Source organism: Notamacropus eugenii, chromosome 5 (assembly GCF_028372415.1).
Source record: "Notamacropus eugenii isolate mMacEug1 chromosome 5, mMacEug1.pri_v2, whole genome shotgun sequence".
NCBI classification, from domain to species: Eukaryota; Metazoa; Chordata; class Mammalia; order Diprotodontia; family Macropodidae; genus Notamacropus; species Notamacropus eugenii.
In genome coordinates, this window is record NC_092876.1 from 104,338,750 (window position 1) to 104,582,542 (window position 243,793).

Sequence of the window (243,793 nt, forward strand, 5' to 3'; positions counted from 1 at the left end):
TATGTGATGGAAAAGAATGGAAGCTAAGAATATGCTCATCATTTGGGAAATGACAATAAATAGTGGTATAAAAATATAATGGAATAGTACTGTATTGAAAGAAATGATTAAAGGAATCGTTTTAAAAAATCTCAGAAGATTTGCATGAATTAATATAGAACAAAATGAGGCAGAACACAATTTATTCAATGGTATCAATATGTGTAAAGACAAACATCTTTGAAAGACTTAAGAACTCTGACTGATACAATGACCACCCATAATTCCAGAGGGCCGATGTTCAAGTATCCTACCCATGTCCTGACAAAGAGGTGACGGATTCAGAGTTCCAACTGAGATATATACATACATACATGGCTAATATGAATTTGGAGAAAGGAATCTGATTATATCACCTTTTAATCTGGTAGTATTTGGCATGTTTCCTTATGAGTCCTCTGGGTCTTTGGTTGGTTCCATTGTGTTGATCAGACATTCCCCAATTAATGAGTAGCCCCTCAGTTAGCAATTCTTTGCAAGTTTATCTGATAAGGATTAATTCTATATAAGAATAAGAGCCATTCTCTAGGTGATAAATGGTCAAAGGATATGAACAGGTATTTTGTAGAGGTAGAAATTCAAGCTATCCATAGCCATATGATAAGTGCTCTAAATCAGATTGATAAAGTAAAACAAAAAGGAAAATGACACATTGAAGGGGCTTTGGAAAATAGGTACATTAATGAGCTGTTGCTAAAATTGTAAACTGCTCCAGTCCTTCAGGAAAGCATTGTGGAAATATACTCCAAAACTTATTAAATTGTGCAAGACTTTTGACCTCATGATACCGGTATTGGTTTTATATACCAAAGAGACGAAAAAAAGAAGGAAAAGACCTATACATACAAAAATATTGATAACAGCTTCTTTCATCGTGACAAAGAATTGGAAACTAAGGAGGTACCCATGAATTGGGGAACAGCCAAACAAATTATGGTATATTGTATATGGTAAGTGTTGTAATGGAAGACTTGTATGAATTAATGCAGAGAGAAGTAAGCAAAACACAAAGAAGAATGTATATAATAACAACAATTATTGTAAAGACAAACAACCTTAAAAGATTTAGGGACTCTGATCAACACAATGATCCAACACTGGAATACATATATTAAAAGACTCAATAAATAGGTAATTGGGGAAAGGGTTTTAAATGTCAAACAGAAGCATTTATATTTTATTTTAGTATAAACAGAGAGCTACTAGAATTTATTGAGTAAAGTAACGTCATGGTCAAATCTGTGCTCTAGGACAATCATTTTTATCATTTTTGTAGAGAATGGGTTGGAATGGCACAAGATTTAAAGAAGAAAGACCAATTGAAAGAGTATTTTAATCATCCACATGAGAGGCGCTAAAGGCTTGAACCAAGGAGACAGCTGTGTGAGTGGAGAATGCAAAACCCTCCACCACTGACTATTCCCCTCTTTTGTCATGTTCATCAATTTGCTGGGAGTGAAATAAAACTTCAGAGTTGTTTCAGTTTGTATTTCTTTCATTACCCATTTGGAGCCATATTTTTAATGGCACTAATTGTTTATATTTCCCTTTTGGGAACTATCTGTTCATATCCTTTTTTAAGCCCTCCATTTACTCTTTGGAGAAAGGCCTTTGGTGTGATTTGTTTTTGTTAATATTCTCTATCTCTTGCCTATCAGATAATGGTGACATCTTAATGAGTGAGAGAGTACATTTTGAAATTCATGCTATGAAAAGAGCATGTTGAAAATGGATGTTTGAAAATGCTTCTATTGTCATATGATTTTATTGCCAAAAACTAAATGTGACACTTGTGAAAACTCTTGTATTTACACACATTTAAAAAGCACTCAAAACCAGAATTTTCTAACCTGTTTAAAAATCTTCCAAATGAAATTTTAGTGGATTTTCAACCCATTTGTTAAAAATGTAAAAATGCAACACCCTAGGATTAATTTGCAAGAACAATCAATCGACATCAGGGAAGATGAAAATTTATAGCCAAATTTCAACAAAATCCTTTGCATAATTGGTAGATGGAATTGAAAAATTAGTATTTTGATTTGGTAAGTACAGCCAACAGTGCACTTCTGTTGGGAACTACTTATCTTTGTGAATTTTCTTTTCCTGATAAGTCAGTCACTAAAACCATGTACTGAAATAAATTTAACATTGAGCTATGTATATAATAAGTAAATATAAATATTTCTATAAATAAGCATATGTCAGTTTAAACATTTTTACTGATGGGGTATGAGATTAAGTTTGGAGAACTCTTATTTTAGAGAGGTCACTTTACTACAAGGTATTCTGGAGAGGGATCAAACTGAGGGCAAAGTACAGCACTCTCTGAGACACAGAGGATAAAAAGTTCATTCAACCTTTCCCCCCCAAATAGTGGGTGCCCAGGGCAGAGAAGAAATGCTGTTGCGTCCACAGGACTTTTTAGAGATACTTATTGTAATTCTACTTAATCAAGGCAGTGAGTGAATATTCATTTAAAGCTCACTTTCCATAGGAGGGAAATATATGTTTCATAGAACAGAGAAATGAAAAATATATAGTATCCCTCATATCTTTTTTGGAAATTTAATATTGTATGTGAGTTCACAACAATGATTATTGCATATGTTGTAAGCTTATATACACATATATTTTTTCCTTACCTATTTTGAATTTGTAGGTACCAAAAATTTGAGGAGCAGGGTGTTTCTTCCCAAATACCTTGCAACTGCTTACCCACTTCTATATAATATATTACTTGAATTTTTTTCCTGCAGAATTTGAAATTTAAAATTATTGTCCTCAGTAGGAAGTGAAGCTGTACATTCAGTAGGCCCCAAGCTGGCACTGCCTTGAACATTCCAATGATTGCTAGCTTTTTTGATTTTCAACAGTCAGGACATCATAATCTAGTCTAAAATAGGAATCCTTTCAGCTTTTCATGTTTTAAAAATATGCACTTTTTTTTTTATAATCACTTGCTTCAAACTTAAAGTCTTAGAGCTTGAATGCAAATTTTAAAGATATATTAACTGAGAGTGGATGGAGGTCTCTTAATTCGGATTACTCCTTGGAAAATAGGTGTAGCTTCTCAGAAGTGAAGGCTTTGCCCTGTCTGGCTTCATCCAGCTCTTGTTTCAAACAACCTCTTCTATATTTATTATTTGTGATGGTTTATGATGATTTCCATGATCAACATTCATAAAAGCAAAGACTTAGGGCTACAAGGTAAAGATCATCTAGTCTATTTTGCAGGTGAGGTAACTGAGGCCACTCCTCCATATTCATACAAGTAATGAATAGCAAAGACAAGATTTCACCCCTAGGTCGTTTGATACCTGGCATCTGGTGGTTCAATGGACAGAGCACTGGGCTTGGAGTCAGGAAAACTCATCTTCTTGAGTTCAAATCCTTCCTCAGATACTTAGTAGCTGTGTGACCTTAGGTAAGTCACTTCACCCTGTTTGCCTCAGTTTCTTCATCTGTAAAATGATTTGGAAGAGGAAATGGCAAATCACTCCAGTATCTTTGCCAAGAAAACCCCAGATAAGGTCACAAAAAACTTGGACTTGACTGAAACGATTCAGCACTTTGCATCTGCTGCCTTGCCTTGTTTCACCTCCACAGAACAAGATTTCCCTCCTAGGATAAGCTCCTCACTACAAAGCTCACCACCATGCTGTAAATGCAAGCCTTGATATGATACCACCTCCCTCAGTCTCTTTTTCCTTCTGATTGAAGGCCTGGAAGGTAGAGTACCAAACTCCTCCCAATGCCTTCCTTTTTAAAGGGCAGAAACTGGGCTTAGTACACTCCACTCTGCCCTGTTTGGTTTCAACTCAATGCAACAAGATGCCCCTGGGCCAGGTAATCGTAAGTGCTTCATAAATGTTTACTAGATCTGCTTGGTTCCCAAAGGCTCAAAGGCAGCACTCCTATGGAAGCATGCCACCTTGTTTTGTTTGTCTTTCCCTATGATCTCAGTGGTACAAAGAACTCTTGGTTAAAAAAAAAAAAAGTTCTTCTACCAGTGTATATTGACCAGTGTTCTGTAATTTATGGTCTTGGAGAGTGGTCTGGGTGAGAATTTGTCGGGATAGAAGTCAGGTGACTTGACCCGTCACAAAAAGCCAGTATATATGGAAGGAAGAACTCAAAACCTGGTCATCCTGACTCAATCCACTATATACCTTGCAGCCTCTTATGCTGTCTTAATAGTATAAAATCATTCACTATTTTAGGTAGTTGTTAGTGTTCCCTCCCTTCTCTTTGAATGAACATTTATATATTTATCTGCTTACATGTTATAATCTCCCAATAAGATTGTAGATTAAGAGCTAGAAGGCATTTTAGAAACTCATGTCTCTCCCCATTGAATCCATTACCATACAACTGCCAAAGAGATACTCCTAAAGCACAGTTCTGATCATGTTACACTCCCACTCAATAAACACCAGTGGCTCCCTATTACCTTTAGGATCAAATATAAATTCCTCTGTTTGACATTTAAAGCTTGTTTCATAACTTGCTTCTAACCTACCTTTCCAAACTTTTATATTTCTTTCTTTCATGAACTTTCCTCTACACCCTTGGTCTAGTCAAACTTACTTTCCAGCTGGTCCTCACACTAAATATTCCACATTTTCCACCTCCACATTGATTGACCTCTCTTTACCTCTGCCTCTCAGAAATTCTAATTTTCTCTGATTGTTTTCTGTCAGGTTACTTTGAAGTGAGAAGTCTTTTAATTGGCTGCTGAGTTGGAACTGAGTGTGTGTATAAAATACTCTAGCAGATAAATTTTCTCCTTTGCCTGGTGTTGAGTGAAGCAAGAACTTCTCTAAATCTCCAGGTGGGGGGAGAAATAGCAAGCTACCATGCTACTTGCTACTGGCTCCCTTATCTTCCCACCCAGGCACCGTATGGTATCTATGAATGTATGGCCCTGCTGTATTTCTTTTGTTTCTGTGTGTCTGTTTCTATGTCCTAGGTGAATGCGTACTCAATATGGAACAGAACAGTTAATGACCTTATGAGCTTTGAGAGGTTGGAAGAATACATCTAGAAGTGAACTTTTTGGTGGTGGAATACAGGCTGCTTTGTGATCACCACTTTGAGTTTTAATCCACTCTCCTTAAAACCAAGTCAGTCAACAAGCATTTATTAAGCACCAGTTAGGTGGTGGGTGCTGTGCTAAGTACAGGACACAAAGAAAGGTAAGAGATAATCCCTGTCCTTGAAGAGCTCAAAACCTAATGAGGGAGAGAAGATGCAAACAACTGTATATGAACAAGACATGGAGAGGGCAACTACCGTTAAGGGGGATCAGGAAAGACTTCTTGTAGAAGGGGAGATTTAAGCTGGGACTTGAAGAAAACCAGTGAAGCCAGGAGGCAAAGATGATAGAGAGACTTCCAGGCATGGGTGACAACTGGAATTTATTTTCATAATGTCTATAGTGAGGAGATGGAATATCTTGTTCTAGGAAGAGGCCAATGTCCCTGGTTCACAAAGGAGTAAGGTATAAGACTGAGAAGGTAGGAGGGGGACAGTCTATAAAGGGCTTTGAATGCCAAACAGAAGATTTTATATTTAATTTTGGAGGTAATAGGGAGCCATGGGAGTTGATTGAATAGAGGGGTGATTTGGTCAGATCTTTGTTTTAGGAAGATTGATATTACAGTTGAGTAGAGGATGAACTGGCAAGGGAAAACCCTTAAGACAGGGAAATCAGGCTGGTATAATAGTCCAGGCATGAAGTGCCTGCACCAGAATGGTGGTAGTTTTGAAAGTCAGAAGGGGAAACATATAAGAGATGCTATGAAGGTAGAAAAGGCAGGACTTGACCACTGATTGGATATGGGGGATAGAGGGGTGGGGAGGAGGTGAGAAAGAGAATGAAGAGTGAAGAATGACACCTAGACCACAAGCCTGAGTGACTAGAGGAATGATGGTATCCTCAACAGTAATAAGAAAATTAGGGAAAAAAAAAGATAATGAGTTCAGTTTTGGACAAGTTGAGTATGAAATGTCTACGGTACATCTAGTTTGAGATGTCTAAAGAGGCATTTGAGATGTAGGGACTGGAACTCATCAGAGAGATTAGGACTGGATACATAGAGATAATAATCAAACACTTGGGAAGTTGGGAGATTTCCCTCAAAGAGCAAGGAGCAGATAGGTGGGACAGATGTTAATTCAGTGAATGATATGAGTAAAACTAATAGAGAAAATTCTCCAGCACCTCAGCTTCTTTCCCATAGAATCCTGAGGGGAGAAGTAGCTAGGGCCCCTCTGGAGACCTAGCCTTTCAGAACAAGGGGAGGTGGTGAGAGTGAGTCCAGAGCCTCTGCTACATGTTTTATGTGTACCAGTTGTCTCCCCCAATAGACCGTCAGCCCCTTAAGGGCAAGGACTTTTTCCTTTTTGTATCCCTAGCACCTAGCACAGTGTTTAGCACATAGGAGATTTTTTTTTTAATGTTTTCTGTTGATTAGAGGCTAGTTAGTCTAACTCATTGCATAGATAAGGCTGAGATAAATTAAATGATCAGGGGTATTATTTGGACTCCCAGCCTCTGAACCTAGAATCTTATTTTTTTCACTGTAGCACATAAAGACTTTTTGGTATCCTCAGAGCCTAGCACAGTGCCTTGCTTATAACAGATGCTTAACAAATGCTTATTGGATTGGTAAGGAATGGAATATTGAAGACAAAATATCCATGATAACTAAGCTTGTTAGAATATAACTACTAGTGAATATCTGTAGGCCCCAGCCCTACCGAAGTGCCTTTTGTAAACACTAAAGAAATACTTGATTGATTGGATTAGAATGCTGTGAATAGTACTTTGCACCCACACCCTCCAGAATTCCTTCTGACTCTACCAGAGAAAAAAGGGCTATCTCCAGTCATCCTGATCTATATCTGGCCACTAGAACCAGGTTGCTCTGGAGGAGAAAGTGAGGCTGGTGACTGTGCACAGCCCTGCCTCATTTAAATCCAACTCATTCACATGTCATGGCATCACCTTCCCGACGCCATGGCTCTCTTGGAGAAGAAGGACCAACAATAACCAGAGAAGAAAGAATTCTGGATAGTAGAGATCTGGCAGAAGTGATTGGACATCCAGAGTATAATAGACTGGCAATATACTTAGAGGAGGGGGAGTGGAAGCAAGAAATCTTAGGTGGATCATGCCTTTTTTACTAAAGCAGCAAGAATCTTCTGAAATGAGAGGAAATGCTGAGAGAAGGGTGTGGTGAGTGCCTGGCAAGAGGAAATGAAAACAAAGAAAGAAACAGGAACAGAGAAAAACAAAATCCAACAAAATGAGATCTTCTATTTCCTTGATTTAACTGGAACTAAGGATTTTGCAAGTGTCAAAAATTGCTTTCCTGGCACATTTTAAGTAAAAATATAAATAAAACCAATTTCTCCCCAGGAAATTTCCCATCTTAGGACAATGCTAGTTACCCAGTTAAAGAGAGGATAGGAAATCTGGAAGATAATAAGAATGCTAAGTAAGGAAATATTTTACAGATCCATCTCATTAAGACTCTCTAAAGCAGCAGTTCTCAAAGTGAATTCCAGGGACTCCTGAAAGTCTTTGAAGTCAGAACTACTTTCATAATAATATTAGAAATTATTAATTTCTAATATAATAACCTACATAACCAATATAAACAAAAGCTCTTTGGGGAGGGGGAGAGGGGAAGGGTCTTCAATAATTAAGGAGAGTGTAAAGTAGATCCAACACCAAGAAGATTGAGAAATGCTACTCTGGAGGACATATTGTCTTTGTTTTAGGCTCACAAAACATTCTGACTTAGGAATGGCAATCTTAACAAACCTGAAAAGTAGAGTTTCAAAATTTCAAAGTTAAAAGGTACTTCAGAGACCAGCAAGACCTGGAATTAATATTAACCTGGGGCTGGGAACTTGTTTTTTAAAAAGAAAATTTTAAAATTTATAAAAATATTCTGATAGCTGCATTTTAATATTACTGGTTTCCTTTGTAATCTTATGTATTTTATGTATTCAAAAAAATCATTATTTTAATAAGGGATCCATGAGTTTCACCAAGCTGTTAAAGGAGTTCATGTTCAAAAATTATTAAAAACCCTTGTTCTAGACCAACCTGTAGCAGAACCAGATTGTCATCCAAACCAAACAGGTCATCCAAACTTTGTCTGTAAGGGTAGAAACTCCCTGAATCAACCCATCCACTTTTTTTTGAGGGGGGGTGGCACAATCAGGGTTAAGTGACTTATCCAGAGTCAGACTGCTAGTAAATAGCTGAGGTTGTGACCTCCAGGCTGTAGCTGTCTCTCCCGATCCACTTTTCAACAACTCTAATTATCAGAAAGACTTTTTTTTTTTCATGTAAATTCAAGACTAAAGATGTCTCTTTTCTCCCTTTCTGCATTCTGGGGCCAAAAAGAAGTCAAATTCCTTTTCCCTGTAAAAATAATCTTCTAAACACTTGAAAATAAATATTGTGTTCTCCCTAAGTATTCCCTTCTCCAGGTTTCTTAAACATCCCCAGTTCTTTTACCTAATATTGCTGAATTCACCAAATTGTACTTTGGTAGAGGAAAAGAGCTGGAGACTTTGTAACAGCCTTCATATTAAAAGGCCAAATTACATTTCATTGTCATCAGTACACGCCTATGAGTCAGTAAGGAAGCTGGGGGCAGCAGCCTTGTGAGGGTAGGAAACCTGGAGCTGCCTCCAGTATCTCTAAGGCAACAGCTGGCCAGCAACATCAGGGCTGCCTGCAGTCAGTCCATAAGGGCGAAGAGAAGCAGAACTTCTATTTTATAGGCAAAACTATCATCTTGTTGTTTCAGAACATTTTGTCTTTGGAGGAAGGAAAACAACAGAGCACACTGATACTTCATTGTGGAGGAGCACTGAGCCTGCAAGAGTCTGTTGGTTTACTTTGGGCTGGGAGAGCTTCCCAGTATGTATGTACCTGGGGAAGTCTGTCAAGGAGCTGGTCTCTTTCCTGCACAATGAACATTTCAAACTAAAGGTGCTGTAGGCATCTTAAACTCAATACCACCTTCCCAATCCCTCAGGCTCACAACCTAGGAGTCATCCTGGATTCCTCACTAACTCTCACCCCGATGTCCAAGCTGCTGCCAAGGCTTGTTGATATCACCTTGACAGCATCTCCAATTATACCCTTCTATCCTTTGATACTGCCACCACTGGAGTGCAGACAACCATCATCACCTCAAGCATGGACTACTGCAGTAGGCTGCTGGTGAGTCTGCCTGCCTCAACTCTCTCCAGTCCATCCTCCATTCCTAAAACTCTAGTTCAATCACCTTTCCCACCCCCAGCCCCCACCTCTACCTCCTCTCTCTGTAAACTTCAGTATCTCCTCCAAGATCAAATACACAAAGTTCTGACATTCAAAGCCTTTCACAACCTAGCCCCTCCCACCTTTCCAGTCTCCTTATACCTTGCTCCCTAGCCCGTGCTCTTTGATCTGGTGATACTAGCCTTTTGGCTGTTCCAAGAACAAGCTGTTCTATCTTTCAGCTCCAGGCATTCTCCTGTGCTCCAATTTCTGACCTACCTGGCTTCTTTTAAATTCCAACTAAAATTCTGTCTTCTATAGAAAGCCTTCAACCACTCTCACAGTTTCTTCTCTTGGTTAATCACTTCCTATTTATCCTATAAACTGCTTGCTTTGTAATTATTTATTTACAAGTTTTCTCCCCCAAGATTATAAGCTCCTTGAAGGCAGCAACTGTCTTTTGCCCTTTTTTCTATCTCATTGTGTTTAGCAGTACCTGGCACATAATACTTCCTTAATAAATTTTTTTTAGTTGATTGATTCAAAACAGAACTAATGAACTCTCTCCCCTAACCTTCCCTCTTCTAAACATTCTTAATACTGTTGAAGGCATACACATTTTTCCAATCATCAATTTCACAAACTCTTCACTCTCCCTTAGTCCACATATACAACCAACTGCCAAACATAGGTCTGGTAGAAGTCTATTCCTTTCTCCCACCCCACCCCATGCAAGTTAGGTTAGTTGTTTTTTAAAAAGGTATTAAAGTTATCCTTAAGACTTGATTGGCTCAGGGGACTAAAGGTTGAGGCTGTTAACCTAACTTTGTGGTTGTCTGATGCCCCAAAGGTCATCTATCAATTATCTAACTAGTTAGAACTGAATTCATTCCAGTGGTTGTTGGGACTATGGCTTTCCAGTACACACCCCTGAAGAACCCTGAGGTGGGGGAAGGGTAGGAGAGGACTCAGCGTCAAACTTGGCTTTCTACCCACTCTGACCAAAAGACGATCTTTTAAACTTCAAAAACTCTGAACTTTTCATTCCCCTCTGATGTCCTAACAGTATTCCCACGATCAGCTGATGGCAGTGTTTACACTGGGAACCAAGGACAAACTAGATACAGATTCACCATAGTAAAAGGAACCTTCCTGACACCTCTAAAAATGGAAGAAAAGGACTTCAAACAAAAAGGAATTGTGATTTATTCCTCAGCTACATATGCTCTCTAAATCTAAGTTCATTTGCACCTGGACTTAATATTGTATTTGTGGGAAAGTGAGTCAAGACCTTGGGAATGAATGTTTTTGCACCAGCTGTTATTAACTACACTTAGTAAGATTTCCTTTATAAAAGCTATTTAAGGTTGGCTGACTATGCTAGTGTTGGGTGGAAATACACCAGTGGGGGCCTGAACCAATGGCATTAGAGAATCATGTCCTTACCTTTCTTCCCTTCCTCCTTTCTTCCCTTCTCAGGAACACCTCAAGGATCCTAATGGGGAGATGTAACCTTACTATAGGACCTGAAACTCATCTGTGAGAGTAGAAGTTGGGATACAGATCCTCAGATTTTATATGGGCTACATATACATAATACACAAAAGAAATAACAATGTACAGTACATGATAAATGTCAAATCAGTGGTACCAACAATAGTGCTCCCAGAGTTTGTCTAATCATGAATCTTGAAAGTAGAAAAGACCTTAAGAGGTCATCTACTTCAATCTTGTAACCAATGCAGGAATCCACTCTAAAATGTCTTTTGTAAGTGATTATCCAGCCTCAATTTAGATACTTCCAGTTCTGTAGAACACCCTGACTCACAGGGCAGCTCATTCCATCTCTGAAAAGCTTTAACTGCTAGAGATTTCTTTCATATTTTGGGCCAAAATTTGCCTACCTGTAACTTCCTAGCTCTTCCCCTATTAAGACAAAGTTATCAGAACTGAACATGTGCTCTAAATGTGGCCTAACCAGTTCAGAGTACAGTAGGACAATCATTTCTCTTGTTCCGGACAATATACTTTTATTCATGTAGCCTAAAATCACATTAGCTTTTTCTGACAGCCAAATCACCCTGTTGACTCATATTAAACTTATAATCAACTAAAATTGTTTTCCATACCCTATACTTATTGTTAGGGAGAATTGTTTGCAATTATTTATTGTGTGACAGGTATTTTTTTCTTAAATTGTGAAGCCTACAATTTAAAAAGCCAGCTCTCATTGGAGGAAAATAATCCATGACTCAGCAACCTTTATACAGAGAAGAAGACTGAGGGAGTAGAACACGCCCAAGAAAGATCCCTGGTATTTATTGACCCAAGGGTATATAGACTGCTTTCTAGCTGTCTGATTACACTTAAGTCACTTGACCCTTCTCAGTGTCAGATTCCACATGTATAAAATTGGGTTAAGGAAACCCCTTTGTAAGCTTTAAAACATTATTAAATGTAAATTATTACTGTTGCCAACTAAACCAATGAGTTGGGGGTAAAAGTCTTGGAAATAGGAATTAAATGGAATGGGAAAGATTTGGAATATAGAGAATGAGGCATCAGAACTTGATATTGGAACTGAAAGGGAAAGTAAATCTGAGAAGAGATCTTGCATGGAAGCAGAAGAGGCCTGAATATCAGTTTACAGTTGTAACGTAGAAAAGTCATCTTCACCAGGATGGCCTTGCTGGCAGTTTAGAAACGACATCAAGACTTGTATGAATTGTTGCAGAGTAGAGTGACTAGAAGAACCAGGAGAATAACATATAATAATAACAATATTGTAAAGACAAATAACTTTTAGAATATTAGGAATGCTAATCAATACAATAGCTGGTCAGGATTAATTAAACATACTACTCAACTCCAGAGAGAGAGGTGATGGATTTAGCAGATTGAGACATAAATTTTTGGATTTGCCCAGTGGAATTTGGGGGAATTTATTTTACTTGATTCTGCATACTTTATAGGGGCTTTGTTTTTCCTTCTTTCTAAGTGGGGAGAGTGGGAAGGAGAAAAGGCAGATTTTCTTATTAAAAAAAATTAATTTAAAAAAAGAAACTGACTTTAAGGAATCTAACTAATGATAGGGGAACCTAGTAAAGCCAGACACGGGTGGTAGAAATAGCAGGAGAACAAGTGGAATCCTTTGTGGTTATTTCAATTGCACCAACACCATTTCCAGTGAATGGAAGTAGTGCTCACTTCCAGTATTTAAAAAGGGAAGGAAATTATTTCCTTTGCTAGCCTTTAGTAGACTGCCTGCAGAATTCTGTTGCATTTGGGGTAATTCTATGTTAGTCATGATAGAGGGATCAACCCATGTAAGATGCCATGTAAGATCTTCATGCATGAGGAAAGGGGCAATGATTATCTAGCTACTATGGTGGGGTTTCCTTCTGTTTGTGTCATTTGCATGTTAGTTGGGGGTGTTACTACAAAAGTAGCCTGGGGAATAAGCATTAGTGTGTCCCTTTCTCTCTTTTAGGGACCTTGCTTTCTTCTACTCCATTAAGGATCTCACACACCCAAGTCAAGATTGCTAATCTTTCTTGAACCATCTTGTGAAGATGAGGTTTTATTCAGATCATGAGGGCAAATACACTCTCAGGGGTCTTTCTCATTTCCTAAGAATATGCTTAAGATGTTTTGTATGTAACAGAAACTTGGGCAAAAGGGACTAGTCAAGTATGAGAGAGAGTGAGATTCTAGGAGTTGATTTGGAGGGTCAAGGAAGCAATGACCGCTTCTTACTGAAGCCTAATGAGAGCTAGGTGAGGCCATAGTGGATAGAGTGCTAGGCCTGGAGCGAGGAAGACTCGAGTTCAAATCTAGCCTCTTATTAGCTGTATGATCCAAATCATTTAATCTCTGATTCAGTTTCCTCAACTATAAAATAGAGATAATAATAGCACCTCCCTCTCAGGGTTGTTGTGAGGATGAAATGAGACAATATTTTTAAATGCTTAGCATGGTTTCTGGAACATAGTAGGTCTTTGATGAAGGTTTATTTTCTTTCTTCCGTCATCTGAGGTTGGACAGTCCTTTCTCATACAGGGAGTCAAAGGGCTAGGGCAGGACTTTTTACATTTTACTCTACTCCAGCTCTCTTTATGTGGCTGTTTTACAAGGTGTGTGGCCTTAAGAGGGTAATAATAATAATAGCAATAAGAAAAAATAATAATAATACCCATGCCCCACCCAAAAGTCCTCTAGACAACAGGAGTTGACACATCCTTGGAGCCTAGAAGCCAAGAAAAGGAATTCTTGGTCAAGGAGAGCAAAGAAGATGCTCCCCTATGCACAACTAAGGGGTGAGAAAGCTTATGGAGCCTAACAACTAACACCTAAAGACCTGATCAAACCAACACGTTATGTGCTAGAATTGAGAAATCTAACGCTTGACAAAACTGGAGTAGCTAATGTTCCATTCCTTCTGGCTTATGTTCTCTGTGCGTTGAAGTGGTATATCTTGACTTTAGCAGACCTTCAGGCATTTTTCCAATGTTTGTTTCCCTAGAACAAGGTCACCAAAGCATGCTTTGTCTCCTCTGAGTCTATTCAAACAACCCAGATTTAGGTAATTAGACACTGGGAGAGAATGGCAAACTTGGCTAACTCCAGCTTGTATGAAGCTTCTCCAAAGGCTTTCCCCTTTCCTTTGAGATCATGCCTGCTTTAGAAGTCGCAGACTTGGACACATTTGAGATTACATGTAGGGTTAGAATTGACAAATATTGCCTCTGTAGATTAGCAAGGTGCCTGCTAACCCTTTGAACATTTGCATATAGTACTTAGGAGAAAAGTTCTCAAGAAACAGCTAGAAGAAGGGTTGTTCTATTTTTAGCAAGAAAAGCAAAGTGAAAAGGAAGTCTCTTATTTGTAGGTTTAGCTGTATACTAGGGAGACGAGGACTAATGGGGAAAGGTGGTGGCACTTGGAATCCAGAAGGGGGAACCAGAGTCAAGCTGTAAAATTGCTGATGAGATAGGGTGTGGGGGGGTGGGGGGAAGAGAAAGGGAATAAGGGGCCCATCCCGGGGACGGTGAGCCCATTTTTTTTTTTTTTTTACAAAACCCCACCAGTATTTATTTTCATGGTTTACTACTAAGCCACATTGCCCAATCCTGCATTACAGAATTACAGACCCAGACAGGACCCCAGAGGTCATCTTTTCTAACCCATACTTGAGCAACAAGTAGATCCTAGATTTTTTAAAGCTAAATTCATGACCTTACATTCATTCTCATTTCATTTTGTTAGATTCATCTCAATGTTCAATTATTTGACCATGTATGTAGATCCTAGTCCTGTAATTCAATTTATTAGTCATCCCACCTAGTAGCCTGTCATCCCTAAATGTGATGAGAATAATTATCTATTCATTCAAGTCACTAATTTAGACAGTTCAACAAAACAGCGTTAAAAATAACACCCTGTAGCAAATCCCTGGAAATCTCCCTCCAATTTGACATTGATCCATAAAATAATACATTTTGGTCATTCATGATCATTCAGTTTTCATGTGAATTTGCCAAACTATTATATAATCTAGCCTAGAGGTTTCCATCTTGACCACAAATATGTCACAAAAGACTCCCAAATGTCTTACTGAAATTCAGATACATTTTGTCTACAGTACTCCTCTGACACACCAATACCATGTTTTGAAAAGAAAAAATGCAAAAAAGAAATGGGGTTAGTTTGTTTTATTTGTTTCTAGTCAACCCATGCTGGTTCCTAGTGATCACTTTTTTCCTTCCTAAGAGATTCAATAATCTCTCCTAGAATTTTGTCATAGAACAATCTCAAGCTCCTTGGTCTACAGCTGGTGAAATTTATTATTTCTCTTCCCTGCCCTTTGAAAATAGGAACAATATTGTCCTTCATCTGTTTTATGGCACCTTTCCTATTTTCCCTAATTCCTCAAATATCAGCTTAACGATCTCATCTACAAGTCCTTCTGTGATAATAAGTGCTGTCTTCTTGGTATCCTCTCAGCATATATGCATGTCCATATCTACAGCTACTCTGGAGTTTGACTGTAAGTCACCATTAATGTTCAGGTGGGGAGTGTGAAGAGATCCCCTCCCTCCCTTATCTTTTGCTGTCTTCCGGTCTATAGTCCAAGGGAAAGAGAGTGTATAAAAGTGATGAGTCATTTCCCTGCTCACTTTTATAAATCATGAGGAAAAATTGTCCTCTCCCAACAAATCTGTCTTCCTTGACTCTAAATTGCCAATCACTTCAAGGGGTATCCCCTCAGATATTCTGGGTCACATCATATTAGAACAAGCAGTCTGGACTGACATAAATAAACATGGCTGATTCCCAAGCTGGTTCCATAGCATGTGTGGCAGGAATCTCATAAAATGAACATTTGATGTGGAGTTTTATTAAAAGTCCAAAAGTACCCAAGTTGGTTCTTCCGCTCACTTTTATAGAGCACAAAGTGGGATGGCTTCTCTGAACATGAGTCCTATCCTCCTTAGCCCCAAGTCAGTAATCGTAAAAGGCAACTCCATTAGCCATGAACTAATTTGTAGTTCTGTGTCCTCTCAGCAAGGAAATACTGGGTATGTCGACACTCCCCAGAGAGACTTGGTGCCTCATCTGTCTCTAAATAAAGGTTCATGGTCTGTAATGCAGGGATTCTTAACCTGAGGTTCAATAACTTGATTTTTAAAGTATCTGATAACTGTATATCAATATAATAGTAAAGACTGTGGTAAAAAATACTAATTTTATTTCATAAAATAATTACAAAATTCACATAAGAGAACAAAATGAATACCAACATTTTCAAGGGAAATTAAGAAAAAGAAGAATTGGGAAGTTGAAATGCCAGGTTTCAAATTACACTATAAAGCAGTAATTGTGAAAAATATCGAGTAGTGTATAAAACATAAAAAAAATATTTCCATGGAATAGATTGCATTAAAACAAGGTACACATAGTAGTCTACTGTTCAATAAATATAGAATCATAAAACATCAAGAAAATTATTTATTATCCAAACACAGTTGTTGGGAAAACTGGATAGTAGTTTGTTGATAAAATGGGAACAAACCACCATTTTTCCATAAGCCCTGAAACATTGCAAGTGAGCTAAAGATTTAAATTTTTAAAAAACCCATAAACTAGAAAACAAGAAAAGTTGTATCTTTCACAACTGTGGACAGATGATAAATTCTTAACAAGCTATGACTTAGAGGAAATTTTACAAGGTTTACAAGGTTAAATAAATGAATTGTATTACACAAAAATAAAAGTTTTTGCATAGCAAAAGCTAAGTATCAAGGATAAGAAAGAATTCTGGGAATAAATATTTTTATCAAGTATTTCTTATAAATCTTGACAACCAAAATTTATAAGAAACTGATGCGTATATATATATATATATATATATATATATATATATATGTATGTATATAATATATACACATGCGTATGTATATATGTAAGAGCAATTCTCTAGGAGATCAGTGGTTAAAGCATAGAAAAGGCTGTTCTTGAATAAGAAACACACATACATTATGAACAACTTGGAAAGAATGTTCAAAATCTCTCATTAGATATGTAAATTAAAATAACTGCAATTCCACTGACTCATCAAATTGGCAAAGATAATGAAAGACAACAAAATTCAGTACTGGTAAGGTTATGATTTAAACAGGTATTCTATTGCACTTTTTAGAAAGTAATTTGTAATTATGCAATAAATTACCAAGAAAATAATATATAGCTTTTGACTCATTTGCATTTCTAGGATTCTGTCTAAAGAAGATCATCCACAGGGGAAAGATGTTCTGTGCAAGAATAGTCCAATGCTATTTATAATTGGGAGGGAGGAGAGGGAAACCTGGAAATAAATTAGATATCTATGCACTGGCAATGGACCAAATAAATATGGAACTATGTGCCAATGCCCCTACCCCTTCTTCTTTCTGCCTTCTGGTTGGAAGCTGACTGCCCACTTTCCCAAGTTTGGATTCCTTCAGTTACTTTCCCACATACTACTAACCACCACCCCAGCACAAGGCTGAGAGAGCTGCTCACACCTCTTGGATAATCAAGGAGTCACCAACTATATTCTTTATGGTAAAATGAAGAACTACAGTTCCATTCAAATAAATATGATGGAATATTATTATGCCACAAGAAATGACAAACTTAAAGAATTAAAAAAATAGTAGATTTAGACAAAGTAATGTGAAATGAAGAAAGTAGAACTGAAATAAAATTGCACACACTATTTACAACTTTGACATTAAAGATAACAGAGGACCAAAAAAAATTCCATGTTACATACACAAAAAAGAAGATGGGGTTTTTCTGTGATATTGCCCTGTGAGGTAAGGAGGTTGTTCTTATGAATTTTTTTCATGTGGGGAGCGGTTGGTGGGGTAGAGAATAGTGGTGGTGAACTGTATGTTGGTTTGTATTCTGATCTTTGACATGATAGTAAAGTTATCTCTTCCACAAAGTCTTACTCCAATGTCTCAATGTGACATGGAGATGACCCTATGTTCTCAATGTCTCTGGCAATTTCTATAATATTAAAAAGACTTCATGTACAATCTTTGCAAGACTGAGTCTGCTTTCAGAGGTCTAGCTGAGTTAAGCACAGAAAGGCTCATCATCAATAGCCTGGCCACTTGGTGAGGAAGTCTAAAGCCATGGCAACCCATGAAACAAACAAACAAAGAAATACAAAATGAACCTCTGTCCTCTGTAGTCCCCTTCTATTTCTATAGTGCTAATGCCAAAGTGTCAGAAAAGGAGACATAGAGTAGTATGAATCACACAATTCTTAGATAGTTTATAAACATTAATTTAGCTGTTAGTCCTCTAAAAGTGAGATCTTTGTCAAATAACCAGTGAATAGGCATATTATCAGATAAAGTAAATTATTTCAATTTTGACATTCTTGTTATAAATGGAAGCAAAAGACAGAATTTGCTCAATGGTAGGTTGGCTCGCAGCCTCTTCAGAGTCAAAGGATTTGGCTGAGCAGATTTCATAATATGCCCACAGAAAGCAAACATTTCATGAGATATGGTCAGTTAGTATAAACAGTGCTCATAATAAATATTTGCAAAAAGCCTATCATGAGAATAATTTCATATATACTCTATTCAGCTTCCTTCTCCTTCTGCCCCCACAAATACCTTCTCTCTTTGGTGAATTACTTTCAGAAACTTCACTTTGAGGGAGGACCCAGACAAGCCATGTTTTACTCTCTTGACTTGGCCACCATACTTTAGCTGACTTCTCCCTTTGCCCCTGAGGCCCCCTTCTCTCATTGGCAAGTTCCTCCTGGAACCTCCATTTTGAGGAAAGACCCAGGTCAGCCACATCTCATTCTCTAGTCTTCACAATTATGAAATACCTTCCCCTCCTCCTCCTTTTCAACTCTCTTTTCTGCGTTTCCTTCTTTCATTTGAATGTAAACTCTTTGAGGGCTGGGGCTATAGTTCTTTTTGCTTGTATTTGTACCCCCACCCAGTGCTTAGCACAGTGCCTGTTATATTGTGGCTGTAATCAATGATTGTTAATGACTTGACTGCAGAGAATGAAATGGTATAGAAATTCTACAAAGCAATCCATAAGACCCATAAGACCCTTGAAATTAAATAAATATATACACTCTTGATCCTAATTAATTACATTTTAAAAATGTGAGAATAGATAAGCATGGAAAAGATAGAAACATTGGAAAGTATGGTTTAGGAGTAAGAAATTACAGAGGTCAAAGAGGAGTTTCACACCTATATTGCTTTCTTCCAGAAAAGAATCAGAAGATCTTGTATATGACAAATGTTATGTAACGTCACTTAAAAATTTGATTATAAAGACAAAAAGTAACTCATTACTGATGTAAGAATTATTCCTAAATCAACTACCTAAATCAACTATCACTGACTTAAGAACTGATATAAAGCTAGAAGATAATATGAAAAAATTAGGAAGAAGTGTAATTAAAACTTCAACATGAAATATTTAAACAAATTATTAATTTTTGAAAAATGAGATATGGTTAGAAGAAAGAGTGTCAACACTGATTGCATCTTCACACAGAAGCTTGACATATAAATCGATTGCCATCAAAAGGAGATCACAAAAGCCTAAAAACCACTTTAGTTAGTAAACATCTGATTAACTTGCCAAACATAGAGAAATAGTAGCCAAGGGCAGCATTGGTCTAGAACATGCACTAATCCATAAAATCCTGAGAAAGACAGAGGAAGATTAAGAATAACATTACTTTATAAAACAGAGAATCAATGAAAGGAAGAAATTTAAGAAAAGCTACTCAAGAGGCTTAACTAAGTAAAGTTACAAAGGGGCATTTGAAGAAGATAATCAAAATCTTTTTAATCACCAATTGTAATGGAATGAGCACAGTCATTCATGCCCTAATAGAAGGAAACAAAAATGCCACAGGAAAGAAAAAAGGTGGGGGAAAACAACCTAACTCACCAAGTAGATGAGGAGGACTTGGTTCGTACTGAAGGTAACACAATTTTGAGGACAATGAGGGATTGCTTTTCAAAGTATTTGAAGGAGGCAAACATACCCCAGGTGTAACATCAGCTTCCAAAGTGATGGATATTAATAAATTCTTCTCCAACTACACAAAATATTGTGAGAATAATTCAAACACAGGGACAAATTCCATAGAAAAAATTATTATCCTCACACAATTGAAAGAAAGATACGGAGACCACTCTTCTAAGCAGGAATTAAAGTTTCCCATGGAGATGAGCTAACAAGATTTTAGAGACTGTCTATTCCTACCTCCCCAAGTATCATATTTAGACAACACATAGATATGCATATAACCAAAGAAGAGCAGCATGTGGGATAAGGAGGAGGAAGAGAAGGAGGAGGAGAACAAGAATGAGAAGAAGAAGAATTAGAACAAGAACAAAAAGAACAAAAGTGAGAAGAATGAGAAGAAAACAAGAACAAAAAGAACAAGAATAAGAACCAGAAGAATGAGAACAAGAACAAGAAGAACAAGAATGAAATGAACAAGAATAAGAATGAAATCAAGAACAAAAGATGAGAACAAGAAGAATGAGAAGAACAAGAACAAGAAGGACAAGGATAAGAACGAGAACAAGAAGAGCAAGAACAAGAAGGATGAGAAGAATAAGAATGAGAATAAGAAGAATGGGAACAAGAACAAGAAGGACAAGGATAAGAATGAGAACAAGAATAAGAATAAGAGGAATGAGAAGAACAAAAACAAGAACAAGAATGAGAACAAGAAGAATGAGGATAATGAGAACAAGAAGAACAAGAACAAGAAGAATGAGAAGAATAAGAACGAGAAGAAGAACAAGAGTGAGAGCAAGAAAAAGAATAAGAGGAAGGACAAGAACAAGAATGAGAACAAGAAGAATGATAAGAAGAATAAGAACAAGAAGAACAAGAATGAGAAGAACAAGAATGAGAAGAAAAAGAACAAGAATGGAAGAATAAAAACAAGAACAAGAATGAGAACAAGAAGAACAAGAGTGAAATGAACAAGAATAAGAATGAAATCAAGAACAAGAATGAGAACAAGAAGAATGAGGAGAAGAATGAGAACAAGAACAAGAATGAAAAAGCAAGGATGAGAACAAGAAGAATGTGAAAAACAAGAATCAAAACAAGAAGAACAAGAAGAAGAATGAAAACAAGAAGAAGAATGAGAAGAACAAGAATGAGAACAAGAAGAATGAAAACAAGAGGTACAAGAATGAGAAGAACAAGAAAAAGAAGGACAGGGATAAGAATGAGAAGAAGAACAAGAGTAAGAATGAGAACAAGAATGAGAATGAGAAACAGAGCAAAAATGAGAACAAGAAGAACAAGAATGAGAAGAAGAATGTAAAGAACAAGAACAAGAATTAGAAGAACAGGAATAAGAATGAGAAAGAACGAGAAAGGAAAGAGTAAGAACAAGGATAAGAATGAGAAGAATAAGATTGCTCATGTAGAAGAGCAAGTGATGGACACTCTGTGTATTCTATATGATATCCTCGTGATGTCAAGAGGAAGAGAGAAAGGCTCCTGGTGTGCTATGTAATCCACTGTGGCAAATTTATAAAAAGATATAAACAAAAGGTTCATAGGATTGGCAGCGAGAAATGGGCTGTAATCTGCATTATTGGAAGAAATACCCACATTGATAAGATCATAGATCCATTTGAACATTTGGAGTATACCTTCTTGAATTGGAATATTTTCCCAACAGACTATATTCTGTTTTGTTTCTTTAACCATGTTTTGAGAATTTGTCTTTTTTAATGGAGAGTTTGTGTTTTAATGGTTACATATTAAATTTTACCTTTTTTGCCTTGTTATCTTTGTCATTCTGAGTAGAATCTTTCTTTGATGTACCTGTATGATATCTCTTCATAAGACAGAGTCTTACTAAACTAAATGTCTATATTTTATACTGATAAAAACTATATATTCTCCAAAGACTTATTCACTACCAGCCTTGCTCTCTTGTTAAAGATAGGATTTTTAACCTGGAGATGACCAGCCCCTTTCCTTTTGTTCCTACCCATTTAAAATTGTTTTTTTCCCATCTCTGTTAATCTGAAATTCCCTATGGATTAGGTCCTAATACATTCTGTAACAACTCTTCCCTCTATCTTCAGGCTTTCTTTCCTTTCTCAGTCAGTTCCATTTATATAATATTCATTAAATGCCTCCAAGTATGAGGCACTAAGCTTAGCATTGCTTGAGAGGGAATGAAATGTTACAGCCAGACTGATGAAAAGAAAAAAATGAAAATCTCTACCCCGAAGAAACTTACTCTTTACTGAGGAATACTACATGTACACATGAGTAAATGCCAGATGATTTGAGGAAGGAAAGGGCATTAACAAGCGAAACAGTCAGAAGAGAAAAGGCTGAGGTGAGAAAGGAGAGCTTAGGGGTTGGGGGAACCTGCAAAGCCGTAGAGATATGGGAGATGGAGACCGAGCTCACAAAACAGTCAGTAGACTAGTCTAGTGGGAAAATAGAATGCAGGAAGAAATCATGTGAATAAGTTCATGTTTGGTTGTTGTCCTTCATTCTTGAAGAGGAACAAAATGACATCACTATGGTAAAGTCAAGTTACAGTATGCCATACTGCGACTGATCAGACTAATACGAGCTCTAAATGCTCTATCACAGATTGGTCACAAATAGTCCATGCAGGGGTGGGAACTTGCAGACTCGAGGCAATATGTGGCCCTCTAGGTCCTCAAGTGCGGCCCTTTAACTGAATCCAAACTTCACAAAACAAATGCCCTTAATAAAAGGATTTTCTGTAAAACTTCACCTCAGGCCATAGGTTCCCCTCCCTTGGGACTCCATGTGAACATTTGGGGTGGATTTTCTAAATTTGCCCATCTTACCTTTCTTTTGAGCTACTTCAATTCTTCTTACCTCATAGAGGACAGCGACTTTGATGCATGTATGCCAGGCTGGGTGGTCCTTTGCCAATGTCTCTCATGTCATGCAGTCAATTCCAAAGTTCTTCAGAGAGATCTTGAGAGTGTCCTTGTATCACTTCTTCTGACCACCATGTGAGCACTTGCCTTTTAAATGGGCTTGAGAGTTTGTATTTTATCCTAGAGAAGGCAGAGGGCCACCAAAAATTTTTTGAATGAGGAAATTACATAATCTGACCCATTCTTAAGGAAAATTACTTTTACAGTTATGTAGAAGACAGAATAAGGAGCGAAGAGACTGGAGTTGTGAGGCCCAATTAGGAGATTATTGCAAAAACCCAGGCAAGAGATAATAAAAGCCCAAATTAGGTGGTAGCAGTGTGAATGGAAAAAAGGGCCATTGAGGTCCCTTCCAGCTCAAGAAGATAGGGAACAGATGAGGTGAGAGAGATGTTATGGAGGTAGAATTAACAAGACTTTAATTCAAAAAGCATTTATGAAGCTCCACATAGGCTCTGGTAATGCAAAGACAAAACAATCCCTGCTCTTGGGAGAAATGACATATACATATACATATGTATATATAATGTGTGTGCTTATACACACACACATATATATGTATATATACACCTACTTGTATATATTAATATATATTAAAGTAAATACAAAATGTAGTTTTCTGTGAAAGGACGCAGGTCTAAATATAATGCTCATTATAATAGAGCAAGAGTTCCAGAGGGCACATGGAAGGATAAAGAGTGAGATAGAGATGTTGAAAGGATGGGACTAACAAGAATGGGTAACATAATCCAAGGTATCTATTTTATCTTTTGCAATTACCTTGATGCCTTGTTAAAAATATATCTCCCACTCATAACTGTGAGAAATATATGATCTGTTTGTCTTCTAATACTTTTCATTGTATGATCTTCAATACTGAAGTTGCATATCCATTCAGAATGTACTGTAGAATTTGGCGTAAGGTGTTGGTCTAAACCTCATTTCTGCTAGCGTGCTTTCCGGTTTCCCTGGCAGTTTTTTATCACATAGAGATGATGGTATCTCTAACAGAAATGTGTAAGGGAAGAGGAAAAGAAAAAACTTTATTTTGGGTGTATGGAGTTTAGATCCTGGCAAGATATTCAGGTGGATATAACCGGCAAGCAATGGGTGATGTTAAACAGAGTAAACTATCGTGTGTGTGTGTGTGTGTGTGTGTGTGTGTGGTTTGGTTCTAACTTGGGCAAGTCCCCTGGCAGTTTAGATCTGATAATGGAACAAAATGAGACAGTCATAGCTCCTCTTTCCCCAGAAGAATCTATTAGGCACCAGCAGGTGGCAGGAAGACCCATGACCAACAGGTTCCCGCCTTGCAACTTGACCACTCACATGGCTTGGATTAGATGGGAGACAACAACTCTTTTATTTCAGGTAACAGAGGACCACCATCTGTCCTGTCTTTGTACCCTGTGGTCCCCTGGCACTGTCATCTGACTTCCTTATGTAACCAAAGGACCCCTGGGCCTCGCAATCAGCTGTACTCTTTGGATTTTTAGATCTTCCTATTTGCCCTGCATCCAGGAGTGTGCTGGAGCTGGCTCATACTGACAACTTTCAGTTTGGACATTTATGCCTTGGAAATTAGCAAAGTAGGAAGTAGGATTTGATTTATTGCTAATTGTTTAAACTTAAGTGACAGAGAAAGTGTGAATAACGTGGATTAAACTTATAAGTTTGTTGCGAATATATAAATGCACCTATGTATATATATACATACCTGTACATATACACAAACATAAACATGCACAGCAAAGTTGATTGTTCAACATTTAATAGCTAACTCCTCCTTGCAGCTGAACTTTCTTTTATGTATTATCTCCCCTAATTAAATTAGAATGTGAACTCCTTTAGATTGTCTCATTTTTTTTTCCTGTTTGTAACCTCAGTGCTTAACACAATGCGTGATATATAGTAAATGCTTTTTCCTTTATGTATTCAATAGTTAACAAAAGGAGATTTACTAAGCTATAACAAGAGAAGGCTTAGCACACACAGTCCCTCTTTACGCCTAGTTGCCGATGGCAGTCAGCCAGGCAAGAGAACCTTGTTTTTCTCATGTTTGTATATTCTTCTCACAAACCCCAATTATGATATGGAACAAGTTCTACTTCCTTCTTTCTCATTTCTTTCCTAATGTTTTCTTTTTCCTAATTTTTTTCCCTCTCTTAAAGCAATCAAAACAGAACTAAATGACCTCCACTCCTCTGTTTCTTCTTTAATTTCTTCTGTAAACTTTGAAGTCATTCAGATTCTAAAGGAACATTTTCCTCCCTCATTTAATAATGACTTCATTGTCATTTTACCTCTTCAAACTTCTCAAGGTGGCCCAGTGGACAGAACACCAGACCTAAAGTCAGGAAGACTCATCTTCCTGAGTTCAAATCTGACCTCGGACACTGGAGTTTCCCTGGGTAAGTCATTGTTTGCCTCAGTTTCCTCACTAAAATATGAGCTAGAGAAGGAAATGGCAGACCACTCCAGTATCTTTGCCAAGAAAACCCCAAATGGGGTAATGAAGAGTCAGACACAGCTGAAATGACTGAACAACAACTTCTCAAAGATGTTTAACTTTATAAATTCATCTTAAATACTGTTTGGAAACTTTGCATTTCAAAGTTTCTCTCAGTTATCATCTTTTATTTTAATAGTATTTTATATTTTCCAATTACACATAAAGATAGTTTTCAACATTTATTTTTTAAATAATATTTTATTTATTTCCAATTGCATGTAAAGAAAGTTTTCAACTTTTATAAGATTTTTACCTCTCCCTTCTTCCCCGTCCTCCTTCCCCAGGAAAGTAAGCAATCTGATATAGGTTATACATTATAATCATGTTAATCGTATTTCCGCTAGTCATGTTCTGAAAGAAGAATCAGAACAAAAGGGAAAAGCCATGAGAAAGAAAAAACAAAAAAAGAGAAAATAGTATGCTTGATCTGCATTCAGATGCCATAGTTCTTTCTCTGGATGTGGATAGCATTTTCCATCAAGAGTCTTTTGGAATTGTCTTACATCACTGCATTCCTGAGAAGAGGTGACTCTACAGTAGGTGATCATCACACAGTGTGGCTGTTACTGTGTACAACTGTCCTCCTGCTCTCTGAAACGTTCGCTTCACTCAGCATCAGTTCATGCAAGCCTTTCCAGGTTTTTCTGAAGTCTGCCTGCTCATCATTTCTTATAGCACAATAGTATTCCATTACATTCATATACAACAACTTGTTCAACCATTCTCCAATTGACGGGTATTCCCTCAGTTTTCAAATTCTTTGCCATCACAAAAAGATCAGTTATCATCTTTTAATAAAGAATGTTTGAAAGTCCTCTTTTCCCTTAAAGATTCTTTTTTTTTTCCCTTGGAGGATTATACTCTAATTTGGATGAGATATTTTTGTCATAATCTTTTATCTTTTGCCTTTTGGAATATCACATTCCAAGTTTTTTCTACTGCATATTAATTTCTGCCAAATCTTCTGTGAACCTGGCTGTGATTCCTTGGTATTTGAATTCTTTCATTCATGACCATTTATATTTTTCTTTCACCTGAAAGCTCTAAATTTTGACTATAAGATTGCTGGGAGTTTTAATTTTAGGATTTCTCTCTAGAGGTAATCAGATTTTTTTTCTGATTTTTATTTTATCTTCCAGTTTTTATTTATAATTTGTTGAAAGATGGTATCCTGAATTTCTTGGTTTTTAGGTCATGGTTTTTAAGTAGTTGAATGAGTCTTAAATTAGATCTCTTTGGTCAGTTTGTTTTTGAAAGTAGATATATTACTTTTTTCAATCTTTACTTTGTTCTATTATTTCTTATTGTCTCGTGACATCATTTAGTTCTCTTGGCTCCATTCTCTTTTTCAGGGAGTGCACTACTTGGATCACATTTTACCTTCTGTTCTGAGCTATTTATTTTCCTCCTAGTTTTTTCCTTGCGAGCTCTTCTTTTACTTATAATTCTATTTTTCTCCCTCTTGCTTTATTTCTTCTGGGTACTCTTGTAAGAATACTCAGAGTTTCTAAAAGCTTATGGCTGAGTTATTTTTTTTCGGAGCCTTTTTTAATAATTATTGTGCAGCTACTCTTTCTAGATTTACTTCTTGGATAACAATTGACCTAATATTTCTTCAATGTTTTCCTCTGTTTACTCATATCTCCAACCTCAGTTCCTGATTTGTTTTGGGGGTATATTTAGGGTCTGGCACATCCTTTACCCACATTCTTGAATGCAGTAGTCAGGTCCTATTTTGTCTGATATGAATTTCCTGGGCTTCTATCACTGGCTTTCATCTTTCCTAATGTGTCTACTCCCAATGTGCTGGCAGGCTCCAGCAGGCTTACTGATTTTTCTCTTTGGATTTTTTGATGATCATTTGATCTGGCACATGTTTTAAAAGATTACTGCAAGACTATGTGGGAAATCTGAGTCCTTCTATACCTTTCATACTGCCATCTTTATACCCAAAGTCTAATTTAAAAATATCTTAATTACTTAGTTCTCTTTTTTTTGGAGGGGGAGTATCACTCTATTCCTGAATCAAAAGACCTTTTCAGATATGGACTTTTGTTAATGTACTATTTGAAGGCTGATTTTTTTTCTTCTAAAAAGTTCTTCAGCAGATTACTTAGGTTTTCTGGGAAAGTGAATGTGTAATCTAAGAATATATATATATATATATATATATATATATATACACATATGTAATTTTCTGTTTCAACTTCATCAATTCTTTCTAGTCTTGACTTAGAAATCCAGGGAAAGCTGGATTGATGTGTAGCACAGACATAGCCTACATAATAAGTATTCCATATGATGCACGAGATCCTGCATTAGTGTAAGCAGCCCACACTAGCTTGTATGCTAACTTTCTTAAGCATACAGCAAGACAGTGTGTTATTAAATTAATAATCAAAATAAGGAATTCAACAGCAGATTCTTCTACAAGCTGTGCTCAAGCCACCAGCCGAGTCTTTCTGTCTGTAACTCTGGTACCTGAGTGAAATAGCCTTCCTAAAGCTGAAGTATCCCTATTGGCCACCAGAGGGTATTTAACCTTCACATGCTCAGACTATTCCCCCTTCTAGCAAGCAGGGGCATAGTAGGGCAGTATAGTGAAGGAGTTGGGTGACATCCTGGAGAAAGCTCTATAGTCACACTGGGGAAGATCTTAGTTCAAATCCTGCCTCAGATAGTTACTACCTATGAGATCCTGATAATGTAAAGAGCTTTGCAAAATTTAAAATGCTATATAAATGTTAACTGTTATTACTGTAACTGAGCTATACAGTTTTATATATATATATATATATATATATTTATATATTACTGTAACTGAACTAGGGATTCTGAATAGAAGCTAAGGCAATGTAGTACAGGGTAAAGGATATGGTGTTTTAAGTGAGAAGACCTAGATTAATTTCCAGCTCTGGAACTCACGACCTATACGATCATGAACGAGTCATTGAACCTCTCTGGGATTTAGTTTCCTCATCTATAAAATAAGATGATGGACCTGATGACCTCCAAGATTCCATTCAACTATAAATGTATGATCTTATGACAATGAAATTTTGTTGAGGAATGAATTTATGATTTGTCCCCACCCCACATCTAAAATTTCTTTTTGGGTCAAACAACTCCCCAAATCCATGGAATTCAGTCGCTTAATTTACTCGGTACAAATAGAATTATTGGTCATAGAGTAAGCTGCAAAAGGAATGGACTTTATGAATTGAGGCAGAATAGAGTAAAAAGAATCTTAAAAACAATTTACCCAATAGCAACAGCAATGTAAAGAAAAACAACTATTAAAGACTTACCAGTAAATGAGTATCCTATCTACTTTCAGGGAGGAAATGAACTCAAGGTACGGAATGGGATTCATATTTTCTGACATGGATAATGTGGGAATTTGTTTTTCTTCACTGGCTCTTAGCACAGTGTCTGGTACAGAATAGACTCTTAATAAATGTTCATTGACTGATTATGTATATTTGTTACAAGGTTATGTTTTCCTTGTTTTTTTCTCAGTGAGGAAGGAATTAAGAGAGAAAATAGGTCCACTAATAAGGTAAACAAAAGAGAAAGAAAGGAAGAAAGATAAATTGAAGCATTTTTAAATGCACAAAAGAGAAGAGAAGGAAAGCAAGAAGGAAACACAGATAAGCTGGACAACTTTAAAAGCTATAGGTTGAATTTTGCCAATATAAATTTAAATATGAATGTGTGTATGGGTGTATAAAAGGAAAAGCAAGCTATATATAAAAGATTCATAGTTTTATATATAATCCTCTTTTTTCTGTTCTAATTTGTTTGTGGAAATATTCATTTTAGGGTATTAGTTAATTTCAAGACAAAAAAATATTACAGAGAAAAGACCTAAAATAAATGAAGCGATCCTCCTTTGGAGCATCCATCCAGTTGTTTTCTGAAATTCTTCACACACCTTCCCATGACAAAAAATGGATAAAGAGAAGTAGGGGGAGGGGATAGTACCTGAGGCCTGAGTCCCATGCTATATTAAATAAGTATGAGAAATTGTAGGAGAATGCTGTCCTCTTCATCTGACTACCGTGTGTGTGTGTGTGTGTGTGTGTGTGTGTGTGTGTGTGTGTGTACACATACGTGTATTCCATCAAGTTCTAATTCCCGGCCACTGGTTTGGTCTTGTCTCTGAACATTGATGCCTTGTGGTCTTGCACGCTATTTTCAGTACTGTTCCCTATTATGGTAAATAGAGGCACTGAGCTACTGTTACTGGAAACTCAGGAGCCATTCCCAAAACCCATTGCTGGTTGTGCCCATGGCAGGCAATTACCCCAGATTAATTGTCCCACCTCTCTTCTTTGCCCATCCAAAATAGTAGATAGGATGTGTCTCTCAAGAGAAAAGGACAAAGAAATTGAAAACTTGGAAACCACAATATCCCCACACAGGTTTTTACCACTTCCCTACATTTCACCAATCTGTTTTCTCTATGAGGACTTCAAAAAGTCCCTCTACTCCCCACAGGGGAAGAACACTTCCAGAGAATTACCTACTATAGGAGCTCTTTGATGTAACTTTTTTCCTTTCTTGCATCTTCAAAAATTTTTTATCTTTGTAGTTTTGAAATATGGCAATCATGTTCTCTGACTTAAGTTTTAAGTTTATATTATATAATGTTACTTATTCTTAACAATTCTGGAATTTTTTTAGATCATTTAAATATAAGGTCTAGATCCTCTTCCTTTTTCATGTTTTCTAGTATGCTAACCATTCTGAGGTTTGAGTTTCTAGGTCTAGACTTAAGATGGATATCATTTTCCAGCATCACTTCCAACTACAGTGTTATAGAAAATAGCACATGTTTAGGAGTCAAGACAGATGAGTTCAGATTCTAGCATTTATTAGATGTACACATGGACACATACACCATTTAGCCTTTTGGAGACTCAGTTTCCTCATCTGTAAAATGGGGAATAACACTAGTGGTATTTATCTGTCAGAGTTGAAGGCCGGGGAGGGTGGGGAAGGATCAGGCCCTGGTTTGTTATTCTATTTTGATTTCATTATCTAATGCTCTTGGCACTCCTGTGTGTATCCTAATATCTGATGATTACAGTGTTATTTTAAATCTTTTGTGTTTGTTTTAAGAAATTTTTTTCTCATTATTTCCTCTCAGATATTTTTTTAGTTTAATTAAAATCTTTCTTTATAATATCTGTTCTCAAGTAGTATCTGTGTCACCACAATTTTTTGTGGTGTTTTCCGAGGTTCATTGACATGGGTTTTTCCTTTTTTCCTTCCTTTTGTATTGCAAAATTAAAATTTTATTATTTGTTTTCCCTTGATTTATTTATTCCCTTTCAGATGTTTTTGTCTTGTTTTTCTTGTCATTTCAAGAATCCTTTTTTCCCTTTCAGTTCATGTGTAAAAGCCTTAAAGATTTTGGTAAACTTCAAGTCAGTCACTTGTATAAAAACAGTGGAAAAGAGTCCTTGGAGATTTTAATGTACTCCAAACACCAAAGAGGCAGCTTTTCATTCAATATAAGACAAAACTTCTGAACAATTAGAGCCAGGAGTATTAGAGTCAACTCAAACTGGCTTGGGAGAGCTGATGGCTAAATTTTCATTGTGAGCATTTACACATTAGGTATTGGCTAATGCTACAAATCAAGGACCGATTTATTATTATTTGGTTGATTGACCATAGACTGCTAGAGTTCAGACTCTAGATTTAAGAAAATAATGGAGAAAATGTTAATATTTCAGGTTAACCTTACAAGTGTACTGTGTATATGGCATATACACACCCCCTACCAAGAGCCAATTGTTAAACATTTACAAACACACCCCAGATTAGAGCTGTGCAAAAAACCACAACCTACTTCATTCAGGAGTTCCCCAGCCCTGGAGATGTTCAAGTAAAGTCTGATTAGTCACCTTTGGGGAGTGTTGAAGATGAGACTCAGGCTTCAGGGGACACTATATGACTTTTGAGGTCCAGTCCAAATCTTTTATTCTATGCTTCAATCATACGGTAGGTCAAAAAATTAGTGTAATCTTAAGATTGATTGACTCACGAATAAATTATATTGTTCAAAGGCAGCCAGCCATACAAAGGAAAGAGGAACTAGGAGAAAGAGGAAGTGGGCTTGAGTCCCTTTGTAACCTTGAACAAATCATTTAAGCTCTCTGATCCTCAATGTTCTCATCTGGAAAATGGGGAGATTGAACTCAGAGGTTCTTTTCAACTCTGTAGAGGAGTATGGCAAACATAGTGAGAGGCACCAAAACTACGACATATAAAGACCGGATATTTGGCCTGGAAGAAAAGGATTAGAGGTGCCATGATCACTGCCTAATGTATTTGAAGGGTTATTACATGGAAGCGGGGTTAGATGTAATCTATGCAGCCATAGGTGTCAGAACTGAGACCACTGACTCAAAGGTACGGGAATCCAGATTTCAATATAATATAACAGATAGATTAGATGGCCTTTGAGCTCTATTCCAACTTTTTAATTCTATAAGAGAAAATTTAACATTAAGAATTATCCCAAAGTACACTAATCTAACTTAAGAGGCAGCGAGTTTCCAGTCGCTGGAAGTCTTCAAGCAGAGGACTGATAACCATTTATCACATTCGGAAGAGGGATTCATGATTATGTGTGTGTGTGTGTGTGTGTGGGTGTGTGTGTGTGTGTGTGTAAGATTAGGCTACTTAGCCTCCCAGATCCTTATTCACTCCAAGACCAAATTCTTGTTTTGAAGTATCAAGGAATGGATTATAGTTATCCCTTCCTCTTACTGGAATTTGGAACGTGGCGCCCCTGCGATGTGGAAAATCTGCGTAAAATGTTTTGGCCTTCCCTTCGTATCACAGAAGAAGTCTAAATTTTTTCTTTTTCTTTTATGAGGTGTTCACAGTAGCTTTTTGTAAAATTTGGGTTAAGTATTTGATCGTAGGCTCCATGTTATCTGCTGGCCTTTGCGTGTCGCCTGTGGTTGCCCCAAAACTCCCCCAAAATTCCTATTTAATTTTTTTGCCAACCCATAATATACTGAAACCATGTTGGGGAAAGTCATAATGTAGAAAGGATAACTGTACTTTCTTTATTGACTATGTAAGTTTACCCATCTCCCTATGAGTTAGCATATGCCAGACTGATTCAAAGGATATGGTGTGTCCTTGAGTACTTAGAAGAGCATAGATTCTAGAAGGAAGGTGATGGGAGGCCTCATCTATCTGTGGAGAGCTAATAGGAGTCAAGACTACATTGGTCTAGGGGATGATCAGATTATGAGGGTTGGCGGATGTTGATAAAAACTGATCCCACACTAAACTAATTGGGTTGATTCTTGGCTACCTCATAAAGGACAGGATCCAAAGGCAGAGAATAGAAGTCATTGTAGACTGAGTCACTCACCATTTACTTGGATGTAAATAGACTGAAAGTATTTCTTTTAGGAGAGGATAAAGAAGCCAGGTATTAGGAACTCTGTTTCCAATATCCCTAAGCTAACTACATAATCAGCTATTTTCTATTATCTTGGCAGATATTCTTTCTCATTGGCATACATAATAAAGAGCTGACTTTATTCTTTTACCTATTTTTGGTAAGAATTACTTTGCCAAGGACTTTATTGTTTCCTAATTATATATTTTTTCTTCCTTCCTAATTTTAATGACCTACTTAAAGAATGAGCTCTCTCTCATCCATGTCAAGGAAACATCATTCATTTTGTGGCTCTCCTCATTTACTGGAATCCTGTTTTCTTTTGAGCAACTTTCCCTGAAAAGTTACCCCCCCCCCAAAAAAAAACAAACCACATTTATTTTTTGTTAGCCTGTCATCCCATTTTTTTCTTTCTTATTCAGAATTGTCTTCTTCGAAAATTTTTGATTGTTGTAATTTATGTGTATTTTCCAGTATCTGAACTGGTGTGTGAGTTTATCAAAGTAGGTATTCCCTGGATTTGGTATATATACCACAGCTCATCCACACTTATTCATCTTGGGGGACTCTTTATATCTGTACAAGTTCACCACAGGGTATCTGTCTGCATGTTATTTGTATATAACATATGGTACATATGTTCATATATACACATATATACATGCATGAGAGGCAATAAAGCATAGTGTATAAGGGCTGGTCTTGGAATCCAGAAGAGATCTGAATTCAAAACATCATCATCATCATCATCATCACCAGCATTTATACAGTATTTTAAGGTTTGCAAGCTACTTTATAAATAAATAACTCCTGTGAGGTAGGTTCTATTATTCTCATTTTATAGATGAGGAAACTGAGGCACAAGGTAGATGAGTGATGTGCCCAGGGTCACACATTAAGTACCTGAGGTTGGATTTGAGCTCATCTCCTTATCTACAAATCCAGTACTCTATCCACTTAGGCATATAGGACTAGTGGAGATTAAAGGAGTTTTATCATAATGGATAGTGAAGCCAGATAGTAGTGTTTTATATAAGGAGGTGTGTGGTATGTGGCATACTTTATTTTGCCCAAGTAACTTATATGTATCCATATGGGTCTGTCTAGATGTGACTCTCAGAAATGCCTGAATAGATATTTCTAGAGCCTCTTTCACCCATCTTTCTTCAAGGGAGACTTTGATGCCTGTCAGAAAGGGAGGCAGGAGATTGGTGCCAGAGTATACTGGGCTAGAATTATGTCAATTTGCCCCCCTTTCAATATTGCAGGTCTGGGGGAAATAATTTTTAGATTCAAAGCTATCCCCTTAATGAAGAAGTGCCCCAAGCTATAAATCCAAGGCTTAACTCTCTTCCCAACAAATATCAATTCTACAATGAACATACATAGCAAGCAGTAATAAACCCAAGCTAATAGCAAACAGAAATCAGAAAAGTTATAAAGATGGGAATATACCAGACAATACCCAGAGTGAATGAGCTTTCCCACTAGGAGCAAGAAAAGTCAACTCCACTGAGAGAAAAACCCAATCTCACCCCAAGGGAGGTTCTTTGAAGTCTCTAATGTAGCAAGGTAAGGATAGGGAAATGAATGAGATGCCAGTTCCTTTATATATTGGTTTCTTCCAGAGTCTTTCTCTCCCTTCAGGGATCTAAAGAAAGTCTAGACCCACATTTCTTCTTTCTTAAAGCTGGAAACCAGAAGACCTCTCTTCTCCCAAGCTCTCACCAACTCTGCCACTCACAAAAACATAGAACATTCAATCTCCACCAATTAGCAAATGTTCTTTGAGGTGCCAGTTACATTTACAGGAAGGGCAGATCACCCTTCCTATAATTTATCATCTATGTATTTTGTTTATGGGATAAGTCAACCACATTAGCTCCTAAATTAACTAAACGACCTGTTCACCAGTCTGTTGCCTTGTCAGCTAGCATGTCTCTTCAACATGTTTCTTAACTTTCTGGATCTCTAATATGAAAGACAGAAACATTTATGAAGATTTTTGACTTAGGCTTTAAAGGATGGGCAAGATTTCACCAGCTAGAAATAGAGTTTTCCAACTGGAGGGAAAAGCATGAGCAAGTACATGGAGACGGGTGAGTTTAGGGCACGAGGAAATGTGATTTAGTTAAGGAGTGTCTAGTTTATGGAGACCCCAAATGGGGTCGTAAACAGTTGAATGCAACTGAAAAGTGACTGAATCACAACAAAATGACTAAGAACCAGAAATGAAGACAGAGGAAAGAGCTTCCAAAGAATTATGGAGCCAGAATATCATAATGCTTCTAGAGGAAAGAGAAGAGAGAACTACAGGAAGAAGAAAAGGCTACAGATGTTAAAAGTAAAGGAGTACAGAACCAAAGGAGAGAATGGCTAAGTGATATAGTTCATAGAGCGTTGGGCTTGGAATCAGGAAGAGTCAGGAAGACAAGAGTTCAATCCTTCCTCACACATTTAATAGGTATATGACTCCAAGTGAGTCATGTAATGTCTTCCAGTTTCAGTTTCTTCATCTATAAAATAAGGGAGTTGCCCTTGATGACTTCTAAGATTCCTTCTAGGTCTAAATCTGGATTTATATTCCCCTATGATGGTATTCCCCTATGATGGTTTTCTAACAGTGACTATGCTGGCCTCTGTCTTCTGAGGGACAGGTGCGTTACATTTCATACCTTCCTTAGGGTTCTTCTTTAAGGGGATTGCGCGCGGGGTGACTAGGTTCTCTGCTATTGACTCCTGACCCTCTCAATAATGTTTTCTCAATTGTAGGGAGTTTTTTGTACCCATTTCCATTTTAACAGTTGGATTTGTTTTTACAAAGCAACATTTACTTCAAAGGTATAATAAAATATATGCAAACATATTCCCTAGCATGGGGAATAATGCTACACTACAAAATTCCATCTTCTGGGGAGGGAAAGAGGATTAAGTTCACATTTTAGCTTAGATACAGTACAGCCCCAAACTCCAAGTGCAAAGCCGCACTTGAGTTCAAAAAGCCCTGCGCCCTGGCTTCTTAGAAATTCTCTTCTGGACTGGTTGGCTACGGAAATCCTGCCTCCAAAGTTGCCCTCACTCAAGGATTCCAAGTCCAGTGGGGATTCTACCTTCTGCACCTGAAACTGAGCACAAACAAAATGGAACAAAGAGAAATTTCAGGCCCAGTCTGGCAGTTTTTGCCTTCTCCAGCTAAGGAAGCAAGGAAGTTACTTCCACCCATGTGACAGGGGAACATAGGATGTCTCCTCCCATAAGAAGAGAGCCTCCCTGTAAGGAGACCAGGATATGCCTAAAATGAAGCCCCTGTTACTCTTTGATTTTGTGGTAAAGAAGTCATTGGCAATTTATTTTTTTAAGTTGACTGATGTTTTTTGGTTTTATATCACATTTATTTCTGCATATCATCAGTCCCTCTGCTACTCAGCAAGTCTTCTTTTATAATGAAAATTCAAAAAACAAAATAGCTTAATATATCTAATAGTATATGCAACATTTCATTCACCCCCCTGACCCCACCAAAGAAAGGAGGAAGGTGAATTTTCTGACCTTTCTTTTATCATGGTCAATATTATTGCATAGTGTTCAGTCCTCTTTTATTCTATTGTGTACATTGTTTTCTCAGTTTCACTTATTTTATTATCCTTTGAAACAATTCATGTAAAGTTTGCCCATGTTTCTTTGAGTTTGTCCTTGATGCTATTTCTCATGGCTCAAAAATCTATTACATTCACATATACTGGATTTTTTTTTTAGTCATTTCCCAACCAATGCGCAACTAACTACTTTGTTTCCATTTTTTTGCTATTAATACTTTGGTATATATAGAACCTTTCTTTCTCACCTTGAAATTGAATAAGATCTATGTCTGCCAGTGGGTACCCTGGGTCAAAAGTATGAATATTATAATCACGATTCCAAATTGTTTTCCAGAATGGTCATTATTTCTAACTTTCTCAAGTGCAATTTAAGTATGCTGATTGGGGTGGAAGTCAAATTGCAAGGGATTAATGAGTGAATGGATTCTGAGAAAGTAGAAACAGCAAAGATGGTGATGAAAGAAAGGGGGAAAGGTAGGCTAGTAGCTCAATGTCATGGCAGGCTAGAGGAAAGTTTTTGTGTTTATTTTTAGTATATGGGTTACATAAACATATTTGTAGGCAAAAGGGAATGAACCAGTTGAGAGGAAAGGATTGAGGACATAAGATAAAGGGTATAAGGATTGGAACAAGGTCCTAAAAGCGGTTTCTAGAAAATGTCAATGAGAATGGGACCAAAAATAGAAATAGAGATATTAGATTGTGAAAGATTGAAGGATACTTTTTTTTCTCCAGGGATAGAAGGGAAAAGAATGTGAGTGAGGATAAAGAGAAATTTTATAGTAGAAAAGAAAGCTGAAGGAGCTTATCTTGAATTGCCTTGATCCTCTCAATAAAACAAGAGGTGTGGTCATCTGGTGAAAGTTTGATAAGGGAAAAGAAGATGGACTGGGGACTTCGGGACTTAAGGAAAGCAGGCAATGTTGGAATAGCCCTGGGAAAACTGGAAGGTATTTGGTTAGTGCAGAGTGAAGAGATTATACAGTAGTAGCAAAAGGCCAAAAAGGTCAGATGAGGTTAAATAGTTGGAATTTGTACATGGTTCCATCCGTACGGTTTTATGTTTTCCCCAGCAATGTTGTAATGGAGCAGCAGGGAAAAATGTCTAGTCCCTGGTTCTGCCTGATGTAAAAGCAAGGTTTACTTCAGTCTTGATCCAACTATAATTCAAGTCACCTTTTCCCACCACTATGTCTGATTAAAAGTTACATATTTGAAAGGTGACTACATCATTTCTTACCAGAAAGTATGGTACTATGGGAAAAAAAGCATTTAAGTCTAGATTTGGGTTCAAAACTCTTCTCTACATGCTACCTGAGCCATTCCCCAATATTTAAATGGTCAAAGAATAAGAAAAGGCAGTTTTCATAGGGAGAAATATCAGCTATCAATAAACACATGGAAAAAAATGCTCCAAAACACTAATAATTAAAGACATTCAAACTAAAGCAATTCTGACTGGCAAAGATGACAAGAAAAAGGAAAACAACAAATTGTTGAAGAGTCTATAGGAAAATATATACTCTAATGTGTTGGTTTAGCTCATTCTGGAAATAATTTGGATCAATGCCCTCAAAGTCACTGTATATACATACACATACACACACGTATGTTTGTATGTATGTATGTAAGTATCCTTTGACCCACAACCACTATTAGACTTATACTCCAAAGAAATTATAATAATCACATCTAGCATTTATGCAAATCTTTAGTATTTTCCAAGTGCTTTACTATTATTATTTCAGTTTAGTCTTCTAACAACCCTAGGAAGTAGGTGCTAATGTTACCCCATTTCACAGATAAGGAAACCAAGGCAGACATAGGTTAAGTGAGTTGCCCAGAGGAACACAGATAGTAAGTGTCTGAGGCTACATTTGAACTCAGGTCAGGACTCTAGATCTATCATTCTTTCTACTACCTAGAACCCATATATACACAACCATTTCCAGTAGCTCTTTTGTGATAGTAAAAATCTGTCAACCAAGAGTACACCTGTCTATTAGGAACTGGCCGAACAAATTATGATAAATATAAATTTAATGGAATACTATCAAACTATAAGAAATGATGGAATAGATGGTTATAGAGAAAACTGGGAGGATCTGTAAGAAATGATGCAGAGTGAGGTGAGCAGAACTAGGAGAACAATTTATAGAACAGCAACATTATTAAAAAAAACCAAAATCCAATTCTGGAAGACTTGAGAAATCTGGGCAATCAATGGCCAACCACAATGCCAAAGAACTGATGATGAATCTCGTTACCTACCTCTGGACAGAACCATGTTGTATTCAAGATGCAAAATAAGACATACATTTTCAAAAACATTTAAGGCAGGAGTTTGTTTTGCTTAATTACATGTGTATATCTCTTACAAGGGTTTTGTTTTCCTTTTATTCTGAATGGGGGTGGAGGTAGGTTAAGGGGAAATAGGAATAGGATAGCAAAAAAAAGGGGGAAAAAGGGTTATTGGGGCATTTTTAAAAATAGAGGTAAAAGAATAGAAGAAGGCTAGAAGAAGGCCAAACAAGCAGGATGTTTAAATAATGTTTAAAACTATAGGTTGATGTTATTAGAAAGAAAGCTGTACATAATAGAGACCTGTAGTTTCATGTACAAACCTAATTTCACATTGCACTATATACACATATGAAAAATGTATATTCTATTGGGTATTTAAATTCAGAATAAAAATATTTTTTAAAAAAATGAAAGTTACAATTTCTCTGGCCCTCAGTTTTCTTACCTCTAAAACAAAAGGGATGAACTTAAAGAGCTCTGAAGTGCCTTCCAGAAACTATAATGATTCCCTCTGTAAAAGAGTACCTCATCAGCGTTTACAAACTACATATATACACCCAAATTATCACCAGGATTTGGAAGTGTATTTCTTAATTAAGGTACCTAAGAAATTCCTTACGCATGAAATCAGATTCTATTAAAATTGAATTAAATGCACCTGTTTTAAAAAGCAAAGATTTATTGTTTATAGAAGTGATGGGTCATGCTTTATGATTAAAGTAAAATGAATACAAGTGAATATTGGCTCTTTACATATGGGAAAATGGCAGTGAATGTTTAAATTAAACTAAATATTGTTAATTATGAAACATTGTTTCATAATTTTAAAATCCCTAAAATCATAACCCTAAAAAAAGTTAAAATAATGTAGAACAAAAGGACTCTGCAGGTTAGGAAAGTGGGAAAAGGTAGGATTTCCTTTCTTTCAAAGTCACTGTGCTATGTTGATCAGAAATCATCATCCTCTAGTGGCAGTAAGTCAGGACATCAATATGAATCCAGGAATATTTAATACTGATCATTATTCAGAGAATATATAGTTGAATCAATATTTCTCAATTAATTAATGAATTCTTTTAGTCTATTATATTTACCCTATATATGACAATCTTAAAAATAAGCTGCTTGCTAATTCTTTTAAAATTCACTAAAAAGTCTGATTTCATACTCCATTCATTATAAAGCTAATAGATTAGAATCCTGTCATAATATAGCTTCTTATTGAAAAGACCCAAATAAAACATGAATCAAAGTATGTTCTTCTGAAGGTGGTATTGCAGAGTAATGGGTCTAGGTATGTACTGGCTATATATAGTTGTTTGACCTTAAGAAAGGTTCTTAAACTCTTTAAGTATTAGTTAAAAAGGAGATTGTAGATGAAGACTCTAATCTCAGCCATGGCCATGAATGACATAGGGTATGAGCTTGGGATAACAGATAATCACTTGTTCTTCATTCATTTTAGTCGTGTTCAATTCTTTGTGACCCCATTTGAGGTTTTCTTGGCAAAGATACTGAACTGATTTGCCATTTCCTTCTGCAGCTCATTTTACAGATGAGGAAACTGAAGCAAACAGGGTGAAGTGACTTGCTCAGGGTCACACTGCTAGTAAGTGTCTGAGACCACATTTGAACTCAGACCTTCCTGACTCTAAGCCAGGTACCCTATCCACTATGCCACCTAGCTGTCCTAAATCTATCTGTCATTGCTGTATCTATCACTTATGAGTTCTAAATTGATCTTTTTACATATTGGGACATAATTTGCCAGCAATTTAATTGGCAGACACAGGCTTACCATGGAGACATATGCTAGAAATTCCCTATTGCTTACCCTCTCCAAACAGAAGGCATAGCTAGAGAATGCAAAAAAACACACGAAAGTGAAGAAATCTGGGGGATCAGACCACCATGATCATGCTGCTTCACTCTTCCAAACAGTCTGCCCTATTCTTTCTCTCTTGTATTCGCAAACAAGTATAACAAGGCCCTTGGAGTATGTCCAGATTAATTGGAGTACAAGTTAGGAACTAGGCAAGCATAAATCCAGAGACCAGGCTGGTCTATACCAAGATTTCCTTAGTGCAGAGATGTCAGGGAGTGTGGTCTACAACACTCCCAAATACTGCCTGTGCCAGATTACAATGGAACAACTATCGGATTTTAGTGTGTTGATGTATTAATTAAAAAAAAATACTTATAAACATGTGTGATTTTGTGAGTCAACATATGGCCCACAGAAATCGTTATGTACAGTTTAATTGGTCCCGTTTCTGAGTAGGACACCCCTGCTTCAGAGAATTAAAACCTCAAGAATTTAGATTAATGAGAAAAACTAGTTGCAGAAGCAGAGCCTCAGGCCCAAAGGTTAGTATCAGATTAAGTGGCAAGATAGAGGGTGACAAGAAATGAATGATTCAACTTGTCTTTCCAGTTCCTTTCTATTCCTACCCCCAACCCATGCTGTGCCATGGGACAGGTTCAATATGGTTCCTAACTCGTAAAACCTATGGACACCACTAGCCTTTTTTCTTTCAGAATAGTATTACTCATAAAAATGTAATTTCATTCTTTATGTAAAATTTCAGAACAGTTAGGTGGAACAGTTGAATAGAGCCCTGGGCTTGGAATCAGGATGACCTAAATTCAAATATGGCCTTAGATACTTATTAACCATATAATCCTGGGTAAGCCAGTTAGCCCCCTATCTGCCCCAGTTTCCTCATCTGTAAAATGGGGATAATAATAGCATCTTCATCACAGGTTTGGTTGTGAGGAACAAATGAGATAATGTTTGTAAGATGCTGTAAAATAGATATTATTATCATTATTGCTGTTGTTACTGTAATATATTGTATATTTATCAAGTACTGTCACTTATCCCTGAGTAAGCCTGGCCTCTGCTCCCTTGCCTCAACTTTCCACTCCTCTCACCCCCTTTTGAGGATCCCATTCATCAGAGGCAGCACAAGGGGGTATTGAGGGGTAAGGGGTGGGAGAGAAAACCATTGCATTGCCCCAACCCGCTGTCTGGACCAAAGCCTTTGAGTCTCCTTGGAATGTGCCACAGAGGATGAGAAAAGTTAAATGTCTTGCCCAAGGTTCCTAAGTCTAGCATTCTCTCTACTTAATCTACTTAGTACCACTCAGTCTAGATGTCTCGATCACTATCTTTGAAACCTTGGAAACAGCAGATATGAATTTAGAAACATACTTTTTTGCTCTTGATTTGAACGTGGGGGACTATTACCTGCAAAGAGACCAATTTCAGTTCAATGTAAGGAACTGCTGAGAGGAGGTTTGGCTTAGAGAAGGCTGGCTGCTAACATGCTAGTTGTGTTACTGACTACGGGCAAGTCACTTACCAGTTTTCTACAACCACTTTGACAGTGCAATAAAAATTGTGGTTATTTATCAGTTGTAGGCATGTACTGCTGTAACGATAGGTTGCCTTATGAAACATACACAAGCAATAGAGTTGAAAAAGGGGATAAAAGTGAAACAATTTTAAAATATTCTATTTTTAATTGTACAAAACACTTTTTGTTCCCACTAAAACCGTGCTTTAGGATTTTTTTAACCCTATGAATATCCTGACAGGGAAAATTTACAAATAACAATTGTTTTAGTAATTAATTATCCAGTTAATTCAATTTATGTAGTTAGGCAAATGTGAATTTTCTGAGCTACTTTATTGAAAGTTATACAGGATGAGAATCAATAATAAGTCATAATACAATGAACATTTTTTTTTTTATTATTAATCAATCAGTCATCACTTTTAGGATAAGACCTGAACCTGTGTGAGTCTTTTGGGATAGGGCACTCCAAGGTGAGGAAATAACCTTTCTATGAATGCTGGTCTATATCTTCGCTGTCATTTAAAACTTAAGAGAGTTACCTCGTAGAGGGTGTCAAACTCAAATAGAAATGGGGACCTCTGATCTGTAGTATGGCTTAACCTGCTGGGGCTGTGTCTGAGACCTCTGACCTAGAACAGAGAGAAGTCAAGTGAGGAGGCCCTGAATAACCAGCCTGTATGTGTCAGAGTCAAAGCTTAAAACCCAAGTCTTACTGGCTCCAAGGCCAACTCTCTATCTATCACACCACAGTGCCTTACATAATTGTCATTGCTTTTTATATGGTTTCTTTAGCAGGGTTATTTTATTCCGCTCTTCATTTGAAAAGATGTGTTGCTACTATTACACAATGTTTGCATAACTAGTTTTAGACAATTTTATTCCAGCCAGAACGGACTGGGAGCTATTCACCAAAGTCCATCTGCTGTGTCCTGACTCGGTATCTGCGCAGTCCTGTCCTCCTCCTTCCCTCCTCCTTCAATGCCCTTCCCCGGCTTCGTCTCTTTGTCTTTAGTTCAGCTGAGGTGCCCCCATTTCCTTGATCCTTCCAGTTGTAAGTTCTCTCCCACCTCAATTTTTCTTAAGTTTTTTATATGTTGACCTTGCACTCATCATAACCTATTCCACATTATAGTTCCTTGGGTATGTGTCATAATTTAGAACCTTCATGATGGCACGGATTGTATTTTTATCTTTGTAGTGTTAGGATATCAGCTACTTTCTGAAAATATTATGGATATGTGTCTTGAGAGACAGAGGGTAGTATGGGGATGAGGTGAGCTGTCAAGATGTAAACTGTTTTTCTGGAATATCTGAAGAATGGTATTGTGGATGGCTAGGAAGATGGACCTGGGCAGCTAGGTGGCACAGTGGATAGGGTGTTGGGACTGAAGTCAGGAAGACTCATCTTCCTTAGTTCAAATCTGGCCTCAGATAAAAAATAACGAATAGGTGGACTTCAGAAAAACCTGGAAAGACGTATATGAACTGATGCTGAATACAATGAGCAGAACCAGGAGAACATTGTACACAGTAACAGCCACAGTGTTCAAGGACTGTTTCTGACAGACTTAGCCCTTCACAGCAATGCAAGGACCTAAAACATTCCCAACAGACTCTTGATGCAAAATGCCATCCACATCCACAGAAGGAACTATGGAATCGGGATGCAGAATGAGGCAGACTGCTTTTTCTTGTGCTGTGTTTTGTTTTGGTTTTTCCCATGGTTTCTCCCATTCATTTTAATTCTTCTATGCAACATGACTAATGTGAAAATGTGTTTAATAAGAATGTATGTGTAGAACTCATATAACATTGCATGCTGTCTCAGGGAGGGAGGGGGAGAGAGGAACGGAAAATTTTAAATCTAATGGAAGTGATTGTTGAAAACCGAAAAAAAAATAAATTAATTTTTTAAAAAAAAATCTGGTCTCCTACACTCACCAGTTGTTTGATCTGGAGTAAGTCACTTAACCCTTTTTGCCTCAGTTTCTTCATCTGTAAAATAATCTAGAGAAGGAAATGGCAAACTACTCCAATATCTTTGCCAAGAAAACCCCAGAGTTGGACATGACTGAAAACAACTGAACCAAAAAAGGAACCATGGGAGTTACTCCTTAACTGTCTTGCACCCTACACAGAACTGACGTATAAGTGATTTCATGGACTACAACAGTAATCCAAATTTGGATAGTCATTTCATCTCCATAAAGTTCAGTGTTTTAAATCACAACATTTCTTACAAAAGGGTGAATGAAATTCTAAATCTTCACTAAGTATATTTCTCATGAACACAATGATTTTATAATATATATTTTAAAATCAAATTGTATACATAGACAGTACTCCATTTCCCCCCACTTCCCAAAATTTACCTAGTGCCTGTAGGAGAGAAAGCAATAAGCATTTACATAGCACCTACTACATACACTGTGCTAAGCACTTTACAAATATTATCTCACTTGCAGCAACACTGTCAGACAGGTGCTCTTATTATCCCCACTATACAGTAGTAGAAAGTAAGGCAAACAGAGGTTAAATGACTTGCCCAGGGTCACACAACTTGTAAGTGTTTGAGGCCAGATTTGACTCCAGGCCTAGTGCTCTAATCACTGTGACACCTGTTGCCTAAGCTAGGGGTTGCCCTGATGTTTATCAGTCAATATTTCCTCTCTAGTCCCCACCACAATTCATATCCTTTCTTTTTCTCTTGTTCATGTACTTTTGTGGCACAATTCCTTTTGGATAATTAAGTTCACTTATTGTCTCTGATTTCTAACATCTGTTGAGTAAACAATTGTGGAGAAGAGAAACATTTTAAGTTAAATATTCCTTTTCTTTTGAGGTAACAATTTTGAAATGTTTAGATTTTTTGTGGGGAACACTGATCATCTTTAAAAATGGACTATCTCAGCCTGCACACTAATTTCAGAACCAGCTGTTTACCTGCAATTGGATCAACTCGAAGTGCTGTGTGTGTGTGTGTGTGTGCGCACATGCACGTGTGTAGAGACAGTCTTCTTCCTTATTACTATAAAAGAGGACACTATGGATCGAGACTCTCAATAAAAAAGAGACCTATGGAAAGAGAGAACAGACTTTGGAGAAGGCAAACATATAGGGAAAAACCTATTCCTCCATACGTCCCTGATATCCAGCTTCTATCCCTAGAGACATCAGGGACTTTCCCTTTCAGTTAGATTGGCATTTCTGTCTCTTGGTTGAGCTGAGATAGCTTTCTCCAAGTGGGAGAGAGATTCATTTATTTTGTATATTGTCTGGCATATTGTAATCTGTATAACTTCTCTGATTTCTATTTGCTATTTGCTTTAGATAAAGGGCTTACCTGCTACACCATATTTGTGATGGTCTTTTGGGTAACTAGAATTTGGTGGGAAAGGGTAAAGCCTTTTCCTCTTTCAGAAATTGCAATGAGTAAAATAGATTAAACCTAAGGGGGAAAAAAGTCATTCTCCTAGACCAGTAGTATTTAAGGGGTCAGAGTGATAAAATTTTAGTCTGGTGCATGATCTCTGAAGAAAGCAGAGCAGCCAAACTAATTGACCCTTCTCCTGCTCCTCTCTAGGTAGATATAAAGATCTCCCTTGGAGAGGGGTAGGCAAGATTCCTGAGATAGCTACCAAATTCTTTCTATGAACCATATTTGAGGGTTAGTCAATAAACATTTGTTAAGAGCCTACTACGTGATAAGCATTGCTAAGTCTGGAGGATACAAAAGAGCAAATGACAATCCCTGAACCCAAGAAGCTCACAATCTAATGGGTGAGATAACAAGCAAACAAACATGTAGAGACAAGCCGTAGAATAAATATGAAATAATTAAATAAGTGAAGGCACTAGAATTAAAAGCAGTTGAGAAAGGCCTCCTGTAGAAGATGAAATTTTTACTGGGACTTAAAGGAAGCCAGGCCAGTAGGCAACGTGGAAGGAGACCATTCTATGTATGGAGGACAGACACAGAAAATGCCCAGAGTTGAGAGATGGAGTTTTTTGTGCAAAATAATAAAAAGGTCACTGTCACTGAATCAGAGTACGTGGCAGGGAGTAAGGTTTAAGAAGACTAGAAGGGCAGAAATATGGATAAGGGAAAAATTTAGGACCAAACAAGATATAGAGATCATTACAAAATGTATAACAGATCATTTTGATTATATAAAATTAAAAAAGTTTTGCACAAACAAAACCAATGCAACCAAAATTAAAAGGAAAATGGCAAACTGGGGGAAAATTTTTTTAGCAAGTATCTCTGATAAAAGCCTCATTTCTCAAATATATGGAGAAGTGGAGTCAAACTTATAAGAAAATATGTCATTTCTCAATTGATAAATGTTCAAAGGATATGAACAGGCAGTTTTCAGACAAAGAAGTCAAGGTTATCCCCTCCAGGCTGATCCAATCCAGCTACTTTTCCCATTTTTGTTCTTTTTTGTGCCATTGTTGCTGGGGGCCATTTCCAGTTGTCCTGATCTCTATCTTGACACTGGACCCAGATGACTGGGCAGGAGAAAGGGAGGCTGGTGACCTTTGTATAGCCCTGCCTCTCTTAAATTCAATTCATTTGCAAGTCATGGCATCACCTTCCTGTTGTTAAGGTCCTCTTTGAGAACAAAGGAAAAACCGCAACATTATTACCTCCTCTTTTTGTAGCTCAGGGATTATTAGGGTTCAAATATGATGGTTGCCCTAGCCCAAATGGAGAAAACCACCTGTGGTAATATTTTTGGAAATATTTTCCATTTTTCTTGTATTTCTAGTCATACTTGTGTATGAGCTGTGTGACTCCCGGCAGGTCACTTAACCTCTATTTACCTCAGTTTCCTCATCTGCAAAATGGGCATAATAACAGCATAGGCTTTCCAGGGTTGTTGTGAGGATCAAGTGACATAATAATTGTAAAGCACTTAGCACATTGCCTGGCACACAGTAAGCACTATATAAATGTTAGCTTAGTGATCATCATCATCACCATCATCATCATCCTTGAATCATTTTGCTTAGTTGTCTAGCTTGCCAAACTTTCTTTAGATTGAGCTTGCCATTCACTACACCTTTCTGCTTTATGAGATGAAACTACTCACAATTGTCCATCATCCTTTTTTAAGATTTTATAGATGAGTTTCTGATCTGATTATGGCTTTGGCAACCATCTTCTCAGGCAAGTAAGCCAGTATAATGTTTGCTGAGTAAGATTTCTGGGCTCTTTTGGTCTCCTTTTGTAGCAATTAATTTATACTGATTTAATTTGTGTATAGTCAGTGTTAATGTCATTTCTCTTACCCATTCCCCATTATTTGATTTCAATAGCTTGTTTAAATAATTCAGAGCTAAATCTTTTTTCTTGCATGCCATATATTTTTCTCATTATTATTCTTTCTTGTGTATTATATATTCTGACCTTATTTCTAAGAAGTCAATGGTCTGACTACATAGATGCCTAGCTTGGGAATATTTCCAACATTCATCATAAAAAAGAGCAGGAAAAATTTAATACATGATGGTACATCTCCAAATAACTAGATGTTCTGAGAAAGAAGATAATAGATGCAGAATATAAAATATCAAAGTAGAAGAAAATTATCAGAACGAAAACATAACACAATAATGTTAAAAGAACACATTAATTCCATGGAAACCAAAGTGACTAGTCTAAAAGCAAAGACAGGATTACAGAAATAATTTAAGGTCATGGGATTAAGGGTCACAAAAGAACATGGCAAATAAAAAAATGAATAACATGATAAGAAATAACATAAGAAAACTTCACAGAACTTTTAAATATAGAAAACAAATGTATGCATCAAAGCAACCCACAGATTGCTTCAGGAGTGAGGGGTGGGAGTGGAATTCTTCAAAGTTTAAGGTGCGTAGTTATTAGATTTTGTTGTCTCAATAACACATTTTGTGAGTGGACCAGAGAAAGAACTTAAAATATGAAGGAATGACAATTAACCTAATATAGTATAATGGTGGGGTCAATTGAATCAATCAATCAATCATCTCACTCTACTTAAAGTGACTAACAAGATTATTAGGGAAGAACCCTTCTATTGAATCAATCAATTAAAAGTATTAAATGGAGTATAAAAAGTTCTCAATCAGTTTCAGAGAAGTGAAAACGGTTGGATGAAATGAAATGACACCATAGGAAGTATATTGGGATTGACTGATGAGACAAAGGTCATCTCCTGGCTGACTCATATAAAATAGTGAGCCACTTCAAAACCTGAGTATATGAGTTGGGGGCTTGCCTAGAAGAGAGAACTCTTGTGAGAAAATCACTTATGGGGAGGAGAGCAGCCTGTCTCTCTACCACCACCAGCACCACCCCTCATTCCCATACCATTGACTAGAGGATGACATGGAGTCTTCAAAGGATTTGAATGTCTCATCAGTATCTTAACAATTTCCCCAGAATAGTGGCTGCTAGGTAGCGGTTGATTAGAAGATTATCTGCACTGACAGTCAGGTTCTTTTTGTCCTTCATTTTGGAAGAGGACCATGACATCAGGGAGATGATGACATGTCTTGCAGTTGACTTTGATTTGAGTGAGAGATGGCAGTGAAAGGTCACCAGTCTCACTTTCTCCTTCAGAATTGTGTGGGTCCAGTGATCAGATATTCATCAAGATGACTGAAGATGGCCCAGGATGCAATGGGAGACCCTGGCTCTTTTAGGCTACGGTCTTTTCTGGTTCTCACTTTGGGTGAGGCAATACCCATTCAGTGAATAGACCTCTTTAAGAAGTGAATCAAGGGATGGTCCCTTCAATTAAAAACCAAAATCAAACTGGGTGGTGAAGACCTTCAGAATTACTGGCCGAAAGAAAAGTATTTACTATTTACATTCACTCTGAGCCAGGAGGGTCCAAAATATAGCCATTAAATGGTAGGGACTTATTGTTGTCCAATCTCTGAGTTCCAAAATGAAAGGGTGTAAGGTTTGGTCTTTGAGAAAAGAAAAAAAGAGAGAGACAGAGACAGAGAGAAAAAGAAAGAAAGAAAGGAAGAAAGAAAGAAGAAAGAAAGAAAGAAAGGAGGAAAGAAAGAAAAGAAAGAAAGAAGAAGGATGGAAGGAAGGAAGGAAGCAAAGAAGGAAAGAAAGAAATGCATTAGATGAAGAGAAAGGAGCAGGATAAAGCTGTACCCTGACCACCTATAAAGAAGGAAAGAAGGAGGAAGGAAGGAAGGAAAGAAGAATGGAAGAACAGAAAAAGAAAAGAGGAAAGAAAGAAAGAAAAAAAGGAAGAAAGAAAGAAAGAAATCTAGTCAAACCCCAAATTAACTGGACAACTTTCAGCCATCAAAATTTACCTTCCTTTGGAGAGGAGAGAGAAAGAGAGAGGGAATGGAAAAGGGAGAGGGAGAACAGGAGCTGAGTTACCCAATTGATTGTACCCAGATGGCTCTAGAGGAGAAATTGAGACTGGTGACCTTGTACAGTTCTCTCTCCCTCAAATCAAAGTCAACTGCAATTCATGTCATCATCTCCCTGATGTCATAGTCTTCTTAGAAAACTGAGAGTCAAAGACCAACTAGATACCCTGAGGAAACACAATGTCAGGAATCTACAAGGGGCCTAACAGAAGGCTCAATTGAGAGACTTAATTGAGAACCTCACAAAAGGAAAGAAAGAACTTCCAAGAGCTATAAATTACCCCACATTTTTGCTAAGCTTGGGTTCACTCTCCTCTGGATTCTGTACATACTTTTGGAAGTGAGTGTTCCATGATTTGGGCGACATTTATATGAACTATTTTTGCTACACCATCTTTGTAAAATACTTGTTTTTATGAATTATTTAAGTCTGGGTGGCTAATTGTTATCAACTAATAATAAGTGGTGGTTTTTGAGCTCTAACACTCAAAAAAAAACAAAACAAAAAACACTTCCAGGCCCTCAGCATTACTGCTAGACCTTAGAAAGGAGAAATAGCTATTGCACTCTGGGGTCCCAGTTTGTCACTGCTTGTAGGAGTCAAGATAACATCCTAAGATAGCACAGGATTGTTTTGCATCTGAAAGATATAACTGGAGAGAATGAAATAATATATTCCATAAATAACATATTTCATGATTCCCAGATTCATACCAGGTGCAGAATGATGTCATGCAGGATTTGGGGAAAGGTGCCAACTGGCAATTTTGTTATTCACTACCCAGTCTGAGGTCACAGATTCAGGGTAGAGTGAGGAGGGAACTAGGAGAGGTTTTTTGGGGGAAGGTAGTGCTGGAGCTGAATCTTGAAGACAACAACAGCAACAAAGATTTTAAGAGGCAAAAGTGAGGAGGGAGTCCTTTCCAGGGAAAGGGGCTCAGCCAGGACAAAGGCAGGTAGGTAGGAAATGGAGGGTCGGTATAAGAAATAACAAGCAGGTCAGTATGACTAGACTGTAGAATGTATGAAGAAGAATGATCTATAAGATTAGAAACTTAGGAGAGGTTCAAGTTATGAAGAGTTTTAAATGCCAAATGAAAGAATTTGATCCTATCGGTAATAGTGAACACCTGGAGTTTGAATAAAGGAATGATATCATTAGACCTGTAGTTTAGGGAAATCATTTTGGTGCCACTTAAGAGAGTGAATTGGAGTGGGGAGATATTTGAGGCAAGAAGACCAATTAGGAAGCTATTGAAATATCCCAGGCAATACACTCCTGGTGGAGTTGTGAACTGATGCAACCATTCTGGAGAGTAATTTGTAACTATGCCCAAAGGGCAATCAAAGTGTGCATACCCTTTGACCTAGCAATATCACTACTAGTTCTGTATCCCAAAGAATTTTTTTTAAAAAAGGAAAAATTTATGCAAAAAATATTTATAACAGAGCTTTTTGTGGTGGAAAAGAATTAGAAATGGAGGGGATGCCCATCAGTAGGGAAATGGCTGAACAAGTATGGTATATGATTGTGATGGAATACTATTCTGCTATAAGAAGTGATGAGGAGCATGTTTTCAGAAAAAATCTGGAAATACATGAACTGATACAAAGTAACGTGAGCAGAACCAGAATATTGTACACAGGAACAGCAATAACGTACAATGATCAGCTGTGGATGACTTAGCTATTCTCAGCAACACAAAGACCCAAGGCAATTCCACAGCATTTGTGGTTAAAAATGTTCTCCACCTTCAGAGAATGAAATGACGGATTCTGAATGCACATTAAAGCACTTTTTTTTTACTTTATTTCTTGGTGTGCATTTTTTTATTTGTGTTTTCTTTCACAACATGACTAATATGAAAATATGTATCGCAAGATTGCACATGTATAACCTATATCAAATTGCTTGCCATCTCAGGGAGGTGAGCTAGGGAGGGAGAGAATTTGGAACTCAACACTTTTAAAAACTAATGTTAAAAATTGTTTTTACATGTAATTGGAAAAAATAAAATATTATTAGTCTCACAAAAAATATCCCAGGCAATAGGTGGTAAAGGACTGGACTGGATAGGTTTTACATAAGTGGAGAGAAGGGGATGTAGGGGAGAGATGTTGAAGAGCTAGAACCAAGAAAAATGGGAGAGGTCGGAGGGAGGTCAGGTGCTGTACAACTCTCACCTTCCTCGGTGAGCCAAGAAGGAATAATAGTGGCTGATGGTCTCTCTCAACAAGAATGGGGAGATGTGGACAAATCAGACAAAAGCAACGGGGATTGGGATTGCAGAAGAGGGAAGGGATGGAGAGCCTTTGTCTTGAGGGTGGTAATTTGCATCTTAGCACTCTTCCCAGAGAAAGGATTTTACCTGCCTGAACTGCCTACCTGCTGGGGAGAAGAGATGCATGAGCATGGTAGGGTAACTAATGCAAATGGAGGACATGTAAACGGAAATAAAATAATACAGCTTTAGCCTCTCAGGATTAAGGTAAATGCTTGGTTTTTGTCTCATGATCTGGGACAAATAATTACTCTATCTACATAACACTGCTTCCAACCAACACTACTTCCTTCATGAATTTATATTTGTAGGAATAAGACACAGTAGGAGAAAAAAAGAATAGGGTAAGATCCATAATGGCAAGTACATAAAAACTGGATGAAAGAGGGAGTTCAAACCTAGTATCTCAGAAGCTTTATCCTCATAAAGGACACAGAGAAAATAAAGGAGCAATTAAGAGCATACCATGTGAATTAGAAAAATAAGAATCAGCATAGTCTGGAAGGAAAGAGAAAAAAAGGAAGCCTTTTTGGAAAAGAGTACAGCAAAAGAAAGCTACTTAAAATAAAAGACTGGAAGGTAGGGAGGATTGTGAAACATCTCCTTAACTGTGGAGAAAGAGAAGTGCCGAAAAAGGGGAGAATTCAATGAATACATTTTTTTAAAAAGATAAATTAACAATGTAAATAAGTTGAAGGAATTTGGGACTGGGCTGGCAAACAGGAAGTGGGGGGAGAAATCAGAGAAGATCCTGTGGAAGTAAAGTAGTATCAAAGTGGTGGAAACAAAACCATTCACAATGACAAAGCATTGATTCTAACTAAAGGGATAAAAAAAAAATCAAAACAAAAAATGAAAAAAAACCATACGAAAAACCCCTTAACTTTAAATGTGAATATTTTAATCCAATAAAATGTGGGAGCATGATGCTATGTCTCTGCTAAGGGGAGCATCATGTTTCCCTAATAAGCATTTCTCAAAAAATGTCTGTACCTTGGTTCTGGCTATATCATGAAATCAAAAGAAAAGTGATTACCTTGGCAGAACTTGCTACGCACTAGGTTACCTTCCCCAAATAACTACATCTAATAGAAAGCATGATAATAATAACTAGGGAATGGCCAAGGAGCCCAGTCATTGTGAACTTGTGCAGTCTTCTCTACTGATGCAAGTTCCACACAGAACTGAGTATGTGTACCTGGAGCATGTATACCAGATTCCAGTCCATTAGCCATATGGTGAAGAGGAGGCTTTTTTGATTGGCCATAGAGTTGGGACTGAGGTGCTTTAAAAATCAGCCAGTGCCTGACCCTCCATCATTTTTTTTCTTGCCTAGCTATGTTGTGATAAGAGGCAGTGTTATAAAGGAAGGCGCTTCCTCATCTGAGGTCAACATATGAGGCCTATAAATATGAACCTCGGTTCTTTGCTTATTTGTGTTTATTATTTCTTGTTACAAATAAAGAAGATTGAAGATAGCTATGACCTTATGAGCTTCAAAAGGTCAAGAGAACCAGCCACTAAGAGGTTCAAGATTGGAGTCCATACCAGGATTTATGACTAGGCACTCTGGTACTTTGGCCTTGCAGAATGACCTTTAAAGCACTGGTAACTGAGACATGGACTTATCCAGTAGTTACGTTGAATTTGGATATGAACTTAATGGGATGAATGCTATGTAGAAACTGTGTTAAATCTAAGCCCAATTTCCCCAAGGACTGAGGTAATGTAGGGAGTAATGGGTTCCAAGTTATTAGGGGGAAATGTCTGTACCCTTGCACCTTCATTCTAGCTGTATCATCAAAGTAAATGTCTCTTTATAAAAGCTCCTGGATGGTAATTGGTTAAACCAGATGTTAGTGTTAGGGTGCCAGTCACTGACAGTTAATAGTGAGAAGAACACATTAGAACAGGGCCTGAGGTGATGGAAGTAGAGACTTCCCTGACCCTTCACAGAACTCTGAGGAAAACATACAACTATTCTCACTCTGGAAGTCCTGCTACATATATTTTGATGTTAAATCTGTAAATGACTCTAAAATTCAACCCTTATTCTCTTTTGTAAAATATAAGTGCCTTAGGATCACCACCAGTCCTTCCTTCCTCCAGTCTTTGTTCTGACCTTTTCTTTTTTACTTGACTCTATGTATTTTTTTAAAGTTGCTCTTTTTTATTCATTTCATTTTCAAGTCCCACTAGATCAGCATTGTTCAATGACTTGACCAATGTAACAGTATAATTTTTTTAAATGACCCTATGAAAAAGTCTTTTACATTAAGATAAAGACTAGCTTTTTGGTTTAAAAGTATGTTCATGTAACTTTCCAGGGATTCCTTTCTAGTTTAATTACAAAGACTCTTTTGAGGCTTTTATTCCAGATCACTGTGGTTTTTAAATTTATGTCATGTTTGAATTTCAGATTATTTTTGTATTTTTGTAGAAAAATCAGATACCATTCTGATTTCTTTTTGGTGCCTTTAAGGATATTTTTTGGGGGGGGTGGGGGTTATTATTGTAGTTATGAAGTTTGATGATGATAAAGCCTAGGAGAGCTGAATTTTAAGTTTCCTTTTTTTTTTTTTAAAATGGTATATTGATTCTTATGATTTCTAGACCTTTGGAATCCTAGGGAATAAAAAAAATTTTTTTTGTGAGGCAATCAGGTTAAATGATTTGCCCAGGGTCACACAGCTAGTAAGTGTGAAGTGTCTGAGGTTGGATTTGAACTCAGATCCTCCTGACTCCAGGACCTGTAATGCTCTATCTACTTTGTCACTTTAGCTGCCTCAATTCTAGGGAATTTTAAAAACAATTTACTGAAATGTGGTGAGAAAATTCTTTTCTTCAAGTTTATTTTTCTTTCCTTCTTTACAGAGGTGAAGTAGAACTACAGGTATGGAACCTTGGATGTATTCAGATTCAGTTGATGTGTTTGCTAGTTTTGCTGAACTACTTTTCCTCCTTCTTTGCTACAAAGGATGATTCTCTGGGAAGGAGAAGGGGTAGTGATATGTTTGAAAATGATGGTGATGTAAAAACAAAAGATCTCAGTAAACATTTTTTAAAAGATTCTTCTTTTCAATATTTTGAATGACACAAGTAACTGAGGATTCTTCTCCTTGATCTGTTCTCCAAATTCAACACTTTCATTTGTATTACTTCCAAATCTCTTTCTAGGTGAATTATTTTCTGAATTTGTTTATATACTTCAATTACATTATCTAGTAATCTGTTTTCCACTGTGTCAGTATTGCTTTTGGTTGTATCCATGGGTTTTTCAACTTTTATTCATTATCTTTAATTTTGTTGAAATTGCCATTATCTTAACAGAAGATTTTTTAGCTGCATTGAGTTCTTTTCTTAATTCCCTCAAGGATTTCTTATCTGTGTTCACTTCCTCTTTTAATTATTCTCATTATTTTTTTTTCTAATTTTAATCTCCCATTAATTCCTTGAGCAGATCTGTTATACATTTGAACATCTCCTGAGATTTCTTACAATGTTTCTTATCTTTTTTCTAATAGTTCCAGTATATGTTTTTTTTTCTTATGTTTTTTATGTTTTCTTACTTTTCTTGTGTCATAATCTTTTTTGTTTTGTTTTATTAAATTGGGATTCATCTTTAATTTGTTCATTATTGAAATTCTTTCTGTGAGTTTTCATTTTCTTTTGAGAATTCCCCCAAACCATATTTCATGTTAGCATTTTTATGGTTGTTTTTGAGGGACAGCTTGAGGAACTTTTGTTCCCTCTGCTTCTCCTGGGAGTTTCCTCTCCCTCTAAACTTTTTAGGAAAAACAATTTTAAAAGTTCAGAGAAAAGACAGGTATGAATGATCCCTTGGTCTGAAGCTCTAAAAGGAAAGATAGTTTGAGAGGGATGAAAGTAGATGTGAGAACCAAAATTCTGATGCTAAGTCATAAGTGATCCTTTGGTCCTGTTGAGGATATTAAGCAGTAAGCATTTAAGGATTCCAACAGGGCTTCATAGGGTGTTCTCTAATGAGCTTTTGAAAGATTACAAAAGATGGAAACTGGGGCATTTAACCAGGAAAGGATTGATTATGCAGAAAAACCACGTGGCATTTTTGCAAGAACACTAGATTTGGAGTGAGAAGATCTGAATTTGGTTTCTGGTTCTGGCACTCTTCTTAATTGTTTGACCTTGGAGACATTGATGTACTCGGAACCCTAGTTTTTTCACATGTGAAATGTGAATAATACTTGCGTAGGAGTATTTCTGCCTTCTCCCTCCATGCTATTCCAGGTTCAAAGGTGTCCATCAAGCAACCAGAATTTATTGAGCATTCACTATGTGTCAGGTATGTTGTAGATCTGGGTCAGCATTCATTCAACAATCATAGCTAATGAGCCTTACTTCTGTGAGAAAGCCAGAAAGGATAAATTAGTTTAATGCAAAAGATATTTAATCAAGCCAATTAAATATCATAAGGATGTAAGTAATGTCATCCTCATGTTGAGGTACAGACGAACCATCCATTAGGAACAGGTCAACCAGAATGAAGGACTAAACAGGTCTAGAAAGTATAGGCATGCTTGTCTCAATGCCATTCATTTCTTCATGGCTTCAGAGAATAACAAATTTCCACAGAGAAATGGAGTCTCTAAGAAGGAGGCTGAAAAGAATCCAGTATGGACAAGTTGTGTGTTATTCCATTTTCTCCAAGAGAAGTGGCAGCAACCTGATGGATAGTGGTGGGAGGAGGGGAGGGCCTTTGGGAATCTTTTCTGATAGTCTGGTGCTAAGGGGAGGGGTTGATCAAATGCAAGCCAGAAACTACTGAGTACAGACAGAAGAAAGCAATAGATTTGTGGTGAGGTGTCCAGGGCTAATCTAAAGCCTGCTTAGTTCTCTCTGCCACTTATTCTTTTCTTAGTCCATGTTCACCTCTGCCTCTTCCCTACTGACCATTTAACTACTTTCTTCTCATTTTTTTCCCCCTGAGAAAAGGAAAGAAAGAAAAGAAGGACCCTCACTCTTCCTGCTGAGATTATCACAACAGCCTGAAATTGGAATCCTGGCCTTTTTCAATGCTTAGGCACATCTCTTTTGTTACTTACATCTTCAATTAAACCCTGGTTAATTTTACTTTGATTTGTATACAAGTCCTTTGAATGTGATGTTTGAGTGGGAGAGAGATAAACTCTTCCCTTAAAGGGAGAAGAAACCCCATCTTCACCCCTCAAGTGGAAGCTGAATGTGGGAGCTAGATATATTATTATTTCAGATGATTTTTCATGTTCCAGGCACTGTGGTAAGAAAGACAAAAACAGTCACTGCCTTGAAGGAGCTCACATATTAGGGGACACAACATGTAAACAACTATTTACAAACAAGATATATCAGGAAAAAATTGCAGATAGTCTTAGAGGAAAGTCACTAACATTAAAGGAGTCAAAGAGAGTCTTCTGGCAGGAGATCAGATTGTAGCTGAGACTTGAAGGAAGCCAGGAGGTGAAGGAAGTGGAGATGAGGAGGAAGAGCATTCCAGGCATGGGGAACGGCCTGTAAAAATGTCTGGAGTAGAGAAATGAAGTATCTTTTTCAAGTTACAGAAAAGACACCAATGTCCCTGGATAGTAGAGTTGTCAGAGGAGAGTAAAATATATAAAGGAAATGATAGGAAGGGGCCAGATTATGAAAGGCTACAAAAGACAATCAGAGGATTTTATATTCTATCCTAAAGACAATCAGGAGCCACTGGAGTTTACTGAATTGGGTATGACATGGTCAAACCTGTACTTTAGGAAGTGAGCTCACTTTGACTGGAATGGGAGGGATTTGAGGCAGGGATCACAAACAGCAGGCTATGTTAGTGCAGGTATGAAATGATGAGAACCTGAACCAGGATGCTGCTAGTGTCAGAGGGGAAAAGAAGGCAGGAGCCAAGAGAGGTCTATAGCTATTAGGTTGGATGGATCAAGAGAAAGTTTTTAGAGAATGGGAGAGACATTAGGCAACTGGGAGGCATCCCATAGACAGGGAGAGAATGCAGATTAGTGAGAGGGAATAGGGATGATAGAGGAAGCAATGTGCTAGAGAAATTAGAGTGGAAAAGGATCATTTTTTCATGTAGAGAAATTTGCCTTGCCAAAGAGAAGGCTCACCTCTTCCTATGAGGCAGAAGTAATGGAGAAGAAGTTAGGGAAAGTCATTTGAGTGGAGTGAGATAAAGAAGGGAGAATTAAGACCTCTTGACAAATGGCCTCAGTTTTTAAAATAAATTAGTAGATAAGGTTCTCAGATGAGAGGGTGGTGGGAAGGGGAACCATGGGAGGTTCTAGGAGGGATGAAAAGGTTTGGAAAAACCACTGTGAGGAGTAGGATAGGAAATTCACTCAGGAAGTATAAAAGGATTGCCCTGCTGCAATGAAGACCCAGTTGAGAATATATATATTCTCATATATGTAACAATAATTTGTAGGGGACTAAGTCAATATAGTTTTAGTATTTTCTCCAGCTCATGAAAGGGGCACATATAATGGAAAAGATACAACAGAAAATGGAAATTCAGTGACCAGCAGAGGGCTGCATGATGATATTACCAGAGGATATTTGCTGCTCTGAAAGAATTGAAAATATGAGTTGGCCTAGTTATGTTTGCACCCCGGCTACGCATGGCCTGGGAGTAGGACAGTGGGAGGTTCTCAGCCGGGGGAGGGGAGGGCCATTCTCTTGTGGTCCCTGAGCACCTTCTGTTATCTACTCCTCTTCAGGGCCATCTGCTGCTACCATCATTCCTGATAGAAATTTTAGAATGAATTATTAAATATGTAGGTTGTGAACACTTAAAAAGAGAAGTGATGATTACTAGAATCCAGCATAGCTTTAAAGAGAACCTACAAGTTTAGTAAAATTAACTTAATTTTCTTTCTTTTTTTTTTTGACAGATGTATTGTATTGGTAGATCAAAGAAATACATGGAGTTTAACTTTCTTCAACAAATATATATTCAGTGCCTCCCAAGTGCCAGGCTCTGTGCTCAGAACTGGCAGTACAAAGACCAGAACAAACAACCAAAAAACCCTCCAAACAGTCCTTTCTGTCAAGAAGCTTCTACATTTAACAAAATTTAATTTTAGTTGTCCTGACCAGAACCTTGGGATATTATATGTCCAGTCCCTAGGAAAGTGAATTCATGGACGTTTGGAACTCCTTTCCTAGGACTGAACTACAATACTTGGTTAGTCAGTCGACAAAGATTTGTTAAGCATTTTGTGGACCCAGTCAGTAGATCTGTCTTGTTCTGAAGATCTCTTTTTACACACACCACCCAATTTCATGTTTATGATTTTGCAAATCATGGGACAATATTTTCTGTTTTGTAAGTTCTGGGTTGTTGATTCTAATAATGGTATGACCTAGTCCATTGTTTGATTTTGTTGTTATTCTGATGAGCCAATATTGTCAAATAACCTTTTCTTATTCCCCCCTTTAATATATATTTATTGAACACCTATTTTGTATAATGTATTTTGTTAGGTGATATGGAATGAGGGGTGAGGGAGGGGAAGATCCAGAGCTGTGATTTCATCCTTATAGGAAATACCCAGTGAGGAAATTTCTTTCCACCTGTGAAGATCAACTGTCCAGCAAGTTAGCATAGAATATTTTTTAATTCTATTCTATTAATTAATTTATTCATTCACTCACTCATTCATTCATTCATTTATTGATTGATTGATTGACTGGTTCTATCTTGCCTAGGTTGGAAGTACAACTGTCCAGCAAGTTAGTCTCACAGGGTCACCTGGGTTACTAAGAGGGTAAGTGACTTGCCCAGGATCACACAACTATTAGGTATCAGGACAGACCAAAATCTTACCAACTTTGATACTACCTTCTACATGTGACATCTGACTTTCTTTCATGTAGAGTATATAGGCAGAAGTAACAGACAGTCGGTCAATAAGCATTTAGTAAACATCTACCTTGTACCAGGCTCTGTGCTGGACTCCTGTCATGGCTTTCTTCTAACTCTAGCTGCTTATAATTGCCACTTGTAGACTAAGCCCAATCATAGTCTGACTCTTTGTGACCCCATTTGGGTTTTGTTGGCAAAGATCCTGAAGTGGTTTGCCATTGCCTTTTCTAGCTCATTTTACAGGTGAGGAAACTGAGGAACATAGTTAAATGACTTGCTTTGACACACAGTTGTGTGACCAGATTTGAACTTGGGTCTTCCTGACTCCAGTTCCAGCACTGTATACATTGCATCACTAAGCTGCCCTAGAACTGATCCTGGTACAAGGTAAAAGATAGTTTATATGAAAATTTGTGGTATTTTCTCACTAACTCATCCATGAATCAGCCTTGTTGGTGTTACTCTGAACTCTGAACTACTTTCTTATCATGTACCCCAGTCCCTGCTTGTACTCGGTGATCAAATTCTCTGCTTTGTACTTGAGTACAAATAGATTTTGAGACTATACTCACAGACTCACAGAGTTGGAAGAGACCTCAGAAGCCATCTCTGACCCATCTAATCCCTGTAAAAGAATCCCCACTATAAAAAGCAGAGAGAAGAGATCCTTTATTTTTCTTCTATGTAATGAATCTCCCACCAACCAGACTTTGCTCACAACTTACTTTTGGGTCTCCAGCAGAGACAATGCTTTGGTTTTTTTACCTTCAATCTTTGCCAGTCTCCCTCATGTCTTCCCTCCCTTTTCTGGAAATGATTTTCGCCATACTGTATAAGGCATCAGGACCTTTCAGTCTCCATGTATAAGGGACTGAGATTTGAAGTTGATAAAGTCAAAGGAACATTTAACACCACCCGCCTCCCCCCACGCCTGACACTGAAATGAAAACCCTAGATTTAGCTATAGAGCAAGAAGGGTGCTCTTTGCTTTCTCTAGAAAACAGTAGTTTACTGTTCAGAATGTTAATTGTCCTGCTTATGTTGTGATTCCACAGTATCAGATCTCTAAACTTCCCATCAATATCTTCAGGAATACCCTGTACTTTAGACTCAGTTTTTTCTATCCCAGAGGCAGCATAGAATATTTTTTAATTCTATTCTATTAATTAATTTATTCATTCACTCACTCATTCATTCATTCATTTATTGATTGATTGATTGACTGGTTCTATCTTGCCTAGGTTGGAAGTACAACAGTTCCTCATAGGCTTAATCTCAGTACTGATTGACAAAGAACCTCTAGCCTTCTCCATTTTTCCCATCTGAACTGGTTCATTCCTCTTCAGGCAGCCTAGTGGGCCTCCTAGGGGCTTGCCTTATTGATGTTATACTTAGTGTGGCCACCTTAGCCTCTCCAGCAGCAAGGACAGGCATGAGAGCACCATGGAGTCTGGCAGCAGCCATAAAAATGACATCATAGATCCTGACCTGTGTCAAAAGTCAAAATAATCACACTGTGGTTGGATGGCATGCCTTACAGTATTCATGCTTTGCTAAACTCATAGTAATAGGGCTCTAGCTGGATTAGGATCCTGTACATTTTGAGGTCCTCCAAAGTATTCTCCTTTCTAAACATTTCCCCCACCCTCTGAAGATTTTAGACCCACCACCATCAATGGAGCCATTCTCAAGCTATGTAAAGCTAGTCTTGCCTAAGGATGGGATAGTTCATAAAGTGCTACCTACAATCCTATCTAGAGTCACTGAATTTTAGATCTGGAAGATAATTTCTTTTTAAAAATGTGATTTTAAAATTTTGTAATGTTTTGTTTTATATCAACTATATTTCCAAGTAAATTTTTCTCCTTCCCCTCTCTGAGAGCCATCCTTTAAAACAAAGAAGATAAAAGGGGATGGGAGAATGCAGCAAAACTAACCAACATGTGAACCAAGTTCCATATCTACAGCCTCCCACCTCTGCAAAGAAGGGAGGAAGATGCATTCTCACAGCTCTATTTAGGGGCCAACAACATTCAGTTTCATTGTTTTGTTTTTGTTATTCTTCTAAAAGATACTTTTGAGATTATATTGCTACACATGGAATTCTCAAACAAGCCCCTGGGATGATAGGGAGATTGCAGGATGGTCACAATATCAGAAATGTGGCCTTGATGCTATCCGAATAGCCTGGTTACAGACTGTCCCATTGCCACTGGGAAAGGCAGCAGGTGCCATCACAGCACCCACAATGTCTCTCTCTTTTCCTTCCTGACAGATCTGAGCTAAAAATCACCCCCACATGCTGGTGATCACAGTGAATTTACTAGTGGGCAGGTCTCTAGTTCCTGGAGCTCATCTGCTTCCCAGAATCCTAGACTCAGGAGAGGCTTCAAGGCTTATCTAGCTTAACCTATACCAGAACTGAAAGTCCCTCTACTAATTTCCCAATGCATATTCACTTAGTCTCTCTTTGAAATCTTCCAGGGACTGAGAAACAATTGTGTGTTCGGAAGGAGACCATTCCACTTTTAGACAGTAACCATTATTATATTTTTTGGAGACAACCTGTGTTAAGTGACTTGCCCAGGGTCACCCAGCTAGTAAAGGTCTGAGGCTGGATTTGAACTTGGGTCCTTCACACTCCAGGCCCAATACTCCATTTCCTGTGCCACCTAGCTGCCCCCAAAGCTATTTGTAACTTCTGCTCATTGCTACTTAGGGGTGAGCCCTCAGGAGCTCTGCAGGACATGTCTCATTCATCTTCTCATGAGTTCCTTATAATGTAAATATTGAAGGCTATGCACCTCTCTCACTAGCACTCCCACCCTAGGTCTTGTCTTCTTCAGGAACTAAGCATCAAGTTTTATCTCCCTCCTCTTTTGAAGTTGATCTTTTGAAACCAAGTGTAAAATTTTACATTTATCCTTACTAAATCTGACATTGTTAGATTTGGCGGATTATTCTGATGTGCTGATTTTTAAAAAAAATTTTAAATTTTTTAAATTTTAAATTTTTAAATTTTTTAAAATTCTCACTGTAATCCAATGTGTTAGCTATTCCTACCAGTTTTTTTCTCTTCTTTTTCTTATAGGAAACAATTAGAGGAGATATGGAAGCTTGGAAGGCAAGAGGAAAACTGACAAAGAACAAAGTTCAATAATGGATTATTGGAAGCTGGAGATCAGCTCTCAATTGATCATAGGCAAGACTTTCTGTGCTTTATTTTTTAAAATAATTTTTATACACAAGATAAAATGGACAATTTTGATTACACAAAATTTAAAAGTTATTATACAAACAAATCTAATGCAATTTAAAATTAGAAGAGAAACAGGTAACTGGGGGAAAAATCTTTGCAGCAAGTTTCTCTAATAAAGGACTCATTTCCAAGACATACAAGGAACTGATTAAATTTACAAGACTAAGAGCCACTCCCCTATACACATATGATCAAAAGATACAAATGAATAATTTTCAAAGGAAGAGATTTAGGCTATCAACAACCAATTGAAAAAGTTCTCCAAATCATGAACAATTAGAGAAATTCAAATGAAAGTAACTTCGAAGTTGTTCTTTATACCCACCAGAATAGCAGAGATGACAAAAGAGGAAAATGACATAGGTTGGAGGGCATTGGGGAAAACAGGATACATTAATGCACTATTGGGTGGAGCCATGAATTGCGATTCTAGAAAGCAATTTGGAACTCTACCCAGAAACTTACTAAACTGTGCATGCCTTTGACCCAGCTATAACACTATTAGGCTTAGACCCCTGAAGAAATTTTTTAAGAATCTATGTACAAAGATAATAGCAATTCTTTTCATGGTAGCCCCCAAATGGAAACTAAAAGGGTAGATTCCTCTTGGGGAATTTTGATATATAGAGGTAAGGGATAGGGAAAAAGCTGATTTCCATTAATTAAATAAAGCTTAAATGAAAAACTCAAACAAATTGTGACATATGACTGTAATGGAATATTATGGTGCCATAAGAAACGATGAAATGGATAGGTTCAGAAGAAACTGGAAAGACCTTTATGAACTGATGCAGAGCAAAGTGAGCAAAGCTAGAACAGCAGTTTATGGAATGATGGTATCCTAGAGGAAAACAAATTTGAAAGACTTTAAAACTCTGATCAACACAAAAGGAACCCCCCAAAATGAAGGAAACATGCCATGCACCTCCTGCTAGAGAACTTACAAACATGCAGAAGAAGACATTTTCAGAGGTGGTCAGTGTAGGAACTTGTTTTGCCAGACTATTCATGCATGTACTGAAGGCTTTATTTTTTTGTTTTTGTTTTTGCTGAAGTCTGTGTGTGTGTGTGTATGTGTGTGTGTGTGTGTGTGTGTGTGTGTGTGTGTGTGTATGGGGGGAGGGTTGGGTTATTGGTGGGGACATACAGCCAGTTATCTGTTTTCTTTCTAATTTTAAATAAAAATTTTTTAAAAGTTTGAAAATTTTTAAAAGGGATTTTGGTCATAGCCATAATTAAACCTCAGGGTTTTAATCCTGAGTTAAACAGGTAAGACAATGGAGTTAAAATAATTCCTTTGTTTTTCTTTGAAACTATTAATAGGAAAGAGGAAAAAAGAATAAAATTAGTAAGAGTTGGTGAAAAGAACAAAATTATCCATTTGTTTCAAAGCTAATTCCATATGTGTATCTGTTTATAATTAAAATTATTTTATTAAAATTATTCTTGTTATTTTTAGACTTTATTTTCTTTTAATCCCCTTTTACAATCTACTCTCTGGAGGTGGTTTGTTGTTTATAGCTATCCCCTCCTCCACTCTGCATCCTCTCATAAGTTCCTTTCCCTTTTCTAGATCCCTCCTATTTATCTATTGAATATAAATCTATCAAATTTAATATAATAACTCTGTGTACGTGTTAAATATTCCTTGTTCCATTCAAATAAGAGTTAGATTCTTTCAATGCCTACTCCCCCTATCCTTCTCTATTTGTGGACTTTTCTTGCACACCCCAATTTTGAGCTTTTATTTCTGATCAGGTGCCTTTTTTTTGACCACTGTTGAGGTACATGTAGAGAACTGGACTTTTCAGTTCCTTTTCATGCCATCATCTTTACCAGACCCTTCTGGGTTTTAAATGATAGATATTCAGGTGTATTCTCATGCAATTAAACCCTGTGATCTATGAGTTAAGGCTACCATGAACCTGAAAAAATAATTTGGTTCTCCAAGTTTAAAATATCGAAGAAGTATATTCCTATGATTCTTACTGATTATACATTACCTTTATTTCTGAGTATATCTCCTTTCCCTCCCCTATACAGTGAGCCATCCCTTACAACAAACAATAAAATGTAGAAAGAGAAAAATAAAGCAGTTTGGTAAAGCTGTCAATGGAGTTTGCAAGGATATGCAGTATTTCACACCCATAATCCCCCACCTCTGCAAAGAAAGGAGGGAGGTGGATTTGCTCATCTCTTCCTCAGGACTAAGTGCTCATTTTTGGAAAACCTATCTTTTTAACACCCATGTGCCTTCCCGCAGTCATGACACATGGTTGTAAATCTAGAAACACTAAGATCTCTGGAGACTCAAAGATGCAGGTGATCTAAAATGAACAGAGAGATGCATGATGGGCCTAAGAAGGTGGTAGCACATTTTCAGTCACAGTCAACCAGTATTTCTTAAATACCTACTATGTGCAAGGCACTGTGCTAGGTGCCAGAGATACAAATACAAAGAATGAAAGAATCCCTACTTATGATGAGGATGAGCTTATATTCTAATAGAGGAAGCAACAAGTGGATATTACAGATATGTAACATAAATATAATATCAATAAATGCAAACATACACAAAGTAATAACATACAAGGTAGCTTGGGAGGGAGGGCACTAGAACTAGGGGGTGTCAGGGGGAGGGAGCAGGAAAAGCTTCATGTAGATGAAAGTGCTTGTGCTGCATCTTAAAGGAGCAAAGAGAGAGGCCAGTTTGCCTAGAAAGAAATGTATAAGGGGGGAGTAACATTGAATGAGTCAGAAAAGATGAGTTGGGGCCAGGTTTTATAGGGCTTTAAAAGCTAAACAGATCATTTTCTATTTTATCCTAGAGATAACAGGAAGCCACTGGAGTTGGTTGATTAGGAGCATCACATGGTTAGATCTACATTTAAGGAAAATTACTTTGACAGCAGTTTGTAGGAGGAATGGAAATGGTGAGAGACCACTTAGGAGGCTGTTGAGATAATCCAGATTAGAAGTGATGACGGTCTGAACAAAAGGGTAGCTATGTGAGTGGAGACAAGGGGTCAGATCTGAGACAGGTTGTGGAGGCAGAAATTTGGCAACCAATTGAATATGAGGAATGAGAGGAGAGGGCAGTCTAGGATAATGCCAAGATCATGAACCTGGGAGACTGGAAGGATGGTGATGCCTTCAACACAAACAATGAAGTTTGGAAATAGAGAGGATTTGGCAGAAAGATCATGAGTTTAATTTGAGACATGTTGCATTTTAGTATCTGTGGGATGTCTAGCTTATAATGCCCAATAGGAAATAGGTGCAGGACTGAAGTTAAGGGGAAAATAGGACCAGATATATAAATCTGTGACTCTTCTGCATAGAAATGATAATTAAACCCAGGAAATTTGATGAAGATAACTATGGATGTTCTTTAAGGTTCTATCCTTGGCCCCTTTTTCTGCTATTCTCTATCTCTTGGTAACCTTATCAGATCCCCTGGGATGGAGGGAGAAGGAAGGAAGGCCCAGGATAGAGCCTTAGGGAACATCTACAGTTGGGGGCATGATGCAGATGATGAACCAGCAAAGGTGACTGAGAAGTGGTTAGAAATGTAGGAAGTGAAGTAGAGAGAATAGTGCCATGAAAACCCAGAAAATAAAAGGTATATAGGGGAAAGAATGGTCAACAGTATCAAATGCAGCAGATAGGTCAAGAAGGTTAGGGGGACAGAGATACACAGAGACAGAAAGAGACAGAGAGAGAGAGAAAGAGATGGGTGGGGGGAGAAGAGGAGAAGGAGGAGGAGGAGGAAAGAAGGAAAGAGTAGCCAATAGTGTCAATGAAGCAAATCAATATTAGGACTGAGAAGAGACCACCAGATCTGGTAATTAAGATGTCATTGGTAACTTTGGAGAGAACGGGTGTATTTCAGTGACGAGATCAGATGGATGCTCACTAAGCAAGTTATACATTCTAGAGAAATTTGTAACTCCCTCAATATGAAGGTAGAAATAATATGTAGGCAAGATGGAATAGTGGTAAGACATTTAGACTAGGAATCAGGAAAACCTGGGCTCAGATCCTACATATGAGACACACTGGCTGTGTGATCTTAGGCAAGTCACTTAGTTCCTCAATACCCCCTTCCCCCACTCTGTAACACTGCAGTAAGTTGCAGATCAATAGGGGATCTGCACTGAGAGAGTTTCTTTTTTTAGGAGCTCCCTGTTCTAAGGAAATCACAGGTTTTAGTTTGTTTTTTTAATCATGAAATAACAATGCCATTAATAGGTGGTTTTCTTTCTTTCCTTTCTTTTTCCCTCTCTATCCCTCCTTTCTTCCCTTTCTACCTCCCTCTCTCTACCCTTTCCCTCCTTCCTTCCCTCTTTTCCTTCATTCCTTCCTTTCCTTCCCTCCTTCCTTTCCCTCCCTCTTTCCTTCCATTCTTCTCTCTCTTCTTTTCCTTCCTTCCTCCTTTTCTTCCTTCCATTCTTCCTTCCCTTTTTTTTGAGACTGGGTCTCCCTATTTTGACCAGATCAGAAATACATAGTCAGTCATGCCTTATGTCTTTACTTTTCTGACCTAGGCCAGTTTACCCCTCCCCATTAGGCAGCCTGATGATTCTCTGCTTCCAGGGGCTCACCTTACTGGTGCTGGATTTAGTGCACACTTCCTGCTAGCTTTAGCCCTACTGCAGCTCAGAACTCCAGAACTCAAGTGATCCACCATCCTCAGACTCAGTAGCAGCAGGAACTACAGGGTCATGCCACTACACCTGACCAAACAGTGCTAAAAGTTTGCCTAAAAGTTTGACCTTTAAGTTCTCTCCATTATTTACAGCATTAATTTGGGTAGCAAACCCATTTTAATAACTCATAGGTAAACATGTGTCTGATTCTTCTTAAATCCTCAAGTATCTGAAATAATGAGATCCTTTTTTGGTTAGCAAACTTGAAAATCTGATTGATTTTCTTCTTGTAACTCAGCATTATGCAATAATGAAGTGAATGGGGCTTCAGAAAGGGAAGCAAACTTTATCCTTTCCTTCTAGATTTGTTCCATCTGGATTTTTCCTACCATCATGCATACCTGCAGAGAAAAATTTCACTTTGACCTATCCCAAATAGTAGAGTAAGGATATTATAATTGCTAGGAGAAGTAAATGGAGTGATGATATACAAAGCGTACCCCAGAAACTTAACATGGTGCATCATTGGGAATATACTCCTAGATTAGAAGGATGTTGAAGAATTCATCCAGCACAACTTTGGGATGTTCAGTCTGGTTTTAATCATCCTTACTGCTAAGATCACTTGGTAGAACCACTGAGTTTTAAGACGATTTAGTTCTGGATCTAACTTTGCAGAGTTAGATTCTGTTTCAGAGAAAATTAAAGGTCTATTTTTGTTAGGGCCCTCTGAGATAGGTAAGGTGCACCATTGATAAGACTTGTCTGCAAATCCTTCCAAATTCGAAAGGTTACCCCAGAATGAAACAAAATTATATAAGATGTGTGTGCCCATGTAAGAGAATCCATGGATAGATATGATCTCGGGTCTGGACAACCTATAAAAGAGAGGGAGACCTGGGGGTAGGGTAGGGTAAAGAGAAGGCCAGGAGTGTCCAGGAATGTCTTGAGGTTCGATGCTATTTTCTGCAGGCACCAAGAGGAGTAAAAGACTAGAATTATGTTTATCTGCCCACCCCAAATATTTCTGACCTAAGGGTATGATCTTTCTTATGAGTTCAATGCAAAAGACACTTCTATAGTCCCTTTTAAGGGGAGGGATCAATAGCCCCAAGTTTCTATCCATTGGTTTATCCCCTTCCCACCCCAAAGCTAAGAAGACCCACAATAGCAAATCAGTAAACCTATTTATCCAAGCAAACTAGCAAATAGAAATTGGAGAACTTCTACATATTAAAATACACTGGAAAATACAAAAGTGAATGAACTATTTGTTGGGATGGACATGAGACCTTAGCTCAAACCAACAAAGAAGCCCCAATCCCAACTCCCTGGGGAATGTCTCTGGACTTCACAACAAACTGGAGATCTGGAAGATGTTGAGGAGTCATCTTCTCCTACATATCTATAGCTTCCATAGGCTCTATATGTGTCTTTCTCCTGAAAAGTATCTCAAACTACACAAAGCCCTCTTCCAAAGAGTGACTTAAATCATGCATGTCCCTCTCTCTATCCCTTACCCAGGTCTGCAGAATAGCACCAATATTCTCTCCACCAATCAGAAATCACCTCTTCCATGAACAGAGTAGTATTCAGAATGGGCCAGGATTGGGTTAAAGCCTGGGAATATTTACAAGGATGGAGGGCAGGTCATCCTTTCCTGGTTCATCTGCACAGTTATTCACAGAGCTGTTACACTACCTAGTTGTTCAGGGCTTCACCACCCTTTGTGTTAGGGGTATGTGTTGAGATTCACATAAAAGGGGTAAAAATAATTGGTTCTCAGGTTTATCATAAAATAATTTATCAGGGATTCTTAACCTGGGGTTTGTCAAGTTGTTTTTTTAAAAATATTTTGATAACTTCTTTTCACTCTATTGGTTTCCTTTGCAAACCTATATATTTTATTCCATGCATTTAAAAGCATTATTCTGAGAACAACCTCACAGAGTTGCTGTGAGAATAAAATGAGTTAATATTTGCAAAGTTCCATATAAATGCCAGTTGTTTTTGTTGGTGTTAAAAGGGTCCATAGGCTTCATCAGACTGACAAAAAGGTCTGGGACTCACAAAAAGGTTAAGAATCCTTGGTTTAAATATAACTGAAATTGCCTTTGATCTTAAATAATTTTCCTTTAGTTCACTGGAAAACTAAATAAAATAGCAGCATTTGAGTCCCAGGGAGAAATGTTTTGTAATTTTGTTCTACTTCTTATACATCTTCAACCACAGTGTAGCAATACTTAGTCTTTGTTCTTCTCCTGTGCCACCCACCTACATAGATAGCTGTTTTGCAAGAAACCTGAGCTTGAACAACAGAGTATATGAGACACTTTGGGGTCCCTTGGGGGGCATAAAAATTAGGCCTTTTATTCTTAGAGCTATTTAATGATGTCAAGCTTTAAAATAAAACTTTCTCTTTGATAACTGCAATCTGAGAAACCAACCTACACACTAGGTAGCGTGGTGGGATGTTGGCACACACATCATATAATATAGATGTAATGAAAGCAACCCACAAAAAATTATTTAATAGTCTGCTCGCATCTGATTTTCGAAAACTGGTCCTTAAAAATTATTTTTATACAAGACAAAACTTGAACATATTTCATATTTCAGAAAGAAATGTAGCCATAAAGACTATTTAAAAAAAAATTGATATTTTTGCTTACACTGCCAAGGATAGTTTTGGTTTCTTGGAGTCAAGGTTGGTGTGCCTTACAGGACAATCAGACATCTTTCCAGGGACTTTTGAGATAACTTGTACTTTTTTGCATTTTTCTAAGATTAGGAGTAACAAAGTCCCAGATGCCTAGAACAGAAACTCTTACCATTGGGTCTATGAATTTGTCTTTAAAAAAACTTTGATAACTGTTATTTTGATATAATTGGATTCTTCTTAATCCCATGTACTTTATTTTGTTCATTGAAAGAATTATTCTTAGAAAGGGTATAGAAAGGGGTGGGAAACCTGTGACTTCAAGGCTACATGTGGCCCTCTAGGTCCTTGGGTACAGCCTTTTGACTGAGTTCAAGTTTTACAGAACAAATCTTTTTATTAAGGGGATTTCTTCTATGAAATTTGGATTGAGTTAAAGGGCCGCATCTGAGGACCAAGGGGACCACATGTGGCCTCTAGGTCGTAGATTTGGGCTTCACCAGACTGCCAAAAATGGTCTCAGAAACACAAAAAAAGCCTTAAGAACCCCTGTTAGAAAGACCTGATGTCAAAGGGCTGCCTGGGATTTTAGGATCAACAAGCTAATGGTTAGTAGTTTTCATGAAGGCAGAAATAATATTCCTTCAGGTTCACCATGGATGAAATTTTTGAGTGTATTTGGGCGAGGTAAAGAGAAAGCTTTTGCTTAAGCAAAAATAATTTGCATAATCTGGAAGGTAAAAGGAAAATCTGCAAAAGATGAATAGGAATAAAATGAAACATTAAGTTACTCAGTGATAAAAGGTAGAACGAGAATGAAACTAGATAAATACATTATTTTACTAGGAGACAAAAACTGCATTGAGTTGGGCTATTTAAATTAACCATTAAAAGGGATACCTTTGTGGAGAATAGCACACGTTTAAGTGTACTGAAAAGGAAGGCAGTGTTTAGTAATATGGGGGAAAGCATCTCAAGAACATAACACGATTCTTATCGAAATGAAAGAAACAGAAGGCAAACAAGATGATGTGGTTTCCTAAGTACTTGGAAAAGACACACTAACAAAGAAATGTGTGAGAAATAAATAAGAAGAATCTTAAACTAAACTAAAATGTGGAAATTCGGAAAAGATCAACCACAAGAGCCAAGACATTAGAGGGGTGACTTAAAAGACAAATAGTTAAAAGAATTAAACATCTGTGTTTTATTTTTTCATATGTATCTTATTTCACAGTGATTGTTGAAGATATTTATGCCTGAACAAATTTGCTTTCACAACTGAGCCTGCCTTCCTGCAGGGAAATTGTAATCCTCTGTTTATGGGTCCACAGTATGTTGCCATTGAAATGATAATGTTGACACAATACAACAGGTTGGAGCAGGAGATGGGCCAAATGAGACCTGTGCAGTGAGTGTGGAGAGGAGTGGAGTGGAGACAATCCAAACAGGTGGACTAATTCAAAGTATTTCAAGGAAGAGAGAAAATGGGGCTAGTTGATCAAAATTATATCTCACTATAAATAATGATATAAAATGAAGGACAGAGCACATACACAGGGGGAAAAAGATTCAAAACAAAAGCTTACTAAGTCTTCTGAACCTATGTAGCAGATGAAAAATTTTAAATATAAGGGTTATATAGACAGGAAAAGAGAATTGTAGAGTTGACGATTATTTGAATAAATGGGGCTTTGCATTATTAAGGGAAAGGTATTCTTTGGTTAAGTCAAGAGAATAAGCATTTATTAAGCACCTTCTATGTATCAAAAGGGCAGCTAAGTGGCACAGTGGATAGAGTGCTGGGCTTAGAGTCAAGAAGACTCAATTTCCTGAGTACAAATCTGACCTCAGACACTGTGTGACCCTGGACAAGTCACTGTTTGCCTCAGTTTCCTAATCTGTAAAATGAGCCAGAGAAGGAAATGACAAACTACTCTGGTATTTCTGCCAAGAAAACCCCAAATGGGGTCACAAAGAGATGGACACAACTGAAATGACTGAATAACATGTGTCAGACATTATGCTAAGCAATGGGGATAGAAACAGGCAAAACCACTCCCTGCTCTGAAGGAGCTCACAATATAATGGGGAGAGGATTTTATATATGCAGGATAAATTGGCAATAATCCCAGAGGTGAGGTACTAACATTAAGGAGGACTGGAAAGGTTTCTTGCAAAAGTGGTTTTCAGCTAAGACTTGAAAGAAGCCAGGAGGAAGATCTGAGGAAGGAGCAAATTCCAGCTATAGGGGACAACTAGTACAAATGCCATGGAGTTAGGATGTGGAGTGTATTAAGGAAAGATCATCAAGTAGGCCAGTGTCATTGTACCACAGAGGGCATGAAGGGGAGCAAGGTGTAAGAATTCTGGAGAGCTGGAAAGGGATCAGGTTATAAAGAGTTTTAAAAGATGAAGAATGTTACATTTGATCCAATAGGGAGCTTTGTGGAATAAAAGAGTGAGTTGGGAAAACTAATGCTTTAAGAGCTGAGTAGAGGATGGACTGGAGTAGGGAGAGATGTGAGGGAGGGAGACCTATCAAAAAACATGGGAGGTGATGAGAGGTGACCATGTCAGAGAAAAGTAGGGAGCACATGAGAGAGCCTGTGAAGGTAGAGAGCAAAAGGATTTAGCAACAGATTGGATTGGAGGGGAGGGAAATTGAGGGAGGAGTTGCATCCTATGTGACCTGGAGGATGGTTGTAACCTCAACAATCCAAAAGTTTGGAAGAGATGAGAAGTAATAGGAAAGATGAGTTCAGTTTTGCACATGTTGACTTGAAGATGTCTAAAAGACCTCTGGTTTGAGATGTCCAATAGGCAATTGAAGATGGGGAAACTGGAGGCATGAGAGAAATGATCTGAATGGAACTGGTAACTGAATCCATGAGAAGCGAAGAGATCACTAAGAGAAATAATATAAAGGGAGAAAAGAAGAGGGACCAGAACAGGACCTTGGGGGATACTGACAGTGGGAACAGCCTGGATGAAGATCTAGCAAAAAGAACTGAGGAGTGGTCGTACTGGTAGGAGAACGTTCAATGAGCTCTCCATGTTGCTGACTGTTACACTCCTTTAATGCTTGTCTATGTTGACACAGGTTACATTTTGAAAACTAAAGCTCAACACCAAAAATATGCATTTCACAACAATGAAAATGAAAAAACCCCAACTAATTCCCTTCACTGTCACCAAAATGCTTTGTGAAGCATTTACCCTAGGTTATAACATGCTTACAAAATAGCAACCAAAGATAGAAAGATCCTGTGTAGCACAGACCTCCCAAGTCCCAGCTTGTGATGTGTATATATAACTAAATTTCATTAAAATACATGCATTGGTCAGTGCTTTGTAGTTCCTCATAATGGGATCTGACCTACAACAGATACATCTGACATATCAGAAATTCATAAGCAGGATTTAAATATTGCCAAATGAGACCTAGATACTACTTCTAGGTGTTTGGTAATTTTGGATTCCAAGGTTTTATATATCCATATAAATATCTACATATAATATGTTTATATATGCATATAAGGAAAGCAAAATATATTATTTCTTCTATTTGACTATGCATATATGTTTGTATTGTTTTTTTCAAATGGAAAGACTACTTTATTATATATATGGTATGTTGGTCCTCTTTGAGAAGAAGGACAAATACAACAAAATGATGAGAAGGAAAAATTCTAGTTTTATTTGTAAAATATCCATTTGCTCTCAATCTCCTTGTTGCTTTACACAAGTTTTGCTCTTGATACATTTCTTATCCAGTAGTATGTAAGTGTGATGGGTGGGAAGTGGGGGAGGAAAACCAAGCAAATGGGGATTCAAGTTGTCATGCAGCTTTGAACGCAAGGCCTCACTGTTTCATTTGTCCTATTTGGGTAGAGGCAGCTAGGTGGTGCAGTGGAGAGAGTACCAGAGCAGGAGTCAGGAGGACCTGAATTCAAATCTCATCTCAGACACTTGACACTCACTAGCTGTGTGACTTTGGGCAAGTCATTTAACCCCAATTGCCTCATTCTGAGTCATCTCCAGTCATCCTGATGAATATCTGGTCACTGGATTCAGATGGCTCTGGAGGAGAAGTGAGGCTGGTGACCTGCACAGCCCTCCCTCACTCAAAACAAAGTCAAGTGCAAGTCATGTCATTATTTCTCTGATGGCACGGTCTTCTTTGGCAACGAAGGACAAACACACACCTTTAGGGTTTTTGGTTTTCTGTTCTTAGTTGAATGTCTATAGGAGACAAAATAGATGAATCTATAACTTTGTGATCTTCAAAATGTCAGAAGAGCCACCAGCAATGAGAGTCTATAGCAGAGTAGTTGCAGTAGCCAAGCCCAAGGAGAAGAGCTCTTCCTAAGGAGAGACCTACTTAGAACAACCCAATAGTAAAGTGACCTGGCCACAAAGATGCCATGTCCAGCAAGCAAAGGGGAGACTTGTCCATTGACTATTCCATGAAGTGAACTTGACAGGAGGAATATTTGTAGCAATCATTTTAAGTCTGAGTCCAGGGGTTCGTTGTAGGTGGTAAAGAATGTTCTCCAAGTTTTGAAGGGTTTTGTACTTCAGGTCTTGCTATGTCTTCTTAGTAAATATCCACTTATAAAAGCTAATTGATGTTAATTTGTTAACTGATATTGAGATCAATGGGTACATTTATATTTGAGTGGTACTCACTGGTTAGATGATATTGAGGAGATGGTAAATGGTTGATTGATATTGGAAGATATGCAGCAGATAGGAACTTGATGGTATGTAAAAATGCCCCCAACCCTTCAGAATTATTGAATCTTGAAGGGAGAAATAGCCAAGCTTTGGGGACCCCACTTGCTTGTCCTAGTATAGATTTGGAGAATGAGTCCCAGAACATGAGTGCTACATGAAAAATCCTTGAGAATTCAGGTAGGAATGCAAAGATCCCTGAGAGCATCACTTTTGAGGACCAGATATGGAAAAATACAGATATTTTTGCCCTTTTTGAATAATGCCCTTTCACAATAATCCATCATATAATTAATGTCACTTTCTCAGCACTACTCCAACTTGAATATGCTTGAGTTGTGACAAGATAATAATTTCTAATGGCAACCAGGAACTATAAACAGAAGATTATGATCTCTCTGTAGGAAAGAAAGATGGTTGTAAGGGAGGATTTTTTGAGGGAAAGGGTCAGAGATATCTTCTATAAAATCATGAATCATATTTTTTTAAACTGTCCTTTTAAAAATAATCACATCCAAATGCTACCTGCATTTAAGACTTTTTGATAATATGGTATGCTTTGATAAGTTATTGTTCAAAAATATAACTTGATAAACCTGGTGTTGTTTTTGGAGTTGTCATACCAGTTTTAAAATTCCAAATGACTGATAAGTAGAAAATATGACCTTTAGTCTCCACGACTTGTATAAACTTATGTGAATCATTAAAGGTCAGTTAGTCAATATGCATTGTTTGAGTACCTACTATGTGCCAGGCATTGTACTAAGCACCAGGAATGCAAAAAAAGGCAAAATACAGTCCCAACCTTGAAGAGGCCAACAATTTAATGGAGAGACAACATGCAGACAACTTTGCACAAATAAGACACATACAGGATAAGTAGGAAATAATCAACAGAATGAACGTAGTAGAATGAAGACAGATTGGGAAAAGCTTCCCATAAAAGTGAATATTTTAGCTGAGATTTGAAGGAAGGCAAGCCAGGAGGAGAGATGAGGAAGACGAGCATTCCAGGCATAGGGGATAGCCAATGAAAATGTTAGAAATCAAAAAGAGATGGAGTATCTTATTTGAGGAACAAGGAGATCAGTTTCACTGAATCAGAGTACTTGGTGGGGAGTGGGGTTGGTATGAGGTGTAAGAAGACTGAAAATGTCAGAGAAGGACTAGATAATGAAGGGATTTAAATGCCAAATGCAACATTTTGTATTTGATCCTGCAGGCCATGGGGAGCCACGGAAGTTTATTGAGTAAGGGAGGGCGACATAGGCTTTAGGAAAATCACTTCAGGGGCTGAATAGAGGATGGACTGAAATTGGGAGAGATTTGAGACAGAGAGACCAACCAGCAGGCTGTTGCAGCAGTCCATCTGGGAGGTAATGAGGTATACTAGAGAGGTGGTAGTATCAGAGGAAAGAAAGGGGTGAATCTAAAAAATGTTGCAAAGGTTAAATCAACTGGCTTTGGCAACAGATTAGATATGAGGAGTAAGAAAATTAACACCTAAGTTTTGAGGCTGGGGAACTGGAAAAATGGTGGAGCTTTCTACATTAACAGGAAAATTTGGAATAAGTGATTATTTCGGGGAGAGGTGTATGTGAAAGATGATGTATACAATTTTGCCATAATTTAAAATCACATTTTAATATGCTATCATATTCTATTATTTTATTGTAATTCATTGTATAATTCTAGTCATTTAATATTTACTTTTCAAAATTTCAAATTGCATATGCCAAATAACTATTGTATTTTTCAGCTAGGTACTTCAAATAGTAATTAATTAGTGTTAATATTAAAATGTTTTGAGATTCTTTGCTTATCAGTGATAATATTAATCAATCAACAATTGCTTGGGTGCTTGTTGTCCTTCATTCTAGAAGAGGACCAAAATAACATCACTAGTCAAGTTTTCATGTGTTCCACTGTGGCTGATCAGACTAATATGAGCTCAGAATGCTCTACCACAGGTTGGCACAAATCGTCTGTGTGAACATTTGGGGTGTTTACTCCAAATCTGGGCATCCTGTGTTTCCTTTGAGCTGTCTCAATTCTGCTTTGCTTATAGAGCAACAATCAACAATATTTACTTAGTATGTAATATAAGGAATTTACTGTGCTAGGTACTCTAAGAATGACTATTCTTAATATTATTGTTTTTGAAGGGGCCCAGACCTCTGATTTCTTTAGTATAGGGAACTTCTGGTAGGGAAATTCCCTCTACCAATGAAGATAAGCAACTGTACTGTAACTTATAGTTTTAGTGAGTTCCCTGGGGCAATGAGAAGTGACTTACCCAGAGTCATAAACCTCTATATGTCAGAGATGGAACCTGGACTTGAATTCTTATTTTCCTAACTCCCAGGATGTCTTTCTACCTACTATGCTATGCTGATTCTCAGCTTCTTAAATGATCCCTTTTAAAAATGATAATGGGGACTTGAATGAGAAATGCAAATTTCCAAGCCTTAATTTCCTTATCTGCATACTGTGTATGCTAAACTAGATCATAATGCGTGTATATATGTGTGTGCATGTGTGTGCATGTGTGTGTGTGTGATGGACCCCTTTGGCCGTCTGGTGAAGCCTGTAGACCTCAATCAATCAACATTCATTAAGCACCTACTATGTGCCAGGCAGGCAGTTATGTTCCAGTGGATAGAATGTTGGGTTTTGAATCAAGGAAACTTATCTTCTTGAGTTTAAATCTGGACTTGGACACTTCCTGGCTGCATGACCTGGGCAAGTCACTTAATCTGTTTGCCTCTTTGTTCCTTATCTGTAAAATGAGCTGGAAAAGGAAATGGCAAACCATTCCATATTGTACATAGGATAAATAGAAAATAATTAACAAAGTGAAGGCACTAGAATTAAGAGAGGCTGGAGAAGGCTTCCAGTAAAGAAAATGTGATTTTAGTTGGAACTTAAAGGAAGCCAGGGAGGTTATAGGTGGAGAAGAAGAGAAAGAGCATTGTAGGCATGGGAGGTAGGCAGAGAAAATGTCCAGAGTTGAAAGATGGCTCATCTTGTTTGTGGAACTATAAGGAGGTCAGTGTCACTGGATCAAAGAATATGAGGGGGCTAAGTTAGTTATAAAGAACTTTGAATACCTAACTGAAAATTTTGTATTTGATTTTGGAAGCAACAGGGAGCCAATAGAGTTTATTGAGTAAGGAAGTGACATGGTTGGACCTTGGCTTTAAGAAAATCTCTTTGGTGGAGGATGGATCAGAGCTGGGGATGACTTGAAGAAAGCAGACTCACCAGCAGGCTATTGTGATAATTCAGTTGTGAACATTCAGTCTGCATTAGAGTGGTGGCAGTGATAGAAGAGAGAAGATGGTATATTATTTAAGAGATGAAAGGTGAAATCAGTAGGCTTTGTCAATAGATTGATCATGGTAAGGAAGAGAGAATGAGGGGCCAAGGATGAGTCTTAGGTTTTGAGCCTGAGGGATTGGTAGGATGGTATTACCTTTTATAGTAATAGGGAAGGTAGGAGTGGGGGAGAGATAATGAGTCCTGTTTTGGACATATTGAATTTAAGATGTCTGCTGAACATCCATTTTGAGATGTCTGAAAAGTACTTGGAGATGCAAGAATGGAAGTCAGCAGAGAGGCTGGGACAGGAAAGGTAGATTTGAGAATCATTAATATAGAGATAGTAATTAAATCCATGGGAGCTGATGAAATCACCAAGTGAAGTAGCACAGAACCTTGAGGGACACCTATAGTTAGAGGATTAATCTGGAAGAGCATTCAGCAAAGGAAAAAGAGAAGGAACATCCAGAGAAGTAGGAGGAGAACCAGGAGAGAGTGGTGTCCAGAAAACCTAGAGAGAACAGAGTCTCAAGGAGGAAAGGTTGATCAGTAGTATCAAAAGTTGCTGAGAAGTCAAGGAGAATGAAGACAGAGAAAAGACCATGAACTTGGCAACTATGATCAGTAACTTTGGAGAGAGCAGTTTTGGTGAAAAAATAAGGTTGGAAGCCAAATTGTAAGGGGCTAAAAAAAGAGTGAGAGGAAAGAAAGTGGAGGCACCTAGAATAGATAGCCTTTTCAAGGAATTAAGCTACAAACAGTAGAATAGATATAGGACAGTAGTTAGCAGGGGATGGAAGGATCATGTGAGGATTTTTTCAGGAAAGGGGAGATGTGGGCTCTTCTCAGAATAATGATTTGTTACTTATATTAACAACTGAAGGAAATAATAAATTTCAGTTAAGAGATTAGTGAAAATAAAGATGTATTTTTTCCCACTCAAGATAACAGATCCCCTTAAATCTGTGGGTTCATGAATTCCAGGTTAAGAACCACTGAACATAAAGATGTCTAAAGTTCCTTCTAATTCAATAATTTTATGAATATACATTATACCATCAATCTATAATAATAAAAATGAGTCTTAAAATCACTACTGTACCTCATAAGCTTATTTATAGTAGGTGAACCCACATACACATATACATACATACACATACACATGATTCAAAGTTAAAATGTACAAATCATTCTAAATTTAAGAATATGTAAGAATCACAAAATCACTTGTCTTCTGGAAATAGAATAAACAGACACATAATTGGTTTCAACTTAATTGTTTACTGGAATAATGACGTAATATACACCCTCCTGTTCTGAGTTTCAACTTTTTGAAGGTTTTCTTGGTTTATCTGCTCCAACAGTATGTGTGTGTGTGTGCATGTTTATCATTGTTAAGAAATGTTTAACAAAAATATAGGACATGCATACCCTCATCTCTCATATCTCTCATATCCACATCTCTCATATTTGAAATAGTTTTTTCTAATCTCTTTTTTTCCTTTACACTGCAGATTTTTCTCACTCCTCTCCAGAACTGAACTCTCCCTTGTAAAAAAGAAAAACAATTATAAATATCAGATACAGAGACAATGTCTAACATTTCTTAGTAACATGCTACAGATTAGATAGAAAGGAACTTGTAGCAAGACTTTGGACTCGTTCTTCCAGATCAAGGTCAACTATATTTCCCTCTCAGATCCTAGGGGCACCCCTGAGAGATTGGGAAAACTTTTCTCTAAAGCTATGGGCTTCAGGTACCTTTTCAGTGTGTTCCCTCTATTGTTAACCACCAGTGATGAGCTCCTCAGTTCCATTTAAGCAATTATATAAATTACTTTGTGCAAAGGGTCATTCACTATAAAAATACAGCAAGAAGAAAAAGCACAAATATCTTCCCCCTAGTGCCAGGGGAATATAATGTTTCCTGTTTCACACCCCCCAATCTCTGGAGACAGAGAACAAACAGCATTTACCCAAATCAGTCTATTTCCAAATATGTTATAGTTGGTAAGGTGGATGATGACTCTAACTCTCTGCTATTGTTGGGCAGAGTTAGGCAGGTCATTAGAGGCTTCACTTCTCATCCTCAGACTTCCAGAAAATCCTGGTATGGATTCTAGATCCCAGACTTGCGTTGGCTCATTTCCTTGAACCTAAGAAGTTCACAAGGTCATAGATATCTATGAACATTTTCCCAATCTCCTACACCTAAAAGCAGGAGAGAATAGACATAACGGGGACAGAAGCAATGGCTTGGTCATGTACTCCCAGGTTCAGAGTCCCAGTGGGAAGAGAGAGGCCCAAGGACTCTCTCCCACCAAGAGCTTAGCTTACTCCCTGATTCCTCATTTGAACACGGCCAGGAAGGGATGGTTCCTGACTTGCTTTGTCTAGTTAATGCCTTTTGAAAGTATCTTAGTTTTGGCTATGCAGGCAATCAATGTGCTATCTCTTCATCATGTTGATTAGCAGTAGCTGAATGTCTGTGCGTGCTCTAAATCAGGGAGAAAGGTGATTCTATTACACTTCATCATGCTTTCCCAGAGCCAGACCCTCTGATCTCTTCTATGAGAGATGACATCAGCAGAGTGTGCTCTGTATATTTACTATCTTTATTGTACAAGGCATTTTTTCATTGTGTATTGGGTCACCTTTAATTTTGATTCTTCTAAGACTTTGGAGCTCTCTGATTAACAATCCTGTTGTATCACTGGGAAAATACTGATGTTAAAATGATGGGCTTTTGCAGCAGGAAGTAGTTTGAGATCACTGAAAGCATTGTTAAATTTCCTAATATGTGAACAACCTAATCTCTTCCTTTTATTAAAAATTCTGGATGTAGTTCAAGAGCTATTGGTAGTGTTTGTCCCAAATGGACTAATATTGATGTAATAACTCAATGGCTTGCCTATCCAATTACACTTCATTACCAACAATGGGTTTTTTTTTAATTAATTAATTTTTAGTTTTCACCATTCACTTTTATATGATTTTGAGTTCTAAATTTTTTCCCTCCATCCTCTCCTCTCTCACCAAATAAGCAAGCAATTTGATATAGGCCATACATGTATAATCATATTAAATATATTTCTGTATTAGTCATGTTGTGAAAGAAAAATCAGAACAAATGGGAAAAACCATGAGAAAGAAAAAAAAACAAAAAAATAGTATGCTTCGATTTTCATTCCAACTCCATAGTTCTTTCTCTGAATGTGGATAGCATTTTACATTATGAGTCTTTTGGAATTGTCTTAGATCCAAATATGGGTTTTTTTATCCCACTTTTTGTATGGGTAGTCTTTTGAAAGACTACAAAAATTAATAGTATCTACATATAGGTATATAAAAAGCATTTATATAGCCCTTTACTGTGTGCCAGGCGCTTTACAATTATTATCTCATTTGATAGTCACAACTCTGTGAGGTATGATATATCATCATTTTATAGATGAGGAAATTGAGGAAGACAGGTTAAGTGACTTGCCCAGGGTAATGCAGCTAGTAAGCATCTGAGACTGGATCTGAACTCAGGTTTTCCTGACTTCAGGCTTTGTGCTCTATCCACTGTACCACCTATCCACTGAGACAGACCTACAATGCTCAGAAACTCAGACCTATACCGCTCATTGACTCAGTAAAGGGTAAGCTACCAGAGTAGCATCAGTAGAACTTTTTGTCATCAGTAAATTCTTATTTTATTAGGACTCAGAATCACAGAATCATGGCATGCCCAAATGGAAAAAAGACTTCAGGGGTCCTCACTGTAAAGAAGGCCCTCTACAACATCCCTGTCATGTAATCATCCAGTGTCCACCTGAAGATTTCCAGTGAGGAAAAATAGCTCTTTCCCAAAAGTAGCCTTTCTGGTTTTGAACAGTTCTAATTTTTTAGGAAATTTTTCTTTACGTTGAGCCAAAATATGCCTCTTTAACTTGCCAAACAGAAAGAGTTCAATCTCTCTTCAACATCTATTTAACTACTTTAAGATCATTTCCAAGTTCTTCCTAAGCAGAATGAGGTCCCCCACCAGGGTGGAGTGATTAGTACATTTCCACAGGACACAAAATGTAGGGTACTGACATTTATAATCATTTAGCAACAAAAACAATAGAACTTAGTATATAGTCTTATCCCCAATATTGAAACTTTTGCTTTCATCAGTGTGGGGGAGTTCCTGACGTAGAAATCCCCGCTGATGTATATCTTCTTTATCTTATAGACTTGGAGCCTTGCCTGGAGCATTGAGTCGTAACTTCCTCACTGTTACACAGCACAAATAGGTCAGGTCTTGAACTCAAGTCTTCTTGACTTGAAGGTCAGCCCTATATCTGTTGTACCTTTCAGTCTTTCACCAGTGCCTATTTCAGGAAGAAAATTCATTTAAAAAGGAAACTTATAGATGGGTAGGCCTCTCCAGAAGCAGCCTTATTCTGGGTTCAAGGGCAGTTTCAAAGGGTAAGTGTCTGATTTCTTTCCCTTCTACCTTTCCTCCCCTACTGTTCAACTGAGGACTCCTTGCATGTTCATAACATTGGTTCCCTTAAATCTCTTTAGTTTCTCAGCTCCTTCAGCTGTTTACATATGGCAGCTTAGATTTTTTGAATGTCATGTGACACTGTTGACTTATATTGAGTTTATAGCCACCCCAAACCCCAGATCTTTTTCATATGAATTATGTGGTCTAGTCATACTTGGTAGAGTAGACAGAATACCAGACGTGAAATATACTTATCTTTACTAGGTGTAGGACTGTGGGAAAGTAGATTAACCTTTTTTTGGCCTGTGTCCTTACCTATAAAATGGAATAAAAATATTCATCATATATTTAACATAGAATGTTCTGAGGCTCAAATGAGATAATGTATATAAAATGTACTTTATAAATTGTAGAACATTATACTTACCCCCATTAAATTTCATTTTATTAGACTTGGCTTATCATTTCAGCCTACTAAGACCTCCTTAGTTCCGTTCTGTATCCTTTCCACTTTCATTCAGTCTGCAAATCTGATCAGTGGGCCACCAATGTCCCAGTCACTGACAAAAGTATTGAACAGTACAAAACCATGAATAGGTTTCTGAGCCCCTTCAGTAGTGATATCTTTCCAAATTAATATGAATTCACTAGTGACCAGACTATTTGGATCTGGCCATTCTATCAATACTAAGTTCAGTTAACGGTATCATCACCCAGCCCACAGGTCTTCATTTTGCTTCTTAGAATACTGATCTAATTCATAGCACCACCAACAGTGCACTAATGTGCTTGTTTTCCTACAATCATCATTTTCAACAATTGTAATCTTCTCTTTTGGGGTCATTTTTGCCAATCTGATGGATGTAAGGTGGAACCTATTTGTTTTAATTTGAATTTCTCTAATTACAATTAGTTTTGAGTATTTTTCTTCTAATTATTAGTGATGTGAAGCTTGGATTTCTTCCTTTGAGAACGACCTGTTCATATTCTTTGACCATTTAGCTACTGGGGAATGGCTCTTATTCTCACATATTTAAATATAAGACCTTCATTAGAGAAATCACTGCAAAAATTTTTCCCAGTTAACTGTTTCCTTTCTAATTTTAACTATATTAAATTTGTTTGCATAAAACCTTTTAAAAGTAATATAATTAAAATTGTCCACTTTAACTTTGATGATACTCTCTGATCCTTGTCTGGTTTCTTTTCTGTATTTTAAAAATGTTTTATTGACACTCTTTCCCCTACTTTTCATCTTTAGTTCTACTTTCTAACTCACCTTCCTTTGTGACAAATAAATACAGTCAAGTAAAATAATTCAACACATTGGTCGTATCTGAAAATGTACATATTATTCTTGCTTTCCTTTACATTCCTGTGGTTATTGTGTAAATTGCTCTCTTGGCTATACTCATTTCACTCTGAATCAACTCATGCAAATCTTCCTAGGTTCTTCTGAATGTCATATTCAGTATTTATTAGGATGTCACAATGATAGGTACATTTTCAGATACGACCAATGTGTTTTTTTTAAGAACCGCGATCAACACAATTAGATTCTGTTCTTTTTATCACTCAGATTGATAAGAAAAGTGTCTTTTTCTTTAGGTTTCTATCCTTGAAATCTAAGTACTTTAACTTCAGAAACTAAATCTTTAAAATACAAATATAGCCATCATATTTTCATCAAACCTATAGAAACACAAAGTGTCACTTTATTAAATGATCCAGCAAGGGAGTTTAACTGCAATAGTACACTTTCTGAATTGCACACCAGGTGGTGCTCTACCTAAACTACCTGCTCAGGCCTTGTGTGTTACTTTCTCTGATTCGTGTACAAGGTGGCCCTTTCTTAGTACAGTACAGTAATCCTGCTAGCTGGCAATGGACACAGCCTACAAAGGCCCACCTGGTCCCTCCATTGCCAAGTCCATGTTGTTGCAGCACCAAAATAGCCTTGCTCAACCATTCATTAGCCAGGTCCAAATTTCTCTAGGGAAATAATGAAATATTGCTGAAAGTTTTAGAATATGAAATTTGTCATCTATTCTTAGCTTAGAGCCCCCTGTAACAGATTTTACTCTCTCAGGTCACTTTCCAATACATTCAGGGATTCACAGGTCTACCTGCATGCTGTGTTCATGCTGTGTTCATTGTGTATAAAGTGAAAATGAACTATACTCAGCACTTTCTGTGGAGATAGTTAATTGCCATGGTTGCCACATGAAGACTGCCCTACACATCCTGGTCTTCTAGTTCTGGAATAGTAGCTAAATCAATACTACCTTTAAAACTGGAAAGGGCATAACAATTAACTGCCCTAAGACTCTGTTCCTAGTTCCTGGTACTATTATGTAAACCCAAACTCCTCTCTCTCATCGCCCAGAGATCTACTGTGTCCCAGGCCCCAATAAACTCCTTGAGGCCAGGAATTCATTTTTTGTATTTGTATTCCCAGTTCCCCAGCACAGTGCCTAACTTAAGTGCTTTTTTATTCCTTAATTCATTTAAACTGTATACTAGCCTTCCTCCCATTTCCCTCTGAGACCTTTGTGTGTGGAAAGGGGTAATATAATCACAAACCTCCATTGTCATGGAAAAGTAATAAGGAAGTTTGCTCCCGGTTACAAGATGATGAACCAGAAAAAAAAACATGGGGAAGATGAGGAGTCTTTCATTTTCCATTGAAAGTTCAGCACCCCCTGATTCCTGGGTGAACAAAATTCCTAGCTTGATGGTCATATAAATGGTCTTGGATACTCTGGATCTTTTTAATTTTTAAAAAATTTCAGTTTTTATTGATCTTTTCTGTTATATTAATTTCTGAACATATTCTTCCCTCTTTTCTTCCCAGTGATTCAAATTTTATTTTATATGTTTTAAAAATATAAAAAGTAGGGGAAAACGAAGTTCAGCAACCCTGACCAATGTTATCATTTGAATCTGCCAGTACATACGCAATGTTGCAGACCTATGCTCTCTCCCTCTACAAAGAAAGGAAGGATGTGAATTTTCTCACCTCTTCTTCAGGGACAAGCTTTGTATATAACGATCATTATAATTACACTCTAATCAGTTTTTGTTATTGCTCTTCTGTTTACACTATAATTATTACATATATAGTTTTCCTGGTAATAGTTATTCAACTCTACATCAGTTTATATGCCTTTCCATGCTTTTGTTTTCTTTTGGAACAGCAATATTATGTTCAACTTTTATGCCACAATTTGTTTGGTCCTTTCTCTAATTGAGAGGCATCTACATGTTTTTTTTTCTTTTGACCATCAAATGTGTTGCTATGAATGTTTTTGTGTGTATATTTGTGTGATCATCTTGGGCTATGTGCTTAGCAGAGAGATTTTTGTGTCAAAGGGTGGGGACATTTTAGTCACTTTTTAAATAAGCATAATTGCAATTGCACTACTGTTGGACCAGCAGTATATTAGCGTTCTCATCTTTTTGCAGAAATGCAGGATCTGTTTTCCTTGTGACACTGTCAACTCACCATCTCTCCTCCTGATTGAGAAGCTCTCTACATTGAACTACTTCTGTCCTGCAATGATCATAGTGTGGCTTCAGTGTTGGACCTACAGTCCAGAAGATCTGAGTTCAGATACTTAGTAGTGTGACCTTAGGAAAATCATTAACCTCTAAATTTCAGTTTCCTCATCTGAAAGAGGGATTTCTATCAATTCTAGCATCTTGGTATGTCCTTTATAACCTATCTAGTCATATCTATGCCAGTATCTACCCCCCAGGAATACTTTGATGATAAAATATTTGTAAAGTATTTTGCAAATGTTAAAGTACCATATAAATGGTAATTATTATTATTTCTGCTTCATGGAACACTTGGGGCAGAACAGCATCTACTTTCCTCTGTCATCAAAGCAGTTTCACTTCTGGTGGTAGATCTCAAACATTCTGCTGTCTCATTTTATGGAAAACTCCTAGGCTCTTAAAATCTCCATTGGGTTGACAAAGGTAAGATGGAGGCACAAATAATAATACATAATTTTAAAATTCCTTAAATTCTTGTACTACTTGTTCGTAGTAATATTGGTTAATAAACTTTAAATTCAGGTTGTAAAACCTCACTTGAGGCCCATCTAAAGGGACACTCAGAAATAACACTGGCAGCATAGTGAAGTGGAAAGAACATTCAATCTGTAATCAGATGGCACAGGTTCAAATGCAGATCCTAAGGCAAGTTACCTAAACACTCTAGGCTTTAGTTTTACTTGTAAAATGATAAGAGTTCCAGGCCTGCATTCAGGAAGACCCAAGTGCAAATGTAGCTTTAGACATTTAGTATTAGATTTATTATCTAGACTTTTGCTATTAGACATTTAAGTGATACAAGTCACTTAACCTTTGCCTGCCTCAATTTCCCTATCTGTAAAATGGGGATCATAATAGCACCTACCTCCTAAGTGTTATTTTGAGGATCAAATGAGAATATTTGTACAGTTCTTAGATAGTACCTGGAACACGGTAGGTAATATATAAATGATAGCTATCGTTATTATATTAAAGTTCCTTCCAGCTCTAACTTCTATGACAACTTCTCTTTTTAATAACACGAGGTAAAAAAATGAAGTGTTGCAAAGATCTCAAAATGAGTTAAAAGTCTGAGTAAACTTAATCTCACAATGTGTTTCATATCTTGTCTGTTTTTCCTCCTTCCTAGAACAGAAATAGTGACTTTATAATGAAAAAATTCCAGAAACTGATTTAGAAGATTAGAAATAAGAAAAACAAATGAGGATCTATCTTTCTATCTCTGTTTACTGAGAGGCTGAAATGAACATATACAAGTTGTATGTGCTGAATCTTCTTTCAAATCATTCCAAAAAAAGGCAGTAGGGTCCTCTGGCCTTTGTTGTTTCATCTTATATCGTCTCCATTTTCCCCACAAGTTGTCTGGATTCGTGGCTGCTGTAGAAGGGCTGCTTCCTCTCGTTTGGCTGCATGACTTTCTAGATGTAGGAGGTGAGTCTCCTCACATTTAGTACATTTTCCGTTGATTATATGTACAAGGCAACTTAAATCTCCCCAAAGAGCATAAAAAAACATTTTTATAGCATTTTTAAAAAAGTCTATTTTCTTTTGTATGATGAAAAAACTTCTTATTTCAAGAGAAGAAGCTGCAAGCTGGAACCATATTGGAACACCTAGGGGCAACTCCCAAAGAGACACTATTATTTCCCTTCAACCCTTCTGTCCTAGAGTTTTGGTCCCATTGGTGGAGGTAAGTGAGCCGTGAGAGGGGTGAGCTGTGAAGATAGGTGAATCATAACCCACTCCTCTCAAGGAAGGCTTTTTGTGAATTTTAGAGTACTATGTAAACATGAAAAGTTATTAATGACCCACATAATCCACACCAAAACAAAGGGAAACCATTGCCAGTTTGGAGACATGAAACTCATTTAGGAATCATAGAAATTTCAAGCTAGAGAGAGAATGAAACAATGAAAAGAGTAGTAGCTTTGGAGTCACAGGACCTGAGTTCAAATATTATCTTTGATTCTTACTACCTGAGTGTGCTTGAGCACTTCATCTCCCTAGGCCTCAGTTTCCATATCTGAAAGACATGATGTCTCTTCCAGCCTCTACATCTGTAGTCCTGGCGTCCTAGAGGTCTTCTACTCCAGTGGTCTCAAGCTCAAATTGCATGTTACTTTTAATATATCTACAATATCTCTACTTATTGCAGGTGGGGTAGCTCCCTGAAGGCAAGCCTGTTGGTGCTATATGCTACACTATACATGTGTAAGAAGATGTGATTTCACATTATTGGAGGACACAAGGCAAAGGGTTTGGGAAAAAAATACTGCAGGCATCCAGAAATAAGCAGTTTAAATACCAAGGAACCATAGTTAGGATTCACACAGAATCAAGAAGCTTCTACTATAAAATGAGAAATCCTGGAATATGATATTCCAAAAAACGAGACAGGCTCATGACAAAGAACTTACTCTGTAACACCAAGTATCCTACGGACCAATAAAAAAACCCCACAAAAAAACCACCCACACTTTTAATGGAAGAGGACTTTACAAGCATTTCTGATGAAAAGATCAGAGCTGAATAGGAACTTCGAAATACAAACTAAGTCCAAAAAAACCTCCAAAGGAAATTTAGTCAAGCAATTGGAAGGATCCATACGACTATGTAGTGTTAACATTTTGATAGGGGCAATGAAAACAAGTGTACCTTCAGAACATCAATGTCTTTAAAACAGATTAAGACAGTTAAATGACAAAAAAGTCATCCTGGGAGTGGATTGATTTTGTTTTGAGTGTTCTAAGAGGAGAAAGGGAAAGGAAGTAAAAGAAGAAAAACATCAGAGGAACAAGGAAGAAGGGGTGTAAATAGAAAAAGTGAGGGCAGTGGTCATCAGATGAACCTCATTTAACTGGAAAAAAAGAGGACTGAATACACACTCACAAGGCTTGGTGTAGAAACCATTAAACTCAACAAACAAGCAGGGATAGAGAAAGGGTGTTTGGGAAAGGTTAATATTGGAGAAGCAATAGTCAAAAGCAGAACAAACTCCTCATTTGTGAAGGAAAGCAAAGAAATAGACTCTAAGAGGTTGCCTCAGATCAGTAGTATAAAACTAAAATAGAAAGGGTTCCCTGCTGGTCATATACTAACTAGCCCTCCCCCATTAACATTAACTCTGTTGTATTACATTTTTATTTTGTTAAACATTTCTCAATTATATTTTAATCTGGTTCAGGCAGCTTGGGAGTTGTGCAGCCACTTGCAGCCCACAGGCCACAAGGTTGATACATTTGTCTTAGATTTCCTTTACATAACTGAGGAATGCCTGAACAAACTGTGGTATATGAATTTAATGGACGATTAGCATTCTATAAGAAAATATACAAGGAATAATAGTCTCAGAGATTCCTGGGTGCACAGTGAAGTGAGAAGAACCAGAACAATCTAAACAAGGCCAGACACTACAAAGGAATACAACTTTGCAAGACTTAAGAACTCCGTTCAATGCAGTGAACAGCCATGTCTCCAGAAGACCTAAAATGGAACATGTTACCTACTTGCCTGCAGGTGATAGACTCAAAGTACAGAAAGACTTTTTTTTTTTTTTAAATAGACAGTGCATAGATTTGTTTTGCTTCACTATGTTTATTGGTTACAATTTCTTTTCTTTCTCCTTTTATTTATCTGACAATGGGGTAATGGCTGCAGGAAACTCGTGGGGATAGAGGTTTAGCAATAGTGATGCCAAAAAAAGGGCCCTTGTAACATTTTTAAATGTAGAGAACAGAAAGGAGTTGAGAAGTAGAGATAAGGGAAGTTTTGAAAATTTAAAATGACAAGTTTTTTTAAAAAAGCAAGCAGAAGAGTCATGGTTTCTTATAAATCCCCCCATTTGTGTACTGTGTATAAAAATTTTTTTTGTGGTCAGATTTTTTTTTTTTAATTAAAAAGGATTAGATTTGTTTTTTGCCTCAGAGGGATGAACTAGGCCCAGTGAGAATTTCATAAGGCAGATCTTGGGTCCCTTTAAAAAAAACTTCCTAGCCTTAAGAGCTACCTCAAAGTAGAACAGATTACCTCATGAGGTAGTGAATTTTCTCTCAAGCAAAAGCTAGAAGACTACTGGTTGAGAATTTTGTAGACAGGGTTTCTCAATCAGGTGTGGGTTGAATTAACTGGCCTTGGGGTCCCTTTCATCTTTGAGGTTCTATGATTCTGATGTCATATTCAAATGCCACAAACTCAGATCTTAGCACCTATGTATATTCCAGTTCATTACTTGATTGACTTATGGTAATTTATAATGGCTCTTGTGGGCCATTGCAGGTAAGTCTAATTCATTAGATCCTAACTCTAGCTAATTTTATTTCCATAATTGGGAACATTATTTAAACCAAGGATCAGCAAGTTTTTAAAGAAGTACTAGGCCAAGTTGCTATTTACTCCTAGTAATAACTAGGCTACTTTTAACTAGCCCTTATCAGTTTTAGGGGGTAGGCTCTTACATCAGATACTACTTGGCTTTTCTCTAAAACCTTAGTCATTGTGACCAGGAAAGGGGATATATCTCAAAACCTCACTACTTGTCATTCCACTATTATAGTCTCATTCCACTGGTTCTAAAACTTCTCCAAATCTGAACCTTTTAAGAAGCACATGTCAAAAAAAAGATGTACATGTCACCTTGTCATAAGCTTCTCTTCTGCATTCCCTCAAATCCCCCACCCCTCCTTAAGGTATTATCAGCAAGAGTTCATTGACACAAGGCTGAGATTAAGAATGGGATAAAGGCTAGATGAGAATGGGCCTGGAACACTGAAGGAGGAAGAGGAGGGAAAGTGATTCTGAAACGGAGAGAGTACCGAAACCCATCTTTGCCTGGGCTGCCCATTATGCTGATGCCTTGTTCACTCCGACTTTCTTTACCAATGCCCTGACTTTTTTTGCCTGTTTTGAGTATTTCCAGTTCTTAGCTCTTAACACTGTAGGTTTTAAGACAGGAGGGGCAAGGAAGCAATAAGACATGTGGCTTCTATGAATCCCAACTCTAGAATCTGGATTCTGGATTCTATGCTCACAGGATGAAGAGGCCCTTATCCCCTACATTTAATTTTGAGTCATTTCTCAGAATGCTCTCCACACTGCCCACATTCTGCACCGGGTCGAGAAGAAAGCGACTTGGAACTCTCGAACTATATAAGTGAGCCATTACCATTCCAACAAAAGTTGAATTTCTTGCCATTCCCTAACCTCATTCAATACTTTCCTAACTAGGAATGCTTTTGCTCACGTCTGAGACTAATTCTATCTCAGGCCCATCCATGACACCCTTCAAGACCCGGGTCAGAACCATCTCTGCCAGCAAGCTTTCCCAGATGTAACCCTGGAGAAACGGTCTCCCGGACCGAACCCCTCCTTTGTATTGACGACCCCACTCATTTCTACAATAGGTCTCATCTTCTCCACTACACCACCAGGTCCTGGAGGGAAAGGCTACTTTTGCCTTCAGCTTGGTGTAGTTCACAGGCACAATGGCGCAGTGCCTAGGCTTAGGAGCGCCACTGTAAACTGACAAAATGGTTGAGGTCCAAATCTTACAACAGGAAGAAAGTTTACGTCCTAAAGCTTCTACTTAACAAAAACAGGAGGTGCCACAAACATGAGGCTGAAATCTTAACCGAACCCGTGTGATACTGCGGGGAAAAAGGTCTTTGCTGTTTGTCGACAGCCAGCGTTCAGGTTCCATTTCGGTACGAGGGGCTGGGGCCAGGCCGGTCAGGGCCCGGCCGTGCCCGGGGGGCCCCGAGGCAGGCCCGCGCAGGTAAACAAGGCCCCGCCGCGCCAAGGGCGGGCGTGCAGGGGAGCTCGTTCGGCCATGAGGAGCGCGCCTCCCCCACCCTGCTGCTCTCGGGCTCCGCACCACTCCCCGCAGCGGGGTTTGCCACACACAATAGGGGGAGGCCCCGGGGGTCAGCCCCCGAAAACCTTCCCGAGGAGGCCCGGCCCCGCCTCGCCCGGGCCGGCTCCCCGACGCCGGGCCAAGTGCCGGCTCCATCCGGGTGTCGGGCCCCCTCGACGGGCACGGGGCGCCTGAAGAGAAAGAGCAGGGCTCGGGGCGGAGACTGATGGCTGATCACAAACAAGCCCCGCGATCCCCTCCCCCAGGCCCGGGATCCGCCTGCCGCTGGGGCCCTAGGGAGCTGACTCCTCCCGCGACAGCGGCGGCGGCAGCGGCCCTGCCTCCCTTCCCTGAGTGCCTGCCCCGCTCCACTCCCCGCCCTCATCACCCGCCTCCCAGGCCGCGGGCTGCTCTCAGTCACCTCGGAGAAGGGGGAGGGGGCGAGGGAGGCTCGGCCCAACCTCCATCTTCCCCCCGACCCCCATCACCTCCAACAGCCAAGGAGAGAGGCCGCCTGGCCCCGCCGCGCAGGCTCACAGCCCCGGCCAGCCCCGGCGTGCCTCCCCTCCCCCACCCGGCCGCCCCTCTCCGCCCCTTCCCGGAGCCTGCCCGGGGCCCGCCTCCGCGCCTGCCCACCAGCCCGCTTGCTCTCTCGCTAGCTCTCGCGCGCTCCCGGGCGCCTCGCCTCCGCGCGTGCTCCATAACTGTCCCCCGAGCCGACCGTCCCACTTCCCCCGCCCCTCTGCTGTTTGAATATTCTAATGAGGGAACAGTGTTCAGCCTATGGAAGAGCGGGGCGGCGTGTCACATGGCACGGGGACGTGTCAGGGGGGCGGAGCCCGAGGAGCCCCTGCCCGAGTTAAAACCGGAGTGTGAGAGAGAAAAGCGCTTCAGTAGCGAGAGGGGCCGAGAAAGTGGTGACACCGCCGGGGAGCGGGGGGAGTCCCTGAAACTTCTCCCAACAGCCCCAGGGCCAATTCCCCCCCTCAGCCCAACCCCCTCTTCGCCAGCTCCCGAGTCCCCACTCCCTGCGCCGGGGGTGGGGTGGGGAGCCAGGCCCGTCTCCCGCTGGGACACACATAGGGGCCGGGAGCGGGGACGGGACCCCCGAGGCGGGTGGACGGACGGACGGACAGTCAGGCAGGCGGACAGACAGACGGCCGGGCGTCCGGCCCAGCCGGCAGGCAGAAGGAGGAGGTGGGGGTCTGCTGGGGTGGCCAGGGGCGAGGGGAGTTTCCTCTCAACTATCCGGGGAGAAACTCCCCTCAGCCGGAGGAGAGCCCCCGACCGTGTTTTCCTCCCGGGGGCCGCGCTCCCCCGCCCCACGTAGCGGCGGCCGCCGCCTCCACCTCCTCCACCAGCTCCACCACCACCACCACCATCTCCTCTTCCTCCACCACCTCGGGCCCCGGTGTCCCCGGCCAGCACTATGCCCATCTTACTGTTCCTGATAGACACGTCCGCCTCTATGAACCAGCGCAGCCATCTGGGCACCACCTACCTGGACACGGCCAAAGGCGCGGTAGAGACCTTCATGAAGGTACCGACTGACCGAGCCAGCTGGCGAACACGGCCGGGGTGGACCCGGGGAGCGGACGATCAGGGGTGGGGGGGTGGCCAGGGGGTGGGGGAGACCCGGCTGCGGGAACAGCCCGGCGTGGGGACCCCCCCTCCCGCCACCCCCGCGGGCGGGCGGGCGCTGGGGTCGGGCGGGGGGCTCCGGAGGGTGGGGGGGGGCCCTGCGTGTGTGCTGCACGGTGGGGAGCGGGGGGGCTCGGTCCGCCCGCGGGGATGCCTCGTAACCCGGGCTGTGTGCTCCCCCGCCCGCCCTGTTCTCTCTCCCCCCTCTCCCGCTCCCTCGCAGCTCCGTGCCCGGGACCCGGCCAGCCGAGGAGACAGGTATATGCTGGTCACCTTCGAAGAGCCTCCCTACGCTATCAAGGTAAGGGCCCCCGCCCGGCCCCGCTTCGCCCTCGCCTTCCCCCGCTCGCCTAGCCCAGCCTTGCCTTCCTTATTCCTTCCTCTCTCGCCCTGCTCCCCTCCCCCCGCCCCATTCACCCTTCATTATGCTCCCCTCCCCCCCGCCGCGGCCTCGGGCCCGCTCCCCGGCGTCTTTTCTCCCCGTCTCTCGGCCCCCCGCCCCCGCCCGCGATGCTCGTGGGGCCGGGAGAAGAGGAGCGGCCGCGCCGCGACCTCCTGCCCGCCGCCGGAGCGGCCGCCCGCGGCGGCGGCGCTGCTATCAACATGGCCGACATTTCCCCCCGTGTGCTGCGAGCGGCGGCGGCAGCAAGGCACTGTGGGGGATGTGTGTTCAAGTTAGCGAAGTGACAGCGGCGGCGGCGGCAACTCGGGCTCAAGTTTGGCTTTAAAGGGAGCTCGGGGCTCGCGCGGCTGGCGGGAGCGGAGCCCGTGGGAGCGGAGCCCGCGGGAGCGGAGCCGCGGCCGAGCCGCCCGCCGCCCGCGCCGGACGTGGTGCCGCCGCGCCCCCAGGCGCGCCCCGCGGGGGCCCCGGGCAGCGGCCCCAGGAGCGCCCCGAGGCCCGTCGTGGGGGGGAAATAAACCATTGTGCATTTCTCTTTGCAGGCTGGATGGAAAGAAAACCACGCCACGTTTATGAATGAACTGAAAAACCTTCAGGCTGAAGGACTTACGACTCTTGGCCAATCCCTAAGGACAGCTTTTGATTTGTTAAATTTAAATAGATTAGTAACTGGCATAGACAACTATGGGCAGGTAGGTTGAATATTCAAGTGGGAAACTAGTTCATTTTCCTTTTTTCTGAAGAGACCGTTCCAGTTCACAAACTTTCCATAATATGACATTTTCAAATGTACCTCCTCTCAAAGCAGATTTAACTCGAGAAGACATGCACACATTAGGGACAGTTCTGTCCCCTCATGTTATTCGTGAAAAAGCCTTTGTTTTCTGAACTTCACTTCCTTATTTAAGACGCTGACATTTTATGGCCCTAGTACAGTTGAAGAATACTGACATTAATTTGTGATTAAGAGCAGGGAAATCTGTGTTATGTCCTACTGTCACCTGCTTACTATGGTGCGACTGTGCTCATACGTACGACTGTTGGCTGACTTTGAGGCACAGGCATTAGTAGGGGCTTAGGGGCTTGCTTCATTCTGCTAGTCAATAAAGAAACAGGGAAATCCATCTGCTGCACAAGTGCTTATCCATTCCTTGTATGTTTCTTGTCTGAAGGGTAAGAAAAGTACACTCTCACCTAAGTGCAGACTTCAACCTCTTGAATACACTAGGATTTCTGAACTTCTTTTTGAAGGATCCAGAATTGGCTTCTACTGCTGTTAATGAACTAAAAATGTTAGGTCCAGAGGACAGAAAAAGTTTTTGCTCTTTCCTAAGAGCTTTTTTTTTTTTTATTCAACCCCTTGGGTTTCTCTGGAAGCTATGGAAGAACCCTTTCCCCCTAAGTCCCTGTATTACAGCTGCTGCTCATCAATTTGAGGATCAGACAAGACCTCTTTTGGAGCCTGGCAACATCATTCTCTAATCCGCGTGATGGTTCAATATGGAGTAATCAAGTTGCTCCATTAAAACATTCCGTGAGACTGTTGGCCTGAGAAATAAAAGATCTGCCTGAGACCCAAGAGGTTCAGTTGTTACCTGGAAGTACATTCCACTCCTACCACAGGGATCTGTTATAGTTAAATATCTGCCTTTGCTCCACTCAGCTCCCTTGAACCATGACTACCAGTTAGTAGGACTGTTCTCTCCCACTTTTGCTTCTTACAAACTAAATTTACTCTAGGAGAAGGAGCATACCTGAATTCAGTTGAGATAAGATTTTTTTTGGTATCCCCGTAGGGAAAAGTGATATGCAGTTCTTACAAAGCTGCTGTGCTAATTATTGGAAAGATCAACCTCAAAATGAATTTTGAGAACATAGCCTTCAATGTAATATACTGTTTCAGAATCCTCTCTCTGCCTAGTTACGTTAGTGTTGTCCTCTTGCGTTACGTCTGTTTTTTCTTTTTATATATCTATTTCTGTCTAGTCTCTTCTCTGCTTCCCACTCCCAACTTCCCAGTTCACTTTCTGCTAGCTCTTTTCAGTTAATAACTACTTTTTGGCCAAGGAATTTGTGAGCTTGTCATTGCTACTGTGAAAGGGTAATTTTCTTTTTTGCTTTCTCATGTGGTGAAATATATAACATGCCCTTTCACAGAATCAAAATTCATCTAGTTGAATATATCACCCCATTACATTTTAAAGTTGTTTATGAAAAACTATCAGATTCCTTATTCATCATGTTTCATTTAATTCAAATGAAGTTTTTTGAGTATTAAGTTTCTTATATGTAAGAAATAGACTGATGGAGTGGAGGGGTTTGTGTTCATTTTCTGTCTTGGCTATTTCCAGATAGAAACTTTTGAATGGAACACATGACTATTTAAACTCAAACTTGATGGTTCTGCTATATTTGGTATACCTAGGATAGGGGAAGAGCCCTTGAAATGATGTTTCAAGTTTTAACATGTCTGTATTTTGTAGGGATAATAGGGGATTGATGTAGTTGAGTAGTACAGCTCTAGACATATTTTGAAGAATAAGCATGAATTCAGACCACTAAAGTGCTCATACTGATGGTGCTTCATCATATGATGATCAGCTTGGTCTCTCAATGGCTATGCCAGTTTGATCATAAGCTCTGGCAGGTCCTATCAGGATTGAAAGGCTTTAACAACTAGCCAAGTGATAGACTGTATTTCCAGAAGTCAGCCTTGAGTTCAGAGGGAGCCATCCCTTGAAATTTGGCCACTAAATGTCAGTTTTTTGTGCTGCATCAACTCAAAAAGAAACCTGATAAGGTTTGATACCAATCTGATTTGTGGAGGGTGCTTCCCTGTTGATAAAATGGATCCTGAAGTTTTGAACTGAACTTGGATTCAAGAAGTTTATATAAACACTCTGAAGTGCTCTATTGATGTAGGAGAACATTAAGACATATTCAAGTAGCTGGAAAAAAAATGAAAGCTTACATAATTGTCAATTTAAGGGAGTAATGAACTAAATAAAATGCCTCCTCAAAAGATTCAGGTGCATTTAAATCCTAACTTAAATATTTAAGACTATGCAAGTAAAGTTTCTAGGTTTCCTTTTCACCCAGGTACCTTGGTTATGCCTGAAGTCAAGTGGGCCCATGGAAATTCTGAGGGACCTTTGTCAACCAAGGAGAAATTCTAAGATTCCTGGAACTCTAGCAAACCTTATATTAGGCAGGTGTGTAAATAGTCTTAACTAGGTAAAGTATGGGAAAGTAATAAATAAACTGAGAGGTCTTAGATGATAAAAGTCCATTATGAAATATTTTCACATTCCTAGATATCTGTCAAACTTACGGTGTTTTTACTTTTCTCTTAAATTGGATATATAAATTAATAGGATTTTGAGCCAAAAGAAATCTTTGGGATCATCTTTTTTTCTAAGCTTATTTTATAGATGAGCAACCTAGATCCCAAAATGAACTGCCTGTGGTCAAAAGGCACAGTGATAGTACCAGAGTTCTCATGTTTTTGCACAACAAAGCCAGTGCTTTTATGTCAGCACATGCACATTCAAGCAAAAATGTGCTGTATCTTAAATTGTGATTTGAACCCAAAAACAAAAAAACAAAATTTTTTTCACTGCTACCCATTTTGTCTTACTGGAAATCTTTTACTTGTGCAAATATGTTGACCAATGGCAGAATCTATAGGCAGATATTGTGGAACTGAAGTTATTAAGGGAAAGTGGAATATTTCTGATTGATAGTCCCTGAAAATACTTTTGTCCAGGCCTCTACAGTAGTATATATAAAGCACCACTACCATCCACAGTTAAATGTATTTGATTAAAAAATAATCAATCAAATGAATATATTTTTCAGTTCAGGTGTTCTCTAAACGTGAAACTAGTATGCGAACTAAATTTTTCTTGTCTAGTTATAGCAATGTCATAATTGAAAGTGTAATGAAAGTGTACATGTACACATAAAGCATCTTATCATTAAGTTACTATTGGAGATTAATTTTAAACTAAAATATTCAAAAGATGTACTTTCTATACTCCTATTAAAGATCTGAATCTGCCTTTATATATGAAATTAGGACATGTTTAAAATTTGAGGGCTAAGTTAAAGTGTACTTTAATCCTTAATTCTCCGGTTCCTATTGTCACTTATTAGTGAAACAGATTTTAAAAGGAATTTCTAAGCTATATTGATTTAGGTTTTCATCCTTTGTTTCGAAGGTATTCTCATTTGAAACTTGACATTTTTATCCCTTACTTGCCATATCTTTTTTCATTCCCTAAACTGGTGACGTATAAAATTAGTCTGTTCATGTGCTGTGTAAAATTTGTCTGCTTAGCTATTACACTATTAAAAGGGTAATGCTTACATTTTATTCAATGACTAATTTTAAAAGTCACATGTTTTGTAGTAGATAGTCTCTGGTCAGCCTTGGAAATGGAAGACCCAGGTTCAAATTTTTCCTCTAATCCACAGCGTGGGCAAATCTTTTAATCTCGCTTTGCACCTAAGAAACTCTTTAAGACTATGTAAATTAAAGATACATCATTGGTGGAGGGAGTTTACTTACTGTAGAAATCACAGGTCATTTTAAAAAAAATTACTTCTATGAGATTTGATAGCCCTGTTAATTTCTTATATAAATTGATTATAATCTTGAATGCCTAGTTTTTGTAGTTGTTCATATATTTAAATGAAGATGAAACTAGACTATTCAGACCATATATGTATAATGTGGAATTTCATTTTAAAATTTAGCCATTTGAGGGGAAAAAAAAGGGAACGTGCATGGATGTGCCTGGTGCCTCCAGTGCCTAAAAATGCCTTACTTTTTAATTATTCCAATATTTTTCTATCTGTTGATGAAGTGATGGAATTTAGAAAACTCAAATAGAAGGATCCTTAGGTACAATTACTTCATTTAAACATTTTATTATCCTAAAAATTCATTTAAATGATAGATAAATCTCTTTTTATCCATGAAATTTAACTTTGAGCAAGTATCTACTTTTGTCAATGTACCTTTTTTGAAGTACTGAAAGTCTGTGTGTTTTGTTTTTTTTTTTTTTTTTGGCTGCAGGAATGTAGCCATTCCTATATATCTGTCAAGCTTATGGTGTTTTTGCTTTTCTCTTAAATTGGATATATAAATTAATAGGATTTTGAGCCAGAAGAGATCTTTGGGATCATTGTTTTTTCTAAGCTTATTTTATAGATGAGCAACACAGATCCCAAAATGAACTGCCTGTGGTCAAAAAGCACAGTGACAGTACCAGAGTTCTCACATGTTTTTGCGTAAGGAAATAAATTGGAGACAATCAAAAATTCTATATTCATGAAAAGAGTTTAAGCCATCAGTGTAGTGGTGAATAGAGCTCTTTATCCCTGTACCTTTTGGCTGCCCTTAATACAGTCATTTTCCTTGCTTCCATATAGCTGCATAAATTTTCTCCAAAATTTTTGCCTAGACTGGGTTTTCCTGCTACTAGTAGTTTTGTACAGTGAGAAGAGCATTGTGCCCATGGGCTTTGGAGGTTGGATTATTGCCCCAACTTTCATTGATTTGTGTGACTTTAGCCAAGACACTTAATTAACCATTCTGTTCTTCAGTTTCATCCACTATAAAACAGAGATGATGCTGCCTATTCTACTTCATGGGGTTGTGTGGGAACCATGAGAGAATAAGGATTTAATTCAGCAAAAAAATGCTATTACAGATAGAAGGCATGGATTTTTGAAATCATCCCCTCCCCTCCCTTCCCCCATCTCACATATGTATGAAGTAACTAAGGCTTTGCAACAAGAGAACACTTTGGCAAGTAGCTGAGCTGGAATTTCACCCAGTTCTAATAACTGCAAAAGTGACATGCATGGGGGTCATTAAGATAAAAGCACGGGGAATTCGGAGATGTCATTGGGCTTTATAACTTTTTTACCACCTGTTAACCACCCAATTTAGTTCCATTGCTAATCAGCAGTGGAAATCAATGGTTATAAGTGATTTTGCTCACTGGTTGTCTGAATTTTTTTTTTTTGGTTTAAATTTGTAAATATAAAATATTTTCTGCTTTTATGTACTCTTGAAAAGTATTTAGTTCTGCTGCTGAATTGTGTGTGAAGCACAAGTTTTTACCAAAGCTTTGTGCAGTGTAGCAGTAATCCTCTGATTAAAAAGTAAATGATAAGAAAAGTGACCAAAGAAGTTTGTTACTTAAAAGCATGCATACACATTTATGTATATAAAAATATATATGGGAATAGTATCTTTTTTTTTTAAGGTACTTATTTTAGAGACTTTGTGTTGCAAAAATATCCTTTGTCTTATAAGTTGTTAATGGTTTTCTTACTCAGGAAGGCCCCCTAAGCACTTTTAACAGCACATTGTTTGGAATGAGGTACACTTGTAACAAAGATGAGATCTAACCCTATAATGGTTGTGATACTAGTACAATATTTCCTTTGTTCCTCAGTGGTTCATTGCTGTCCAACTTTTGGTGACCCTGTGGACTGTAGCATGCTAATGCTGTTCATGGGGTTTTCTTTGCAAAGATACTAGAATGGTTTTGCCATTTCCTTCTCTAACTTACAGTGAAGAGTTCTAAGGGAAGAGAGCTTATGTAATTAGGCACTGAAGTACTTTAAACTCAGACTTTTGAAGGTCAAATGTTAAATTGCAGTGAAAGTCAATGGAATATTCTGAAACTTGGAGAAAAAAAATCAAGGTGTGATGATAAATAGATAAAATCACTTGGTATAAATTTTGCATTTTAAGCTTTTAATTATAGAAGTTTCTTGTACACTGTCTTGTAATTTGATCTCTATAGTTTTTCATGGTTTTGAATTGATTTTTGAGTACAGGCCTGGTTTTGGGGAGGGGGAAGGGAACAAATGCTCAGGCCATCTAACCTCATTATTGCCTATTGACATGTCAAAACAGCAATGCCTAATTTAAAATGTGTGTAGAAATTCCACACACCATTGAAAAAGTGTTTTTCCAAGGAATTCTCTATTTTATCGTGGTTATGAATTTGAGATCATTTAGTTCAGCCTTTTATACCATATAGGAGACAACCTTAGAGGTTGTGAATTTCTCAGTTTAAAGCTTTTATATATTAGGAGAATTATATTGGGGGATTTTTTTTAGTTGAAAGGCACTGTTATAACATCTGTACCACTTTTTATTGTGAAAGCAAAACATTTTTACTGAGAAAGGGCTACCCATCCCTTTGTATTAATTGCTTGGCCTGACTATTAACCTGTATGTAACATTGTAACTATTGTTACAGTATTACTTTTTTTTTTTTTTTTTACAAAGTAATAGTACAATTTTCTATTTTGGTTAAATTTTTTTTTAGTGAGAGGTGTGTTCAGATGGTTGTTAACCATTTTGGTTTAAGATGTGTAGATAATCTTATCTTGAATTATGTTTTAAACATGTTAAGAGAACTTGACATATTTGAAAGCACAATATGATACAATTTTTTTCAAAGTTTGGAAATTGCATCTCTTTAATTTCAAATGAATCTTTCAATCAACTTTCCCAAAGCCATATACTAAATAGAACAGCAAAATTTATGAGTTTAATATGATTTTCTAAAAAAAAAAAAAAAAAAAAAAAAAAGCCAAACCGTGGCTCTTTGAAATCCATACTATGTTAAGAGGTGATAACTCTGGATTATAGTGATATTACAACATGTTTTGTACATTTTGGCCTCGGAAGATAATTTCTTTCATAGTATTTTAGATTTTGCCACTAATAAGCCAAATTTGAAGTGATTTCATAGGTAGTGTTGAGTTCTGAAGGGATAAAAGGTTACTAATTTGAAGGTGTTTATCAGAGTAGCAGAACAGGATTCTCAGAAGATAACATACATGTGAAAATGAGCGTCTGTAGGAAATTGTAATAAGCTGTTAAGCAGTGTCAGAAGGAATCTAGACTTGGAGGTAGAATCTCTTGCTACATGTATATTTTGATCTTAGACACAATTGAGGCAAGGGTGTTAAATTGTAGACTTTAAACCGCTTTGCAAGTAAGTGATCTTATTTAAGACTGGAGTTTCACAACTGAAATTTACAAGAGATTTCCACCTTGAGGTGGTTTCTTGGGATCCATTAGTTTGATACGCTTCATATTCCTACCTGTAGGTATGGTGAGACTGCCAGAATTAACTTTTTCCCCTCAAAATTTGAATTCAAGTCAAAGACTTGTTGTTACTGCAGCTATATGACTTTAAAAATCCTTTTTATTACATAGTAGATAGAAATGAAGACATTGAGACATACAATTATGTATATTAAAAAGTCTAGTAGCAGTAGCAGGAATGTAGTAGTGTGCTTTTCCAGTTGCTTCAGCATAGCAAAGTTTTTGTTTCGTGATACTACCATATTTGTATACGTGACTAATATGTATTTCAGAAACTTTTAAACTATTTAAATGAAATATTTTATAAAATTGAAAGATGCTTTTGTTGAGTGGATCTGTTCTAGATCTCTTGAGCTGAACGAATACTAAAAAGATGAACTTCAGGGTTTCTTAAGTGAAGAGACCCATGTGAAATGTAAAAGTCTTCATGATCTTCTCTTTTAAGAAACTTGGAAATTAAAAGAAGTGTGTGTATGTGAGAAACAACTTGAAAAATATCTTGGAGATTGTTCCAGTTAGTAATGAATCATGTAACTAATGAATGATTAGCCATACATGACTAATCCAATGAGTGTGAGGAAAAGACAAGATTCAGTTTTTGTGTATTTAAGAGTCTTGAATTTAGAAATCAAACTATTATCCAAGATTGAAAACTATAGTTGTTAGATTGTCCTTTATATCAAAAATAAGCATTTTGTAGTTTGCTTATCTGTGTTCCTAGGTGATGGAGATTCATCAGAAATATTACATGCAACCCATAGTCAAAATATAAGTATAATTGAAATTTGATTTCTCAAGAATGCTGCTCTTTAGATTGTTTAGTTTGCAAAATGTCTAAGCATGTGAAGTATATTTATAAACCTTGATTAAACCTAATTACTAAACTTGATTCTGAAGTATTCAGTCATTGTCACCTACAGAAAACTTTGTGTCAGTTTTAAAACCAATTATGCATGTTGACTCCTACACACTGACATAAATGTCTGTGTGTATATACACATATATATGCTTATACACACTTGTGTATGTACTAGTGGTATTTCAAAATTTAGATGAAGGTATAAATGCCCTGGAAGGAATTTTTTGATTTTTGGAGGCAAGTTTTGAAAAGGGGATTATTTTACTACAGTATTATAGCAAAGCTAGTGTTTGCTATGTGGGAGCATGATAGCATTTATGTAGGTTATCAGATGTATGTAGTAATAGTTTATGGAATAACCAAAATCAGTTTACCTACTTGGTGATAAGAATTTAAGTTCAAGGCTCTTGGGCACATTTCCAAGATAAAGTTGTTGAATATCTTGCTTTTTTGAGGGGAGTGGGGGGAGGTTTCAGTGTTTTTTTAAGTAATATTTTCAGTTTGAATGCTTCTTTTCAAACCGTGACCCAGTTTGAGTTAATAATTCAGCAACCTTTTGTAATATTTGCCAAATTCTTTGCTTATATGTTATGATTTGGGGAAAAAACTAATATCAGTATTCCAAAATTAAAAATAATAGAAATTGCATCACCACCAAATTTTAAAAACAAATTTTATATCAATCTTGAATTTCTCTTTATGAAATTCCAGTTAGAATTTTTCCTGTCCCTTGTTTTTGTGCTCCATAGTAATGTTGTTCAGTCGTTTCAGTGGTGTCCTACTCTTCGTGACCCCATTTGGGATTTTCTTGGCAAAGATACTGGAGTGGTTTACTCATCTCTCCAGCTCATTTTACAGATGAAGAAACTGAGGCAAGTAGCGTTAAGTGATTTGCCCAGGGTCACATAGCTAGTGTAGCCATATTTGAGCTCCAGTTTTGCTGACTCCAGGCCCTGCCCTCCTAACCACTGTGCCACCTATCTGCCCAACAACAATAGCTGATTACTGTATAGCATTTTAAGGTTTGCATACATATTTTGATGCTCAAAACAGTTCTGTGAGGATAATGCAACTATTTCCCCAATTTTATAGAATCAGAATTGAGGATCAGGGTGGTTTATTGATTTGGCTATTGGTCATTAAGTGTAAGAGGAGAAGATTGAACCCCTTGTCTGTCCTAATTACCAAATTCAGCTAGCTTTTCACTAGTTATTACTTCTCCCGTCTCCTGTGAATCATACACAATCCTCTTTAATATAGTAAAAAATAATTGTGTAGGATTTCCCATCTCATACGCAGTGCTGACTCAGTTGTTTCTTATGTAAGTTGTTTTGATTTTTAGTGAATACATTTAGAAGGAAGTTCCTTTTAAAATTTTAATTTTTTCATGTATCACATTGAGCCAAGTGTGCTTGTCATTTGAGTGTTATTATACTGTTCAGAATAGTCTGTGGGTTAAAGGTGTGCAGTGCAGTCAAATTTTGTGTCTGATAACATGGGCCTTCCGTATTGTAAATAGGTAATGTACAATATAAATCAGTTTTTAATAACACCCCAAGTTGAGGTTTGCAGAAATTGAATCTGGTCTTTGGACACTTTTTTAGCTTCCCATTCCAATTGCAGAGCCTTTTTTTCTTTTTCCATTTTTTTCCCTGCCATGTTTCTAACTTCTTCAGTCTTACTTCGTATGATTTGTGTGTTCTTTCATGGTTCGGATTTCTTTCAATTTAGGATTGTCTGTCCACTTAATTTAATAAATTTTGTAAATGTATTTATACTTATTTTTATTAATATTTCTAAATAACATTTTATTTATCATACTCTGATATTTTCCCAGTGTCAATCTGTCTGACTCCAGATTGGATGTCAGACCTGTTTGCCTCCCAGTACTTTCTCATTTACTGCCATATCTAGCAATCTGTTCATGGTATGGTAATTGTATCCAAACCTATCAGAATTTAGTTTAAAAGTGAATATTTTAAGATGTTTCAAATTATCAGTCATTTCTGTTCCTTTCCTTTGATGCATTAATACTAACATTATCAATTATTGAATTTCCATCTATTAGTTTTCTTCTCAGAGCCATGAATGATTCTTTAATCCTTCTGCTTAGATTGCTTAATATTTGATCCATTATTTAAGCAAAGTCCTGAATGTCACTTCTAAGATATTATCTTAAGTGTGTGGCTCTCTTCCCTATTCCCCCTCCAAAAAAAAACAATCCTGCCTTTCCCCATGTCCTCCATCCCTCTTAGCCCAATCTTGTCTAAAGTGCTACTTCTAAAAGAAAGCACTTCTTTACTGGAATAATGGGATCTAATCTAAATATTGATAGTTATTCATTTAATATTCACTTAAAAGAAATAGTAAATTACCTAAATATATAATTTAAATTTAAATGTATTCTAACTACTTGGATTTCTAAATGTTATATTTAATTTCTCTCTTGCCCCCCTCCCTCCATTTTGAGTGGAAATCAAAATTTCAAAAGTCTTGATTTATTAAGACAAATTACTTAAAACTTAATCTTTATAAGATTTCAAAGGATCATAGATTTGGAAATGAGAGGAATTGAGAGATTTGGGGTAGAAGCCCTTTGAGGGCTCTTTATTACTTGGAGTTACTGGGGACAGTGAGAGATAGTGTCAGATGACAAGCCAGTATATTTTGGAGGCAACATTGGAACCTAGGTCCTCCCGACTTTGGGCTAGCTCTTGTGTCTAGCTCTTGTTGCAGTATTATTTTCGGTTTTAAAACAGGTTTTAGCAAAACCTAAAACCTTAAAGCTTATTGAATATTGGGAAATGATCTGTGTAAATAAGAGTATTAGTCTTGGGAGATAGAATGAACATATACAATGGTTATGTCTATGAGTTTTAATACTGTGTGTAATTGTTATATTCTTTGGCATTGATCTGCAAATGTGCTTGAATCTGTGTAGTTCATTTTTCTGTTTCTAGGGAAAAAAATTTCATTTAATTGTTTGATTTCTATATTGTTGCACCTTCCATGGGAGAGTCACATACTGGAAAGATTATATATTTGGAAATTGCTTTAGTTTTTTATGAAATTAAAAATGAAAATTGGTTAGGTAATATTTAATATGCTTGGCTATTTAGTGGTATCTAATCTCTTTTTGTAAGGGAGTAGCGATTTTTAAAAATATTTTCTTGATTTAAAAGTGAGTACTTCTGAGAGAACTACTAAATATTATGTCTATGCATTTTCAAAATTTTTTTTAATTTAAAAGTTGTCAGATTAGCATGGTACAGTAGAAAGAGCATTGAGTTAGAGGTTCTGGAGTAGAGGGTCCCATTTGAATTTCCTGTCTGATTCTCCCACTGACCTTGAGAAAGTCATTTAGTTGCCCTGAGCCTCAACTTCCTCACCTATAAATATACAACTAAGGGATTGTGAACTATATGACTCATCTCCGAGGACCCTTGTACTCGAGGAGCTCTTTATCCTGGGATTCTGATCTCTGTGTGTGACAGACTCCTTTAGAAGTCTATTGAAGCCTGTGGACCCTTTTTACAAAGAAAAATATGCTGAAATACACAAAATAAAATATTAAGCAAGATTGTAGATTCCAGGTTAAGGACGTCTATTAGATCCCTGTGAACAGTTTGTGTTGTATATGTACCTTGGAATTTCTTTTTCTTCTTCCCCTACCCACGGGCTAATCATGACTATCTAGTCTTCTACATAAGGTTTAGTTAACAACTTTGTCTTTTAGCGTATCCAAATGAAGTTGTTGTTTAAAGATGTTTTTATATTGTACATATTATGTCAGATACATTTCAGATTTACCCTATTTTTTTTTGTTTTCATTTTTCCATCCTGATTTCTTTTGTAGGTAGAATTTAAGAATTGTTAGAAAATGTTTTCATTATAAGTTTGTCTTATTTGCTGGAACCAAAAAATACATAGTGATAAAATAGGGTGGGTTTTTTTTAATAACATGAATTTAAATTTATAAATAGAATAGGTAGAAGAAATTACCGATGTTGTTCCCATGGGTATACACAGGTGAAATGAATGAAATCAGTATTTTTTAATTGCTTGTCTCATGGACATAATTCTAGAAAAGTAGTCAAATGAGCTATTTCATTTTTTTAGATATCAATGGGACATGTGTCTAAAATATTCCATATTTCATAACCTACTCATCATGTATAGAAGCCCTAGTAATTTGAGGAAACAGGTCTAAAAACACTTGTGATAGTTTTATTTTTTATTTTTTGGCGTTTTCTAGTTATTATATCCTTATACCAAAATTTAAAGTATTGTAGGCTTAGAGAGCTAGAAAGGCCTTAGAATTCATAGTGCTTGTTGTGGGGGATAATTATACACCCTCATTTTGCAGATTAGAAAACTGAGGCTTGGAAGGAGGTGTCAAATATCTTGTTCAGAGTCACTCAGGTTAAAAAATGGGAGAGCCGAGATTTGAACCCAGATCTTCTGCCTCTAACCTCAGTAGCCTTTTTAATTCTTATTGACCCAAATGGAGAGTCCTAATGATTTCAATAGATGACATTGTTTCAATTATAAAAGAGAGAGACTACAGAATTAATTTCTTAAGGCTTAAATGAAATTCTGAAGCCTGGACATATGTAGATATTTGGAATTCTATGTGGACAGCAATTAGCAAAATGAAATAAAACTTAAAAGTTCATATGCTGTAATTCTCATCTTAAATATGTATATAGCTATGTAAATATGTTTGATAGATGTATGACATCTGTTGAGGTGGAAACTTGTCTGGAAGAGATGTTTTGTGATTAAAACAAAAACTTTTAAGTCATCAGAGAGTTAATGCTAGCTTCACAAATGGAAGTGTGGTTATTCCCTCATAATTTTTTGAGTTAAAGGAAACCACTTACACATAGTGCAGGTGCTTTGCTTTTTGCCTTTAGATTCTTTGTCTTCTAACCTCAAAATGTAGTTATGAAGCAGAAATTCTTGTGCTTAATCTATGACTGTCAGCTGTGCCTAGGATTTGGATAGCTAAGGGGGGGAGTATGCCTGTTGAGTCTGTCTGTTTAAAAAATATTAGAAAGACTCAAGGGGTAGCAGTTATGCTGCTGTCTGTGAATGATCCCTGGGGACTAACAGTGTTGTCCAAGAGGTGCAAATACTCTCCCCCCAACCTCCCCAGCTGTAAGTTAGACTATTTGCTGAGCTTAAAGTATACAAGCTTTGTAGGTCTACTTCATAATCAGTAATTGAACCATACAGTTTAGATGCTATTTAAAGGGAAGAACCATCCCCATTATGTGCTTAGCTCATCAACATATTTGCTCATTTAACTATTGCTTTAGAATATATGCTTCTCATTAGCATTCTTATATTTTCCAATCCCTCTCTTGCTGTCCATTTGATCAGCTCATCTTCTCTGTCCTTTTAGGCTACTTTTTAATTTATCAGCTAGTTAAAATTTTTATGTTTAATACCAAAAATAAATGTTAAGGTTTTGACAGACATTGAAATTTTGTTATAGTTGGTACCAAAAATGTGCTAAAGTGTCCTTTGATTTAAGCAAATCAACTTAGTTTTTAACTTAAAATCTATATTCCTGAGGCTATTGTCCTGTAAAGAAACTGCTGATTGGATTACTTATATTGGTTTGTTTTTGCTATGCTAACTTAAAACAAAGCATCCTTTCTGTCTTTCTTTTCCTAATTCTTTTCAATTATGACTTTTGTTGTATTATAATAAATTGGATATTAAAATAAGTTAGTATTTGTAAATAAAAAATTGGAGTGGAAAATGTTAGTGTGTATATATAGATATGTATATATGTATATATACATCTGTGTATATGTTTTATATCTCTATCTGTATATATAATATATCTATATCTATCTATATAAAAATGACTTTAGAGATCATCTAGGACTCTTACCCTCATTTTCATCTAATTCTGGATTCTGGGCTCTGCCAAATTGTATAAGAAATTAAATAAACCATAGTTTGGCATGGAGGGCTATACATTATCTATTACCTCTTCGTTATCTATTTTAAAAGGCCAAGGGTAGTGCAGATAGTCCATGAATAGTAAAAGTCACTTATATTTTGTATTTACATGGTTTGCATAATACACTGTAACTTGGGATTTTGTATACAACAAATTAATGAAGAATGAAGCCAAGCTGAAGATTTCACTCAGGAGGAAATGGAAACCTGTGTATACAATTAATCACTCACCCTCTGCTACCTTCTCATGTTGGGGTTAGTATTATCTTGGATTGATTAAAAAGCGCCTAGTTTAGGTAGAGTTCTCCAAAGCTTGCCTGTGTGTGTTACCTTTCTTGAATACAGGAAAATACTTTGGTTTAAAAGAAATTTTGATAGTTTATTCATAACCCCTCCCCTAATCATAGCAATTATAGGGGCCTGGCTTAGAAAATCAAACTCCTTTGTTTTACACAAGAGGAAGCTGAAATTTAGATGGTGGCTTACCCAAAGTGACATAAATAATATGCAGCTGAACTAGGATCAAGGGAATCTTAAATCTCATTTCAGGCCCTGCTAGAAATAGGCATTAGAGTGGTGGGAATGAACAATTCTGGACCGTTAACAGAAGACCTAAAGTGCTCAATGATAGTATCCTTAAAACTGGATGAGATCAAGGTTTGTAATGGATATGAATAGAAATGCTAGGTATTAGAAAGTCTAAGGTAAACTCTTCAATAAGAGCATTGGGAGTAGGCCATCCTTTTCTAGTTACCTTGAAATTGTTTTCTCACGATATATTTTGTATACATGAGAAAAAACAGTGGTGTTTAGTGATGAATTTTGAATAGTATAAAGGTAGTATGAATTTTACATGGAAACTTGGCAGTATGACATAGTCAGGAGGAGTCAGGATCTGGGTTTTAATTCTGTCCCTGCTACTTAACACTTTCAGGAAAAGTAATTTTAAAATATTACGCAAACCAAATAATTAACCTGGCAACATTTAAAATCATTTTAAAGAAGTTATTTCATAAAGCACAGATAACAGATACCTGAGACTACCTCTTAAAACTCTAACCTCGTCTACTTTTATCTTCCGATGATGGAAACTTTATATTATAACGAACACTGAGGAGTTAAGAAACTTATCTAAGTTACATACCATGAAACTGAGTCTTCATCCAGTTTCATTTTTCCATTTCATAAGATGAGAGTGGTAGGGAGCACCTCATAATTTTAGATGTTTAGCAAGCTGGAAAAGGTTTTTTTGTTTGTTTTTTAAGATAGAAATAAGACTCCTAAAAATTGGTAGTTTTCCCAAATTCTTGTTTTTCTGATTTGCACACTTTGCCTAGAAGAACATATCTCTTAGTATCTTAGGTATCGGTCTTTCTGGTAGAAAGTACCGTCTTCCTTCCTCTTTGCTTAGACCAAGACCACCAGATGAAAGGAGAGAGGAAAGATGTGGTATGTGTCTTGTTTATCTGACATGGGAGAGTATGTAAGCTGGGGACTCTGCTCCCTTGAATACAACTTATCTTAGCCAATGCCAGCCCTTGAATCTTTGTAGTAGTAGGTAGGAGTGATGCCTTAAGCTAATGATGTCAAACTGAAAAAGAAACTGAGGGCCACTAATCTGTATATAAGGATACTTGTGGGCCACATATTGACTTTATTTTGCTATGTATGACTGAATTATATTTTAATCTGGTTCTGGCCACACTCTAGTGTTCCTAGCCCTTATGGTAGGCAGGTGCTCTGTGTGGCACCTCTGCCTTAAGCCATGTTTACCAGTTTCATGGAGCATGTTGAGAACCATTGCAGCGCTCTGGACACTTTTCAGTACTAAGACTTGTAGGCATATTGGACAGTTGGAAAGGCTAATAAGTGGCATTTCTGTAGTATGTGACAGTTGTCAGAAGACTTCTCACAAGTTATCTAAAGTAAAACTTTCTTCATCATTTTCCAGCGATGGAAATGATTGATTACTTGGGGATGTTATAACTGCTACATTTCTGTTATAAGTTCTAAGACAGCAGCATGTCTAACTGTCCCTGTTTCCATATGTATGTACATACACATATATACACACATATACACATGTACACATATAATATGTATATATTATATATTTAATAAATACACATTTAATATATTACATATGATATATTAAATATATAATATACACGCACACTGGTAAGAATTATGTGAGGTAGGCCTTCTGGAGCTAAAAGAACTAGTTAGGATTTTTAATGATTATGTCCCTATTTAAAGTTTTACTTTAATAAACTACTTTTAAAAAATTCAGTGATCTTTTTCTGGGGGTCAGTTTATGGAGGGGATAGGTAGAGGGTAATTGAATAGATTTGTACAGAAGGTCTGTTAATAACTAAATGATTAAAAAACATAATTGATTTACCATAATTAAAGTATAAAGCAACTTACATCATGATGTAGTTTAAAAAATTAATCAAGAATATAATAGCTTTTGACTTTTGACTAATAGCATTTAGGGAATTAGTATTCTTGTGTATGCCTATGATTCACATTTAAAAAAAATTAGAATAACTCATAAAATCAAATTAACTCTTAGTATACTCATTTGGAAAAGAAAAACTTTGTCATGTGCAACAGTTAATTGCCATCTTTTAGCAGTTTTTGGTACCAGAGGAAGCAGATATAATGGCTCAGTTGAGGTATGAAGTTTATCTCTGTGAATTTAATTTTATTTATGTTATCAGTAAGAATACTTGATTTAACTTTATTACTTTTTGTGACTAGTTGGAAATTTCATTTCACAATTAAGACACTTAGCACCTGATTGTTTTCTCATATTCCTTTTAATATTTCATTCATTTTCAATGTCAATTTTATGTGATCTAAAAATTTGAAAACATTTATGTAGGGAATCAACTCCATTTCTATGATGGAGTACAGTTCAGCTTTATATCTGCATATGTGAATGAGTAGAACATTTGTCAGGTAACTGAATACAGTGAAAAATTTCATGTACTTAGAATTTAAATGTTTGAATTACTTAACAGTTTGAGAACATTCCTACTCTTAAGAATTACCATAGCACCTTTTTGAATGAAGATTCATACTTTTTCCTGTATGCTTTTCCTTGTTCTATGTGTTTCTTCACATGATAAAATGATAGCTCTAAGGTATACTAAGGAATGCTAGTAAGTAAGCTAATGAAGCTAGCTATAGCTAGAATGGTAAGTTAATGTAATCATTTACTACATAGTAACCAAAACATTCATGGACTGCTTTTTTTGTCAAGAAATCCTCTTCTCAAACATTGTACTGTAAGAGTTTAACCTTTTGAATGATAGTAGAGAACAAGGAATGATGTAAGTTAACTTTTAGTCCCTCTACTGGCAAACTCTTTAATAGCAGAGTTTAATTTTGGGGGGGATTCTCTTCTATTGTTAATAATTCATAAGTATTAATTTCCTATTATGTGTCAGGCATTGTACTATTGGGCTAAGTACTGATAATTCAAAACCAAAATGATAATCCCTGCCCTTAAAGGGGCTTACATTCCATTTGGGTTCTGATTACATACGACTTAATGGAAAAAAAATTGTTTCCAGTATCCTATGTTAAATGAAATTAGGAAGCCTTCATGTTTAAAATATAAATGTTATTAGTTTCAGAGAAATTTTGAGACTTTATCAAACAGGCTATTTTGGAGATAACACTGTTGTCTTCCGATATTGATTTGGTTTATTATTGTATGTGTAGCTTGAACTTTCTGAATGTTGGGTCATTTTTTTATAAAAACTGATCCTATGGTATCTCCTTTTTTAATGTTCTGATTGCTCCTGGACCCCTCTACCTTTAGAGTGATTATCAGTATTAACTGTTGCTGTTTCCCACCCATCCTGATGTCTTTCTTCTTCTTGACCTCATTAAAGGTCCCATGCCCTGGCTGCTTCTTAAACAGGCCTATTCAATGAATGGGCGTTGCCTCACCCTAAGCAAGTACCTGCCAAGACCTTGGCCTGAGGGGCCCAAGGTCTCCAAGTGCATTTTGGGCCATCTCCAGTCATCCTGATGAAATGTCTGGTCACTGGATCCAGATGGCTCTGGAGGAGAAGTGAGGCTGGTGACCTGTGCAGCCCTCCCTCACTCAAAACAAAGTCAAGTGCAAGTCATGTCATCATTTCTCTGATGGCATGGTCTTCTTCAGCACTGGAGGACGAACATTATTAGCAGAGTATTAATAGTAAAATATGATTATTATATTGCCACTAGGAGAAAATATGAAAGAATAACATTCATGAATTTATTTTCAACTTCTGAAATTGCTGAAAAACTTAATTTTCTTAAAGTAATCTATGCTGTAAGCATAAGCTCTTAAGTCAACATTTTAAAATATGTTTTATTTTATGGCGAGTCTGTTTATCTGACCCAATATATTTCATAGATTTAAATTTCTAAAGGGATCTTAGAATTCATAAAGTCTAGTCCCCTCATTTTATAAATAAGGAAAATGAGGCACAGAAGTGTTTTTGCTTATTCAGGGACACACAGCTAGTAAGTATTTAGGACAGTAGTTGAACCCATGGTTTTCTGACTCCACAACTGTACTCTGTCCGCTCACTTTACTGCCTGGAAGGATCATAGTCATTTGTGTAGGTTTTATCAAACAAAAGTCTTTTTTTTTTTGAGAGATGTGGGTTGCTGATTAAAGCTTTTGAATTTCCAGTCATTTAGGTGAGCTCATATTCAGGTTTAGTTGAATAGATATATTCAAAATCAAATCTTCACTTTGGAAAGTTTTTGATCTACATCTGTTTTCCTCATACTTATCTTCAGACATTAAATATTTTAATTTACTGAAGACTTTTATTAACTTTCATCAAAGTATACCCTTAAAAATGATTAATGTGTTAGGTGTATGTTGATTTTATTTGTACACCTCCTATATACCCACATATACATATATGTGTGTATATGTATATGTTATAAACTTGGGTCCATTCATTTTCACTCTATCTTAGAGGAATTCTTGGGTGAATGGAGCAGATTGGTGAAAAGTTTTTGCTTTGTAATTTGATACTGACCCAAGGGATAGGCAATAAAAAAAATAGCAGGAACAAATGAGGTTAAGAACTGACATGACGTACACTTTAAGCGATGTGGTGTTAGTATAATTTCATTAAATAGCATATATACTTGAATCTTATAACAATTATAGATTAGCTGGGGAGGTCAGTTTTCAATGCCATCTGAAAAGGTTTAAGAACAAAGGTGGTCTAATTTATAAGATAGTCAAATGTTACGGTTCCTGAAGATTCATTATAGTAAGACTTCAGTTTTTAACCTGACAAATTTTTCAGTATAACCTGAGCAATTTTTAAGCTTTATATTAATTCACTGAAGTTCAACATAAGCCTGTACCAAAGGTGATGGCCTAAATGAGACACATTTGCACAGTTTTAATATGGGAATTTGTTTTACTTGACTGTTCATTACAAGGGTTTTTTTTTTTTAATTTCTCTTTTCTCCAATGGGGTGAGAGAAAATAAATGCATGTTAATTTTTAAAGATGTAAAAATTCACATTTTAAAAGCATTTTATGTGTAAGATACTTAGGTGAGTAGTGAACTTTAAAAACTGCCTTTTGAAAGGCAGCAGAAATAATTTCTTTCTGAAGGGATTTTATGTATTGAGTCTAGTTAGGGGATGGAATGAATGCATGAGAGAATAACATGGTGGAAGACAAAATTAAATTCTGAATTCTGTGGCATGCTTTAAACGTAGAAGTTCAGAGGATTGTCAGTGAAGGCTAGAGTACTCAGTGAAAGTTTCATGAAGTACAAAAGACTTCACAAGCAGCCGTTTAGGGAGATGGAGAGAAGATCCCATTGAGTGTGGGAATATCATGAACAAAGTCAGAGGCAGGAATGAGAATTCTCTGCTTTTGGAACCGACCAGCCTAGAATAGAACAAAGATTAGAGGAAATCAGTATGTCAGAATCCCCTTCCATAAACTAAAAGTTGAGAGTTACTTTTAGGTGGGGGAGGCTAAAAAGATTGCCCCTATTCAATGTGCCTGAGGTGTAGGGCTTGGGGTCCTTTAGGTCTGGCTGAATCCAAGTTCAGGTCTCCTAAAAATACGCTGTAGTAGGAAAACTGTCGGAGAAGTGGATTGTGGTTGGATTATTTTGGCAGAGAAATGTAATTTGATACTGAAAAATAGGAATTCTAAGTTTCTGAGCAGCATAATGATATGAAAGTCATAAAAAAAGATGAACTGAGTAACAGTATGGATGATGAATTCAATTCAGGAGTGTGTTGAGAGGCTATTGAAGAAACCTTGAATTATAGTAGCAGGAATGCAAATGAGGTGTGTTGTAGGAAGAATTGGTTACTAAATGTGTAAAAATTAAAATGAAGAAATAGAATGAGCCAAAGGTACAGGAATTATAGGGGAATGGAGTTATCATTGTCAGGGAATTTGAAAACAGATTTGTTGTGGGGATAGGATGAATTTGATTTGAAAATAGTTGGAAGTTATAGTGTAACATCTTAGTGGAAATGTCAAGCAGAGATTAGGGAGAGAAATTGTGTGTGTGTGTGTGTGTGTGCGTGCATGCACATGAATGTTTAAAACTAAAACTAAGGTCAAGGCTTTTAAAATTACTGAGATAGTAATGTTTAAATTATGTTCTTCTAAAAATGACAATAAATACATTTGGTGTCTAATTTTACAATAATGCCTTTTAATTATGTTTGATTAATTCTTTTTTGATTAATTCATAATGACTTGGACATTTTGTGATAGATTTTCCAAATTCTCTTTGTAAAGTTGCCATTTGATCTAAAATATAGAGTACTTAAATACCAGGAGTCATGAATTGGATTTCAATTCCATATCTATATGGACTTTGTGCCTGAACTCTGGATATAACTCTGGATAGTTCCAATTCAAAAGGATGTTTAGAGCAAATGTATACCCGCACACAAACGCGCACACACACACGCATACATACACACACTGTGTACATATACAAAATAAACACATTAAAGTCTTCCTTAAAAAGCAGTATATTTAAAAATTATTGTTAAAGTTTAATGGAAAAAAATCTTGAATTAAAAAAGCCAAACTTTTTCAAGAAATGCAACGTAAAGAATATAATGGGAGGCAATATGGTGTAGTACATAGAGAGGTAGCTTTGCAATCAGAAGACCTGGGTTCAAATCCTGTCTCTGGCATGCTTGTTCCATAACCTTGAATGATTATCTTCATCTCTGTGCCCTACGTGACTCTCAAGACTACCAGAGATGATATGGATTTGTGCTGGTGGAGCAATCTTGGAAGCCTTTATTAAGCATCTGCTGTGTGATATGATGCCAATTGAAATCATCCTTTCCCTCAAAGAGCATATGTTCTAACTAAGAAGCTAACATACATGTCCATGTGTTTTTCTGCGTGTACATACGTGTATATATATATATATAAGTACAAAATGGATACCAGAAAATCTTTATGGGGAAGACATTGGCAGTTAAGGGGTAGGATTGAGAGGGATCAGTACTGGTCCCTCAGAATGTGATACTTGAGTTGAATATTGGAGGAATTTAGGGGTTCCAAGAGTTGGAAGGGAGGAGAAAGCACCCCAGGTAAAAGAATTTCCTTACTGAGGTCTTTATACTGATGTATTTTGGATACAAGTCTAATTAAAGAAATTTGAATGTTCTGCATGTTGAAAGTTTGTTTTAGGTGTTTATGAAGAACCTAATTCAAGGAAAAAAAACTAAACAATGAGGGTTTAAAGGAGAACCTACGTTTCTTTGATTTTTATTTTTTTATAATTTATTTTTAGTTTTCAACATTCATTTCCATAAGTTTTAAATTTTTTCCACCTTCCTCTCCTCCTATTTCCCTAAGACAGCATGCAATCTGATATGGGCTTTACATATACATTCTTATTAAACATATTTTACTTTAGTCATGTATCGAAGAATTAGAACAAATGGGGGGAACCATGAGAAAAAAAAACAAAAAAAAGATCAAATAGTATGCTTTGATCTGCATTCAGACTCCATATTTTCTTCTCCCGGTGTAGATGACATTTTTCTTCATGAGTTTTGGAATTGTTTTAAGTCCTTGCATTACTGAGAAAAACTAAGTCTATCAAAGGCAGTCATTGTGGCTGTTACTGTATACACATCATTGATTTTTAGTTTTACATGAATCATATAAGGCATTAATGATCTATAATTATTTGACAAATAAAAATCACTTCTAAATTATCTCAATGACAAAATTTTTATTTTATAGATTTCTAAAATGAGGTATATAAAGTCATTCTATCAAAAGTTCCCCTTAACCTACTTGTTACAGCATTTCCACTGTTTCTTGGCATTGGTACTTTGTTTCTGTTAATCTTGTGGACAGCATTTTCCTGTGACCATTAATTTCCACCTAAAACTTAGTTTTCAGTGTTATACCTTGAGCTCTTAATTATGCTTTTATTTAGCAGCCCTAGTGTTTTTCGCAGGAAGTCAATCATCTTTTGTCCTTCCGCCTCTTCTCTCAAACCCCTCTTTGGGTACCCAGGACAGATAGCAAGTGCTTATTTTCTTTGTTCTGCTTGCTTTTTACTCTTCTAAACCCAGCTCAAATGGAACTTTTTTCTTTGAATCGTTTATTGATTCCCTACAGCCAGAAATACTTTTTGCCTTCTCTATAATTTAACACTTTTTTATTGTACTTGTACATTTTACCTTGTATTTATGGTTGTATTCATGTGCCTGAAGTTCCCCCCCGCCCTCCACAACCATCCTCCCCACAGCTAACTGCCAGTGTTTCTCTCCCCACTCCCAGTTACCTTGTATTTATTTTATATACATTTAGGTGTATGTGATGTCTCTCCTAAGAAAAGGTAACGTCCCTGAGGGCAGGGAGGGACTTGCTCATTTTTGTCTTTTTGTCCTTATTGCCTCATAGTACCTGGCACATTAGGTGCTTTATAAATGTTTATTGATAGAGGAATCTCTCAGATAAGGTGTGTTGAATTCTGTGAAGGCAGGAACCATTTTGCTCTATATTGCCCATAGCACCTGGTATAGCTCCTTGTACACATATATAAAGTCCTCTGTGTATGTCTTGTAAAAGAATGAGAATCCTTTTCTCTACCAATGCGAATGAGCAACTGGTATAATTACTACAATTTCAGAGTTTCCTGGAGTGTCCTAGCCAGTAATTGTTAGGGGTGGAACTTGAACACAGGCCACTCTTGCTCCACGACTGGGTTGAGTGTTGGATGTTGGACCTGGCATCAGGAAAATCTGAGATCCTATCCAATCTCAGGTACAAGTTGTGTGACCTTGGGCAGATTGCTTTAATTGCTGTCTATTTCCTCATCTCTAAAATATGGATAATAATAACAGCTACTTACCAGGGTTATTTGGATAAAATGAGATAATATTTGTAAAGCACTTTGCAACCTAAAAGCACTGCAGAGTGCTACCTATTACTGTTCCTATTTTTTGTCTCTGACATTTTTAAGTATGGAAGTGATTACTCTTATGTCTGTTATTGATAGTTTATACAGTATACAGTGTCTTGTCTAGTCTTACTACATGTTTACGAATGGCAGGATTTTTAAATATTTGATTTTAAACCAGAAATTTAGACAAAAGCCTGATTTATTAAAAGCTTATTGTACACAATAATTATAATGTTTTTTTTACTCTTTTAGGGAAGAAACCCTTTTTTCCTGGAGCCAGCAATAATTATAACAATTACCGATGGGAGCAAGTTGACTACTACCAGTGGAGTCCAGGAGGAAGTAAGTTTCGCTTGCTTTGGCATTTCAAAATACAAATGCAGTTTTAAAAAACAATTTTCGTATACAGTCAATTCTGGGTTATCTTCTAGTGGATTATATAATCTTTACAGTTTGTGATAATCCAAAGCTATCTTTCTCCCATTGCCTATTTGCTAAAGTGTGTGTTGGGTAGGGGGAGGGGGCCACTGCTTTCTAAAACCAAATGTCGCATAAGCGTTTTGTCACCTCATATCGTATCATCTCCTTTAGCATGGGAAATTAAGAGTTGACTGTATGCAGTTTAGTGGGATGACCATCTTGGATCTCTTTTTGGCATAAGATATTTGTACAGTAATGTGGATTTCCTTTTAACTTCTAAAAAGTAAATTGCGTATTTTTTTGTGAAATAGGTAAAAAATATTTTTAAACTTCTCAGTTATATATAGCATTTGCTTGAGAATCTTGTTAACCCTCAGATTATTTATTGTCTATGGGAGGGTTTGAATAAGAAGAGAAAAATAAGCATACTCAATAGTGGTAATCATCTAGCTTTATAATCACATGTTATTAACTAATGAAATTGCCAGAGAGTGTGGAAATATGGTATTGACTTATTAGAAAAAATTGCTAAATTTTTTTCTTCTGAATAGTCTATAGGGAGAACAGGGAATTGAGATCATGGTTGTTAAAAAAAAGTTAAAATTTTATTTAGATTATAATCCAAAATTAAGGTGTCCTCTTTATACCATATATTAGTTTAAGAATTTTCCTTAGCCAAAATTTTGAATTCTTCACTTCTTGTGGCAGGAGTTGACAATGTATAAATTTAACCCGCAGATAATACATTTTATTTATCTTTCTATTTTAAACTTCTTTCTACCTATCTTTTTTTGATAGCTGTTAATAAGTAGTCAGATTGAGTTTTGTTTCCTTCTCTATTCATTGGGCTTTCTTTGGGAAATTTGATGAAAACATGAAATAGTCAGAAAATGGAAGAAGGATTGTTTTGGTGTGATGAACATTCATTAAACATTATTCCTTAGTTTTAGTAAATTAATAGCTCTTTCCTGATTTTGTTTTTAGCTGTTTTTGGTTGATTTCATATTACAATTGAAAAAGTTGCTCTTTTTGCTTTCTACTTTTAACTTCTGGTGAGGAGTTCCTTTAAGTATATATATACATATATGTGTCTCTAAGTGTGTGTGTGTGTATGTGTATACATATATATGCATGTATGTGCCTTTTGCCCTTCATAAAAATATATTTTGGGCATATGGTTAGGTTTTATCTGACAAATCACTATTTATCTCTGCTTTGTTTGGACTATTTTGTCATTTGTTCTTCTGTGGCCCTTTTCTCATCTGTTTATATACTGTACAATATTTTGATTTGTTAGCTGACATTGGGATGTCTTCTGTTGTAGTCTTGGGAGAAGTCTGATTGTCGACTTAAAGTTTGAGAGGCATTCCTCAGGAGAAGGGCAGGAAAGGTGACCTGTGTCAGTATTAGATGAGTTACACTGTTGGAAATATGTATCATGTTATACTTGTGTGGGAAAATAAACTTGATGTTTCTGAACTCTTTTTGTAAATATGGTTTGTTCTTAGTTCTATCAATATGACCATAAGAAGCAGAGTTATTTTGTTGCTTGATGTAGTTCTGACTCCTGTTACCTTTTTGTCATCTTTTTTCCTGGCAACATCTAAAATAATGTACTAAGTGTAGGGATACCTTGGGGCTATGTAAATAATAGTTATCAGGGCATCATGGATTTCTTTTTTCTCCCTCTACTGGGTGATTTTTACCAAAAGGTCAAAAGAATCACTAATAATCTTATAATGCTGTGAAAGATCTAGGTGTAGTGGTTCAAAGTAGAAGTATCCATAATTTCCCCAGTGTAACGATGTGACAGATGTGAAAAGTTGAAACACTCTACAGATGTTTTGTTAAATACAAATGGCTTGGTGTAGTCACACTTTGGTTCTTTATACATCATGACAAAAACTTGTTTCATGTATAACACGTCATATTTCAGTTACATAATAATTTAATGATTGCTGATACAGAGATCTGATACTTTGATTACTTAAGGTAGACTGTTAGTAACTTTAGTGGTATGTTTAGTAAATTTGGTGATGAAAGTACAGTAATAATGCATTACTAACGCTAAACTGAGGTATTCTGTAAACTCAAGATCAGAGTACTGGTGTTTTCTTCTAATAGAATTTACCTTATCACACCAGATTTTTATTGTTATGCTATACTTTGACAGAAATATTTGGGTTTTTGTTCCATTAGGATTGAGACTTTCTCCATTTTTGAAAAGCCTCTCTGGACCTTAAAACTATATTGATACTGTGGTCTAATGGGATATGTGTATGTGTGTTTTTTTTAAACTGTGTAACCTGTGGAATTGACTTCAGTAGATAAAGTGTGATATATTTTGATTAGATGAAGAGAGTATTCCCTTCTGTTGACCAGAGAACTCTTGAAGTGACTGAAGTTCCCTTGGAGCTTCTTCACTGCATGCAGTTTAGTTAATTATACTAAGAAACCATTTGGTTTGATTATTTCCAAATGACTCATGAAAAAAAGGAAAAGTTGGAGGTTTTTTCAGATCATATTTTAAAAGGAAGCTACTTGATAATCAAAAGAGAGATGTACAATACAAATGATGTTGAGTATTTCCTATCTGTGCTCCTTAATGAGTAGCTCATCACTTGAGTAATTTGCTGGCTCATCTCCTTGTCTCCAAGGAAGCAGCACCCCACTTCCCAAATCATTTTCCTGAAAGACATACTGGTCCATTTTTTCGAGAACTTAGGGTATTTCCCCTTTGTCTGCTAGCCTTGATCTAAACCCATGTTCCTTTTCAAAGGCCTCCATAATCTCACCATATCTTACCTATATTCAACTTTATTTTCTACTCTTCCCCAACTTCACCTGCTGTCAAAGAATCTTTACTGTATCCAAAGCATGTCATGTGATTCCCCACCTGAAACCTTTTGTCTGTGCTATGCCCCAACCCCGTAATATTCACCTCTTTTTGAAGTCTTTGTAAATTTTACACATCTTTAAGAATCTTCATTTCATGTTGTCATAAATAATAATAGTACAAAAGAATTAACATGGTGTTTTAGGCTTTAAAGTTGTGCTTTATTTGATCCTTAAAATAATCCTGTTATGCAAGTAGTAAAATTTAATTTTCCTCATTTTAAACAGAGAAAACCAAACCTTCGTAGTAATGTTATGTTACTTGTCAAGGGTCTCATGGTTTGTGTAGATAGAACTGAGATATGAATGTGATACTTTTGAACTTAAATCCATTCTTAGGTAGAAAATCAAGTTTAAAAAAACCTAGTGTTTTCTCCACTAGACCCCAACAGCCATTGTACATTTGGAGTTTGCACCATACTGTTTATAGTTAGATATAACTTGTTTTCCACAATACCTACCAGAGTGCTGGATTCATAACATATGCTCAGTCAGTACTGGATTGATTGATCCTAGGCAAATTAGTGTTGTGGCCAATAACCTCTAAGGCACACTTTATACTTGTAAGCTGTAAATTGCCTGTCTCTGTTTTTGTGGCACTGCTTTTGTTTACCTTCAAGATAGGGCATCTAGAGGAAGGATGATCATATAATATAAACTCATGGGAAGCTATATGGTTCTTGTATAAGAGCAAATTCATGCCTTTATCTCTCACATTAACTTCTGACTTTATGCAAATGTCATACAGACAAATTGTAGTGCTCTCAATAAGCAGGCATACACACATAGGTAGATAGATACAGACATATATCTATATCTATCTATATGCACACAGAGGAAAGAGGAACGTGTCTTTTAGCAAGTGAATTAAGTCTTGTAAGAGACTTTAATGCAGTTCATTTGTATGATTTGAGAGGAATGCACATTACCCAAAGACAAAATTATAGCTGACTATTATAACTGCTAGTTCTCCATAAATAATCTTTTACCTTGATTTTACTTTCAACCAGTTTTCTATTAAATTGTCATTATTTACAAAGTTTCACTGCAAAACAATAGGCCATTCATTAAACTGCCGATTTAGTAAAGTACATACTTGATCTGAATAATGGTCCATATGAGGCAGTGTTTTATTTGACAAGAGGTATGTCTTCTGTGACATTAACTGGTAAAATCACTTGAACGGGATTGTTACCAAGGTGGCAGAGTGTTTTGTGTCCCAGATTAAAAACTTGGGATATATATGATTGTTTTAATCTATGTTTTATTTGATGCCCAAGTGTGTTGTATGCTTTTCTAGAACATTAATATAGCAATTTATGTAGGATTTTGCTTAATGCTTTTGGTGACACACAAAATCTGCTAGAATAATTTTCTAGTTGACTGGAGGTATAGGTTTTGTACATTTTCAGACAAAATCATGTAAAACTTATATTTTGTATTTTCACTCCTCTCACTGAGTGATTAGTATAACTCAGAAAAGATAGCAAGTCTCATATAACCAGTCAAATTACAATACAATAGTCAACTAAGATTTTGATGAACTCGCTTAACGAGCCAAGCATACCTTTTTCATTGCCTGTCCTACTGATGACAAGTCCTTTTGTATACTTGATGAATATCATGGCTGCAGAACTGCATTATACCTAAAATATTCAACCATCTAGGAGGACATAGTTGATGATACTGTTCGGTAGGCAGTCCAGAAGGTCTACCAGGTTATTTTCCTTAGCATATAGTGGTGAGATTCCGTGATAGGCATACCAGTGAGCATTTTAAAAAAAATTCTCATAGATGGCAATGATGGTTTATCTTTGAAATGCCCAGATGTGTGTCCACAATTCTTGCTATATATATTCATTAATGTTAGGATTGCTTTTTTTTAACCAAACTTTTTTTTTTCTTGGCCAAAATTTTTTTGATGAAATTTGCAGTGAAAAAGCATGTATTGTGCTTGCTGTTGACATTAAAGGCTATTGTTTCTCATTAGTTTTTCCAGTAAATATTATTCACGCTGATCAGGTGTGTCAGTGTTTTTGGCCTCAAGGTGCCTTTATCAAATTCTATTTCTAACCTCACAGGATTTGGCACATTAATTTATACAGTAGATGGTTTAATTATAATAGAGTTTTACAGGAAATGTCTACAGTGATCCTAAATTGGTGTCTTATCCTATATCTTATAGCTATGGATAGGTTAGTAGCTCTTGAGTTTTCTGGTGAAAGAAAGGACATAAACTAGGCTCTTTAGAACTTTATGTTGTCATTAATGCTGATTTCCCCACACCATTTCAAGTTATTAGTGGTTTTTTTATTCAGAAAAAGTAAACTTTAAAAAATCGGTTATTACATTGTGCATTTTTATAATGTCTCTAGCTACAAGTGTCAGGTATTAGTTTCTGATTTTACTGATTTCTTTTTTACTCATTTTCTGAAGTTACTGATTTCTATCTCTTACCCAACTTTTAACCTCTCTGATCCTTAGTTCCCTTCAAGTTTTTAAAGTCTATCTTCTGTCTTTACAATGTTTCTCTTGCATGACCTCCTTCCCACTTAACACAGCATCTACCCCTGGCTCAGGCCCTTGTCACCTCTCTTGGGTTGCAGGAGCCTTCTGAGTGGTCTCATTGCCAGAAGCCCCCCCTCAAACCATACTACCCCTTCCCTAACCTTCAAGAGCTCCCTATTACTGTCACAGTCAAATGTAAATCCCTTGTTTGGCACTTAATGCCCTTCACAATTTGGCCACTTGATACCTTCGTTGGCTTCTCATACTTCACTCCCCTACACACTTTGATCCAATTACACTGGCTTTCTTGCTGTTCTTAACACCTTGGATACTCCCATCTCCTATCTTTATGCCTTTGAATTAGCTGTTCATGCATGGAGCGCTCTCTCATGTAACTATCAGTTTTTCCTCTCCTCCTTAAAGGATCATCTCAAATGCTCCATTTTGCATGAGGCCTTTCATGTATCTCCTGTTTACACTGTATATATCTTGTATGTTGTTGTTTAGTCATTTCAGTCATATACAACTCTTCGAAACCCCATTTGGGATTTTCTTGGCAAAGATACTGAAGTAGTTTGCCATTTTCATCCCTATTTTATTTTATAGATAAGGAAACTGAGGCAAACAGCTAGTAAGTGTCTTAAGGCCAGATTTCAAATCTGGAAGATGAGTTATCCTGACTTCAGGCCCAACATTCTAACCACTGTACCACCTAGTATCTAGATACTTATTAGAATATTGTCTCTCCATTAGAACTTGAGATTTTTTTTAGGGCAGAGTCTTTCTAGTACAGCAGATGACACGTTGGCTGGTAGGAAGTCAGAATTTCTATTTTAAAGGTCTCTTTAAGGATCCATACTGATTGAAATGTATGAGTACTGCTATGTATTTTTGTTATTCAAAATTAGGCACAGCACTTAATTTCCTTATTCCTGATTTGACAAAACTCATCCAAAATTACTCCAAAGGGTGTCATATCTGGTCCCTGTAACTTATATTCATTTTTTATTCAGCCATTCAACAGTATTTATTTAGTTAAAGCCCAGTGTGTTCAGGTAATTTCTTTCTCCATCCAGACTACCCACTTTTATTCAGCTTATTATCTGGTTGCATTTTACCCTTTTGGGGTGTACAAGTTGAAACATATTGCTAGCATATTGTGAAAGTAATTTTTCATATTTGAAATTGATGATTTGAAAGGTAGTCTCCTTAGTTTGTTTTTAGGTAGGTGAAGCCTTTTCATTTCATTCTATTGGTAAATTTCCAATGATTTATAATTACATGGAAAGTGCACTCTTTTCAGTGAGGTCATTTGGGAACAGATTTTGAAGTGGGATGTTTCTATACACACACACAACTTTTTAAAAAAATGATATTTATAGAATAACTGGCTACTGTTATTCATGAAAAATTAGAAATGCAATAATAATTGAATTAAGCATTTCTGTGATTTTTCTAGGTAAAAAAATTTCTGATTTTCTTTCCAGAGGATGAAGGCACTTTGACCTTGCATCATTGGCTTGTCAGAACCAATAAGTAACAAATATAAGAAATTGCACATGTAAGGAAAATTTCATTTAAAAATGTTCCTTTCTCTCCCATCACAGTTTGCTTCACACAGACTACTAAACTGAAAACAGCATGCACAATATAATTACAAATAGAAGACTATACAAAAAGTATGAAAATGAGCAATATGAAATATAAGAACATTTGATTTTCCAAGATAAGCTCTTTGAGTAATAAAAGAAATGTTTTTCACCAACAAAATCTAGTAAGAATTTAGATAAAATGAATACTATCCCAACCTTGGAAATTGTTAAATCTTGGAACAAGTTACCAAGAAAGATTGAGGAATTTTCTTTCAGGAAGTATTTTAAAATAGGATAAATTCTCAACTTGTTCCTGCCTTAAAAGACTAGTTAATGTTCTAACATCCCTGTTGTATAGTAATTCCACATTACAGCATCTTCTTGGCTAGAACATAATGTTTGAAAGTAATACTTTATGAAAGGCATTTTAAAGCACTTGTACTTTATAATGAATGAACCAGTAGTGGTGAGGGTACTTGCCTGTTTTCTAGGGTGTTTAAAGGTATTTATTTTTGCAATCAGTCATGAGTCTATAATAGAAAATTCTAGATTATCCTTAACCACTCGTTTTCTTGTAAACTGTATAGAGAAATTTCTAGAAAGTAAAATAATAATTTGAAAATAATTAGGATAATATAAGAGATTCATATTTGCTTTCCTCTTATTCAGAATATCTGATGAGGAAGTCTAGGCTAACTACTCTAAAGCTACAGCCTAAAAGGATTAATTTCATCCCAGTAACATACGTTGGGAAAACATTTGATATCTATGAGATTTTATTGAAATAATAATCTTTCTTTTAAGAAGCAGTTGAATTAAACCTTGAAACATCCTTTTTTTTGTGTGTTTAGTCTTAGAACTTTTTCTTTTTACAGATATAATTTAAATGTTTAAGTGTTTTAAATTATCTAATCACAAATTTTAAAATTGAAATTCATCAGAATAATAGGACAAGAATTTTTAATATATATTATATGTATATATTACTATAGGCTAGTGGAAATGGGTGTGCAGTTTTAAAGACAGACCTTCCTTGTTCATCTGTGGTTGGTTATTATTATACAGTATTTAGGAATGCAACAGGGTTAGTTATTAGGATGTAAAAAGTGGCATGTGACAATTTTAGTAACATGGAATTTGTAATTCAAATTTGGTGATTGGGAAGTAATTTTTCTTAAACTTGTGTATATTTTAATATGTTCTTGAAAAATTCTAGAATTCAGTTTTAGTGCATTTCATACTTCCTCTGAGATAGAATTTGAGGCTGAACCTTGGTTCTGCTAATAGGAAGAACATATTCTCATGAGCATTCTTTGTAGCACTGACTGCCTTGGGTCTTCCTTGTCACTGGGTTATGTACTTTATGAAACACTATGCTAATGTGAGTTCCTATTGTGATTAGATTAGGCCTTGTGTTTTTTACATCCAGGGTTAGAAGTCTTTTTTAGTACTGTACTTGGTATGACTGGCTTCCTAGTCTCTTGCTTTTTGATTTTTCCTTCCTACTTTCCCCTCTCCATCCTTTTCTGATTTAGGATAGCAGTTTTACTTTTTAGCCATATTTTAAGAAAAGTTTTGTTCAGCAACTTCAGCAGGGTGTTGGAGTTTTGGTCATTGTATCAAAGCAAGGCTATATTTGTACCTAGACAAGGCTATTTTGGTTTATTTCCCATACCCCACATCTTGTCTTCTCAGTTTGAGTCACTGATTTTTTCCCCTTTGTTTTGTTTGTGGTTTTGATGTTTTCTTTCCTTTCAGCTGAAGGAGCAGTCCAGTGGTTTCAAGAAGTGCCAAGTGCACTGACTGTCTCATGATGACTGGTGCCTCAGGGAGGGTCATGATTCCTGGATACAGGATCGACCTGATCCTGGATGTCACTTCAAGCAGTCAGATCGTGGGGGAAATGCCTTGTCTAATGGCTAGTCTTCCTCAGTTCTTCTCAAAAGTCTGATGCTAGTCATCACAGAAGGCCTCAGAAAAAGCCCTAAAGGTGAGCAGAGTAGAGTGTAGTTCTCTCTGGGGGCTGTGAATATATGTTGGAGAATACATTTTTAAGCACCAACTTGACCTAGCAGAACCAGGTTGAATTAGACAATCAAATCTGATCCTACAAACTGATGTTTGAGGTATTAGAACCACCCTCCAAAGTTCAAGACCCCTTTAAAGGAAGGGCTCTTGGTATGCCTCCAGGATTTCAACTTTAGGGCTCTAAGGGCATTAGGTTAATTTTTTGGGGGTTAATTAGGTGTGTCCAGCACAAAAAGGATTGACCAGTGCTTTGGTTACATAATTTAACTCAGTTATTAGTTATGGCCTTTTAAGAAACTCTTAACACTTGTAGTAGTATGTATCTCCTGAACTTGGTATAGATTTACCAATTCTATTCTGGCTGTTGACTTTCAAGTTTCAACAGTTGGAGAGCTTTTGTAGTACATTGTTGTTTGGTTTGGGTAGGTTTACTTTTCACCACAGCCTCCTTTGAACCAGTTCCAGTTTATAGTAGGATCATGTAGATATTGAGGGATCCAACTTACTTAAGAATAGTTTCCTGAAGAATATGTCTCCCTATACCTATATTGTTAGAATAATGATGGTGACATGGGCTCTTAAATTTCTGACCATTTCTGTCAGTGAAGAGAAAGGGCAACTTTTCTCTTGCATTTTAAACATCTCCTAGAGTTTGTGGTCTGAATTATGAACTTTTGGGAACAGAAACAAAGAATAAGTGTCATTTCCCAGTTACTTCATAATAACCAGTCTAACCTATATTAATAATTACTAGGATGGACTTTTCCAGAATCTTTAAAATGAACTTTCTTACTCTGACAAGGTGAGAGCTTGAATGATCATAGTTGGATCTTACAACTGAACAAATGGTGGTTTTTTTATTGACCAAACATCCCTCCCCCCCCCCCCCCCCCGCCTGCGGTAGGCACAATATCTGCAGGTACACATTCCTTACTGACTAGCCTCAAAAGGCAGATATATTTACTTTTAAGATTTGTGGAAGTGAAACTTTAATGATGCTATTTTTAAGGTGATTGTTCACTTTGGACTGAACTGGATATTAACTGAATAGGAAGATACCTGCAAAACTGGATTATATGTGCTTAAATCAGTTTTCCATACTTATTTATTAGTACTTTGTTGCCTATAGTAATACATAGTCTCAGAGTTCTCCATGTGATCTATTCATTTTTGAAGACAATGTCTAACCAGTGGCTCCTGGAGTGCTTTCCTTAACACTTCATTTTTTGAGGTGTGTTTGTGTACTCTTATAACCTGTGAAGGTAGCAGTTGAAAGGAGGGGGGAGGCTTGTGGAGAGGGAATCCATGCTTCATATAATAATATCTAGAAATCATAGAATAGTTTTGCAGTTGAGTACTAAAGGGGAAATCTTGTCAAGTCCATCACTGTTAAGTGGATCGGAAAAACAAATTGTTATTCCCAATTGGAGCCAACTGGATGAGGAAGGAAATTGTATTTCTACTTTAAAAGAGGATAAACTGGATTGTAAGTGACTTCCATTTTAAGGGTTTCTTATATTCCTTTTCTGATCAGGTTGAAATAAAATTCTAGTTGTTTATATTAGATCAGAGTATTACAAAGTTAAAGTGTCCAAAGGATGTTTTACTTAATTTCTTCAAAGAGATATTTACTTATGAAAATAGGTTAAATAGATTTTTGGCTTAAAGGAAGTTAGTTAGGTTCCTTTTTGTTTGTAACTACTGACTTTAAAAAAAAATACATTCCTGTTTGAAAGTTTTGTTTACATTCCTAATGGACATATTGGGAAAGTAAAATAAAAGTTTGTTTTTGAACTGCCATTACTACTATAGTAGGCACAAAATAATTTGGAAAAATAGGTAGTTATGTATCTCTTAAATGAAAATTATAATGAAGAATAAGTCAAAAGTTGTGATTTTTTACTTTATCAGCTTTCTTTGAGCTTAATGATTAGGACAGTATTCATGTTTTTTAAAAATAAGAAGTATTTAACATACTTGCTTTCTCTGCTATGTTGACCTTACATATGTTTTTTACATGAAACGGATAAACCTTAAAAACCCCTATCCTGTCATATAAAAATGAAAGCTATTATAATTTTAATGGTAGATAAGCCTGAGTTTTTATTGATCTAACCTCAGTTAAAATTGTGAAACTGGGAAATTTTGTTAGAAACATAACCTGGGAAATTCAAAATAATGATGGGAGAGGGATTGTTTTTGTACTAATAAATTCTCAGTTATCTGACCTGTCTCACAGAATTATGTTTTAGATTTCCAAAAATTTTATGTTTTTGGATATGTTATGTTTAGATGATGATAAAAGAAGTAGTTAGATGGCGCAGTGGATAAAGTACTGGGCCAAGTTCAAATGTGACCTCAAATACTTCGCCAGATATGTGACCCTGAGCAAGTTACTTGACATCTGCCTCAGTTTCCTTAACCGATAAGAGGGAGGTAATAATACAGCCTGCCTCCCAGGGTTATTGTGAGAATCAGATGAGATAGTATTTGTAACATGTTTAGCACAGTGCCTGGCACATAGTCGGTACTTAATAAATATTTCCTTCTCTTGAACAGTAGCTCAACAATCACATATCTCAGTTCTCTCATTGCCCTGGAATATAGTATTCTGGACCTTGTTCGGTCTCCAAATAAGCTTTATAGGTAGATTCTTCTTAGTATACCCCTTCACATATTCTGTTTTCCCAGTGAAATTGAACTGTTCTCTAGTCCACTTTTGTCCATCCTTCTTCCATATCTGTGCTTTGATACATACTACTTCTCTGATGTTCGTTATAAATTATTCTCTTCATTCCTCTTGCTATTAAAAGCTCACACTTGGAGTTTCAACTTGGATGCTTTGATCTCCATCTACCCTAAGTAAGAGTGAACTCGTCCTTCTCAAATTTCTTAGAAGTTTGCTTGGTTCTTATTGGCCTCTGTGACATTTTGTCTTGTATCATAGTTATTTGTGTACATGTAATGTGCATCCTTTTACACTGTAAGCTCCTAGAAGGAAAGATCTGCCATTTTAATCTTTATATTGCTTGGTTTCTAGTGGAGAGCTTTGTGCATAGGAGACATTTAGTGTTTGTTGAGTTGAACTGTTTGTTGGAGTTTTACTCTTCGCTTCCATACAGACAACTTATTATACATTATTTCTTTAGTAATGAAGTAAAACATTGTGTCTATGAAATCTAGTAAATTAGTCTAGCAAACTGGCAGCATATAGTAGATTACAGAAGCCCCCAGTTCACAAACCGCTTCATAATTTTGTTATAGAAGTTTGTTTTTAAATTAGTTTGGAATTTATAATGCATTATAAATATTAGTAATAACATTAGAAGTGGTGCACAAGTTTTCAGACTAGCTAGCAAACAAAAGCCTACAAAACCCATGATAGTCCTAAAATACTGGACATCTCAATAAAAAGTAAGTAATGTTAACAACTAAGGTTATTTTGAATACTATTACTTGAGGTCATGCTAAAATAAGATCTGTGACTTCATTTTGTATGAATACTTGACATAATTAGACCATAGTCCCTTCATGATTTAATAGATGATTTCATGAGTTGCTATATAGCTCACCTTCACTTGCTTATCTGTCTTGCTGCCATGATTTGAAACCTTTCCAAATTTTCCTTGCTGGGATTTGGCACCCTAACTCATGTTCACTGCCACTTCATGATGAGGGATCAAAGTGGGATTTTTGGTGAAAGGACTTGAGGAAAAGTAGTTCCAATTAGAGTATGTGATCAGGTGGTACATGATGATTGTTGTGGAGATTTTGAAGGAAAAAGAGGCTTAACTTGATAATTTTAGTCATTTCTCTAATTTCACTTCAGAACTTTTCCTTTTCCTTGATAAAGGAACATCTGTAAGAGTATTTTATTTAAGATTATTTATTGTGGTTCAGTTGTTTCAGTTGTGTCTGACTCTTTGTAAACCCATTAGGGATTTTCTTGGCAAAGACACTGGAGTGGTTTGCCATTTCTTTCTCTAGCTCATTTTACAGATGAGCAAACTGAGGCAAACAGGGTTGTGACTTGTCCAGGATCACATAGCTTCTAAGTATCTAAGGCCATATTTGAATTCAAGTCTTCTTGACTTCTATCCTGGCACTCTTATCTGCTGCAACCCCTAGGTGCTCCATTTAAGATTATTAGCTGTGATTCAAAGTGCCTAGAAAGAAATTGAAAAAGATTTTCCTGATGTGGTAGGGCTAAGAGTTAAATGAGAAATAGGAAGGAGTTTAAAGAAGCTGTATAAGTAGTTGTGGGGGTTGATGCCTATGGTGGAATGAACATGAAATACTGTGGAATAAGGGGAGTACAGTTTTGTGGGAAGATGAGACCTGGATTCAGTTCCTTGTGCCACATGGGTAGGGTCTACCCAGGGTGAGTATAGCTTGTGTCTTAAGAACAGTGGTGCTGCCTTTGTCCAGGTGAGAAGGAGAAGGGAACACGTTAGTTCAGGCCACTGTTTATATGTGAAAACCTTTTTAATGCTTGGTGTAGCATTTTATGGAATGTTTGTGTATTACCCAAAAAAAAAAAACCCAACACATTCTAGAGGAACTTCTTGGTCCTTATGATTAGTGCTCCTGTGGTGTGTATAGTGTTGTGTAAAAGACCCTAGACTTGGAATTAGAGGACCTGGAATCCAGTCTCAGTTCTACTGTTTTACTATCACTGTGGTCCTGACCATGCCACTTGTCCGGTTTATTTCTTCCTTACACAACTATCGCTGCCTTTGTGTTAAAGTCACTAAGTATCAGAGTGTATGTTGATTTAATTTGGAGGATGTATCTGGACCCTCACTTCTTCATAGAGGAGATTGTTCTTTAAGTTCTAGATTCTATGAATGATGCCTATGTTTGCCTACCTTTACTTGATTTCCCTTGTGTTCCAATCTACATGGTTTACTGATAATTGGAATTCTTCATGTATGCAAAACCATGTCATAAAAATCAGCATGGGAAAGCAAAATCTTATTTTTTTAATCTGTTGTTAACGTTGTTCAGCTCTTTCAGTTGTATCTGACTTTTCTATTTGGGATTTTCTTGGCAAAGATACTGGAGTAGTTTACCATTTCTTTCTCCAACTCATTTTACAGGTGAGGAAACTGAGGCGAACAGGGTTAAGCGACTTGCCTAGGGTCACACAGCTGGGGTCTGAGGCCGAATTTGAACTCAGGTCTTCTTGATTCCAGCCCTGGGGCTATTGATTGACTGTGCCTAAATATTTTCCTTTATTTTAACTTCCTTGTTTTGTTATCTCTTTCTTAATAAGAATAGAATCCTAGAACCATCTCTAATTTTCTTCTGTTTTTTGATTCCCCTGTGAGTATAAAGCATCATAGGTTTTTCCCTTCCTTTCATACTCTGTCTTTCTACCCATTATTCTGTCTTGAAAATCAGTTTTAGTTCCTGCTATCTTCTTCAAGAATTACTGTAACTTGATTCTCGATGGTCCACTTCTTGCCTTGCTTCCTTTTTGGTGATTTCTAATTCCTGATGTGTAAGTATCATTGCGATTTCCTAATCATATGAATATGATAAGGGAATATGTTAAGAGTTGGAAGGGATTCTGCAGAATGTCCAGTCCAACTTCCTCTTCCTTGTTGGTCAGATGAGGAATAGGAGTTTGAGAGAAGTGAAGTGACTCTGCAACTATTAAATGGTATACTGTTTCATGATGCCTCATTATGTTTTCCAAAATCTCAGAACTCTTGGCTGTGGCCTTTGAGCCTCTTATTTAGCTAGTCCTTGTTCAGTTTACTCTCTCAGATCTTTATAGCTGCACATGTGTAGTCTTCTGTGGATGGTCTGGTCTCTTGGAGTTCCTACTGTGAATCCCCCCCTGCCACCTCATTGGGTATATAAGCTTTGCTCAAGCTATTCCTATCACCTTTCCCCCTTCCATTCACTGAACTCATCCTTCCTTTCCTTTAAACACTTGCCAAAACCATGTTATAAATCATGTTAGACCCTAGTGCCTTTCCTACTTCCTCCAAATGTTAAATCTGTGCATTTTTTTCACCTGTTTCATATAGTTGTGCAATTTGTATTTAGTATTCTGTAAAATAACAATTTTCCTCTATTTGTATGTTGCAGTGGAAAAAGAAACAACTGGAAAATTGAACTCTAAGTTTCAGTTCAAATTACGTCCCTTCCTTATATCACTTGCATTCTACTCTGTTTCCACAATTATAAAATGAGGATGATGTATGCCCTGTCTAACCATAGGGCTGTGAATATTAGGTGAGGCTCTATGTGAAATAGAAAATTTGAAAGTTATTTGACATGCTGCGAGTTTAAGATGGATAGGTACAGAGGTCATTTTCTCTTCTCCATACTATACTGATCCCATAGTACTCTAAACATTGCCCTGTACTTTGGAAACAATCGTTGATCCAATAGACACTTATTAAGTGCCCATCCACTATGTGCAATGCACTGCCTGTGACAGAGAGCTGGGAGGGATAGCTAACAGCTTTCCTATTGAAGGTAGGATTCATGAATATTTTGACAAGCAGACCTTGGGCTGGGCCTAATAAAAATAGTATTTAACTGGGATAAATGTAAAAAGACTTACACTTGGCTTAAAAAAATCAGCATTAGAGTAACAAAATGGAAGAAGTGTAGCTATCATTTTTCTGAAAATGATCTTGGGTTTTTTAATGTCTTTCAGTGTCAGCCTGAGTTAATAGATTCATAGCCAAAAAGAGGTATTTGGCTCTTAGATATGTTAAAAGCTTCCAGGCTTACTTTTCTTCTACTGAGTCATACTCTGAAGCTTCATCGTGGTATGAAGGTGAAACTGGATTCTTGAAAACCATGTTAATACACACACACACACACATATGTAATATATATACGCACACATATATATGTTTAGAAGGGTATAAAAATCTTCTAATCTTTTCAATTCAAAAAGAAATAAAAGCCTAAGGGTACAGGGGGGTGAGGGAAGAGGATAAGGGAGGGATCCTTGGGGAGGGCAGGAGGTAGGTTAAGTAATAGAAGGGCAAGATAGGGGGTAGAAGTAAAGAGTAGAGGAGTCAAGAGGGAAAAGGAAGTAATATATACAAATATAAAATAAAGATCAGGAATAGAATTTGTTAGGGGAAAAAGAGCAACAGTAGTAATCATGATCTCAAACAAAGTTAAAGCTAAAATAGATTTAATTAAAAGAAAAATAGGGAAACTACACTATATGTCAACCATATTAATCAGTATTGTTTTAGAATATTTAAAATAACTAGACAATATAGGTTTGGAATATTGCTGTGATATAGGAAATGATGAGTTGGTAGACTTAGAAAAATAAGGAAAGACTCAAACTTAGGAAGGTAGAGGTTATCTACCCTCAGGGAAACAGGACAAATAAGTATAGTGTGGTCTTACATAGATGCATATAAATGTGTACCTTTATTATGAGTGTGATTATAGCTATATCTAAGTATGTGTATATGTATGTATATATCTGTGTGTATATCTGTGTGTATGTTTGTGTGTGTATGTATGTATATATGTATATCCCTACTTAATCATAACCTTGGGATAAGGGGGCGACAAAGTAAAAAATGCACAGCAAAGAACAGAAGAAAACTTAAAAGGAAGAAAAAAAAGATGGACAGCTCTGAACATGCATAGTATTTATTATATAGGCTTTTTTGAAATGGAAAATAATTATTTTATATTTTGAGTCCTCTCAAGTTCTGCAGTGCGTATTTTGTATTTTAAGTTTTTAATGTTTCTTATGTATTTAAGTTTAAAATGTTTAAAAACTTTTGGAAAAAAAAACTGTCAGTGGAGCATATGCTCTGACAGGGTCTGCTTTGCTGGGAAGGCATTTAGTCAAGTTGTAGGCAGCTGGCCATGAAGTGGATAAGAGTGCAGGATCTGGAGTCAGGCAGACTTGAATTCAAAGCCAGCCTCTGGGAAAGTCATTTAACCTCTGCCTCAGTTTCCCATCTATAAAATGAAGATCATAAAAGCATTTACCCCACAGGGTTGTTGTGATGATCAAATGAGATGATATTTGTGAAGCAATTAGCACAATGCCAAGCATTGGCCTTGTTAGCTTAATAAATGCTTATTCCATTCTTTACCCCTTTCCCTGGTAACAAATAGTCGTTGAGGGCTAGGCTTTACCTATGTAGGGAGAAGTTCATCACCAGTAGGTTGTCAAATTGTTGATGAATTCTTTGGTCATGGCAGTCCATCAAACAAAAATATTAGCCTTTTACAATTTCCTTGCTTTTCTGCAGTGAAAGTGGCAAAAGGAGGCAACGTGCTAAAATAACAGTTCTCATACTCTCTCTACACAGTTTTGTTATTTATACTGTGAAATTGAGATCCTTGTCCAGTGATCCACAAGTAACTATGTGACTGTAGGACCTGAATCACCTCAGGCAGTCCAGCCACCTAACCTCTGTGGGCTTCAAGTTTCTTGTCAATAAAATGAGAGTTTTGACATCATTGCCTGTAGGTACATAATCTCTATCATCCCTGACATTCTTGCTGTAAACAAAGAGAGATAAAAGAAGGAAGTTGCTGCCAAATTAAAGGATGACTGACACGCTGTCCTTGGAGAGGCAAATAAAGTTTTTGGCAGAGTTTTTATTTCATACCCAAAGGCTATGAGACACATAATTTCATAGGACATATTGTCATCTTGTAGTGCTTTAAGTATTTGCAAAAAGACCACCATTAAAATAATTGTACTTAATACACCAGCATTTGTTGCAGAGGATAAAGAGGTAGAGAAATCTATGAAGATCTCAATAAAAAAACAAAACCCAACCCTCCAAAATACATCAATGTACCCTTTGAATGCTTTGTGACTTCATCACATAGATAGCTAATTGGAAATCATAGGTCTGTAATGAAGATTGAGTCTCTATAACATTAATATTTTCTTTGAGAAGAGAATTAGTAAGTATTGCATATTGAGAGGACCAGATAGCGTCACAAAAAAAGAAACTTAGGATATTTTGACAGAAATATATGTTAACTGATTCGTGAATCAGTTATACAGTCAGAATACTGACATGTTAGAACAGACTAAAACTAACACAAAACGAGAATGAAAATGTGAAAAAGATATTGCATGAAATTGAAACAGTTTATTCTTGACATTCAACAAGTTACTGCTAACAGACAGAAGAAAGAAAACTGACTGATTATAATGATTTTCATAAATGCTTTAGTGTTAGCAAACCTTTAGCAAGTAGAGGGAGATGATAGCCAGTGACACAGATGGCTTAAAATGCTAACTCATTTGTAAAATCTTATAGAGAGGAATTTTGTGCTGAATTACCTAATAAGCAATAGAGGGTCAAACAGGTTTAAAGAAAGCTTGACCAGGGCTCAACACAGTAAAGTCATTCTGAGGGCATTTAAGGATGAAAATGAAGGGACAACCTCATAAAAACCTAGAAGTATCTTCTTCATAACTTTTTTCACCTCCAAGAACCATTGAGCAACCATGCCACCCTGCTAGGTGTAGCAAAAAAGTAGAAACAGTACTAAGGAGAACAAGCAAAGATGGGAAAAACAGCTGGATTAGAACAAAGGTATATCTGAACAGGAGGTGACCGAATTGCAAGGGCATTCTGTTACTGATTCACCAAGTGTCTGAAAGCTAAGAATACTGACGATTTGGGAAAAATCTTGAACTTCTATTAATGCCTCCAGAAATACAGCTGAAAACATGAGCTGCTAACTACATAGCAACTTTCTCACCTCTATATAATGTTTATTAAACTCATCTACACATATATGTGTGTATATTAGTAATCAATGGACCATTTACAAGGAACTGGCACATTACTAGGCACATATGTGCTTAAATGCTTTTTCATTGCATTCAGGCCCGGTGATGAAGGTATGAATGTGGAGCTGGTAAGTTTTTAAAGTAATAATCTATGGTGGACCATGTTTTCATCATCCTACAATTGCCTAAAAGATTTAAAAAAAGTACAAGGTAGTACTATGTGTATTTTAGATTACGGAAAAGCATGTGATTTGGTATCTCCAAATGCTCCTTTAAAGGCTGTCTCTCTTTAAAGAATGTGTCTCAGGTATATCATCACAGTTATTTAAGATTTTTGGAAAACTACAACAGAAATAACTTTGTTCAGTCTCTTCTCTCTCTCTCTCTCTCTCTCTCTCTCACACACACACACACACACACACACACACACACACACACACACACACACACACACACACACACACACACGTACCCGTACCCGTACCCGTACCCGTACCCATATCCATATTGTTAGCATCAGATGAAGCATCAAACCCTCGACAGAGATGTTCAGCCTTGTAATGAGAGAGAGGCAGTGCCTAGTCCAAGTTGAAGGGAGATTCCTTACTGGCATCAAGTGTCTCGGATGCTCCTTTTTGTGAATGATGTCATGAAGATCTCAAGCCTAGTACATGAAAGAGATTTATTACCACACAGAAGCATTTGGTCTGTCAACAGAATAAAACTAAGTGGATGAACACTGTCTATTCTCAAGGTTCCATATTCCATGACGTGGTTGTATGGTTAATGCACAGAGCTTGTTTATATGTTCTTGGGACAGACAATACAAATGCCCTAGGGATTGGGCCTGTAATTAAAAAGTAGAGGAGGAGAGAGCAAGTAGGATTGTCTGCAGAAATCACAAGACTAGTTTAATAATCCTAAACCTCTCAACAAAGGCCTGTCCTTTTAATACTGGTATTCTACTTGTGGTATTACATGGCTGTGAGCCATGGAACACACAAGTCTTCAAAAAATTGACAATAAGTTTAATAGAAAGGGCAATGGAGAGGCTCATGGGGGAATGTCAGGTTGCATCATGTGACAAATTAGAGATTTTAAAGAAGAGAAAGAGTAGACTGTGAGATCAGGGAAATGTATGGCCAGAAAACATGGGTTGGTCACATGGTGAGATCAGGGGCTGCCAGTGGAGCATTCAGACTGTCCATCTCTTGTTCTTTGCCCTTACAACACAACTCTCAGTCTCGTAGTGCAATGTCAGGTGAAAGCAAGGAAGGCCTCCAATATTTTGGTTGGATGACCTGTGCTGCACTTAGAGTGGAATTACATGGTCAGTTGCACTTGGATGGGCAATGGATTTGTTTCAATTGGAGAGACCATTTGAGTCATTGAGGTACTAGATTCATTTGAATTTAGCACGTTTGCAGAGCCGAAGTATAGTCCTACTGTACTCTGTCATACTATATTTGGAATATTGTGCTTGTAAAAAGAAAGAGAAAATACTGTTTAACTTGGAGTAGAGTGTGTTCGTCCTTTGTTGGTGAAGACCATGCCATCAGAGAAATGATGACATGACTTGCACTTGACTTTGTTTTGAGTTAGGGAGGGCTGTGCAGATCACCAGCCTCACTTCTCCTCCAGAGCCATCTGGATCTAGTGACCTGATATTCCTCAGGATGACTGGAGATGACCCAGGAGGCACTGGGAGACTTTGGACCCTTTAGGCCAAGGTCTTGGCAGGTACTTGCTTAGGGTGAGGCAACGCCCATTCATTGAATAGGCCTGTTTAAGAAGTAGCCAGGACATGGCCCCCTTTAATGAGGTCAAGAAGAAGAAAGACATCAGGCTGGTCGGGAAACAGCTACACTTCCTATTGATAATCACTCTAAAGCTGAAAGGGTACAGAATAGCCCTTAGGCAGGGGCCCATTGGAGTCCCAGTTTCGGAGTGCAGTGGGTTTAAGGTTTCAGGACAGGACAGGAATCGAAAGGAGCCAGTAAAACCCAAGTCAGCTGGGCATCTTTTGGCCATCCAAATTTACTTTCCTTGGGGGAGGAGAAGGAAGGGGAGGGGGAGGTTATTCCTTTAAATATGTTTGTCCTTGTTTTTCTAATCCTATTTTGAGAGAACAAGAAGGAAGGAAATAAGCATTTATATAGTGCCTATTATTTGCCAGGTACTATGCTAAGCACTTTTTACAAATATTTCATGTGATCCTCATAATTCTGAGAGGTAGGTGCTATTATTATCCCCATTTTACAGATGAAGAAACAGGCAAATAAATAGAGGATAAGTACCTTGTCCTAATTAGTATTTGTGGCTGAATTTGACTCAAGTCTTCCTGACTCTGGGCCCAGTGCCATCTCCACTGCACCACCAGCTGCCAGCAAGTCCTTGTACTTATATTCCAGAATCATCTTGCTTGATGACTGCAGATTGGATTGGTCTTCATGGATTTCTTTTATCCTGTTGGCTTACTCCCAAAATCCATCCTGTATTCTTTTCCTTCTTGTTCGTGCTATGTTAAGTCTGCTCAAGTATGTTTAATTGTCTTGTCACATGAAATGTTAATTCACATTTAATTCATCAAGACTGTCCACAATCTGCCCTTGCCCTACCTGTGCAAACTTACCTCTTGAATATTCCTTGATATGTACCTTCTTCTCCTGGTTCTCTGCTTCTGTCTTCCACCTCCTCCCTTAGCTAATCCTTGTTTCTGTGACTTTGGTTACAAAGCTTTCTTAGCCTCGAATGCGCTTTCCATTCCTCTTCACCTATCTAATCTTGTCTATCTTTTGGACTTCTTAGTTCTAGCTTCAGCCTTTCTGTGAAACTTGCCCTTTATTATTCTATTGCTCAATGATCTTTTCTTTGTGTGCATTTTTAATGTACCACAGAATCTTACCTTTACATATTGTCATTTATTACCACTCTGCTTCATTTATGTTACTGTCTCCCTCGATAATTATGTATTCTTTGTGCAGGATATGATGTATTTTATTGATATTGCAGCACATAGCACAATGCTAGGCACTACAAGTACTTCATAAAATGTTTTGTGATTGACTCTGCTCTTGTCTGGAAGGGAGAAATTTATGTGATCTATACTGATAGTAAAACAGTATGTTATTCTGAAGATGCCATATGTTGTACATAGTCATCACTTAAGGAACTTGTTGAAGGAATGATGTTACCGTCCTCCTTCGTAAAAGAGGCTACGCAGAGTAGTGTGAAAAAGTACTGCACTAGGAGGCAGGACATCTTTGACTTTCAATTAGAACTCATGGGCCTCAGTTTGCTCATCCAGAACATTATAAGTTTGTACTTGGTGATATCCCAAGTTTCCATTTGATTTAAAAGCTTCTGAGTCTTGACTCAGAAAATGAGACTTTGCCTAATCATATCCAGCCTCAAATCATTTATTCATGTCTTAAATTTTTTGTTTCTTATAAGTAACACAGTAGCACCTTACCCTTGAGAGGTGATGAGTAAATATCTCTACCCTATTTTATGTGTAAACTTATGACAATAACTCACCTGTCTGAGATTGAGACATTTGAAATAACTGAGAACTAGAAATTAAGAGGGGGAAAAGGCATATAAGCAGTCAGACCAAATGTCACAAAGATCATTCACAAAAAGTCGTGCATTTTATTTGTAGAAATAATAGTAGTAGCAGATATTTACATGCTGCTTTAAAGTTTACAAAGCATGTAATGATCCTCATAATAGTTCTATGAGGTTCCTATTACAAGATGTTAAATGTTTTATCTGTGATTACACAGCTTTTAAGTATTAGAGGTAGAATTTTAGACCCTCAGAGCCCATTCACTCTTACCCTACAAAGAGGTGTAATAAGCTTAATTATCGTTTCTTATGCCTTACAAATTAGAGCATGGTTAGGATCTTTTGGTTTTGGTCTCAAATGTCACCAAGTAGCCAAATAACTTTAGAGGAGTCACTAAGCTTCTCTGAATCTCAGTTTTCTCATTTGTAAAATAAAGAATTTGGATTTGATCAAAAGACTTAAGAGCTTTAAAAGATCTCACATTTTCCTAAACCATTTTGTATGGATCTTTCCTTTGCCTCTAATTATTCTATCTTGTATTTTTCTTGTCTTTGTATGTGAAGATGTTTTTCTATGTATGTATCATCCTTCATTGTTTATGTGGTAAATAATAATCTTTTGTTGAATTTTTTGAGTGGTTGAATTCTCATTTAAGTTCCCTTCCTCTACTTTTACTGATGGAGAAACTGAGGTTCAGGGAAACATCCCCTTTATTTTTTACATGTGTATTCATATATCTTTCTTTGATGACCACTTAGAAAAGATTAGATTATGTTTAATAAACTTTGGTTATATGAAGGAATATACTTTGGGTTTTGTGGAAAACCTGGCTTGCCTGAACAACTCGGTCCTGTAGGTTCTGGAGATGGGGTTTTTGCTTTACCTTATTGTTTTAAAAACTCATACCGTTGAAGTGTAAATTAACCCTACAGTTCAATGCATGTGTGTATACTATTTTACATTATGAATTGAATTGCTAATTTTCAATATTTTATATATGATTGTTCCTTGAGTGAGTACAAGAATGAGACTAGAGGAGTTTAGAAATGATATACAGTACCACTCTGATTCAGAGGAATTAGGATCCAGGTCAGCCTGAATTTTGTAGTACATTTTTATGGAAAATGTTTAATTTATGAGGAATAATACATGATGACCAAGTAAAGCACTGACCTAACTTGCCTCAAGGCATAGATGAGAGGATTGTTTTCATTGAAATATTAATTGCTTATGTGCTTTTTTATTATTGACAGTAAGTTAGAAAGGAGGTTGTTGGTCAGCATTGGTTGAAGGTTGCTGTGAAATCAAAGTCAAACAGAATACCTGGAGTCAAGAAGACTTGAGCTCAAATGAATCTCAAATCCCTTCTAGCTGTGTGACCCTGGTCACTGAACCTCTATGTGCCTCATTTCCCTCACTTGTAAAATGGGGATGATAAAAGCATCTACCTCCTAGGGTTGTTGTGAAGATCAAATGAGATGATACTTATCAAGCACTTAGTACAGTGGTTGGCATGTAGTAGGCACCATATAAAATGCTCATTCCTTTCCCCATTCTCATCCTACAATGTGTGAAGGGCTCTAAGTGCCAAACCAGAGGATTTTGTGTTTTGTGTTGAAGAAAATGTGAGCTAAAGAAATTAATTGCAGCTTTTTTCATGTATTCTCTCAGTTGATGGGACACTAATAATACAAACGTCATCAGCTAGAGTCTCTGAAATTTAAAAATGTGTTCTATTGTATGTGTGTATGTGTCTGTGTGAGTGCGTAGAGGGAAATTTCCCTGTAGAGGGGCATCTGTTTCTGGTGAGTAGTGGGGGGAGAAAGAACATGTAGTAAATAGCCAAGGGAAGAAAGGAAGGCTTGGGAGGAGGTTAGAGGTGAGGGTTGAGGTGACCTACAGAGGAGAATGGAGCCATTCTGCTTAATTCTAAAGTGGAAATGATGTTAATTGAAGATAATATGGATTAGTGATCCTAACATGTATCTGCCCTTTTAATTGGAGTCAAATTAGTTTTTATAATAGTGTTTTAACTGTATGTTTTAGCACCTGTATACTTGGTTAATGAAAATGCTGACATGATGAAAGTTAAAAACATTTTATCCCTTATGTGGGCATTTTGAAAATGAAAGTCACATGTGATATTTTTTTCCAGTCATTTAATTAATGGACCTTATAATCCTAAACTTATACTCACTATCTTTTCTCCTCTTGTGGTCCTTAACAGTTGTAGTAAGTGAGGAAAAGAAGAAGTACGATACTTTCTCTTCCTTTCTTTCATTTGCTCTAAGAACTGCTTCAGTGAAAAGTGCTAATTTGGTGGAATTGGGTTTATAGAATCAAACTAGAATTTACCAGTGATTTTAATAATTTCCAACCGTCCCCCTTGTTCTGAACAGTGTGAATACAGCTAGATGTATATGTAACTAGGGATATCAGTTTAAACATATTAAAGTGATTGAAAAGGGGCAGTGTTGGTTTAGATTGGGTATGCCCATCTTACAATATGTAGCTGTGCTTTTTAAAAAAGAACCCTTATTTTTAATAAATATATTTATGAATTACTTAAAAATTAAATTTAAAATGTTCATTTCTGACATTGAATGTTAATACTGTATGAATAAAAATCTAGAATGTATTATTAAAGAGATTATTAGTGGGCATCTAGTAAGTAGAGATCACAGTGAACCAATATGACTTCATCAAAACCAGGTCATGCCTTACTTAATAACTTTATTTCTTTTTTTATGGTAGACCAGCAAGTTAGAGGGAATGCTCTAGATGAGGTTTACCTACATCTTGTAAAACATTTGAAAAGTCTCTTCTACTTTTCTTATGGAAATTCTGGATAATGAGATGTGGAGTAGTTAATAGTGCAGTTAAATGACTTTTGAACTATGTGAATGATTGACCACGTCTAAAGAAGGAGTGATTAATGTTTCATTGTCTGCTTGGAGAAATGTTTCCACAGGAGTGCCTTGGGGGGTGGGGTCTAGATGAGAGTGGCTCTGTACTCAAGGTCTAGGCATGGCATGCTTAACAACTTTGCAGATGACATGAAACTGGGAGGTCTCGTTAACATTTTGGATGAAAATCAGAATTCAGAAAGATCTCAACATTGGGGTAAATCATTTAAGATAAAATATGGTAGTAAATATTAACATCTTATTCTTGGCTTCAAAGCATGTATGCTGAGTGGAGGAAAGCATGGCTAGACAGTTGTTGATATGAAAATGATTTGGGGAGTTAAGTGAAGAGCAAGCTCCTTCTTAGTCAGCAGAGTGATGGAGAACCCAAGAAAGCCTTTGCAACTTTGGGCTTTGTTTAAGACAGGACTAGCTCCTGGTCAAGAGGACAGTCAAATGGATGAAGGGGTTTCAAGGTCATGCCTCCTAAGAGTCCTCAGAAAGAATTGGTCATGTTTAGTGTGAGGAAGGGGAAGACTTGGTGTGGGATAGATTTTAGAGTGGGAGTGGTGGGGAAGTGGAGAGGAACAACAGGAGCCCTTATTTGTAGGGCTGTCTCTTGGAAGAAGAGCAATTATACTTGTTCTTGGTCTTAGAAGGCAATGAGTAGAAGTTGCAAAGAGGTAAATGTGTGTTTATTGTTAGGGAAAACTTGGGTTAACACACTTGAAATTGCCTAAAAGACCTTTGCTACCTCAAGAGGCAATGGGTGCCTTCTTGGTGGATATTTTGGAGCAAAGTCTGGTTGTCTACTTGGGTAGAGAGGATTCCTGTTCAAGTATAGTCTGGACTAGGTTGGCCCCTGGGGTCCCTGAAAGTTGGAGGGTTTTTGTATGAATCTGATTCATTTCACATTGAAATTACCAATTTACACCAAATCTTAAAAATACTGTAGTTGTAAAACAGCAAAAATTCTAAATTGTCTCTTCTTTAGCTTTAGGTTAGAAAGCAGTTAGCTATGAGCAAAACTGTAAGCTAAGATGTTCCCTCTTAAATGTTAAAATATCACAGTCAGTGGTATCATTTTGAAGTTTGTTTTTTCAAACAGCTTTCAAAAATGGCCACATTTTTGATGGTACCATATAAGAAATTTTGTGACAGTAGAAATGTCAAGGAGGTAGCTAGTGAATGCTTAGACTTGGACTTAAGAGATTTGGTTCTACTACTTAAGGACTAGCTGTTCGTATGGTGTCAAAGCTTGGTCCAGATAATTGCCTGCCCAGGATTCCATATATATGAAATTGTAGACATTGAGATCTTTTTAGTTTTTATGACCTAAAGAATGTTTGTGTTTAAAAATGAAGATTTAGGGAATTTGAATTTACCGAAACATCGTTATAAATCTGTTTTAGGGGTCATTAGTGACCTAGCAAAGAAGGACTTCCACAGATACTGACCTAGCTCTGTACTATCTCTGTTTAGATCAAAGTGCGCATCCCCAACTGTCCATCAAGCATTCAAAATTTGACATCCCATAGGCATCTTACACTTCACCATGTGCATTGGATGCCCCTTGTTCCAAGCTTTGTTGTTCCTGTTGAGGATACTGCCGTTCTTCCAGTTCACCCAAGTTTGCAGCCCTAAAGCCATCCACAACTCCTCACTGTCTTTTAACCTGTGACACAATCCAGTCACCAAATCTTGATATTTCTTTTGTTCAGTTGTCTCTGACTCTTTGAGACTCATTTGGGAATTTTTTGCTGAAGACATTGGAGGGGTTTACCATTTCCTTCTCCAGCTCATTTTTTAGATGAGGTACCTGAGCCAAACAGGGTTAAGTGAGTTGCCCAGGGTCACACATAGCTCAGGCATAGAAAGTGCCTGAGCCCAGATTTGAACTTGGGTCTTTCTGACTCCTGCTAGGTGGTGCAGTGGCTAGACTCCCTTGGAATCAGGAGGATTTGAATTCATTTTGTGACCCTGGGCAAGTCACTGAAGCTGTTTGCCTCAGTTTCCTTATCTGTAAAATGAGCTGGAGAAGTAAATGGCAAACCCCACTCCATTATCTTTGCCAGTAAAGCCCAAATGGGGTCATGGAGACTTGGATAGAACTGAAATGACACAATACCACTTCTTGACTCGAGGTCCAACTCTGTTGTCTGAGTCACCTACCTACCTCCTTGACATTTCTACTGTCACAAAATTTCTTATACCTATCCATCCCTTTCTAATTTCATAGCCATCATCCCAGTTCAAGCCCTAATTGCCTAGACTATTGCAATATTCTCTGATCCCTCTCCCTACCTTCAGATATCTTCCCTCTCCAGTCCATTTTCCATACAACTATCAAAGTTAAATTCCTAAATTATAAGTCTGTTTGCCTGTAGGATAAAATATAAACACCTGATAGGCATTTAAAGCCTCTTAAAACCTAGCCCCAGCTTACCTTTCCAGTTTTCTTACACACTACTTCATTTTTTGCTACAGTCCAGCCAAATTGACCTTCTTGATGTTCCTCACACAAGATAACCTATCTCCTGTCTTTGTGCCTTTACTTTATATGGACTGTCCCCTGTCCTTGGAATGTACTTCCCCTTTACTTCTACCTCTTAAACTGTAGTTTCTTTCCATACTCAATCCAAATGCCGTCATCTGTGTGAGGCTTTTCCTGGGGCCTTCTCCCTTCCCTTATTTTCTTATATTTACAATTTATATACTTACGTTTATATACATGTTGTCTCTTTCAGAATATAAGCTCCATAAGATCAGCAAATGTTTCTTTTTTTGTCTCATCTTTGTCACTTACAGTCCCTGGGATCCTGTAGATGCTTAGTATATGTTTGATGATTGATTAACAGAGATTTGTGGTATGACTTTTTACTCTTTTCTTGACTCTATGCCCACATACTTCTGGGAATTCTGGTTAGTGCATAGCAAGAAGTCAGAAACCAAGAAATGACAACCGATGGGATGAGTAAATCTTTGAAATTTCAAAACAGCTTCAGATTATACTATGCTGTCTATGTGGATATTTATTATTTGGAAGTATTCTTTAGACTTTTTCTAGCTTTTCAGTTATTTGAATTTGTAGTCTATGGGAATATATACTAGTAGAGACTTAGCATTGTAGTAACCTAATTATTTTCATTTATGTTACCTGAATTATGGATTATTTATACTTGGACTTTTTCTTATAAAATATTTATGTAGACTTGATTCCATTTTTCTTCTGTATACCATATGCCAGCCTTGCTTTTGGTTTTTTTCCTGCCCTTGACCTGGACCTTGGACTGTGAAGTCTTTGAGGACTGTTTCATATCTTAGACACCATGTGCTTTAAGCAGCTATGTTAGTGAATAGAGGCCTTGTAGGTATCCAATGCATCTTGCCTATATTTGTAACTTTGTAGAGACTACTGCTACAGAGAAAAAGACTCAGGAATACAGCACAGGTTCTTCTCAAATTAGAGAATTGATGGTATTTGAGGCGGGGGAAGGGTCAGGTCTCAATGTCACCTGTGGCATTTTCATGCATGGATAACCCAGAATGGGAATGACCAAAGTGGCATATTGATTTTGACTGCCTTTTGAAGTCACAAAGAGCCTGTTGAGTCAAGGATCTAACTAGTATGCCCGGGACCGTGTTTCCTCGACAAGTGCTCCCCACTGCCACTGCCATCTGACTCAGCCAGATGGTGATAAGCAAAATTTTGATTCCATCCAATAGCCACTAACTGACAGTAATGAAGTACCAGCCTTTTGATCTTACATAGGGAAATGTCTTGCTGGCATTATCTCCCTATCATGGGTGGAGAAAGTTTGCAACAAAAAAAACTTCTAACAGACCTCTTTTCTTAAAATAAGGGATTTTGAAAGGTGTAGATATTATCAGGATGGTGGTAGTGGGGTGGGGACAGGGACTGGCTTCTTATCACCCTTTTACAGCTTATCCCTCTCCAGGAATTGATTAACAGAAAAAACCTGAATTTTATAACAATGTAGAACAAGTTTTGTCCCTAAGTGACCACTTCTGTAAGGTCAAAAATCCTTTACTTTTGGTTTAGCAGAGATTATCTGTAGGGATAGTAAACATGTATTGCTTCTTGAAATGTGAAAAAATTATTAAAATTAAAATTAAAAGTTTATAAGATGGGTTATCTATAGTACAGAAGAATTCTTGACCTTTAAAATCTTGTCTACATGTTTCCTTTAAGTAAATAAGCTACCTTAGTAGATTTAATGCATGATTGGCTTTAAAAATAGGAAATTTACCCAATAGTTCAGGAGCATATAATTGTATGAAGTGAGGTACATTTGTTTGGTGGCAAAAGCATTGTAGTAATTCAGACTCCCCAGCAGAGGTCCTCAGAGTGAGACTCTGAGCATTTTTTCCCCTGTCATTTAATTTTCTGTTTGGCTGTGTGTTACTAGTATCTTAATGTTCTGTTAACCTATAATTTGAGCTGTAAAACTGTAATTTTCTTTTTTCTTTTTAGCTCCATTTACCTCTTAATTCACCTTTACCTGGAAGTGAATTGACCAAGGAGCCTTTCCGCTGGGATCAGAGGCTCTTTGCCTTAGTGTTGCGCTTGCCTGGCACTGTGGCTGTTGAATCAGAACAGTTGACAGGTGTGCCTCTCGACGATTCTGCAATCACACCAATGTGTGAGGTGACAGGAGGTAAGGTTTTTGTTTTAAAATTCAAAAAAAAAAAAACCTTAGTAGGCGCTAACCTGAGAGCATTTTAAAATCCCTCTAGTCACCGAGGGCCTTTGGCTTCCATTGACACTTTGAATGGCAGTACTTCATGCTCCTTAAGAAAATGGAAATGTTCAAAGCTGCTTAGATGTTTTCTTAAGTATTGAATAATTAGTATGAGATTTACAGTATAGTTATTAGACTGCTATGGGGGAAAGAACCTGACTGCAGTCAGAGACCCTGTGTTCAAACCCCTTTTCTGATAACATCCAGGGGACCACAGCAAGTCACTACTTATCTGGGCTTCAGTTTTCTCATCTATAAAATGAAAGGGTTGAGTTAGTTGTCTCTGACTGTCCCTCCAGATAGGGACCTGTGAGCCCCAAAATGAAGATCTGTAGAAAGGGGAAGAGTCCTTCCCGCATCAGTTGGAACCATTGAAGTTAGATTTGGTATATGGAAGAACTTCCTGTAAAGGATGTTTATTGGACCGAACCATTTGAGGAAAATTGCAGAATACTTCTAATTGAAAATATTTTAAGAATAGGATATGCAAGGATATAAGTGTGGAGTTTGTCTTAGAGACAAAGGAGGCAGGAAAAAAATCTCTTTCAACTTTATGTTCCACTTAAAAGGCAGACTACTTAATTACTGGGCTCAGTGGATATTAATAAATAACTCAAGGTTACAGTGGTCAGGAGACGCTTGCAAACTGTGTCACAAACCATTTTGTCTGAGATACTCAGATGTAAAGTCAGGTATACTGTTGTCATCTACCTCATCACCTTGATCACAGGCATATTAAATTGTGTGTGTACTTGTGAGTATATGGGGGAATGAATGAAAAAATATTTATTAAGCATTTACTAAGTGGCACTGGCAATACAAATAGAAAAAACCCTCACTTTGTTATGGGAGAAGACAACACATATAGATGTCAAGGCCAAGCAGCCCTTAATGTTTATCATCTTTCATGTCATTTCCATGAATAAAAACATTTCAGTTTCTGTTGGTGAACCATGTGATGGTTCTAAGGACTTTGATGACAAGTTTCTTTTCTGTTTTTCAAGTATTTGGTTTCGAGAGAAGAGCACCTGCAGAGGTAGTTGTCAGTTCTAGCCTCTACAAAGGTTGCTTCCCTAGACTCAGGCCAGAAACAGTGTTTTTTTGGGGGTGGGGGAGGTTAGTTTGGATTGACCTAGCCACAGCTATGTTATTATTATCATTACCTTTCCTATCAGTAGCAGTTGGCTGATGTTGCTGTCGTTGCCCCTTCCACTGGACTTACTTGAATGGTGGTCATGGAAGTAATGGTGTGGTGGTTTGATCTGCCTGTCACATGACTCATCCTGTTTTTTCCTTCAGCTTATACATTAACATTCAAGAATTTTGTACTGTTCTGAGCCATTTGCAGACCTGACAGTTTTTGAAACCTTAGGTCACAGAATTTAGAGCTTGAAGAAACCTTAGAGATCATATAACTATGACCTCTTCTTTTTTCAGATAATTGCTCATTCTATTTGTAATAGTACCTCAAATGTACACAACTTTGAAGGGTTTTTTTTTTTTGTTAGATTGAAAAGCCCAAAGATTGTACATATGTCATATATACAGGTTGAGAATTCTTCATTTTTCTCTAAGTTTTTTTTTGCAGAATTAGTGTAAAATTGTAGGAATATTTAAGAGCAATTTTGGGAACAAAGTAGCATAATCATAGAATGACTAGAAGAAAACTTGAGGATATCTAATAGTAGGCAGCTAGCTGGCAGAGTGGACAGAGCATTGGGCCTGGAGTCAGGAAAGCATGTGGCCTCAAACACTTGCTAGCTGTATGGCCCTGGGGAAATGACCTAATATCTCTGCCTCTGTTTCCTCAGCTGTAAAATGGGGATGGTAATAATAGAACCGACCTCACAAGGTTGTAGTAAGGATCAAATGAGATAACGTTTATAAAGCTCTTAGCACAGTGTCTGGCACAGTCTCTTAATAAATGCATGTTCCCACCCCTATTTCCTTCTCCTTTAGGCAGTTCTGTATCAAAACAATTTTTGCTGACTAGCTATTTCTTGTACCCTTTTTTTGGGAGGGGTTTTAATATTTGATCTGCTGTCATAAGACATGGTGGTTCATAAAAATTTTCAAGTAGTTGTAGCTCATTTTTAAGTTAGTGCAATGCATTTTGGCACATTTGTAAAAGTAAAGTGTTGCTTACCCATTTCTTGTGACTGGCGTTACTTTGAGACTGCAGGGAAGTAAGGTTTGTGGTTTATAGAACCAATAGTTAACTAATACATAGAATTATGATGAAACAAGTTATAGTGGTGTAGTAAAGAGGCTTTGTGTGAATTCAACAGCATCTGTTCATGTCACTACATAGTTGGAGGCGTAATTGTTATTAAATGTTATCCATATCTCCAGTCCTCTTTCCCTGTCACACATGGACCCCGTGTATTTTGGGTAACAATGACGTGTGTAGTCATTACTTTGTCACTGTATAAATTGTAATTTTGCTTTTGTTCACTTTACTCTGCATCATGTCCTGCTTCTCAGGAATTATTGAAATCATCTTTGTTGTCATTTCTTACAACACAGTTATAGTCCATTACCTTCATTTATCACAATTTGTTCAGCTATTTCAGGTTTTTCCCCCCCATTTTAATCCCTCGTTGAATCCCTGATTTCGGATGAGGGTGGTTCATCTGACTGCCTTTCTTCACCATCCCTTCATCCATATTTGTATGCTCTTATTCTCATGCAGGGCAGCTAAGTGGCACATGGATAGCTTAGTGGTGGGAAACGTGCAGCCTCGAGGCCACATGTGGCCCTCTGGACCCTCAAGTGCAAATCTTTCACTAAATCCAAACTTCACAGAACAAATCCCCTTAAGAAAAGGATTTGTTCTGTAAAACTTGGACTCAGTCAAAAGACCTCACCTAGGGACCCAGAGGGCCACATACAGCCTTGAGGTTGCAAGTTCCCTTACCCCGGTAGAGTGCCAGGCCTGGAGTCTGGAAGACCTGAATTCAAATCTGGCCTCAGACACTTACTAGCCTTATGACCCTGGGCAGGTAACTTAACCCTGTTTGCTTCGGTTTCCTCATCTGTAAAATGAGGTGGAGAAGGAAATGGCAAACCATTCTGGTAGCTTTTCTAAGAAAACCTCAAATGGGACCAGGAAGAGGTGAACATGTATGAAATCACTGAACAATTCTCATGCACCTAATACTCTTTTTCTTCTTTTCACCTTCTCCTACCTTTAAAACTCAGAATTGAACCAGTTGAACCAGTCTACCTTTATGTCCTCTTGTTCTTATTTCACTCTCTAGGTAAACTTTGAAAGCATTAGGCTTTTGAAAGGACCTTCTTCCTATATTAGAATGTTATCTTTTCACTATCTTAAGAGGCAGTTAGGTGGCACAGTGGACTGGAGTACTGGACCTGGACTCTTGAGGACATAAGTTCAGATCTGTCCTCAGAATTGTGATTGTGACCAAGTCAATTAACTTTGATCAGCTTTAGTTTCCTCTCTGTAAAATAGTGATCATAATAATAGTACCTACCTCCAAGAGTTGTTGTGAAGATAAAATAAGATATTGTAAAGTGCTTTGCAAACTTTAAAGTGCTATACTAATGCTGCCTCTTATAATCACGTAGTTCTTGCTAAATTCTAGTCTTTTCCCCAGGAATGTTTGAAATACAACTTTTTTATACTTAGTTTTATAAGGTGTATGTGTGTGTGTGTAATATATATGTATACACACACACACATATATATCTAGAGAGAGAGAGTATATTTTATAATTGTAAGCCTCTAGCTTTTGCATCTTGTTGTATTAGGTTCCTTTGCTAATCTTTACCTCCCAGGGTTAGACCTACCTGCATATTTGAGGTTCAGAGTCCTAAAGGTCTGGGATGTCTTGGTCTTCATGCTACCATACCCAGATTGACCTATGCTTCTTATGGTTTCTGCCTCTCCTGGTTCCTTTGAAGATTCCTCCAACATCTCACCTTGTAGGTTTCCAAACATCATGGGCCATTATTTTGGAGAATACTCTGTTCCCACTGATTTGGGATGTAGATACTTGCAGGCTAGGTATCTGGTCAGTCTGGAAGGTTGTTATATGGTTAACTTGAGCAAAGAGGGTTGGCTTTTCTGGAGGTCACTTTTCTGTTGCCTGTGTACTTTTAGAACACATATTTTTGTATAGTTCTAAAATTGAGGAGAGCAAGTTAGTGTAGTCCTCTTATTGGATTTCTTAATCCTTATTTGATATGCTATAATATTTTAGGTTTTCCTGGAGTTTCAAGTAATTGAATCCAAAGAACCCATTAAGAATGCAAAAGGGTGGGGAGAGTTTATTTGTGATAGAGCTGAAGTTTAAATATCTTAGTTGGGGGAAAATATCCCCCCCCCCCCAGAATACACACACACACACACACACACACACACACACACACACACACACATACATACACACACATGTACACACACGTACTTGTGCATGTGTGCCTCAGCTAACGTTAATTGTTCACATGTAAACTCATCCTAAGGTTCAATGATGTCACAGAGGACAGTTTTTCCATAGGAAAAGAATGAAGCTGGAGCTCAGTCTTCACCACTCTGGCGAAGAAGGGATTTGGAGGAAGGCAGCTCTTAAGACATAGGGTGACTGCCATTCAGTTTAAGAAATACCAGTGATTTTGTAACCTGCTGAATAAAAGAGCTTGTCATTTAACACTCTATAGAGTGGTTCTTAACCTAGCATCTGTGAACTTGTTTAAAAAAATATTAGGTATCTGTATTTCAGTATAATTCCTTCCCTTTGTAATCTTATGTATTTTATTTTATGAATTAAAAAGCCTCATATTGAAAGGGAACCCCCTTTGGCCTCATCAGAGGATATATAGTGCAGGGAAAGAGGACTGGCCTTAGAACCAGGCCTGAGTTTCAGTCCCAATTCTGACAACTCTGAAAAAGTCATGCAATATCTCTGAATGTCAGTTTCTTTGTAAAATGAAGGTGAAGCATTAATTATATCACAGGGTTGTTGTAAGAAAAAGTCATCTGTAAGCTTTGATGTCCAGCTTCACTTTTATGTGTTCTCTTTTCTCACTAGCATGTGAGTATCAGGAGACAAGAGCCATCTTGCTTGCTTATGTGTCTATCCCCAGCACTAAACATAGTGACTGGCACCTACAGTAAAGCACTTAATAAATGCTTTTTTATTGGTTAACACCCATTTTAGCTATTATGTTTTATTATTAGCTTTATAACAGAATCTAAAAACTGGAAGAGACTTCCAAAGGCCACGCAGTCCAATTTATATCTGCACAAGAAATTCTTCTGCAACAAGAAGTGGTCGTTTGGTCTCAGCTGAAAGACCGTCAATAAAGATAAAAACTCATCTTTGGAGGGAGCATATTCTACTTCACAGTAGTTTTAATTGCTTGAAAATTTTTCTTTCTGTTACATCTAAATTAGAGGCATCTAAATAGCATAGTGGATGGATCTGGAGTCAGGAAGACATGAGTTCAAACCTAGCTTCAGACACTAGCTGTGTTACCCTGGGCAAGATGCTTAACCTCTGTTCTGTGTACCTGTTTCCTCAACTGTAAAATGAGAATTATAATAGCACCTACCTCCCAGGGTTGTTGGGAGGATCAGATGAGATAATATTGTAACACTTAGCACAGTGCATGGCACATAGTAGGCACTATATTAATGTTTATTCCCTTCTCCCTCTGTCTGCCTCTCTGATACTCACACACTTAGATTTTTGTAGTTACTTGTGTTCTACATGCTTCAAGGTCTGTGAGTACAAGGACGTAGATGAAACAGTGTAAGGGTCAGACCACTTGGGTTCAATCCCATGCATATCATGTGTTCCTTCGGCTTCCTTAGGCACATGGCTTCTTTGCTTTAGTTTTCTCTTCTGTGAAATAAGGGGATTGTGATAGATGACTTCTAGGGCTCTTTCTTGCTCTAAACCTGTGATCCTTTTGACACACTGTCTGATCTATTTGAGGTATTTTGAGGTAGTAGGAAGAACAGTGGGCTTAGAATGTGGTAGAGACCTGATTTTTCTGTTAATTGTATAAGAGCTAGTACCAGCGTGGCACTGAGTTGAGAGGTGAGACTTGGAAGCAGGAAGACCTAGATGAAAATCCTGCCTCAGACATTATTATGGGACTGGTTGAATCAGCTAACTTCTTCAATCCTTTGTTTTCCTCATCTGTTAAAAGGGGGTAATATCTGTAGCACTTACCTCAGGGAGTTCTTATGAGGATCAAATGATATATTGTATAGAAAGCACTTTGCAAACCTTAAAACATCATGTAAATCTAAGTTTTTCTTCGTAGAAGTAACTCTTTCTAGGTTATAGTTTCCTCATCTGCAAAAAGAAGATAAATAGTTCCATTATATGCCTTGCCAGATTTTTGTAAGGAAAGCATTTTGTGCACCTTAAGGTGTTATGTAATTGTATTTGTTGATAACTTTGTATTTTCCTCCAGTGCTGTGCGTATAGTTGACATGGTAAATGTTGAATTGAATTGAATATTCCTAGCTTTGATGTATTTCAAGTTTTGTTTTGCTTCTATTTCAAGGAGTTAGAGAGAAGTAATCTCATTATTATATAGCCATTAAAGGAAATAAGTATTATTACAAATGATAATTGTAATTCGCATTGATTATACATAATTTGTGATAGGATTGTGGTGTGGAGAGAACACAGTTGCTGGTCCAAAAATTAAGTTAGTAAAAATTTCTAAAGTTCATGTTGTATGAGATTGCTGATTGTTTATAAAATCTCTTTTTTCTTGTAAAAAGTAAAGAAACGAGTATAAATTGGCTTCTGATCAGGAGTGGGATGGTCAGAGTAGGGAGTTTGGCTCTGGGAAGGGTGCATTTTAGAAAAGTTTTCATCTCTGCCCTTGTAGAATTTATAGCTCTTGATCTGTCTGGTAAAGGCAAAGACTTTGAGGTCTAACTAGTTTTTGTCTTGTTTTTGTATTTTAGGCCGTTCATATTCTGTCTGTTCTCCAAGAATGCTTAATCAGTGTCTGGAGTCCTTGGTGCAAAAGGTGCAAAGTGGGGTGGTGATAAACTTTGAAAAAGCAGGACCAGATCCCTCCCCCATAGAAGGTACTATAATTTCCTAGTAGAATTTTAAAGTAAATATCGTCAGTTGTAAAATTAGAACTGAGTAATTATTTTGATATAGCAATATACTGAGATGTAACACTGAGAAACATTGGTGACTAAGAGTGTTTATACAAACTAGATAATAAAGGACTGACTTCTCCACTGCTTACTTGTTATTGACAGTGTGGGAAAAACCCGTTCATTTATTTGGGTTTGAAAGGTCAGGAATGAGCCGTGACTGTTAGATCTACTTCTTTACTTGTATGCAGCCTTCATCTAGACTCTTTCTCAGTCTCTTAAGTCTATAAACAATATGATATTTAGACTTTTTAAAAGCCACACATGGGTGAAGAGACATATTTTTACCTTTGTTTTGTTTGAGGCTCTAAGGAGTCTGTCTCAAAAGTCTGAAAGTTGCTTAGGAATAGAGAATAATAGATACTTTGCAGGTTTGCTAACAATAGGACTTTAATGCTGTAGTGGAGAATTTAAGCTATGATAGAGGTAGTGTTTCACAGTTTAATTGGCTTTGAGGATGTTCTTACATAATAAAAATTGTTAGGGAATGATTCATAGTCACTTTGATTTTCCTCTTTAAATTTTGTGTCAAATTTTTAATGATAAATGCATTTTTTATACTTTCTTAACTACAGATGGACAGACAGAAGTATCAAGACCTTTTGGATCTCAACCTTGGCACAGCTGTCATAAGCTTATCTACGTCAGACCAAACCCTAAAACTGGGGTTCCAATAGGTCACTGGCCTGTTCCAGAATCCTTTTGGCCAGATCAAAATTCTCCAACGCTAGTAAGTGTCAGAAATAGTATGGTGAGAAGAATATGAAAACAAATCCCTTGTTGTTGTGTCACGGTAGTTTTAAATCATGAGTGGTCAGTGTCAAGTAAATCAAGTAAAGGGTGTGTTGTCTTTGAGGGAGAAATACATTATTATTATTTCAAAGTTTGACAGTAAGATCTTGAAGGATAATTAGTACTCCAAATCGTGGAGTAATTATAGGAAAGAGTAATCTTTTTATTTTAGAAACTAAAACTATGCTTAAGATTTTTACTTTTGAAATCTGGTTACATGACCACAAGTATTCTACTTAGGTCTCTAGATTTTAAACACAAAGACTTGATTTCAGTATTTATTGTTTTGGTCCAAAAATAGGCCTTATTTTCCCTCATCTACACTGTCAGATTTAATTTGTACAAAACCTGAGTGAATTCACAAGTAAGATAATGAAAATAAAGATAGTGGTGACGCTATGAAGGAACACAACTTCCTTTTGAATTGAAATAAATATTTTTGAAGTTTCACCAAATCTTTATTAGAATGTACTTCAGAAGCATCTAGTCCAAACTTCCCCTCTGCAGCACATGTGGTAAGTGCTTACCTAGGAGAATGGGACCTGCAACATCCTGAAGGAGAACCTCCCACTCTTGATGCTTTCATTGTTAGTTAGAGTTTCTAGACTATGCCCCAAGATTGAAAGATAGTTGTAGATGTTTTTGCTTGTTTGTGTATTTATATACATACATGTAGACATGGGACTGCATGCAGGAAGACTCCTCTTTGAGAGTTCAAATCTGACCTCAGGCACTTAAAAGCTGTGTGTTCCTGGACAAGTCACTTAACCCTGTTTGCCTCAGTTTCCTCATCTATAAAATGAGCTGGAGAAGGAAATGGCAAACTACTCCTGTTATCTTTGCCACAAAAACCCCAAAAAGAGGGTCCCAAAGATTTGGATATGACTGAAAAATGTCTGCTCATGTGTATACACTTCAGAGACATATCATTTTGGGAACATATTTGTATGGATGTGATCCTGTGTTTGACATAGTAGGTTAAAGAAAGACTAAAGAAATAATTCTGAGTATTCTCTAAAATCTCAGTAATTACCCAGTTATACTTTATAGGTTCAAACAAGTAATTTATAATGGATTCAGTTAAATGTAAAATAATCCTCACCCCTCCCCCAGCGAAATTGTATAATATATAAATAGGCAAAGTAGGTACAGTTTCCATTTTCATCAGTAGTATATAGTATTGGGGGAGAGGGGAGTGAGGGATGGGGTTGATAGAGTGTGGACCACTTAGTTTGAAGCTGGTGGCCAGGAACTGATCATTATGTAGAAATTGGAAGGTAAGCATATAAGTTTAGTATTTACTGATATTTTCTTATATACTCTGTTTGAGGAAAGGTCTGTGATTGTTCCAATAATTTGCTTTACTTTCTTTTTTCAGTTATCTTGAAAATCATTCCCTTGATACTCCCAAAATTGTGTTGCCTCCAGCTAGGACCCTTGAAGATTTGGTCTAGATCAGTTTATCATCTTCCTGTCCTTCCTTTCTTTAGTACTGTTTCTGCTTCCTTGTACAGCACATCAGGGACTGTAATTTTAGAGTCTAAATGTGGATACTGCAATAGATGTTGCTCCACAAACTGCAATTATTTTCCTGGTGGTTATTTTGCAGAAGTTTATCATGAATAATGTAATAGGAGATGACCACGTGTCCTGTGAAATGATGTTTATTTTTACCTGTGGGTGCCTGATAAAACCATCTCCATCAACTCAAATGTGCCTCTCCAAGGAAACCTGCAAGCTAGTCTTGCATTTAGTTGCTACTGCTTTTTTTCTTTTTACTTCATATATAGAGGTTAAGATTTATATGATCTGGTCTCTATGAAGCCCAAACAAAAACATATAAAGGTGCTTACTTTCCCAAGGAAAGGAGGGAATTTGGAACTCAAAACTTATTTTAGAAAAGAATATTGGGGAAGAATTACTTGGTTCAAATTTTCAAATACTTTTCTTGAAAGAAGATATAAGTAAATCAAAACTAAAAGACCCAGAATAAACGTGTCTTATACACGTTTTTCTGCAGGCACTTGCCTATCACATATGACCTCTTATTCTATAGCCTTTTATTGTCTTAGTTCTATACTTTTCATCTTTCACTCTTATGAAGCTTAAGTACCACCTGTGATAGACTATCAGAACTGAAAGAGAAACCTGTCTCACTTTATGGAAGTTAAATGATTGACCCAAGATTACATAGTAACTAGTAGCAGAGCTACCAGCTCCCAAAAATTCTGGTGGCACTAAAACTGCTTTCCCTCAGTATAATATTCATTCTATTGTATCATCCTGAACAAAGGTGACCACTTCTTTATAAGCATTGTATGTAAATAAGGGAGAATATTTGAAGGAGAACCCTTGTTCATCTTATTTTCCATGGCATCATCTATTAGATAGTTAGAAGTGAGAAGTTCTCTGATTTAAAAGCTGTACTTGGTGGACAGATACCGTCATTTTCTTTACCCATTATCTAAACACAGACATATGCTTCCATAGCAGGAAAAGGTTTCCTTGTCATTGCATTAGTGAAACCAGTATAGTGAAATATTCCAGGATTGGGAATTGAAAGCCTGGTTCTTCCCCCTCTACCCCCCACCCCATATATGTTTTTTTTTTAATTCACTTAACTGTATGATCTTAGTCAGGTTCCTTTTTCTGCTGGACTTTCTGGGCTCCATTTTCTTAATTTAAAATTATAAGATTAAATGAACCCTCCCATTTCCTAATGTTTTCTTTTCATGTAACTGACACATGAATTGAATAATTAAATCTTTCAAGTTGGAGAGCAGAGTCACTGTTTGGAACATCATAGGATATTAGAGGTTATCTAACCAACCAGATCTACTTGATTCATTGTGCTTAATTACAGTGACAATTGAACAAATGTTAGTGGTAGTTATTAATAGGCAGCTTGAGAAAATGAAATTGTGGGAGGAGTTGAATTCCATAAGATTATAGAGTTGATATCCATACCTTGAGTTGAATGCCCTTTTTTTTAAATGGAGAAACTGAGACCAGGGAAGTTGTGCCTTCTGTGTTCACTTTGATAAAAAAGAAATGGCAGGGCTGGTATTGGAAGGTAGATCCTCTAACCTCCAAGTTGTATGTTCTTTTACAATATCATTGTTCTTCTGTGCCCATCCTTTTTTTTCTTCTTTTGTGACATTTATGATGTGACAATATTTAGACTTCAGTTTCTGTCATGAATTTACTCTTTATCTAGGATATTTAATTGAAAAAAAATCACAGAATTCTTAGAGTTGGAAGAGACCTTACAGCTCACCTAGTGCAACAGGACACTTCAGTCCTCAGCTGAGAATTTTCTGTAGAACATCCCCAACAAATGAGTATATAAATAGGATTAGTGATTTATTTGTAAGTCTTATCAGTATTTAAAAGTGTAGGTGTGAAGTTATCATAGATCTCTGCTTTTTGATATTAGCATAGAATGAATGGATAATAAACTGAAATAAAGATAGTTTTAAAAGTGCTTTAGAAATATCTTTTGATGTATAGAGAAGATTTTAAGTATATTATTATGTACTCATTTATTAACGTATTTGGTAGGAAAATTGTTAATGTGTTGAGATAGTGGGATGATAGGGTAGACAGTTAGCATGGAATAAGTCTGTGAATAGCTAAGAAATAATTTTGCGTAGTCTGTTAATCTTGAACAGAGGGATATGTTTTATAGCAAATTAGATCGAAACTGTTTTGTTAATTTGGGGGTGGATCTGAACCTGACATTTTCTCATTGGGATCTCAGCATGGAAACTACCAAGTGTATATCCATAACTTATATCCTAAGAGAGTTGCTTGCAGTTCTGAAATTTTAAGTAGCTTGCTCATGCCCACAAATCTAGTATGTGTCAGTGGCAGAATTTAAACACTTTCTCTTCCTGATTTTGAGACCAGCCTTCTGCATTCCATTGCTCAGCCTCCCCCTGGGGCATCTCTGTTGGTCATTATAAGATCACAGGTGACTTCAGAAAGTTTCATTATTCTTCTTCAGCACCATATCAGCATTGCTTAACATTTAAGCTTCCGAGTTATTTTAATTTGTCCTCAAAATGAAAGTCCCTGAATCGCCCTTGATTATTTTATGTTAATTGCTTTCTGGACCTTTTATTAATCTATTACATTTTTATATTAAACAGAAATGCATGCACTATTATATTTTGGTTGCATTATAGTGTTTTACAAAGTCAGTCATAACGGGCATATTTGTTGAGTTCATATATGGAGGGTAACAACAGGGATACTAAATGGAATTAAAGGCAAATCTGTGCTTAGGGAGTAGATAATGAAAGTTTTTGTGTTCAAGAAGCATATAATTTAGTAAAGTCATATAATCTAAAAGTTGGAAGGAGAGAAAGAAATCTTAAAAGTTATCATAATCTCATTTTTAGATGAGGAAAACTGATTCATAGAAATAAATCATTTTGCCAAAGGTCACATAGGAAGTTGGTGATACAGCCTAGACCTAGACTCAGTACTCTTTTCAGATAAAACAAACATAAATAGTTTTGAATCAACCTGCAGTGTAAGAGTGATACAAAACGCAATGGGAGGCAAGAAGAAGGAGCAGAGATAATTTCCATTGGAGTTAATCAGAGATGACTATAAGTCAAATTATATTTAAGATGGGTCTTGATACTGTTTCCACAGGCAGAATTTAGACAGAATATTCAAGTAGAGGGAATAGTTTGAGCAAAAGTATGGAAAGAGAGAAGTGTTATTTCTAGGCATGGTGAGTCCAGTTTGGTAAACCACATGAGTTTTGTGTTGGTGGGGCATTATGATGGAAAGTTAATGTGGACCCACGATGTGAAAGGCTAAGAGTCTGGATTTTATTTGAGAGGTATTGAGAAGCCATTTAAGGCTATTTTTAGGCTGGAGAGTAAAAAGAGAAAATCTATGTTAATTATTGAGAGGGAGAAGAGAAGGGGACTGGAGGCTGGGAAGCTTTTACGGTAGTCTGTAAGCAAAGTAATGCAGACATGGTAGAAGGAAAGGAAAGGTAAGAACAGTGTTTTAAAAGAAGATTTTATAGCATATAATGCTTAAAATATGATGATCTAGGAAGAATAAAAAGCGGCTCTTTGATAGTTCAAGGCTGAGTGACTAAGAGAATGGTGATTCCATTAATGGAAAAGTATAGAACTTGGGAGTACCAAGTGGGAAAGGATGACCAGGTTGGTTTTAGATGTATTCTTCCTGTATTCTCAGATGCAACATTCAGGCAGAGCTGTCCATAAGCAGTTGTGTGGAACTGTGTTTCAGAACAGTTTTCATCTTGTTTTTTTTTTTTTTCCTCTTGAAACCTAGCATACCTTGCACTCACTAGGAGCTTAATGAATAATCATTGAGTTGGATTGAGTAGCTTATGCCTAGAAATGAAGTAGGGTATTAAGGAAAGCTAAAGACAATGGAAACTCTGTGTGTGTGTGTGTGTGTGTGTGTGTGTGTGTGTGTGTGTGTGTGTGTGTTTTATCCATATTGAGGGGGAAAAGAGGTGGATCAGAGATCAAACAAGTTACAGTAGGACTAATGTAACTGAAAACAGAAAGAAGCCAGAGTTGTCCAGTTACTATTTTGCTTATATTTTTTGCTGCCCACCCAAAGACTGGGAAGGATAGAATAAATGTGGCTAATAATACTCAAGATCATGATCTTGAGTTTTAATGAGAACAGCTTGCTGCTCTTTGCTTGGTTCAGGTGCACTGAGTTCTTAGGTGCTACCAGGATTAAGAGGTGATTGCTGAGACTAAGGAGGGAGGTTGAGACAAGAAGATGCTTTCTGTTTCTGTATTAGAAATAAATTTATTCAGCACCTGCTTACGTACTAGGTGCTGTGGTTGATCTTGTCCTCCAGAAGTGTACAGTCTTGTCAGGTTTATTAGACATGGAAAAAAGTTTGCAATTAAATCAGTAATGTCATTGAAGACATTTAGGTACTAAAATAGAAAGTACACTATTTAATCTGTTTTGTAAGAGTATGTATGAAGGAAAAGCCAGTGCCTTTATCTGCCTCAAGAAAATAATTTTTAGACATTAAGTTAGGTGTATTTACCGCCTTTGAAAATAATAGTCCATATCTTAACCTCCTTTGTTCCTAGTTGTTAGTAAAGCAAATGCTTTCTTTATCATTTCATGCTTTCTAATCACAGTGAGAGATTTCATGGGTTTTGATAGTAGTTCAAAAATGGTCTTTAAAAGTAGTAATACAATATGATTGTATGATGATGATGAGCATCTCCTGTTTTATCCATTGGTCAATGTTTATTAGGAACCAATACTTGATAACAAATTATCACTTAGATTGCACTTTCTTGATTAGGTCACTGTTGCCACCACACAAACAGTAGGAATTTTGCTTTGTGGTTTTCATTACCTTACACAGGGGGGCATTTTCCTTAGAATGCAGCTGATTTTATTTCCCATATTGTTCAACTAAATTGTCCATCGTTAATAAACATATATAATATGCCATAATATAGTCATTAATTATAATCAGCTTAGTGACTATGATTCCAGACAAATAATCTTAATGATTTCTTTAATATAATAAAACTGTTTTAAGTATCCTGAAGGATTCCTTCCCTGCCCACCTCCTCCTCTTCCCCCATGTAAGTTTAAAAAAGATTTTTTCAGTGAAGTCTAGGTTTTTTATACTGGGATTTTTAGAGGAGAGAGAATAGTAGTGAAAGGAGAGAAACTTAAATGTTTGGAAGTGGAAAGGGATATTATCCTTATTCCTCTGGATATGCAATTTAATTACATTATTAAATGTCATAAATAAATAAGATTGATCATGGATTTAGAGTTTAGAAAGAGTTAGAAGGGACTGTTAGTGGTTATCCATTTCAACCTCATTATTTTATAGCTGATGTGGCCTTCTTGTTCTTGATATAAAAAGTTGTTTAAGTGTGAATGGATAAATGTTTTGATGATGATAGTCATATCTTTCTGTTTAGCCACCTCGGACATCACACCCTGTGGTGAAGTTTTCTTGTACTGACTGTGAACCAATGGTTATTGATAAACTGCCTTTTGACAAATATGAATTAGAACCTTCACCTCTGACTCAGTTTATCCTGGAAAGGAAATCCCCTCAAACCTGTTGGCAGGTAAGCTAAACATTATAGTGATTTAGAAATAAATGATAAATTTTTAAAATTTTTTAATTGATGAATCATTAGTAGCAATTTAAATTCAATGTTTATCAGTTTTACCAAGTTTTTATGACTCTTTTAACAGGTATATGTGAGCAATAGTGCAAAATATAGTGAACTTGGTCATCCTTTTGGTTACTTGAAAGCTAGTACAGCATTGAATTGTGTCAATTTATTTGTGATGCCTTATAATTATCCAGTCCTCCTTCCTCTTTTAGGTGAGTAACACTGGTACAATTTTCTATATTTCAGTGTATGAAAAAATAATTTTTGAAAAACGAATGTTTAGTTACTTCTATTAGTAATTTTTCTTCTAACGTCAACCTTTCATCATCTTTTTGAAGTACATACATTACTGAAAATGTGTTAATCAAAGGAAGTCCATAATAATTGCTTGTATCTTTATGAAATGAAAAGGTTTATATGTATGTATACATAGATGTATGTACTTTAATTTGAAAATATTTTTTCTTTGCATGCATTTAGCTGCCTTATTTTCTCTCTGACAGGTATTAAAAATCAGTATTTTTTCACCCAAAATAATGATACAGTAAACATTCAAAATTGTTGACTTCTTAGGTACCTCTAATATTGATGCTAAGCAGCACAACTATTAGAGGTGACCCCCTTGTACTCCTACCATCATCTCAGGCTAAATAATGGTGGTAACAGCACTGGTATCTATATATTCTGTGGTGAACCCTCTCCCTCATATTGGTAACTCCTGGGATCTGTTATATCTAGATCTTCAGTATTTAGGTGATGGGTTTTCACTGTATTTTTATAACCCTACTTTGCTTTTCACAAAATTTCATTTGAAACCTTAGTTTATGGTTATTCAGAATTTTCTCCCATATTTCAGTCTGCATTTGAAATGTCTTTCCAAGAGAAAAGACTAGAAATCAGGAATTTCATTGAATCTTGACTGGTTCAGACATATTTATATCTAACTTAACTTTTTACAAACCTAAAGGGTACATATGCTTTTAAAATAATAAATTTGAAGCTGGCGTTTGTATTTCTAAATACTGAATGGTGGCGGTTTTCTGTGTGTTACACGTTTTTAGATGACTTGTTCAAGGTGCATAAAGCAAAGCCAACAATAAAGTGGAGACAGTCGTTTGAAAGCTATTTGAAGACCATGCCTCCCTACTATCTGGGGGTAAGATCATGAACGCTTCTTTTTAAAATAGAGAGTCAATTAGATATTTAATGGTTTGTTTCAGATATTATAACAAGTTTATCCTTTTGAGTTGATCACTTTGTACTGTCATGTTTAGATAACCATTGTGTAGTAATTGCAAAGGAGAGTATTCAGAAATTTGCAGCAAATTGATGCATAGACTTGGGGCCATGATCCGTGGGTTCAGCTCTTACTTAGGCTTATTACGCCACCATGCATGGTGAGCCTCAGAATTTGTCCTGCTTTCCACAGTGAGAAAAGACGGTTGGCTAATACCTTGAGAACATCTCTCAGGTGAATATCAGTTTTCATAAAGCAGACTATATTTACACAAAATTGCCTTAGTTATCTAGGAAATTCCATACTGGGATTGGTGAAATGAGAGTGGAAGGCAATAAGTTGAACTTGGTTTCTTGAGTAGAAAAAATAAGGGGCCACTTAGAGCAAATAGGAATCTGTAGATTTGTATAGAATGGGAATTTAAATTCTTGTTGGCTTGAATTCTATTATATATAATTTTAGATGTGTTAAAGTTGTACCTAAATGAGCACTAGCATAAAATACTAAACATTTTATCACGGCTTTGAAAATGAATGTTGGAACTGCTCAACAGCCTGTACAAATTAGGAATTTCAGGGACAGCATACTCACAGGAAATGTGGCCATTGCACTGATCCTTCTATGGAGAAGTCAGATAGTCATTTTATTTGTACTGAGAATATTTTAGTAATACTGTCACAGAGCCTTGGATAACTACTCAAGTGAGTAGTTCAATTAAGTTTTATTCAGGTTATTTGAAACATGGATGAAGAGAAATCCACTCCAAAGTTTTAGGTACCCCAGGAGCCTCTCCCCAAATTAACATTAAACATTGCTAGATATCATTTAAAAACAACAACATAGATAGCCAGAATGCTACTGTGTAATGCCAGTGATTTTATGCTTCCACTTGGCAACTAAAATTACCCTTTTCTGATGTCATTTTATCTTTTCTTCTGATAACTCCTAGTTAAATGAGAATCTGTAACTTAGATTATAAGATAATAAGATCATAGCTCCAGAGGTAGCAGGGACCAAAGATTCATCTGGGCCATATTATAGAGGAGAGTACCAGTTCTAGAGAAATTGTGACTTGGCCAAAGTTAGAGAAGTAGGAACATGTGACAGAACTGATATTTGAAATCAAGTTTTTGGTCTCCATAGCCAACATGATTTTGACCTTGGAAAGAAACCATTGGAGATTTGAGGCTCTCTTGATAATGCATAGACCCAGCAGACACCCCCCAGTCCCAGTTGGTAGTCATTGTGTATGTTGTTTTCCTGGTTCTTCTTTATTCACGTGCCAGTTCAAAAAATCTTCCCATGTTTCTCTGAATTCTTCACCTAGTAATTGTGTCCCGTTCACATAGCATATTTTACATTGTGTAGGACTTTTCATTTTTTTGGTATGTATGTCCAGGAGTGGGATTTCTCTGTGGTTAGTTTAGTGTTTTTTCTTGCATCATTCCAAACTGTCTTCTAGAATAGTTGGATCAGTTCACAGCAAAGAAATGAAGTGTTGAAAATAGTGTTTTAAGAGTAGCTTAGTTTGAAGGTTAGAGAACCTAAAAAAGAGAATTCAGCTAAGTGTGTTGTTGCAGTTGTCTTAGAAATAAGTGTATTGAAGGACCTGTCTAGAGAGAAATGTGAGAATTGAATGAATTTGAAAAATAGAAAGGAACAGATAAGTCTGAGAAATGGAAACAGTGAGGAAGATGTCAATATGAGAGATTCTTAAGGAACATACAGTAAGATTTCTTGAAAGATTGGATAATAGGGAATCAGGGAAGGGGAAGAATCAGATATTTCAAGGTTGAGAGATAGGGAAGCTAAATGAATAGGAGTTTTGTCATCAGAAATAGTCATTGGGGATGAGAGCCTTCTGTACACATAGTGTTGAATTAACTTTTGACATGTTTATTTTGAGTTGAATGTCATCCAGGTAGAGGCATCTTGTTGGTAGTTGGAGAGAAATTGTGCAGGTGAGAGGTCAGAATTAAAGATAGAGATTTAGGAGTCAGCACAACTGACATCTAATAGCCATAAAGGAAGGAAGAATTTTTTAATGGAGAGTGAATTTGCAAACATTTATTAAGCACAAACTACTCTGTGCTAGGAACTCAAGTGCTTGTGATACAAAAAAGGGCAAAAGATACATTGAGGTGAAGATGAAAGGAAGGCTTGACATGGAACTTAGAAGATGCCTTTTTTTTCTGTGGAGGTGTCATGATGGTTCACCTTTATGTAGTTACTTAAAGGTTGAAAATGCTTTCCATACTGTCTCATTTGACCATCAAAACAACCCTTTGAAGTGGTAGTACAACTGTTCATCTTGTTTTATAGATTAGGAAACAGGCTTGGACAAGTCAAATGATTTATTCAAGGTTACATTGAACCAGTAATTGTCAGAGTCACACCTAGGTCTTATGGACCCAGCAGCATTATTCTTCTCACTGAACCCTGGTGAGGCCTAGGTGATCCCATGGAGGGGAAGATTGTAAAGGAGTGTGGTTGAGAGCTAGAGAGAGATGAATGAAAAGGATTATACTTAACAAGTTTTGTGAGCTTAGAAGTTTTTATTATTGGTAATATTCTGCCCTTCAGCCAGTATTTATTAAGTGCCTACTGTTTGCAAGTTATTGTGATAAGGCTCTGAAAAGAGAGAAGTTTAAAAAAAAAAGTAATGTGGTTTCCATTTCCCTGCGGGGTAGGAGAGAGAGGGACTGCAACATTTCTGTAGATAAATACAGGATAATTTGAAAGGATTAAGAAGAGCACTGTTATGCAAACTCCTAGTAGTAGTGGTGGTGTATTTGTCAAAAGTATCTGTTTCAAATGAGTTAACTTACAGGAGGCTAAGCGGCACAATGAATAAGGTACAGGCCTGGAGACAGGAAGACCTGAGTTCAAATGTGTCCTCATACTCTTACTAACTGTATGACCCTGGATAAGTCACTTACTCCTGTTTGTGTTAGTTTTCTCATCTGTAAAATGAATCAGAGAAGGAAATGCAGACTACTCACGAAGAGTCAGACATGACTCAAGAGTTTTTTCCCTTAGGCTTTGATGTAATGGTGTCTTTTGTTTTCGAGTACTAATAATAGTAATTCTGTGTATGTAAGTGAAACATAACTGAGAAGAGGAAAATAGGATTGATAATTTATCCTTTATAATATCTCCAGTAGTTATGCCTTTTAAATAGTTAAATGACTGTCTGATTATTTTACCTTCCTTTATTTTTGCTTTTGTAGTTCCATTTTCTTGCTTACTGTAATATTTGAGGGGGAACTGCTTTTAAGTTTTCAGACATGACTTTTTCTCATCCAGTAACTCAGTCATATAAAAGTCCTTTTAAGTCAAGATTCAGTATTGAAAGATTTCTTTTTTTTTCCTTCTTAGCCCTTGAAGAAAGCTGTTAGAATGATGGGAGCACCTAACCTTATAGCAGACAGTGTGGAATATGGACTTAGTTATAGTGTCATTTCATACCTCAAAAAATTGAGTCAACAGGTAATGTTAATAAATAGAAGTATCATTAGATAGGAAAGTACTAAAAATTTTGAACTGGGTTTTAAGACAGCGAATAAGACTGGAGCCAGTCTTACTGGTTCAGACAGCTTCATTTCACTTAAATTCAATTATCATTAGGATGACTCAGTACTTAGATCCCAAATTGAAATGAAAAGTTTTTATATTTAAGTCATTTTCAAATTTGTAAGAAAAGGAGAAGTCATTCATGGCATGTATCTTGGATATGATGATGTACATGTGGTCTGTATGCACTGAATTTATATTCTTAGGATTTTATAATTCCTTATTTGTAATCCCTTGCTTAGTTTCTTTGAGGTAGACATTGCGTATTTGATTTGAGGTTTTTGTTGGAAGTTTTATCATTTTATTAAAAGTAGTGTTATTTTCTTTTGCATATATTAAAATATGTGGGTTTTCTTTTTTCTTTTCTAAAGTTTCTTGGGCACACTAAAATAAAAAACCAACAGTAAGTTCTATCATAATGGCCATAATTCAAAGTAAATGAAGATACTGTGTCAGTGAAGTAGGGACTGAAAATAGTCAACAGATGATGCTTTATCTTACCAAATTATTAGTGTGCTATAAAATATAGTACATGCTTAGGACTTCTGACAGCTGAGAACTGGACATTTTCCGTTTGGAAATTGGCTATTGACTAAAATGCTGATGGACCACTAGGAAAAGTCAGAAGACTGTTTGTTTCTGTTTAAAAAAAAAATTCCTCTGTTTAATGCCTTTTTACTCTCTCTCTAATAATCTTGAAATGATATCACTCTTTGCTTTTTGGTATATGTCTAAAAACTTCATTGTGTGGGATAAGAATTCATGTTGGGTAAATATTGGTGAGATTTTTTTCCCCTACCTTCTCATCACTCCTGAGTGTGATTATATATTATCATGTATGGTTCAGTGACATTCTATAGCTATCATAGTGTAGTGTAGTAGCTATTTACATGGGAGTCTTAAGAAATAAAAACAAATTTTTATGTAGTGAATTCAGCTCCTCTATGTCAAATTTTACCATGCTCAGATGACTTAGAATTGTAATCCATAACTATGTGAATGAGATTTTTGTTTCTTATATATGATTTTTCATAGTGTATCACATTTTTACTGAATCTTTTACATAAGATTTAAAACTTTTTTTTATTTTTATAATCTGATTAAAATGTTTAGAATATATCATGTCAACTTCTATTTATTTTGAATTAAGGCCAAAATAGAATCTGATAGAGTCATCGGATCTGTAGGCAAAAAAGTAGTGCAGGAAACTGGAATTAAGGTCCGAAGCCGATCACACAATCTGTCAATGGCATATAGGAAAGATTTTCAACATCTGCTACAGGGAATTAATGAGGAAGTTCCTCACAGACTTCTAGACCTCAACATGAAGGAATACACTGGGTTCCAAGTTGCTTTGCTGAATAAGGTAATTGTTGTACATAATAGTACCACCTCCAATATGCTCCTTTGTTGTTCAATACAAGAAACTCTCTGTTATCTGATGTTCTGCCTATCAGAACTGTTACCAGCACTTCCACACATTTACAGTACGGTAGTACTGGTATTCATAATGGTGACCTGAGGCACTGCACAGTTCTGAAGTATTTTCTCAATTATCAAAGATTTGTATCATTTGTGTTTGAAATAATTTATTCTGCTTCTTTGAAGATTGATAATTCATGTATACCATAGAGCTCCATTAACCATGTATTTCATAAGGTGTAGTCATAGAAAGACCTTAAAGGTACTATAAAGGCCTCTGACCAGTGGTCACCCAGCCTGCTCGAGTGGTTCCATTGGTGGAAGTTTACTGCTTTAGACAACCCATTCCATTATTGTATACCTCTGATTTTTAGAACGTAGCTCCCCCTTTTGCAGGCTAAACTGGTTAACTAGAATATTCAGTTCTCTAACCATTTCACAGATAAGAGAGTTTACTGTATTTCTATTACACTTGTGAAAGTATTGATTCAAATTTTCCCTCTTAATACTTTAACCTTAGGATTTGAAGCCACAGACCTTTAGAAATGCTTATGATATACCCAGACGAAATCTTTTGGATCACTTAACAAGGATGAGATCTAATCTTTTGAAGACAACTCGTAAATATCTTAAAGGTCAAGATGAAGGTTAGAATACTGATTAATTATTTGTATTTCCTTTGTGGTTCATATAAACGTGATATCATTACTACCAAGCTTACATGAGGTTTTAGTATATTTTTCTCTGAATTAAAGACCGTTAAGTAGATGCTGTTGAGGTACATTGATACCACAGAACTCCAGTGTTTATAGGAAATTCTAGTCATGAATCCAAGGCATTCTGTCCTTTTACTAAGTAACTTTTGTTGCTTGTTTCTAGAAAATTGTGTTGATAGAAGAAAGTAGAAGAAACATGGATTTTCATAGTGAGATTTCTCATTGGACTTCAATCTATGCCACTGAATATTTATAATACTCTGAAAAGTCTGAGCAAAATTGCCATAATAGAAATTATGCCAACATATTTTACATTTTAAAGACTTTATTTCCACACGAATGATTTCAGTTGGAATTTATTCTGATGAAAGTTTGATAACTGATTATATATGTAGTCTGATGAAATTAATTTTGCAGAATTTTCTTTTTTGGTTCTATTTTGTTAGATCAAGCGCACAGTGTTCCTATAGCACAAATGGGGAATTACCAAGAGTACCTCAAGCAGATACCCTCTCCTCTTAGAGAACTTGATCCTGACCAGCCTCGAAGGCTACATACATTTGGGAACCCCTTCAAGCTAGACAAAAAGGTAACTGCTTTTTAGTCTTTCTCAATATGACTGTTTTCCAAAGTAAATTTCAACATAATTTCAGAATAACTAATTTCTGGAACATGAACCAAAAATGTTGGTAACTTTTTATTACAGAAGTTAAAACAGTAATAGTAATGAAGTAACAGTGATGCATACCTTTCGGGCAGAATGAAAATTTGATTTGATTCCCCTCATTCTTTTTTAATAAAAGGAACATGGCAATTGGGACAAAATCTGACACTGAAGATATTTTTGTTTAAAAGAAGGGAAAAAAACCCACAGACCACAATATAGCTAGTATATTTAGTACTGATTTCAGCATGAAGGGAATACCCCACTTCTATGTCCTCTGCCTCCCTACCCCCAATAACCTTTACTTTATAAAACAAAACTAAGAAGCCATGTATGTTTCATGTATTTTTAGCATGAATTTTTTAAGTAATTAGGATTCTGTATGCTTTTTCAGGAATAAATCAACTTCATTAGCATTACAGTTCTCTCTGATTTCTTTTGTAACTGTTATTTGGGAAATTTTTTAAAATTTACTTTGTATTCAGTTTTCTTTAGTTGTTTCTCAGTCTCTCTCCATGAACTAAGCATTAAAAACTTCCATTTATTTCTGCCTTCCTCATTTCCTTATATGGCATTTTGTCTATATTAGAGTAACATTTTCTAGAGTTTATGAAAATTAGGATGTTTCTAAGCAATAGACTTGAGAATTACTGGCATCCATTGTCTTAAACTAAAGTGAATTTAAAAGTATTCAGTTTTCCATTTTGTATGTGTCTCAGTTTGTTCACCTGAGGACTAAACAGATTTTTTTTTCCTGGTTGGATTATTGGATGTGTAGTAACTGATCTTATAGTTGTAAAATATGTTTTTAATTGGAACCTTGATTTTGCCAGATTGATCCATTATAAATTATGAAACAGTCTTGTTTGCATGTTGTTTTCCCCATTAAGACTGTGAGCTCCTTAAGGAAAGGAACTGTCTTTTGCCTCTTTTGTGTGTCTGTAGCATTTGGCATAAGTGCTTAATAAGTGCTCGTTTGACTGACTAATCAGTTTTACTCTTAGGGTATGATGATAGATGAAGCAGACGAATTTGTATCTGGACCTCAGAATAAACACAAACGACCTGGAGAACCAAATATGCAAGGGATCCCCAAAAGACGTCGTTGTATGTCTCCGCTTCTAAGAGGAAGGCAGCAGAGTCCTCCAATTGCGAACAATCATATTGGAGGCAAAGGGCCTCCTGTACCTACTGCACAAGCACAGCCAGATCTCATTAAGCCTCTTCCTCTTCACAAAAGTTGGTTACACTTTTTAATCCCTTTTTTCTACTCTTTTTTCCTTTTGATTCTTCTTCAGTTATTTCTTATTGTATATTAGATACAGTTGTTGAATTAGAATTCAGATATTTCTGAAGGTGATTTTTACTTGTCCACATGTGCATATTCTTTTTTCATTTCCTTAAGGATAACCTATTGAGCACTTGGATATTCATGCCACTGTTTTAGGGGATTTGACGTTTTCAAAATGTCATTTGTGACTCAAACTTATCAAAGGTTGTAATCATAGGTATATATAGATATGACTGTATAAACCTATACACATGAGAAAGTGATTCTTGTAAGATGGTGTGGTGCAGTTTAAATTTGGGAATAATAATAATAGCTAACATGTTAAAGTGCTAACATAGCACTTGAAGATGTGCAGTGCATTTTACACATATTAGAGCTTTAGCTTTGAGGTAAGGGTTTTAGAGATGAGAAAGCTTGTGCCCCAGAGAAGTGACATGACAGGCCTGGATCCTCATTAATGTATTCATGAGGCAGGATTTAAACTCAAGTCCACTTGACTCCAGGTCTAGCATTTTATCCACTGGTCCACAGAGCAGTATTATCTGGAACCAGACAGTGTGTGTGGTGGCATAGATTCTATTAAATCAGAATTCAAGCCCTGAATGGTGAGGTGGCAGTGACCTCAGAACCTGTTTCTTCCAAACCCTTCAGGTTGAGAGAAATCGAGGAATTTTTTCCAGAGTCAGGCAGTAGTATAAGCCAGAGCTAGGATTCACACTTAGGGACACTGAACCTTCTTCCTTTTCAAGCCTTTAATATCACCTCTTGTTTTCAAGTCATAATAGCTAGTAAAGTCTAATTTTTCTTCCTTGGCATGCCTGAGCATGGGCAGAATGAGAGAGACAGGTATGGCCCATCCCCTTGAGTGAGATCGATGCTAGGAGTAAACATATATTCTGCTAAGGTGAAATAATTAAAGGACTAAATAGAAAAACAAATTATGTGGGTTGTTTCTCTTTAACATGAGATAACGTACCTTATCTAAAATGTGCAATACACGGTAGAAATTAAAGACCACTGCTGCACTTATTTTTTAAAAACTATAAGCAGCACATCATGTTTGTTGATTTATAGTTGTACAGGATATCGTTTGATATGCCTTAGACGATGTTTTATAGTCTCTTGATTAAATGCATGCCATTTGGCACTGTCTTTATGATCTCTTATCTTTGTGTTTAGCTTCAGAAACCACTAATGATATGGCAGTGGATGATGTGGTTGAGAATCATGTTGCAGACCAACTGTCATCAGACATTGCACCTAATGTGATGGATTCTGAGTTTTCAACATCCTCTTCTCCAGTCAGTTTACTGGAGCGACCAACCAATCACACAGAGGCTCTTGGCCACGATCATTTAGGAACTAATGACCTTACCGTGGGTGGATTTTTAGAAAATCATGAGGAACCAAGAGATAAAGAACAGTGTGCTGAGGATAACATACCAGCGTCTTCACTCAACAAAGGGAAAAAATTGATGCATTGCAGAAGCCACGAGGAGGTCAACACTGAATTAAAAGCACAAATAATGAAGGAAATTCGAAAGCCAGGAAGAAGTATGTGCTATTACAGACATAGCTCAAATTTGAATGATTGTTTACTGTGGCCATTGAGGAGTATAATCTACTAGGGATACAGACCCAAATCTATCTCAGTATTGGCCAACTTTTCAGTCAGAGCTCAGTGACTTTCATTACCCTCTTAATTCCATTTTAACTACAGTCAGTTCTCCAGGAGTTGAAATTCCGTGCAGATATAACTGTATCAAAATTGTGATTTTTGTACTGTGTATACTTTTATTTCAGTTAATGAGCAAGCATTTATTAAGGGTTAACTGTGCTTAGGATAGTGTTTCATATCAGCTCCATTAGGGCAAAGATCCTGTGTTAATCTTTGTGTCTCCCATAGCACAATGCTATATAATGCTGTCGACATTTAATCGGTGTCTATTGAAGTTGAACACCATGATTAAGCATGAGCATAGGGATGTATTTAGTGTAGGGAAGGAAGGAAAAAGGCCTTTATTACATGCCTCCTCTGTGTCAGGCACTGTCCTGTGTACTTTACAATTATTGTCTTATTTGATCCTCCTGACAACTCTGAGAGAGAGATGATATTATGATCCTAATTTTTGTAGTTGAAGAAACTGAAGCAGAGAGGTAAATTGACCTACGCAGATTCACATGTAAATGTCTAAGGCCAGATTTGAACTCCCATCTTCTTGACTCAAGGCTCTGTCCACCACACCAAAGATGATATGTAGCTATTTAATGGAAATTATTTTAACTTTCAAATTCACTATAGTAATTTAATTCACTTATTTAGTAAGTATTTATTGAGCACCTACTATTTGTAGAGTTTGGGGAGGTACAAAAATGAATAAAATATAATTCTTGCCCTTAATGTATAATAAAATCTTTTGAAATACTCTAAATCTTTACACATAAAGTTTGAAGTAGAATTTTGAAAATCTGTTCCTACCACTCAATTTTACTTAAATTTTTTCTCTCTCTCACAAACTCGATTTTACTTAAAAATTTTTTTTTCTTAACGATCAAGAAATACTTGAGTAAAGAGTTTTATTTATATCTTATTTCAGTTGGGCTTGTATAAAGCTATCTACAAAGTTCATGGCTTTATACTTATTACTTTGATGTAGGAGCTGTCTCAAAGTATTAATGTTGTATAAATTACTTGTCCACATTTCTTTTCCTTAACCATACATATTTGGTGTGCATTATGAATAACAAATCAAAGTGTTAAACTTTTTATACAGAATTATCTTCATTTTTAGTGTCAGTATTTCTTTGTAGAATAAGCACTTACAAAAGATAATTTAGTAAATGAAAACCACTTATGCTGCTTTTCATTTTTTTTTTAAGAATATGAAAGAATCTTCACATTACTGAAGCATGTGCAAGGCAGTTTGCAAACAAAATTAATATTTTTACAGAATGTCATTAAAGAAGCATCAAGGTATGTAATTTTGGAACACAAAACTGTCAAATATAAAATGACTGTATAGTATAGGGATCGGGAACCTGCAGCCTCAAGGCCCCTAGAGGCTGCAGGTTTCCCACCCCTGGTCTAGCATTTGTAATCAAAATTCTATGAAGTATTGACTTTGGCATGTGTACACACACCCTACACATAGACCCCCAAATATGTACATCTTTTTGGTTTAATAAGCATTTCACCACATTTAAAAATAAACCTTCATACTCCTCAGAGACCATGGGATAAATGTTTTTATGTAAGCAAACATGAGAAATTTGGGCTATCTCATCTCTTCCAGTCTGTTGCTTTGTTTGTTATCTTTGTCTCTCCAGCCTTGGATTTTTCTTAGTCATTGTAGTTATAAGTATATAATATATATGTTATGTGTTCACATATAACGTATGTAATATATATTATAAATAAACCATAAATGCTAGTGATTAGACATTGAATGGAATATGTTTCTAGGTAGGGGGAACCTCTCAAAATTAAGTGGACCAATAGTGGTGCAGCTAAAATTCTGGCTAACCTGCATGCCTAAAAACAGTGGTGAGAAGAATGTAGATCAGGTTATTATGATTGATATAAGTAGTTATGTGAATTGAGATAAGTTTACATGAACAGAATAAAGTAGATATGTTAATTTCATCTAAAAATCCTTACATTTTAAAGCTGAAAGGAACCTGAGAGATAATTGAGTACAGTTTTCTTGTAATACAAGTAGCAAACTTTAGCTGAACTTGCAGTAACCTCTGTGCTGTCCTGACAATAATTTTAGAGGGATAGAGCGTGTTTTGTTTGTTGGACGATGGCCAGAGAGTCAGGGGTGTAGGTAGTGTTTGCCATAGCACTGGACCTAGGAGTCCAAGAGACCTGGGCATTGGTTCCAGCTTTCTCACTGAGGTCTTGGCCAAGTGTCATCACTTTTTCCTCATATAGAAAGTGAGGGAACTGGACTTGGAATCTGACTGGATTTGGAGCTGAAGTACCTCTATTCGCGTTCTGACTCTGATGCTCTCTACTCCCTTTGAGACCTTGGGCACGTCAAGGATCTCACTCAGCCTTACTTTTCCTCATCTGCAGATGAGATGATCTGATTCCTTACAGCAGCTGTGATCCCAGGCTTATAGGTCATTTGAGATGAAGATACTAATGGGTCCCTTATGATTTGAAAAATTTGAATTTGTTGTAGTCTTTGTAATTAGATTAACTTTGCCAGCTTTAGAAACAGGTTGCTTTTTTTTCATACTAATGCTCAATTTAAATTTTTTTTTTTTTTTTTACTGTATCCATCCATACTTTGCTTATGTTCATGTCATTGAAGTATGCCAAGAAGACTGATGTTTCATTAATTACTTTGGGACCTACATTATGCCATATTCTTAGAAGTAATACATAATTTTATCTGGGTTTTGTTAAGGTAGGATCCAGGTTCAGATGATCATTTGGTTATTGCAAAGTATGTCTTAATCTTCACAATAGTTTGTCATTTGTTTTTATATTCATGCTTCTGAAGTCCTAAAATAGGCCATTTTGAAAAATATTTTTCTAATTGAAATATCATACTCTACCCACTTTTTAATTAGTGTTGTTGCTTTTCCCATACAGGTTTAAAAAGAGAATGCTAATAGAGCAATTGGAGGGCTTCTTGGAAGAAATTCATCGCAGATCCAATCAGATAAACCATATTAATAGCAATTAAAAAGAAACTAGAATGTGGCCACCTCTTTCCCTCCCTTCCCCCAAACACAAAGTAAAAATATGACTGAAGGAGAACACTGCTGTGATCTTTGCATTCGTTTTTGACAAGCACTGTTGGCTATTTGAAATACTAAAAGCAGCAAGTCTACAGATCCTGTTTCCATCATTTTACAGTGACCTTTCTTCATTTTGGTTTATTTTTGTAATGTGAAAAGTATCACTCAAGAACATTTTTATTTAACAAACTAAAACACAAAATATCCCATAGAAATTCTTGCTTGTCATTGACTCTTGCGTGTCAATTTCCCTCAGGTTCTATTTTCTTAATCCAACCTTCAAAATTGTCACCTCTGTTAAGGTTGAATTTTGCCAAAAAAGGAAAAAAAAGAAAAAAAGAAAAGAAAAAGACAAAAAAAGAAAAAAGTTACTTTGTAATTTTTTGGGGAAAAAGCACATACATTAAAAACAAGGTAATGTTTTGTATATACAGTTATTTTGGATATATTATTGTAAGTTGTACAAATGTATTTTGAAGAATATTTAAGAAAAGCACTTTTGTTATTCCATCAATAAATGCTCTATTTTAATCTTGTGTGTTTTAGGAAGTAGTCAAATTTAAAATAATCCTTTTAAGGAAAATTCTTGATCATAATTTTTAAGGCATCACCTTTTTAGTGTTAGAAATACTATACTCTTTGAAGTTTGTGTTTGTTAGAGTTCAACATAGTCTTATCAGAATCCTTGCTACATATTTACATAATCTGATTATTTCATTAGGATATTGATCTAAACATATTTCCATTATTACTCCATCTCCAGATTACAGGAAAAAGCTATACCTGCGACCCACAGGTGGACATATAGTTAGGACCAGAAAGATATAGCACTGAAAAGAATGTCTGAAGGACTTCAAGGAATAAGAAGCTTGGAACATTAATTACTAGCTCCTTTACTTCCCCTTTCCTCTGAGTTTGGCAACAACAATTAACTAAACTGAAGATCTTAGAAGCTGGGAAGCAGGTATTTGGGACACAGCACACATGAAATGTTGGTTCAGACATCTAAGCAAGCCTTTGAATTGAACACTGGAGGTTCCAGTTATTTATTAGACAAGAACATCAAAGATTGGTGTAATCAAGAAAGGGATCCTAGTCTTCCTACCAGCCTATTAAATACCAAGCTTGAGTGCTAGAGGAGTTGAGACCAATTTTAAGATTACTTTCCCATGTTTCAAGATCTTAATGACAAAGTGAAGAAGGGAACTTGGTTTTCTGGATCATAGTTTTGACTCATATCCTTGCTGAATTCAGTTCAACTCACATGAAGTTCTAGACTGCTAATAAGTATTAGAAGTCAGCAGCTGACGAAGGATTAGGCAAGGCTAGCTGGAAGTAGAGTATACTCGATTCCCAGGCTCTTAGCATGACTTTGTGTGCCCTGCTCTGGACTCAGTCTTATTACTTCTTCTCTACACTCAAGTTTGGTGACCACTAAAACTGGTCCGCTGCTAATGGCCCCCATATGTATTTAATAAACTGAAAGGAAAAAAGATGTTGACCAAAAAAAAATCAATGCAAGCAATTTTGGTAATTATTTTCAGGTTCATATAAGTCACATACCTTTACCCTAGAAGATTCAGGTGTAATAAAAGTACAGTTATAATTTTTTTGAGGAAAAAGCTCAGTGTACAGAAGGAAGTGAAGAAACTACCTTTGAGACCTATTATCCTAGGGGATTTGTAACTCTTCCAATACAGAGGACAGAACCTGTAAATAAAAATAAATACTTAATACAATGCTACTTTTTAATCTTTCTAGGCATTTAAAAACCCTTGATCTATACAAAATGCCTATCAGTAAAGTAGCATCTCATTCAGTAGGTTGAGAAGTTAGGCTCTTAAAATCCTATTGCAAAATGAATAGTTGACTTGCTATTTATGTCTCAGTTATAAATGCAGAATGTGAGGCAGATAGACTAAGTGAGGTTTTTTATTTAACAGTCCTTCTCGATAGGACTACACCTACTCGGAATACCTGGGAAACAGATTCACTTCATTTTGGTATTCAATAACTGATTATCAGAACTTTTTTTCTCATATATGAAACACATCAGTTCTGCTTTTGTATTATCTGTTGGAAGATCCGTGGGTCATCACACTCAAATCAGACTAGCTAGCTCCCCAAGACTGTCCCTAGCAAAAGGACCTCTCCTCTTTCCCATTCCCCTTCACCCTCCTTGTCATCCGCTTGTCCCTCCAGGTCATTGCACTCAGTGTGTTGTCCTGCTTCCAGTGCTTGTACAATGTCTCAATGCCTTTCTGTTGTGTCTCTCAGTGGTGTCAGGAGAGAGTTGAATAAATTCATTTATTCTGTGCTCTGTCTTACAAGGCTGAAGATATTCCTAAAGGGATATTTGCATTTTAACAAAGTGGAATCCTTTAAGCCAAAGGAATAGATTCTTAGTTGTGCAATTTTAATTGTTGGCAGATGGAACAGTAGAAAAGTAATCTTGGCCCCTCAAGTCAGTTTGTAAGACTAGCCCCAAAGATCTTACTGTTCTCTAGTTAAATTATCCCAGCTCCTTAGTCCTTTTTGTTATATTGCATTTGCCTTCATGTCCATTGTATTCTTTTGGAATTCAATTTTGACAGCCCTGATAAAAATGATCAGCTTAGTGTCCTTCTATCTAGAATGTTGTTGTTCTTGTTTAATTATTTTAACCTAGAACAGTGCAGCCAGGGCAAATTCTCTACCACCTTCATTGTCTCGTTCATGAGAACCTTTACCAATTTGAGGCACTAGCAAAGACCTTCATATTTAATGTTTGAGGCCATTGGTAGGGGTGAAGGGAGAGGGAATAAAAATTGAATCTAAAAGTGCTTCAGTATGTATTCATAGTTATTTGGGATTTTGAAATACCCATTTAAACTCTTGAGGGAAATTGTCTTTGATTAGACTTTACGTTTCACATGCCTAACTCCTGACTAAGGCAGTGATTCTGGCACTTCAGACACTTGAGGTAACAGTCTGTCCTCCAGATCTCAACATTTTGATGTCATTTTCCAAAGAGATTACATTCCTCCTGCAGGAACCTCTGGCTTTAAACATGCCCTGATAGCCAGCTATGCTCTGTCCTTGATAATTCTGATCAATTTCTGCCCTGTTCCATTTTGCTGTTTGAGAGAGACAGCCTAAAATTACTTTAGGTTCTTTGAGATAAACCATTTCTAGCAGAGGGTTTATTAAATGTCTGCCTATGAGGAGTTAATGATCTTTTCTTTACCTTCCACTTTACCACCCCACTCCAAAACTGTCAAAAGTCAAAATGCTGTAAGTATGTTAATGAATTTCCTCTTACAGACATTGTCTTCTACTGAAGGATTGACTTCATTATTTTATTAGAAAATAATCCTTTTGTTTTCAGTCTGAGGTACAATATACAGTTCTCAAAGAAAATGCTGTTGACAGAACTTCCTAGCTGATTTGTGTAGTAAACTTTTCCCTAAGTAAACCTAATTTTGTTTTTTTTTTTAGCTCTTAGATATTATCAATTTTCCTTTTTGATAAAAATCATGCCTAATGTTTAGTGTCCAGTTAAATCACCTTTGTCTGATTTATTAAAGTCTTATTCCATTTTGTTCCTTTTTACTTGCCAATGCCAGTCTTTGCTGAAAATACCTTTTCCTTCTTGGGATGTTAAAGATTGCCAAAGGAGGGAAAAAGCAAACAGTAAGCTATGCATGCAAAGAGAAACAAAACACTGTTCAATTTTGCCAAATCTGAGAGGTTCTACCTCTTATTTCTGACTTGCCAAGGCCTTATATTGTAAATTTTCCTGTGTAAACCTATGTGGTGCCCAAAAGTGCTTAGGGGAAAGAATATGTGTTTCCTGTGCAATTTCAATAAGAGTGTGGAAAAATGTAAGATGGGTGGTCCAGCTCTTTGGCTGAAAATCAGTATAGAAAATTCAGGAAAATAAAGAAATAATGATCTTAAATGCACCTCATAAAGTGCCTTCCTTGGGTTAATACTTTTCTTTTCATGATGTTAGGGGGTCCCCTTCAGTCAGTCAAGAATCGTTTTGGTGCACTCTAGTGGACTAAAAGTAGCCTCAGTTCCTAAGGTATTCAACTTAGTATTGGCACACAGCTGATGGACCATGCAAATTGTCTTAATGTGCTTTCATACTTTTTTCATTTTAAAAGTATAAGCTACAATCAGTATGCCATTAAACTATTTTGATCACACAAGTCATTCTAAGGGTTAGGGCCTACAATAATTTGTAAGCACAGACATTGAGCTAAAGTCAGGAGTCTGTAAATCAATGAAGGGAGCAGATGTTGAGGTTCCTTAGAATCACAATGACAGCACAGTCAAAGCCTCACAGTCTGACTAATTAAGAGGAGATGTCATCTAATTGTGTGACAGGTTAAATCTAACAATAAACTGTGAGCCCTTGTGAACCCTTGTTTAGATAGGAGAGCCCAGTCATTTGTGTGTGTAATTTGTCTCATGAATCTCATCAAAAAAATTATTGAAATACCTGTATTAGATTCTCTCAGGAAAAAGATGAATGGTCTGTCTGCCTTAAAAATTGGAGTCCTAGATCTTCTCAGTAACACTAGAGCTACAGAAAAGATGGAGGAAAGTAGAGGAATTAGTGTGATAATCTGCTGTTATGATTGTATTGGAACTAGACAGTAGATGATCTGATGGTCATCTGATGGTCATCAAGGGATTCCACTTGCTCAGTGTAGAAATCTTCACGATGTAATTCCTTAACAGGTCTAAGCCTCTATTGGAAATGTCCAATGAATGGAAACTCATTACCTCTCAAAGCATCCCAGGAGAAAGGCTGCATTTAAATTGAATAAATACAATACATCTTTGGCTTTTTAAAGATAAGACATCATGACATTAATTTCATGATGTTTACTACAAAAGTTGAAATTAACCTAATACCAGCCAGTAAGTCAGTATCAGGAATGAGAAGAGAGCTAAGGTCTCCTAATTCTAGTAATAGATTCCAAGTGGGAAATTCTTTATGCTGAAACTCCATTTCAGATGGGTTAGTGCACACTACTCTAAGGTGGTAATAATCATAAAGATTTTTTTAAATGATGGTCCTGTATCTTCCTAACTTCCTTTTCATTTTTGAAAACTCATTGCTGTTGTACTGAGTTGCATTGCAATTATCCCTGACAGCCAGCATTGACAGAGCTCTGAACGTAGACTACCACCTGATACTTCAAATGAAGATTAAAGTTCAAAAAAGGCATGACAGCCTGAACTTTGGTTTATTTAACAATAGTAGGTGTGACACTAGCAAATTCTCACTTTTTTAGACCATGTGCAAGTATACCTGTTGTCCCAGATGCCTTGGTGCCCTCCTCCAGAACTTCAATCCTGGCATTGTGGATTGCCTCAGAAACATAAAGGTCATCTTGGCCTACTTACAAAAAAAGACAAAGTTGTGGGTTACCTATTTGTGTTAAGGCTGTTTGGTATAAGGGTTTTAATATTTGAAAATGTATGAAACAATCCATTTGCAGTATCTGGTGTATACACATCTTGACTCTGCTGTGGGATTTCATGTAGAACTTGTTTTTTTGAAACGTGGTGTCAGTATTCAACAAATGTAGACTTACAGTTTGCTGAGGTTGAGATTTTATCTAATGAAGTAAAAGTACTAGACATTGACAAAATGGCTCTTGCATTTCCCCCAGCAGTAAGTAGATCCACTGCATGAAGCAATTTGTGTAATTTCAGTAAAAGATGTTTAATGAGCATGAATATAATTCAATTTAACACATTTATTAAGTACCAATTCTGTGCAACTGGGCAAGATTCTAGGAGAAGAAATGGTTGAGATTAGACATGGTCCCTTGTCATGGAACTTAATTTAACATAGAACATGATGCACACAGAAAGCTAATAAAGAATTCTAATAGCTCACATTTATATAACACTTTGAGATTTACCAAGGGCTTTTGTCACAACAGCCCCATAAGGTGAGTACCACATAAGTGTATTTAGAGAGGTGATAAAATGTTTTGTGAAGTTGAGGGAATCAACAAAGTTTTCATGGAGATAACATTTTTAAAGTTAAGCTTTCAGTGGATGGATAGCGATTGGATGGTATCATACCCTTGGCTTAATTGAATTCATTGTCAAAATAATTTCAAGAAAAACAAGGATCCATTGTTCTATGGCCTTTTGCTGAAAAGCTTTGAATATTAGTTAATGATATTGGTTTGTCCCTAAACTTTGAATATTTGTTCAGAATATTGTGAATCCTATGTAAGAGGAAAGCCAATGAGTTCGTAGGCCTCAATATAATCCAATCAGTTTACAGACATCAAATTAAAGATATACCTCAGAGTATGACTATATTATACAACAAAAATTAGAGCCTGTTATGTATAAGACATTATACTAAGGTCTAGCCATACAAAGACAAAGAATTTTAAAATTCCCTTGGGTCTGGTGGTGGTTATGACCTAGACTGAAGGTGGAATGTGATGGAAGCAGGGAAGAGAGCCCTCAGGAGCCATCAGGGAATACTTCATGGAGAAGGTAGTACCTAAGCTGACCTTGAGGTTGTGAAAAGGCATTTGTTGGGGGAGAGAGAAGTATATTTTGTGTTGTGAGATGCCTTGTGTGAACATCTAGTAAATTCAGTTTTGCAGGAAAATAGAATGCATGTAGGGGATGAAAAGGTAGATAACGGGTTACAATGGGTTTTAAATGTTAGGCAAGGAAATTTATTTCATCTTACAATTGGAAACCAATAAAATGGAGTTACATGATCAGACATGCATCAGGAAGATTGTTTTAGTGCTATGTGAAGTGCTGGAGAAGGGTTAGAGAGGAGTTTCTCGAATTTTCATGAAATTGCTCTTGATTCTACCTGCTTTACTGCTCTTTAATCTCTTTTGCTGGAATTTCATCTGTATCATGGCTGTTAACTGTGGATATCCCCCTAAGGCTCCATCCTGGGCCCTCTCCTCATTTCTCTCTATACTATCTCACTTAGTGATCTCATTAGCTCCCGTGTGTTTAATTATTGTTTCACTGCAGATGATTCCCAAACCACTCCTAGTCTGTCTCCTGAGCTCCAGCCTTGCATCACTAACATTACTGCACGTTGGAACTAGATGTCCTGTAGGCATCTGTGATTTGGTATCTAAAGCAGACTCATCTCTCCTCTGTTCAACCTTGGAAGCTTCACTATTGTTAAAGGCACCACCATTTTGCGTGCCGTCTTCGTGCTAGGTGTGTGCTATCTTGGACTATTCACAATTTTTATCTATCCTGTGTCCCCTTCCTTGGCTGTGTGAGTACATAACCACCCTTAATTCAGACATTTATCTTGTTTTTCCTAAACTTTAGCAATGAATGTTGTTCTCCCTGCCCAAAGTCTCTTCCTACTCCAATCCGTAATCCACATAGCTGATAAAATGGTTTTCCTAAAATATGGATCTATTCAGGAAACTCCAGCAGTTTCCTATTACCTTTAGGATATGATACAGAGCTCTTTGTTTAGCATTTTAAGCTCTCCACAACCTGGCCCCTTTCTACCTTTCCACTTAACTCCCATATTATATTCCACATGTACACTCTTAATAGCTCTTCACATATCACATATGTTACCTCCTTTGTGCATTTGCCCTGGCTGTCCTTGATGAATGAATGTCTCTTACCTTTCCCTCCTTTAAGATTCAACTCAAATGCTACCTTCAACAGAGTTTTCTTAACATCAAGCCCTCTCCCCTGCCCCGACTTACAGAGAGCCATTTTCTCTCTATGTTACTTTACATGTACTCTGTGTATCTTGCATTTACCTAATTATTTACAAGTCTCTTAAACTATCAAGGAAGTATGAAAAACAGGACAGGCGTGGAAGGATTTAAGGTCAAAGGACAGTCTTGTTGGAAATTTATTCATAGTTACTGATACTCATAAGAGAATGGGTTGTTTGTGGGGGTTTTTAGGGAGTGCAGTAAACAGACTGTTTGTAGAGCTATATATTACATGTTAATTTTAGCAATATAATGTTGGGCTAAATGTTGAAACAAGTAGCAAGCCATCTCCTCTATTCTGAAGGGTCATTTTTAGTCTGACAAAGCCCATAAAGTACAAAACTGGAATGGGATGAATTCTAAACCACAACAACCTAGTCAGGAGAGGAGGAGTAGCTCAGTACAGTCATTTTTAGTCCAATAGCTATGTCATTTCAAGTCTCTTGGGAGACTAGGAACTTAAGTATGAGTTTGGATTTAACATAAAGCAGACCTGAATACCATGTTGATCTCATATCTACCAGATCTGATGTACCAGAAGTATCCCAGGAAAAGACTTTTACCTTTGGGAATGTGCTGAAATGGAAATACCTGAGGGTAGAATCAAAGTTTCTCCACCCTCACCTCACCCAGCAGAATTGGCTGTTTTGAGGGTTGTTTTTTTTTTTTTTAACAGTTCATAGATAGAATGAAATAATATTCCTAATGATTTAGTTAAGCAGTTGTCCGTAGACTTGAAGGTACTTTGAGGAATTTCAAATGTCATACAATATTAGGAAACCACTAAAATGTAATTTTTAGTTAACCCAATCCATGCTATTAAAGAGAAACTGACTAAGATAAGATAAACCAGGATAATCCCAAACTATTTGGCTTTAGTTTGCATTGGAATAATAGATTTTGAGTTGCTAAGGCACTAATGTCCCAATCCAGTCACTTTGTTTTACAGATGCAGAAACTGAGGATCAGTGAAGTGACTTGCCTAAAGTCACACTAATACTGTATCACGTTCAGAATCTGAACCCATTATTTAGTTTGGGGAAAGAGAGCAGTTTGACTTCTTTAGTTAGGCTTTTCTTTGGCTAATATTTAAATTGCTTATGTATTCCTTCTGCATGGCAGGAGGAGGTACAGAAGTAGAGTGAACAATAGAATGATAACCTAGAATTTAAAATATATTCCATATAATCTGTGTAGTAGATAGATAGATATTTGAGAGATGACTAATCTCCTATAAGGAGTGTAACAACTATTTTATAGCACCAAGAAAATTACTTCAGAACTTGGAGTATTTGATGAGAAATGGAATATTAATAGGCTAAAAATTAGAGTACCATCTTTTTAAATCAGTCCTAGCCAGGTAATGCAAGAGTACAGATTAAGGAAATTACCATAGAAATTGAGATGTAAATGATAATACATCCAACGGAACCCTTCATTTCCTTTCATGAGTAGTGTCAAACTCAGAAACAAGGTCACATCATGACTTGAAAAAACCACAAATAATGATGCATGATATTTTCCATGTATTTTGTTAAACATTTCCCAATTACATTTTAATCTTGTTCACATAGTGCTTGGGAATTTTGTAGGTGACTTGTTTGTGGTTGTGGGCCTTGAGTTTGACACCTGTATCTTATAATGGCTCCCTGCAGTCATTCTTCCAATTTTATCCCCATTGTTAAGAGATATCCAGCTCCCAAATAGCTTGTTCCCATTTGTATCTGAGTGATCTTTTAACTTTCCCTTAAACTGAATATTCTGTGACTTATTCTACCAGTAGTCCCTTTACCATGTAGAACTTTGGGGGGGGGGGGGGGGGGGAAGGGATGAAATTTCCATAGGCTAATAATAAGCAACCTGAGCATAATCCAACTCAAGAGTTGGGAGAGAACTGAGACCATCTGATTACTTCTGAACGAAAGCTCACTTTCCCACTGTCCAGTCAGGATAAACTCATTATGTTCCTGGGCAGTTACATGGAGTCTAATTGTTAGGGAGTTTTTCCTTACAGCAAACCTAATTTCTTTTTGCAATTTCCACCCACTATTCCTAGCTCTGTCCACTTGGGCCAGTTGGAGCAGAAGTAGACTTATTCCGCTTGAAAGCTCTTACTATGTTTGACAGTCACATTCTCTTTGAAGCCTTCTCTCCTCTAGGCTAAATATTCTTATTTACTCCAAACAATCCTCATTTGGCATGAACTAGGTGGTACGGTACATAGAGTACTGGGCCTTGGAGTCAGGAAGACCTGAGTTCAAATGTGGTATCAGACATTTACTGACTCTATGACCCAGGGCAAGTCACTTAAACCTTTTTGCCTCAGTTTCCTCATCTGTAAAATGAGCTGGAGAAGAAAGTGGTAAACCATTCCAAGAAAAAAAATAAACCACCACTTTGCCAAGAAAACCCTATATGGTGAAGAGTCGGACACAACTGGACAACAGCAGACTCTGTTCACCATTCTCATCACATTAATTCACTTGGTTATTATTGCCCTTCCGAATACATGGAGCCCATTACTGAGTTCAATACCTCCAGAAGTGGTCTAAACCAAGACACAGAAAAGCAGTACTATGACTCATACTTTACCTCTTAATACAACATAAAATTATATTAAGGTTTTATTTTTGGCTGCCATATCAGACTGACTGAGACTGAGCTTACAGTCCATTAAAATCATGTTTTCTTTCAAATGAACAACTATGCTTTCTTCACTTGTACTTGTGAAGTTGATTTTGGGTGGGAGGGGGGCAAGGCCATTGGGGTTAAGTGACTCGCCCAGGGTCACACAGCTAGTAAGTGTGTCTGAGGCCGGATTTGAACCAGGACCTCCTTACTCCATCCACTGTGTCATCTAACTGCCCCGGAGTTGATTTTTTAAAACTAATATAAGACTTTATCCCAAATTACAATTTACTTGATTTGGCTGAAGGTTCTAGCATGTCAGGATCTTTTTGAATCCTTGCTCTTTCATTGTAACTATCCCACCCTTGTGTGTCATCTGAAAATTTGATGAACATTGCTACATATCTCTATACAAGTCTAAACAACATGGACCCAAGCATACTCCTGTGGAGCTACCCTTCCAAGCTGATACCAAACTGTTAATGATTAACTTTTTGATCCAGTTACTCAAACCAGTTCCAAATCTACCTAATTGTACAATCATGTAATTCACATCTCTTCATGACTTCAGCGTGAAAAGTTTTATCCAATGCTTTGCTAAAAGAAGTCATCTGTCTCTATAGCATTCCCCAAGTCTTCCAAGATAAAAATCCTATCAAAAGAGGAAATAAGGTTAGTCTTACATAATGTGTTCTTGATAAAGCCATACTAGCTTCCTTTTCTAGATTTCCTTAACCATCTCTTTAGTACTGTGTTCTAGAATTTTCCCCAGAAATCAAATCAAGCTCACAGGACTATAATTTGTAATATTTTTTGAAAACTAGGAAAGCGTATACCTTTTTCCCATCTTGTGCAGGCACATTTCATGTTCTCCATGATCTTTCAGATATCACTTATAATGATGCAACCATCACATGTACTAGTTCTTTTAATATTCTAGGAAGTAATTCATCTGGAACAGTTCCAGAATGCTTCAGGAGTAGTAAGTACTCTATGGGGGCAGCCATGTGGTACAGTGGATAGAGCACTGTGCCTGGAGTTAGGAGGATCAGACACTAGCCATGTGACCCCTAGCAAGTCACTTCACCCTGTTTGCCTCAGTTTCCTCATCTGTAAAATGAGCTGGAGAAGATAATGGCAAACCACTCCAGTATCTTTGCCAAGAAAATCCCAAATGGAGTCATGAAAAATCAGATACGATTGAAATGCCTGGTACTCTATTACTATAGCATTTTTTAGAAAGTAAAATAAGCATATAATTCAGAATGACTCCAGCCAGATATGGTCTATTAGGCTGGATCACTGTCTTTTTCTTTGACCATGTTTATGCCAACTCAGGAAACACAATTGTATCAATCTTTCCTATCAACTTTTCTACTTCCTAATTTCCTATTACACATTTTTTTTTGGTGCACTATTCAAAGATCATTCTCCTTGGCAGTGTAAATAGGACTTTTCAACAGTTGTTTTTTGACAATATCCCATTCTCCCCAAAACTGGTCTAATTCTTTCATCCTCACCCACATCCTAATAACATAAAAAGCAAAAGAAAAAACCCACCTTTTTGTTTGTCTTGCCGCATTAATCTCAACTCATTCTGAGCTATAGTAGTTCTCACACTATTCTTAAAGAAATATATCCCAGGGTTGTACTCATTAGGGGCAGCTAGTTGGCACAATGGATGGAGCGCCAGGCCTGGAGTTAGGAAAATCTGGGTTCACATCCAACCTCAGATACTTAATACCTGTGTGATCCCGAGCAAGTCAGCTAATCTCTGCCTTAGTTTCCTCACCTGTAAAGTGGGGGTGATAAGAGCACCTACCTTCCAGAGTTCTTGTGAGGATCAGAAAAAATTATAATTTCAAAGCACGTAGCACTGTTCCTGACACATAGTAAGCATTCTATATGTTACCTATTATCTATTATCATTATTGATTCTTTGGCTACATATTCAAAAATGTAAGTTTGTTGGTGTGTTCCCTATCCAGTTGTTTTGGAGTCTCTAGGCAGCTTCCTTTGTTCCTTCTTACTGAAATGATTTCTCTTTGTGTCAGTCAATAAGCTTTTATTACATTCTAGGCACTGTGCCAAGTGCTAGGGATGCAAAGAAAAGCAAGACGTTTCCTGCTCTCAAGGAGCTCACTGTCTAATGCAACTGTGTATAAACAAGATATATGCAAGATAAATTAGAGGTAATCTCAGAAGGAAGACCCTAAGATTAAAGAAGACTGGGAAAGGCATCTTACAGAAAGTGGGACTTTAGCTGAAACTTGAAGCCAAGAAAGCCCGAAGACAGGAAGAAGGAGGGAGAGAATTCCAGGCCTGGGAGACAGCCAGTGAAAAGACTTGGGAGTCAGGAGATGGAGTGTTGTATTTAAGGAACAGCAAGACCTATCCTGGGATGGTGGTGTACGTGTGTGGGGGCGGTAAGCAGAGTGTGAGAAGACAAAGTTGGGAGAGGGATAGGTTATAAAGAACATCGAATGCCAGAGGATTTTATATTTGATCCTGGAGATAATAGGAAGCTACTGAAATTGATTAGTTTGACAGGTGAGTGTAGGATGGAGTGGAGTGGGAACAACCTGAGTCAGGGAGATCAAAGTGAAGGCTTTTGCAGGACTCCAGGTGTGAGGTGATGAGAGCCTGAACTAGAAGTGGTGGCAGTGTCAGAGGAGAGAGCAGGTTATATACAAGAGATGTTACAAAGGCAAAATCAACAGGATTAACAACAAACTGGATATGGGGAAGGAGTAGAGAATAAGGGGGGAAATGATTATAACACCTAGTTTGTGAGCCTAGGAGAATGATGATAATAGGGAAGACTGGAAAAGTAAAGGTTTTGAGTGAAAAGATGAGTACAGTTTTGGTCCTGTTGGGTTTTGGATGTCTATAGGATATCCAATTCAAGATGCTCAGTAGGCAGTTGGAGATCTTAGTCTGGAGGCTGAAAGAAAAGTTAGGGCAAAGAGTCATCATTATAGATAATAATTGAATCCATGGTATCTGTTGAGATCACTAAGTGAAATAGTATAAAGTGAGAAGTTTCAGTATATAACTATAGGGGACATCTATCATTAAAGAACATAACCTGGAATAGAGACTGAGAAGGAAAGGTCAGATAGGTAGGAGAAAAACCAAAATAAAGTAATATCATGGAAGTCTAGAGAGAAGAAAGTATCAAGGAGAAGGTGATCAATAGTGTCAAAGCTGCAAATGTCAAGAAGTATGAGAGTTGAGAAATAGGTATTTGATTTAGCAATTAGATCATCAGTAACTTTGGAGACACCAGTTTCAATTGAATGATAGAGTTAGAAGGCAGATTATAGAGAATTTACAGAGTGGGAGGAAAAGAGATGGAGACACTGGTTGTAGATGGTCCATTCAAAGAATTTAACCATCAAAGGAAGAAGAGATATGGCATAGCTAGTGGAGATGGATGGATCAAGTTGTTTTTGAATTTTTGTTTTTAGGACAAGAGAAATATGGACATGTTCATTTGCAGTCAAGAAGCAGCCAGGAGACAGAAAGACTGAAGATAAGTCAGAGAGTGGGGATGATAGGGCAATCTGCTGGAGAAGATGACATGGAGTGAGGTCACTTGTACTGGTAGAAGGGTTAGCTTTGGCAATGAGAGGGGCCACCTCTTTATGTGAGACAGCAACTAAGAACTTAATTGCAAAAGGCATCTGAGGCATATTAGATAAAGAAGTAGAAGGAGCTCTTGGCAAATGACCTCAACATTTTTCAGTGAAATATAAAGCAAAGTTCTCATCTGAGAGTAGGGGAGGGAAGTTATGAAAAGTCTGAGGAAGGATGAGAAGATTTGGAAAAGCTGCCGTGGCAAGTGGGACAGTGAGTCAATTAGGGAGGTGTAAAGGGATTATCCTGTTGCAATGAGAGCTCAGCTGAGATTACATAACTTAAATTTATAGTGGAACCAGCCATCACAGTTTCATGATTTGCTCCATTTTTGTTCATCAGCACAAGTAGAAGCGAAGGCAGGGGAATGGTGGGAATGATCCAAGCCTAAGGCTTGGCAAGGCAAAAATCAGTGATAAGATAAGGGGGCAAGTGACTTGAGAAGTAGACAGCATAAAATCCTTCTTGGTTCCTTCAATTTTGGAAGGATAAGATTTTCATTAAGGCACCACAAGAAATGATTAACTGCTTTGCTTTCAGCAGTGGGAGAGAGATCTAGCAGTTGTCTGAATAACAGAATTCCTCTGTCACTACTGAAACATGCCTCCATGCCAGATTGTCCATCTGTTTCCCAAACTTGTCTATTCTTTCTATGCAAGTGGTCTGCATGATATTTAGGGGATGGTATTTCTTCTATTTCTGTTTCTGAGGGGCTTCATGCATATGATCTTACCATGGATTCTTTGATTTCCTCATATGAGTATATCTCCTTGAAATACAATTGCTACTTCATGTCTCCTATCTCTTATCTCCTGTCCCTTTTTGAATAAGGGCTATTGTTCCAGAGCCATAGTCTGGACACGAGTGTTATTAAGTCTCAGGGATCACTCCTCTTCCAATCAAGTTCTCATTCTCCCCTATTTCTCTTTCTCCACAGGTCCTTCACCTGTTCTTTCTTCTTACATCCTTTGGCTTAAATTTCTTTTTTCTTTCTCCTTGAATTCTTCAGTGCTTAGCACAATGCCAGCACAAAGTAGGTGTCTAATAAATGTTGATGTATTGATTATTGCTCCAATGACTTAGTTTCTTTTCCTACTTCAGCTCTAGCTTTTATCCTCCTTCAGTTGCTCAAGTCTTCTCAAATTTCCTTTCCCTAAATTCAAGGTTAGAGCCTTGGCTACAGTTTAGAAGTCTTCCAAATCACCTTTGCAATTCCTTCCCTATTTTACCCCAAGCTTTCTCCTGCTCTTGCTACAGCCTTTTGTCTTTCTGCCACAACCTTTTCCCATGGAAGACAGAAGTTATTATTATTATTTTTTTTTGCATCTCTAAATAACCATAGGTGGAAAGTCAGTAACACTGATGAAAGTCAATTTTTTGGACAAAGCCAATCAGGATTACTTTATGGTTCCTCTCTGTTGAATGGGAGACCACTAAGATACTGCACTTTAGAATATGGAAAGATAATTTCCTTATGAACAATTCCTCCTACATCCCCTTCATTGAAAACCTTCCTTGCCAGTTAAAATTCATGTTTAAAACTTGATTTAATATGGCTCTTCTCATTATCTTAGATGGTATGAGGTTGTACTCCCAGCACCTCTGTGGTTATTTTTACCTAGCTTCTTGGAATCCACCTACAGGAAGTTGCCCATGTCGCTGTCTCATCCTCCCCTTTCTATAACTGAGTGACTAGACAGCAGTGCAGGGAGTCAGCTGAATGATGCAGGGAGTCAGCTGAATGACGAAGTGTCCACCCAGATCTGGTTTCATTTTCTAGCCCTGTGGTCTCAGTGAGCAAAAGCTTATTAATCACTTACTACGATGTGTCAGGCACTGTGCTATGCATTTGCAATTAAAAAAAAAAAGATAAAAAGTACAGTTCTTGCCCTCAAGGAGCTCGTATTCTAATGTGGGAGTCAATGTGCAGAAAACTATGAAAACAGGCTATGTACTATGCAAATGGAAGGTGATCTCAAAAAGAAAGCAATAGCTGTAGAAGAAGGGTGGAAAACACCTTTTGCAGAAGGTGGGATTTGAGCCTTCAAGAAAATCAAGGAGGCCAGTAGATGGAAGTGAATAGGGAGACCATTCCAGGTATGGTGAAAATGCACATAACCAGCAAATGGAATGCCATGGTTGAAGAACAGTGTTGCTGAACGGTAGAGTCAATGGAGGAAAATAAAGTGCAAGAAGCCTGGAAAGGTAGTCAGGACCAGGTTGTGAAGGGCTTTAAATACCAAACAGAAGATTTTTAAATTTCATCTCTGAGGTAATAAGGAGCCACTAGAGTTTATTGAGTGAGGGGTGTGGGGGCGGGGGGGGGGGGAGAAGGGTAATAATATGGTCAGACTTGCATTTTAAGAAAAATGATTTTGACTGCCAAGTAGAGAAAAAAATTGTTGGAGGGGAGGAATAAGATCCAAGACTCCATTTTCTTCCAATTCTGAATATTGGTATTTAGATAAGAATTTAAGATAACCCTTGCATAAGGAACAGATTTTGAATTGAAAAGAGGCACTTTTAATTTTACAAGGTCCTTTCAAGAATCCAAATGCCCCTGCTACCAGTTTTTTCTCTGTCATGTTCTGAATACAGAAAAAAGGGTCTCATTATCCTCTATAAAATATTAACTGACCCCAGTACTGTTGGACTCTGACACATATACAGCATACTTTGGATGTCATCTTTTCACATGGAGAGGCTGGGAGCCCGCTTCTGATATAGTCATAATAACATGTAAGGAAAGTACCTTGGATAGACTTCAGAGCATTCAGAGACATTGTCTAACTGGTACAGGTGGGTACCTGTCTAAGAAGAGGTACTTTGATGAATCTTAGAGGTATTCAAAAGACATATCTGCTTCATCTGCCTTTTGTTTACCTCATTCTGTGACTCCTTTCATAGCAGCCAGTGAAACAAGGCTGGATAGGGGTGGGTGGGAGAAGCTATGGAACCTTCTCCCTTCTGTGGCCCTAAGGCCCTATAAAAGTGCTTTGGTCTTTGACCTCTGCATTTGTTTTTGTTTTTTTCTTTTAGGAGAAGGAGATTGGAACTTCTGACTATATGAATTTAAAAGGTCAGAAAAGGACTCTGGCATCCAGAGTCTGGGGTCCAGGGCCAGTGCAACACTGATGCCCCAAGAAGCAAGGATTGACCTTTGGGAGCCCAGCCCAGTGGTAGCTGAGACAAGAACTCCTCCAGCAGAGATGCCACTTTTGGACAAGAACTTTGATGGGGACTGATTCTGTGTAGGAAGTGGACTAGGTTTTGAGCCCATTTCCCCTCAGGGACAAAGGTGGTGGGGGAAGAGGATGCCCCTGAGGTATTGGAGAAAATGTATTTTTGTTCTTGCTGTATGCATGAAGTAAATATCCATTTGTAAAAGCTGATCGATGTTAAATGGTTAAATGGAAGTAGGGTGCTAATCATTAACTCCTAAGAATGGGGGTAGAATGGGGAACGGTGACACAGCTGGTGGGAGTTTAAGCTAGTATCAGTAAAGGAGACAACTCTGTCGGGTGCCCTAGCACCCTGAGGAAGAGATGTAACCAGTCTTGCTTTGGGAGTGTTTAGCATATTTGGTACAGTTAGAACCATGATGAAGACTCTATTTCTCAATCCCTGTTTTCACTGAATCATGCACTTGCTATAACCAGATAAAAAAGATGGAATCCTTCTCTTGAGTTTTTTAAAAAAATATATTAAATTTTATTTTTTTCATCAGTAAGTATCTGGCCTCTCTTCCTCTCACCTCCCACCTTCCTTCCTCTCTCTTAAAAAAAAAAAAGAAAAAGTAAACCTCTGTAACAAAAACCACAAACAAAACACATTCTCACATTGACTATGCCCAAAGATGCATGTCTCACTCTTCATATCTAGTCCATCCTCCTCCCCCTCTCTCTTTGCAGATAGACACTCTTCTAAATCATTGGACCTCTGGAATCATGGTTGATCATTGCCTTGATTAGAGTTCTTAGGACTTTCAAAAAAGTTTAATTTTAGAATGTTATTATGGTATAAATTGCTTTCTTGATTCTGCTCACTTTTGCATCATTTCAAAGAGATATTCAAGTGATACCAACTTTTCCTACCCCTTCCCCATTTGTATAGATTTCTATTCATATCCCAACCTGATAATATGAGGTATAAATCCTTTCCTTCTTGTACTTTTCCTCTCTAATGTATCTTTTTTTCTTTCCCTTCAATTTCTCCTTTTAAGACAATCATACATAACAAAAATCACTCCCAGGCTTTCTGTCTTGAATTCTTCTATACTGGCTCTTACAGGATGTGGTATCATCATCCGCCTCCTTATCCATTAACATTCAAACACCTCATCCTTACAAAGTCCTTTTTAATTATATTTGCCTTTTTATGTTTCTCTTTATTCACATGTTTATATTTCAAAATTTTTACCAAGTTGTGGTCTTTTCATCAGAAATGCTTAGAAGTTCTCTATTTCATTAAAGCCCCATTTTTAGTCCTGTAGGATTATACTTGGGTTTGCTGAGTAAATTATTCTTGGTTGTGAGCATCTAAGCTTTTTTTTGTCTTCTAGAATATCATACTTTCCTTTCCTTTATAGGGATAGCTGCTAATTGTTGTTTGATCCTCACTGAAGTTTTTCAGTAGTTAAAATTCTTTATTTCTGAAAGTTTGCATTTTTTCCTCCTTGACCTAGGAACTCTGGATTTTGGCTTTGATGTTCCTGCAAGTTTTCATTTTGGGTTTTCTTTCAGGAAGTGATGACTGTATTCTTTCTATTTTTAATTTGCCCTCTGATTCTCAAAGCACTGAGCAGGGTTTTTTTCCACATGATTTCTTGAAATATACTATGCAAGTGCTCTCTCTCTGTGTCTATCTGTCTGTCTCAGTCTCTGTCTGTCTCTTTCTCTGTCTCTCTCTCTCTGTCTTTCTCTCTCATCATTGTTTTTAGGCAGTACAATGATTCTTAAATTATCACTCCTTGATCTGTTTTCTAGGTCAGTTGTTTGCAGTGAGATGTCTTACATTTTCTTTTCTTCTATTTTTTTTCAATCTTTTAATTTTGTTTTATATTTCTTGTGGGCTCATGGAGTTATTGGATTCTGTTCTATTTTAATTTTCAAGGAGTCTTTTACTTGGGAAAGGTTTTGTATCTCTTGTGCCAGGCGTTCACTGCTCAAGTCCCTCCTCCTTACCTCTCATTTATTTTCAAATTCTTTGCTCTGTTGCTCTCATCTAATTTATCATACCACTTTCAAACTCATTTTTAACTCTTACATTATTTCTGCTGGAAATTCTATTTGATCTTGTGGTCAAGAGGTGGGTGTTTATGTGTGTGTGTGTGTGTGTGTGTGTGTGTGTGTGTGTGTGTGTATGTGTGTGTTAGGTTTTATGAATATTTTGGAGTTATTTTCATCTTCTGTTGTTTATTCATTCTTCCAGAGATGGCCTAGAGATAGGAGCTCATTTGGGGCTATCTGTGATCCTGCCCTCTCTCATAGAACACTGTGCTACTTTCCAGGGGAGGGAATTGTACCCATGATCAGCTCAGGGGTCATCTGGGTGACCACACTAGGCGAGCACACTGAGTACTCGGGGTACTGAGTTCATGCTCCAGGGCCTAAGCTTCTGCTTTGGGCTAGGACTGAGTCTAAAATCTAAAAATCTGCTCTGGATGTCCTGTGCTAGAGGTTTAGGTAGGTTTTCTGGACACAGTCTTTGATCTTAGCCTACTCTGTGCCCAGGCCACTTCCCTGTAGGTTAAATTGGTGATCTTGGGCTAAAAAGATTACCTGCTGTAGCTTCTTCTTTACTGCTGCCTCCTATCCCAGCATTCTGGCTGTGCCTCACCTCTTGATTCTTAGTTATCAGAAATGTCTCATGAGAAACAAGGAAATGTGACTTTTTTGTCTGCATTTCAGCTTTTTATTTCTAGTCTTGCCTTCCTTGAATGTTGCAGAAGATTGAAGTTTGCTTGTTAACTGTGCCCTGTGAACCCACTGGTCAGTTATCTCACTCCTGGCTCTCACTGTAAGTCTCAAAGTGAGCTTGGACTCCAGAGCTAGGTGGAGGCAGAGAATTGATCTCATTCTCATCTGGTTCTCATGCTCCAATCCATTTAGAATTTCCCTATTCTACAAAAGGGAAAATTTTATGGCCTAAGGGAGTAAGACCTAGTATAGCCATTTCTGTCCACTAGTCTAGTAGAAGAGGATAGTCTGCCACCAAGCTGGGCAAGTGGTGACTCCATTAGCTGGTGATAAATAATAATAATAATAATTATTTAGCAAGCCAGTTTATAAAGCACTCTTCTCCCAAGAATAGGAGATAAACAGTGTAAATTGAGGTGAGTAGTATAAGTTTTATTATCCTTATTTTGTAGATAAAGAAACTGAAGACCAGAGAGATTTATAGTGATTTCATCTAATCCCCTCATTTTATGTGTAAAGAAACTAAAACCCAGAAGAATGAAGTGACACCCAAAATCACAGTCAGTATCTGAGCTGGAATTTGAACTGAGGGCCTCTTTACTCAAACCCACTGTTCTTTATGCTATAACAGCCTGCCTCAAAGTTACAAAGCTAAGGAGCACCAGAATAGGGACCTGAACCCAGATCTCTCTCTTGGAGTTGAGCATTCTTCTATTATACCTTCCTGGACACATATCTGTCCTACCAACTCATAAAGCTGCAACATCCCTGAAGCAAAAGGGGAGAATCTTCCTTCTCCCCTTCCATATTCCTGATATTTCTCTTTTATGCTTTCTTTCCACCTTCAACTATAATAAAAAACAATTAAAACCCGACACCCCCACTCAAGCTCCTGCATTTTTAACGTTCCTTTTGGCCTGATTTTACCTATAAGTGACCTTATTTCACTTATACAATTTATGCTGGATAGTTATTCCTACTCTGAAGTTGATTCTAGCTGAGGAATACAGAGAACATGTCTCTACTGCTCTTCTCCAGATAATTGTCTCAATGCTTCTTCTTTTCCTTTGTCAATGGAAGACTCCAACCCTGTTGTCTATTATTGCATTAATATATGCCTTGTTAATTTCAAGGTAATGCTGAGTAAGGTTTTTGGACAGAACAAAGGAAGGAAAAGAAATGAATGACCCAGTTGTAAATGAGAAAGGAAATCCCAAATGAAACCTTCTTGGAATGAAATAGAAAGGGTTAAGTAGTCTGTATAGTGGCTGGGGTTCTGAGGCCATTGGTACTACTACAATCAGTATGCACTTTGCTACTGCTTACTCAAAAAGGCTGTCATGATGCCCCCACAGATCATTTAGCCATATGTTCTATGGAAGCGAATTTCAGTGTGCAATCCTGGGACAAGTGGTGAGCTCTAAGAATCATCCAACTGATCCAGGTGCTGGGCATTTCTAATATTAATGTATCATTATATTTTATTTCCAGTAGGAGTTACTTATTTTCTATATTTAATAATATATGCAGTTTCTTTAATGATTCCAACTTTCTTGCTACCACCAAAAAACACCCTTTTAGCCCAAATATCCCCCTAGTGATGTTATGTGGTTAGAAGTCAAGTCAAATAGCATTTATTCAGCACCTACTATATGCCAAGCACTATGCTAACCTCTGGAGATACAAAGAATGACAAAAAGCAGTCCCTGCTCTCAAGTTGCTCACAGTCTAAGGGGAAGACAACAGGCAAACAACTATGTACAAACGATATATACAGGATAGTTTGAAGGTAGTTTCGGAGGGAAGACATTAAGATGAAAGAAGACTGGGAAAGACTTCTTGCGAAAGGTGAGATTTTATCTGAGACCCAAAGAAAACTAGGAAGAGGAGAGGACGAGGGAGAACCTCCTGGACATGAGAGGTAGTCAGACAAAATACTCGAGAGTGGAAGCTGGAGTGTTGTGTATGAGGGAGAATAAGGAGGTTGGCTTTATTGGATTATATAAAATGTGGGGGCCCGTAAGGTTTACAAAGCCTGGAAAAGTAAGAAGGGGGCAGGTTATGAAGGGCCTTAAAAGTCAAACAGAGGAACTAAGTGTTGATCTTGGAGGCAATAGGAAATTTACCAAAGAGGGAGGTGATCTGGTCAGCCTTGCACTTTGAAAATAACAATTTGACAGTTAGTTCAAATGGGGACAAACCTGAGGAAAGGAGATTGACCAAAGCTACTGCGATAGTCCAGGTGTGAGATGGTGTGGGCCTGCACCAAAGGGGCTGTAATATCAGAGGACAGAAGGAAGAGTATATGAGAGCTATTATAGAGGTAGAAATGTCATGACTTGTTATCTCAACCTTTCCTGTTTTTCTATGTGGTGGTAAGCAACAAGTAGTCTCTGAGGCCTTTTGCCCCAGAATGATCCATAATCTTAAAAGCATTGGGAAACCACTGTCATTGGGGATTGTTTAAAATTTCAGGTTATGCAAGGAGCCAGAGAATCTTGTTTTCTTAAAAAGAGTGATCTCTTTCCATGCTCAAAGATGCACCTGCTTCATTCTCATGTCTCAGTAGGAACAATGGGCCTTGGGATGATGGCTTCTCCAGCAGAGGTGGTGGTTGGATTAGTCCCCAAGGGGCCTTAGCTATCATGAGTCTGTCCCCCACACCTGCTGCCATTTTAACTACCTCAGCTGGCTCCCTCAGGCAATGCTGGAGAGCATCAGGGAGGCAGGGGCAGCTTTCAGGTGGGATTGGCACTTCTATGAAACCAAGGGAGGCACCTGGGACCTGAGCTCCTGTGACCAACAACTGGGGCCTCTCCAGGGGTGGCTGAGCTGCAAGGACATGTTGGGGTGATAGAGAAAATACAGAGGAACAATCCCCTACAGTACCAAACCCCAAAGAATTGAGAATTATACTGTTTGTCATAACCATCTTACAGTGTAGGCCCTGGTTATTTAAGGCTACTGATTTTCCACAAGATCATGGCCAGATGCGAGGGTAGGTATGTCACAGTGGGAGGGCAAAGGATTCTGGACTCAAGGTAACTAACTGTCATTGGGGGTCACAAAGTCGAATCCTGTTTATTGATTAGTTATATTTACAGAGGAGACATTGAAAAAGAATTAGGGAGGATTTTATTTTATTACAGATGAGCTATAGGGCCTAATATTGTTTTGTTAGAACATGGTACCCCACTGGTCATTTAGCCATATATTCTATGGAAGTCTTTTGTTAGAATAAAAGGCTGAAAAAAAAGTTAGAAGTGAAAGCTTCAAACTCTCATCTATTGTGACTATTCAATAAATACAGAGAATGACCAATTTCAAATTATTAAGCATTTATTAAATACCTGCTCAATAAATCCCAGATTAAAATATCCCACAATAGGTCTCCAAAACTTTGAACAAGAATCTTTTATTAGCAGACATTGCACTAGAGGTGCTAAGAAAACAAGTATGAAATTGAGATAGCCTCTCTGTCAGAGTTTACATTCTGCTGACGGAATGTAATTGGCTGGTCCCATATGACCTAAGTAGCTGAGTCTGATGAGACCATTTATACAAAAGCTCTTGTCTTAGAATAAGTTACTTGTCTGACTTTTGAATATCATTTGCATGTCATTAATTTAATGTCAGAATGTACCAGGATTCAAAGACTTTTAATATCCTAGACCCCAGAAGGAACTTTATGTGATCTTATCCAACCCCTTCATTTTACAAATGAGAAATTTCTTTTCCCTTGTCTAATTCTAGCCATTGACCATTCTTCCATTTCTGCCTCTTTTTCTTTGCTGTGTCAGATTGGCCCCACCTCACTAGGAAAAAACCAAACCAAACCACTGTTTACATTGGTCAGTTAGTCAACAATATTAAACAACTGTGTGACAAGTGCAATACTGGGTGTTATGTCCAGTCTTTTCTGTATACTCTCTACTATTATTTATTACTTTTGTTTGCCTTGGGTACTGAGTTCTTTATTAGTGATTTTAAAGATCCTTCTTAAGCTTAAAAGCAATCCTTCCAGACAGGGAACATCAGGTACCCTAGGGAGTATAGCATTCTATCTTAAAATTACTTAAAGACCAATTTTCAAAGTTTGGGAGATCTTCTCTTGGATATGCTAATGTTCAACTAGTCTAAATTTTGCTGGAAAGGGTTAGCATCAAAGACAAAGGAAATGCCTATAATTGTGACTTTTTAGCATAGAAAATTTTTTTTCCAGAGGCAGTGTGGTATGATGGAAAGAACCATATCCTGGGAAACAAGATGTCAGATTTATAGTCTTGACTATCCCACTAACTGAGCTGCCCAAGTTGTCATTTATCTTCCTCGGTTTCTTCATCTGTAAAATGAGGTGGACTTCAATATATGAATTTTAAAGTCCCTTCCAGATCCAACATACTCTGATTCTAAGGCTTCTTAAAGGGGGCGACTAGGTAGATAAAATGCCAGGCCTGGAGCCAGGAAAACATCTTCCTAAGTTCAAATCTGACCTCAGACACTTCCTACCTGTGCAACCCTGGGCAACTCGCTTAACTTGTTTGCTTAAGTTTTCTCATCTGTAAAATGAGCTGGAGAAGAAAACAGCAAACCACTCCAGTTATCTTTGCAAAGAAAACCCCAAAATGAAGAGTTGGACATGACTGAAATGACTGAACAACAACACGGCTTCTTAAAAGTGAGAATTAGTTTGGTCATCAGGTTCATAAGAGAGGAATTATGGTCCTAGTTGACTGGGTCTTGGTAGTCTAGTGCCATCTTGAGCCTGATGGAGAATGTGGCCTCATCAAATGACAGAATCTATTGATTAAGTTGTGGTGATATAGATAAATAATGAAATCCACTTATTTAGTTGGGAAACAGAATCTTTTAGGGAAAGGTTATAAGAACTGTGTATTAGGAGAGAAGGTTAACAGACAAATGAAAGTTTCAAGTTTACAGCATTGTTAGGCATTGAAGAGCTGCTGAGGGGAGGGGATAAGGGGCAGGAACCAAGAAGGACCATGAGGGCTGAGTGATATCAGGGAAAAAGCATTAAAAATTAATTGGTATTTGACAAGTGCTTCTGTTGTATGACATCAATTATATAGAGGTGAATTACAGTGGTACTTAAGGCCATTGACCTAGAAAAGAAAGAAGCCTCCAAAATCCTTCCAGGAGGAGGGTGTAGATCAGTGGAGCTGCATTTAACCCCTCGAATGAAACCTCAAATTTGTAAGCAATCCACATGACTTTTGCATAGGATGGGCAGTGTATTGTCAGTAGATTATGACAACCCACAGGACACGTTTCTTCCAGTTACACAATATCTGGTTAATGTAGAAGGCTCTGCTGTAATATAGTCCTAACCCCAAATCAAAATATCAAAACTGATTCAGAATCCAGGAGTGGAAGAAGAAAGAACATTTCTTACCTGAAATTCCTTTCAAGTTAGCTTTGAATGGATCAAACAGATCTGTGATCCCCAAAGAACTTAAAACATCTTTCAGATTGAAGTGGTTTTGGATCCTGAACCTAAAACAAAATGCAACTTTTATTTAAAAGTATTCTCATCTTACATTCCAAATAGCCTACCAAATTAAGTGCCTTAGCCAGGCATTCAAGGCTGTCCATGATCTGACCCCAGATTACTGTTACAGCCTTTTCTACATGAATTCATTTCATATTCCATCCAGTTATTCTCTTATTCTTTCCTACCTCCACATCTTTGCTCATGCTGTTCCCCTTGACATTGCCTGAATCTCTAGCTTTTGAAATTCTACCTATCCTTCAGGACTTACCACAAGTGTTACTTACATTATGAGACCTGGTCAATCCAACTGGATGTCTTCTTCTTCCTCTGGATTCACATAATGTTTTGTACCTGTTTTCCAGCACTGATCACATTCTGCTTTGTGTTGCACTGATTTCTAGGTTAATCATATCCACCTTCATAGACTTTTAAGTACCTTTGGAACAGTATCTTATTTACATTTTCTTCTCCTTCAGTACCCAACACATAGTAGATGTTCAATAAACGTTTGCTGAATGAATAAATGATTGAATACCCATTTTTCTTTGCCTATTTATATTCAATAAATCTCACCTATCTGGTCAGCTGTCATCATTTTTTGGCTTTGTATTCCTAGTGCTTTTCATATAGTGTTTTTTAACTTAAAAGTTTTTTTCGATTAATAAAAATCTATTTTCTCTCTTCCACTACTTCATCACCCACATGGAAAAAACAAAGTAAAACCCTTGTGATATGCAGGGTCCAGCAAAACGCTTCATTGGCCATGACCAAAACAGATGTCTCAACATATTCCCCCAAAACATCTCTCTGTCAGGAGGCAGGTAGCATGCTGCATTATTGGTCCTTTGGAATCATGGTTGGCTTTCTCCTATTTTTTAAAAAATACGTCTGATTGTTATCCTTTGTCTTAACCTGACTGTCATTTCTCTGTCATATTCTTCATGCTCCACCCCCTGCCCAGACTGACCCCTACACTGTTACAAAGAAAAATGATCACATATACGGTATTGTCTCCCAGTCACCAACCATCTCTCTGCCATAAGGGAGAAGGGATGCTTTGTTTTTGCCTCTCTCATATCTCCAGTGGTTTTTCCATCACTCAAGACTCACATTCTTTTTTGCTGTTCTAGTCATATATAATGTTTCAGTAATAGTATATATTGTCTTCTTGATTCTGTTTGTTTCATTTTGAATCCTGATATAAATCTTCCTGTGTTTCTCTGCATTCTCACAGCTATTATTTCTTTCTTTCCCTAGATTCAGGGATACCCAGATTTTGAATGGATCATCTACATTTGCATTTTTTTCCCCCAGAACTTCAGGGATAAGGACAACCTGGGGCATGGAGCTGAGGATAGCTTTGAAAAAAAATTATCCTCCTTCCCCACTTTAAAGTCATTATTTATACGTGGTTGGTTTTGTGTGAGAAGTAGACCAGTTTTGCTTTAAAAAAAAATTTGATGAGCATGTTTTGTTCCTACTCTTGTGCCAAAGGGCCTGGCCTCTTAGGAAAATGCTGTTTTGAAGAGTAACTCATTAAGATGAAATAAAGAGATTGCTGATCCAAACCTAGAACACCAGTATCTCAGGTTTCCTTTCCTATCTATCAGGGTCACTCAAAGTATTAGAAGAATCTTCAGAACAGCTTTGCTGAAGTAAGGTCATGCTCTTTGGAACTTTACGCTTTCCTGGGGCTCCTTCCTATGCTTAGTAGTTACAGGCTCATTCCCATTGCCAATTTAAAATTCAACTTACTTTTAAAAAATACATTTCATTGGTATCTTTTGTTTATTTTATCACCAAAATTTCTTCCAGTACCCTCCCTCCCCAGGCCATCTCATACAACAAAATTTTTAAAGAAACTACAGAAAAAGAAGAGAAAATCAGCAAAACTGATCAATATGTTTTAGAAGTTTGAAAATAGGTGTAATGTATCACAACTGTTTGCCTCCCACCTCTGCAAAGCAGTGGGATGAGAGTGTAAGCTCTTATCTCTTTAGAGCCATACTTATTGTTTGTCATTTTAATGCATTATTCATCTCAGATCACTTTAAGGTTATTATTTCCATTTACATTATTGTAGTCCTTGTGTATTTTTTTTCTTGTCTCTGCTTACTTCACTCTGTATCAGATGGCATAAAGCCATCCATGCTTCTCTGTATTTATCATTTCTTTCAGTACAGTAATATTCCATTACATTCAGTACCACAGTTTGGTTAGCTCTTCCCCAACTGATGGCCTTCTGCTTTGTTTCCATTTTTGGTATTCAATTTACTGTTGAAAATTCTGGACACTGGGGGACATTTTCTCTTAGCTTCTGCCAGCAAAATCTGTTATACCAACTACTCTGATTCCCTCTCATATGCAGGACAAAAGTCCTTTATGTTCCATTTGAGAGGACCTCTTGAGAGATTTACCAAAATACCAGGGTTTTTTGCTTTGATTTTGTGGCATATGTATTTGGTTTTGAGAGGCAAGTGAAGGCTTTATTTCAGAGCTAGGCTTCCCCTTTGTACCAATACTGCCTAACTCCACAATAGACTTTTAATGCTTAACTCCCTATGTGTCTGTATGTTTTTGCAATAGTTCATGGTCTTATTTTTAGCTTCTAAGCGATCACTGCCAAGGCCCCAAAAGATTCTGCTTTCCCCTAAAGGAGATGAACACACAGTCAACAGAAGAGGGCTGCAGTGGAGAATACCAAGTCAGTTAAGAAGCACTTGTTAAGCAGCTCCTCTTTTTTGATCACTCTGCTAAATGCTGGGGATACAAAAAAGGTAACAGTCCCTGCTCTCATGGTCTAATGGGGCAGATCACTAATGCAAGCAATTAGGTACAATTAATCTATATACAGGATAAAAGGGAGATAATCCACAGAAGGAAGGTAATTTTAAATTTAAATTTGTATTCATAAATCATTTTTATTTGTTTAGTCTGTTTTATTCTTCTATGACTTGTACAGAGAGCTGGCCTTGAAGCCAGAATGACTTGAGTTCAAGTCCTGACACTAGCCTGGAGTACACCCATATCACCTCAGGACTGGACATAGCCTCAGCCCATAGTTAGCCTTCGTAAGTGTTCACTGACTAGTTGGTCTTCCTGCCTCAAGACCCTCCCCGCTCCAGTCCATTCTCCATTCATTGTCTGCTACTGATCATGTGGATTCAATTCCTCAGGCATTTATTAAGCACTGGACACTGTGATAGACTGTAGGGATACAAAAAACGAAAGTAAAAGCATTCTCTGTCCTCAGGGTCAAGGAACATATATTTTATTGGCAAGTCAAGTAAGTTCCTTCACTCATAATGTCTCCATCTGCAAAATGAGAAAGACTATATGATCGTAGGTCTCTTCTAGCACTAAGAATTTCTAGGTTTCCAAGCTGAACCTTCCTCTTGCTGATCTAGTCATATGTACAAAACTGAAAATATTAGCTAGATAAATTTTAAAAAATCAGGTTTTGTGTGTATACCAAATTGTATGAACACATACAATATTTTACAGCAATATTACTATCTTTTATTTTTGCATTTCACTATATCTCTTCCCTTTCCCTCTCAGAGGGACAAAGACTTTAAAAAAAAGGAAAATAAAACAGTTCAGCAAAACTAAGCAACCCATTATCCAGGTCTGATATTATATGCAGCATCCTACTCTCAGAGCTCCTCTGCAAAGAAAGGATAGAGGCAAATTCTTCCATCTTTTGCTTGGACCAAGTTTGGCCATTGTAATTTTCGTTACTCCCTTTTAAAACAGCAACAAGAAAAACAACCATTCCAGACTTCACCTTTGAGGTTGTGTATTCCACAACTGAAGATAATATGAAGGTGAAAATGATCAGTGAAAACATCAAAAGAAAGGCATGAAGTCTCTCCTCTCCTGCCACGGTGGTTCTAACATATGGGTTACCTCCCTAGGAGAAGCTTACATGGCGCCTTGGGGAGCTGGAAATGAGTGACTGCTCTTTAGAAAGCACCAAATTTCCCACAGGGCTCAGACTGATGGGGTCCGTTAGAGATTCCCCATTTCCCCCCTTTTTTAAGAACAAAACTACTTACCTAGGTAGGAAAACATCCATCTTTATTCTTTTCAGGCTATTTGTCCATATGTGAATGGCACTGGCTGTGAGGTATGGCTCAAGAAGGGCCAGAGGGGTTGCTCTGTCCCGAGGGAGCACCAGGAATAGGCTTACTGAGCTTTCTCGATAAGGCAATTCAAGTACCCCAACTTGTTGCTTATCTGTGACCTGGAACAGACCTGAGAGGTTCATTGAATCCAGTTTATTGTCCATTCTAGACATTTGAATTAGTTTCTTCCAAAGGTCAAAGTGTACAGATCTGACCATGTCATTTTCTTTCTCTATAGACTCTAGTGGCTCACTATTACCTCTAGGATTAAACATAAACTTCTCTTTAAAATTCTTCTCAATATAACCCTAACCTATTTTTCCGACTTTATTATACACCATTCTCCTTCATGTACACAATAGTCCAGCAAACTAGTCTTCACATTGTCCTCATCTAAGACACTTTATGACCTGCCTCCATGTCTGATATGTCGGTAAAGGTACTGTAGTTGGAGTCAAGAAGACCTGAGTTTAAATGTTGCCTCAGAATACTTTCTAGTTACACAACCTTTGGCCAGTCATTTGTCTTCTCTCAGTGTCAGTTTCCTCATCTGTAAAACAGGGATAAAAATAGCTCCTATCTTGTGGGGTTGTTGTGCCTTCCCTCTGTCAGCTATTCCCATTTTTCTGGATATAAAGCTTGCTTTGTATATATTTGTTTTCATGTTGCCTCCCCCATTAGACTGTAAGCTCCTTTAGGGCAAGAACTGCCTTTTGTCCCTTTTTGTATCCCTGGTGCTTAGCACAGTGTCTCAGCATATGTAAGGCACTTTGCAAATTTTATAGTGTTATTAACTATAATTTATTAATTATAATAAATGAAATTATAATTGTTACTAACAATTGCTATTTTTACTTACCTCCTTTTCTCTATATTTTAGAATTTTTATATTTTATTTTTAAATATTTTATTTAATATTTTAAATTTTATTTTTATTTATATAAATATATATTTATTTACACATTTATAAATATATTTTATTTATATTTTAGAATTTTTATTTTAGAAAATTATATTTTAGAATTTTTAGTTTCTTTCAAAGCTCAGTTCAAGTACATAACCACCTAGCTTCCAGAGCTTCTATCTATTTTATGTCTGCATATACAAAATATTGCACATATTGCCTATCGCAGCTAGACTGTGAGCTCCTTGAGGAAATGGACAATTTAACTTTTATCTTTAGATTCCCTACATATTGCACAGTGCCTAACACACAGTATGTGCTCTAAAACTGTTTATTGTTTAATTGATTTTTAAACAGCCCATTCCTCTTGTTACATTGCTGGTGCATTGAGGAACAAGGTGAGTGGGTTGTTTGTCCTTAGGAAAAGGTTGCTTCATAGGATTAGAATGGACAGCAGATGTTCTAGGATTTCAGTGATTTACTAGGGAGGATGTGCCTTCCCAGGCATCTCCCTTCTTCTCTGGCACAAAACAGAATGTGACTGATGAATCGTTGCCAGCTATGCCAATTAGAGAGTGTTAGAATTCTGAAACAGTCACTAGGATTTCAGTCTAGGAATGTTGTGGAGTAAGATTTACAATTGGGAGAATCACCCAAGTTCTCAGCCCTCTTACCCTCCATCATGGCAAATAGTTTATCAGTGAAATTGATTCTTTTAAAAATGCAAAGAAGTTATAGAAGGCCATGGGGGTTGACTTGGTCCAGTGGTTCTGGGAATCCAATTAAACTTCTCCTTACTTTTTAGAATGCAATGGGAAATGTCAAATCTGAAAGAGTGTGAGACCTCACCCTCTGCTCTGCTTTACAAGTCTGCCCTTTGGGGAATGTGCATAGAGGTCTTTCTTGGGAGGCATTAAATAGCAACATTCTGAACTTTGAGGATGTCTTACAGACTATATAGCATGTGAAGCAACAGAAAAAGACAATAGACTTTATCCTTGAGTAGCTCAGAGTAATTGGTCTGGTTGCTCCCTCATGTACTTGGCGTATGTTGCCCACTGCAATGTAACTGTGTCTGTGTTTAGTATCGTATTTCTGTGAGACTGGGATCTCCATGAGGGTAAGGACTTTGTAGCTTTTCCAGCACCTAATCCAGGGTTAAAAACCCTGTGGGTGCTTAATAAATTTTTGTGGCTAGCATTGCAAAAATGTGAGCCATCACTAGTATTACAAAATTGTCGAATGATGGTAATTCCCAGATGTTAGGTTTGAGCTTGATTCAGTTATGTCAGACAGAGCTTGACAGGGTTTTTCACAACCTGTTGTCAATATTTTGATAAGAATATGCTTTCTATCCCTCTGGATTGCTTAGGAAATGGCATGCCATGGGGCAAAACAATGTCCCTGTGTCATTTCTGGTCAGCATGTCAACCTTTAGCTGATGATTTCCAGATTGATGGAACAAACAGGAATATTGCTCCAGGTATTGTGACTGTGCCAGTAGGCAACCCAAATGAGTCTGACCCACCTCTAGGCAGAATAGTTTTTGCTGTTGCTACTTGTCAAGAGACAGACTGAGTTCTCTCAACTGAATCATTTTTAAACTGTGGTCATGAAAACTCATGTTATGGTGCTGACACATTACTTTTTTGATATGAGATTTGTCAGCAAAGAAAATTTGTAGTTATCAAGTAAGATTGCCTGTAGTCTAAAGTAACTGAAGAAAAATTCATTAAAAAATGTTTGGTTTTGTGGCCAAGAGATTTATTTTTTTGTGTTTAGAACATTTCTTCTCATGGTGGTAATTTGGCTTAACTCACTAGCTAAAATGAAGGGTTGATTTAAATTCTTCATGCTGGACTAAAAACATTTGATTGTGAATCAAGAAACCTGGGTTCTATTCCTAGATTTGATGCTAAGGTGCAGTGTGACTTTGGGCAAATAATTGAGTCTCTTTGGGCTTAATTGCCTCATCTGTAAACGAGGAGGACAAAAGATTGAATGATCTCTATTCAGTTTTACTCATTAAACACTTATTAAGCACTCAATGTGTGCCAGGCAATGAGTTAGTGACCAAATATACAAAAACAAAATGAAATGGTTCCTTTTCTCAAGGAGCTTCCATTCTAGTGCTAGGATATAACATGTATAAGCAGTAATATAACATATAACATAAAGAGGGAGAGAGAGGGAAGGGGGTAGATAGCGAAAGGGAGAGAGAGAGAAAGAAAGAAAGAGAGAGAGTTATGAATTGGAGGGAATCAGGGAAGACTTCATGAGGGGTGGGGGAAAACATGACATTGCAGCTGAATCTTGAAGAAAATAAAGACTCTTAGAAGTAGAAATAAGCAAGGGTTCCAAGCATGGGGAACATCTTGTGGAAGTACTTGAAGGTGAGATATGGAGCATTGACTTTAGGGAGTAGCCATAGTCCAGTTTGGCTGGAATTTGAAGGGGACTGATGTGAAATAAGGCTTAAAAGTCAGGCTGGAGCTGGACAGTAGATGACTTTAGATGGCAGAGGGAAGAGTTTGTATTTTATATTAGAAGTAATAGAGAATGAATGAAGATTTTTGAGCAGTCAGATCCATATTTTAGGTTGATTATTTTGGCAGCTATGTGGAAAGTAGATTGAAGAAGGGAGAGTAGAAGTAGGGTGACCAATTAGGAAGGTGCTACAATAGATAAGTATAAAAATCAGTTTCCAGGCTAGAGCGATGGTTGTATTAGAACAAAGCAGGAGATGAATGCAAAAGAAGTTTTAGATGTAGAGTTGGCAAGACTTGGCCACAGATTGGATATGGAAGGGAGGTAACATGGGAAATGTGAACCTAAAAAAATCACTTATGTCAACAGAAATGGAAAGTTTGGAGAAAGACAAAATTTAGAGGGAAAGATGACTGGACATGTGGCCTCTGAGATACCTAAAAGGCATCTGGGGAGATGTCCAAGAGATAGCTGATAATGAGAGACTGATGGTAGGGGCTTAAGGGAGAGGTTTAGGACAGCCTTTGTTGAGGAATAGGGGAGGAGGGAAAGTACAAAAGTCAATCTAGGAAGAACAAAGAATTTCCTTACGGTAGTGAAAGCCTAATTGTGATAAGAGAGCATGATTTTTCCAGAGACCTAAATAATGGTTCCTTTACAGTTCTGTGATTCTACTATTGTGCTATAATAATTGATGACAGAGTCAATTTCTAAGAAATCTAGGAGGGCTTGTATGAACTGATGCCGAGTGAAGTGAGCAGAACCAGAACAATTTCCATAGTAACAGCAGTACTGTAAAAACAAATCCCTTTGAGAGACATAAGGATTCTGATCAACACAGTAACCTATTACAATTCCAGAGGACTCAAGATGAAGAACACTACCCAACTCTTGACAAAGAGTTAATAGACTTGGGGTTCAGAGGAAGGCAAATGTTTTGACCAATTTATGGAAATTTGTTTTGCTTGTCCACATACATTTGTTACAAAAGTTTTGCTTTTTTTCCCAATAGAGTTGGGTAGTGAGTGGGAGGGAAAATGAATTTTTTTCATTGAAAAAATAAAATAAAATATTGCTACTAGTATTTATAATAATGGTAACTAACATTTACATAGTGCCTATTATGTTCCAGGCACTGTGCTAACCATTTTGTAATTATTATCTCATTTGATCCTCACAACAACCCTGTGAGGTAAGTGCTATTATTATCCCCATTTTACAAATGAGGAAACTGAGGCAAACAGAGGTTAAATAACTTGCTCAGGGTCACACTACTATTAAGCGTCTGAGGCTGGATTTGATTTTAGGTCTTCCTGACTCCAGGCTTGGTGTTCTATCCATTGTGCCACCTAGACATCCTTATGGGGAAAGTACTCACCATAGTTGACAGCAGCAGTTTGGTACATCATGGGCACTCTGAGTATGAGACCTTCTGTGCTAGTAAAGGACAACTCCTGGGTGTCTGTGAAGGAGAATCTCTTTTGCCAAATGCTTTGGAAGGACATAGTGCTCACCAGAGCAATCTGAGCAAGTGCTGAATGGATCCTTTCCAGGGATACATTTCCGGGTCTTTCATCTGCATAGAGGGAGAACTGTAAGGAGGACAGGCAATAGGAAATGAAAACAAACAGACCTAACTTGTCCACTGAAATTTTATATATGTTTTTGGGCTTAGGGGAATTCCATAGAAGATCAGGGGGGTTAAGATCTGTAACCTTATAAGTTGGTATATGCTCACAATTAAGTATGGTTACTAACTAGTGAGAGACAATATGGTATGATGAATGTAGAGCTGACCTTAGAGCTAGCAAGATTTGAATTGAAGTAGTGCCTCTGACACATACAATCTGTGTGTTAATGCTTGTTCCTGGTCTAGGCAATTTTCTAAGACTCGAAGTCAAAGAGAAGGTCCTGATATACGTTGGTAAGCAGGATTTTTCTTATCCCACAGCTCCCTACACAAATGAAATCAGAGCTCCAGTTCCTATTCTTATCCCAATAACTAATTTTCCCGTTTACATTCCTTTTAAAGAGTCTAGGGAAACTGGATTTTAAAATATTTTATTTTATTTTTAGTAATGTTCTTTCCAGGGTGAGTTCTACATAAAGTTGCAAGTAATAGTCACCTAGGTGGTCTTGTTTGTAGGATTCTGCCAAGTTCTGTTAGCCAACAAAAGTGACCCAAGCCCTCTCTACCAGGCCTGAAATTCCATGAGGGTTATTTCCATGGATAGGACAAGAAAGGGACATAGTATGTCTAAAAGGCCACCGTTAAATGCTGTCCAGGAGTGTCCTAGGCAGGGTATCAGTTTTTTCCTCTAACTTCTTTTTATTAATACTTAGAACTTAACCTGGACCCCACAGGATGGGAATAAAATTCTAATTTTATTTTCACTAACTTCTAGGTGGAATTTAGCATTTCCTTCAGATATTTAAAATATTCAGACAAAGATATTTCAGTGATTCTAAGAAGGGATCCATATGCTTCACTAGACTACCAAAGGATCTGGGACGCAAAAAAAATTCAGAAGTCCTAATTTAGCTGATCAGACTCTGACATGCCTGAAATCTTAAGACTGGCAAGAGGCTTTATGTCCATTATTCCATGTGACCCTTCCTGCACCCACTGATTGTGTGCCACCAGTATCATTATTTATATTTTTCATCAGACAAAACTGGGGCTCAGAAAAGTCACATGACTTGCTCAGAGTCATGTGAGCAGTAGGTATTAGAAGTGGGCATAGAGGTCTCCTGCCTCCAAGTCTGGTACCTCCCTAACAGTACCCTATCTCTTTGTTGTCCCTTTGCTCTGACAAACTACTTGCTGACTCCCCAGCTTAAGAAACCTCACCTAAATTATCCTGCCTCCTGCTTCCTTTGGACTTACTATTCTAATGATCCCTGATTCTGAGGAACATGGGCTTTGGCTTCCTCCCCAACCCTCCCTCCCTTTCCCAAAGTGAAGTCTTCCTCAGACCCTCTTACCATTCTTTGATTAACACCCATTAACCCTAGGTGTCAGCAACCCAATGCCTAAGTGAATGAGACAGATCAATCTGAATGAAAGGAAGAAAGCACCAAACAAAGATGCTAAGTTCTGGTTTTAGGGCTCTGAAAGATCTAGAAGATGATAAGGATTGGCCCTGAAGAAGGACTTATTGAAGGCACATCACCTTACAATTAGAACTATGTTTGGCTCCATTCCTATCTACAAAACAGACCCATGACTAAAAATCACTAAATCAAAATGGCAGACCTTGGCTACAGCAATGGGTAGCAAGATACTGAAGAGAGAAACCAGAGCGCTAATCAGTTGCTGTTTCTTAGTTAAGCGTTAACGGATATGCAGGCTCTCAATTATACCTTGCCCTTTGAGAGGCTCTGTTAACAGTTGTCTGTTACTAATTTTAGTTGGTTGAGTTTTTTGTTTTTGTTTTGTTTTGTTTTACCTGCAACAAACCTAGAGACCCATCTATTGATCTGAGCTGTCGTCCTGTTAGGTTCACTGAAGTTGGTTGTCTCCAGGCTACTGTTAGCCCACAGGGAGATGTGCTCGGTGAAATGAGAGGAGAGATGTGTTCCGGTTTGTACAAAAAAGGCACATGCCAGTTGAATCGTGGTTCCTGGACCAGAAGTAGTAGCTGTTGCCTGAGCAGTTCGCAGGAAATCATGCACCCTTCTGTCTGGTGGAGGAAGGAGAGGGAGGGGAAAGATCATACAAAAATGATGTAGTGGAGCAGAAAGAAGGTGGATTCAGGTTGCAACTTATGCAAACACCTGGACCAGGGAGGAAGCATCATTTTAGAGCAAACTAACGTTGAAGTAGTACTCAACATTGTCCATGTTTGTTTCCTAGGAGAGCTTCCTTATCCTGTTGGTTTGAAGAAAAATCATTAAAACTTTTTTGTTGTTGCTTAATCTAGACTTGCAATTTCATTGATATGGGAACACCAAGTGTGGAAATTTGCTCTGTAAGGTACCTTTAATTTATAGTCTTCCACAGATGCCTATGGCATGGAAAGGTTAAGTCACTTACTCATGGCCATAAACCACAGGGCACTAAAAGTAGGTTGGACCCCAAGTGTTCCTGATCCAAAGGCCAGGCCTCTATCTACTCTGCTACCTTGTTTCACTGAGATTATTTTTCAAAGTTATACTCAAACCAAGTGGAAAATTAACATAAACCCAGAAATCCAGAATTAAAAAAAGAAATCAAGCTGTGGTCAAGTCAGATAGAAAGAACCATCTTATAACTAGGTCCTCCTTAAGATTACACATATTCTGTATCTCAAATATATACTAGTGGCAAGAGTGAGCAAGGCTGGGGAAAATTTCAGGGTAGGTTAGTGACTTTTTCTTAAATTGAGATGTTCTGAAAATTACTCCAAATGACATAAATAATCAGGATAGACAGGTGGCTGGGTTGCTGATGCAGTCTATCTTCACATATTCCATTAGATTGTAAACTTATACATATTATTTCATGGTGTAAGTCCACCTGGCATTTGGATGCCTCAAGTTTTCCAATTACAATCTCCAGTTTTAGAAGTGCCAGAAAAAAAGAGAACCTTTACTTCTAACTAGAGGTAGTTCATGTTATTAATATCAAGAATAGCTGGTGAAAATGCTGAGAAAATAAGAATTTTGAAAAAAGTGAATAGTTTCTATTTTCTTGCATCTTTAAATTTCAGTTGCTAGTTATTAGTATTTAAACAGGGTGGGATTTTAAGCTTTAATAGCTTAAAAATCACTGATTTTAGGGACACTCATCGGGGGAGATTGCATCTTTATTTCCAAAATCAATATTGCACTCTTCTCATCATGTTTATTCAGTAGCTATGATCAGCTTAATTCTCTCCTGAGTATTAAGTGGAGGGTTGTGAATACCTTGCCAGTACATCACAGCCAAGCTAGGCCTCCTGTCTTGTAGTTGGCCTTCCAAATCTCGGTTTCCTCATTTATAAAATGAGGGTATGGGGCTCAGTGGTCTCTCAGGTCTTTTGCAACTCTAAATTTCTCATCCTTATAGTGGGCCTAAAACAGATGCATAAATTGGTTCACAGCAAATTTTGGGCAAGAAATTTTCTTCTGAGAGATAGTATTTGTAAAATGCTTAGCACAGGGCCTGACGCAGAACAGCACTTTATACATGCTTATTCTGTCCCCGTCTTTCCTTCCATGCTTGTCTTGCCATTAAGAAACTCCCTAAGCATCCTTGTTTATTTTCATCAATTAATTCTTTCCCAGACTTTTTGGTGGGAGTGCATAGCTAGACTTTTCTCTGTTACTCCTTGGAGATTTAAATGACTGTAGAATAAAGGAAGGGGAACAGGGAAAATTTTCTCTCTGTGTTGAGGAAAATGCAAAGCCAGTACTGCCTGTGCATGAAAGGGTGGCCAGAATCCAAAATCTTACAGTGCGTTGAGGTCCTTCTTGGTAGCATATGTCCATAGCAAGATGTCCATAGAATAGATGAAACCATTGCAGCATACTACTATCATTGCTTAGAAAGCAAGGAGAGAGGACAGTTATATTAATGTTTTTTGCCAGGTCTGTGGTTGAGCTGAAAAGAAAAATCAGACATTGACTTGATGGAGGAATAAGGGGTAAAGAGAGGTCTTCCCAGAAGATGAGTGACATAGCAGCTGGATCAATGGACCGAAGACTGGACCAGAATAGCAATTTTAGAAAAATCATCATTTACCAAATGATTCATAATAACAACAAATTGGAGGAAAGAAAAATAAAAAGAATCTCTGGAACTTGGAACTTTGGGAACCTGAGACTTCTAGGAGATCAGAATAAGATGTAATTTGTTTTCTTCAATCAAATTCAGAAATCCCCTGAAGCCTTTCCATGGCCCCCCTGGAGTATCTACTGATCTCTGGTTAGCTATATTGTATATCTGTATTAGCTATATTGGTCTGGGATGCCGCTGTGTGCCTGAGGGCTCATTCTGTATTTACATGAGAGGAATTCCCAAGAGATCTGATTTCCATGCAGACAGGAAGCCAAGAACAAAATAATGCAGAAGAATTGCATTTTGCATCAAGATAGGTTTTTTTAATTAATAATAACCATAACAGCTAGAATTTATATAGCACTAAGTATTTCCTCCACTCCCCTCCCCCTTTTTTTTGGTGAGGTGATCAGGGTTAAGTGACTTGCCACAGCTAGTAAGTGTCAAGTGTCTGAGGCTGGATTTGAACTCAGATCCTCCTGACTCTGGGCGGGTGAGCCATCTAACTGCCCCTAGCACCAAGTGTTATAAAGCACCTCACACATATTGTCTCATTTGGCCCTCATAACAACCCTGTGCAGCAGGTCCTATTGTTATCCTTACTTTCCAGATGAGGAAAGTGAGGCTCATTTATGAGAAGTTAGGTGATTTGCCCAGGAACTATATCTACTGCACCACTTGACTGCCCTAATTAAACAACAACAACAAAAAACTGTCCCAAGACTCTGGCCCATGACTAGCTGCTTCTTTACACATGTATTCTTTCGGTCTTTATTGATTTCCAACAAGCCTTTAACCCCTTCAGTTCCTTTCGGAGGTCACTGTTTCCTCCCTGGAGGCAGCCAGAGTGGAGAAGGAAAAGGATGAAGGTGAAAGATTAGTATAAAAGCTAAAGGAATTTAGCATTAAGAAAGCATAAATATCGTCCTCAAAGTGGTTGTTCTGGGGAAAAACAAGGTTGGGGGATCTCTGTGTTTGAGAATCATCACTTAAGGATCTTAAAGTGCTGAAATATGAACTCAAAGGACTAGGGTCTTCTACCCACTGCCAAAGTTAAGAATCAGGGGGAAACAATTTCCTTCTTTTCAACAGCGGATAAGGGAGAAAATGTAATGGACAAAATTATGTAAATAAATATGTTAAGGTTTCAAGCAGTACTTGCCATGAACTGTATACCCCAGGGCCCTTTCAAGTTGCAAACAGGTGTTTCCTCGGGCTCCAAACTGTAGTAACTCCAGAGGGACAGACACACTGGCTGGTGAGATGACCAGGTTTGTCCCATTTCTACTTCCTGTCAAGCTCTGGTAGAGGCGGACAGCAAATTTCGTCTTTAACCCCTTCAGTTCCTTTCGGAGGTCACCGTTTCCTCCCTGGAGGAAGCCAGAGTGGAGAAGGAAGAGGATGAAGGTGAAAGGCAACATGGAGGATGAGGCTTCTGACTGGCCCCAGGGAAGGCCAACTGCAATGAAGAAGGAAGAGACTTTGGAGCATGATGATGGGAACGTAGGTAGGAGGAGGTCACTTTGGACAACAGACCACCATGTGTGCAGAAACAAATAGGAAGAGTGCCCCTCAGGATCCTACTGCATGGGCAATTTTTCACCATCCCATCCCGCCAAACTTCCCCATCCCCACACTACTTCTCACATGAATCCTTCACTTAATTATTTTTTTTGTTTCAAAGAGGTAATGGAATATAGAGAGTGGAAGTGGATCAAGAGTCAGGAGACCTGGTTTCTTATTCTTGCTCAGCCACTTATGGTGAGTCATAACCTCTCTAGGCTCAGTTTCTTCATTTGTTAATTGTGAATAAATCTTGTCCTGCCTAACTAGCAACTGAAGGATTAAATGGCATAACTTATTTGAAAGTTCTTTGAAAACTATAAGACAGCTTGATAGAATAAGTAATGAATTATTATCACCCTTTATGCCGTAGTAGGAAAGAGAGTGATTTATTTGGCTTTCAAATTCTTCTTCTTACAAAAAAAATATTTACTTGTTTTGATTTTCTATTTATTCTGAGTACCGTGTGTGTGTGTGTGTGTGCATGTATGTGGTATCTGTGTCTGTGTATACTTCATAAGTGCCTCCCCCCAATTATTACTTACCCATGTGGTTGAAAATAGCATAGTTCACTTTATAATTACCTAGAAACATTTCTTTTTTGTCTGATGAATGGAAATTAAAAAAAAAAAACAGCACTACACACACACACATACACAAACACACACACACTTGCACTATATGTGACTGTGGACTAATGAAAGTTTATTAGCCATCAGCATATCATAGGGTCTTAAGAACTAACACTTGTCTCAATTTAGCATATTAGAGATGATGGAGAGACCCAAGAGTTAATATTGGAAATAATAAAATACATACAAGTACAAGGTCTTACTTTTGGGGGGTCCAATGACAAACTCTGATGTTACCCAGACTCAAATGAAGACAGTAACCCTCGCTGGAAAAAACTGTGAGATTAAGAACAGAAAAGCTAATGTAGGTAGGACCTGCCTAAATCTAATTTGCTGACTGTGGACATTAGCAGTTGGCAGATGTGGTGAATCTATTTTTGGTGTCCTTCACTGGCTCCTTCCTACAAAGTCGTAATACAGGTATTCCCCAAAGTGTCTTTAATCCTATCCTTTTCTTTCTCTCTATTGTCTCCTTGGACAAGCTCATCCAATCCCATGACTTCAGCAATCCCCTCTACTTTGATGAGTTCTGAATCTACACAATGTAGCTGCACCTCAGTTCCAGGCACAAGACCCTACATTTCCTACCCCCAGTCAGACATGGCAGCCTGGATGTGGATACAAAATGGAATTTGACATCTTCCTTCCCAAACCAACTCCTGTTGCTGATTTCCCTATTTCTGGGATCTTGTCACCTCATCTCAAAGCTTCACTTTCCCTAACCTTTACTCCAGCCAGTCTTGGCCCATAGTTGGTAGGTAAGTGGTGCAGTGGTCAGAGTATGTTTGTGCAGTCAGGAAGACCTGATTTCAAATCTAGACCCTGAGCAAATCACTTATTCTCTGCCTCAGTTTCCTCATCTGTAAAATAAGGATGAAATTAATAGCGTCTATTTCAGAAAGTTCTTCTAAGGATCAAATAAGATAATATATGTAAAACACTTAACAAACCTTAGAATACTATATAAATGTCATCTCTTATTAATATATACTAAAATAGTAAAGGAGGCAGCTAGGTGGCTCAGTGGATAGAGCACTGGGCATGGAGTTAGAAAGACCTGAGTTCAAACCCTGCCTCAGACATTTACTATCTGTGTGACCCTAAGCCATTTAACCCTTTTTGCCTCAGTTTCCTCATTTGTAAAATAAACAGGAGAAGGAAATGGCAAACCACTCTAGAATCTTTGCCAAGAAAACCCCCAATGGGGTCATGGACAGTCAGAGCTGAAATGACTGAGCAACAACAAAATGGCAAATGGTTAAGTGACTTTTCCAAAGTCATAGAGTTAGTAAACAGAGCAGGCAAAACTGAAACCTAGATCTGACCCCAAGCCCCGGCTTCTTTTCTCTATAATAGACTACTTTTCTACAATGCAATGAAAAGCAAGACAAACCCAAGTGGATATAAATGGCCAAGAGCAGATTCCCTCATGTTGTTTCTTTGATCTCAACTGATGTAAAAGAGATACAGGTAAATACCATGTCCCAAGGACTCTTCATACATACAGCCACTTGGCACTGTGGTATCTGCTGTTTGTGCCCAGATCACAGGATGCTAAGCAACTTCCCTTTCCCGGCAGTCCAACCCAAATACCATGTGGAGCACCTGATTCGGGGATGGTAGTACACCTCCCTGGGTGTTTGCCCTTTGGGCTCAGGGTCTCTCTCAGGAACTCCCTAAGCCAGAATGTTGTATGACCTCGTACATGACCCTGCACTCATTCTTTCAGAATTAGGGTTTTGTTGGCTTCCCCTCCTCCCCTCCTTTCCTTAAGCTCATCTTGCGTTTCTGTTCCCTTTCTTTGAAGGGAGAACACATGCGTGCCCTTTGCCTTTACTCACCTACTGCTGTGTTTCAGTGGCCGTGCTCCGGTGGGTGTCCAGGATTGCTCCCTTTTAAAAAGTGGAGCAGGGTCTGCTCAGAGTCACAAGATTGCCTAGGAAGGGAGCGTCAGTGACTGAAGTCTCTGCTGGTGATGTCGGTGCCACTCTGCCCAAATTCCTGGAGGCTGGAGGTTCTGCAGAGAACCGAGCACAGGGACATGGCTTTGGCCAGGAAAGCCAAGAGCAGGAACCAAAAGGTACATCCGGGGATGGAGCCGACAACTCCTGTTCAAGCCCTGCTCAAGCCTTCTTAGACTTGTGACCCAGTTGTACCCAGTAAGGCACCCCTATCTCTCTCGGTTGTTTTTATTTTTTTTCATGAATTCCATTGATTCCTGTCACCAAGGTTTCTGGGTACCAGGCACCTAATGATTCCCTCCCCCTCCCCCCATCCCCAGTCTAGAGAAGATAATACATCATTCAACTGTGTGACATGGAAGTGAGGATAAACTAAAATCTCTTTTGTTTCCTTAGGCTTAAACTTTCACTCCTTCCCCTAGTTCAAGGAAAATAGAAACTACATCTGAGGAACAAAAGATGTGGATTTGTTTTTTTTTAAAAGGCACATACTTTCTGCTTTCTAGCTGGTATAGGTCTTGGGTTTACCAGCATAGTAGAGTGTTAGATTTGGAGTTAGAGGACCTGGGTTCAAGTTCTGGTTCTATCACTACCTGTGTGATGATCTTATGGAAGCCATGGAACCTCTCTGCGCCTTAATTTGATCATCCATAAAAGAACTGGGATGCTCTAGATGATCTCTGACTTTCCTTCTAATTCCAAGCCTAGGATCCTACCAATAACGTTTCTATAGTAAACCAAATCAAGTCCCCTTCATTTCTTAATTTATATGTAAGTTCACTGTGAGTCCTGAACACTCAAGCCATGACATTATTGTCTGTCTTAGGCTGTAAGCTCCTGGAGTGTGTTGAACTCACTCCATCTGAAAACAACTAAAAACTAATATAGACTATTTTCATTGATGATGATGGTAGTCAAGGGGAGCAAAAACTTTTTAAAAAAATGCTCCAAGGACTATGCTCAAAGGGCTGTAAAAATGTGCACACCCTTTGACCCAGCAATACCACTTCTAGGGCTGTATCCCAAAGAGATCATAAATATGGGAAAAGGGCCCACATGTACAAAAACATTTATAGCAGCTCTTTTTGTGGTGGCCAAGAACTGGAAGGGGAATCAACTGGGGAATGGCTGAACAAGTTGTGTTATGTGAATGTAATGGAATACCATTGTGCCACACAAAATAATGAACAGGCAGACTTCAGAAAAACCTGGAAAAATTTATATGAACCAATAACTGAGTAAAGTGAGCAGAACCAGGACAACATTGTACACAGTGACAACTACACTGACTTTGATAGATTTAGCCCTTCTCAGCAATGCAAGGTACTAAAGCAGTTCCTAAGGATTCATGATAGAAAATGCCATCCACATTCAGAGAAAGAACTGTGGAGTCTGAATGCAGAGCAAAGCAGACTATTTGCTTTTTTGTTTGTTGTTTTCTGAATGGTTCCTTCCATTCATTCTAATTCTTCTATACAGCATGACTAATGTGAAAATATGTTTAATAGGAATGTATATGTAGAGCCTAGATGAGATTGCACGGGTAGGGAGGAGGGAAAATTTAAAACTTATGGAAGTGAATGTTGAAAACTGAAAACAAATAAATTAACTTAAAAAAATGTTCCAAGGTATTTGGTGGTAGTCTATTGAAATGCTAACGAGATGGAAATGAAGCAGACAGCATAAGAATACCCAAGATCCCAAAGATACCTAAACGTCAATAATGCAAAAATGTCAAAAAGTATTATTTGCTATAGAATAATTACAACTGAATTCACAAGAGGACATAAGAATGCATAAGGTTTTAAGAAATCATGAAATAAAATTGGAGAACTTTAATATTTAGAGGTCCTATAAAATGTCCCTACTCTCAACTCTGTGCTCTTGAGACCTGTGAATGAGGGGGTAGCCATAGGAACTCTTTCATCTCATATCCATTTTCTTCCTCCTCTGCTATTTATGTTTATTAATTCTGTACTGAGAACTCTGATTTACAGTTTAAATTAATTTCTAATTTCCTATTTTAAAATCATAACAACTCTAAATTTATGGTCCTATAACAATTCTTTTTGCTCTGGTCACTTTACCTTGTCTGTATCAGTTCAAATAAGTCTTCTCACACTTTTCCGTATTCCTCATATTCATTGTTGTTTATGATACAATAATAGTACATTATATTCATTTGGGAGAGTTTGGTGATAGAGAGCTGAACTTGAAATGAATAAATAAATAAATAAGGCATTTGTTAAAGGTTTTCTATGTGCAAAGCACCATGCTAAGTATAATATGCAAAAAGAAAAAATAAAACAATTCCTGCTATCCAGGTGCTCTAATTCTAATGGGGGAGATTACCCATACAGGCAGCTAGGAGAGTTCGGGGTCTCAAGTCTGGAAGACTCGTCGTCCAGAGTTCAAATCTGACCTCAGATACTTTCTAGGTGTGTGACCCTGGGTAAGTCACTTAACCCCCCCGCCAGGTTTCAGTTCTCTTATTTGTAAAATGAAGGAACTAAGACAATTGGTTCCTTTTAAACTCTGGGATACTATTGCACTTGCATTCATCTTTCTAACTTTCTCATACATTATTCTCTTTCTGGCACTTTTTGATCTAGCCAAAATGACCTTTTCTCTGTCCTTTACATGTGGCACTCCATCTTCTGCCCACACTTTTGTCCTGCTCATCACTTACACCTAGAATGAATTTTCTCCTCATGCCCACTTCACAGAATCTCTCATTTCCTTTAATAAACAGCTCAAGCACTACCTTCTACATGTCTTTGTCACTCTCCCAATTGCTATTTACTACCTTCTCTAGCTCTCTTGTGGTTATTCTACATGTACTTCTATACATCTAATGAGTACTCTGGCCTCACTCTCTCCAGATGAGGCCAGCTACATCTTCCCTCCCCTAACACTGATGGATCGTAGGCTTGCTTTTCTAATGCTATTGACTTAACACCCCATTACACTGTATTACCCCAATTATTTACCTCCAGTGACTAGAACTCCAGCTCCATATAAATGATTAATATCAATTAACCTTTAGTAAGAGATGAAGATATATCAAAAACAGAAATACAAACATTTACCACACAACTCCTGATGGGTCCACTCTCCTCTATGCCACCTCAGTCTCTGAGGGGAGCATGCTCAGATTTAACACAGCTTTGAGTCCCACTATGTTCACATCTGCATGTGGCATCACTGTTGGATGATCCCTTGGCTCAGCTATAGTTGAACTTTGTCCTTGGGGTTGCTTTTGGATCCTCGGGGTCTTGAAGCCAGAGCAACTCATTGTGAACTATTGAACTTCTACCTATCTACAGACATATTATGTGCTATTTATTCTCCTTCTGGCCCTCTACCACCTAGCCAAACCAGCCTTTTCTCTGTTCCTCAGATGTGGCAGGGACTCCAATAGCTCCCTGTCTGCTATATCAAAACTCACGGTCATGGCATCCAATCACCTTCATGTAAAATGAAAGAGCAATTGCTAAGGCAAAAAATAAAGAAAAGAAAAATAGAGGCCTATATTTACAAGCCATATGTTGGCTTCAGATGGGGGTCCAAGGCCTTTTCCCTCATTGTCTCTTTTCTCTAATTGGACTATACCACCAAACAGGAAGAAGTCTCCTGAAAGAGACCTAGTTCTGGTAGACTGGTAGCTTTAGAATGCCCCCAGCTACAGCTTTGATGCCAATGAAAAAGATTCCTCTTCATCACATGGTTAACAGAATGGAACAACTTATAATGGAACCAAACTGGAACCTGCACCAAATTCATAAAGAGATTGTATCACCAGTTAAGTAACTTTTCACATGCTCATAAGGATTGATCTAGTTGGCCACTCCCCCATTATGTATGTATATGTCAGTTTCCTCAATAGCACAAAAGCTTCTTGACAGAAGGTGGTATGCACCCAGCACAGTGCCTGGCACATAGTAGGTACTTAGGAAATACCTACTCATTCATTGATTTACTTTAGAGATAGAGAGGAATACTTTACTTTGAAGACTACTTTAGTTTTATTGCCAACACATCTGTTCTATCTATGATCTTCAAATTATTTTTTACTAGCAACTAAGATACACTATAGAAACGAATTCTTACATTTTCCCTTCTATTCATCATTATTCATCTTAAGAAATTACTGTTGGATAATAAAAATGACATTTCTACCCAAGTTAATTTTTTTATTCAGTGTCCATCTCAATCAAACTATCAAAGAACTATTTTATAGAACTAGAAAAATAGAAATAAAATTAATCTGGAAGACCAAAGGTCAAGAATATCAAGGGGGATTGATGAAAAAAAGTTAAAGAAAGTGGACTAGCAGTTCCAGATTTCAAACTAAATTACAAAGTGATAATCATAAAAAAAAAATCTGGTACTGGCTAAGAAATAGAGTAGTGGTTGAACAGTAAAGTAGACTAGGTATAAAATATACAGCAGTAAATGGCCAGAGTAATCTAGTGTTTGGTAAACCCAAAGATCAAAGATTTTGGGGTAAAAACTCAACATTTGACAAAAATTTCTGGGAAAAAACTAGAAACCAGTTTGGTAGAAACTAGGCACAGACCAATATTTCACACAGTATACCAAGATAAGGTAAAAATGATAAATGATTTAGACATAAGAGATGAAATCACAAGTAAATTAAGGGAGCATGGAAAAAATGTACATGCAAGATTTATATATAAGAGGAGAGTTTATGATCAAAAAGAGACAGAGAGTATCACAAGGATATAAAATGGACAATTTTGATTACATGAAATTAAAAATCTTTTGCACAAATAAAACTAATGCAGCCAGAATTGGAAGGACAACAGAAAACTGGGGGTGGGTGGGAAATTTACTGGAAGTTTCTCTGATAAAGGCTTCATTTCTCAAATTTATAGAGAACTGAGTCAAAATTAGAAAAATAAGAGCCATTCATCAGTAAACAGTCAAAGGATATGAACATTCAGTTTTCAGAAGAAGAAATCAAAGTTATCAATAGTCACCTAAAAATGCTCTAAATGTAGATTGAAGTATGCTTTTTAAAATTTTTCTTTATTTTTATTGTTTTATTTTGTTTGTGTTTTCTTTTGCAACATGGCTAATATGTTTAGTATGACTTCACACGTATAACTGATATCAAATCGTTTTGCCTTCTCAAGGAGGGGAGAGAAGGAAGGAAGGAGAGAATTTGGAATTCAAAATTTTTAAAAATGATTGCTAAAAATTTTTCATGTATATTTGGAAAATATTTAACAAAATAAATAAAAGTGATAACAATATAAAAGAAATTTCCATTGGATCTCTGTCATGTAACTAGATCTCCTTTCAAAGTAATTGAAGGATTATTCCTTAAACATGTTTTAAAAACTATTCTGTTACATTCAAGTGCTGTTTTAAAATGTCCATGAAGCAAAAAAAAAAAAAAGAGGGAGACTTTAAAAGTACTCTGAGTTAGAAACAGATTTTCACAGCAGAAAGCCAGTGCTACAATCCCCAGGAATTGAAGGATTTCGTTAAAGTGTGAGCCTTAGCACTAAATCCCAAAGAGCTCTTCAGCTAGCACTGAGTCGTGGAGAGTGTAGAGAATTAATGGGTTGGGGAAGAAGAGAGTCAGGATCCCTCACTCAGTAGGGCAGAAATAGGGTTTGTTTAGAAATCTCCCTCACCTCTCTCAAGCTTTCTTCTATCCCTTGGCTGTAGATGGCTAACCTTGGCTAGACGTATCAGAAATGCAGAAAGGGTCACAGGGGGATTAGGAGAGTGTTGGTGGATTGATACAAGCCCATAAGTAACATGAAGAAATCATTATGATAATTTAGGCCAGCAATGAGCTGTTATCCCTGTCTGCTCTGATCACCATCAACTTCTGATGTTGACATGGTAAGGCATCCTGAAGGAGAAACAGGAGATGGAAGTTGTCAGGTGAGCCAAACCACCACCAGCACTAATTTAAGTACCATGTTCCCTCAGACTTTGAAGGAGACGGAGAGTAAGAAATGGAGAGCAAGAATTAATTATGCACCTACTGTGTGCCAGGCACTGTGCTAAACATTTCATCAATATTATCTCATTGGATCCTTACAACAATCCTGTGAGGTAGGTACTATTATTATCCCCCTTTTACAGTTGGAGGAGACTGACATCCTTACCAATACCAACCACTGACCATCTGCCATTGGCAAGCAAGCTTTGGGAATAGCAGCAGCCCCCAGATTCCCTGCTAGCCTGAATCCTATAACCATCATTCAAGGGAACAACCATTGTGGAGATACAATCTAGCAACTTCTTCTGTGGGTGTTGTATCCTCCATTTCCTCAGCAGCCTCCACTACTGAAGATCTGGAAAAGGAAATTCTCACCATCCAGGTCCTTGGCATTGTCAGGTGGCTCAACATCAGACATGAATGTAGTTATATCAGTGGAAATGACAAAATGACATTAGAGAAGATGCATTGCCGACTGCTTTGCCTCTGTACCCCAAGGACCGTCTTGCCTTTTCAACTGACTTGCAACTGATACCTGCCATTTATGTTGTCTTTCTTGAGCAAAATATAAGCTCCCTGACATCAGAGACTGTTTTGCTTTTCTATTTGTATCCCCAGATCTTTGGAGATAGTAGGCACTTAATAACTATTTTTGCCTCCATTCTTTCAACTTTGTCTTAGAACTTTGACTATAATCCATGGAATCTTAAGAGTGTCAGAGTTGGAAGAACCTTAGAATTTGTCTAGTCCACCCTCCTCTTCAATTTATCAATTCCCTCTTTAATATTTCTCTCCAAATAGCCATTCAGCCACTGCTGAATTGAATCTTTGATCTAACTGGCATTCTCATCTCGTTAGTATCCTTTTCCACTCTGATTGGACCCTCTGAGTGGAAGGCAGGATGATGGGCTTCAGGGTCTCTATTTAATGAAAGGGTTGGCTCAGCACAGCCTTCTTCCCATTTTCCACCATCTACACTGCTTTTGGACTTCTCCATTATGTCTTTGTGCCTAGTACCTTCTTCCCTGCCCTCTCCCTTCTTTCCTTCCCCTTCATTTGATATCACACTTTCTAGCTTCCTTTTGTGTATTATATTTCCCCATTAGTTTGTAAGCTCTTTAAGGGACCATCTTTATTTGTATTTGTATTTGTATCTGGAGTGCTTAGCACAGTGCTTGGAACATAGTAGGTGTTTAATATATGTTTATAGACTGACTGTTGGCACACCTTTAAGGACAGGGACTCATCTCACAAAGTTGCTCTGGACAGCTGTATTGAAGGAAGTTTTTCCTTATATTAAGTTGAAATTTGCCTTTGTGTGATATTTATTCCTTGGTTTTAATTCTGGCTTTTAGATCTATGAAGAACAAATATTATCACTCTTCTATATGATAGTCCCTCAGCTGTCTGAAGTGAACCATCATGTATTCCCATACAGCTGGTTTTCCTGAGGTTAAAAAATTCCCCAGTTTCTTTAAATTAGATGACAAAGTTTTGAGTTTCTTCACTATCCCACTATATTGGGCATTTTCTCCTAAATGTGCCCCATTTTGTAAATGTCAAATTTAGCACAGAGAAATGAACATTTCTCTGAGGTATGATATGATCATCATAGAGTCCATTGAGTTTATTATGGCTCCTGTGTTGAACAAATGAATTTGATAAAAGGGTACCGAACTTTGCTGTAACCCAGACATCTTATGTCTGTAGCAAGAAGACAATGGCTAGTCTGGCATGACTTAGCCCAAGGGAATCATCCATCCTGGTTCTTAATGATTATCTCTTCCTTTTCTAAGTGTTCACTAACTTAGTAATTTAATAATCTTTTCTAAAATTTTGCAAGGATCAATATCATGCTAACCAGCCTAAACTTTATGGAATTCATCTTTTTATTTCCCTTTGGGAAAATTAAGACTATACTTGTCCTCTATGAACCTATGGCATCTTTGCTATTCTTTAAGGATTACCAACAAAAATTAAATAGCATAGAGGCCAACAATCCAATTTCCATATCATTCTGATAGTGGAAACCTGAAATTCATACCAAATTGATTAATGGTCAAGAAATCCAATTAGAAGCTACAATAAGTGACTCCTTCCATCCCAAAACTGCACAAAAAGTTAGCCACAAGTTGGCAGGCAATAGGAAAGAGGGTTACCCAAAAACACCAGTACCAGTGTGGGCAAGCAAGCCTAGCTTTATAGATCAGCTAGGACAGGCCAGAATCCAGAGACGTGTAGTCTGGAAGTTCTATGACAGAAGGTCACAAAAGAAGAGAGCTCCCCAAAAAAGATTCAAGGAGATCAGAGAGGCTCAGGGAGAGGACTTGGGAGATTCTGTGACAAATAGTGCTAAGACAAGGTCACTCAAAGCCCAGGGATTGCAAAGTCCCTAACACTCTGTTGTGAGACACCATAGAATAGGAATTCTTAACCTGGAGTCTATAAATTTATTTTGTTTTGTTTTTGCGGGGGATTAATTTCTCTTTTTAAAAACATACTTAAACATTTTTTAAACATATTCAAACATATTTTAAACATCAACATATTTTCACATTAGTCATGTTGTAAAGAAGAATTAGAACCTATGGGAGGAACTACAAGAAAGAAGAAACAAAAAAAGAGAGCAAATAGTAAACCTTGATCATCATTCAGACTCCAAGCTTCTTTCTCTGGATGTAGATAGGATTTTTCCATCATGAGTCTTTTGGAGTTGCCTTAGATCCTTGCATGGCTGAGAAGAGCTAAGTCTATCCAAGTTAGTCATCATATAATGTTGCTGTTACTGCGTACAGTGTTCTCCTGGTTCTGCTCACCTCGCTCAGCATCAGTTAATATAAGTCTTTTCAGGTTTTTCTAAAGCCTGCCTTCTCATCATCTCTTATGGAACAATAGTATTCCATTACATTCACATATCACAGCTTGTTCAGTCATTCCCCAATTGATGGACATCCCCTCAATTTCCAATTCTTGGCCACCACAAAAAGAGCTGCTATAAATGTTTTTGTACATATGAGAACTTTTCCCATTTTTATGATCTATTTGGGATACAGATCTAGTATTGGTGTTGCAGGGTCAAAGGGTATGCACAGTTTTATAGCCTTTTGGTTATAGTTCCAAATTGTTCTCCAGAATAATTGAATCAGTGTGAACTTGTTTTTTAAAATATATTTTGATAACTATTTCAATATAATTAATTTCCATTGTAATCATATGTATTTTATTATATGTATTTAGATAATATAATGAAATTAAAATTATGTATTATTCTGAGAACAGTCCCATAGGCCAAAGGTGTCTATGACACAAAAGAGGGCAAGAACCTCTGCTATAGAGTGTCCTCAAGATTCATCACTCTGAATACCAAAGATCCAAGGGGTCCTAACCTGGGAAAGTGGAGGACAGCACAGAAAACCAGAGGAACCAAACGTACAATAACGGTAGAGCCTGGTTGTGACACAAACACCCAATTCAAGAACTAAAGTTGGAAAGCTGAATAAATCAAAGAAAACACTACAAGTATCAAAAATTATTGTAGAACTGGAGATCCCCCCAAAAAATGAACAACTAAGAACTACAACTCAAGACTCAAAAGAAAAAAGTTTTCCATAAGGTTTAGAAATTTAAGCAAAAGATAAAAAAGGGAAATAAAAGTCCTGGAGTAAAGAACTAGAAGGAGAATATACAGCTTATGGGAGAAGTACTGCTGAAGCTGTAAACCTTATCCATGTAATGGACTGACTATATGAAAACTAAAATTGACCAATTTTCCTTTTAAATTCTTCTGTGATTTCTTTTTTCATATTTTTAAAATCATTGGTCAGTTTTTCTTCTATTTCTCTAATCTGGCTTTTAAAATCCTTCCTGAGCTCTTCCAAGAAGGCTCTTTGTGCTTTAGAACAATTTATATTCTCTTCTGAAGTTTCAGATGGGAGTACAGTCTCAATGCTGACCTCTTTGGTATTTGTGTTATGGTTCTTGTCCTCATAGAATGATTCTATGGTCTTTTCTGCTTTGCTTCTTATTCATGATAACCACCCTTTTCCTGGCTTTCAAAGTAGATCTCTGCATTTGGGGCACAGGGAGCTCTATCCCACAGTTGTTGTACCTAAAACTTGAGGCTTTGAGTGTTGTGACCTCTGGTCTTTCAGCTAGAAGCTGAAATGCTGCAGCTTACCTGGTGCTGAACTTGCTGGTGTTGGAAAGCAGAGGCCAGGTGAAGTCTTTTTGGGTGTTCCTGGAGTTACCCTAGAGCTAGCTGTGTTAAGTTTGGGGGAGGGGTGGTCTGGCCACAGGAGGTCTCCTCTGCTGAGCTAGAGCATAGGCAAGTTCAGTAGTTGGTGATTCCATCTGCGCTAGTGTCTTCCTGATTCCCCTGGGGTGCTGAGGCATGCCTGGGGTCCTGGTGTTGGAGATCATGTGCTCCACCCCCACTGGGGCTCAGGATCTTGTCCCAGTTTGCTGAGGTGGAGCTGCCTGGTCAGTTCCAGTCCTGCACTGGTCCCCTTCAGTTACAGCAAGAGAGACCCTCCTCACAGATTTTCCTGGCCTCATGGGCTGAGACTATTTACTCCTTTGGCTGATCCCACTGCTCCAGGATTTTTCCTGGGGAGATATTCTCTGGGCTCTTCAAGGTCAGCAAGAAGAAGGGAGACAGCAATTAGCGATCACTCCACCATCTTGGCTCCCAGAAGTTCCTCCAAGAGTCCAAATTTCAATACAGCACTACTAGCCAGCAGCCTGCATCCTTCCTAGCTCTGACTACTCTCAGGATTGAGAATGAAGAGAAATTTGGAAAGGTAAATTTGAGCAATTGGAGAAAGTATCTCTTTCTAACCTTAATGTCTCCAAGAGGTATTAAGGGGTTTGAATTAAAAAAATAAATAAACAAACAGCAGAGGACCTGGGGGTGGATTAGTTCTGTGTTGAGGGTATTAGGAAGGGAAAGAGAAAGGAGAGTAAAAGAAATAAATCTGTGCAAAAGGAGGAAGAAGAGAGCAGAACTTATACAAATACTGAGGAAGGAGTGAGAGCAGCAGACATAAGATGGACCTCACTCTTATTTGACAGGAAGGAGGGTTGAAAGATTCAATGTAGAGAAACATCAAACTCACAAGGTAGGGATGAAGGGGTGCTAAGAGGAAGAAGAAAACTGGAGAGAGAACAATTACAAGAAAAACAAACTTCATGATCTTGAAGGGGAGATTAAAAGAGGAAAAAAAGAAAAGAATTAGAAACTAAGGGAATATCCATCAGTTGGGGAATGGCTGAACTAATTGTGGTACAGGAATGTAGTGGATTATTGTTGAGACCTAAGAAATGATAAAAGATGTTTTCAGAGAATCCTGAGCCATTGAACTGATACAGAGTGAATTGAGCTGAAACAGGAAAACAGTTTCTGTAAGGACAGCAATACCATAAAGAAAAAATAGCTTTGAAAGACTTAACTTTGTCCTTGAAATGCAGCTGTTTCTCTAGAGGACCAATGATCTTACCTAAAGGTGATAGACTCAAAGACTTACGTTTTTAGACATGGCCACTGTGTGGACTTGTTTTGCTTGGCCTTACTTATTTGTTGCAAGAATTTTTCCCCTTTCTTTTTCTTGGTTTTAGCTGGAAATGGTGTTGGAGGAACCTGGGGGAGGGTAGCAATAGTGATATAAAAAATAGTCATCAAAACTTTTTTTTTGCTGTACAGAAGGGAATAGAAGAAATTCAAAAGAAAGTAAAGACAAGCAGGATAGTTTTGAAAATAATATGGGCAATTGATATATACTTTTTAAAAAAATTGGTAACAAAGAAATTTCATGTCTTCGTATGCAGTCCTCTCTTTGTATTCTGTTGTATTTATGGAAATACTTTTTTTTTTAGTCTAAGTTCAGATTCTAAAATAATTAATCACACCTGATATTTACTAGCTTATTTACTATGAGTAGAGTAACAATAAGTTACCATAACTCATTGGGTAAGTTATTTAGCCTTTCTGAGACTTAATGTCTTTACCTGTACAATCAAAATAATAATATTTGAAGAACTTATCGCATAGGATTTTTTGTATCAAATGAGATACTGTTTGTAATCACTTTGTAAAATTCAAAGGATTATATATGTCAGCTGTTATTATTATCACACATTCAAGTTCTTTCTTTACCCTGGGATGTAATTTGTTCTGGCTAGGAAATATGGACTCATTAGTGTTAGTTACTCTTTTATTATTTCCCTACCTATCTTATGCTTCAATTCCATCTTAATTATTTTCATTTTATTCTTCCTAGCCAATGAATCAAGAATGAAAAGCTGTGCTATGAGCAGCAGGGGGATCTAGGCCAAGGCCCTGGGGCCTAAGGCATGGTGGAGGTGGAAGAAATTATTTCACCATCAAGGGCTAAGCAAGCCAGGAAAGATCTGCCTAAGAGGATTTGCTTCTGGTGAACCAGCCAGAGAACACAGAGCATATGAAAGGGCAAAAAAAGACCAACTTGGAGGGAGGGAGGTTGGGGAGGCAGGGAATAAGATGGCTCCAAGCCAGGATGGGGGAAGTGCCCAGATTTGAAATCTATAGTAGAAGATAGTTTGGGAGCTTATAGAAGGAAGATCCTTTTTCAGTAGGAATAAAAATTATATATCTAAACTATATATATATATATGTATATAAATTATACAGGATTATAAATTCCCTAAAGCTTGGAATTTCATCTTATCTAAACTGTATATATCCCCAGTATCTCATATAGTGTTCTGTACATTGTAGGTGCTTAATTTTTAAATTTAAATTAAAGTACTTAGGTCATGGCCAATGGATTAGTCAGGATCACTGTAGAATGACTGAGCTAGGAGGCAGAAGGATGAAGGGATCTGTCTAAGATCTAGAATCCAACATACCTAGGTAAAGGCTGGAGAAGTAACAACCAGGCCTGTTAAAACCATGGAACAGAAGTAGAAGTGAGTTAATACCTAAACCCAAACTGGGTAGAAGGTTAATGGAAGGCAGATAAGAAGAAAAGGTTGAATATTCTGTATTTGGTGCAGAAGAGATGGATTAAAGATCAAGATTCTTTGCAACCTGTGAGATTGTCACCCTTGCATCTGTTTCTTTGCCACTCTCCTCTTCATGTGCTTTCCTTCATCCCCTTTGTCTCTCTAGCATCTAGTACAGTGCCTTGCACATAGGAGTTACTTAATATCTATTTAATGTTTATTAAACTGAACATAAGTCTTGGGGATCTCAGGCAAGCTGGTCCTTGAGGCCAAGAGCATCATGGGGAATGCAATCTTTTCTTTAGAATATGTACTTGTATCCTTTCCCCCTTCCAATAAAAAATCTATCATCCCAACAAATCACAGTGAGTGTCTATCCATGGCCATATATCTGGACTGTAATTTCATACAGCACATGGAACTCTTTGTATGGAAACTTCTTTCTACATGAAGCAAATCAACAACTATTTTTAGTTTATAATTTTAGAGGGTTAACTTGGACATTAGGCATTAGGTGATTTGTTCACGGCCCCAGAGCTAGAAATGTGTCAGAGATAAAATTTCAACCCAAATCTTTTTGTCTTCAAGCTAAACATTGTCTAGTTGTACCTCTTGGCCATAGGTACATATAAAATATTTAGTAATTCACATGTAGCTTATATACAGGCAATTTTTGTAGATACATAGATAGCTTGTAGGTATATGTTGTTGTTGAGTTGTTTTTAGTCAGGTCCAACTCTTTATGACTCCATTTGGGGTTTTCTTGGCAAAGATACTGGAGTGGTTTGCCATTTCCTTCTCCAGCTCATTTTACAGATGAGGAAGCTGAGGCATTGTTAAATGACTTGCCCAGGGTCACACAGTTATTATGTGCCTGAGGTCAGAGTTGAACTCAGATCTTGACTTCAGGACTAGAATTCTATCCACTGAGTCACCTAATTTCCCAATAGGTATTAAGTTCATAACATTATATTTAGAGAGGCATACACTTGATCAAATATACATGTCCCTTATAAATGAATACTATCCAGCAGCATAAGGCAGAGTTGCATACAGAAGACCACATGGAAATATATTATACACACCATCACATGTTGGATTTTCGTAGAAAATATATATCATATATACTCCACTGAATGGTAACATCTAGGTACCTGTATTCCATTTTGATAAGCATTATTTATTAAATGTCCACTGTCTTCAAGCCACTGTACTTGACACTGAGAAAAGGGAAGAGAGAGGTATTGCAGCTCTTGTGCCAAGGTGTTAATTGTCTTTCCAATTCTTTCTTCCATAGCTCACCGTGATTTTTTTTTCTTGGATTTCCCCAACAGGATATGGTCTGGTGTATTTTCTAGATCTGTTTGGGGGCATCTGGGCAGGAGATGGGGTAGGGGAGAGAGAGAGAGGAGGAAAGGAGCATCCTATACTTCTCTCTGCTATTCTTGAATCCACTCTAGACCCTATTTTCCAAAAGAAAATATGGGACACAAGTTTATTACCAAGAATGTTGCCTTAGCATACTCTTGTTAAATGTATACTTCGCTTTCTTGAAATGATTTCCCATTAAATTCTAGCAGGTAGGGCCAATGTAGATATGGAGAGTCCCCAGTCTGCTTAAGTTGTCTATCTGTGGAATTTCTCCAGGTCTATCCCATTGACTGCCCAATTTTGGACAAAACTCTCTCTAGAATAAGAAAGAAGATGCTATGCTCTGTCTGGCTACACTAGCAGATTGGTATGATCTTGGAATCAAGCTGGTAATAGTAACAACAGCAAAATTTCTATAGTATTTTCAGGTTTACACAAAACTTTGTATAAGTCTTCTCATTGGCTGCTCATACAACCTTATGAAGTAGGTAGTACTAGTATTATTATCCCTAATTTTGTTGAGGTTTAGGGGTGCTGGTACCCTGAAATAGCAACATGTGAGTCCTGCCCAAATGAATTTGATCCAAGCCTTCTTTCAGCCAAAGAAAAACAAGATTCATTAAAGATCTACCATATTAGCCAGACTCTTAAGGAATATGAACATTTCTAAGGCTAATATAAGCTGGCCAGATTGAATCTGAGCACTTCCATGGAAACAAGACGGATCTTATATACAGAAAGATGGTGGGAAGGGATCTAGGGTTGATCAAGTAGTCCAGGGTGTTTGGAGGAGGGGTCAAGGGAGGACCTTGATGGAAGTGGCCAGAATGGGAGAAGGGCTGGGAACACCAGGGACCTGGACCATGTGGCCAAGGGAGAATGAGGTCTAGATAGGATCAACGGTGGGAAGTCTAGGATAGGGCCAGGTGCAGATGATGAAAGGCTAGTTGACTAGGATGGGTAGATGCCAGATCAAGTGGGGAAATTCAAGGAGAGTTAAGAAGGTTTCCAGAGCCTGTATCCTGTCAGAAGATCAGTAAACTCAGGCTTACAGGGATTAAGTGACTTATCCAGGATTGTATAAACAATAAGTACCAGAAGAAGGATTTGAACCCATCTCTCCCCAGTACAGAGTCCAGTATTTCTTCTACAATATTGCACTGTCTCTCAAAGCATCATAGAGAAAACAATTATAATGAACACAAGTATAAGGGGTAGTGAGGCAGTGATTTGGTTGTTGCTGCAAGAATTCAGAATAAAGGTCATTGGTTCTACTTTGTCCTTCTGGTATTACTCAGTAAAGTACCAAGGTCATATGCAGAGACTTGGTGCAAACAGCTAGGGACGTGATGAGAATTGAAAGGAATTTACCATTTCCCACTAAAACATCAAATGGGATAAAGGAAACATTGGCTTATCTAGACAGAACTTTAATGGTTCAACTCCTTCATTTTTTAGATGGGGAAGCAGAATCAATTAAAAAGATTGATTTGGTCGGAGCAATTCTTGCTGTGCTGGCTAGGTGAGGCTGTGCATCTAACTCACAAAATAGCTTGAATAACCCTTAGGACAATGGGTTCACTCACCAAGAAGCTGTTAGTTAACATCACTCTTCTAGAAAGAGGCCACCCAGCAGCTGCAATTCAGCTAGCGCAGCAAGAGTTTCTGTTTCGTAATATTAGAAGGACTATGGTGAAGTCGATGACATTTGTCCTTCATTCCTACTTCGAGATCAAAATTGCTGCTCCCTGCCCTTTGCATAAATGCCCACATATTCCTTTGCTTTTTGCTCCTCCCCCAGAATGAGCATTTGTTTGGCAGTATGTTTGCTTTCATAACTGTGTACTTTAGATTTCACTTTCTTGGAGGAAAGGTACCAGACTTGGAGAAAAAGAAAGAAAACCAACACAAAATCAGACTGAGGTGAATTTCTATAGAACAAGGCTACTGGGTCATTTTGTGATAACAAGCTATTATTATTTTCTGTTTCTCATTTCCTTCCTTAACCTGGATTTCAAAGTCAAAAAGTCAAGGTTGTCACAACAAGTTACTATGCAAATACTCAACAGACCTCTGCAGTGAGTCTCAGGAAGGAGGGGTCAAGTTCATGACAAGGCATTTTTTTCTCCATTTCCCATCAGTGCCTGTGTAGTTTCCATTAAGGTACTGGGTGCCCCCTCCTTCCCCGTGGCCCCTCCTTTTCAGCTTCCTTTTCCATTAGACTGTAAACTCCTTGAGGGCAAGTGCTCTCTCTCTTTTTCTGATAGAAATCCTCAGTGCTTAGTACAAGGCCTGGCAGAGAACTGGGACTTAATCAATGCTTATTGAATTGAATTACAGCAGATTTAGGTGGTGAGATTTTAGTGGTTTGGGAATTTAAAACACCTCCCTTATCTGACTCACCATCTTTGGGAATTCCACAACCATACATTTATCTTCTGAGTTTTATTGTTTGTTGTTGAGTTGTTTCAGTTGTGTCAGACTTGTTGGGGTTTTCTTGGCAAAGATACTGGTGTGGTTTGCTATTTACTTTTCCAACTCATTTTACAGATGGATAAACTGAGGCAAACAGGGTTAAGTGACTTACCCAGGGTCACACAGCTAGTATGTCTGAGTTTGGATTTGAATTTTGCTCTCTCTGACTCCAGGACCAGCACTCTATCCACTGTGCCACCTAGCTGCCCATTATGTACATAGTAGGTGCTTAAAATAAATGTTTGTTGAATGAACAGTGGGTTCCCTGTGGAAAATCTGAAGTTCCAAGATTCCCTAGGCCATTATGTTTTTAGGTATCTTTTCCTAACTATGAGCAGACTTGATTTTGTAAGGCAAACCAATTTGAAAAAGAACCTAAGACAAATAATATAATTAGGAAGGTCATAGAATGATCATATCCAAATACTCAAGTCTGTTTTGGAATATCAAGGCCCCAGCTGTCTTCTGTGGTGAATGGAAAATTGTGTGACTCAAGTTACCCAGGATGGCCCCTTTACTATGCACTGGCTAATTCAGGGTGGCAGTGGGAGCAAATTCCACTCAGGCTTCTTCCTGGAGCTCCCTGGGCACTTCCGGACTCTCAAGCCAAGGCCGGCTGATAAACTCCCTGCAGCTCTCTGCAGGGTCCAGCTGGGTTCCTGAAGATTAATTCTTAGACCTTTCTGATCTGAAATGCCTGCATATGAGGCCAAAGAAAGACGCAGGCCAAATGTACCTAATTGTGTTAGTTTTTATTAATTAATTTCACTTTATGTACTTGAGAGTTAAGACCTCCTCAGCAGGCTATGCAAATTTATGCAAAAGAGCAGGTGGACCCATGAGTCCCAGAATTTCCCCTCCGCCACACACCCCTCTCCTTCACAAATACAACATTGTTCTAATGCCCCATTGGACTCTTCAGTGAGATTTCTCTCTGCACAGGAAACATGCTCTCCTCTGCAGGCCTGTGCAGAATATTCATTCTATCTAATTAGCAGAGACAGCTGAGGTTACACGCAGATGGAGCCTGAAGAATTTGAACAGACTTGCTGAGGGAAATGGGTCTGCATGGCTAACTTCACTAAGCCAGAACCCTTTCCTAGCAAAGGCGTTTTACAAAAGTGAGACTGAAAAATGAGAAGAGAGAGCATGCCAGGGGGATGGAAGGGAACTGGAGAGAAGAGGAACTTGGCGGGGAATGAGGGAGGGATTGTTTTCTAAAGTACTTGACTCGCCCCTATTCCCTAAGGGGCTTAGGTCAGATCATGGTGGCAGCCACAATTCTGGGGGCTTCCTGCTGGGGGACCTCCTTAGGATGAACGGAGTCTTAACAGCTGCTTGGCTCACACTGGAGCATGGCCTCCTCATCTGACTTGGCTGGGGAAACCCCCTTCTAGGACATGTGCCATGTCTGCAGCAGTCATGAAAGAGTGTATTCAGCTTTGAAGTCTCACACACCTGCTGGCTGAGGTCAGTTTAAAAAGTGGAAACAATGCCCTTTTCATATATACCTTGGTGATCTTGTCAGGAGGTGGATTTAACCAAACGGAATTGATTTCTTAATTTTTTAAGTTTTATTGATTTTTTTTTTTTGCACTATAGCAATTTTCAGATTATTTCCCCTCTGCATAGATACTTCCTTTCTCACAGTGGATAGAGTACCAACCCTGGAATCAGGAGGATATAAGTTTAAATCCAGCCTTAGGAACTTTATACTTACTAGCTGTGTGACCTTGGGCAAGTCACTTAACCCTGACTGTGAGGAGAAGGAGAAGAAAAAAGAGACGGAGGGGAAGGAGAAGAAGTAGAAGAAGGAGGAGAAAAAGGAGGAGAAGGAGGAGGAGAAACTTCTTTTTGTTAATTATTAAATTTATTTTTAATTTTTAATATTCACTTTTATAAGACTTTGAGTTCTAAATTTTTTTCCCTTTCCCTTCCCCAAGACAGCATGCAATCTGACATAGGCTTTACATATACAATCATATTAAATCTATTTCCACATTAGTCATTTTTGTGAAAGAAAAATCAGAATAGAAGGGAAAAACCATGAGAAAGAGAAAATAATGTGTTTTGATCTTCATTCAGATTCCATAGTTCTTTCTCTGTATGTAGATAGCATTTTCCACCATGAATCTTCTGGAATTAGATCATTGAATTGCTGAGAAGAGCTAACTCTACCAAAGTTGGTCATCACACAATGTTGCTGTTACTGTGTACAATGTTCTCCTGGTTCTGCTCACTTCACTCAGCATCAGTTCATGTCTTTCCAGGTTTTTCTGAGAATATTTTGCTCATCACTTCTTATGGTACAACAGTATTCCATTACATTCATAAAGCACAATTTGTGCAGCCGTTCCTCAGTTGTTAGGCATCCCCTCAATTTCCAATTCTTTGCCACCACAAAGAGAGTTGCTATAAATATTTTTATATATGTGAGTCCCTTCCCCTTTTCTATGATCCCTTTGGAATACAGACCTAGTGTTGGTATTGTTGGATCAAAGGGTATGTACAGTTTTATAACCCTTTGGACATAATTCCAAATTGTTCTCCAGAATGGTTGGATCAGTTCACAACTCCACCAGCAATGCATTAGTGTTCTAATTTTCCCACAATCTTCTCTAACATTTATCATTTTCTTGAAGAAACTTTCTTTCTAACAAAGAAAAAAGTTAAGTAAAACTGACCATGTTGGTGACATCTATAGCATTCCACATTCGTATTCTCTTACCTCTCTATAGAGAGAAGGGAAATGTTTTTCTTCATCCATTCACTGGGACCAAGAATGATCATTGCATTTAATCTGAGTTAAGCTGCTTTTTAGTGTTATTTACAGTATCGGAGGCACTGTATATATTATTCTCTTGGTATGGCTTTCTTTAGCCCACAAACCCAAATGGAATTTCCTTTCTCATGCCCTTGTCAGTGACCTTGAGGTTAGATATTTTTTCAGGGTCACCTGTAAAGCTGAGATACAGGGCTAGTCCTATGCATAAGCAGAGGAGAAAGCTATTTTTGTGTTGTGAGAAGAGAGGCCTTTTCTTTTTTTGCTACTCCAAACGTTTCTGGTACATTAGTATACCATAGTGGTCAAAATCTCCACCACTAATCATTTACTCCATAGAGCTTTGGAATAACCTGGGTTTGGGAGTGGCATTGTTATGCGGGTTCAGTGAGAAAATGCAGCCTGAAGGAGATGTATGACAAGTTCTCACTAAGGAACTATTGAGCAGGGGGAGGGGAAGGAAAAGAACACATTTATTAAGGCATACAATGCTCCAAACACTGTACTAAGTGCTTTACAAATATATCATTTGATTGGTTTTGGTATCACAGGGAATGAGACTTTTAGAGTAGCAATGCTCATCTTTGATTTCATCATCTGGATTCCTATTAGATGACAGATTTTCTTCAAGCCCACTTTCAAGATCTGAAGACTCTTTCTTCGCCTTCCTTCCTTCCTTCCTTCCTTCCTTCCTTCCTTCCTTCCTTCCTTCCTTCCTTCCTTCCTTCCTTCCTTCCTCCCTTCCTTCCTTCCTCTCTCCCTCTTCCTCTTCCTCTAGAGAGGCTAAATATCTTCTCTTTCTCTTCCTCTTCCTCTTCTCTGCTCCTGATTTAACATAAGAAGAATATCCTAAAGACACAAGGTTCACATGATTGTCCCAGAAATCCTAAATAAAACCAAATTCTCAAATTTCTACTTATTGTCCTTGTCTCATAAATAAGTGGGGTGGGGTATCTCATAAGTTAACTTAGCCATCTTCAAATGGATTGATGCCATAGCATCTAGGTGCACCCAATGTACTCATTCATTTGGCTCTGATTCTAAAATGTATCATCGACCAATAGATGTACCACCAGAGAATATTTTCTCTTACTGACCCAGTGCCAAAGATAGTCTGTCCTTGAGGTATAGAAGAAATCAGAGCCATACCTAATTTCTAGGTCCTTTCATTCCTTCCCAGTCCAGACCAGTTATTTCATCAGTGTAAACTGGAACTCTCCATCTATGAACAACTCACCTGTAACTCATGGTCTTAGAGAAGTGCCTGGAGACACTGCAGCTGTAGTGAGTGAGAGAGGCAGAGCATGAATTCAGGTCCTCCTGAATCCAGATCCTTCCAACTCCAAGCCTGGCCCTCTATCCACTGCTTCTCCAAACCTCTCCAAAGTTTCATTAGTTTTTGGGTCAATGTTTTCCATTGTTTTTCTTCCACATAAAAGAAATTCACAACATTTTCTTTTCAGTTCTTTAGCACTTTTCCTCTGTTCATATATCAATTAATTCAACAGCTAATTATGGACTTTCCTTGTGCTTTGGGGGTGGGAGACACATTTTTGGCTGTGCTCGTTTATTTTTGGACTTCAGCTGCTAAAAATAAAGCAAGCTGATTTACACTAGCACAAAGCCACCTAACAAGATATTTCAGGAGTATGTCACAGTCTTCTGAATCTCTAAAGCCTTTAGGGGCTTCTGTTCATCTTTGCCTGGTTCTGCCACTTGTAAACTGTGACCTTGGGCAAGTCAGTTAAAGTCACTGACCGTTAGTTTTATCTTCTGTCAAATGGGGATAATGAGAAACCACAGAAGGGTGTTGTGAGGATTCAGAGATAATATATTTAATGTGCTTTGCCAACCTAGGTGTGCAATGTAAGTCTCAGCTATTGCTGCTAGTCTAACACTGGCATTATTTAACACTGAAATTTTAACAGAAAGAGAGAGAGAGAGAGAGAGAGAGAGAGAGAGAGAGAGAGAGAGAGAGAGAGAGAGAGAGAGAGAGAGAGAAGAGTAAGTATTGTCTTAGGGAAGTGGTCTTTGTGTCTCATTAGGGAGGCCTGGGTTCCAGTCTGATACATATGAATTGTGAGACCCAGGGCAAATTACCTAACCTTTTAGTGCCACAGTTAACACTGTATATTGCCAAACAAGTACATATGTTGGTAGAAGGAGTTCCCTCACTGGGAGACCAAAGACCTCTTAGAAAATTGCAACACATCATTTTTATTGAAATCCACAGAGCAAGTGAGAGTGAGTTCCAGGGCATATTTTTAGCTAAGTTGTGGGAGACAAGAAGAGCTCTGTCAGGCCAGAGCGGCAGTCAAAGCCATTCTCTGACAGGGGATACCAGGATTGTAGTGTCTGTACCTTTGGAAGCAGCGCTGAGACTTTCAAGTGCATGATGTGTGATGTGACAAAGGGCATCTACATTAGGAAACCTCGACCGGGCTCCCAGGTTCTTGCACAGCATTATCAAGGAATTTGTGGCCCCCCCCCCCAAAGTTAAAGAGAAAAAGGATAAAGAAAAGGAAAAAAGTGGAAAAGGAACAACTAACAAAAAGAACAGTCATAAGAAAACCAGGCCATGATTGAGAAATGTGGATGGGAGTAGTGCTCAGCATTTGGAAGTGACAGTTGGAGATTTGACGATCATTATTACAGATTTTAAGGAGAAAACGAAGTCACTACGTGCATCTAGTGCTGCTTCTGCTGAGATCCTTATAGTCAGAATGGTTCTAGCTCTGATAACGCAGAGAGATCAATCATCTTCACCCAGAGGAGAAGCCTAGTCATTAAATGGAGAGTCACGTTAAAGTTTACCTTTCTCAAAAAGAAAAGGAAAGAAAGAAAACAGAAGCAAATCAGAGAAGGGACTTTAGGAATCATCTAGGCCAACGGTTCCCAAACTTATTGGTCTCGGGTTCTGATTGCACTCTAAAAAATGATTGAGGATCTCCCCCAAAGAGCTTTTGTTTGTGTGGATTGTGTCTATTGATATTTACTATATTTGAAATTAAAACTGACGATTTTTAACAAAATTATTAATTGATGAAATTACAATAATATACCATTACATGTTAACATAGATAACATATGTTAAAGAAAATGTATATTTTCCAAAGCAAAAAAAATTTGAGAAGAGTGACATTGTTTTACCTATCTTTGCAAATCTCTTTAACGCTTAATAGAAGACCGCTAGATTCTTGTATCTATTTTTGCACTCAGTCTGCAGCTATACATCGTTTTGGTTGAAGTATATAAAGAAAACTGATATGCAGCTATGTAATTGGAAAAGGTGGAGTGGTATTTTAACAGGTACAAAATGACTATTTATTATGAAAGAAGTTTTGACCTTGCAGATACCCCATAAGGAACTCTAGGACCCCTAGGGGTCTGTGGACCTCACTTTGAGAATGACCGATCTAGGCTTTCTTTCTCCCCCTCCCTCTTCCTCACTGTCCTATGATTGACCAATTCCATTCTCTTCCCTCTTTTGAAAGTAGACTTTAGAAGGATCAGAGAGAGGCAAGGACAGGTAGAG

General features: G+C 37.5%; 2 protein-coding genes, 3 long non-coding RNA genes and 1 pseudogene across 7 annotated transcripts; 4 read left to right on the forward strand and 2 right to left on the reverse strand.

The window, feature by feature from the left end:
* The first annotated feature begins 23,404 nt into the window (after positions 1–23,404).
* LOC140504984 (uncharacterized) lies at positions 23,405–63,710 on the forward strand. Its single transcript, XR_011967302.1, has 3 exons — positions 23,405–25,247; positions 59,448–59,506; positions 62,696–63,710. It is a non-coding gene; the product is annotated as an uncharacterized lncRNA (long non-coding RNA).
* Positions 63,711–63,812: 102 nt separating this feature from the next.
* Positions 63,813–92,661, reverse strand: LOC140504983 (uncharacterized). Its single transcript, XR_011967301.1, has 3 exons — positions 92,540–92,661; positions 83,137–83,269; positions 63,813–83,024 (listed from the first exon to the last, which is right to left on the reverse strand). It is a non-coding gene; the product is annotated as an uncharacterized lncRNA (long non-coding RNA).
* A 349-nt stretch (positions 92,662–93,010) lies between these two features.
* INTS6 (integrator complex subunit 6) lies at positions 93,011–178,344 on the forward strand. Of its 3 annotated transcripts, XM_072610485.1 has the most exons (18): positions 93,011–93,658; positions 93,983–94,060; positions 94,702–94,851; positions 118,842–118,931; positions 148,768–148,951; positions 155,988–156,113; positions 156,767–156,921; positions 163,955–164,107; positions 164,238–164,370; positions 165,220–165,314; positions 168,774–168,884; positions 170,119–170,334; positions 170,911–171,037; positions 171,553–171,695; positions 172,775–173,009; positions 174,241–174,615; positions 175,942–176,035; positions 177,665–178,344. In XM_072610485.1, exons 1-18 carry the CDS (start codon positions 93,548–93,550, stop codon positions 177,756–177,758), a joined length of 2,670 nt encoding a protein of 889 aa, XP_072466586.1. In that variant the 5' UTR covers positions 93,011–93,547; the 3' UTR covers positions 177,759–178,344. The 3 variants fall into 3 exon arrangements, with proteins under 3 accessions (XP_072466586.1, XP_072466587.1, XP_072466588.1); XM_072610486.1 differs by lacking the exon at positions 168,774–168,884; XM_072610487.1 differs by lacking the exon at positions 94,702–94,851.
* Positions 178,345–181,577: 3,233 nt separating this feature from the next.
* On the reverse strand, positions 181,578–218,173 carry SERPINE3 (serpin family E member 3). The gene is made up of 7 exons (XM_072610488.1): positions 217,676–218,173; positions 214,223–214,456; positions 212,152–212,349; positions 207,314–207,512; positions 203,157–203,257; positions 183,119–183,205; positions 181,578–182,383 (listed from the first exon to the last, which is right to left on the reverse strand). The coding sequence occupies exons 1-7, from the start codon at positions 217,932–217,934 to the stop codon at positions 182,166–182,168; spliced, it is 1,296 nt and encodes a 431-aa protein (XP_072466589.1). The 5' UTR covers positions 217,935–218,173; the 3' UTR covers positions 181,578–182,165.
* Positions 194,168–195,551, forward strand: LOC140504986 (uncharacterized). Its single transcript, XR_011967303.1, has 2 exons — positions 194,168–194,624; positions 194,865–195,551. It is a non-coding gene; the product is annotated as an uncharacterized lncRNA (long non-coding RNA).
* On the forward strand, positions 217,933–243,065 carry LOC140507653 (YY1-associated factor 2-like; annotated as a pseudogene).
* Positions 243,066–243,793: the final 728 nt, after the last annotated feature.

Coding starts and splice junctions, on each gene's coding strand:
- INTS6 (XM_072610485.1), top strand. CDS start 93,548: ATGCCCATCTTACTGTTCCTGATAGACACGTCCGCCTCTATGAACCAG. Junction 94,061..94,701: donor AGCCTCCCTACGCTATCAAG/GTAAGGGCCCCC, acceptor TTCTCTTTGCAG/GCTGGATGGAAAGAAAACCA. Junction 156,114..156,766: donor AGATCCCTCCCCCATAGAAG/GTACTATAATTT, acceptor TCTTAACTACAG/ATGGACAGACAGAAGTATCA.
- SERPINE3 (XM_072610488.1), bottom strand. CDS start 217,934: ATGTTGCCTTTCACCTTCATCCTCTTCCTTCTCCACTCTGGCTTCCTC. Junction 212,350..214,222: donor GGTCTCTAGGTTTGTTGCAG/GTAAAACAAAAC, acceptor CCCTCTATGCAG/ATGAAAGACCCGGAAATGTA. Junction 182,384..183,118: donor CAAGGCATCTGGGACAACAG/GTATACTTGCAC, acceptor TCTTTTCTGTAG/CTCTAGTGTTACTGAGAAGA.